General features: G+C 42.5%; 6 protein-coding genes and 65 non-coding genes across 74 annotated transcripts in view; 68 read left to right on the forward strand and 3 right to left on the reverse strand.

The window, feature by feature from the left end:
• Positions 1–19,212: 19,212 nt before the first annotated feature.
• Positions 19,213–19,294, forward strand: trnal-uag (transfer RNA leucine (anticodon UAG)). Its single transcript has one exon. It is a non-coding gene; the product is annotated as a tRNA-Leu (tRNA).
• A 4,037-nt stretch (positions 19,295–23,331) lies between these two features.
• LOC133456511 (nuclear pore complex protein Nup214-like) lies at positions 23,332–50,768 on the forward strand. Its single transcript, XM_061735000.1, has 36 exons — positions 23,332–23,373; positions 24,218–24,413; positions 24,505–24,659; positions 25,093–25,291; positions 25,408–25,478; positions 25,568–25,631; positions 25,819–25,922; positions 26,804–26,910; positions 27,051–27,117; positions 27,464–27,587; positions 29,480–29,638; positions 31,120–31,573; positions 31,654–31,781; positions 31,987–32,075; positions 33,186–33,269; positions 33,793–33,942; positions 34,367–34,525; positions 34,611–34,714; positions 36,406–36,585; positions 37,095–37,183; positions 37,398–37,481; positions 37,602–37,913; positions 38,060–38,227; positions 38,710–38,809; positions 40,203–40,266; positions 40,343–40,412; positions 40,621–40,696; positions 41,072–41,127; positions 41,866–43,374; positions 45,018–45,085; positions 45,182–45,359; positions 45,517–45,669; positions 45,738–45,909; positions 48,143–48,285; positions 49,585–49,615; positions 50,182–50,768. Exons 1-36 carry the CDS (start codon positions 23,332–23,334, stop codon positions 50,216–50,218), a joined length of 5,946 nt encoding a protein of 1,981 aa, XP_061590984.1. The 3' UTR covers positions 50,219–50,768.
• Positions 50,769–55,588: 4,820 nt separating this feature from the next.
• On the forward strand, positions 55,589–55,670 carry trnal-aag (transfer RNA leucine (anticodon AAG)). Its single transcript has one exon. It is a non-coding gene; the product is annotated as a tRNA-Leu (tRNA).
• A 1,879-nt stretch (positions 55,671–57,549) lies between these two features.
• trnal-aag (transfer RNA leucine (anticodon AAG)) lies at positions 57,550–57,631 on the forward strand. The gene has a single exon. It is a non-coding gene; the product is annotated as a tRNA-Leu (tRNA).
• A 2,040-nt stretch (positions 57,632–59,671) lies between these two features.
• On the forward strand, positions 59,672–59,753 carry trnal-aag (transfer RNA leucine (anticodon AAG)). Its single transcript has one exon. It is a non-coding gene; the product is annotated as a tRNA-Leu (tRNA).
• Positions 59,754–61,631: 1,878 nt separating this feature from the next.
• Positions 61,632–61,716, forward strand: trnal-aag (transfer RNA leucine (anticodon AAG)). Its single transcript has one exon. It is a non-coding gene; the product is annotated as a tRNA-Leu (tRNA).
• A 1,879-nt stretch (positions 61,717–63,595) lies between these two features.
• On the forward strand, positions 63,596–63,677 carry trnal-aag (transfer RNA leucine (anticodon AAG)). The gene has a single exon. It is a non-coding gene; the product is annotated as a tRNA-Leu (tRNA).
• A 2,040-nt stretch (positions 63,678–65,717) lies between these two features.
• Positions 65,718–65,799, forward strand: trnal-aag (transfer RNA leucine (anticodon AAG)). Its single transcript has one exon. It is a non-coding gene; the product is annotated as a tRNA-Leu (tRNA).
• Positions 65,800–67,839: 2,040 nt separating this feature from the next.
• On the forward strand, positions 67,840–67,921 carry trnal-aag (transfer RNA leucine (anticodon AAG)). Its single transcript has one exon. It is a non-coding gene; the product is annotated as a tRNA-Leu (tRNA).
• A 1,884-nt stretch (positions 67,922–69,805) lies between these two features.
• trnal-aag (transfer RNA leucine (anticodon AAG)) lies at positions 69,806–69,887 on the forward strand. Its single transcript has one exon. It is a non-coding gene; the product is annotated as a tRNA-Leu (tRNA).
• Positions 69,888–71,771: 1,884 nt separating this feature from the next.
• On the forward strand, positions 71,772–71,853 carry trnal-aag (transfer RNA leucine (anticodon AAG)). Its single transcript has one exon. It is a non-coding gene; the product is annotated as a tRNA-Leu (tRNA).
• A 1,888-nt stretch (positions 71,854–73,741) lies between these two features.
• On the forward strand, positions 73,742–73,823 carry trnal-aag (transfer RNA leucine (anticodon AAG)). The gene has a single exon. It is a non-coding gene; the product is annotated as a tRNA-Leu (tRNA).
• A 1,883-nt stretch (positions 73,824–75,706) lies between these two features.
• trnal-aag (transfer RNA leucine (anticodon AAG)) lies at positions 75,707–75,788 on the forward strand. The gene has a single exon. It is a non-coding gene; the product is annotated as a tRNA-Leu (tRNA).
• Positions 75,789–77,685: 1,897 nt separating this feature from the next.
• On the forward strand, positions 77,686–77,767 carry trnal-aag (transfer RNA leucine (anticodon AAG)). Its single transcript has one exon. It is a non-coding gene; the product is annotated as a tRNA-Leu (tRNA).
• A 1,889-nt stretch (positions 77,768–79,656) lies between these two features.
• trnal-aag (transfer RNA leucine (anticodon AAG)) lies at positions 79,657–79,738 on the forward strand. Its single transcript has one exon. It is a non-coding gene; the product is annotated as a tRNA-Leu (tRNA).
• Positions 79,739–81,626: 1,888 nt separating this feature from the next.
• trnal-aag (transfer RNA leucine (anticodon AAG)) lies at positions 81,627–81,708 on the forward strand. Its single transcript has one exon. It is a non-coding gene; the product is annotated as a tRNA-Leu (tRNA).
• A 1,889-nt stretch (positions 81,709–83,597) lies between these two features.
• Positions 83,598–83,679, forward strand: trnal-aag (transfer RNA leucine (anticodon AAG)). Its single transcript has one exon. It is a non-coding gene; the product is annotated as a tRNA-Leu (tRNA).
• Positions 83,680–85,562: 1,883 nt separating this feature from the next.
• On the forward strand, positions 85,563–85,644 carry trnal-aag (transfer RNA leucine (anticodon AAG)). The gene has a single exon. It is a non-coding gene; the product is annotated as a tRNA-Leu (tRNA).
• A 1,877-nt stretch (positions 85,645–87,521) lies between these two features.
• On the forward strand, positions 87,522–87,603 carry trnal-aag (transfer RNA leucine (anticodon AAG)). Its single transcript has one exon. It is a non-coding gene; the product is annotated as a tRNA-Leu (tRNA).
• Positions 87,604–89,492: 1,889 nt separating this feature from the next.
• Positions 89,493–89,574, forward strand: trnal-aag (transfer RNA leucine (anticodon AAG)). Its single transcript has one exon. It is a non-coding gene; the product is annotated as a tRNA-Leu (tRNA).
• Positions 89,575–91,463: 1,889 nt separating this feature from the next.
• Positions 91,464–91,545, forward strand: trnal-aag (transfer RNA leucine (anticodon AAG)). Its single transcript has one exon. It is a non-coding gene; the product is annotated as a tRNA-Leu (tRNA).
• Positions 91,546–93,432: 1,887 nt separating this feature from the next.
• Positions 93,433–93,514, forward strand: trnal-aag (transfer RNA leucine (anticodon AAG)). The gene has a single exon. It is a non-coding gene; the product is annotated as a tRNA-Leu (tRNA).
• Positions 93,515–95,409: 1,895 nt separating this feature from the next.
• trnal-aag (transfer RNA leucine (anticodon AAG)) lies at positions 95,410–95,491 on the forward strand. The gene has a single exon. It is a non-coding gene; the product is annotated as a tRNA-Leu (tRNA).
• Positions 95,492–97,374: 1,883 nt separating this feature from the next.
• On the forward strand, positions 97,375–97,456 carry trnal-aag (transfer RNA leucine (anticodon AAG)). Its single transcript has one exon. It is a non-coding gene; the product is annotated as a tRNA-Leu (tRNA).
• A 1,889-nt stretch (positions 97,457–99,345) lies between these two features.
• Positions 99,346–99,427, forward strand: trnal-aag (transfer RNA leucine (anticodon AAG)). Its single transcript has one exon. It is a non-coding gene; the product is annotated as a tRNA-Leu (tRNA).
• A 1,884-nt stretch (positions 99,428–101,311) lies between these two features.
• Positions 101,312–101,393, forward strand: trnal-aag (transfer RNA leucine (anticodon AAG)). The gene has a single exon. It is a non-coding gene; the product is annotated as a tRNA-Leu (tRNA).
• A 1,890-nt stretch (positions 101,394–103,283) lies between these two features.
• Positions 103,284–103,365, forward strand: trnal-aag (transfer RNA leucine (anticodon AAG)). The gene has a single exon. It is a non-coding gene; the product is annotated as a tRNA-Leu (tRNA).
• A 1,889-nt stretch (positions 103,366–105,254) lies between these two features.
• trnal-aag (transfer RNA leucine (anticodon AAG)) lies at positions 105,255–105,336 on the forward strand. The gene has a single exon. It is a non-coding gene; the product is annotated as a tRNA-Leu (tRNA).
• A 1,888-nt stretch (positions 105,337–107,224) lies between these two features.
• On the forward strand, positions 107,225–107,306 carry trnal-aag (transfer RNA leucine (anticodon AAG)). Its single transcript has one exon. It is a non-coding gene; the product is annotated as a tRNA-Leu (tRNA).
• A 1,889-nt stretch (positions 107,307–109,195) lies between these two features.
• trnal-aag (transfer RNA leucine (anticodon AAG)) lies at positions 109,196–109,277 on the forward strand. Its single transcript has one exon. It is a non-coding gene; the product is annotated as a tRNA-Leu (tRNA).
• Positions 109,278–111,166: 1,889 nt separating this feature from the next.
• On the forward strand, positions 111,167–111,248 carry trnal-aag (transfer RNA leucine (anticodon AAG)). The gene has a single exon. It is a non-coding gene; the product is annotated as a tRNA-Leu (tRNA).
• A 1,888-nt stretch (positions 111,249–113,136) lies between these two features.
• trnal-aag (transfer RNA leucine (anticodon AAG)) lies at positions 113,137–113,218 on the forward strand. The gene has a single exon. It is a non-coding gene; the product is annotated as a tRNA-Leu (tRNA).
• A 1,888-nt stretch (positions 113,219–115,106) lies between these two features.
• On the forward strand, positions 115,107–115,188 carry trnal-aag (transfer RNA leucine (anticodon AAG)). The gene has a single exon. It is a non-coding gene; the product is annotated as a tRNA-Leu (tRNA).
• Positions 115,189–117,060: 1,872 nt separating this feature from the next.
• On the forward strand, positions 117,061–117,142 carry trnal-aag (transfer RNA leucine (anticodon AAG)). The gene has a single exon. It is a non-coding gene; the product is annotated as a tRNA-Leu (tRNA).
• Positions 117,143–119,031: 1,889 nt separating this feature from the next.
• On the forward strand, positions 119,032–119,113 carry trnal-aag (transfer RNA leucine (anticodon AAG)). Its single transcript has one exon. It is a non-coding gene; the product is annotated as a tRNA-Leu (tRNA).
• A 1,895-nt stretch (positions 119,114–121,008) lies between these two features.
• trnal-aag (transfer RNA leucine (anticodon AAG)) lies at positions 121,009–121,090 on the forward strand. Its single transcript has one exon. It is a non-coding gene; the product is annotated as a tRNA-Leu (tRNA).
• Positions 121,091–122,985: 1,895 nt separating this feature from the next.
• Positions 122,986–123,067, forward strand: trnal-aag (transfer RNA leucine (anticodon AAG)). Its single transcript has one exon. It is a non-coding gene; the product is annotated as a tRNA-Leu (tRNA).
• Positions 123,068–124,962: 1,895 nt separating this feature from the next.
• On the forward strand, positions 124,963–125,044 carry trnal-aag (transfer RNA leucine (anticodon AAG)). Its single transcript has one exon. It is a non-coding gene; the product is annotated as a tRNA-Leu (tRNA).
• Positions 125,045–126,939: 1,895 nt separating this feature from the next.
• On the forward strand, positions 126,940–127,021 carry trnal-aag (transfer RNA leucine (anticodon AAG)). Its single transcript has one exon. It is a non-coding gene; the product is annotated as a tRNA-Leu (tRNA).
• A 1,887-nt stretch (positions 127,022–128,908) lies between these two features.
• trnal-aag (transfer RNA leucine (anticodon AAG)) lies at positions 128,909–128,990 on the forward strand. Its single transcript has one exon. It is a non-coding gene; the product is annotated as a tRNA-Leu (tRNA).
• Positions 128,991–130,874: 1,884 nt separating this feature from the next.
• trnal-aag (transfer RNA leucine (anticodon AAG)) lies at positions 130,875–130,956 on the forward strand. The gene has a single exon. It is a non-coding gene; the product is annotated as a tRNA-Leu (tRNA).
• Positions 130,957–132,845: 1,889 nt separating this feature from the next.
• On the forward strand, positions 132,846–132,927 carry trnal-aag (transfer RNA leucine (anticodon AAG)). The gene has a single exon. It is a non-coding gene; the product is annotated as a tRNA-Leu (tRNA).
• Positions 132,928–134,820: 1,893 nt separating this feature from the next.
• On the forward strand, positions 134,821–134,902 carry trnal-aag (transfer RNA leucine (anticodon AAG)). The gene has a single exon. It is a non-coding gene; the product is annotated as a tRNA-Leu (tRNA).
• Positions 134,903–136,797: 1,895 nt separating this feature from the next.
• On the forward strand, positions 136,798–136,879 carry trnal-aag (transfer RNA leucine (anticodon AAG)). Its single transcript has one exon. It is a non-coding gene; the product is annotated as a tRNA-Leu (tRNA).
• Positions 136,880–138,774: 1,895 nt separating this feature from the next.
• On the forward strand, positions 138,775–138,856 carry trnal-aag (transfer RNA leucine (anticodon AAG)). The gene has a single exon. It is a non-coding gene; the product is annotated as a tRNA-Leu (tRNA).
• A 1,895-nt stretch (positions 138,857–140,751) lies between these two features.
• trnal-aag (transfer RNA leucine (anticodon AAG)) lies at positions 140,752–140,833 on the forward strand. The gene has a single exon. It is a non-coding gene; the product is annotated as a tRNA-Leu (tRNA).
• A 1,888-nt stretch (positions 140,834–142,721) lies between these two features.
• Positions 142,722–142,803, forward strand: trnal-aag (transfer RNA leucine (anticodon AAG)). The gene has a single exon. It is a non-coding gene; the product is annotated as a tRNA-Leu (tRNA).
• A 1,883-nt stretch (positions 142,804–144,686) lies between these two features.
• trnal-aag (transfer RNA leucine (anticodon AAG)) lies at positions 144,687–144,768 on the forward strand. Its single transcript has one exon. It is a non-coding gene; the product is annotated as a tRNA-Leu (tRNA).
• Positions 144,769–146,650: 1,882 nt separating this feature from the next.
• On the forward strand, positions 146,651–146,732 carry trnal-aag (transfer RNA leucine (anticodon AAG)). The gene has a single exon. It is a non-coding gene; the product is annotated as a tRNA-Leu (tRNA).
• Positions 146,733–148,620: 1,888 nt separating this feature from the next.
• Positions 148,621–148,702, forward strand: trnal-aag (transfer RNA leucine (anticodon AAG)). The gene has a single exon. It is a non-coding gene; the product is annotated as a tRNA-Leu (tRNA).
• Positions 148,703–150,591: 1,889 nt separating this feature from the next.
• trnal-aag (transfer RNA leucine (anticodon AAG)) lies at positions 150,592–150,673 on the forward strand. Its single transcript has one exon. It is a non-coding gene; the product is annotated as a tRNA-Leu (tRNA).
• A 1,778-nt stretch (positions 150,674–152,451) lies between these two features.
• On the forward strand, positions 152,452–152,533 carry trnal-aag (transfer RNA leucine (anticodon AAG)). The gene has a single exon. It is a non-coding gene; the product is annotated as a tRNA-Leu (tRNA).
• A 1,895-nt stretch (positions 152,534–154,428) lies between these two features.
• On the forward strand, positions 154,429–154,510 carry trnal-aag (transfer RNA leucine (anticodon AAG)). Its single transcript has one exon. It is a non-coding gene; the product is annotated as a tRNA-Leu (tRNA).
• Positions 154,511–156,399: 1,889 nt separating this feature from the next.
• Positions 156,400–156,481, forward strand: trnal-aag (transfer RNA leucine (anticodon AAG)). The gene has a single exon. It is a non-coding gene; the product is annotated as a tRNA-Leu (tRNA).
• A 1,895-nt stretch (positions 156,482–158,376) lies between these two features.
• On the forward strand, positions 158,377–158,458 carry trnal-aag (transfer RNA leucine (anticodon AAG)). Its single transcript has one exon. It is a non-coding gene; the product is annotated as a tRNA-Leu (tRNA).
• A 1,777-nt stretch (positions 158,459–160,235) lies between these two features.
• On the forward strand, positions 160,236–160,317 carry trnal-aag (transfer RNA leucine (anticodon AAG)). Its single transcript has one exon. It is a non-coding gene; the product is annotated as a tRNA-Leu (tRNA).
• A 1,895-nt stretch (positions 160,318–162,212) lies between these two features.
• On the forward strand, positions 162,213–162,294 carry trnal-aag (transfer RNA leucine (anticodon AAG)). Its single transcript has one exon. It is a non-coding gene; the product is annotated as a tRNA-Leu (tRNA).
• Positions 162,295–164,183: 1,889 nt separating this feature from the next.
• trnal-aag (transfer RNA leucine (anticodon AAG)) lies at positions 164,184–164,265 on the forward strand. The gene has a single exon. It is a non-coding gene; the product is annotated as a tRNA-Leu (tRNA).
• Positions 164,266–166,160: 1,895 nt separating this feature from the next.
• Positions 166,161–166,242, forward strand: trnal-aag (transfer RNA leucine (anticodon AAG)). The gene has a single exon. It is a non-coding gene; the product is annotated as a tRNA-Leu (tRNA).
• A 1,895-nt stretch (positions 166,243–168,137) lies between these two features.
• trnal-aag (transfer RNA leucine (anticodon AAG)) lies at positions 168,138–168,219 on the forward strand. Its single transcript has one exon. It is a non-coding gene; the product is annotated as a tRNA-Leu (tRNA).
• Positions 168,220–170,114: 1,895 nt separating this feature from the next.
• On the forward strand, positions 170,115–170,196 carry trnal-aag (transfer RNA leucine (anticodon AAG)). The gene has a single exon. It is a non-coding gene; the product is annotated as a tRNA-Leu (tRNA).
• Positions 170,197–172,091: 1,895 nt separating this feature from the next.
• trnal-aag (transfer RNA leucine (anticodon AAG)) lies at positions 172,092–172,173 on the forward strand. The gene has a single exon. It is a non-coding gene; the product is annotated as a tRNA-Leu (tRNA).
• A 1,777-nt stretch (positions 172,174–173,950) lies between these two features.
• trnal-aag (transfer RNA leucine (anticodon AAG)) lies at positions 173,951–174,032 on the forward strand. Its single transcript has one exon. It is a non-coding gene; the product is annotated as a tRNA-Leu (tRNA).
• Positions 174,033–175,927: 1,895 nt separating this feature from the next.
• On the forward strand, positions 175,928–176,009 carry trnal-aag (transfer RNA leucine (anticodon AAG)). Its single transcript has one exon. It is a non-coding gene; the product is annotated as a tRNA-Leu (tRNA).
• Positions 176,010–177,898: 1,889 nt separating this feature from the next.
• trnal-aag (transfer RNA leucine (anticodon AAG)) lies at positions 177,899–177,980 on the forward strand. The gene has a single exon. It is a non-coding gene; the product is annotated as a tRNA-Leu (tRNA).
• A 4,521-nt stretch (positions 177,981–182,501) lies between these two features.
• Positions 182,502–218,701, reverse strand: LOC133463173 (nuclear pore complex protein Nup214-like). 4 transcript variants are annotated; one of them, XM_061744542.1, is made up of 36 exons: positions 218,540–218,701; positions 217,472–217,667; positions 217,226–217,380; positions 215,928–216,126; positions 215,748–215,818; positions 215,595–215,658; positions 215,306–215,409; positions 214,211–214,317; positions 214,003–214,069; positions 213,527–213,650; positions 211,374–211,532; positions 208,280–208,718; positions 208,072–208,199; positions 207,788–207,876; positions 206,640–206,723; positions 205,943–206,092; positions 205,357–205,515; positions 205,168–205,271; positions 204,462–204,641; positions 203,879–203,967; positions 203,580–203,663; positions 203,147–203,458; positions 202,833–203,000; positions 200,187–200,286; positions 199,778–199,841; positions 199,632–199,701; positions 199,348–199,423; positions 191,461–191,516; positions 189,866–191,374; positions 188,930–188,997; positions 188,662–188,830; positions 188,352–188,504; positions 188,112–188,283; positions 184,242–184,384; positions 183,696–183,726; positions 182,502–183,184 (listed from the first exon to the last, which is right to left on the reverse strand). In XM_061744542.1, the coding sequence occupies exons 1-36, from the start codon at positions 218,582–218,584 to the stop codon at positions 183,148–183,150; spliced, it is 5,925 nt and encodes a 1,974-aa protein (XP_061600526.1). In that variant the 5' UTR covers positions 218,585–218,701; the 3' UTR covers positions 182,502–183,147. The 4 variants fall into 4 exon arrangements, with proteins under 4 accessions (XP_061600526.1, XP_061600524.1, XP_061600536.1 ...); XM_061744540.1 differs by having other exon boundaries at positions 188,662–188,833; XM_061744552.1 differs by having other exon boundaries at positions 183,687–183,726; positions 188,662–188,833.
• Positions 218,702–229,330: 10,629 nt separating this feature from the next.
• On the reverse strand, positions 229,331–229,412 carry trnal-aag (transfer RNA leucine (anticodon AAG)). Its single transcript has one exon. It is a non-coding gene; the product is annotated as a tRNA-Leu (tRNA).
• Positions 229,413–231,798: 2,386 nt separating this feature from the next.
• vps26a (VPS26, retromer complex component A) lies at positions 231,799–242,411 on the forward strand. The gene is made up of 9 exons (XM_061744574.1): positions 231,799–231,885; positions 233,534–233,683; positions 237,321–237,396; positions 237,771–237,927; positions 238,608–238,772; positions 238,897–239,003; positions 239,245–239,346; positions 239,472–239,581; positions 239,884–242,411. The coding sequence occupies exons 1-9, from the start codon at positions 231,883–231,885 to the stop codon at positions 239,998–240,000; spliced, it is 987 nt and encodes a 328-aa protein (XP_061600558.1). The 5' UTR covers positions 231,799–231,882; the 3' UTR covers positions 240,001–242,411.
• A 4,086-nt stretch (positions 242,412–246,497) lies between these two features.
• On the forward strand, positions 246,498–255,846 carry supv3l1 (SUV3-like helicase). Its single transcript, XM_061710861.1, has 16 exons — positions 246,498–246,910; positions 247,837–247,914; positions 248,809–248,916; positions 249,003–249,117; positions 249,237–249,405; positions 250,034–250,145; positions 250,532–250,609; positions 250,713–250,804; positions 250,897–251,077; positions 251,601–251,694; positions 252,447–252,566; positions 252,693–252,792; positions 252,897–252,977; positions 253,691–253,867; positions 254,370–254,518; positions 254,678–255,846. The coding sequence occupies exons 1-16, from the start codon at positions 246,631–246,633 to the stop codon at positions 255,099–255,101; spliced, it is 2,358 nt and encodes a 785-aa protein (XP_061566845.1). The 5' UTR covers positions 246,498–246,630; the 3' UTR covers positions 255,102–255,846.
• An 889-nt stretch (positions 255,847–256,735) lies between these two features.
• Positions 256,736–265,475, forward strand: LOC133463200 (hexokinase HKDC1-like). The gene is made up of 21 exons (XM_061744587.1): positions 256,736–256,966; positions 258,287–258,449; positions 258,555–258,712; positions 258,818–258,940; positions 259,031–259,126; positions 259,393–259,492; positions 260,150–260,333; positions 260,434–260,589; positions 260,668–260,901; positions 261,227–261,368; positions 261,445–261,601; positions 261,794–261,933; positions 262,344–262,463; positions 262,582–262,677; positions 262,895–262,994; positions 263,294–263,406; positions 263,493–263,653; positions 263,791–263,946; positions 264,111–264,198; positions 265,037–265,182; positions 265,309–265,475. The coding sequence occupies exons 1-21, from the start codon at positions 256,904–256,906 to the stop codon at positions 265,451–265,453; spliced, it is 2,841 nt and encodes a 946-aa protein (XP_061600571.1). The 5' UTR covers positions 256,736–256,903; the 3' UTR covers positions 265,454–265,475.
• Positions 265,476–273,455: 7,980 nt separating this feature from the next.
• The window catches only part of LOC133463209 (hexokinase-1-like), a 22,336-nt gene continuing 13,054 nt past the window's right edge, over positions 273,456–282,737 (reverse strand). The window contains exons 8-21 of the mRNA XM_061744599.1: positions 281,961–282,116; positions 281,729–281,816; positions 280,368–280,513; positions 279,867–280,059; positions 279,662–279,773; positions 279,171–279,319; positions 277,074–277,193; positions 276,870–276,965; positions 276,685–276,784; positions 276,418–276,601; positions 276,105–276,260; positions 275,277–275,364; positions 274,872–275,017; positions 273,456–273,995 (exon numbers count right to left, since the gene is read on the reverse strand). Coding sequence (XP_061600583.1) covers positions 273,848–273,995; positions 274,872–275,017; positions 275,277–275,364; positions 276,105–276,260; positions 276,418–276,601; positions 276,685–276,784; positions 276,870–276,965; positions 277,074–277,193; positions 279,171–279,319; positions 279,662–279,773; positions 279,867–280,059; positions 280,368–280,513; positions 281,729–281,816; positions 281,961–282,116 — 1,882 coding nt within the window. The 3' untranslated portion in view covers positions 273,456–273,847. The remainder of the gene's footprint in view (positions 273,996–274,871; positions 275,018–275,276; positions 275,365–276,104; positions 276,261–276,417; positions 276,602–276,684; positions 276,785–276,869; positions 276,966–277,073; positions 277,194–279,170; positions 279,320–279,661; positions 279,774–279,866; positions 280,060–280,367; positions 280,514–281,728; positions 281,817–281,960; positions 282,117–282,737) is intronic.

Here is a 282,737-nt window from a genome sequence, read left to right on the forward strand (position 1 = left end):
TTGGAGGTGCTGGTCCCGATATAGATAAAGTGCAGAGAAAATAGAAGTAAGGTAAGTAAAATATAAAAACAAATATGTAAGAATAAAAAAATAACAAAAATAAATAAAAAAGATTAATAAAACAATTAGATGTTGAAGGAAAACAATGCTACACAAATTTTTCAATATTTGTTTGAGAGTCAAGTTCTTGTATTCTTTGTTCCCATTTTTGTGTCCATATCTTAAAGAGACTGAAAATAAATATAGACAGTTAAAATTTGACAAAACAAGGGGTAACCTTTGACCTAGGGGTATTTTTCTGGTTAAATGAAAATGAGTTCAGTAAATCAGAATCTGTAACTTGTGTTTTAATTTATACCCTCGCTCTTTCTGTTTCAGTTTTTTGTGATACTTTTGAAGATAATATACAAAGAAACACAATGTACCTACATTCTTAATAGTCATTTCAGAATTGGATTCATAGTCAGGCGTTCATTGTAAACTAAGTGGACGATTACTGACAGATGGAAAAAATATTAACCTGCTGTAAAATCCGATGACAAGTTTCTGTTAATGGAAAAACAATTGAAATCAAGAAAAAGTATGTCATCCACATACAGGAAGTGAGTTTTAACTGTCGTATTGCGTATTCCGCAGAACGTGATTGTCTCTTCAATCATGTTTCTTTCGCAGATGACATCTTGTGTTCCCCAATACATACTCTTTTCATAATTCCTATTTTAAAAAAGCTAATTTATTTGGACGGTCTGTTTTTCAGATATTTGTTTTCCCGTGAAACTTGTATGTTTCATTCAGATAAAAAATGCCTCCACAGATTGAAGTCAAACTGTTAGATCCAGAGTTGCACAATGTTGAAGTAAGCTTGCAGAGGCAGTGGCAGTTAGCAAGAATGAAAAAAACTGATTACAGCTTGGTGCAGTTATGTTTCCTCCGCACAACAGTCTCTACGCTGGCCTAACAAGTCTCATAGTTTTGGAGCCACTTTGCTTTTCTGCAGATGGATGAAATGACCTCGCTGTGTGTGGGTGTCTGCAAATGACTGCGTGTGCCTATTTTGTTTCTGGATGTGAGAGTGTTAACATAACATTGTCTGTTATGCCGTGAACTGTAGTTAACACAGACAATAGACTTGATCCCACACCATGTGGCAGGGCTGGATATGGAAACCAAGCTGACTAAAAAGGATCTTTTACAGTGTGATACTGGCTCCTGCAAGGACAAAATAAAATATGCATCAAAAATAATTTAATCGATTTCAATGAATGTAGAAATATATATAAATATAACAATATATGATATAATATATTGAATATAGACAACACAGCGTTTACAACTGAGGAGACATATTAACAGGAAATATAGCTTGTCTGCAATGTTGTAACGCATAAACTGGTCACTCACAGCTCTTACGTGTGTTTGTGCGTGTGTTAGTGTACAGCGGTCAGACAGGGCAGGCTTTTGTGTAATTTCCTGAATGAAAAATGGCAGCTGATGTCAGAAACTCTGATCAGCAATGTACTGCCGTGTCAGCTGAAATGAGCGTTTCTCCCACTCTCTCGCTCTGGGTCTTCTTCACTTTTGGTCTGACACATCCACAGCAGTTTGTAGGTGTCAGACAGGAAGAAGAGGGGGAAGACAAATGAGAACACAGAAGAAAAATGCATTTGTCAAGCTCCAGAATTACCTTTTCTTGGTGTACTACATGAACTCAGGAAATATTTGAGTCTGACTAACAACATTAACATGAACCCACACACTAAACATTAGTAAAAGGGGCAAGCCTCTTCCCAACATCATAAACCACTCTGACAGAATATGCGTGCTTTTATTTTGCATGTCTGGATTTGTTTTGTGTGTGTGATAGTACATACAGTTCAAGACAGAGAACAAAATACTGAAGCACTTTTAAAGCAAGATGTATAAAAAAAGATGATGAAGAAAATATATTAATTAAAGCATCATCAAAGATGATATTCTGATTTTATTGGCTTTCACTGAGTAATATTACGCAGTGAATAAGACACCTTCAGTTGCATCAAGTCACCACCCTTAGGTATCGGATAAATATCATGAATTGTGGTGAAATGGTGTAATGTTGTCATGATAAAATGATCACAAGAGCAGTTCCTCTTGTTGATGCCATATGAGGGATGCACTACCTCTACTAAATGATGAAATGATAATCACACACAGTTGAAGTGATCACATAGTTAACCGTGTACAAGGTTTAACAGATGTGTAGTAAAAACTGGAGTTTACAGTCAATTTACTTTGTGTGTTTGTGTACAGTATGTGCTAGACCCACTGTAGATACCTATTCATTAGAAACATTAATTTCTAAAAGTCCTGATCCAATACCCTTGTCACATGTTCGTATCATGAGTCTCAACTGTGTACTAAAAAAAAGTCTCCCCCCACTTAGAAACAGCCCAAGAGCACCCTGGATACTTTTTGAATCATCATGAGTGGGGTTGATCAGAAGAATAGATATCAATGCCCGAGGCTCTGCAGCATACCAGGTGTCAGTTATCAAAATGTCTCAGCCTGTGTTTACCAGTCAGTCTCGCAGAAGGCTGCATAAAACACCAGTGGTGGATATGGTTTTAGTTTGTGAGACGAATAACCTTGAACTTAAAGATGCAAAACACTTATATACCACTTAACCCTAGCCATATTTAGTGTGGCAGTAATTGTCTATCTCTTTATTTAGCACTTGGTACTGATGGCATACTGGTGAAGGTATGGAAGTGTCTATGAGACACAGCAGTTGAATATTTATCTAGACCAGGGATGTCCAAAATCGAGGTCCAGTATCCTGTGGTGATGTTTCCTTGTTTCATCACACCCTGATACAAATGACTGTGTCATCACCAGAGTTGTCCAGACCTTTATGACAAGCTGATGATGACCATTAATTATAATCAGGTGTGTTGATGCAAGGAGACATCTAAAGCCTGCAGGAAACCATCCCTCGAGACCCACCTGATCTAGACTGGTCAACAACGTCTTGCAGTGAAGGAATTTCCGAAGAGAGGAGGACAATTGTGGTGACAAAAGTGCTGATTTAAAAGCGCAAGTGTGAAAGGATGTCTGATGAGCTACACAATGAATCCCTGGGACAAAGTAGTGGAAGCTGGCTTAAGAAAATGTCCCAGTTTATGTGCATCAGCATGGTTACAGGACGAGAAACTGACTGAGAAGTATAGAGAAGGTCAAAAGAGGTTACACCATACTGCTCTAGAGTTAGAGAAAGCATACAACAGAGTGCTAAGGGGCAAATTGTGGCATTTCAGAAGGAAGTCCTGAGTGGAAGAAATGTATGTTAGAGTGGTAAAGGACACACAGGAGGACAGCATGACAGCAGTGAGGTGTACAGTAGGACAAATGGATGGGTATCAGATTGAAGCAGGACTCCATCAAGCATCAAAGACTGGCTCTGAGCCCCTTCTTGATAAGTATATTGATGGATATACATTGAAAGATGACAGTGTGATCTAAAGGTGGAAGACCACCTAAAGAGGTGTAGATATGCAGAGTGAAAAGGAATAAAAGTCAGCTGCAGCAAGACAGAATACATGTGTACAGATGAAAGGGATGTGGGAGGAACTAGTGGATGCAAAGAGCAGAGGTGAAGAAGGTGCAGGAATTTAAGTACTTGGATTCAGCTGTGCCGAGCAACGTGGAGTATGAGGTGAAGAAGAGAGTGCAGGCATGATGGAGTGGGTGGAGGAAATGTCTGGGGGTATCTGTGTTAGAAGAGAAGCAGTAGAAGTAAAGAGAAAAGTCTACAAGACAGGATTTGGCTTGAGGATGGCAGCACTGACTAAGAAGACAGAACCACAGCGGAGATTAAAGATGTTAAAGGGGACCTATTATGAAAAACACATGTTTTCTTTCTTTAACATATATAAAGTGGTTTCCCCTTAGGCTGCCAACTCAGAGAAGGAGGAAAGCAACCAAATTCTGCAGTGTCTGTACAGCCGCCCGGATGATCCATCCAGTGTGATGTGGCCTCTACGAGCCGGTCAGATTCTGCACACTTTCGTTACGTAACCAAAATGCAAACCACGCCCACAACTAATTCCGTGTCCTAACTGCATGCGAGTGTCCGACTATTGCATCGCACTGCGTGACATCGGATGCTCTCTTTCCATCTCCCTCCAGCCAGCTGCCACTTTATTGAGGTTTTTGTAGTGAAATGAGGAGGTATCATAGAGATAACTTCTCATTTCAACTAACTGGATCAGCCGTTCCTCATCCGTGATTTTTTCTACAGCGCTTTCAACCGGCTTTCAACGCGAGCGACAGGAAGAAAATAGAAGCAGGGTGTCCGACAAATGTTCAGCTCAAAACGGCGCGCCGCGTTGTGCTGCGCAGTGCTGCGTTGCTACGGCCAGTTAGGACAGTCCAATAGAAAATAAAGCAAATGGAATTGATTTTGTCGCTGACGCTCGCTCGCATCGCATGCAGTTAGGACACGGTAACTCCGCCGGCCGAAGCTTCCACCATTTTTTTTTGTAGCGGTGTATCGCGTAATTCAGGCAGCCAATCAGCACAGTGCCTCATTATCATAGCCTCCCCGCCCCCTTAGAATCAAGCATAGAGAATGAGGTTAGAAACGGTAAAGATAAAGAGATGGCCCAGAGGCTGAATTTCTAATTTATATAGAAAAAACAATCAAAAGCTTGTTTTTAAGACATTCAAGGCCTGTTTAAAATAGGTATAAGATGCAATAATAGGTCCCCTTTAAGATTTTCTTTGGAAGTGGCAAGGATGGATAGGATTAAAAACATGAAGATCAGAGGAACAAAGGGGGATGGGCGTCTTTGAGATGAATCAAGAGTAGTTTGACTGAGAACCCTGGGCACATGGAGAGGGATGGATGGTAAATACATGGGAAGAAGGACGCTGGAGCTGTCAGGCAGGAAAAAAGGGGGAAGGATCAAGGCAGGAGAGGAACAGCTGAAACTCTTAACATCGTTACTTATCTCTATTTTTGTTAAAGTCACCAATTAAGGAAGAAAAAAAACTGTCCCTTCCTCTATCTTGTTATTTTACAGAATAACACAGATTGAATCTTGGCCGCTTATCTTCGTGTATTTCCTCCCGTCCAAGAGCGCAGTTGCGCAAACTCGAAGCAGATATCTGATATTTGAGGCAACAAGTTTCCACTGAGGATGTTCAGCCTCTTTCTGCAGCAGAAACACTTCAGGAAACCGTGACGCACTGGGAGAGGGCTGAGCTCTCTTAAAGCTGGTGACAGTCCGGCTCCTCTCACTCCCTCCTCGCCGCGCAAAGACGCAACAACTTGGACACACGTGCCTTTTTTATTTTGTGTTTTGTTGAAGGAAGATACGCCCAAGGATGAAACTAATCCTGCTTCTCATCATCTCCTGCGTGGCCTTACATAACGGATCGGGTAAGTGGACAATTAAAATGTACTTTTCCAGCTGTTGAGTACACTGAGGTGTTTTTATTTTTTATTTTAGGTGTTCATCCTGTCAAATATACTCTTTTATATGTTTTTTAAAAAGTCACTGACTTCTCAAACTCGATGGTCTTTCACGAGAAGTAAAAAGAGGGAGCTGTTATCTGGAAACTGACTCTGTGTCGGCAATTGTGCGATTACTGTAAGTTATTCTGACTCATTTGGCCTATGTAAGCACTTTGCTGTGGTAGATCAACATCCTCCTACCTGTCAAGAAGACTAACAACCGTAACGATCCTCTAAAATACAGCTTCCCCCCCTTACGGATCTCGGAATGTACCTCCAACATAACATACCATGATGCTATGAGAAAAATATGTGGATCCCCTCTCTGCTGCAGTTCAGATCAAAATGGAAAGAGCAACTGCGTTTCACTTTCCGACCTAAGTTTCTATGATGCTTCTTGAACTCTCTGTGCGTGTAAAGCAACATGTCTGGCCTCCGTCACTGACTAAAACGAGGAAGGAAACTGATTTGGGGAAATTCTACACAAATGTGCCTTTCTAATAAGCAATGTGCTTTTGTTTTTACTACATTGTAGCCCATCTGGCATTAAATGATGCCTCCATGGCCAACAAAGAAAGAGGCCCCAAAAGATTATGTAAAATGGTTTTTCGTTTGTTTTGTTTTAATCATTATGATCATGATTTGTATGCTGTTCTGTATTGCCAATAGCCCCTTATAATTTCGTACCTTAAGGACAGACCAACAGGTAATTTTGAAAACATGACAAAAGTCCTAATAGTAACTTTATAAAGGAGTTAATAGAAGAATATTGAAACTAATTTATGGTGAAAATTGAGAATGAAATGATTATTATAGCTGAATTTACTCGGTTTCAATAAAATTGTTCAGCCAAAATATATCAATTGTATTAGCAATTATATGCCACAAGTTGTATTATGCTTGCTAACTTTTTTCTTAAATGTGTTAACTGTCAGTTACGACGTATTAGGGCCAAACTAAGACAAAAAAATTACGAGAATAAAGTCATAATATTACGAGAATAAAGTCGTAATATTTTGAGAATAAAGTCGTAATATTACGAGAATAAAGTTGTAATATATTATAAATATATAAATATAACTTCACAAGATGCTCAATATTCCTCATTTTAACACAGGGAGAAGATTCTCGTGAATTTCTGAAGTTCTCATAAATTACCACTTTATTTTCATAATATTACGACTTTATTCTCATAAATTACCACTTTATTCTAGGAATTTTATGACTTTATCCTCGGAATTTTACGACTTTATTCTCGTAATATTACGACTTTATTCTCGGAATTTTACGACTTTATTCTCTGAATTTTACAACTTTATTCTCGTAATTTTACGACTTTATTCTCGTAATATTACGACTTTATTCTCATAATATTACGACTTTATTCTATTACGACTTTATTCTCGTAATTTTACGACTTTATTCTCGTAATATTACGACTTTATTCTCATAATATTACGACTTTATTCTATTATGACTTTATTCTCGTAATTTTACGACTTTATTCTCGTAATATTACGACTTTATTCTATTACGACTTTATTCTCGCAACATTACGACTTTATTCTCGTAATTTTTACGACTTTATTCTCGTAATTTCCAAATTTTTTTGTCTTAGTTTGGCCCTAATACTCCGTCGTAGTCAGTTACTCAGGTACAGTTGAAATGTGTAGTCACAGGAAGCATTGCTTAACAACCCTCCACTTTTTCAACAACGTGTACAACCGAAGGTGATCTTGCCTTCATTTTGTAATCCCCAGGATTTCAACATGTACTGACTTTTCTCCCCAAATCCTGATTTCTACATTAAATAGTTCCTTGTGAAAAAATAACTGAATATAACCAGACAAGCTACAAAACCAGACATATAGGTTATGTGTTTATTAAAAAACTGAGATGGTGCTGCTTCCTTTTCTAAGACATCACTGAAGAGAAATAACAGCTTGGAGGCCAGTGAGACCAACCATTACTTTAACATGTTGCAGAAACGTGGCATGATCTTATGAAACCCTCTCAACATGGAACTAGAAAACCAACTAACCAATCCAAATAATGTTGCCCAACAACGCTCTAACTGACACGAGTGTGTGGTTTTAACCTCCTCAGACCCAAGCTCTTGTTTGGATTTTTTTTGTTTGGACACTTTCGTCCCTCTTATGATCAACTATTAAGTGGACATCACAGGCCTAAGAAGGTTGAATATTGTGAATGGAAAAATGCATAAACTGCCTATAAATAATCATTTGTTTCTTTTCAGGAGCACCAACATCAGCTGTGTACAAGTTTGTGAAATGCAATCCCAAGGATGGCCAGGCTAACTGCAAGACTTACCAAAGTACTCGGATGCCATGGAGTCCAGATCTGCCAGGCAAACTGCCTGCCTCTGCTGCACAGTATCTGTAAGTACTCAGGTGTTGTGTGCATGCATGCCTCTGAGTGTTCAGGCATTGGATGTGTTGCTATTGTTGTTTTCGTTGTTTGAGAATTGCTTTGTGGAAGGAGGAAAAAGTGTTTTGGTTGCAAAACTGTACCTCGGTGTTAAAAGGAGTCTGGAAAAAAACCCATCATCATCACAAAAGGCAGTTGTCAGACAAATACAGGCTTTAGATGTAGAAATGCTGATGTTGCATTGGATGATTTACCTTGGTTAACGCAAACCTCCAGAAACCCAATCTCTTGCTTTATGTATGCTGCGCACATTCATGCGTTGTGTGTTTCAGCGGGAAGTTAAGTGTAAGGTAGTTGGCCAAGAAAGGCAAAAATAGCGCAGAACGCGACTAGATAAAGAAGGACGAAAAGCTGCAGCAAGAAAGATCTGAAGAGTCCCAGAGAACAGAATTTGACTACTTACCATTTTAAAAATGTTTTCATTTTTGCTCATTTTAATGTTTTCTGGAGAGTATGTGACTCCACTCCATGATCTGCACAGGAGAATTTCTTTTTAATCTGCACTGTAACAGTCGAGATGCATCAGTATACATTTAAAAAATAAAATGCGTTCAAAGCAAGGGCAAAACTTATTTCCTGCTTATAGCATTTTGATGCTATATATATATATATATATATATATATATATATATATATATATATGTGTGTGTATATGTGTGTCTTTCTAATATACTGTATGACTTGGCTGTGGAAGCAAACTTGAACTCTGCATGCTTCAGATACCAGCTAAGAGGAAGTGCAGTTCGCTTTGAGATAGTTTACTGACACAGATGTGTGAAGATGTGGGTGAAGACCCACTCAGCGTATGATTTATGTTCATATTTGCCCTTTCCCCTTTTTTCCCACTCAACACTGAATAAAGATTTCGTAAACAGCTCTACTTTCATCACCTCTCAGATGTCATATCAGCAGATATATGTATATTATAATGATAATGTTTTAAACCTGAGGAATATTGTATTACAGTATATCATGAAATAAGAGGCCAATTCAAAGTATTTGTCTGTAAATAATCTTATGGAGGTCTATCAGTCCAACTAAGGTTCTCGGCAACCAGTGCATCACAGGTTAAACTCTTTGATTGGATATAAATTTGAGATTTACCAAAAATTCTGTTCCATTTTTATTAAAAACTATAGATTTAACTTTGTTTTCTGAAATTGAGGTTGTTTTGCAGTAGTTTTGAGAATTAAAGCAAGTCAATAGAAGCCTATTTAGTGTGAGCAGTTTATTATTTAATCAATGACAGTGGAATAGAAATTTTCATTTAACTCTTATAAAGATGGACAAACTGTTACCATGACGCAAAGTTTGACTGTCGGATCAAAAGACACAATCAGAGGCTTAACTTGGCTTCCAGGAGGATTCATACGCTCCTGTGAGTGACTTAGTTTGTCCAAAAGTATAAATAAAACCTAACAGTTATTTGGGGAAGAAATCAGACCTGTATATGCATTACTCTTCATGGTTTTAAGGAAGAATTCCAGTGTTCTCGTATGCTTCGGGTAGATTCCTCAGATTTTTCCATTTAGTTTAACTTGGTCAAAATTCAAAAATGCAGTCTGCTGAAATTACTGATCCCATATCTTGAGTTCATAGTGCACACGAGAAGGGATGTTTTAATCTACGTGAGTGGCTGCTGAAAAAAAATGTCACAATCTAGGTTTTAATACAGCTTCCTCTTTTAGAGTTCCTCTTATTCATCAATCCTTGCAGCCACATCGTTTAAAGAAAAAACTGCTTTAAAAAGCAGTTATCTAAAAAAAACAACATGGTTTGAATCTTAGATGGGCGAAAAAATGAGTGTGTGAGTCAAAGTGCTCTAGCATTTGTTCACAAACCTGCTGCAACAAGAGTTCCTCAAAATTTTACAATTGGACTTCATATATGATGCTTCTTTGAATAACTACAGATACACAAAAAATGGGCAGAAATGGGCAAGTGAATGAAATAGGCTGCCAACAAAGTGAATGCCTTTTAAATATAGTGGCGAAGTCTTGAGTGCTGCCGCTCTTGTTTTGTTTAGGGTTTTCTAGCCTCCATCATTAGAGCTTGTCACGGTTTCAGCAGCAGCTCTCCTTTTTTTTTCAGTTCGTTCTCAACAGGAAGTCAGGGGAAGTGTTGAAAGGAAGTGGGCCGTGACGTCTGGTGGGCCGCCACTTCTGGTCTATTGTTTTATATCTGTACATGTGCCATGCTGGTCTGCTATAAATGTTTTTAGAGGCACAGCCAGAGTTGTAAAGAGTCATAAATTATTTTACTCAAGTGAAAGTAACTGAAATGGTGGCGTTCAGAAGAACGTTCCTTTAGTAAAAATCAACTACAGTAAATCAAAATGTAATAGCTTTAAAAATGTAGGCTATGTCTTTAATGTGTACTTTGGACCATTTGTGTGTAGACTACACAGCGCAAGCGCATGTATTTTTTGCAAATCAAATCTACAACATGGTGTGCACCAATTTATCAAAACATGGTTATTTGATAAGAGATTTTAGATGAATACCCTTTGAACTGACCTTTACTGGTTACTGTCAATTAGAAATTCACTTGTTGCACATTAATAGTACACAAGGAACCGTATAATGAAGAATCATGATATAACGACGCGATTACTTTAATAGTACTTGTGAAAGGGCAATTTTGTCAGTTAAACGTGGATTGGGTTTCCATTTTCTTAATGTTCAGCATCAGTTAAATGTACCTGACCTTTTAAATGAAAGGCCTGGCATGCCACGATGGATGATTAAAAGTAATTGAAAACTAATTTAAATTCAAATCCATCAAAAATAAATGTAACCCAAGGAAAGTAAAACTAGATTTTCATTTGTCAAAATGTTAAATGAACAAAATACTTTGACACTCCTTCCATCACTTAGTCCCAAATTACATGTAAACGTTAAATGGTTACCCAATAATTATACAGTGGATTTATAGCTTTAGTTTTTCTCTGATCCTTGAAAAGAGGTCTACAGAGCAATTCAGGCTACAATAGTCAACTCTGATACTGTAAGTCCTTGTTGTCTGTAAAAAGAAAATCCTTAACCATTCAACAGTAAGTGAAGGAATGATAAATCTAGAGAAAAATGCAGAGGTGCAGTATACATTTCCTGGCCTAAAGAAAAAATCGATGACGAATGTTTTGTTTAGCTGCCTTTGGCTTTGATCACAATCTTGCACTCACAATGGCATCAGTGGATGAGCTCATGAAATATCACAACATTTATTTCTGTCCATAGTTAAATTATTTTTTGACGATATGTTTTATTGATGATGGGAGAGACAAATCACTGTGTGAAGCACATCCCAAAGATTAAAATTTGTATATAAAGGAACACATCATCCACATTTTGTAAAACAGGAACAAAATTACTGCATCTTATCTAATATTCCCCAACTTCTGCTCCTCCAAAGTGACTTTACTATGAAATATGATTTTTGGATCCAGTTTCTTTTTAGATTTTTTTTTTTTTTTTTTTTTTAAGGATTAAGAACTGGTTAAGGTTAGAACATCAGCCTTTGTTAAACTGATGCCATTAAACACACATCTGATCAAAATGTCCTTTCTCTGGATTACGGACTGATGATCCCCTTCGTCTTGATTAAACAAAACAAACAAACCTTGTCAGACACACAAAACCACCTCTTTCTGTGTCATCTTGTGCTGAAAATCATGTTGTGTGGCTTGACAAGAATCCAGAATTAGTTTTTCTCGGCACAAAATTAAACATTAAAGTTCTGTGACTATTTCACTAGACTGGTATCTCAAATAAAGGTGGGGGGGCTTTTTAGCTACCAGACTTACTTTAGATTTACGTTGGTTGTTTTTTTGGGGAGGGGTTATTATTGTCATTGTGATTTCATGCCATAAAATAATGAAGGGGAAAAAAAAACAAGTTTAGTCTTTAAACATACTGTAGATGTTTTCTTCTAATGGAATCATCTACTCAAGCTTTGTGATGTCACCAAACTTCCCCGACTAATATGATGAAGAAAAGGCGTAGGGAACAGGAGTCGGCCCGTACAGCCTGTACACTCCCACGCAACATTAGTGGCGTAATCATGGCAAAATGTAGTTGCATGGTGTGCTGCAGGCAGGGGAGGACAGGAAATTGCACTGGTAAAAGTACTGGAGCCAGCACAGTGAGTTATCAACAGGACTGTAAATTAAACAGCGGAAACGAACTCTGTCACCATATTCTTACTGGCCCCGACTCTTTTTCTCTGCCACTGTACTTGTAGAAGAATGTTTCTTAAATTATTTGTGATAATGTTCCTTTTGTTTCACCACATCCCAATAAAGAGATGTATTCCGATGTAGTCATTTGTAAAAGCTTTCAATTTTCATGATACGAGTTGAAAAAGTATTTATTGAACAGGAGCGTACTCCCTGGAACTCAAGAGTCAAACTCAATTCAATTTTTTCCCTCTAACTTTTATTCTTTTATGCAGAGATGCAGAGCCAGAGAAGGGTGAAAGTCCACAAATGGAGAAGGAAGACCACGGAGTGATGGTGGGAGAGGAGGAAGCACCAATGATGTTCCCGGGGGAGGAAGGATCTGGAGGTTATGAAGGTTCTGCAGCAGAAGGTCCATACTTGGCAGACTCAGCCACAGCAGCCGAGGCAGGATCTGGTGAGCCCTGGACAGCTGATGTTCAGGAGAAAGGTATATTAGGGCTAAAATGTGGACATTTTATTTTTCCTTTACTTCCTTCCCTTTCTTTTTCTTAGCTGCTCCATGGATGTTTATCTGTGCTTATCTTCTGTTTCACAGATGGAAATGTGAAGACCATGAGGAAGTGGTTCCCCAGCCGTTCTTTCACTGGTGAGCCAAAACCCACAGAGCAGGACCTCAAAGAAGACCACCTTCTGAAGCTGTAGGTGCACAGGAGGCCTGCTTCTATCTGACTTGATTCAGATAGTAAAACTAATATTATAACACCACCTGCTGGAAAAACCCGGTCACAGAGATCAAATATATATATTTTTGGATTTTCAGTGAGATTGTTTTAAATGATTTCCTTAACAAGCAAAAAGAATAATTTTGACATTTTCAAAAAAAGATATCAAAGTATTGGTCCACATAAATTAAATTTTGTCTAAGTAGCATATGACCAGTCCAATGACCAGTATTTGTGCTTCCTTTTGCAATTCAGCATCTTTAATATGCTTTGTACTATAAATTAAAATATGCTTTTATATCCTTACAGTGCAATAAGATAATGCATTTGTCTGTGCTTGGCTCACTTTGTGCAGTTCCATTGTTTGTTTTTTTTGTTTCTTTTTTATTTATAAACTGCACAAGGATTCTTTTTAATGATTTGATTCCCTTTTTCTCAAATGTTGTGGTGTGCTACAAATGGAAGACGATGCAATATATATTCTGGTTTGAAGACTGGATTTAAGAATTTTGCGGATATAAACCCCTCAGAATCAGGTTCACACAGTCTTAACTAATGAGAGAAATATGCATAACGAAAATACATGTCAAACATAAACAATGTAAGATTTCTATATAGTCAACATTGTTCAGTGTGCATTTAAAATACTTCTATCAATAAATGATTTAAAAATAAAATATATATTCAAACATTTGTTTCCTGTATCTTTTATACCAACTACTGGTATTTCCTTGGAAATACCTTGGTCTCTGCATCAGTTGTCAGTTCGTCCAAGCATGACCTTGTAAATGTGTACCAATGAGCCAAACTCCTGGTTGACAACGAAGGCCATCCCACTGGAGAGTACAGTTCATAATGGGGTTAATGGGTCAAGGCCCTACAGTTCATAATAAACCTCAGAGAAGCATGATACAGAGTCAATCTTTCTCAGGCAGAAGCTTTCATATACAACAGATCTCCATAATCGAAAATGGATAAAGTTGCAGTGACAAGGCGCTTTTTAACCAAGTTTCTCAACATGGGCTTTGAAAGAGAGCCCGTCATCAAGCAAGATACCAAGATACAGTAGTTGTACAAATGAACCACCTCAATTTAATTTCCCTCAAGATGTGGGGATAATTTGCAGACCCTTCCTAGAGTTTGAAAACTACATTAGTTTTGTCAGCATTAAGGACTCGTTTTAGCTGCAGAAGTGTGTACTGCACCACATCGAAAGCTTCCTGCAGAGATTCAACAGCATAAGCACAGGATGAGCCAAAGCAGTAATGTGTCATCGGCATAAAAATGCATACTAGCATCTGACTCATTTTGTCCTAAATCATTAACGCACATAATGAGAGGTCCTAATATATATCCCTTTGGCACCTTCTTGTGGAAACTCAAAAATTCAGAACACAAGCCATCATATTTAATACATTGGGTCCTCTCACTCAAATAATTTGTGAACCAGGAAATTACTTGATCTGACAAACCAAAACTGATAAGCATACGCTTCAAAACTGTGTGGTCCACATCGTCAAACGCCTTTGTCAGATCAATAATGGTGCAGCACGGTATTGCTTTTTATCAAGAGCAACAAGTATAATGTTAATCGCCTTTGTAGGCGCAGTGATGGTGCTGTGCTTTTTCCTAAGGGCTGATTACGGTTTTGAAAGCTCATTTGAGTATATAAACTTTTTAAGTTGATCACACACAAGAGATTCTAGAATTTTTGACAAGACGCACAAATTTGATATTGGCCTGTCGTTAGAAGTGCTGGATCACCTCCTTTTAAGAGAGGGACAACAAAATCTGACTACTAAACTGAAGGAATTTCTTTGTTTTCAATCGATAGATTAAAAAGTATTGTAAAAGGCTGTTCAATAAAATCAGCAGCCATTTTCAAAAAGTAAGGCTCTATCAAATCTGACCCAGGGGGGTTTTCTGTGATTCAGTTTTGAGAATAAGTAATTTTTTGATCTAGTCTTTTTAATAAGACAAGTACATGTATTTCTTAGTCGTCTAAAAATAGACCAATCACTGGCATAATCACCCTTTTCTGGCTGTGGTCCATGCCCCATTACGCTGAAGAATGACATCAGACAATTATGGAGAGAACCAGGGGTTTTCTCGCCCCTTCACCCTGAATTTCCTAATAGGAGCAAGCTTATTTACAATTTTCTCAGTTTTCCTTAAAGAAGGCCCAAGCTAGCTCAACATCTGGCAACAGACCCATATGTTACCATTTAACCAAAGACAAATCATGGTGATAGGCTTATTCATCAAATATCTTTAAATTCCTCTTGAAAATGATGTATGGTTTACATTTGGGAATTTTTGTGTCTCTGCAAGCTGCAACTACACAGTGATCACTCAAATTATTGCAAAAAACACCCAAAGATGAACAATTATGAGGAGCATTTCTTAGAATTAAGTCCATCAAAGTGGACTTTTCAGGACTTTTAAAATAATATATTTTTTAGTGTAAGCATGTTGTGGTACACTAAAACATTTCGCATGGTGTCACACTGGTCAACTGGTCCAAAGGCATAATGACGCATGCGCGTACTCTATAGCCTGTATTCCTTTAGGCTAGCTTCCCCTGAAAATCTGTAGTTGCTATGGTTACTTGTCCTAGCAAGTGGCAAAAATTACAGCAGAAATTACTCGAACAGCACATAATATACCGGAATTGAAAGTAAAGAAAAAAGAAAAAAGTGACCCTGTAAGGAGGTTGAGTGTGTGCCGTTTAGAGGGTTTATCCCCTGTGTAGGCAGTGCAGGTTCGAGTCCCGTCCTGTCTTACCTTGCTGCATGTCTTCCACCCTCTCTCTCCCCATTTCCTGTCCACCTTCTTTCCCAACAAAGACCACAAGTGCCACAAAAATCTTGAAAAGAAAGTTTGTTTTTTTTTCCGGGAAAGTACATACAAAGCGGGTATAATGTAAGGAGTTGCTGCAATATCATGCCACATGTAAAATGAATAAGTTAAATTTGAAAAATACTTTAGTTATCTCTTTGCGAATTTCCTGTGTTCAGGCATGAAAAATAGCTACCATGAGGTTTAATTTCGAGTAGAGTCCATAACAAGCTCCAGGCAGTGTTACGTCTTCCGGTCAATGGGAGTACGTGACTGCTGTTTCTCCCTGCGCCACTTACACGTCGGACAAAAGGTTTGAACACAAGACTACGGCTTTGAAGACGGTGACACTTTCGCTACACTATCTAGTAAAATGAGCAGGTGCGCAGTCGACGGATGCCTTTTTATACTCCATCAATTTTCCATAAATCAACTCTCTCTCTCTCACCTCTTTCTTCACCAAGACGGTCCGGTACACCGACCGCATAACTGTGGACACTGTGAACTCCTCCACCCCCCAGGACTTCCCCACCCACCCGGAGAAGGCACGTCACCCTTGTTCTCCCGCTGAAGAACCATGGCCTCGGTTTTGTTTTTCTTTTTGTTTTTTTGTTTTAATATTTTTATCCCCGATTTTGCTCTACCTAAGTGACAGTCCTGGGCATTGCCATCCTCTACCCACCCCAGGAGGCCCTGCACTGAGCTCAGGTCTCCTCCTTAACCTGAGGAGTGAGCAGGCTTCTCTGGCCGGACGTAGCGCGTGGAAGGATCACGTTATTCCAGCCAGATCCCCCCCACCCTATCTGCCGCCCCGGTTGGGGCAGTGTGTAGCCCAGGATGCATGTTTTTGTGACGGTAGCTCACATTAGCTACCCAAGGGAACACGGGGAGAACATGCAAACTCCACACAGAAAGGCCCTTTCGCCTTCGCCAACCCCACCCAGGATGTGGGCGCTGAAGTCATGGGGGAACTAACACGCACTTCAGCGCCCACAGCGTGCGGGAATCGAACCCAGGACCTTCTTGGTGTGAGACGGCTGCACTACCAGCTGCGCCACCTTGCCCCCCATGGCCTCGGTTTTGGAGGTGCTGATTCTCATCCCTGCCGCGTTGCACTCGGCCTCAAACCGCCCCAACACATGCTGAAGGTCCCCGTCCGATGAAGCCAACAGGACAACATTATCCGTAAAAAGGAGAGATGAAATCATGTGCTTCCCAAACCGGATCCCCTCCGGCCCCTGGCTACGCCTAGAAATCCTGTCCATAAAAATGTCCATATGAACAGAACCGGTGACAAAGGGCAGCCCTGCTGAAGTCCAACATGCACTGAGAACAAGTCTGACTTACTGCCGGCAATGCGAACCAAACTCAGATTACATAGAGACCAGACACCCCTTAATAGAGGGCCCTGGACCCCATACTCACTGAGCGCCCCCCACAGAATGGCACGAGGGACACGGTCAAATGCCTTCTCCAGATCCACAAAACACATGTGGACTCGTTGGGCAAATTCCCATGAACCCTCAAGCATCCTGCGGAGGGTATAGAGCTGGTCCAGTGTTCTACCACCGGGACGAAAACCACATTGTTCCTCCTGAATCTGAGGTTCAACTATTGGCTGTATCCTCATCTCCAGTACCCTGGCGCAGACTTTCCCAGGGAGGCTGAGGAGTGTGATCCCCTATAGTTGGAACACACTCTCCGGTCCCCCTTTTTAAAAGGAGGGACCACCACCCCGGTTTGCCACTCCAGCGGCACTGTCCCTTTCTTCCATGCAATGTCGCAGAGGCGTGTCAACCAAGACAGCCCTACGACATCCAGAGACTTGAGCCACTGAGGAGCTTACGAACCACCTCAGTGACCTCGGCTTGGGTGATGGATGAGCACGTCCCCGAGTCCACACTCTCTGCTTCCTCAATGGAGGGCATGTCAGTCAAATTGAGGAGATCCTCAAAGTATTCCTTCCACCGTCCAATGATGTCCCCAGTCGAGGTCAACAGCTCTCCACCTAAACCATAAACGGTGTTGGCAGAGTACTGCTTCTCCTTTCTGAGGCGCCGAACGGTTCGCCAGAATTTCCTCAAGGCCGACCAAATTTCTTCTTCCATGGCCTCACCAAACTCAAGTTTTTGCCTCCAGGACTGCCCGAGCTGCGGTTTGCTTGGCCTGCTAGTACCTATCTACTGCATCAGGAGTCCCACAGGCTAACATAGCCTGTGGGACTCCTTCACAGGCTATGTGAAGAAGAAGATGGGACTCCTTCTTCAGTCTGACGGCATCCTTTACTTCCGGTGTCCACCACCGGGTTCTCGGATTGCCGCCACGACAGGCACCAGAGACTTTGCGTCCACAACTTCGAGCCGCCGCGTCGATAATGGAGGCAGAAAACATGGTCCACTCGGACTCAATTGTCCCCAGCCTCCCTTGGAATTTGTGAGAAGTTCTCTCATTGATGAGAGTTGAAGACTTCCCTGACAGAGGGCTCAGCCAGACGTTCCCAACAGACCCTCATAATACGTTTGGGCCTGCCCGGTCTGTCCAACTTCCTCCTCCGCCAGCGCATCCAACTCACCACCAGGTGGTGATCAGTTGACAGCTCAGCCCCTCTCTTCACCCGAGCATCCAAGACATACGCCGAAGATCAGATGAAACGACAACAAAGTCAATCATTGACCTCCGGTCTAGGGTGTTCTGGTGCCACGTGCACTGATGGACACCCTTATGCCTGAACATGGTGTTAGTTATGGACAAACTGTGACTAGTATTGTTACTATTGTTACTAGTATTGTGACTTATATTATATATATCTTTTACTTTTTTACCTTTTTACCCCCTTCCCCGCATGCGTGTGTGTGTGTGTGTGTGTGTGTGTGTGTGTGTGTGTGTGTGTGTGTATGTTAAGTGTACTGGGGAAATGTGAGTTTCCCCATTGAGGGAGTAATAAAGGACTATCTTATCTATCTTATCTTAGCACAGAAGTTCAACAACAAAGCATCACTCAGGTTCAGACGGGGGAGGCCGTTCCTCCCAATCACGCCTCTCCAGGTCATTGCCCACGTGAATGTTGAAGTCCCCCAGTAGAAAAATAGAGTCCCCAGTTGGAGCACTATCAAGTACTCCTCCCAGGGACTCCAAGAAGGCTGGGTACTCCGCACTGCTGTTCGGCCCGTAGGCACAAACAACAGTGAGAGACCTTTTCCTGACCCGAAAGCGCAGGGAAGCGAACCTCTCGTTCACCGGGGTGAACTCCAACACATCGCGACTGAGCTGAGGGGCTATAAACAAGCCCACACCAGCTCGCCGCCTCTCACCCTGGGCATCTCCAGAGTAGTGGAGGGTCCAGCCCCTTTCAAGGAGCTGGGTTCCAGAGCCCAAGCTATGTGTGGAGGTGAGCCCGACTATCTCTAGCCGGTATCTCTCAACCTCACGCACAAGCTCCGGCTCCTTCCCCGGCTCCTCAGTCCACACTAACTAAATACATTGCTAAAAAGTGCAAATAACTACCAAAAAAATGTACATCGTTTTTTAATTTTAGTAGTGTGGCCGAGCGGTCTAAGGCACTGGATTTAGGCTCCAGTCTCAGAAGAGGCGTGGGTTCAAATCCCACCACTGCCATTAAGAAATGTTTATATTAGGTGGTCCTGGTATCCCACAGTATCATCATATTAATACAGAACTTAGCCCGGACACCTAGTAACAGATTTAAAAACTCATTTTCATCAATATCTGTCGTAGAAGAAATTCCCCCACCCATGCATGCCAAAAAAGACACATACATGCACAATATGCAGGACATTTAACATTTGAGAGGAATAATAATAATAATAAAAATATTAGAATAGATTAGTGGTTCTCAAAGTGAGGTCCAAGAACCAACAGAAGTCCATGATAGCCCAGGTCTATCAATAATCATTTTTGTAAAAATCTGACACCAACAAGATACATAAAATGTAAAATATGAAAATGTATAACAAAAGTGCACTGAAAATTATTAAACTTCAAGTATAAAAAAATACAAATATGAGTAAATGAGTAAAGAACTAGCTTGGAATCAAGCTTCTCGGTCCATCAATCTTTAAGAGATACTTGGAGACTTCATCAGCAGACATGTGATAGAAAATGTAGCCTTGGCTACTTGATTAAACCCAAGCTGCTGAGAGCAGCAAAAAAACAGCCAAATGTACAGACTGGGAGTCTGCTCAAAAAAGATTAACACTGACCTTAACGATGTTTTTGTCTACTCGAATCGTAAGAATGAATCATCCTTTGTGTCTCAAAATCAGTATGCTGCCTTTGTTACGTTGTCATTCTGCATCGAGACGCCTGATGTATGTTCTGACCCTTTTGCATGCAGTTGTTTAATTAAATCTACTAAAACCTGGATCATTTCTCAAGTCTTATTCTTGGTAACCTAAACACTCAGTTTCAGTCCAGTTATTCACCTAGTTGGAAAGAACCCATCAAAGAGCATTTGATGGTTTTTTTCCACAACAAAACATAACATCAGTTTCCAGTTAAGTCCAAAAATTCAAGTAAAAATCTTCAATGTGATCCTGAACTCTGACCTGAACCTTGAGCGTCTTATTCAAACTTTGATCAAAAATGCATTTTGACACTTAATATCACCACTCGATTGAACAATTTCACCGAAATAAAAACCTATTCTTGGTTTTGTGTCATTGCAGATTCGCCGGTTTCTGGTATTCCTTTAAACAAGTTAAGTCGCATCATCTTGTCAACCACAAACATTAAATCAGCTGAACTCAAATTTAAAATGCAAGACATATTTATAAATAAATGTTTTAAAAAATCGTATATGTCGCAAAAATAATAAATGCAGTTTTCGGTCTTTTACATGTAGTTACAGATTCTGACCACTATATGGTAGTCAACTAATAAATTCATTCAATTAATAAACCAAGAACTTTTATTTGTAGGAAAAAAATATTTTTTTCACTGAATTTGACACTTTGAGTGCTTTTTTGTACCGGTACTTCTTAAATTACATTTAAAACCGACCTGAGAGGAGAAATAGTTTGTTTTGACCGTTAAAGATGTTTATTATCCTTCATCTCACTCAACGTTGTCAAGGATAACGGTGGAGGCCAAACAAGCTACTGAGTACCATTTTAAGTTACAACAGGAAATTGTTATCTTTGCTCCAGACTTATACTTATTATCTGTTCCAAAATGTATTCTCCACCCACTGCTTAGAATCACTTGCAACTTTACCTTTATCTCAGAGAGCTGGTCTCATTATAGGAATTCAAAGCAATTTTAAATGATTTGGAGTCAGGTGACTCATTCACCTCTAAATTCTATTTTAGATTGACTAAAATACATTGCTCCTGACTGATCCCTGATATTGTTGACTGGTGACAATTACAAATTGAATACTTTTGATATTTTATATATTTGTTGTATTTTATGTATTTATTTAGTTATTATGTTATCTATTCTTTTATTTTCATATGAATTATTATATGTTAGTCTGTCTCTCTGTCTGAAACTATGTTAATTGTGTTGCTGCCTGTCTTGGCCAGGACACTCTTGCAAAAGAGATTTCAATCTCAATGAAGCTATTAGTGGTTAAATAAAGGTTTAATAAGAAGGTTTTTTTTTTAAATGTGCACAGTTTTCCTTGAATTTTGAGCAGTGTACAGTCACCACGTTACTACCAACAAGAATACACGTATTATGCTGCCTCACTCTGCTGCACCCTCTCACTTTTTATTTCTTTGTACAAATTTAATTTTTTATCTTGTATTCTCTGCATAATTCTTATCTGTAGAAATTGTAAATAGGTCATACTTATTCTCACTACCTCAAACTGCTGCACCTTAAAATGTTTATAATTTTGTACATAGAAATTCCACTTTTGTCTATTGTTCATTTGTTTATTTAACACCATAGAGAGTGAAACTACCGGAGTCAAATTCCTTGTTGGACATTGTTCGAACCTGGCCAATAAAGCTGATTCTGATTCTGATTCTGATTAAATAATAATAATGATAATAAATGTAATTACAAGATGTGACCACAAGAGGGTGCTGCTCATAGTCAAACAGGTTTATTGAAGTGTTGCAGTAAGGAAAATCTTAATAGACACAGGAACTTTGTTTTGTGCAAATGGTATTTCTGTTATGAAATGTCTCTGAATTTGCCTTTAAAATTTGATTTTATTCTGTCTTTATTTCTTTAACTGAGATAACAAATTAAATATAACAAACCCTGAAAGAAAAAAGCATATTATTAGGAAAGATAGCGCAAAGTTAATATCCAGTTAGAAATACAAACATGAAAAAATGTTAATGAATAAATATAATTTTTCCCTCTAATGGTCATAATCTGTATCTACACCCTTAAAGTCTGAATCTACATTATAAAACATACTCAAAATATAAAATAGTATAAATACTACAAAATGGCCTATTTTACGTAAAGTTAAAGAAACAAACTTTAAAGTCATAAACAAGATTTATCCTGTGGCAGAACTTCTAAAAAAGAGATTTGGTTTTGAGGTGGATCAGTGTTCTTTTTGTGATGATGAAAATGAAACCTTAGAACAATTCTTTTTTTATGCCCTATTACACAATGTTTTTGGTGTGACATAAACAATTGGACTTCTTTAAAAATGTATGATGTAGGCTACCACGAATTTAACTTTCTAAAATTATTTTTTATATGGATAATCTACCTTTGTGTGTAACAGACATTAACATTATCATTGTTTGGTAAATATCATATTGGCTAAATGGCGGAACTCTAGGCCTTCCTTCCCTGGTTGTATTAATGATTTCAAAATTTTTTTGTCACTATTTAAAAAGATCAAAAGCAGTTATATCAAGAAAATAAAGCAGGATATTGCATCTCTTTTGTTTTTCTAAATTAGAACTTATTTTATTTTATTGTTTCGCTGCTCCTTTTTATGTTTAATTAAAATGCCTACTAGAACATATTTTTTTTCTTTCTTTTTATTCATGTATCTTGAACTTTTGTACCATGGTTAATTTCCATTTGTATTATTATTATTGTTATCCTTTTTGACTTTGTATTTTCAATGATTCAATAAAAAAAGGAAAAAAACACCGCTTCCGTTGCCAAAATGCGCGTGCAACATGTATGTATGATGTAGCCTGAGATAAAAGTGATAGAAAATTGCTGATATTTTCGGAAGTTCTCTGCAGAGCAGTGGATAAAACAGATAATTTAAATACATACGATTGTTTTTGTGTCTGATGTTGCCTCCCCAGCAGACTGCAGCATAAAAAAACACACTTGACACCACAGACTGATAAAACATCTGCAGCATCGTACTACAGATGTTGTCGCCACTCTGTTTTATCGACTGCTCTGGTTCTCTGAGCTCACTACTGATGCTCCGCTCTGGCATCGACTAGCCGTCCTAGTTCCCTTCTCTTTGCTCACTGCTGATGCTCCGCTCTGGCATCGACTAGCCGTCCTAGTTCCCTTCTCTTTGCTCACTGCTGATGCTCCGCTCTGGCATCGACTAGCCGTCCTAGTTCCCTTCTCTGCGGTAATTGCGCGGCATGGATTCAGCCATCCTCGTATAACTTTGCCAATATTTAATCAAAGATACACACTATCGAAGAAAAAAACATATTCGGGAAAGACAACAGCTCCTCCTCATGATGAGTGACGATGCAGACAACCCTCCTGAGAGGGAAATGAAGGTAAATCAACAGTTTTTGTTGAAGCTGCTGCTGACTAGCTTAACTTGTCGGACAACTGGTCAAATTAGACTTCTGGAGTTAGTTATACGTAACATGTCTTTATCTAGTAAACTATATTATAAATCAAAGATTACTGATACTGATAAAGGTTCCACAAGCAATCTGTAAGAGCAACCGCTTTAGCATCACAATGTTAAAGAGATAAACTCTTCAAGTTAGTAATGATAAAAGAAGACTTCACTCAAAGTATACACCCCTTTTTCTGTTATATCAAAAGGAAAACTACTTCAAATATAACAGAATAATGAATTCTGGCTATTAGTGTTTTCATATTTTGCTGTGGTCAAGTTAAAAGTATCTAAATGCGTTTAAATTAATATCAGGAGTTTATCAAGATACTTTATTTAGTGTGTGCTCGGTTCATTTTCGGTCTTGAAAACGAAGCAGTCGAGTTTAGGGTTGGTTTTATGTAACTTGAACATACAATATGACTTGGATGTAAACAACCCTTTTCATTTTAGAAAAACACACGAGTATTTCAGCTTTCAAGATATTTAAGACAGCTCAGAGTTTCAGAAAACAACAAACTAAAAGATACAGAAACTGAAAACATTTCAGTGAGGAAAACGAAAGACTTCAGAAAACATGATGGCAAAGCTTTGTTGATGAAATTGTGTGTCACATAGTTTTCACATAGTGTTTTTGATTTTGGAAAGAAAGTTATTTTTCTGGTTTTGTAATTTTTATTAAAAAAAAAAATCTTGACTGTTTTTATATAATGTTTTGTTATGACCAGTTCTATTGTGTTTATCATCAATAACCAGACGCTATGTTTTTTCTTTAGGATTTTCAGTTTTGGCAGATGAAGAAAGTTCAAGTTTTTGAGCCAACCGACGATTTGCCTAAAGACAGATCTAATCTGCTTTCCATCTCAAACAAATATGGTTTATTATTTGTGGGGCTTGACCGAACATTTAAAGTATACTTAACTCAAGATATTCTGCTTGCTGATAGAGCTGAATGCAGCGCCTACGATGTAGGTAAGAGATGATCGCACAGGTTTGATCAGTGTTCTTATCTTCATGTTCATATAACTCACAAATTAAGGAAACTTTTCTACCTGTTTTCTAGTCAAAGGGACACCAGTATTGGCTCAGGTGACCGTGGATCTGTCCCTGCTCCATTTGGCGCTTAGTTGTGATGAGCTCACTCTGTCAGTGTGTGGCGTATCTGAGGGGGCCAGCTTATCACTCACCTTTTACGATGTTCGGACCTTCCTGAACAAGGTAAGCGTGGATCGGTCTGTGTGCTTAACATAGCTGTATTATATTAGACCAGCATCAGAAATATAAGTTAGTAATATTAGTTAGAGACTAAGATAAGTATTGTCAATAGGGAGTTTATTGATATATATTATATAATAAATATATATATTATAATATATTGTACCAGTTTTTATACAGTTGGCTGAAGTTTTTTGATAATCTTCTAAACTTTTCTCACACACCGTCTGCTATATATGTCCTGGAGGGAGGGAAGTTTACTTCTTATGACATATGCAGCCCTTGAGTGAAATCTGTTGAACAGCTGAGATACGGTCCAGAACTCTCATCCCCTCAGGTCTCTGGTCAACTAGCTGAGCTTGAAGAGGTGCCTGTTCACATGTGTGGGCAAGTATAGAATTTATTTATTGATTGATTTCTTTTTGTTTTTCGTCAGACGAAACCGCAAAAGCTACCGTTCGCGTCCCTTCGGCCAGCTGTGCAGCCTGGTACTTTAGTGCAGGACCTGAAGTGGAATCCTGCTCAGGTTTCCTTGTTGGCCGCCTGTCTGTCTGACGGAAGTATGATGATTCTGGAAGTTACTGACTTCGTGAAAATACAAGCCCAGCTACCTTCTACAAGTGGCATCACTTGCAGTGAGTGTGACAGAATGCACGACTTTTTTAAATTTCATTGTTTTAAAAACTGCTCCGAATCACATGCTCCGAATCTCTGACATGGTTCTGTCATACGACGTATACTTTCATTACAGTTTGCTGGAGTCCAAAAGGAAAGCAAGTTGCTGCAGGAAAAATGAATTCCACAGTTTGTCAATATACACCAGTAAGGAAACCTTATTCATTTTGATGAGAAAAAGGAATGTCTTCTTTGTCTTGAAATCCTGCAACTGATTTTTGTCGTCTGTTCAAAAGACTCTAGAAGAAAAAAAAGTTATCCCGTGTCCACACTTCTACACCTCTGATGAACCAGTCAAAGGTAATATTTGACATGGGGTTAATTGTATATCTAAAGTCTTTTAACACAGCTGATCATCCTCATATTGACAGATTATTAGTGTTGTATGTCAGAAAATATTGCTTGTTCTGCTGCAGAACGTGAAACCTATTGGTATCATTTTTTTATTTCCTTTGTGGCTGGTGTCTCTCTTTTTTTCTTTTATCAGCCCTTGATGTGCTGTGGCTGAGAACGTATAACTTTGCAGTGGCATATGCTGCTGCAGATGGATCCCTGGAGACCCCTCCTGAGATAGTGTTGATCTCTCTGCCTGTGAGTATGGAGAGACATCTGTCGTCCACTTGATTCAGTTTTGTTTCTTTTGTTTCTTTTTTTTTTTTTTTGTCGGGTGGTACCATAAAATTCGTAAGTACCAAATTCTGCAAAGAAAGAAATGCAGCACGCAATACTCTGCCAGTGTCTTTGGTAGCTTTTTAGAACAGATTGCCTCTGCATTGCAGCGGTTTTACATTTTTCTGTGTAGTATGGCATTTCACTTGATGACAGTCCTTTTTGTCAACTTTTGCCATTTGAGTTACATGCTTCATCAAAGTGGTCACAAAGCCATTTAAGGGTATTGTTGAGGTATTTAGGCCCAATCTAAGTCATGAAAATTACCTAAAATTAGTCACCCCAAATAGGATTTGGCCAAAGCATGACATCATCGTCCATCATGATACCAAGGTAACATCATGATGCTGTGCACCTACCTGTGCAGTCCAGGGATTTTGCTGGATATTAAATTGACATTAAAGGCACTCAACAGGTTTAGTTGAAAATGAAAAGACGTATTTATACAGAGCAATACAGTTGACATAGGCATATAGGAAAGAGCGTGAAGAGCAGGATCCTCTGCAACCCAAATATGATAATCCATCACAATGTTTCACAAGTTATATTTTCAAAAGATTATTAAAGGGACATCAGTCAGTTTTCAACATCTAACACAGTATCACAAGTCACATATTTATATCAGAGCTTTGCTGTCTTTTTCAATTTACCTTGAATTTGTTTAAGACAATGTTCAGCAAAAAATAGTTTTTTTGTTTGTTTTTGTTTAGTGAAGTTGAATTCCTGATTGTGAAATAAATTGTATCACCTTCTACGTGAAAGTGGCTCACATTTTGATGCATGTAATTATTTTATTTTTGCAGAAAAAGGATGAAAAAGTGGAAACAAAGTATCTGAACTTTGGAGACATTGTGTATGGCAGCTGCACCAAGAGACAACACCACTACTACTTAAGTCTTGTAGAGGACTGGTAAGAGTGAATAGGGTTTAAATGCATGGGATAAACTGTTGCTTTTATTAGTTTAAAATGTTGTAGTTTATCTTTTTTCCCCTTTATGTTAAATTGATATCAAATTTGCTTTGTTTCGCCTCATTGATCGTTTCATCTAGGGATCTGGTGTTTGCCGCATCAGCAGCTTCTATTGAGGTCAGCGTCATTGCCAGACAAGACGACAAGGTATGTCATTTGGAAAAAAAAAGAAAATGAAAATGCATGAGTTGAGTCTTAGTTTTAAATCAATGTGCTTTGAATGTAGATTGAAGTTGAAAAGAAGGGAGTTTAATTTGAACACTACTGCCTCAAGTATCAACTGCAAACTTTTACAAAGTTCTTCTCGCTTAAAACGCTTATCTATTCATCTATCAGTCTACAGAAAGCCGAAGGCCAAACTGCTAAAGAAGAATCAGCAAAGAATAACTTATTTCTGATAATTATACCTCAAATGAATGTATATTGTATTTCAATACGTGGTTGCAACATGAGAAGAAAAAGCATCCTGCGATGATGCTGTTGTCCTCATTAGATGTGGGAGCTTTGGCTCCTGGAAGATGCAAGCAGAGCTGAACTTCCAGTGACTGACACAAATGAAGACACTCTGCCTCTTGGCTTAGCGATAGACTACACCAGCCAGCAGGAGATCTACATCAGTAAGTGCATCTGGCTTGCAGCATACTTATCGTCTTCAACAGTGAGCAGAAGTGAATTACTCTAAATTTAATATTACTTGTTTTGATATAAAATCATAAAAGAGGGTTTTTAGATGCATTGCATTGATCAATTTTCTTCCTTTTTTGGGGAGATATGAAAACCCTGAAACAAAATGAAATATGTTGGTTTGTCTACATGTCCGATGTCCACAAAGTAGTAGTAGCAGCAGTAACAGTAGGGAGCTCTCACCTGTGCTTTCATAGAAAATACTGCTAAATGGAAATGTTCATATTGAGAAAAAGCAGAATGTGGTTATAATTTCTGAAGCTATGATCAGCTTCCAGCAAACAGACACCATATTTACAGTATCTTGCAGTGGATTGTGTATAAATCTTTAAAAATACAGTGATGCTCCATGTTCAATTTTCACCCTGCTATGACTGTATATTCTGGAAAACATATTGTTAATGCAGTACTAATATGTGCAATATCATTGTCAAAAACTGATGTGCTCTGAATTTCAGTCATATGATTTTGGCTATCAGGGCTTCTGGGTATTTTTTTGCTGCAAGATAAATCAATATTTTCAAAAAAGAGCTATGTAAATTGGAATATATTGTGGTATCACACTTCAGCTCTGAATGCTGCTTTCTGTCTATTTACCAATATAGGAGTTGTTGCCAGGTTCGATTTTCTTCACAAAAAAGCTGTGTTGTGGGAATGGCAATGATGCATCACAGTAAAACCATTTTTTTCAGTGTCTGCTTCAGCAGCATAGCAGAAAAACTATCAAATTCAGTCCAAATTCAAAAATACTTTATTAATTCCTTAAGGGAAATTAAATACAATTTTTTATTTTTTTTTTAAATCATGGACTCTATGGTTAGACAATAATTCAATAATGATGTATATCAAAAATTTAAGTTGAATCAGTCATGGTGGATATACAATATTCAGGACACCTTTCACTGGCGGTCATCAGGCTGCAGGTGCTGCTGTCAGCAGAAAACAAACAACCAAGAAAGACACGTCACAGCACAGTGACGAACACCACAGCTTGCAGCGTGTGTATTTTTTATTTTCTTTTGCTGGGACTAAAGCTCAAATATCTCAGACGCCGCTGTCTAAAACCTGATAAAACTCTCCACAATGTCTGCTGTAGTTCTTAGTTCCCTCTCTTTTTAGTTCTGGTGGCAACACTGAAACATGCAAAAGGATCAATTTAAAGCAAAACTACATAGACAGCTTGTATTTCTTGCCTCTAGGAACTGTCATAGGGTGTCATCAGCCCTGTTGCTCACACTTTCTTCAGTTTTATGCAGCACTTTTAATATTTATCCTTAATTAAAAAAAAAATTTTAACAATTGAATTATTTAAGAATTATTTAATACTTTGGCCATATCCTCCGACCATAATTACTATGCTGAAGTATTTTGTATTTAACAAGTCATATCACAACATTGAACAACAATGATATGATGTATTGCATGTTTTCCTGATATCCCGCAGCCCTCCATCCTGCAGTCTAACGTGCACATTGTATATGCAACTCAAATTCACATCTCATTAGACAAAAATTAATTTCAGTTTGTGTTATATTTAAGTTCAGTTGAGTTCGTATTTAGCCTTCTTAATGCATTTCATTACCTCATTGTTTCAACTTCAGATTGTTTTGTGTTGAGCGCTTTCCTATTGATCAGATGAAGCTCAAAATCATCAGGTGGCTTTGTGCACACAGAATCATTGCAGTGCTATATTGCAGTATGTGTAGTGAGAATTTATTTCATTTATTTTTTTTGAAGTTTTGTGCATCTATTCTTTTTTTTTTTCAGAAAATGAGTCAGTGTTTGCTTGATTAATTTGTACCTTTTACTCTACATCCTCACAAAGCGGACGAGAAGACCTTACCTCCTGCGCCCACCATGCTAATGCTATCCACAGAGGGATTAATCTGCCCATTCGCTCTGCTGAACTTAAATCCTGGGGTTAAGCAGCTCGTTTCACCCGCTACTGCCCTGGCCTTGGAGGGGGAAAGACTGCCGAAGCCAGGTAAGAAAGACGAACAAAGTGGAGAGATGGTTGTTGGGAGGGGTGAACAACGATTTATAATCATTCATTTCAACATTCTGTTTCCTAAAGTGATGATTCTTTTTTTTTTACTTTTTTTGTGGATTGTGGGTCTTGTAGTGTTCGCCAAGATGCTTTACTTCCTGGTGCAGAGCTGTCCAAGTCTGACTCAGAATGTTTGCATATTTGATATATCACCTATTGGTTTCAAATGGACAATTTTAAGTATTAATTTTGGCATTTTGTGTGGAGCCCGCTTCACATTTATGATTAGTTTAAGAGACTTCTCAATGAAGTAAACGCATCCATGTGTCCCTGATGAGCTTATCCAGATATATTAAGGGAAAAACTTTATTTTGCCTGTGATTTTAGTTATGAATGCAGATGTGAATATAAGTTTGAGAGTTTAACGTTGTTATTTTGACTTACTTTTTTTTGGGGGGGGGGGACTTGCTTTGGCCATGCAAGGAGCTTTGACCTGACATGCCAGCCTTCAAATCCAATCAAATCAAACATGTTCAGAAAAGAGTTGAAGCCAAATTTTTTTACAAACTTAAAGTGTCATATTGCACTTTTCCACTAGTACCTACTAAGCACGGCTCGACTCGTTTTGGCACTTTCCCACTTGGGGTCTACCCCTGCCGAGTAGATACTTTTTCTGTAACTACTCTGCCGAGGTTCTAAGCGGGCTGTATCTGACGTCATCACACGACAGGCCACTGATTGGTCGGGGGTTGGAGTCAGACGTCTGTGTCAGGATGTGACATCAGCCAAAGAGTGACTCCAACGGCGGCTTATTGTTCACATTTATTCGACAGGCAATGGCAGCGCAAAAGTCTGTTTCGTGATCCAACTCTGAGGTGCAGATGTTCATAAACCTGGTGGCTGAGGAGAGAATTAAAAAGGGATCTAGACGGGCGATAAGGAACAACAAGATCTAACAGGAGCTCTGTCACTTCATAGCTGCTCGCGGCTCCCAACGGACTTTTCAGCACGACGAGACAAACTAAAAATTATTTAAAAAGCGTGGCCTGTTGAAGCTTTCACTCGCATTTTTTAACTTGATATCGAGCACAAGCCGCAGACCCAGCAACACATATATCATCTCCTCCATGTTCTACATCTTTAGTGTTGTTGTCTTCTTCGTTTGTGTCACACAATCAATTACGTCGTCACAGCAGCTTCGCTCCAACCCGCCTACTTCTGCTCCAGGTGCTGAATTGTTATGGAAAAGAAACTTAACCGAGTTGAGTCGAGCGAAGCTGAGATGAATAAAGCCGAGTAGGTACTAGTGGAAAAGTGCCAATATAAACAGGGGTTGTGACCGTCTGCCTGTGAAAAACATCTGCTTCCCTTTACTCTGACTAATCCAGCTGCTTGGAGAATTGGCAGCCTGGTTCGTAGAGAACGCTTGCTCAGCACATGATAACATTAATGAAATTGAATTCATTTTCTGTTCACAGGTTCTTTGGCAGCCCAACCGGCCAAAATCGCTGCCCCAATTTCAACTGCCCCAATTTCAACTGCCCCACCAGCTTTCCCAAACATTGGATTTACTTCAGCAGCTGCTTCCACTCCTCTGATCCCTGCCCCTTCATCCTCCACTGTCCCGTACAGCATTGGTCCTACAGCTCCTGTGTCGTCATCTGCGTCAAGCTTTACTTTCTCAATTCCAACTACCTGCTCCACCACCTCAGCCCTTTCAGCTTTCTCCCTGGGGGGATCTGCACCTTTTGGCTCAGGACCTTCAAGTTTCTCTTTTGCCTCCAAGCCTCCCTCTGACACGGCCTCTGCACCTTCAGCATTTTCTTTCAGTACCCCTTCCATGAAACCCGCAGTGGTGGCCCCCCCACCTTCAACATCCCAGAGCCTTGCCGCTGCCTCGCCAGCAACAGTCAGACTAAATCTGAATGAGAGGTACTCGGCCATAATATGTTGGGGATTCTGAGTACAGTTGCATATGCAAACACATACGGATAATTGTTTTCTTTATTAAGGTTTTCAGCAGTGGAGACCACCGCACCAGCTTTCTCCCTGAATGCTTCACTTCCCAAAGCTGTCACTTCCAGTTCCAGTAGTTTTACTGCACCTTCACTCCCAGCCACTAAGCCACCAGCTGTGTTAGGTAAGGAACACTGTTTGTAATCAGTACTGTTCAGGGTTTTTGTAACTTTGTATTTACGGTAGTATTTTTTATGAATAAAACCACAAGCTCTATCATCTACAGCTAAATGGTTAAATTAAATGAAGTAAAGTTAGGATTTTGTCGCAAGTTGTTGTCGTACAATACTTATGGCATTCCTTGTTACTTTGATATTATCGTTTTACAGCACCAGTGTGCCCAGTTCAGACCAGCACACCTTCCACAACTGTTCAGAAACCTGCTCCTGCTGCCCAAGGCCGCGGCCAAGCTCCACAGGTATTATCTAGTTGTTGCAAAGACAAATGACTGATCAAGTTTCTTTTAAGGGTACAGTTCATATTTTTTTCCCCAAAAAATTGCCATTTGTGTTCAATCTAAAAGTCGAACCATAGGGTAGAAATAACACAGTAGGGAACTGGACTGATGACAGAAAGGGCATTAAATTAAGTTTTATGACTGTTGAAAGAACTGCACAGTTGTCTTTGAGGGATATTTTAATTATTTGTATTTGATGAGTTGGTAACAAATGACTGAAAATGGTACAAGCAAGAGACAAAATACACTTAGGTGTTTTGCACTCGTTAAAGGTGGATTTTAATTGTTTGTGTTTTTACTGAAAGACCTCTCAGTAATCCATGGCTTTTAAATGCCAACACTGCAAATAAGTATTGTTTAAGATTGCAAACAAGCTTTCAGCATTTTGAGCCAATCTTCCTCTGCAGTGAGTCTTAAGGTTTATTGCCTGTTCTGGATTATTGTCCTGTTGAGAAAATTCCAGTGGAATCAAGGCCTCGTATTTCTACAGAGGGCTTGTTTTCCACCATAATATTAAAGTTCTCCTTTTGTCACAAAGCCTTTTACTATGGTAAGGTTGCTGGCCTGTCAGGTAGGGATAAAACACATTTGTACTGCGTTCCCACCACTAACAAAGACTCGAAGTGTTCTTACAAGATAATGATCAGAAACAGTCAGCTTAAGCAGTGGGGGACAGGTTAAGAAGAGGACATGTCAGCGTTTTGGCAAATAATAATTCCCTATAAATCAAAATTTGTCAGAAAAAGAATTAATTTCCTGCGTATATAAGAACAAACGCACACCTCACTCAGTGCTGCAGTCCAGTTTTCCATATTTATAACATCTTCTAGTTTGATCAAAGACTTAATCATAAGATAACAAAAGTAAAGTACCATAGGAGTTTACTGAACTCTTTTTAAGTGGTTGCCAGTAGCAACAATGTACATTCGAGATTAACAGCCAGTGACGGAGGAAAACCGTTGTATATATGGATGTCAGAACTGTTTCAGGTTTTACTTTATTGTTTGTTCAAATTGTTTTTGATAAGTGTGTATTTTAGGGTTTGATTTGTTTGATCATTTCTTAATGCAGGCAGCTGTGAGTATAAAGGCTCTGGAGAAGCAGCTGCAGCAAAAGAAGGACTCCGATCCCATTATGGCAGGAATTTTTGAGGAGGTAAGACCAGAGTGCTCTGCAGCAGTTTTCTTTTCTTTTTTTTTTTCTTTTCATTTTTATAGTAACAATAGGAGACCATGGGAGTTGGATAAGTCGTCTTAAACGTAATCAAATTAAATTAGTTCAATTAATTTTACAACAGATGTTTGTAACCCCAATACTACATAAATGCACTCAAATCTGTGGCACCAATTTGAAATTAATTATTTTTTTTTGTTCAATAGGTATTCTGTATTTGATGTTTCTTTTATTCATTTAAAAAAAAAATTAAAACTTAAAAATCCCCTTGGTGTCAGATCAGTACTCTGTCAGTCGATACCAAGTCTAAGGTATCTGAAAGAAAAAGAAATATCAGTACATCAGTGCTACTCACTCGTGAAAATCTTACTTGAGGATTTACAAGTCGCTAATGTAACTTGTTGCCATATAATCATGCTGAATTAATACATGTGGAACGTGTATACAGTCCTGGAGCACCTCCCTCACATTGCTGTATTACTAACTATCTTTGGCTTGTTGTCAGATTGCACACTTTCAGAAGGAGTTGGACGACCTCAAGGGACGGAGTGCAAAAGCTGACTTTAAGGTTGGCACGAATGATGAGATGAAGGAGTTGAGAAAAGAGTCGGAGGACCTCCATGTTTTCACCCTGGAGATCAAGGAAACCACAGAGGTAAGACGATGTTTGAGAAGCTAGACCATTTAGAAAGTGCTCGGGCCAAAACAAAAATCCCTGTAGTTTAAAAAAACCCAGAATACAACGAGTCACATTCATTCACAGTTTTGATCATTTCTGTTATCATTGATTCAGATTTTAGTCGTACTATGAAGCATGTGATCTGCTCTCCTCCTCTTAAACATTTGTTGCCCCCCCAGTGTACCATAAAGAGCATTTGAATATTTTCAACAGGCCTACATTTTGAATTCATTAAGGTTTTTAGTTCCAGAAGATTAGTCGGAGGGGTAAATGTGTCCAGTCTCAGGGAAGACTACAGGAAGAAGATCAGTTTTTGTGTCATAATTTTCTTACATGTCCTTTAATTTCAGATATTAGGTTGAAAAAATCTGTATTTAAGCCTTCTCTTTGTTTTTTAAAGTCCCTTCATGGGGACATTGGCACACTGAAGACCACACTACTGGAGGGCTTTGCTGGAGCTGAAGAAGCCAAGACCCAGAGTGAGCTGAGCAGAGACAAGAAGTACAGGCAGCTGTTGTACAACAAACCTCTGGATCCTCGGAGCGAGGAGCAGCTCAAGGTGATAAACGACTGACTGGCTGACTGGAATAGTGCGCGCAAGGTTGAGTATTTTATATACTTGTTATACTTTCTTCCTTTCTCAGGAGATTCGCAGGCTCTATCAGTATGTGAAGTTCGCTGTGGAGGATGTTAATGATGTCTTGGATGTGGAATGGGAGAAACACCTAGAGAAGAAAAAGAAGCAGAAGTAAGTGTAAAACATTATAGATTAAGCTGATCAGCATTTCAGAGTCCTGGGGCTCATGTACAAAGAGTGCGTGGATTTCATCCTAAATCTTTGCGCAGAAATCTTGCCAACACAAAAAAATTTAGATGTTCAAAACTGTGCGTATGCCCAAATCTGGTCACGTTTCATTTGAACATCACAACCAATGTGGAATTGAACCCAGATGCGTGAGTGTGGCACTCCTCCCTGTCTCCTCCCTCAAGTAGATCATTTGAATATGATAATGAGGATAAATATCCATAAAAAACTGCTCATCCAAACAAGGAATTTGCAAAAGCATGTGAAAAACACAAAAAAAAACATGGACCGAAAATGTTGTTCGTGGCATTTCCTCTGATTTAAGCTGTAAGTAGTGTAGAGTAGAGTAGCGTGCTATGGTTGTGTTGACCACATTGCATTATGAGTGTTGTTGTTCCTTGCTTCGTGTTTGTGCTCTGTGAAGAGTTGTGGGTTTCTTGTGGTCATACAGGTTTGTGAATGCTTATTGTCAGATTTAGTGCATCATTGCACTCTGTTTCCATGTTTGTATTTTACGGATTGACACCGTAACTGAAGGTGGTGGGATGAAAAACGGCTCTCCTCGATCTGGTTTAAAGAGTGTTTTATAACATTTTTGAGATGGCCAAATAGATATGTATCCTGCAGCTTATAACACGCAGCGGGCTTTTCTGTAGTAACCACTCTCATAGATGATACAATGTAATCAGCTGTCAATATTTAAGCCTCCATCATTGGAGAAAACTTTCTGGAGTCCTGCAGCACCTGGACTCCAGAAAGTGGAGTCAATATAAGACTGAACGTAGTCTAAACATTTAATAAAAACGTTGTTCATATATTCCTGAGTCACATCAGTTCCTACCAACCAAACTTTTAGTGACATGTTAGTTTTATCTTAAAAAGACACTAGCGAACCAGTTTTTGCTCCAGATTCAGACACAGTTATGGGATATTTTAAGGATCTGGCTTTCATCTTGATTAGTTGTCCCATATAGTCGCCATGGCACTTCTGAGGAATAACCGAGAGATGTGTGACCTGTCAGCAGCTCCTGCTGAATGGTTCTGGAACGAGTGTCGCGTTGCTGGAACGAGTTCAGGGCAGCGATCCAGAAGGATCCTCTTGGAAACCAGATCAGCTGATGATGCAGTCTTCATCCTGGACCTGCAGATCAGCGTGGTCCCTGAAGCTAACTAATTTCATGCGACTTATTCTTACTTAATATGATCATCAATGCTGTTTTCGCCTCAGTGAGAATAAGAGTTCATCTCATTTTATGTGATGGATGTCTGCGTTCCTCACAAGCGTCATCATTGATGTGTGTTCACATCTTCTTCATGTAACATAAACAGGGAAAACAAATGAGTTTACTTTGGATTTAGGTTGAAGCCATTACTTTAAGGCATTTCTATGGGAAAATTAGGTTAGACGTGATTTTCTTTCATTGTTCAGTTGTAAATCATAAGTGTTCAAACAAGAAGTTTTCTGTTGTTTTTTTTTCAAATCCCTCTTTACTTCAGGAGATCTAGAAGAACATATTTTGGTGTTTAAAACGACTGGTTTTGGTGCACTGCACTTTTTGTACATGAGGCCCCTGATCGAGTAGAATATTGTATGATGCATATTGTTTGTGTAGAAACAAGTGTTATCTTTACAGACACATGGTTGTGCCAGGACGTGAAGGTCTCTTCACCACGCTCTCCAACAACCTGTACATCATCAACCGGCAGAAGAACAGCCTGGATCAGTTGGTTCAGGAGCTCACCACACTGCGCCTCTACAACAAAACAGCAGCTCCTACAATAAACCAAAATACTGCAACAGCAACAACACCAAGGTATGCTCTGGAAGAGAACGAGCTGGGTTGTAGAATTATGAAAATCTTAGGATTATATGAATATGATTACACTTTTGATTTTAAAATTAGAACAAAAACACAGTGGGATTAGATGATGAAAAAGCTTAATTATTTGAATTTAGTCTGTTTAACTAAGCTTCGGTTTGAAGCCGCAACCATTTAGGAATATTTTAAAGGGAGCTGATCGACCTCAACATCACCTTTTCCCCCCTTAGTACCTCAAAGAAATACACAATTGATTACTGAGTGAATAAAAAAAATTATGATAATAATCCTGCAACCTGACACAAGTTGTCACTTGTAAGTTTGACCACATGTCCCACCGCTGGTAGCATTTTCATTACATGACATCCAAAACACACGTTCAGCAATTTTGCTCTCAAACCAATAAACCCTGCGATTTTGACAGAGTGTGCATTTAAAAATCAATTACATCAAACTGTGAAAAGCATTGTGATCTAAGACATCTTGGCTGTATTTTCTTCTAGTTTGGAAAGTGAACTCAAGAGTTTAGAAGACGCACTCTTGAAAGCCAAGCTGGATACCACCGCTCCCGAGACAAAAAACAAAGCTCCAGGTATGCATCCCTCCATGGATATTTTTTTTTAATCTAAAATGATAAAAGGTACCAATCACTCCATTTAAAAATACTCTCAACATATCCTGTTCAGGGTTGAGGCGGGGCAGCCTCTTGCAGGTATTTCAAGAGCTGCATCTCTGACTTTAAAAACAGGGCTAATAAAACAAGTCACATTTATACATTTTGACTAACACCAGATTTTCTCCAGCAGTCAAGATATCATCAGTTAAACTGTCCCAACTGCGCAACTTCCTCTCAAAGGGACAGATGCCCCCTGTACGGTCGACAGCACCAGGTACTATTAAATATGTTCACATGACTACGCTTTCTTTTAAATGATGTCAATCTGTGATCAAAATTTAAGATCTTAGTGAGATAATGGATTTTAAGGTCTTCCTCGTTTATTCTCTTTCAGCCAACTTGTCTCGCTCCGCCTTCCTTTCACCTAAATATTATGAGGACTTGGATGATGCGAGCTCAACGTCGTCCCTTTCCCAGTCCCTAGAGCCTCACCCGCCTCACTTGGAGCTGGAGGAGGAGGAGGAGGAACTACAGCCCCTTCGGCCCCCAACTGCTGTGGCTCCAGCACTGTCCACTCCTCGCCACCCCACAGTGGTGAGGACCCCCTCTATCCAACCAGGGTTTGGAGCCATCCAGTCTACGCCTCTGACAAAAATTCACTCTGTACCAAACATGGGCTTTGGACTCAGCCCTATTGCCAGCCCCAGTAAGTAACTAATACCAACTTTTCATGTTCACTACTGAAAAACAGTTAAAGTCAATGGTTCTGTTCTGTTCTGTTCTGAGTTCTGATCCAATTCTGATGACCTCTCTAAGCTGCTTACTTTTCTAACTTTTCAATTTCTATTTCAGTTCCAACCAACAAGATCAACCTCAATGGGGCTGAAAGCACCGCTCTTGCCACAAAGACTGTAAAGCATGGAGCTCCGCCCCCAGAGAGAACCATACCTGTCACCCTCCCCGCCCAACAGGCTGCAGCCACTGCTGCTCTGCGCAGACAAATGGCCAATCAGAAGACTGGTAAGAAGCAGGAGCAGCTTGCAAATGGTTAATTATTTACTAGTTTTTGACAACATGTTGAAATAATTGTTGTCCTGTGCACATAACAAGTTTCTTGTTCTACATCCCGTTGTTGTGCTCCTTGTAAATCACCAGGGGGAGACATACACCTTGAGACTAAAGAATCTGAACCCGACAGCTTCAGCAGTCCAATCAAATAGTTTTTTTAAAATTGTATTTTAGTTTGCATCGTAAGATTCTTCAATGTGTTAAATGATGAACTCCAATTGGCAGCCATTAGGAGAGCTTTATCCAGTCAAACTAACTTTGATCGATATAATTAGATGAAAAAAAATGAAAATAAAAATACACATAAGAAAGTAAAAAATACATACATAAATAAGTAAAATCAAAATAATCATGCTTTGTTTATTCTTTTGAAATGTGGATACTGTGTACACATTCTTGTGAAGTGCTCTCATATGCTTTTGTTTGTATTCCAGCTGTTGTCACGACCTCACTGACGGAGTCCACTTTAAAGATTGTTCCCCAGGTGGTCAACATTCAGGAGCTCAAAGACAAAGGACCGCCTTCCATCATCAGGTTAAAACTGCAACATTACAGATTACACGGATCAAGTCTCTGTCAACACTTTCTACTTTAAGTCACAGTAACGTTGAATAGATTTGTTTCCAAAGACATTTTGGATCAGCTGGAGCCTATTCAGCAAATTACTTGGACATCCCGCTAATAACACATTACAGTAATCTAGTCTAGAAGATAGAAGCACATGAAATAGTTTTTCTGCATCACTCTGCGAGAGGATTTTCCTAATCTTTGCAATATTACGCAGATGGAAAAATGCTATTTTACAAACCTGATTAACATATGGTTAAACGACAAACGAAGGGGGGAGTGGTAGCCTAGTGGTTGCAGAAGTGGACTGGAGTCTGGAGGACCAGGTGCAACCCAGGTCAACCACCCTGGGCCCCTGAGCAAGGCCCTCAACCCCAACCACTCCCCGGGGGCCGTTTATATGGCAGCCCACTGCTCTCTAGTCTAATTAGAGATGGGTTAAATGCAGAGAAACAAATTCCACCAGCCTGGCTGTGTGGTCATTAATAAATTAAAAAAAAAAAAATACTGATCTAAAATAACACCAAGGTTTCTCACAGTTGCACTGGAAGCCATCGCAACACCATCTAATCCCTTCCTAAGATGCTCTGGACCATGAATGATAACCTCTTATCTGAATTTAGAAGCAAGAAATTTCCATCTAAGACATGCAGGACACCGGCCCTCGAGGACCGGAATTGCCTACCCCTGATCTACAGTGTCAAAAGCAGCACTGAGGTCCAGTAGAACCGTGGCCGCATGGTGATGCGTGGGCTGACATGTCTGCTGGGACTGTTCGAGCTTTCGCAAAAGCCGGCATCATGTCCGAGGGGCCGCTTCGCTCCTGGCTCGTGCCCGTCGCAGCGCTGATCATTTCTCACGGTCTCAGCGCGATCAGGATCGGATGAAGCCCGACGGGCTGAGTTCTGACAACTGTTGCATATCTTATTTAGCGCACCTGTTTAATGCAGAAACGGAGGATGAAGATTTCGATGGGTTTGATTAATGTAATAACTTAAATAAAGTACAATCAAACTAAGTTTTCGCTCTATTTTTAAATACGCACACTTGTATGCTTGTGTGTGTGTGTGTGTGTGTGTGTTGTGCGGCGCGCATGTGTGTGATGTTGTAAGGTGGCGCTCCATGTGTGTGTAGACGGCCCCTTTTCGGTCGGTGCGCAGTGTGTGTGTGTTTTTAAATACAGAAATGACACAAAACTGAGGGTGCGCCTTTCTACACGGCACGCCGTATGGTTGTCAAAATACGCTATTCCACACAGGAATTTTCCACAATTTTGTTTTCTTTCATTAAACGTACGGCTTTGTGAGATATTCACGTTGAAACATGTTCCCCGTCTCACTGTTTTGTTGATCTTCTCCAGCTCCTCAGGGTCTGATCCCACAGCTCAGGCCTTCACAACACTTTCTACCAATCAAGTCAAACGGGTGAGTATAAAATATCCATAAATACTTGTGTTTTTGGTGAATTGAGCTGTAACTGCAATTAAACGTTTCTCTGCAGAATACTGTCCCGACCATGCAAAAGACTTCCAGTGAAATTACATCCACGCCACAGACGGGCTTTGTGTTTGGTAAGTGACATGTTGGCAGATACGGTGTGTGCACATCCCACCCATCTCATGCCTGCCGCTCCAGTCATCTGGTTAAACATGGACATCTGCAGTCCAGTGGCTTGTTTATAATTCTTCTTATGGATCTGTAAAATCGTCACCTCTAAATTTATGTTGGGTTTCATGCCATGACAGACATTTACTCAGTTCCTAAAACTTTGTCTTGAAGGTCCGGCAGCCAAAGCAGACGGTTCTGTGAGTTCAGTAGAACAAAGCTCCAGCAAAGGTTTCTCCTTCACTTCAGGGTGAGACATCTCCATTTACTCTTGTCGAACAAAGTTAGCTCATACTTGTATTTATCATAAAGACATAGTCAATAATATTTAACATCTTGCTATTATCAAACTTTGCTTGACTGTGATTCACTGAAAGCGATTTCAGTGACATCACGGTATTTGTTCTGTTAATTTCCCCCAAAATAACCACACAGATAAATGTGTGTGATGGAGGCAAGCAAGAAGTCTTAAACCACTCTAATTATGTCCATAAATTGTTTTCCCTTATAATCCAGCAGATTTATCAAATACTTTTAAAAATTCCACCCCACTTAATTTTTCTTGTCCACTCAAGTATATCACTTTATAGAAACGACTGATTTTTCTCCCTGTTTGTTTTTCCAGATCGGCTTCAGGCTTCAGTTTTTCTTCAGTCTCGCAAGGAACTGGAATGTCACAAGGTAGAAACTATTGGCTATCAAGACAGTAAGAAGAGGATCATTCATGACTTGCGTGAAGTTGGCCCCCCACCCCACGCAAAACTCAATCTCAATCGTTTGTGCTGCGTTAGTGCTGGTTTGTGCAGAAATACATTTCGTTTGTGCTGCTTTAGTTTTTAAGATATCACATTATATTTCAAAGGTCATTCTAAGTTCACGCAGCCCACCGACTTTGTCCACAATTAACTGAGAGGCTAAGTGAGGGAGCATGTTACTGCTGACTCGCTACACAAACAACAAGCCAGTTCGGTGTTATCCAACTGTGTCCGTATTTATTTTCCTCCAACGCTGAACAAACAGTCAAAAGCAAGGCAAGGCAAGATATTCACTCTCAGTTTGTAGATATTTCAAGCGGTCAACAAAACATTACACTCTCCCTACTCACCCCCTCTCCATGCAGCCGCCGCGGTGAACAGGTGAATATATGCCCATTAATTCATTAGTTCAATCACCCTGTTTGTATCCATCAACAAAGTCGGGGGCTGCATGACGTCATCGTGTCATAATAAACCGGTTATGTCTTCAAAACTAAAGCAGCACAAACGAAATTTCTTTCTGCACAAACCAGCATTAACGCAGCACAAATGATATTTTAGAATATTTTCACCGAGTTTTGCGTGGGGTGGGGGGCCAGCTTCACGCAGGTTCATTCATTCATGTCTTATATTTTCAGCTAAATTGACCATTTTGTCTCCCCAGTGAAGGATGTAAATACATTTCCGTTTGGTGGAAATGGGAAGATGGCGTTTGGCCAGACTGGAGAGGAGCCATTTTCCCTCACCCCCAAGTCCAGTGCCCCGGGTCTTGGCACCGGGTCTCTCTCTGTGCTGCCGAGCGCTGCAGGTGAAGCAGCCAATCAGACGTCCACCACAACTGCTTTCAGGACAGAGCCACAGCCCCCGAAGACCATTGGGGGAGAGACACTGGGCAGTTTCTCTGGACTACGCGTGGGCCAAGGAGAAGAAGCTAAAGATTCCTCCACCAAACCTGCTGCTGCATTTACCTTTGGGGATAGTGGACTTGGCATTGGCAAGGGAACCCCGCAGTTTAGTTTTGGAGCAGGTCTCCAAAAGTCTGCTGATGATTCTACTGCAGCAAACCTGTCTAACGGGGCGGTGTCAGGCAGTTTGTTTAAGCCCCCTGAATCAAACACCAAACCAGCTTTTTCTCTTCCCCCCTCCAGCTCAAGTGCCTCAGGTTTTCCTTCATCGTTCGGTAGTCTTCTCACCGCTTCTCCAGAGTCAGTAGAGGAACTACAAGCTCCCACACAACAAACTACACCACCTCCTAAAAAAGAGCCCACTAGCACTGAACCTGCTGTAGAAAGCCCCAATCAACCCGCCGTGCCTGAGCCTGCAGTGGATACAACTACAGCAGAGACCACAACAGCCACACCAACATCTGCTGCACCAATACCCAGCACCCCTTTGGTCACTAACGTCCCTCCCACAGACTCTCCCTCTCCCACTGTTGCACCCACTGAAGCAACCCCTACACCACCAGCCAGTGCTCCTGCCGCAGTGAAAGCCACCCCAGACCCCTCCACCACTGCTGCTGGGACCACTTCAGCTGCTGCCACACCTGCCTCCCAGGTAGCCCCAGCAGCATTCCAGGTGCCCAGTTCTGACAAACCAGGCTCCATTTTCACTCAGTCTGCTCCTGCAACAACTGACAGCAGCTCCATTGGGATCACACCAGTGATCAGCACAGCTGCTCCTACAGCCACCACTCCCACCTCCGTAGTTGTGAGCAACACATCAACTACCGCTGCTGGAAATGTGTTTGGGCAAGCTGTTGCCCCACCTGCTTCCTCAGCCCCAACAGCCACAGGATTTGGCTCATCTGGGTTCGGTACATCACCTGGTTTTGGCAAATCCGTGTTTGGACAGGGGACTGGGTTTGGTCAGCCTGCCGGCATCGGTGGAACATCCAGTGGCTTTACTTTCTCCCAGTCAGCTTTTGGGGCAGGTTCTAGTGGTGCAACTACTGGAGGAGGTGGTCTTTTTGGTGCCCCCACTGCAACAAATGCAAGTTCTTTCTCTTTTAGCACAAGCAGTGCAAACGCAGCCAGCAGCACTGGCTCAGGGCTGTTTGGGCAAAACACAACCCCTGGTTTTGGTCAGAGCTCTGGATTTGGACAAGGATCTGTGTTTGGAAGCAACACTTCCACCTCCCCATCTTCAGGTTTCAGCTTTGGACAGCCATCAGGTGAGTGCAAGTTGGTACTTAAGTGTCACTTTGATGAATTTTTCACTTGTCTCCCTTAGCTGTGTTAAATTTTGTCAAGTCATTTTTAGTGTAAAGGCTCAGTTATGGTTCTGCGTCACACCAACGCAGAGCACACGCCGCAGCCGTGACGCCGTGCTGAACCCTTCAGACTTCTCCGTCTCTCCATTTGGTCGTGGTGCAGTACCCCCCGCGGCCACTAGTTAGCGATCTTTTTCTGAATGGTTTATCCGACTTTTTCCGGTCACAGTAAATCAAAGAAATAAGGACAACTATTGTGCAAAAAACAAAAACAAAAAAAATCACACATAAACGAAGAAAAGAGCCCTGGAAGTTCACTACTGATTCAAACCGGAAACCGGAAATGCTTCGCTTTCAAACGAACCAATCACAGCCCTCTCGGTCTGCGGGTGGACGGCGTCTCCTCGACGCGTAGTTACAATTTTCAGGAGGTGCACGTCAGAGACGGCGCAGGTGACGGCGTGTCCTCTGCGTCGATCCAAACCACACGCCGTAGGCACGGCGCCATTTTGACGCAGAAGCATAACTGAGCCTTAAGTCATACATAGCTATACATGTTCTCTTATCTGCACTTGTTAAGCATATTGAAATGATAAAAAGGTGATGTGAAGAACAAACAATAAATGAGAGGCTCTCACTGTTAAATCAATGAACAGTTCCAGCTGTCATTGTTGAAAGTAACCCATCCTGACAATCCATGAATCAGCTTGTGATGTAAGTGAAGTGGGCAGAGCAGCAGACCCACACGTGTTGGTCTGATTCAGGCCAGATGTGCTACTGTTTCAAGTGGCATCATCTTGAAAGAGAGACACACCTGTTTTTATTTATGGCATGCTGTCAAAGCCTCAGTGGCTACAAGGTGTTGTCCCATTCCCAAACATTCTCCGAAGTCCTAACACAGTCTGAGAATGTCTGCATACGCGTGGACAGCTGATTCAAAGTATGAGCTACGTAGGTGTTCATGTTTCTGGAATCATGTTATTTAGTAGTTTCTGTGGGGGTGGGGAGTTGGGGGTAATGGGTCGCTTTATAATAATTGCTGATCTGGTAATGTGAAGTTGAAGATTGTGTCAGTGTGTTAAGGCTGAATTATGGTTCCGCGTTAAACCTAGGCCGTAGGGTACGCAGCTATGGAAGTCTCTCCGTAGGCTACGCCGTAGCCTGACGTGCACCTCCCAAAAAATGTAACTAAGCGTTGAGGCGACGCAGACCCAACGCAGACCGAGAGGGCTGTGATTGGTTTGCTTGGTAGCAACCAGTTCGTGAAGCAGTAGTGAACTTTCAGCACTCTTTTCTTCGTGTGTGATTTTTTTTTTTTTTTTTTTTTTTTTTTTTTTTTTTTTTTTTGGGGTTGTTTTGGTTTTTTGCACAATAGTTGTCCTTCTCTCTTTGATTCACTATGACCGGAAAAGCCAGACACTAAACAAAGTATCAACTAGCACTCTGGGAGTATTGCACCGTGGCGAAATGGAGTGACGGAGAAGTCCGAAGGGTTCACGACAGCGTCACGGCAACGGCGTAGGCTCTGCGTTGGTTTAACGCAGAACCTTAAATCAGGCTTTACTCTTAATGTTCTTTTTTTTTTTTTTTTATCTTTTGTTCAGCTTTTGGCTGCTCCAGTGCCACCCCTGTATTTGGCCAACAATCAACTCCTGGAAACTTATTTGGACAGGTATCATCAACTTTTCGATTAATATAACGTGTGAAAAGAATGACACAATAATGCCTTTCTGCTCAACAATTTGTCTGACTGAAATGTCTGTGCCAGCAGCAGCAGTCAGCCAGTGGGAGTGTGTTTGGTTCAAGTTCAACCAATACGGCAGGCTCATCCTCTGGTGGTGGGTTTTTCAGCGGCCTGGGAGGTAAACCGAGCGATGACGCTGCCAACAAGAACCCATTTGGCACGGGCCCGTCCACCGGGGTTTTCGGGCAGGCGACTCAGGCTGGTATGCTTACCGGTCCCATCATTCTCAACCCTGACTCTTGTTTTCATCTAAATTTTATCACACAAACAAATCAAACTAATAACAGAATATATACGAGGAGTAAACCATTGTTCACTTGTGCTTGAAAGCTACATTTATTGTCTTATTTCTCCTGTAGGTTCCCCCAGTCTGTTCGGGGATAGTGGTGCCAAAAGCTTTGGTTTTGGTCAGTCCTCCTTTGGGGAGCAGAAGGGCAGTGGGGCCTTCACCACTGGCGCTGGGAGTGTTGCATCCCAGGGCTTTGGTTCCTTCTCTACACCAACAAAACCAAGTAGATATCACTGTCCTTCATCTTTTACCATCGCTTGCACAGCCTCTCAACGCTATTCCTTTCTGCAGGTGGGTTTGGCGGCGCTCCGGCGTTTGGAAGTCCCCCTTCTTTCGGTAGTTCCCCAGCATTTGGAGGTGGGTCATCATTTGGTACGACCCCGTCTTTCAGCAACCCTGTTGGTTCCTCAACCAATAAAGTGTTCGGAGAGGGAACAGCAGCTTCCAACATGGGAGGATTTGGGTAAGAATGTCCCTGGTTCTATCAAAGTTGTTTTTTGGTAACTAATGCTGGTTTAGTCTTTTTTTTTACTTAATAGACACATTGATTTGACAAAAAGTGTAAACATAATCTTAATAGTCGCTGTATTCAGTGGCAATGACATCCAGTCATGACCCCATCAAAAATATTCTTGATACACATTTGGCTTCACTTGACATGCAAGTGTGTGTTTTTTTTTTTTAATAAATAGATATTGCTATCGCTAAATGTCCAGGGGCCTCATTTATAAAAGAGTGTGTAGGATTCATACTAAAAGTGCATGTAAACCCAAAAGCCAAAAATGGCGGGCGCAAAAAAAAATCTGAATTTATAAAATCGTGTGCACGCACACTTGCACGCAATGTTCGCTTTAAAAATCACAGTCCAGCTGGAAGGTTGCGCAGGTGAATTCGCCTCATATCCCGCCCTCTACACGCCCACTTCATACCATAAATGGGCAATGCAAAATAGTATTTGCATATGAATGAGCCTGCTGAGCATGCGCAGCGGCTTCCTGCAGCCTGTTCCTGCTGCGCGTCAGAATGAATGAGACATGTGTCGAGCCGGGCAACCGTTCCACTAAATTTCACAGAGACTGAGATCGAGATGTTGTGGATGAGGTGGAGGCCAGGAAAACCACATTATTTGGTGGTCACAGTAAAAGTAGAAAAAGTATATAAATAGTATAAAATAAAGCGAGTGGCAGCACGCCGTGAGTGTCACGGCGCAATTTCCACTGGGGACAGGGGGGACATGTCCCCCCCACTTTTCAAAATCATGTTTTTGTCCCCCCCACTTTTTACAGTTTAAAAACTAACGGTAGGCTCAGCCTGTAATTGCAAATCATCAAGATACTCTGTGCAAAGACGGGACGGGAGCCCTGCTACCCCTCCTCCCCTCCCCTCTCCCCTCAGTGCTGCTCAAGGCTGCTTTATGGTTCCGCGTCACACCAACGCAGCCTACGGCGTAGGTGCGCGTCGCCGCGTACCCTACGGCGTAGGCTCTGCGTCGTTTTAACGCGGAACCATAATTTAGGCTTACGCCCGCACGTAAAGGTTTCACGCGCGCGTAAAACTCATTATTTATATATATAAAAAACCTGAGTCCCTTTAGGGGCTCCGTAGAGTGGCCAGGCACTCATTTGTTCTGTCCTCAGTCACTCTACAGTTGTCGCGATGGGTGACGAGGTGGTTCCCGGCACGGCGTTTTTTTTTTTTTTTATCTTTTGTTCAGCTTTTGGCAACCTTTGCGTAGAAGGTGGCTTGCGCATGTTTCAAGCCCTGTTTTGTGCGCAAGCAAGCTTTATAAATGAGGCCCCAGGCCTGAAGACATCGAAATGCAAGTCATACAAGCGCTTCCACTGCAGCACGCCTGAACGTACACAAGGGTGCGAGGGCCCGTTCATCCCTGCTTGCAGCTTTAATTGTCATTGTTTTGGTTGTTTTCATGTATTTAACTGTCAATTCGTCCACCAGCTTTATCTCTCGCTCTCGCTTTATCCATCGCTTAGTCGTCGTTTCTGAGACTCTTTGTTTCGTTCCAGTTTGGTAAACTGCGCCCGATTAGGGTCTGCAAAGAGAAATACTAACATTTGAAATATACAGATGATGCTGCTAGAAAGTAGGTTATTTGTACAGCTTTTCCCTCAAATATAACAGATGGACAGTTTACTATGTATTATAGGCAACTGAAGGAGAAATTCCCAACAAATTAAATTCAAATTTAACTTTGAACAGGATTTTGATGGTAATTTTGCCAGCGTTATTAACTTCTTGTCTGCCATGTGCATGTGTTTTTATAGCAGTGAGCATGGCTACAAGCCTGAAACTAAATATCTTTGTGCCGGAGCAGATTATACCGGCCTGCTCCCTCTATCTCCCTCGCTGTTTTGCTTATACTCTTTTCTCTTTTGGGAATCAGTGGGTGTGGTCCTGCAGAAGGGATTGCGTTCTTTTTTTCTTTTATTTTAGTTTCTCAATCCTACACACAAACCCCATCTTGAACATTCTGTACATGTGTAAGGACGGACATAATGTTGTCCTCTGTTCCATACTTCTGTATTGTCGTCTTTATATATTACAGATTTAATTCATGGCAGTTGGATGCTCTCCGTCATTTAGTCTCAGAAGGTCCCGCTCAAGTTTTCTGTGTAATATTTAGTTGAATTTTTTTTGTGTTACTTTAACACAGCTCCTGTGTCTGCCTCTGTTTTCAGGTTTTCCTCACCCAGCGCCCCCTCCTTTGGTGCTTTAGCCACTCAGAGTGCCCCGTCATTCGGGAGCTTGGCCCAGCAGGGCACTGGATTTGGAAGTCAGCCCAATACGTTCTCAGGCTTTGGACAGCAGCCACAGACAGGAGGTGATACATCTACTTTGTTTGCATTCATTTTTAGTGGCCCCCCACTTTCTGTCTCCTTGAAGAGTTTAGTTAAATGCAGCATATTAGTGGCTGAATTGGTGTCAGTAGGCCAGTTCCCACTATCAGAGCATTTTCTGGTCTGAAACCGCGCTCAGTACGTGTCTAATGTTTGGGTTAGCATTCTTTCAAGGCTTAAAAATGACCAGGCCCAGGATTTACACTGATTTCCAGGGATGCAGTACCAGTTCCTGGATACATACAACCTTTAGTAAACTTTAGTGTGTCAGAGTCGCTCCTGTGGTTTCTTGTGCTGGCCCCCCCCCTTCTCCTCCCTTTTCTCTCTTTTGTCCATGTTGCAGCATCCTTTGCCGGACACCGGAACCTGCAGGTGGTTGTGGGTGGCTTGTAGCTTGCATTACGGAGCACAAGTCTTTCCCCGACCCTGCACCCCAACCTGGGACTTGCTGATTGGGCCGGAGCTTCGGGAGCTGCGTGCTGGCCTGCGGTCCCCACCCCTGGTCATCCCGTTGCTGGCCCCCCCTTCTCCTCCCTTTTCTCTCTTTTGTCCTGCAGGTGGTCGTGGGTGGCTTGTAGCTTGCATTACGGAGCACAAGTCTTTTCCTGACCCTGCACCCCAACCTGGGACTTGCTGATTGGGCCGGAGCTTCGGGAGCTGCGTGCTGGCCTGCGGCCCCCACCCCCGGTCATCCCGTTGCTGCTTCCACCTGCCTGCTGTGCTGTTGCCGTCCCTGACCCACCAGTCTGGCCCTCGGCAGGAGGGTCCCCCCTGATGAGCCTGGTCCTGCTCAAGGTTTCTTCCCTCCTAAAGGGGAGTTTTTCCTTGCCACTGTTTGGCTTAAGGTTTTTCTCCCACTAGGGGAGTTTTTACCTGCCATTGTTTATGTAATAACTGCTCGGGGGTCATGTTCTGGGTATGGGTCTCTGTAAAGCGTCTAGAGACAACTCTGTTGTATTAGACGCTATATAAATAAAATTGAATTGAATTGAATACAACCAGAGAAATAGCTTTGAGTTTGCATCCATACATAACCCTGGTTGGTTGGCTTGTCATACTTAGCCCAGTCACTTCTATGCAATTGTTATGTTGCTCTCTCCATTTGTCTTCATAGTTTATCTTTATTTTGCATCTGTCATTATCTTTGTCATTGTTATTAATACATCATACCATCCACTTGCCCCTCAGACACATCTGTTACTCACTGATATGAAACATCTATCTTTTGGCATGTCAGTTAACAGTTTTCTATCACTGATTTTATCACTTTTTTTGTTTTGCAGGGTTTTCTGGAAACACTTTTGGATCAAACCAGTAAGTGTGGTCAGTACTTGTAGTTTAAATTCTGCATTCCACTCTGCACTGATCAGTAGATAGACCCATATTTCTGTGTCTGCAGCGCCATGTGCCTGAGGGACTAAGCTTTGCTAAAGCACACATCTTTTCTTCCACATCAGTGTCTTTCTGATTTAATACCACCTATCTAACCTAATTCATCACAATCCTCCTTCTCTTTCTCTTTCATTTATTTAATTCAAGTCAGATTCCCTGCTGCTTGGCTGAACAAATATACAGTAATCATTTTTCTTCCTGGCACTTCAAATAATATTACCACGCAATAAATGAGTAAAACATTTGATCATGTAACAAAAAATATATTCAATAAATACTTTTTAATAATGGTGGTTTGAAACCCCTGCCAATAACTGCCACGCTACTACTTTTGTAAGTCAAAAATATCTTAAAATTGCTGATGGCATTTTTTTTTCTTCAAATAAAAAAAATAATTGACTCACTCAACGTGTTATATTACCAATACTGTTGCTCTTTCAAGGATTTAATTTCTTTCTTTCTGCTTTGTTGATCATTTGTTCTTTCAGATCAAGTTCCCAACCGTTTGGTGGCTGGAGAAGCTAGTTTTACTAAACTTAGGAGCTCCTATAGAAGCTAGAGAGACATTTCTACCTGCAATCAAGCTTTTGGAAAGGGAAATACTGGATTGCATTTGGGTTGAACGGGTAAAAAAAAAGTTACGTGAAAATTAAATTTAAAACCATTTTCAAGCTACACGTGGAGTCCAGTTCACTATCTACATATGTCATATTCTTGTACTCAATTTTTACCATTTGAAGTGATCTTGGTGTCTTCCTGGGACAGCCAAGCCTAGTACTAGTACTTTTACAAGCAGGAGAATATACAGAATGTTATTTATTGATGTGGTTCACAGCATTGATTAACATGCTCCCAAGTTCATTGTGTGCTCTACATTTACAAAAGAAATCCTTTAAAAACATGCATTTATATCGAATATTTAAAGATTTACTTTTGAACTTTTCAGTCTTGAAATTAAACAAAACCATTCATTTCACTTTAGAATGAAAAACATTTGGCTTTTTTTTTTTTGTTGTGGCACCTTTTGTTGTATATTTTTACATGGAAAACTAGAAATAAATATTGTTTTCTAAAATTGTTTGACATTGTTTTGAGTATTTGGTCAAAATTAAGGTGCAGAAGCAGAGACTAAAAGCTACAGACACAGTGGAGATCTTGTTTATGGCCGCCAGGTTGGACTGGGCTTGTGACTCAACCTCATTAAAGAAGCCAAAGTTTGAGCCTTTTATTGTAGGTTAAAATCAGAACTAGAAGAAGCTACAGTAAAGATAGATATTGCTGATGACGAGGTTTTGGATTGATACTTCAGTTGCCGATTTTCTCTTCGGCAGGTTATTATCCTATCAGTAAAGGTGCAGTTTATTTCTAGATGGCTTGTGGGCTGCCGTTAAAATGGCCAGTCACCAACTTCACATCAGGATGTTTGTAATTGTTAAAAAAAACCTTTTAATATACAAATATTTTCATGCTATGGTTTTGCAAAAAGTCTACTTCTCAGTCTATATACATGTAGAGGAAAATTAAAAAAAAGTTTAATCACATTGGGTGTCAGACGAAGAAAATTTCAGCATGTGTACAAAAGAAAAAGATATGTCCTTGTTTAGGTGGAGCTCATTCTTCCATCTTCAGTATGGAGTCCATCCCCGTGGAAGTGAGCGGCGTAGGCATCTTCGCAGGGATGTGTGGTTTTACTCACGTTCAGTTTATGGCTGTGGTGCATGTCGCCATCACTCTCAGCCCTTATCTCTCGTCTCTTGCCTAAGTGATGTTATTAGAGTGGGGGTATGCAATTTCGGACGCAGCCTAACTAAGCAGAAACTTCCCACAATGCAATGCAGCGGTGTTTGGTTGGTAAGTGCTGTGCAGATACGTATATGTCATAAGTATAATATTAAGTGTAATATTATATAACATTAATATTATAATATTGGTATATAATAATATTATATAATGTCATCTTGTTTGGGCCAGGGTAAACGGGAAAGAGTGGAGCAGCTTCTGCTGCTGTGACAGGAGTTGTTGCCATGGTAACAACTCCCCCTCCCAACGGCAGGGAGGCGCTGTAGGAGCAACAAAGTGTAGTTTTGAATGCAACAGAAGAGAGAAAAGCAGCAACAAGATGTGAAGAGCTGATGTGTTATGATGGTAGTTATTATAAGAGTAGAGGGAGTGTAAAAAGACTGGGTCTCGCTGTATTACTCAGGCTGCACTTCAGCATCTATTCACAGGTGCGACCCCACTACTGAGCGGTACGGGGGATTTGACCTGCTCCGTTTCCGACCTGGGCCGATGCTCCCCTCCTTAGACGACCTGGTGGTCCCGGACTCCCCCAGGATCACCATATCGATACCAAACTTAGTGCGGACACCTGATCGGCATAGTCCACTGCAGCTCAGAGCTCCTGAGCTCAAACGATCCACCAGCCTCAACCTCCCGGTAACTTGGATTACAGGCACGCGCCACCGCACCCGGCAGGGACATCACACACTTATCTGTCTTTTAACTTTTAATAAGGAGATTTTATGTTTTTTCCTCAGACTTGGAAGTTATCTGAAAATGTGATTCCAACATACACATCTACAAATGAATCCAGTGAAAAGCTTTGAAAAAGGGCAAATGAAAAAAGGAAAACGGAGGGGAATTAATTGGAAAAAAAGCAGCTTTCTTCCACCAGTCAATGGTAGTGTGGCCGAGCGGTCTAAGGCGCTGGATTAAGGCTCCAGTCTCATAAGAGGCGTGGGTTCAAATCCCACCACTAAATGTTTAGAAGCTGATGACTTCACTTTACATCAAATGCTAAACCTTGTTTGTGATGAGCATTGTTTCAGGGACTGTGAACAAATGTTGCAGGAATCCTTCTAAAACTATGTGAACCCTGTAATATCTGAACTCGCACCTGAATGCTTTGAATGCCGTTAACTGACTCTTCAATGTATAATGTTTGCTGTGACTTGATTGGCGTCCTCTGATGTGGGTCACTTTGGATAAGAAGTTCTTCTAAATGTTCTGTAATGTTAAAATAAAACCTAAAAGCTTAAGGCTTCTCTTCCATGTGTAACAGGGATGGTTTTAGGACCCTGGGGACCCTTTAAAGGGAGAGCAGAAGCAGCGCTCTCTCTCTCTCTCTCACCTGCAGAAGTGCAGACACTCAGCAGAAGGCACACCAAACATTTGTTGTGGTAGGTTGTGATTTGAAGGGAAATATTTTATTCACATTGTAATGCATTAAAAACATTATTTTAATGGATATACATTTACTTTACTAGAATAGCAGCGGCAGCAGTTGGGGCAGATTCAGTGTGGACATTGTGTGAGGTTTGATGATTGTAAGTCATGCACTTTATATTTAACTGTGAATGCATTGAATTTTGTGGTGTTAATGTGTTTTATGTTTTTTTAGTATCTGTCTCTGACAAAAGAATAACTGCTGGTCCGGGTGCTAGTTAAAAACAACTTTAAAGGGCGACAACCTATTAACTGCTGGTCGGGGTTTAGTAAAGCTACTTGAAGGTACAGCATGTTGAATGGTGTATTTTATTTAAGCATGGTATCTTAACCTGTGGAACAAAACTTAACACTTATGTCTGTGTTCATAGGACTGTCTGCGAGAGAAGTGACTGTCACTGTTTTTTTTTCCCTCCTAATAATTTGTTTCCTTTGGGCCTTCTTGTTTTCTTTTATTTGTTTTGGTTGTTATTAATTTTAGTTGGGCTAAGTGCAATATCTACCAGGCGCCAGACAGCGCCTTAGTGGCCACCGGTTTGGGGGAAGCTATCGCACTAACATTTAGTGATCCCTTTTGTTTTGTGTGTTTATATTTTGGTTGCAGTGCAAACCCAACCTTGAGACCGTGCGAGTGATTCATTAGAGTGCAGTGGTGTTGTTACTCTACTGGTTTGGGTTTCTTTTTGAGTTATTGGGTCCTGAATGCGTGAGCTGATTCCATTTATCCCCTTACCGTCACTTGGATGTGTGCTTTTGCCTAATGTATATGACGCCTGCCCTTTTTAAATAAGTTAATTTTGTAATAAACTATTTTCATGATTTATCTGCCTCCCGTCCTGGTTATTCTGGACATTACCTGGCTGCATAGTGAACTAAAGTGTGAGGTCTTAAGTACCTTTAGTTGAAGAAGTTGGTTTAATCACTACACATGTACCATGTAAACACCTGAAAATGCAGAAGATCACATTACTGACGTCCCGTTTCGGATCTGAACCTGGGGCCCCATTTATAAAAGAGTGTGTAGGATTCATCCTAAAAGTGTACATAAACCCAAAAGCCGAAAATGGCGGGCGCAAAAAAAAATCCGGATTTATAAAAAATGTTCGCTTTATAAATCACAGTCCAGCTGGAAGGTTGCGCAGGTGAATTCTCCTCATATTCCGCCCTCTACGCGCCCACTTTCTACCATAAATGGGCAATGCAAAGTAGTTCATGACTGTATTTGTATATAAATGACCCTGCTGAGCATGCGCAGCGGCTTCCTGCAGTCTGTTTCTGCTGCGCGTCAGCATGAATGAGACATGTGTCGAGCCGGGCAACCGTGCCACTAAATTTCACGGAGACCGAGATCGAGATGTTGTGGATGAGGTGGAGGCCAGGAAGATAACATTATTTGGTGGTCGCAGTAGTGGCATCACTTACATCAACAAAGTTGTTGCTGCGCTAAACGCAGTGAGTGCCATGGACAGATCTGTGGCAGAAATAAAAAAAAGAAGTGGTGCAATCTGAAGGTGGAAGCCAAGAGGAGAGTGGCCCGGCACTAATTTGTTCTGTCCTCAGTCAATCTACAGTTGGAAGCGGTGGGTGACGAGGAAGTTCCCGGCACGGCGCGTCCTGGCACCGAGCATGGCGCACCTGGAAGTGGCCGTGTCCTGACTGACGCTGTGCTTCAAACACAGAGGGACACGATCAGCGTTATTATATTATAAGTCTGATAATGATATATTATGTTATGTATCATGTGGTGTACGGAAGGTCAAAATTTCAACGTGTTTATTTAATTAGTGAAATGAAAAGAAGCAACAAGTGTGTGGAGCAAGATGGTGAAATGAATATATGAGTCGAGTTTGTGAAGCTGCAGTGAGGGCTGTAATTAATCGTTTTTGTACGGAAAGTCAAAGGGACATTATCAAATTTCAACGTGTTTATTTAATTAGTGAAATGAAAAGAAGCAACAAGTGTGTGGAGCAAGATGGTGAAATGAATATATGAGTCGAGTTTGTGAAGCTGCAGTGAGGGCTGTAATTAATCGTTTTCTCCAGGTGGAGGCGCTGTAGGAGCAACAAAGTGTAGTTTTGAATGCAACAGAAGAGAGAAAAGCAGCAACAAGATGTGAAGAGCTGATGTGTTATGACGGTAGTTATTATAAGAGTAGAGGGAGTGTAAAAAGACTGGGTCTCGCTGTATTACTCAGGCTGCACTTCAGCATCTATTCACAGGTGCGACCCCACTACTGAGCGGTACGGGGGATTTGACCTGCTCCGTTTCCGACCTGGGCCGATGCTCCCCTCCTTAGACGACCTGGTGGTCCCGGACTCCCCCAGGATCACCATATCGATACCGAACTTAGTGCGGACACCTGATCGGCATAGTCCACTGCAGCTCAGAGCTCCTGAGCTCAAACGATCCACCAGCCTCAACCTCCTGGTAACTTGGATTACAGGCACGCGCCACCGCACCCGGCAGGGACATCACACACTTATCTGTCTTTTAACTTTTAATAAGGAGATTTTATGTTTTTTCCTCAGACTTGGAAGTTATCTGAAAATGTGATTCCAACATACACATCTACAAATGAATCCAGTGAAAAGCTTTGAAAAAGGGCTAATGAAAAAAGGAAAACGGAGGGGAATTAATTGGAAAAAAAGCAGCTTTCTTCCACCAGTCAGTGGTAGTGTGGCCGAGCGGTCTAAGGCGCTGGATTAAGGCTCCAGTCTCATAAGAGGCGTGGGTTCAAATCCCACCACTGCCATCAACAAATGTTTAGAAGCTGATGACTTCACTTTACATCAAATACTTGTTTGTGATGAGCATTGTTTCAGGGACTTTTGTGAACAAATGTTGCAGGAATCCTTCTAAAACTATGTGAACCCTGTAATATCTGAACTCACACCTGAATGCTTTGAATGCCGTTAACTGACTCTTCAATTTATAATGTTTGCTGTGACTTGATTGTCGTCCTCTGACCACTTTGGATAAGAAGTTCTTCTAAATGTTCTGTAATGTTAAAATAAAACCTAAAAGCTTAAGGCTTCTCTTCCATGTACCATGTAAACACCTGAAAATGCAGAAGATCACATCACTGACGTCCCGTTTCGGATCTGAACCTGGGGCCCCATTTATAAAAGAGTGTGTAGGATTCATACTAAAAGTGTACATAAACCCAAAAGCCGAAAAAAAAATCCGGATTTATAAAAAATGTTCGCTTTATAAATCACAGTCCAGCTGGAAGGTTGCGCAGGTGAATTCGCCTCATATTCCGCCCTCTACGCGCCCACTTTCTACCATAAATGGGCAATGCAAAGTAGTTCATGACTGTATTTGTATATAAATGACCCTGCTGAGCATGCGCAGCGGCTTCCTGCAGTCTGTTTCTGCTGCGCGTCAGCATGAATGAGACATGTGTCGAGCCGGGCAACCGTGCCACTAAATTTCACGGAGACCGAGATTGAGATGTTGTGGATGAGGTGGAGGCCAGGAAGACAACATTATTTGGTGGTCACAGTAGTGGCATCACTTACATCAACAACGTTGTTGCTGCGCTAAACGCAGTGAGTGCCATGGACAGATCTGTGGCAGAAATAAAAAAAAGAAGTGGTGCAATCTGAAGGTGGAAGCCAAGAGGAGAGTGGCCCGGCACTAATTTGTTCTGTCCTCAGTCAATCTGCAGTTGGAAGCGGTGGGTGACGAGGAAGTTCCCGGCACGGCGCGTCCTGGCACCGAGCATGGCGCACCTGGAAGTGGCCGTGTCCTGACTGACGCTGTGCTTCAAACACAGAGGGACACGATCAGCGTTATTATATTATAAGTCTGATAATGATATATTATGTTATGTATCATGTGGTGTACGGAAGGTCAAAGGGACATTAGCAAATTTCAACGTGTTTATTTAATTAGTGAAATGAAAAGAAGCAACAAGTGTGTGGAGCAAGATGGTGAAATGAAAATATGAGTTGAGTTTGTGAAGCTGCAGTGAGGGCTGTAATTAATCGTTTTCTCCAGGTGGAGGCGCTGTAGGAGCAACAAAGTGTAGTTTTGAATGCAACAGAAGAGAGAAAAGCAGCAACAAGATGTGAAGAGCTGATGTGTTATGACGGTAGTTATTATAAGAGTAGAGGGAGTGTAAAAAGCCTGGGTCTCGCTGTATTACTCAGGCTGCACTTCAGCATCTATTCACAGGTGCTACCCCACTACTGAGCGGTACGGGGGATTTGACCTGCTCCGTTCCCGACCTGGGCCGATGCTCCCCTCCTTAGATGACCTGGTGGTCCCGGACTCCCCCAGGATCACCATATCGATACCAAACTTAGTGCGGACACCTGATCGGCATAGTCCACTGCAGCTCAGAGCTCCTGAGCTCAAACGATCCACCAGCCTCAACCTCCCGGTAACTTGGATTACAGGCACGCGCCACCGCACCCGGCAGGGACATCACACACTTATCTGTCTTTTAACTTTTAATAAGGAGATTTTATGTTTTTTCCTCAGACTTGGAAGTTATCTGAAAATGTGATTCCAACATACACATCTACAAATGAATCCAGTGAAAAGCTTTGAAAAAGGGCAAATGAAAAAGGAAAACGGAGGGGAATTAATTGGAAAAAAAAAGCAGCTTTCTTTCACCAGTCAGTGGTAGTGTGGCCGAGCGGTCTAAGGCGCTGGATTAAGGCTCCAGTCTCATAAGAGGCGTGGGTTCAAATCCCACCACTGCCATCAACAAATGTTTAGAAGCTGATGACTTCACTTTACATCAAATGCTAAACCTTGTTTGTGATGAGCATTGTTTCAGGGACTGTGAACAAATGTTGCAGGAATCCTTCTAAAACTATGTGAACCCTGAAATATCTGAACTCACACCTGAATGCTTTGAATGCCGTTAACTGACTCTTCAATTTATAATGTTTGCTGTGACTTGATTGTCGTCCTCTGATGTGGGTCACTTTGGATAAGAAGTTCTTCTAGATGTTCTGTAATGTTAAAATAAAACCTAAAAGCTTAAGGCTTCTCTTCCATGTACCATGTAAACACCTGAAAATGCAGAAGATCACATCACTGACGTCCCGTTTCGGATCTGAACCTGGGGCCCCATTTATAAAAGAGTGTGTAGGATTCATACTAAAAGTGTACATAAACCCAAAAGCCGAAAATGGCGGGTGCAAAAAAAAATCCGGATTTATAAAAAATGTTCGCTTTATAAATCACAGTCCAGCTGGAAGGTTGCGCAGGTGAATTCTCCTCATATTCCGCCCTCTACGCGCCCACTTTCTACCATAAATGGGCAATGCAAAGTAGTTCATGACTGTATTTGTATATAAATGACCCTGCTGAGCATGCGCAGCGGCTTCCTGCAGTCTGTTTCTGCTGCGCGTCAGCATGAATGAGACATGTGTCGAGCCGGGCAACCGTGCCACTAAATTTCACGGAGACCGAGATCGAGATGTTGTGGATGAGGTGGAGGCCAGGAAGATAACATTATTTGGTGGTCACAGTAGTGGCATCACTTACATCAACAAAGTTGTTGCTGCGCTAAACGCAGTGAGTGCCATGGACAGATCTGTGGCAGAAATAAAAAAAAGAAGTGGTGCAATCTGAAGGTGGAAGCCAAGAGGAGAGTGGCCCGGCACTAATTTGTTCTGTCCTCAGTCAATCTACAGTTGGAAGCGGTGGGTGACGAGGAAGTTCCCGGCACGGCGCGTCCTGGCACCGAGCATGGCGCACCTGGAAGTGGCCGTGTCCTGACTGACGCTGTGCTTCAAACACAGAGGGACACGATCAGCGTTATTATATTATAAGTCTGATAATGATATATTATGTTATGTATCATGTGGTGTACGGAAGGTCAAAATTTCAACGTGTTTATTTAATTAGTGAAATGAAAAGAAGCAACAAGTGTGTGGAGCAAGATGGTGAAATGAATATATGAGTCGAGTTTGTGAAGCTGCAGTGAGGGCTGTAATTAATCGTTTTTGTACGGAAAGTCAAAGGGACATTATCAAATTTCAACGTGTTTATTTAATTAGTGAAATGAAAAGAAGCAACAAGTGTGTGGAGCAAGATGGTGAAATGAATATATGAGTCGAGTTTGTGAAGCTGCAGTGAGGGCTGTAATTAATCGTTTTCTCCAGGTGGAGGCGCTGTAGGAGCAACAAAGTGTAGTTTTGAATGCAACAGAAGAGAGAAAAGCAGCAACAAGATGTGAAGAGCTGATGTGTTATGACGGTAGTTATTATAAGAGTAGAGGGAGTGTAAAAAGACTGGGTCTCGCTGTATTACTCAGGCTGCACTTCAGCATCTATTCACAGGTGCGACCCCACTACTGAGCGGTACGGGGGATTTGACCTGCTCCGTTTCCGACCTGGGCCGATGCTCCCCTCCTTAGACGACCTGGTGGTCCCGGACTCCCCCAGGATCACCATATCGATACCGAACTTAGTGCGGACACCTGATCGGCATAGTCCACTGCAGCTCAGAGCTCCTGAGCTCAAACGATCCACCAGCCTCAACCTCCTGGTAACTTGGATTACAGGCACGCGCCACCGCACCCGGCAGGGACATCACACACTTATCTGTCTTTTAACTTTTAATAAGGAGATTTTATGTTTTTTCCTCAGACTTGGAAGTTATCTGAAAATGTGATTCCAACATACACATCTACAAATGAATCCAGTGAAAAGCTTTGAAAAAGGGCAAATGAAAAAAGGAAAACGGAGGGGAATTAATTGGAAAAAAAGCAGCTTTCTTCCACCAGTCAGTGGTAGTGTGGCCGAGCGGTCTAAGGCGCTGGATTAAGGCTCCAGTCTCATAAGAGGCGTGGGTTCAAATCCCACCACTGCCATCAACAAATGTTTAGAAGCTGATGACTTCACTTTACATCAAATACTTGTTTGTGATGAGCATTGTTTCAGGGACTTTTGTGAACAAATGTTGCAGGAATCCTTCTAAAACTATGTGAACCCTGTAATATCTGAACTCACACCTGAATGCTTTGAATGCCGTTAACTGACTCTTCAATTTATAATGTTTGCTGTGACTTGATTGTCGTCCTCTGACCACTTTGGATAAGAAGTTCTTCTAAATGTTCTGTAATGTTAAAATAAAACCTAAAAGCTTAAGGCTTCTCTTCCATGTACCATGTAAACACCTGAAAATGCAGAAGATCACATCACTGACGTCCCGTTTCGGATCTGAACCTGGGGCCCCATTTATAAAAGAGTGTGTAGGATTCATACTAAAAGTGTACATAAACCCAAAAGCCGAAAAAAAAATCCGGATTTATAAAAAATGTTCGCTTTATAAATCACAGTCCAGCTGGAAGGTTGCGCAGGTGAATTCGCCTCATATTCCGCCCTCTACGCGCCCACTTTCTACCATAAATGGGCAATGCAAAGTAGTTCATGACTGTATTTGTATATAAATGACCCTGCTGAGCATGCGCAGCGGCTTCCTGCAGTCTGTTTCTGCTGCGCGTCAGCATGAATGAGACATGTGTCGAGCCGGGCAACCGTGCCACTAAATTTCACGGAGACCGAGATTGAGATGTTGTGGATGAGGTGGAGGCCAGGAAGACAACATTATTTGGTGGTCACAGTAGTGGCATCACTTACATCAACAACGTTGTTGCTGCGCTAAACGCAGTGAGTGCCATGGACAGATCTGTGGCAGAAATAAAAAAAAGAAGTGGTGCAATCTGAAGGTGGAAGCCAAGAGGAGAGTGGCCCGGCACTAATTTGTTCTGTCCTCAGTCAATCTGCAGTTGGAAGCGGTGGGTGACGAGGAAGTTCCCGGCACGGCGCGTCCTGGCACCGAGCATGGCGCACCTGGAAGTGGCCGTGTCCTGACTGACGCTGTGCTTCAAACACAGAGGGACACGATCAGCGTTATTATATTATAAGTCTGATAATGATATATTATGTTATGTATCATGTGGTGTACGGAAGGTCAAAGGGACATTAGCAAATTTCAACGTGTTTATTTAATTAGTGAAATGAAAAGAAGCAACAAGTGTGTGGAGCAAGATGGTGAAATGAAAATATGAGTTGAGTTTGTGAAGCTGCAGTGAGGGCTGTAATTAATCGTTTTCTCCAGGTGGAGGCGCTGTAGGAGCAACAAAGTGTAGTTTTGAATGCAACAGAAGAGAGAAAAGCAGCAACAAGATGTGAAGAGCTGATGTGTTATGACGGTAGTTATTATAAGAGTAGAGGGAGTGTAAAAAGACTGGGTCTTGCTGTATTACTCAGGCGGCACTTCAGCATCTATTCACAGGTGCTACCCCACTACTGAGCGGTACGGGGGATTTGACCTGCTCCGTTTCCGACCTGGGCCGATGCTCCCCTCCTTAGATGACCTGGTGGTCCCGGACTCCCCCAGGATCACCATATCGATACCAAACTTAGTGCGGACACCTGATCGGCATAGTCCACTGCAGCTCAGAGCTCCTGAGCTCAAACGATCCACCAGCCTCAACCTCCCGGTAACTTGGATTACAGGCACGCGCCACCGCACCCGGCAGGGACATCACACACTTATCTGTCTTTTAACTTTTAATAAGGAGATTTTATGTTTTTTCCTCAGACTTGGAAGTTATCTGAAAATGTGATTCCAACATACACATCTACAAATGAATCCAGTGAAAAGCTTTGAAAAAGGGCAAATGAAAAAAGGAAAACGGAGGGAAATTAATTGGAAAAAAAGCAGCTTTCTTCCACCAGTCAGTGGTAGTGTGGCCGAGCGGTCTAAGGCGCTGGATTAAGGCTCCAGTCTCATAAGAGGCGTGGGTTCAAATCCCACCACGGCCATCAACAAATGTTTAGAAGCTGATGACTTCACTTTACATCAAATGCTAAACCTGGTTTGTGATGAGCATTGTTTCAGGGACTGTGAACAAATGTTTCAGGAATCCTTCTAAAACTATGTGAACCCTGTAATATCTGAACTCGCACCTGAATGCTTTGAATGCTGTTAACTGACTCTTCAATTTATAATGTTTGCTGTGACCTGATTGTCGTCCTCTGACCACTTTGGATAAGCAGTTCTTCTAGATGTTCTGTAATGTTAAAATAAAACCTAAAAGCCTAAGGCTTCTCTTCCATGTACCATGTAAACACCTGAAAATGCAGAAGATCACATCACTGACGTCCCGTTTCGGATCTGAACCTAGGGCCCCATTTATAAAAGAGTGTGTAGGATTCATACTAAAAGTGTACATAAACCCAAAAGCCGAAAATGGCGGGCGCAAAAAAAAATCCGGATTTATAAAAAATGTTTGCTTTATAAATCACAGTCCAGCTGGAAGGTTGCGCAGGTGAATTCGCCTCATATTCCGCCCTCTACGCGCCCACTTTCTACCATAAATGGGCAATGCAAAGTAGTTCATGACTGTATTTGTATATAAATGACCCTGCTGAGCATGCGCAGCGGCTTCCTGCAGTCTGTTTCTGCTGCGCGTCAGCATGAATGAGACATGTGTCGAGCCGGGCAACCGTGCCACTAAATTTCACGGAGACCGAGATCGAGATGTTGTGGATGAGGTGGAGGCCAGGAAGACAACATTATTTGGTGGTCACAGTAGTGGCATCACTTACATCAACAACGTTGTTGCTGCGCTAAACGCAGTGAGTGCCATGGACAGATCTGTGGCAGAAATAAAAAAAAGAAGTGGTGCAATCTGAAGGTGGAAGCCAAGAGGAGAGTGGCCCGGCACTAATTTGTTCTGTCCTCAGTCAATCTGCAGTTGGAAGCGGTGGGTGACGAGGAAGTTCCCGGCACGGCGCGTCCTGGCACCGAGCATGGCGCACCTGGAAGTGGCCGTGTCCTGACTGACGCTGTGCTTCAAACACAGAGGGACACGATCAGCGTTATTATATTATAAGTCTGATAATGATATATTATGTTATGTATCATGTGGTGTACGGAAGGTCAAAATTTCAACGTGTTTATTTAATTAGTGAAATGAAAAGAAGCAACAAGTGTGTGGAGCAAGATGGTGAAATGAATATATGAGTCGAGTTTGTGAAGCTGCAGTGAAGGCTGTAATTAATCGTTTTCTCCAGGTGGAGGCGCTGTAGGAGCAACAAAGTGTAGTTTTGAATGCAACAGAAGAGAGAAAAGCAGCAACAAGATGTGAAGAGCTGATGTGTTATGACGGTAGTTATTATAAGAGTAGAGGGAGTGTAAAAAGACTGGGTCTCGCTGTATTACTCAGGCTGCACTTCAGCATCTATTCACAGGTGCGACCCCACTACTGAGCGGTACGGGGGATTTGACCTGCTCCGTTTCCGACCTGGGCCGATGCTCCCCTCCTTAGACGACCTGGTGGTCCCGGACTCCCCCAGGATCACCATATCGATACCGAACTTAGTGCGGACACCTGATAGGCATAGTCCACTGCAGCTCAGAGCTCCTGAGCTCAAACGATCCACCAGCCTCAACCTCCTGGTAACTTGGATTACAGGCACGCGCCACCGCACCCGGCAGGGACATCACACACTTATCTGTCTTTTAACTTTTAATAAGGAGATTTTATGTTTTTTCCTCAGACTTGGAAGTTATCTGAAAATGTGATTCCAACATACACATCTACAAATGAATCCAGTGAAAAGCTTTGAAAAAGGGCAAATGAAAAAAGGAAAACGGAGGGGAATTAATTGGAAAAAAAGCAGCTTTCTTCCACCAGTCAGTGGTAGTGTGGCCGAGCGGTCTAAGGCGCTGGATTAAGGCTCCAGTCTCATAAGAGGCGTGGGTTCAAATCCCACCACTGCCATCAACAAATGTTTAGAAGCTGATGACTTCACTTTACATCAAATGCTAAACCTTGTTTGTGATGAGCATTGTTTCAGGGACTGTGAACAAATGTTGCAGGAATCCTTCTAAAACTATGTGAACCCTGTAATATCTGAACTCACACCTGAATGCTTTGAATGCCGTTAACTGACTCTTTAATTTATAATGTTTGCTCTGACTTGATTGTCGTCCTCTGATGTGGGTCACTTTGGATAAGAAGTTCTTCTAGATGTTCTGTAATGTTAAAATAAAACCTAAAAGCTTAAGGCTTCTCTTCCATGTACCATGTAAACACCTGAAAATGCAGAAGATCACATCACTGACGTCCCGTTTCGGATCTGAACCTGGGGCCCCATTTATAAAAGAGTGTGTAGGATTCATACTAAAAGTGTACATAAACCCAAAAGCCGAAAATGGCGCGCGCAAAAAAAAATCTGGATTTATAAAAAATATTCGCTTTATAAATCACAGTCCAGCTGGAAGGTTGCGCAGGTGAATTTGCCTCATATTCCGCCCTCTACGCGCCCACTTTCTACCATAAATGGGCAATGCAAAGTAGTTCATGACTGTATTTGTATATAAATGACCCTGCTGAGCATGCGCAGCGGCTTCCTGCAGTCTGTTTCTGCTGCGCGTCAGCATGACTGAGACATGTGTCGAGCCGGGCAACCGTGCCACTAAATTTCACGGAGACCGAGATCGAGATGTTGTGGATGAGGTGGAGGCCAGGAAGACAACATTATTTGGTGGTCACAGTAGTGGCATCACTTACATCAACAACGTTGTTGCTGCGCTAAACGCAGTGAGTGCCATGGACAGATCTGTTGCAGAAATAAAAAAAAGAAGTGGTGCAATCTGAAGGTGGAAGCCAAGAGGAGAGTGGCCCGGCACTAATTTGTTCTGTCCTCAGTCAATCTACAGTTGGAAGCGGTGGGTGACGAGGAAGTTCCCGGCACGGCGCGTCCTGGCACCGAGCATGGCGCACCTGGAAGTGGCCGTGTCCTGACTGACGCTGTGCTTCAAACACAGAGGGACACGATCAGCGTTATTATATTATAAGTCTGATAATGATATATTATGTTATGTATCATGTGGTGTACGGAAGGTCAAAATTTCAACGTGTTTATTTAATTAGTGAAATGAAAAGAAGCAACAAGTGTGTGGAGCAAGATGGTGAAATGAATATATGAGTCGAGTTTGTGAAGCTGCAGTGAGGGCTGTAATTAATCGTTTTTGTACAGAAAGTCAAAAGGACATTATCAAATTTCGACGTGTTTATTTAATTAGTAAAATGAAAAGAAGCAACAAGTGTGTGGAGCAAGATGGTGAAATGAATATATGAGTCGAGTTTGTGAAGCTGCAGTGAGGGCTGTAATTAATCGTTTTCTCCAGGTGGAGGCGCTGTAGGAGCAACAAAGTGTAGTTTTGAATGCAACAGAAGAGAGAAAAGCAGCAACAAGATGTGAAGAGCTGATGTGTTATGACGGTAGTTATTATAAGAGTAGAGGGAGTGTAAAAAGACTGGGTCTCGCTGTATTACTCAGGCTGCACTTCAGCATCTATTCACAGGTGCGACCCCACTACTGAGCGGTACGGGGGATTTGACCTGCTCCGTTTCCGACCTGGGCCGATGCTCCCCTCCTTAGACGACCTGGTGGTCCCGGACTCCCCCAGGATCACCATATCGATACCAAACTTAGTGCGGACACCTGATCGGCATAGTCCACTGCAGCTCAGAGCTCCTGAGCTCAAACGATCCACCAGCCTCAACCTCCCGGTAACTTGGATTACAGGCACGCGCCACCGCACCCGGCAGGGACATCACACACTTATCTGTCTTTTAACTTTTAATAAGGAGATTTTATGTTTTTTCCTCAGACTTGGAAGTTATCTGAAAATGTGATTCCAACATACACATCTACAAATGAATCCAGTGAAAAGCTTTGAAAAAGGGCAAATGAAAAAAGGAAAACGGAGGGGAATTAATTGGAAAAAAAGCAGCTTTCTTCCACCAGTCAGTGGTAGTGTGGCCGAGCGGTCTAAGGGGCTGGATTAAGGCTCCAGTCTCATAAGAGGCGTGGGTTCAAATCCTACCACTGCCATCAACAAATGTTTAGAAGCTGATGACTTCACTTTACATCAAATGCTAAACCTTGTTTGTGATGAGCATTGTTTCAGGGACTGTGAACAAATGTTGCAGGAATCCTTCTAAAACTATGTGAACCCTGTAATATCTGAACTCACACCTGAATGCTTTGAATGCCGTTAACTGACTCTTCAATTTATAATGTTTGCTGTGACTTGATTGTCATCCTCTGATGTGGGTCACTTTGGATAAGAAGTTCTTCTAGATGTTCTGTAATGTTAAAATAAAACCTAAAAGCTTAAGGCTTCTCTTCCATGTACCATGTAAACACCTGAAAATGCAGAAGATCACATCACTGACGTCCCGTTTCGGATCTGAACCTGGGGCCCCATTTATAAAAGAGTGTGTAGGATTCATACTAAAAGTGTACATAAACCCAATAGCCGAAAATGGCGGGCGCAAAAAAAAATCCGGATTTATAAAAAATGTTCGCTTTATAAATCACAGTCCAGCTGGAAGGTTGCGCAGGTGAATTCGCCTCATATTCCGCCCTCTACGCGCCCACTTTCTACCATAAATGGGCAATGCAAAGTAGTTCATGACTGTATTTGTATATAAATGACCCTGCTGAGCATGCGCAGCGGCTTCCTGCAGTCTGTTTCTGCTGCGCGTCAGCATGAATGAGACATGTGTCGAGCCGGGCAACCGTGCCACTAAATTTCACGGAGACCGAGATCGAGATGTTGTGGATGAGGTGGAGGCCAGGAAGACAACATTATTTGGTGGTCACAGTAGTGGCATCACTTACATCAACAACGTTGTTGCTGCGCTAAACGCAGTGAGTGCCATGGACAGATCTGTGGCAGAAATAAAAAAAAGAAGTGGTGCAATCTGAAGGTGGAAGCCAAGAGGAGAGTGGCCCGGCACTAATTTGTTCTGTCCTCAGTCAATCTGCAGTTGGAAGCGGTGGGTGACGAGGAAGTTCCCGGCACGGCGCGTCCTGGCACCGAGCATGGCGCACCTGGAAGTGGCCGTGTCCTGACTGACGCTGTGCTTCAAACACAGAGGGACACGATCAGGGTTATTATATTATAAGTCTGATAATGATATATTATGTTATGTATCATGTGGTGTACGGAAGGTCAAAATTTCAACGTGTTTATTTAATTAGTGAAATGAAAAGAAGCAACAAGTGTGTGGAGCAAGATGGTGAAATGAATATATGAGTCGAGTTTGTGAAGCTGCAGTGAGGGCTGTAATTAATCGTTTTTGTACGGAAAGTCAAAGGGACATTATCAAATTTCAACGTGTTTATTTAATTAGTGAAATGAAAAGAAGCAACAAGTGTGTGGAGCGAGATGGTGAAATGAATATATGAGTCGAGTTTGTGAAGCTGCAGTGAGGGCTGTAATTAATCGTTTTCTCCAGGTGGAGGCGCTGTAGGAGCAACAAAGTGTAGTTTTGAATGCAACAGAAGAGAGAAAAGCAGCAACAAGATGTGAGGAGCTGATGTGTTATGACGGTAGTTATTATAAGAGTAGAGGGAGTGTAAAAAGACTGGGTCTCGCTGTATTACTCAGGCTGCACTTCAGCATCTATTCACAGGTGCGACCCCACTACTGAGCGGTACGGGGGATTTGACCTGCTCCGTTTCCGACCTGGGCCGATGCTCCCCTCCTTAGACGACCTGGTGGTCCCGGACTCCCCCAGGATCACCATACCGATACCAAACTTAGTGCGGACACCTGATTGGCATAGTCCACTGCAGCTCAGAGCTCCTGAGCTCAAACGATCCACCAGCCTCAACCTCCCGGTAACTTGGATTACAGGCACGCGCCACCGCACCCGGCAGGGACATCACACACTTATCTGTCTTTTAACTTTTAATAAGGAGATTTTATGTTTTTTCCTCAGACTTGGAAGTTATCTGAAAATGTGATTCCAACATACACATCTACAAATGAATCCAGTGAAAAGCTTTGAAAAAGGGCAAATGAAAAAAGGAAAACGGAGGGGAATTAATTGGAAAAAAAGCAGCTTTCTTCCACCAGTCAGTGGTAGTGTGGCCGAGCGGTCTAAGGCGCTGGATTAAGGCTCCAGTCTCATAAGAGGCGTGGGTTCAAATCCCACCACTGCCATCAACAAATGTTTAGAAGCTGATGACTTCACTTTACATCAAATACTTGTTTGTGATGAGCATTGTTTCAGGGACTTTTGTGAACAAATGTTGCAGGAATCCTTCTAAAACTATGTGAACCCTGTAATATCTGAACTCGCACCTGAATGCCGTTAACTGACTCTTCAATTTATAATGTTTGCTGTGACTTGATTGTCGTCCTCTGATGGGGGTCACTTTGGATAAGAAGTTCTTCTAAATGTTCTGTAATGTTAAAATAAAACCTAAAAGCTTAAGGCTTCTCTTCCATGTACCATGTAAACACCTGAAAATGCAGAAGATCACATCACTGACGTCCCGTTTCGGATCTGAACCTGGGGCCCCATTTATAAAAGAGTGTGTAGGATTCATACTAAAAGTGTACATAAACCCAAAAGCCGAAAATGGCGGGCGCAAAATAAAATCCGGATTTATAAAAAATGTTCGCTTTATAAATCACAGTCCAGCTGGAAGGTTGCGCAGGTGAATTCGCCTCATATTCCGCCCTCTACGCGCCCACTTTCTACCATAAATGGGCAATGCAAAGTAGTTCATGACTGTATTTGTATATAAATGACCCTGCTGAACATGCGCAGCGGCTTCCTGCAGTCTGTTTCTGCGTCAGCATGAATGAGACATGTGTCGAGCCGGGCAACCGTGCCACTAAATTTCACGGAGACCGAGATCGAGATGTTGTGGATGAGGTGGAGGCCAGGAAGACAACATTATTTGGTGGTCACAGTAGTGGCATCACTTACATCAACAACGTTGTTGCTGCGCTAAACGCAGTGAGTGCCATGGACAGATCTGTGGCAGAAATAAAAAAAAGAAGTGGTGCAATCTGAAGGTGGAAGCCAAGAGGAGAGTGGCCCGGCACTAATTTGTTCTGTCCTCAGTCAATCTACAGTTGGAAGCGGTGGGTGACGAGGAAGTTCCCGGCACGGCGCGTCCTGGCACCGAGCATGGCGCACCTGGAAGTGGCCGTGTCCTGACTGACGCTGTGCTTCTAACACAGAGGGACACGATCAGCGTTATTATATTATAAGTCTGATAATGATATATTATGTTATGTATCATGTGGTGTACGGAAGGTCAAAGGGACATTATCAAATTTCAACGTGTTTATTTAATTAGTGAAATGAAAAGAAGCAACAAGTGTGTGGAGCAAGATGGTGAAATGAATATATGAGTTGAGTTTGTGAAGCTGCAGTGAGTGCTGTAATTAATCGTTTTCTCCAGGTGGAGGCGCTGTAGGAGCAACAAAGTGTAGTTTTGAATGTAACAGAAGAGAGAAAAGCAGCAACAAGATGTGAAGAGCTGATGTGTTATGACGGTAGTTATTATAAGAGTAGAGGGAGTGTAAAAAGACTGGGTCTTGCTGTATTACTCAGGGTGCACTTCAGCATCTATTCACAGGTGCGACCCCGCTACTGAGCGGTACGGGGGATTTGACCTGCTCCGTTTCCGACCTGGGCCAATGCTCCCCTCCTTAGACGACCTGGTGGTCCCGGACTCCCCCAGGATCACCATATCGATACCAAACTTAGTGCGGACACCTGATCGGCATAGTCCACTGCAGCTCAGAGCTCCTGAGCTCAAACGATCCACCAGCCTCAACCTCCCGGTAACTTGGATTACAGGCACGCGCCACCGCACCCGGCAGGGACATCACACACTTATCTGTCTTTTAACTTTTAATAAGGAGATTTTATGTTTTTTCCTCAGACTTGGAAGTTATCTGAAAATGTGATTCCAACATACACATCTACAAATGAATCCAGTGAAAAGCTTTGAAAAAGGGCAAATGAAAAAAGGAAAACAGAGGGGAATTAATTGGAAAAAAAGCAGCTTTCTTCCACCAGTCAGTGGTAGTGTGGCCGAGCGGTCTAAGGCGCTGGATTAAGGCTCCAGTCTCATAAGAGGCGTGGGTTCAAATCCCACCACTGCCATCAACAAATGTTTAGAAGCTGATGACTTCACTTTACATCAAATACTTGTTTGTGATGAGCATTGTTTCAGGGACTTTTGTGAACAAATGTTGCAGGAATCCTTCTAAAACTATGTGAACCCTGTAATATCTGAACTCGCACCTGAATGCCGTTAACTGACTCTTCAATTTATAATGTTTGCTGTGACTTGATTGTCGTCCTCTGATGTGGGTCACTTTGGATAAGAAGTTCTTCTAAATGTTCTGTAATGTTAAAATAAAACCTAAAAGCTTAAGGCTTCTCTTCCATGTACCATGTAAACACCTGAAAATGCAGAAGATCACATCACTGACGTCCCGTTTCGGATCTGAACCTGGGGCCCCATTTATAAAAGAGTGTGTAGGATTCATACTAAAAGTGTACATAAACCCAAAAGCCGAAAATGGCGGGCGCAAAATAAAATCCGGATTTATAAAAAATGTTCGCTTTATAAATCACAGTCCAGCTGGAAGGTTGCGCAGGTGAATTCGCCTCATATTCCGCCCTCTACGCGCCCACTTTCTACCATAAATGGGCAATGCAAAGTAGTTCATGACTGTATTTGTATATAAATGACCCTGCTGAGCATGCGCAGCGGCTTCCTGCAGTCTGTTTCTGCGTCAGCATGAATGAGACATGTGTCGAGCCGGGCAACCGTGCCACTAAATTTCACGGAGACCGAGATCGAGATGTTGTGGATGAGGTGGAGGCCAGGAAGACAACATTATTTGGTGGTCACAGTAGTGGCATCACTTACATCAACAACGTTGTTGCTGCGCTAAACGCAGTGAGTGCCATGGACAGATCTGTGGCAGAAATAAAAAAAAGAAGTGGTGCAATCTGAAGGTGGAAGCCAAGAGGAGAGTGGCCCGGCACTAATTTGTTCTGTCCTCAGTCAATCTACAGTTGGAAGCGGTGGGTGACGAGGAAGTTCCCGGCACGGCGCGTCCTGGCACCGAGCATGGCGCACCTGGAAGTGGCCGTGTCCTGACTGACGCTGTGCTTCTAACACAGAGGGACACGATCAGCGTTATTATATTATAAGTCTGATAATGATATATTATGTTATGTATCATGTGGTGTACGGAAGGTCAAAGGGACATTATCAAATTTCAACGTGTTTATTTAATTAGTGAAATGAAAAGAAGCAACAAGTGTGTGGAGCAAGATGGTGAAATGAATATATGAGTTGAGTTTGTGAAGCTGCAGTGAGTGCTGTAATGAATCGTTTTCTCCAGGTGGAGGCGCTGTAGGAGCAACAAAGTGTAGTTTTGAATGTAACAGAAGAGAGAAAAGCAGCAACAAGATGTGAAGAGCTGATGTGTTATGACGGTAGTTATTATAAGAGTAGAGGGAGTGTAGAAAGACTGGGTCTCGCTGTATTACTCAGGCTGCACTTCAGCATCTATTCACAGGTGCGACCCCACTACTGAGCGGTACGGGGGATTTGACCTGCTCCGTTTCCGACCTGGGCCGATGCTCCCCTCCTTAGACGACCTGGTGGTCCCGGACTCCCCCAGGATCACCATATCGATACCAAACTTAGTGCGGACACCTGATCGGCATAGTCCACTGCAGCTCAGAGCTCCTGAGCTCAAACGATCCACCAGCCTCAACCTCCCGGTAACTTGGATTACAGGCACGCGCCACCGCACCCGGCAGGGACATCACACACTTATCTGTCTTTTAACTTTTAATAAGGAGATGTAATGTTTTTTCCTCAGACTTGGAAGTTATCTGAAAATGTGATTCCAACATACACATCTACAAATGAATCCAGTGAAAAGCTTTGAAAAAGGGCAAATGAAAAAAGGAAAACGGAGGGGAATTAATTGGAAAAAAAGCAGCTTTCTTCCACCAGTCAGTGGTAGTGTGGCCGAGCGGTCTAAGGCGCTGGATTAAGGCTCCAGTCTCATAAGAGGCGTGGGTTCAAATCCCACCACTGCCATCAACAAATGTTTAGAAGCTGATGACTTCACTTTACATCAAATACTTGTTTGTGATGAGCATTGTTTCAGGGACTTTTGTGAACAAATGTTGCAGGAATCCTTCTAAAACTATGTGAACCCTGTAATATCTGAACTCGCACCTGAATGCCGTTAACTGACTCTTCAATTTATAATGTTTGCTGTGACTTGATTGTCGTCCTCTGATGTGGGTCACTTTGGATAAGAAGTTCTTCTAAATGTTCTGTAATGTTAAAATAAAACCTAAAAGCTTAAGGCTTCTCTTCCATGTACCATGTAAACACCTGAAAATGCAGAAGATCACATCACTGACGTCCCGTTTCGGATCTGAACCTGGGGCCCCATTTATAAAAGAGTGTGTAGGATTCATACTAAAAGTGTACATAAACCCAAAAGCCGAAAATGGCGGGCGCAAAAAAAATCCGGATTTATAAAAAATGTTCGCTTTATAAATCACAGTCCAGCTGGAAGGTTGCGCAGGTGAATTCGCCTCATATTCCGCCCTCTACGCGCCCACTTTCTACCATAAATGGGCAATGCAAAGTAGTTCATGACTGTATTTGTATATAAATGACCCTGCTGAGCATGCGCAGCGGCTTCCTGCAGTCTGTTTCTGCTGCGCGTCAGCATGAATGAGACATGTGTCGAGCCGGGCAACCGTGCCACTAAATTTCACGGAGACCGAGATCGAGATGTTGTGGATGAGGTGGAGGCCAGGAAGACAACATTATTTGGTGGTCACAGTAGTGGCATCACTTACATCAACAACGTTGTTGCTGCGCTAAACGCAGTGAGTGCCATGGACAGATCTGTGGCAGAAATTTTAAAAAGAAGTGGTGCAATCTGAAGGTGGAAGCCAAGAGGAGAGTGGCCCGGCACTAATTTGTTCTGTCCTCAGTCAATCTACAGTTGGAAGCGGTGGGTGACGAGGAAGTTCCCGGCACGGCGCGTCCTGGCACCGAGCATGGCGCACCTGGAAGTGGCCGTGTCCTGACTGACGCTGTGCTTCTAACACAGAGGGACACGATCAGCGTTATTATATTATAAGTCTGATAATGATATATTATGTTATGTATCATGTGGTGTACGGAAGGTCAAAGGGACATTATCAAATTTCAACGTGTTTATTTAATTAGTGAAATGAAAAGAAGCAACAAGTGTGTGGAGCAAGATGGTGAAATGAATATATGAGTTGAGTTTGTGAAGCTGCAGTGAGTGCTGTAATTAATCGTTTTCTCCAGGTGGAGGCGCTGTAGGAGCAACAAAGTGTAGTTTTGAATGTAACAGAAGAGAGAAAAGCAGCAACAAGATGTGAAGAGCTGATGTGTTATGACGGTAGTTATTATAAGAGTAGAGGGAGTGTAAAAAGACTGGGTCTCGCTGTATTACTCAGGCTGCACTTCAGCATCTATTCACAGGTGCGACCCCACTACTGAGCGGTACGGGGGATTTGACCTGCTCCGTTTCCGACCTGGGCCGATGCTCCCCTCCTTAGACGACCTGGTGGTCCCGGACTCCCCCAGGATCACCATATCGATACCAAACTTAGTGCGGACACCTGATCGGCATAGTCCACTGCAGCTCAGAGCTCCTGAGCTCAAACGATCCACCAGCCTCAACCTCCCGGTAACTTGGATTACAGGCACGCGCCACCGCACCCGGCAGGGACATCACACACTTATCTGTCTTTTAACTTTTAATAAGGAGATGTAATGTTTTTTCCTCAGACTTGGAAGTTATCTGAAAATGTGATTCCAACATACACATCTACAAATGAATCCAGTGAAAAGCTTTGAAAAAGGGCAAATGAAAAAAGGAAAACGGAGGGGAATTAATTGGAAAAAAAGCAGCTTTCTTCCACCAGTCAGTGGTAGTGTGGCCGAGCGGTCTAAGGCGCTGGATTAAGGCTCCAGTCTCATAAGAGGCGTGGGTTCAAATCCCACCACTGCCATCAACAAATGTTTAGAAGCTGATGACTTCACTTTACATCAAATACTTGTTTGTGATGAGCATTGTTTCAGGGACTTTTGTGAACAAATGTTGCAGGAATCCTTCTAAAACTATGTGAACCCTGTAATATCTGAACTCGCACCTGAATGCCGTTAACTGACTCTTCAATTTATAATGTTTGCTGTGACTTGATTGTCGTCCTCTGATGTGGGTCACTTTGGATAAGAAGTTCTTCTAAATGTTCTGTAATGTTAAAATAAAACCTAAAAGCTTAAGGCTTCTCTTCCATGTACCATGTAAACACCTGAAAATGCAGAAGATCACATCACTGACGTCCCGTTTCGGATCTGAACCTGGGGCCCCATTTATAAAAGAGTGTGTAGGATTCATACTAAAAGTGTACATAAACCCAAAAGCCGAAAATGGCGGGCGCAAAAAAAATCCGGATTTATAAAAAATGTTCGCTTTATAAATCACAGTCCAGCTGGAAGGTTGCGCAGGTGAATTCGCCTCATATTCCGCCCTCTACGCGCCCACTTTCTACCATAAATGGGCAATGCAAAGTAGTTCATGACTGTATTTGTATATAAATGACCCTGCTGAGCATGCGCAGCGGCTTCCTGCAGTCTGTTTCTGCGTCAGCATGAATGAGACATGTGTCGAGCCGGGCAACCGTGCCACTAAATTTCACGGAGACCGAGATCGAGATGTTGTGGATGAGGTGGAGGCCAGGAAGACAACATTATTTGGTGGTCACAGTAGTGGCATCACTTACATCAACAACGTTGTTGCTGCGCTAAACGCAGTGAGTGCCATGGACAGATCTGTGGCAGAAATAAAAAAAAGAAGTGGTGCAATCTGAAGGTGGAAGCCAAGAGGAGAGTGGCCCGGCACTAATTTGTTCTGTCCTCAGTCAATCTACAGTTGGAAGCGGTGGGTGACGAGGAAGTTCCCGGCACGGCGCGTCCTGGCACCGAGCATGGCGCACCTGGAAGTGGCCGTGTCCTGACTGACGCTGTGCTTCTAACACAGAGGGACACGATCAGCGTTATTATATTATAAGTCTGATAATGATATATTATGTTATGTATCATGTGGTGTACGGAAGGTCAAAGGGACATTATCAAATTTCAACGTGTTTATTTAATTAGTGAAATGAAAAGAAGCAACAAGTGTGTGGAGCAAGATGGTGAAATGAATATATGAGTTGAGTTTGTGAAGCTGCAGTGAGTGCTGTAATTAATCGTTTTATCCAGGTGGAGGCGCTGTAGGAGCAACAAAGTGTAGTTTTGAATGTAACAGAAGAGAGAAAAGCAGCAACAAGATGTGAAGAGCTGATGTGTTATGACGGTAGTTATTATAAGAGTAGAGGGAGTGTAGAAAGACTGGGTCTCGCTGTATTACTCAGGCTGCACTTCAGCATCTATTCACAGGTGCGACCCCACTACTGAGCGGTACGGGGGATTTGACCTGCTCCGTTTCCGACCTGGGCCGATGCTCCCCTCCTTAGACGACCTGGTGGTCCCGGACTCCCCCAGGATCACCATATCGATACCAAACTTAGTGCGGACACCTGATCGGCATAGTCCACTGCAGCTCAGAGCTCCTGAGCTCAAACGATCCACCAGCCTCAACCTCCCGGTAACTTGGATTACAGGCACGCGCCACCGCACCCGGCAGGGACATCACACACTTATCTGTCTTTTAACTTTTAATAAGGAGATTTAATGTTTTTTCCTCAGACTTGGAAGTTATCTGAAAATGTGATTCCAACATACACATCTACAAATGAATCCAGTGAAAAGCTTTGAAAAAGGGCAAATGAAAAAAGGAAAACGGAGGGGAATTAATTGGAAAAAAAGCAGCTTTCTTCCACCAGTCAGTGGTAGTGTGGCCGAGCGGTCTAAGGCGCTGGATTAAGGCTCCAGTCTCATAAGAGGCGTGGGTTCAAATCCCACCACTGCCATCAACAAATGTTTAGAAGCTGATGACTTCACTTTACATCAAATGCTAAACCTTGTTTGTGATGAGCATTGTTTCAGGGACTTTTGTGAACAAATGTTGCAGGAATCCTTCTAAAACTATGTGAACCCTGTAATATCTGAACTCGCACCTGAATGCCGTTAACTGACTCTTCAATTTATAATGTTTGCTGTGACTTGATTGTCGTCCTCTGATGTGGGTCACTTTGGATAAGAAGTTCTTCTAAATGTTCTGTAATGTTAAAATAAAACCTAAAAGCTTAAGGCTTCTCTTCCATGTACCATGTAAACACCTGAAAATGCAGAAGATCACATCACTGACGTCCCGTTTCGGATCTGAACCTGGGGCCCCATTTATAAAAGAGTGTGTAGGATTCATACTAAAAGTGTACATAAACCCAAAAGCCGAAAATGGCGGGCGCAAAATAAAATCCGGATTTATAAAAAATGTTCGCTTTATAAATCACAGTCCAGCTGGAAGGTTGCGCAGGTGAATTCGCCTCATATTCCGCCCTCTACGCGCCCACTTTCTACCATAAATGGGCAATGCAAAGTAGTTCATGACTGTATTTGTATATAAATGACCCTGCTGAGCATGCGCAGCGGCTTCCTGCAGTCTGTTTCTGCTGCGCGTCAGCATGAATGAGACATGTGTCGAGCCGGGCAACCGTGCCACTAAATTTCACGGAGACCGAGATCGAGATGTTGTGGATGAGGTGGAGGCCAGGAAGACAACATTATTTGGTGGTCACAGTAGTGGCATCACTTACATCAACAACGTTGTTGCTGCGCTAAACGCAGTGAGTGCCATGGACAGATCTGTGGCAGAAATTTTAAAAAGAAGTGGTGCAATCTGAAGGTGGAAGCCAAGAGGAGAGTGGCCCGGCACTAATTTGTTCTGTCCTCAGTCAATCTACAGTTGGAAGCGGTGGGTGACGAGGAAGTTCCCGGCACGGCGCGTCCTGGCACCGAGCATGGCGCACCTGGAAGTGGCCGTGTCCTGACTGACGCTGTGCTTCTAACACAGAGGGACACGATCAGCGTTATTATATTATAAGTCTGATAATGATATATTATGTTATGTATCATGTGGTGTACGGAAGGTCAAAGGGACATTATCAAATTTCAACGTGTTTATTTAATTAGTGAAATGAAAAGAAGCAACAAGTGTGTGGAGCAAGATGGTGAAATGAATATATGAGTTGAGTTTGTGAAGCTGCAGTGAGTGCTGTAATGAATCGTTTTCTCCAGGTGGAGGCGCTGTAGGAGCAACAAAGTGTAGTTTTGAATGTAACAGAAGAGAGAAAAGCAGCAACAAGATGTGAAGAGCTGATGTGTTATGACGGTAGTTATTATAAGAGGAGAGGGAGTGTAGAAAGACTGGGTCTCGCTGTATTACTCAGGCTGCACTTCAGCATCTATTCACAGGTGCGACCCCACTACTGAGCGGTACGGGGGATTTGACCTGCTCCGTTTCCGACCTGGGCCGATGCTCCCCTCCTTAGACGACCTGGTGGTCCCGGACTCCCCCCAGGATCACCATATCGATACCAAACTTAGTGCGGACACCTGATCGGCATAGTCCACTGCAGCTCAGAGCTCCTGAGCTCAAACGATCCACCAGCCTCAACCTCCCGGTAACTTGGATTACAGGCACGCGCCACCGCACCCGGCAGGGACATCACACACTTATCTGTCTTTTAACTTTTAATAAGGAGATTTTATGTTTTTTCCTCAGACTTGGAAGTTATCTGAAAATGTGATTCCAACATACACATCTACAAATGAATCCAGTGAAAAGCTTTGAAAAAGGGCAAATGAAAAAAGGAAAACGGAGGGGAATTAATTGGAAAAAAAAGCAGCTTTCTTCCACCAGTCAGTGGTAGTGTGGCCGAGCGGTCTAAGGCGCTGGATTAAGGCTCCAGTCTCATAAGAGGCGTGGGTTCAAATCCCACCACTGCCATCAACAAATGTTTAGAAGCTGATGACTTCACTTTACATCAAATACTTGTTTGTGATGAGCATTGTTTCAGGGACTTTTGTGAACAAATGTTGCAGGAATCCTTCTAAAACTATGTGAACCCTGTAATATCTGAACTCGCACGTGAATGCCGTTAACTGACTCTTCAATTTATAATGTTTGCTGTGACTTGATTGTCGTCCTCTGATGTGGGTCACTTTGGATAAGAAGTTCTTCTAAATGTTCTGTAATGTTAAAATAAAACCTAAAAGCTTAAGGCTTCTCTTCCATGTACCATGTAAACACCTGAAAATGCAGAAGATCACATCACTGACGTCCCGTTTCGGATCTGAACCTGGGGCCCCATTTATAAAAGAGTGTGTAGGATTCATACTAAAAGTGTACATAAACCCAAAAGCCGAAAATGGCGGGCGCAAAATAAAATCCGGATTTATAAAAAATGTTCGCTTTATAAATCACAGTCCAGCTGGAAGGTTGCGCAGGTGAATTCGCCTCATATTCCGCCCTCTACGCGCCCACTTTCTACCATAAATGGGCAATGCAAAGTAGTTCATGACTGTATTTGTATATAAATGACCCTGCTGAGCATGCGCAGCGGCTTCCTGCAGTCTGTTTCTGCTGCGCGTCAGCATGAATGAGACATGTGTCGAGCCGGGCAACCGTGCCACTAAATTTCACGGAGACCGAGATCGAGATGTTGTGGATGAGGTGGAGGCCAGGAAGACAACATTATTTGGTGGTCACAGTAGTGGCATCACTTACATCAACAACGCTGTTGCTGCGCTAAACGCAGTGAGTGCCATGGACAGATCTGTGGCAGAAATTTTAAAAAGAAGTGGTGCAATCTGAAGGTGGAAGCCAAGAGGAGAGTGGCCCGGCACTAATTTGTTCTGTCCTCAGTCAATCTACAGTTGGAAGCGGTGGGTGACGAGGAAGTTCCCGGCACGGCGCGTCCTGGCACCGAGCATGGCGCACCTGGAAGTGGCCGTGTCCTGACTGACGCTGTGCTTCTAACACAGAGGGACACGATCAGCGTTATTATATTATAAGTCTGATAATGATATATTATGTTATGTATCATGTGGTGTACGGAAGGTCAAAGGGACATTATCAAATTTCAACGTGTTTATTTAATTAGTGAAATGAAAAGAAGCAACAAGTGTGTGGAGCAAGATGGTGAAATGAATATATGAGTTGAGTTTGTGAAGCTGCAGTGAGTGCTGTAATGAATCGTTTTCTCCAGGTGGAGGCGCTGTAGGAGCAACAAAGTGTAGTTTTGAATGTAACAGAAGAGAGAAAAGCAGCAACAAGATGTGAAGAGCTGATGTGTTATGACGGTAGTTATTATAAGAGTAGAGGGAGTGTAAAAAGACTGGGTCTCGCTGTATTACTCAGGCTGCACTTCAGCATCTATTCACAGGTGCGACCCCACTACTGAGCGGTACGGGGGATTTGACCTGCTCCGTTTCCGACCTGGGCCGATGCTCCCCTCCTTAGACGACCTGGTGGTCCCGGACTCCCCCAGGATCACCATATCGATACCAAACTTAGTGCGGACACCTGATCGGCATAGTCCACTGCAGCTCAGAGCTCCTGAGCTCAAACGATCCACCAGCCTCAACCTCCCGGTAACTTGGATTACAGGCACGCGCCACCGCACCCGGCAGGGACATCACACACTTATCTGTCTTTTAACTTTTAATAAGGAGATTTTATGTTTTTTCCTCAGACTTGGAAGTTATCTGAAAATGTGATTCCAACATACACATCTACAAATGAATCCAGTGAAAAGCTTTGAAAAAGGGCTAATGAAAAAAGGAAAACGGAGGGGAATTAATTGGAAAAAAAGCAGCTTTCTTCCACCAGTCAGTGGTAGTGTGGCCGAGCGGTCTAAGGCGCTGGATTAAGGCTCCAGTCTCATAAGAGGCGTGGGTTCAAATCCCACCACTGCCATCAACAAATGTTTAGAAGCTGATGACTTCACTTTACATCAAATACTTGTTTGTGATGAGCATTGTTTCAGGGACTTTTGTGAACAAATGTTGCAGGAATCCTTCTAAAACTATGTGAACCCTGTAATATCTGAACTCGCACCTGAATGCCGTTAACTGACTCTTCAATTTATAATGTTTGCTGTGACTTGATTGTCGTCCTCTGATGTGGGTCACTTTGGATAAGAAGTTCTTCTAAATGTTCTGTAATGTTAAAATAAAACCTAAAAGCTTAAGGCTTCTCTTCCATGTACCATGTAAACACCTGAAAATGCAGAAGATCACATCACTGACGTCCCGTTTCGGATCTGAACCTGGGGCCCCATTTATAAAAGAGTGTGTAGGATTCATACTAAAAGTGTACATAAACCCAAAAGCCGAAAATGGCGGGCACAAAAAAAATCCGGATTTATAAAAAATGTTCGCTTTATAAATCACAGTCCAGCTGGAAGGTTGCGCAGGTGAATTCGCCTCATATTCCGCCCTCTACGCGCCCACTTTCTACCATAAATGGGCAATGCAAAGTAGTTCATGACTGTATTTGTATATAAATGACCCTGCTGAGCATGCGCAGCGGCTTCCTGCAGTCTGTTTCTGCTGCGCGTCAGCATGAATGAGACATGTGTCGAGCCGGGCAACCGTGCCACTAAATTTCACGGAGACCGAGATCGAGATGTTGTGGATGAGGTGGAGGCCAGGAAGACAACATTATTTGGTGGTCACAGTAGTGGCATCACTTACATCAACAACGTTGATGCTGCGCTAACCGCAGTGAGTGCCATGGACAGATCTGTGGCAGAAATTTTAAAAAGAAGTGGTGCAATCTGAAGGTGGAAGCCAAGAGGAGAGTGGCCCGGCACTAATTTGTTCTGTCCTCAGTCAATCTACAGTTGGAAGCGGTGGGTGACGAGGAAGTTCCCGGCACGGCGCGTCCTGGCACCGAGCATGGCGCACCTGGAAGTGGCCGTGTCCTGACTGACGCTGTGCTTCTAACACAGAGGGACACGATCAGCGTTATTATATTATAAGTCTGATAATGATATATTATGTTATGTATCATGTGATGTACGGAAGGTCAAAGGGACATTATCAAATTTCAACGTGTTTATTTAATTAGTGAAATGAAAAGAAGCAACAAGTGTGTGGAGCAAGATGGTGAAATGAATATATGAGTTGAGTTTGTGAAGCTGCAGTGAGTGCTGTAATGAATCGTTTTCTCCAGGTGGAGGCGCTGTAGGAGCAACAAAGTGTAGTTTTGAATGTAACAGAAGAGAGAAAAGCAGCAACAAGATGTGAAGAGCTGATGTGTTATGACGGTAGTTATTATAAGAGTAGAGGGAGTGTAAAAAGACTGGGTCTCGCTGTATTACTCAGGCTGCACTTCAGCATCTATTCACAGGTGCGACCCCACTACTGAGCGGTACGGGGGATTTGACCTGCTCCGTTTCCGACCTGGGCCGATGCTCCCCTCCTTAGACGACCTGGTGGTCCCGGACTCCCCCAGGATCACCATATCGATACCAAACTTAGTGCGGACACCTGATCGGCATAGTCCACTGCAGCTCAGAGCTCCTGAGCTCAAACGATCCACCAGCCTCAACCTCCCGGTAACTTGGATTACAGGCACGCGCCACCGCACCCGGCAGGGACATCACACACTTATCTGTCTTTTAACTTTTAATAAGGAGATTTTATGTTTTTTCCTCAGACTTGGAAGTTATCTGAAAATGTGATTCCAACATACACATCTACAAATGAATCCAGTGAAAAGCTTTGAAAAAGGGCAAATGAAAAAAGGAAAACGGAGGGGAATTAATTGGAAAAAAAGCAGCTTTCTTCCACCAGTCAGTGGTAGTGTGGCCGAGCGGTCTAAGGCGCTGGATTAAGGCTCCAGTCTCATAAGAGGCGTGGGTTCAAATCCCACCACTGCCATCAACAAATGTTTAGAAGCTGATGACTTCACTTTACATCAAATACTTGTTTGTGATGAGCATTGTTTCAGGGACTTTTGTGAACAAATGTTGCAGGAATCCTTCTAAAACTATGTGAACCCTGTAATATCTGAACTCGCACCTGAATGCCGTTAACTGACTCTTCAATTTATAATGTTTGCTGTGACTTGATTGTCGTCCTCTGATGTGGGTCACTTTGGATAAGAAGTTCTTCTAAATGTTCTGTAATGTTAAAATAAAACCTAAAAGCTTAAGGCTTCTCTTCCATGTACCATGTAAACACCTGAAAATGCAGAAGATCACATCACTGACGTCCCGTTTCGGATCTGAACCTGGGGCCCCATTTATAAAAGAGTGTGTAGGATTCATACTAAAAGTGTACATAAACCCAAAAGCCGAAAATGGCGGGCGCAAAATAAAATCCGGATTTATAAAAAATGTTCGCTTTATAAATCACAGTCCAGCTGGAAGGTTGCGCAGGTGAATTCGCCTCATATTCCGCCCTCTACGCGCCCACTTTCTACCATAAATGGGCAATGCAAAGTAGTTCATGACTGTATTTGTATATAAATGACCCTGCTGAGCATGCGCAGCGGCTTCCTGCAGTCTGTTTCTGCTGCGTGTCAGCATGAATGAGACATGTGTCGAGCCGGGCAACCGTGCCACTAAATTTCACGGAGACCGAGATCGAGATGTTGTGGATGAGGTGGAGGCCAGGAAGACAACATTATTTGGTGGTCACAGTAGTGGCATCACTTACATCAACAACGTTGATGCTGCGCTAACCGCAGTGAGTGCCATGGACAGATCTGTGGCAGAAATAAAAAAAAGAAGTGGTGCAATCTGAAGGTGGAAGCCAAGAGGAGAGTGGCCCGGCACTAATTTGTTCTGTCCTCAGTCAATCTACAGTTGGAAGCGGTGGGTGACGAGGAAGTTCCCGGCACGGCGCGTCCTGGCACCGAGCATGGCGCACCTGGAAGTGGCCGTGTCCTGACTGACGCTGTGCTTCTAACACAGAGGGACACGATCAGCGTTATTATATTATAAGTCTGATAATGATATATTATGTTATGTATCATGTGGTGTACGGAAGGTCAAAGGGACATTATCAAATTTCAACGTGTTTATTTAATTAGTGAAATGAAAAGAAGCAACAAGTGTGTGGAGCAAGATGGTGAAATGAATATATGAGTTGAGTTTGTGAAGCTGCAGTGAGTGCTGTAATGAATCGTTTTCTCCAGGTGGAGGCGCTGTAGGAGCAACAAAGTGTAGTTTTGAATGTAACAGAAGAGAGAAAAGCAGCAACAAGATGTGAAGAGCTGATGTGTTATGACGGTAGTTATTATAAGAGTAGAGGGAGTGTAAAAAGACTGGGTCTCGCTGTATTACTCAGGCTGCACTTCAGCATCTATTCACAGGTGCGACCCCACTACTGAGCGGTACGGGGGATTTGACCTGCTCCGTTTCCGACCTGGGCCGATGCTCCCCTCCTTAGACGAACTGGTGGTCCCGGACTCCCCCAGGATCACCATATCGATACCAAACTTAGTGCGGACACCTGATCGGCATAGTCCACTGCAGCTCAGAGCTCCTGAGCTCAAACGATCCACCAGCCTCAACCTCCCGGTAACTTGGATTACAGGCACGCGCCACCGCACCTGGCAGGGACATCACACACTTATCTGTCTTTTAACTTTTAATAAGGAGATTTTATGTTTTTTCCTCAGACTTGGAAGTTATCTGAAAATGTGATTCCAACATACACATCTACAAATGAATCCAGTGAAAAGCTTTGAAAAAGGGCAAATGAAAAAAGGAAAACGGAGGGGAATTAATTGGAAAAAAAGCAGCTTTCTTCCACCAGTCAGTGGTAGTGTGGCCGAGCGGTCTAAGGCGCTGGATTAAGGCTCCAGTCTCATAAGAGGCGTGGGTTCAAATCCCACCACTGCCATCAACAAATGTTTAGAAGCTGATGACTTCACTTTACATCAAATACTTGTTTGTGATGAGCATTGTTTCAGGGAATTTTGTGAACAAATGTTGCAGGAATCCTTCTAAAACTATGTGAACCCTGTAATATCTGAACTCGCACCTGAATGCCGTTAACTGACTCTTCAATTTATAATGTTTGCTGTGACTTGATTGTCGTCCTCTGATGTGGGTCACTTTGGATAAGAAGTTCTTCTAAATGTTCTGTAATGTTAAAATAAAACCTAAAAGCTTAAGGCTTCTCTTCCATGTACCATGTAAACACCTGAAAATGCAGAAGATCACATCACTGACGTCCCGTTTCGGATCTGAACCTGGGGCCCCATTTATAAAAGAGTGTGTAGGATTCATACTAAAAGTGTACATAAACCCAAAAGCCGAAAATGGCGGGCACAAAAAAAATCCGGATTTATAAAAAATGTTCGCTTTATAAATCACAGTCCAGCTGGAAGGTTGCGCAGGTGAATTCGCCTCATATTCCGCCCTCTACGCGCCCACTTTCTACCATAAATGGGCAATGCAAAGTAGTTCATGACTGTATTTGTATATAAATGACCCTGCTGAGCATGCGCAGCGGCTTCCTGCAGTCTGTTTCTGCGTCAGCATGAATGAGACATGTGTCGAGCCGGGCAACCGTGCCACTAAATTTCACGGAGACCGAGATCGAGATGTTGTGGATGAGGTGGAGGCCAGGAAGACAACATTATTTGGTGGTCACAGTAGTGGCATCACTTACATCAACAACGTTGTTGCTGCGCTAAACGCAGTGAGTGCCATGGACAGATCTGTGGCAGAAATTTTAAAAAGAAGTGGTGCAATCTGAAGGTGGAAGCCAAGAGGAGAGTGGCCCGGCACTAATTTGTTCTGTCCTCAGTCAATCTACAGTTGGAAGCGGTGGGTGACGAGGAAGTTCCCGGCACGGCGCGTCCTGGCACCGAGCATGGCGCACCTGGAAGTGGCCGTGTCCTGACTGACGCTGTGCTTCTAACACAGAGGGACACGATCAGCGTTATTATATTATAAGTCTGATAATGATATATTATGTTATGTATCATGTGGTGTACGGAAGGTCAAAGGGACATTATCAAATTTCAACGTGTTTATTTAATTAGTGAAATGAAAAGAAGCAACAAGTGTGTGGAGCAAGATGGTGAAATGAATATATGAGTTGAGTTTGTGAAGCTGCAGTGAGTGCTGTAATGAATCGTTTTCTGCAGGTGGAGGCGCTGTAGGAGCAACAAAGTGTAGTTTTGAATGTAACAGAAGAGAGAAAAGCAGCAACAAGATGTGAAGAGCTGATGTGTTATGACGGTAGTTATTATAAGAGTAGAGGGAGTGTAGAAAGACTGGGTCTCGCTGTATTACTCAGGCTGCACTTCAGCATCTATTCACAGGTGCGACCCCACTACTGAGCGGTACGGGGGATTTGACCTGCTCCGTTTCCGACCTGGGCCGATGCTCCCCTCCTTAGACGACCTGGTGGTCCCGGACTCCCCCAGGATCACCATATCGATACCAAACTTAGTGCGGACACCTGATCGGCATAGTCCACTGCAGCTCAGAGCTCCTGAGCTCAAACGATCCACCAGCCTCAACCTCCCGGTAACTTGGATTACAGGCACGCGCCACCGCACCCGGCAGGGACATCACACACTTATCTGTCTTTTAACTTTTAATAAGGAGATTTTATGTTTTTTCCTCAGACTTGGAAGTTATCTGAAAATGTGATTCCAACATACACATCTACAAATGAATCCAGTGAAAAGCTTTGAAAAAGGGCAAATGAAAAAAGGAAAACGGAGGGGAATTAATTGGAAAAAAAGCAGCTTTCTTCCCCCAGTCAGTGGTAGTGTGGCCGAGCGGTCTAAGGTGCTGGATTAAGGCTCCAGTCTCATAAGAGGCGTGGGTTCAAATCCCACCACTGCCATCAACAAATGTTTAGAAGCTGATGACTTCACTTTACATCAAATGCTTGTTTGTGATGAGCATTGTTTCAGGGACTTTTGTGAACAAATGTTGCAGGAATCCTTCTAAAACTATGTGAACCCTGTAATATCTGAACTCGCACCTGAATGCCGTTAACTGACTCTTCAATTTATAATGTTTGCTGTGACTTGATTGTCGTCCTCTGATGTGGGTCACTTTGGATAAGAAGTTCTTCTAAATGTTCTGTAATGTTAAAATAAAACCTAAAAGCTTAAGGCTTCTCTTCCATGTACCATGTAAACACCTGAAAATGCAGAAGATCACATCACTGACGTCCCGTTTCGGATCTGAACCTGGGGCCCCATTTATAAAAGAGTGTGTAGGATTCATACTAAAAGTGTACATAAACCCAAAAGCCGAAAATGGCGGGCGCAAAATAAAATCCGGATTTATAAAAAATGTTCGCTTTATAAATCACAGTCCAGCTGGAAGGTTGCGCAGGTGAATTCGCCTCATATTCCGCCCTCTACGCGCCCACTTTCTACCATAAATGGGCAATGCAAAGTAGTTCATGACTGTATTTGTATATAAATGACCCTGCTGAGCATGCGCAGCGGCTTCCTGCAGTCTGTTTCTGCTGCGCGTCAGCATGAATGAGACATGTGTCGAGCCGGGCAACCGTGCCACTAAATTTCACGGAGACCGAGATCGAGATGTTGTGGATGAGGTGGAGGCCAGGAAGACAACATTATTTGGTGGTCACAGTAGTGGCATCACTTACATCAACAACGTTGTTGCTGCGCTAAACGCAGTGAGTGCCATGGACAGATCTGTGGCAGAAATTTTAAAAAGAAGTGGTGCAATCTGAAGGTGGAAGCCAAGAGGAGAGTGGCCCGGCACTAATTTGTTCTGTCCTCAGTCAATCTACAGTTGGAAGCGGTGGGTGACGAGGAAGTTCCCGGCACGGCGCGTCCTGGCACCGAGCATGGCGCACCTGGAAGTGGCCGTGTCCTGACTGACGCTGTGCTTCTAACACAGAGGGACACGATCAGCGTTATTATATTATAAGTCTGATAATGATATATTATGTTATGTATCATGTGGTGTACGGAAGGTCAAAGGGACATTATCAAATTTTTAATTAGTGAAATGAAAAGAAGCAACAAGTGTGTGGAGCAAGATGGTGAAATGAATATATGAGTTGAGTTTGTGAAGCTGCAGTGAGTGCTGGAATTAATCGTTTTCTCCAGGTGGAGGCGCTGTAGGAGCAACAAAGTGTAGTTTTGAATGTAACAGAAGAGAGAAAAGCAGCAACAAGATGTGAAGAGCTGATGTGTTATGACGGTAGTTATTATAAGAGTAGAGGGAGTGTAAAAAGACTGGGTCTCGCTGTATTACTCAGGCTGCACTTCAGCATCTATTCACAGGTGCGACCCCACTACTGAGCGGTACGGGGGATTTGACCTGCTCCGTTTCCGACCTGGGCCGATGCTCCCCTCCTTAGACGACCTGGTGGTCCCGGACTCCCCCAGGATCACCATATCGATACCAAACTTAGTGCGGACACCTGATCGGCATAGTCCACTGCAGCTCAGAGCTCCTGAGCTCAAACGATCCACCAGTCTCAACCTCCCGGTAACTTGGATTACAGGCACGCGCCACCGCACCCGGCAGGGACATCACACACTTATCTGTCTTTTAACTTTTAATAAGGAGATTTTATGTTTTTTCCTCAGACTTGGAAGTTATCTGAAAATGTGATTCCAACATACACATCTACAAATGAATCCAGTGAAAAGCTTTGAAAAAGGGCAAATGAAAAAAGGAAAACGGAGGGGAATTAATTGGAAAAAAAGCAGCTTTCTTCCACCAGTCAGTGGTAGTGTGGCCGAGCGGTCTAAGGCGCTGGATTAAGGCTCCAGTCTCATAAGAGGCGTGGGTTCAAATCCCACCACTGCCATCAACAAATGTTTAGAAGCTGATGACTTCACTTTACATCAAATACTTGTTTGTGATGAGCATTGTTTCAGGGACTTTTGTGAACAAATGTTGCAGGAATCCTTCTAAAACTATGTGAACCCTGTAATATCTGAACTCGCACCTGAATGCCGTTAACTGACTCTTCAATTTATAATGTTTGCTGTGACTTGATTGTCGTCCTCTGATGTGGGTCACTTTGGATAAGAAGTTCTTCTAAATGTTCTGTAATGTTAAAATAAAACCTAAAAGCTTAAGGCTTCTCTTCCATGTACCATGTAAACACCTGAAAATGCAGAAGATCACATCACTGACGTCCCGTTTCGGATCTTAACCTGGGGCCCCATTTATAAAAGAGTGTGTAGGATTCATACTAAAAGTGTACATAAACCCAAAAGCCGAAAATGGCGGGCGCAAAATAAAATCCGGATTTATAAAAAATGTTCGCTTTATAAATCACAGTCCAGCTGGAAGGTTGCGCAGGTGAATTCGCCTCATATTCCGCCCTCTACGCGCCCACTTTCTACCATAAATGGGCAATGCAAAGTAGTTCATGACTGTATTTGTATATAAATGACCCTGCTGAGCATGCGCAGCGGCTTCCTGCAGTCTGTTTCTGCTGCGCGTCAGCATGAATGAGACATGTGTCGAGCCGGGCAACCGTGCCACTAAATTTCACGGAGACCGAGATCGAGATGTTGTGGATGAGGTGGAGGCCAGGAAGACAACATTATTTGGTGGTCACAGTAGTGGCATCACTTACATCAACAACGTTGTTGCTGCGCTAAACGCAGTGAGTGCCATGGACAGATCTGTGGCAGAAATTTTAAAAAGAAGTGGTGCAATCTGAAGGTGGAAGCCAAGAGGAGAGTGGCCCGGCACTAATTTGTTCTGTCCTCAGTCAATCTACAGTTGGAAGCGGTGGGTGACGAGGAAGTTCCCGGCACGGCGCGTCCTGGCACCGAGCATGGCGCACCTGGAAGTGGCCGTGTCCTGACTGACGCTGTGCTTCTAACACAGAGGGACACGATCAGCGTTATTATATTATAAGTCTGATAATGATATATTATGTTATGTATCATGTGGTGTACGGAAGGTCAAAGGGACATTATCAAATTTCAACGTGTTTATTTAATTAGTGAAATGAAAAGAAGCAACAAGTGTGTGGAGCAAGATGGTGAAATGAATATATGAGTTGAGTTTGTGAAGCTGCAGTGAGTGCTGGAATTAATCGTTTTCTCCAGGTGGAGGCGCTGTAGGAGCAACAAAGTGTAGTTTTGAATGTAACAGAAGAGAGAAAAGCAGCAACAAGATGTGAAGAGCTGATGTGTTATGACGGTAGTTATTATAAGAGTAGAGGGAGTGTAAAAAGACTGGGTCTCGCTGTATTACTCAGGCTGCACTTCAGCATCTATTCACAGGTGCGACCCCACTACTGAGCGGTACGGGGGATTTGACCTGCTCCGTTTCCGACCTGGGCCGATGCTCCCCTCCTTAGACGACCTGGTGGTCCCGGACTCCCCCAGGATCACCATATCGATACCAAACTTAGTGCGGACACCTGATCGGCATAGTCCACTGCAGCTCAGAGCTCCTGAGCTCAAACGATCCACCAGTCTCAACCTCCCGGTAACTTGGATTACAGGCACGCGCCACCGCACCCGGCAGGGACATCACACACTTATCTGTCTTTTAACTTTTAATAAGGAGATTTTATGTTTTTTCCTCAGACTTGGAAGTTATCTGAAAATGTGATTCCAACATACACATCTACAAATGAATCCAGTGAAAAGCTTTGAAAAAGGGCAAATGAAAAAAGGAAAACGGAGGGGAATTAATTGGAAAAAAAGCAGCTTTCTTCCACCAGTCAGTGGTAGTGTGGCCGAGCGGTCTAAGGCGCTGGATTAAGGCTCCAGTCTCATAAGAGGCGTGGGTTCAAATCCCACCACTGCCATCAACAAATGTTTAGAAGCTGATGACTTCACTTTACATCAAATACTTGTTTGTGATGAGCATTGTTTCAGGGACTTTTGTGAACAAATGTTGCAGGAATCCTTCTAAAACTATGTGAACCCTGTAATATCTGAACTCGCACCTGAATGCCGTTAACTGACTCTTCAATTTATAATGTTTGCTGTGACTTGATTGTCGTCCTCTGATGTGGGTCACTTTGGATAAGAAGTTCTTCTAAATGTTCTGTAATGTTAAAATAAAACCTAAAAGCTTAAGGCTTCTCTTCCATGTACCATGTAAACACCTGAAAATGCAGAAGATCACATCACTGACGTCCCGTTTCGGATCTTAACCTGGGGCCCCATTTATAAAAGAGTGTGTAGGATTCATACTAAAAGTGTACATAAACCCAAAAGCCGAAAATGGCGGGCGCAAAATAAAATCCGGATTTATAAAAAATGTTCGCTTTATAAATCACAGTCCAGCTGGAAGGTTGCGCAGGTGAATTCGCCTCATATTCCGCCCTCTACGCGCCCACTTTCTACCATAAATGGGCAATGCAAAGTAGTTCATGACTGTATTTGTATATAAATGACCCTGCTGAGCATGCGCAGCGGCTTCCTGCAGTCTGTTTCTGCTGCGCGTCAGCATGAATGAGACATGTGTCGAGCCGGGCAACCGTGCCACTAAATTTCACGGAGACCGAGATCGAGATGTTGTGGATGAGGTGGAGGCCAGGAAGACAACATTATTTGGTGGTCACAGTAGTGGCATCACTTACATCAACAACGTTGTTGCTGCGCTAAACGCAGTGAGTGCCATGGACAGATCTGTGGCAGAAATTTTAAAAAGAAGTGGTGCAATCTGAAGGTGGAAGCCAAGAGGAGAGTGGCCCGGCACTAATTTGTTCTGTCCTCAGTCAATCTACAGTTGGAAGCGGTGGGTGACGAGGAAGTTCCCGGCACGGCGCGTCCTGGCACCGAGCATGGCGCACCTGGAAGTGGCCGTGTCCTGACTGACGCTGTGCTTCTAACACAGAGGGACACGATCAGCGTTATTATATTATAAGTCTGATAATGATATATTATGTTATGTATCATGTGGTGTACGGAAGGTCAAAGGGACATTATCAAATTTCAACGTGTTTATTTAATTAGTGAAATGAAAAGAAGCAACAAGTGTGTGGAGCAAGATGGTGAAATGAATATATGAGTTGAGTTTGTGAAGCTGCAGTGAGTGCTGGAATTAATCGTTTTCTCCAGGTGGAGGCGCTGTAGGAGCAACAAAGTGTAGTTTTGAATGTAACAGAAGAGAGAAAAGCAGCAACAAGATGTGAAGAGCTGATGTGTTATGACGGTAGTTATTATAAGAGTAGAGGGAGTGTAAAAAGACTGGGTCTCGCTGTATTACTCAGGCTGCACTTCAGCATCTATTCACAGGTGCGACCCCACTACTGAGCGGTACGGGGGATTTGACCTGCTCCGTTTCCGACCTGGGCCGATGCTCCCCTCCTTAGACGACCTGGTGGTCCCGGACTCCCCCAGGATCACCATATCGATACCAAACTTAGTGCGGACACCTGATCGGCATAGTCCACTGCAGCTCAGAGCTCCTGAGCTCAAACGATCCACCAGCCTCAACCTCCCGGTAACTTGGATTACAGGCACGCGCCACCGCACCCGGCAGGGACATCACACACTTATCTGTCTTTTAACTTTTAATAAGGAGATTTTATGTTTTTTCCTCAGACTTGGAAGTTATCTGAAAATGTGATTCCAACATACACATCTACAAATGAATCCAGTGAAAAGCTTTGAAAAAGGGCAAATGAAAAAAGGAAAACGGAGGGGAATTAATTGGAAAAAAAGCAGCTTTCTTCCACCAGTCAGTGGTAGTGTGGCCGAGCGGTCTAAGGCGCTGGATTAAGGCTCCAGTCTCATAAGAGGCGTGGGTTCAAATCCCACCACTGCCATCACAAATGTTTAGAAGCTGATGACTTCACTTTACATCAAATACTTGTTTGTGATGAGCATTGTTTCAGGGACTTTTGTGAACAAATGTTGCAGGAATCCTTCTAAAACTATGTGAACCCTGTAATATCTGAACTCGCACCTGAATGCCGTTAACTGACTCTTCAATTTATAATGTTTGCTGTGACTTGATTGTCGTCCTCTGATGTGGGTCACTTTGGATAAGAAGTTCTTCTAAATGTTCTGTAATGTTAAAATAAAACCTAAAAGCTTAAGGCTTCTCTTCCATGTACCATGTAAACACCTGAAAATGCAGAAGATCACATCACTGACGTCCCGTTTCGGATCTGAACCTGGGGCCCCATTTATAAAAGAGTGTGTAGGATTCATACTAAAAGTGTACATAAACCCAAAAGCCGAAAATGGCGGGCACAAAAAAAATCCGGATTTATAAAAAATGTTCGCTTTATAAATCACAGTCCAGCTGGAAGGTTGCGCAGGTGAATTCGCCTCATATTCCGCCCTCTACGCGCCCACTTTCTACCATAAATGGGCAATGCAAAGTAGTTCATGACTGTATTTGTATATAAATGACCCTGCTGAGCATGCGCAGCGGCTTCCTGCAGTCTGTTTCTGCTGCGCGTCAGCATGAATGAGACATGTGTCGAGCCGGGCAACCGTGCCACTAAATTTCACGGAGACCGAGATCGAGATGTTGTGGATGAGGTGGAGGCCAGGAAGACAACATTATTTGGTGGTCACAGTAGTGGCATCACTTACATCAACAACGTTGTTGCTGCGCTAAACGCAGTGAGTGCCATGGACAGATCTGTGGCAGAAATTTTAAAAAGAAGTGGTGCAATCTGAAGGTGGAAGCCAAGAGGAGAGTGGCCCGGCACTAATTTGTTCTGTCCTCAGTCAATCTACAGTTGGAAGCGGTGGGTGACGAGGAAGTTCCCGGCACGGCGCGTCCTGGCACCGAGCATGGCGCACCTGGAAGTGGCCGTGTCCTGACTGACGCTGTGCTTCTAACACAGAGGGACACGATCAGCGTTATTATATTATAAGTCTGATAATGATATATTATGTTATGTATCATGTGGTGTACGGGAGGTCAAAGGGACATTATCAAATTTCAACGTGTTTATTTAATTAGTGAAATGAAAAGAAGCAACAAGTGTGTGGAGCAAGATGGTGAAATGAATATATGAGTTGAGTTTGTGAAGCTGCAGTGAGTGCTGGAATTAATCGTTTTCTCCAGGTGGAGGCGCTGTAGGAGCAACAAAGTGTAGTTTTGAATGTAACAGAAGAGAGAAAAGCAGCAACAAGATGTGAAGAGCTGATGTGTTATGACGGTAGTTATTATAAGAGTAGAGGGAGTGTAAAAAGACTGGGTCTCGCTGTATTACTCAGGCTGCACTTCAGCATCTATTCACAGGTGCGACCCCACTACTGAGCGGTACGGGGGATTTGACCTGCTCCGTTTCCGACCTGGGCCGATGCTCCCCTCCTTAGACGACCTGGTGGTCCCGGACTCCCCCAGGATCACCATATCGATACCAAACTTAGTGCGGACACCTGATCGGCATAGTCCACTGCAGCTCAGAGCTCCTGAGCTCAAACGATCCACCAGCCTCAACCTCCCGGTAACTTGGATTACAGGCACGCGCCACCGCACCCGGCAGGGACATCACACACTTATCTGTCTTTTAACTTTTAATAAGGAGATTTTATGTTTTTTCCTCAGACTTGGAAGTTATCTGAAAATGTGATTCCAACATACACATCTACAAATGAATCCAGTGAAAAGCTTTGAAAAAGGGCAAATGAAAAAAGGAAAACGGAGGGGAATTAATTGGAAAAAAAGCAGCTTTCTTCCACCAGTCAGTGGTAGTGTGGCCGAGCGGTCTAAGGCGCTGGATTAAGGCTCCAGTCTCATAAGAGGCGTGGGTTCAAATCCCACCACTGCCATCAACAAATGTTTAGAAGCTGATGACTTCACTTTACATCAAATGCTAAACCTTGTTTGTGATGAGCATTGTTTCAGGGACTTTTGTGAACAAATGTTGCAGGAATCCTTCTAAAACTATGTGAACCCTGTAATATCTGAACTCGCACCTGAATGCCGTTAACTGACTCTTCAACTTATAATGTTTGCTGTGACTTGATTGTCGTCCTCTGATGTGGGTCACTTTGGATAAGAAGTTCTTCTAAATGTTCTGTAATGTTAAAATAAAACCTAAAAGCTTAAGGCTTCTCTTCCATGTACCATGTAAACACCTGAAAATGCAGAAGATCACATCACTGACGTCCCGTTTCGGATCTGAACCTGGGGCCCCATTTATAAAAGAGTGTGTAGGATTCATACTAAAAGTGTACATAAACCCAAAAGCCGAAAATGGCGGGCGCAAAATAAAATCCGGATTTATAAAAAATGTTCGCTTTATAAATCACAGTCCAGCTGGAAGGTTGCGCAGGTGAATTCGCCTCATATTCCGCCCTCTACGCGCCCACTTTCTACCATAAATGGGCAATGCAAAGTAGTTCATGACTGTATTTGTATATAAATGACCCTGCTGAGCATGCGCAGCGGCTTCCTGCAGTCTGTTTCTGCTGCGCGTCAGCATGAATGAGACATGTGTCGAGCCGGGCAACCGTGCCACTAAATTTCACGGAGACCGAGATCGAGATGTTGTGGATGAGGTGGAGGCCAGGAAGACAACATTATTTGGTGGTCACAGTAGTGGCATCACTTACATCAACAACGTTGTTGCTGCGCTAAACGCAGTGAGTGCCATGGACAGATCTGTGGCAGAAATTTTAAAAAGAAGTGGTGCAATCTGAAGGTGGAAGCCAAGAGGAGAGTGGCCCGGCACTAATTTGTTCTGTCCTCAGTCAATCTACAGTTGGAAGCGGTGGGTGACGAGGAAGTTCCCGGCACGGCGCGTCCTGGCACCGAGCATGGCGCACCTGGAAGTGGCCGTGTCCTGACTGACGCTGTGCTTCTAACACAGAGGGACACGATCAGCGTTATTATATTATAAGTCTGATAATGATATATTATGTTATGTATCATGTGGTGTACGGAAGGTCAAAGGGACATTATCAAATTTCAACGTGTTTATTTAATTAGTGAAATGAAAAGAAGCAACAAGTGTGTGGAGCAAGATGGTGAAATGAATATATGAGTTGTGTTTGTGAAGCTGCAGTGAGTGCTGTAATGAATCGTTTTCTCCAGGTGGAGGCGCTGTAGGAGCAACAAAGTGTAGTTTTGAATGTAACAGAAGAGAGAAAAGCAGCAACAAGATGTGAAGAGCTGATGTGTTATGACGGTAGTTATTATAAGAGTAGAGGGAGTGTAAAAAGACTGGGTCTCGCTGTATTACTCAGGCTGCACTTCAGCATCTATTCACAGGTGCGACCCCACTACTGAGCGGTACGGGGGATTTGACCTGCTCCGTTTCCGACCTGGGCCGATGCTCCCCTCCTTAGACGACCTGGTGGTCCCGGACTCCCCCAGGATCACCATATCGATACCAAACTTAGTGCGGACACCTGATCGGCATAGTCCACTGCAGCTCAGAGCTCCTGAGCTCAAACGATCCACCAGCCTCAACCTCCCGGTAACTTGGATTACAGGCACGCGCCACCGCACCCGGCAGGGACATCACACACTTATCTGTCTTTTAACTTTTAATAAGGAGATTTTATGTTTTTTCCTCAGACTTGGAAGTTATCTGAAAATGTGATTCCAACATACACATCTACAAATGAATCCAGTGAAAAGCTTTGAAAAAGGGCAAATGAAAAAAGGAAAACGGAGGGGAATTAATTGGAAAAAAAGCAGCTTTCTTCCACCAGTCAGTGGTAGTGTGGCCGAGCGGTCTAAGGCGCTGGATTAAGGCTCCAGTCTCATAAGAGGCGTGGGTTCAAATCCCACCACTGCCATCAACAAATGTTTAGAAGCTGATGACTTCACTTTACATCAAATACTTGTTTGTGATGAGCATTGTTTCAGGGACTTTTGTGAACAAATGTTGCAGGAATCCTTCTAAAACTATGTGAACCCTGTAATATCTGAACTCGCACCTGAATGCCGTTAACTGACTCTTCAACTTATAATGTTTGCTGTGACTTGATTGTCGTCCTCTGATGTGGGTCACTTTGGATAAGAAGTTCTTCTAAATGTTCTGTAATGTTAAAATAAAACCTAAAAGCTTAAGGCTTCTCTTCCATGTACCATGTAAACACCTGAAAATGCAGAAGATCACATCACTGACGTCCCGTTTCGGATCTGAACCTGGGGCCCCATTTATAAAAGAGTGTGTAGGATTCATACTAAAAGTGTACATAAACCCAAAAGCCGAAAATGGCGGGCACAAAAAAGATCCGGATTTATAAAAAATGTTCGCTTTATAAATCACAGTCCAGCTGGAAGGTTGCGCAGGTGAATTCGCCTCATATTCCGCCCTCTACGCGCCCACTTTCTACCATAAATGGGCAATGCAAAGTAGTTCATGACTGTATTTGTATATAAATGACCCTGCTGAGCATGCGCAGCGGCTTCCTGCAGTCTGTTTCTGCGTCAGCATGAATGAGACATGTGTCGAGCCGGGCAACCGTGCCACTAAATTTCACGGAGACCGAGATCGAGATGTTGTGGATGAGGTGGAGGCCAGGAAGACAACATTATTTGGTGGTCACAGTAGTGGCATCACTTACATCAACAACGTTGTTGCTGCGCTAAACGCAGTGAGTGCCATGGACAGATCTGTGGCAGAAATTTTAAAAAGAAGTGGTGCAATCTGAAGGTGGAAGCCAAGAGGAGAGTGGCCCGGCACTAATTTGTTCTGTCCTCAGTCAATCTACAGTTGGAAGCGGTGGGTGACGAGGAAGTTCCCGGCACGGCGCGTCCTGGCACCGAGCATGGCGCACCTGGAAGTGGCCGTGTCCTGACTGACGCTGTGCTTCTAACACAGAGGGACACGATCAGCGTTATTATATTATAAGTCTGATAATGATATATTATGTTATGTATCATGTGGTGTACGGAAGGTCAAAGGGACATTATCAAATTTCAACGTGTTTATTTAATTAGTGAAATGAAAAGAAGCAACAAGTGTGTGGAGCAAGATGGTGAAATGAATATATGAGTTGAGTTTGTGAAGCTGCAGTGAGTGCTGTAATTAATCGTTTTCTCCAGGTGGAGGCGCTGTAGGAGCAACAAAGTGTAGTTTTGAATGTAACAGAAGAGAGAAAAGCAGCAACAAGATGTGAAGAGCTGATGTGTTATGACGGTAGTTATTATAAGAGTAGAGGGAGTGTAAAAAGACTGGGTCTCGCTGTATTACTCAGGCTGCACTTCAGCATCTATTCACAGGTGCGACCCCACTACTGAGCGGTACGGGGGATTTGACCTGCTCCGTTTCCGACCTGGGCCGATGCTCCCCTCCTTAGACGACCTGGTGGTCCCGGACTCCCCCAGGATCACCATATCGATACCAAACTTAGTGCGGACACCTGATCGGCATAGTCCACTGCAGCTCAGAGCTCCTGAGCTCAAACGATCCACCAGCCTCAACCTCCCGGTAACTTGGATTACAGGCACGCGCCACCGCACCCGGCAGGGACATCACACACTTATCTGTCTTTTAACTTTTAATAAGGAGATTTTATGTTTTTTCCTCAGACTTGGAAGTTATCTGAAAATGTGATTCCAACATACACATCTACAAATGAATCCAGTGAAAAGCTTTGAAAAAGGGCAAATGAAAAAAGGAAAACGGAGGGGAATTAATTGGAAAAAAAGCAGCTTTCTTCCACCAGTCAGTGGTAGTGTGGCCGAGCGGTCTAAGGCGCTGGATTAAGGCTCCAGTCTCATAAGAGGCGTGGGTTCAAATCCCACCACTGCCATCAACAAATGTTTAGAAGCTGATGACTTCACTTTACATCAAATACTTGTTTGTGATGAGCATTGTTTCAGGGAATTTTGTGAACAAATGTTGCAGGAATCCTTCTAAAACTATGTGAACCCTGTAATATCTGAACTCGCACCTGAATGCCGTTAACTGACTCTTCAATTTATAATGTTTGCTGTGACTTGATTGTCGTCCTCTGATGTGGGTCACTTTGGATAAGAAGTTCTTCTAAATGTTCTGTAATGTTAAAATAAAACCTAAAAGCTTAAGGCTTCTCTTCCATGTACCATGTAAACACCTGAAAATGCAGAAGATCACATCACTGACGTCCCGTTTCGGATCTGAACCTGGGGCCCCATTTATAAAAGAGTGTGTAGGATTCATACTAAAAGTGTACATAAACCCAAAAGCCGAAAATGGCGGGCGCAAAATAAAATCCGGATTTATAAAAAATGTTCGCTTTATAAATCACAGTCCAGCTGGAAGGTTGCGCAGGTGAATTCGCCTCATATTCCGCCCTCTACGCGCCCACTTTCTACCATAAATGGGCAATGCAAAGTAGTTCATGACTGTATTTGTATATAAATGACCCTGCTGAGCATGCGCAGCGGCTTCCTGCAGTCTGTTTCTGCTGCGCGTCAGCATGAATGAGACATGTGTCGAGCCGGGCAACCGTGCCACTAAATTTCACGGAGACCGAGATCGAGATGTTGTGGATGAGGTGGAGGCCAGGAAGACAACATTATTTGGTGGTCACAGTAGTGGCATCACTTACATCAACAACGTTGTTGCTGCGCTAAACGCAGTGAGTGCCATGGACAGATCTGTGGCAGAAATTTTAAAAAGAAGTGGTGCAATCTGAAGGTGGAAGCCAAGAGGAGAGTGGCCCGGCACTAATTTGTTCTGTCCTCAGTCAATCTACAGTTGGAAGCGGTGGGTGACGAGGAAGTTCCCGGCACGGCGCGTCCTGGCACCGAGCATGGCGCACCTGGAAGTGGCCGTGTCCTGACTGACGCTGTGCTTCTAACACAGAGGGACACGATCAGCGTTATTATATTATAAGTCTGATAATGATATATTATGTTATGTATCATGTGGTGTACGGAAGGTCAAAGGGACATTATCAAATTTCAACGTGTTTATTTAATTAGTGAAATGAAAAGAAGCAACAAGTGTGTGGAGCAAGATGGTGAAATGAATATATGAGTTGAGTTTGTGAAGCTGCAGTGAGTGCTGTAATGAATCGTTTTCTCCAGGTGGAGGCGCTGTAGGAGCAACAAAGTGTAGTTTTGAATGTAACAGAAGAGAGAAAAGCAGCAACAAGATGTGAAGAGCTGATGTGTTATGACGGTAGTTATTATAAGAGTAGAGGGAGTGTAAAAAGACTGGGTCTCGCTGTATTACTCAGGCTGCACTTCAGCATCTATTCACAGGTGCGACCCCACTACTGAGCGGTACGGGGGATTTGACCTGCTCCGTTTCCGACCTGGGCCAATGCTCCCCTCCTTAGACGACCTGGTGGTCCCGGACTCCCCCAGGATCACCATATCGATACCAAACTTAGTGCGGACACCTGATCGGCATAGTCCACTGCAGCTCAGAGCTCCTGAGCTCAAACGATCCACCAGCCTCAACCTCCCGGTAACTTGGATTACAGGCACGCGCCACCGCACCCGGCAGGGACATCACACACTTATCTGTCTTTTAACTTTTAATAAGGAGATTTTATGTTTTTTCCTCAGACTTGGAAGTTATCTGAAAATGTGATTCCAACATACACATCTACAAATGAATCCAGTGAAAAGCTTTGAAAAAGGGCAAATGAAAAAAGGAAAACAGAGGGGAATTAATTGGAAAAAAAGCAGCTTTCTTCCACCAGTCAGTGGTAGTGTGGCCGAGCGGTCTAAGGCGCTGGATTAAGGCTCCAGTCTCATAAGAGGCGTGGGTTCAAATCCCACCACTGCCATCAACAAATGTTTAGAAGCTGATGACTTCACTTTACATCAAATACTTGTTTGTGATGAGCATTGTTTCAGGGACTTTTGTGAACAAATGTTGCAGGAATCCTTCTAAAACTATGTGAACCCTGTAATATCTGAACTCGCACCTGAATGCCGTTAACTGACTCTTCAATTTATAATGTTTGCTGTGACTTGATTGTCGTCCTCTGATGTGGGTCACTTTGGATAAGAAGTTCTTCTAAATGTTCTGTAATGTTAAAATAAAACCTAAAAGCTTAAGGCTTCTCTTCCATGTACCATGTAAACACCTGAAAATGCAGAAGATCACATCACTGACGTCCCGTTTCGGATCTGAACCTGGGGCCCCATTTATAAAAGAGTGTGTAGGATTCATACTAAAAGTGTACATAAACCCAAAAGCCGAAAATGGCGGGCGCAAAATAAAATCCGGATTTATAAAAAATGTTCGCTTTATAAATCACAGTCCAGCTGGAAGGTTGCGCAGGTGAATTCGCCTCATATTCCGCCCTCTACGCGCCCACTTTCTACCATAAATGGGCAATGCAAAGTAGTTCATGACTGTATTTGTATATAAATGACCCTGCTGAGCATGCGCAGCGGCTTCCTGCAGTCTGTTTCTGCGTCAGCATGAATGAGACATGTGTCGAGCCGGGCAACCGTGCCACTAAATTTCACGGAGACCGAGATCGAGATGTTGTGGATGAGGTGGAGGCCAGGAAGACAACATTATTTGGTGGTCACAGTAGTGGCATCACTTACATCAACAACGTTGTTGCTGCGCTAAACGCAGTGAGTGCCATGGACAGATCTGTGGCAGAAATAAAAAAAAGAAGTGGTGCAATCTGAAGGTGGAAGCCAAGAGGAGAGTGGCCCGGCACTAATTTGTTCTGTCCTCAGTCAATCTACAGTTGGAAGCGGTGGGTGACGAGGAAGTTCCCGGCACGGCGCGTCCTGGCACCGAGCATGGCGCACCTGGAAGTGGCCGTGACCTGACTGACGCTGTGCTTCTAACACAGAGGGACACGATCAGCGTTATTATATTATAAGTCTGATAATGATATATTATGTTATGTATCATGTGGTGTACGGAAGGTCAAAGGGACATTATCAAATTTCAACGTGTTTATTTAATTAGTGAAATGAAAAGAAGCAACAAGTGTGTGGAGCAAGATGGTGAAATGAATATATGAGTTGAGTTTGTGAAGCTGCAGTGAGTGCTGTAATGAATCGTTTTCTCCAGGTGGAGGCGCTGTAGGAGCAACAAAGTGTAGTTTTGAATGTAACAGAAGAGAGAAAAGCAGCAACAAGATGTGAAGAGCTGATGTGTTATGACGGTAGTTATTATAAGAGTAGAGGGAGTGTAAAAAGACTGGGTCTCGCTGTATTACTCAGGCTGCACTTCAGCATCTATTCACAGGTGCGACCCCACTACTGAGCGGTACGGGGGATTTGACCTGCTCCGTTTCCGACCTGGGCCAATGCTCCCCTCCTTAGACGACCTGGTGGTCCCGGACTCCCCCAGGATCACCATATCGATACCAAACTTAGTGCGGACACCTGATCGGCATAGTCCACTGCAGCTCAGAGCTCCTGAGCTCAAACGATCCACCAGCCTCAACCTCCCGGTAACTTGGATTACAGGCACGCGCCACCGCACCCGGCAGGGACATCACACACTTATCTGTCTTTTAACTTTTAATAAGGAGATTTTATGTTTTTTCCTCAGACTTGGAAGTTATCTGAAAATGTGATTCCAACATACACATCTACAAATGAATCCAGTGAAAAGCTTTGAAAAAGGGCAAATGAAAAAAGGAAAACAGAGGGGAATTAATTGGAAAAAAAGCAGCTTTCTTCCACCAGTCAGTGGTAGTGTGGCCGAGCGGTCTAAGGCGCTGGATTAAGGCTCCAGTCTCATAAGAGGCGTGGGTTCAAATCCCACCACTGCCATCAACAAATGTTTAGAAGCTGATGACTTCACTTTACATCAAATACTTGTTTGTGATGAGCATTGTTTCAGGGACTTTTGTGAACAAATGTTGCAGGAATCCTTCTAAAACTATGTGAACCCTGTAATATCTGAACTCGCACCTGAATGCCGTTAACTGACTCTTCAATTTATAATGTTTGCTGTGACTTGATTGTCGTCCTCTGATGTGGGTCACTTTGGATAAGAAGTTCTTCTAAATGTTCTGTAATGTTAAAATAAAACCTAAAAGCTTAAGGCTTCTCTTCCATGTACCATGTAAACACCTGAAAATGCAGAAGATCACATCACTGACGTCCCGTTTCGGATCTGAACCTGGGGCCCCATTTATAAAAGAGTGTGTAGGATTCATACTAAAAGTGTACATAAACCCAAAAGCCGAAAATGGCGGGCGCAAAATAAAATCCGGATTTATAAAAAATGTTCGCTTTATAAATCACAGTCCAGCTGGAAGGTTGCGCAGGTGAATTCGCCTCATATTCCGCCCTCTACGCGCCCACTTTCTACCATAAATGGGCAATGCAAAGTAGTTCATGACTGTATTTGTATATAAATGACCCTGCTGAGCATGCGCAGCGGCTTCCTGCAGTCTGTTTCTGCTGCGCGTCAGCATGAATGAGACATGTGTCGAGCCGGGCAACCGTGCCACTAAATTTCACGGAGACCGAGATCGAGATGTTGTGGATGAGGTGGAGGCCAGGAAGACAACATTATTTGGTGGTCACAGTAGTGGCATCACTTACATCAACAACGTTGTTGCTGCGCTAAACGCAGTGAGTGCCATGGACAGATCTGTGGCAGAAATTTTAAAAAGAAGTGGTGCAATCTGAAGGTGGAAGCCAAGAGGAGAGTGGCCCGGCACTAATTTGTTCTGTCCTCAGTCAATCTACAGTTGGAAGCGGTGGGTGACGAGGAAGTTCCCGGCACGGCGCGTCCTGGCACCGAGCATGGCGCACCTGGAAGTGGCCGTGTCCTGACTGACGCTGTGCTTCTAACACAGAGGGACACGATCAGCGTTATTATATTATAAGTCTGATAATGATATATTATGTTATGTATCATGTGGTGTACGGAAGGTCAAAGGGACATTATCAAATTTCAACGTGTTTATTTAATTAGTGAAATGAAAAGAAGCAACAAGTGTGTGGAGCAAGATGGTGAAATGAATATATGAGTTGAGTTTGTGAAGCTGCAGTGAGTGCTGTAATTAATCGTTTTCTCCAGGTGGAGGCGCTGTAGGAGCAACAAAGTGTAGTTTTGAATGTAACAGAAGAGAGAAAAGCAGCAACAAGATGTGAAGAGCTGATGTGTTATGACGGTAGTTATTATAAGAGTAGAGGGAGTGTAAAAAGACTGGGTCTCGCTGTATTACTCAGGCTGCACTTCAGCATCTATTCACAGGTGCGACCCCACTACTGAGCGGTACGGGGGATTTGACCTGCTCCGTTTCCGACCTGGGCCGATGCTCCCCTCCTTAGACGACCTGGTGGTCCCGGACTCCCCCAGGATCACCATATCGATACCAAACTTAGTGCGGACACCTGATCGGCATAGTCCACTGCAGCTCAGAGCTCCTGAGCTCAAACGATCCACCAGCCTCAACCTCCCGGTAACTTGGATTACAGGCACGCGCCACCGCACCCGGCAGGGACATCACACACTTATCTGTCTTTTAACTTTTAATAAGGAGATTTTATGTTTTTTCCTCAGACTTGGAAGTTATCTGAAAATGTGATTCCAACATACACATCTACAAATGAATCCAGTGAAAAGCTTTGAAAAAGGGCAAATGAAAAAAGGAAAACGGAGGGGAATTAATTGGAAAAAAAAGCAGCTTTCTTCCACCAGTCAGTGGTAGTGTGGCCGAGCGGTCTAAGGCGCTGGATTAAGGCTCCAGTCTCATAAGAGGCGTGGGTTCAAATCCCACCACTGCCATCAACAAATGTTTAGAAGCTGATGACTTCACTTTACATCAAATACTTGTTTGTGATGAGCATTGTTTCAGGGACTTTTGTGAACAAATGTTGCAGGAATCCTTCTAAAACTATGTGAACCCTGTAATATCTGAACTCGCACCTGAATGCCGTTAACTGACTCTTCAATTTATAATGTTTGCTGTGACTTGATTGTCGCCCTCTGATGTGGGTCACTTTGGATAAGAAGTTCTTCTAAATGTTCTGTAATGTTAAAATAAAACCTAAAAGCTTAAGGCTTCTCTTCCATGTACCATGTAAACACCTGAAAATGCAGAAGATCACATCACTGACGTCCCGTTTCGGATCTGAACCTGGGGCCCCATTTATAAAAGAGTGTGTAGGATTCATACTAAAAGTGTACATAAACCCAAAAGCCGAAAATGGCGGGCGCAAAAAAAATCCGGATTTATAAAAAATGTTCGCTTTATAAATCACAGTCCAGCTGGAAGGTTGCGCAGGTGAATTCGCCTCATATTCCGCCCTCTACGCGCCCACTTTCTACCATAAATGGGCAATGCAAAGTAGTTCATGACTGTATTTGTATATAAATGACCCTGCTGAGCATGCGCAGCGGCTTCCTGCAGTCTGTTTCTGCTGCGCGTCAGCATGAATGAGACATGTGTCGAGCCGGGCAACCGTGCCACTAAATTTCACGGAGACCGAGATCGAGATGTTGTGGATGAGGTGGAGGCCAGGAAGACAACATTATTTGGTGGTCACAGTAGTGGCATCACTTACATCAACAACGTTGTTGCTGCGCTAAACGCAGTGAGTGCCATGGACAGATCTGTGGCAGAAATTTTAAAAAGAAGTGGTGCAATCTGAAGGTGGAAGCCAAGAGGAGAGTGGCCCGGCACTAATTTGTTCTGTCCTCAGTCAATCTACAGTTGGAAGCGGTGGGTGACGAGGAAGTTCCCGGCACGGCGCGTCCTGGCACCGAGCATGGCGCACCTGGAAGTGGCCGTGTCCTGACTGACGCTGTGCTTCTAACACAGAGGGACACGATCAGCGTTATTATATTATAAGTCTGATAATGATATATTATGTTATGTATCATGTGGTGTACGGAAGGTCAAAGGGACATTATCAAATTTCAACGTGTTTATTTAATTAGTGAAATGAAAAGAAGCAACAAGTGTGTGGAGCAAGATGGTGAAATGAATATATGAGTTGAGTTTGTGAAGCTGCAGTGAGTGCTGTAATTAATCGTTTTCTCCAGGTGGAGGCGCTGTAGGAGCAACAAAGTGTAGTTTTGAATGTAACAGAAGAGAGAAAAGCAGCAACAAGATGTGAAGAGCTGATGTGTTATGACGGTAGTTATTATAAGAGTAGAGGGAGTGTAAAAAGACTGGGTCTCGCTGTATTACTCAGGCTGCACTTCAGCATCTATTCACAGGTGCGACCCCACTACTGAGCGGTACGGGGGATTTGACCTGCTCCGTTTCCGACCTGGGCCGATGCTCCCCTCCTTAGACGACCTGGTGGTCCCGGACTCCCCCAGGATCACCATATCGATACCAAACTTAGTGCGGACACCTGATCGGCATAGTCCACTGCAGCTCAGAGCTCCTGAGCTCAAACGATCCACCAGCCTCAACCTCCCGGTAACTTGGATTACAGGCACGCGCCACCGCACCCGGCAGGGACATCACACACTTATCTGTCTTTTAACTTTTAATAAGGAGATTTTATGTTTTTTCCTCAGACTTGGAAGTTATCTGAAAATGTGATTCCAACATACACATCTACAAATGAATCCAGTGAAAAGCTTTGAAAAAGGGCAAATGAAAAAAGGAAAACGGAGGGGAATTAATTGGAAAAAAAAGCAGCTTTCTTCCACCAGTCAGTGGTAGTGTGGCCGAGCGGTCTAAGGCGCTGGATTAAGGCTCCAGTCTCATAAGAGGCGTGGGTTCAAATCCCACCACTGCCATCAACAAATGTTTAGAAGCTGATGACTTCACTTTACATCAAATACTTGTTTGTGATGAGCATTGTTTCAGGGACTTTTGTGAACAAATGTTGCAGGAATCCTTCTAAAACTATGTGAACCCTGTAATATCTGAACTCGCACCTGAATGCCGTTAACTGACTCTTCAATTTATAATGTTTGCTGTGACTTGATTGTCGCCCTCTGATGTGGGTCACTTTGGATAAGAAGTTCTTCTAAATGTTCTGTAATGTTAAAATAAAACCTAAAAGCTTAAGGCTTCTCTTCCATGTACCATGTAAACACCTGAAAATGCAGAAGATCACATCACTGACGTCCCGTTTCGGATCTGAACCTGGGGCCCCATTTATAAAAGAGTGTGTAGGATTCATACTAAAAGTGTACATAAACCCAAAAGCCGAAAATGGCGGGCGCAAAAAAAATCCGGATTTATAAAAAATGTTCGCTTTATAAATCACAGTCCAGCTGGAAGGTTGCGCAGGTGAATTCGCCTCATATTCCGCCCTCTACGCGCCCACTTTCTACCATAAATGGGCAATGCAAAGTAGTTCATGACTGTATTTGTATATAAATGACCCTGCTGAGCATGCGCAGCGGCTTCCTGCAGTCTGTTTCTGCTGCGCGTCAGCATGAATGAGACATGTGTCGAGCCGGGCAACCGTGCCACTAAATTTCACGGAGACCGAGATCGAGATGTTGTGGATGAGGTGGAGGCCAGGAAGACAACATTATTTGGTGGTCACAGTAGTGGCATCACTTACATCAACAACGTTGTTGCTGCGCTAAACGCAGTGAGTGCCATGGACAGATCTGTGGCAGAAATTTTAAAAAGAAGTGGTGCAATCTGAAGGTGGAAGCCAAGAGGAGAGTGGCCCGGCACTAATTTGTTCTGTCCTCAGTCAATCTACAGTTGGAAGCGGTGGGTGACGAGGAAGTTCCCGGCACGGCGCGTCCTGGCACCGAGCATGGCGCACCTGGAAGTGGCCGTGTCCTGACTGACGCTGTGCTTCTAACACAGAGGGACACGATCAGCGTTATTATATTATAAGTCTGATAATGATATATTATGTTATGTATCATGTGGTGTACGGAAGGTCAAAGGGACATTATCAAATTTCAACGTGTTTATTTAATTAGTGAAATGAAAAGAAGCAACAAGTGTGTGGAGCAAGATGGTGAAATGAATATATGAGTTGAGTTTGTGAAGCTGCAGTGAGTGCTGTAATTAATCGTTTTCTCCAGGTGGAGGCGCTGTAGGAGCAACAAAGTGTAGTTTTGAATGTAACAGAAGAGAGAAAAGCAGCAACAAGATGTGAAGAGCTGATGTGTTATGACGGTAGTTATTATAAGAGTAGAGGGAGTGTAAAAAGACTGGGTCTCGCTGTATTACTCAGGCTGCACTTCAGCATCTATTCACAGGTGCGACCCCACTACTGAGCGGTACGGGGGATTTGACCTGCTCCGTTTCCGACCTGGGCCGATGCTCCCCTCCTTAGACGACCTGGTGGTCCCGGACTCCCCCAGGATCACCATATCGATACCAAACTTAGTGCGGACACCTGATCGGCATAGTCCACTGCAGCTCAGAGCTCCTGAGCTCAAACGATCCACCAGCCTCAACCTCCCGGTAACTTGGATTACAGGCACGCGCCACCGCACCCGGCAGGGACATCACACACTTATCTGTCTTTTAACTTTTAATAAGGAGATTTTATGTTTTTTCCTCAGACTTGGAAGTTATCTGAAAATGTGATTCCAACATACACATCTACAAATGAATCCAGTGAAAAGCTTTGAAAAAGGGCAAATGAAAAAAGGAAAACGGAGGGGAATTAATTGGAAAAAAAGCAGCTTTCTGCCACCAGTCAGTGGTAGTGTGGCCGAGCGGTCTAAGGCGCTGGATTAAGGCTCCAGTCTCATAAGAGGCGTGGGTTCAAATCCCACCACTGCCATCAACAAATGTTTAGAAGCTGATGACTTCACTTTACATCAAATACTTGTTTGTGATGAGCATTGTTTCAGGGACTTTTGTGAACAAATGTTGCAGGAATCCTTCTAAAACTATGTGAACCCTGTAATATCTGAACTCGCACCTGAATGCCGTTAACTGACTCTTCAATTTATAATGTTTGCTGTGACTTGATTGTCGTCCTCTGATGTGGGTCACTTTGGATAAGAAGTTCTTCTAAATGTTCTGTAATGTTAAAATAAAACCTAAAAGCTTAAGGCTTCTCTTCCATGTACCATGTAAACACCTGAAAATGCAGAAGATCACATCACTGACGTCCCGTTTCGGATCTGAACCTGGGGCCCCATTTATAAAAGAGTGTGTAGGATTCATACTAAAAGTGTACATAAACCCAAAAGCCGAAAATGGCGGGCGCAAAAAAAATCCGGATTTATAAAAAATGTTCGCTTTATAAATCACAGTCCAGCTGGAAGGTTGCGCAGGTGAATTCGCCTCATATTCCGCCCTCTACGCGCCCACTTTCTACCATAAATGGGCAATGCAAAGTAGTTCATGACTGTATTTGTATATAAATGACCCTGCTGAGCATGCGCAGCGGCTTCCTGCAGTCTGTTTCTGCTGCGCGTCAGCATGAATGAGACATGTGTCGAGCCGGGCAACCGTGCCACTAAATTTCACGGAGACCGAGATCGAGATGTTGTGGATGAGGTGGAGGCCAGGAAGACAACATTATTTGGTGGTCACAGTAGTGGCATCACTTACATCAACAACGTTGTTGCTGCGCTAAACGCAGTGAGTGCCATGGACAGATCTGTGGCAGAAATTTTAAAAAGAAGTGGTGCAATCTGAAGGTGGAAGCCAAGAGGAGAGTGGCCCGGCACTAATTTGTTCTTTCCTCAGTCAATCTACAGTTGGAAGCGGTGGGTGACGAGGAAGTTCCCGGCACGGCGCGTCCTGGCACCGAGCATGGCGCACCTGGAAGTGGCCGTGTCCTGACTGACGCTGTGCTTCTAACACAGAGGGACACGATCAGCGTTATTATATTATAAGTCTGATAATGATATATTATGTTATGTATCATGTGGTGTACGGAAGGTCAAAGGGACATTATCAAATTTCAACGTGTTTATTTAATTAGTGAAATGAAAAGAAGCAACAAGTGTGTGGAGCAAGATGGTGAAATGAATATATGAGTTGAGTTTGTGAAGCTGCAGTGAGTGCTGTAATTAATCGTTTTCTCCAGGTGGAGGCGCTGTAGGAGCAACAAAGTGTAGTTTTGAATGTAACAGAAGAGAGAAAAGCAGCAACAAGATGTGAAGAGCTGATGTGTTATGACGGTAGTTATTATAAGAGTAGAGGGAGTGTAAAAAGACTGGGTCTCGCTGTATTACTCAGGCTGCACTTCAGCATCTATTCACAGGTGCGACCCCACTACTGAGCGGTACGGGGGATTTGACCTGCTCCGTTTCCGACCTGGGCCGATGCTCCCCTCCTTAGACGACCTGGTGGTCCCGGACTCCCCCAGGATCACCATATCGATACCAAACTTAGTGCGGACACCTGATCGGCATAGTCCACTGCAGCTCAGAGCTCCTGAGCTCAAACGATCCACCAGCCTCAACCTCCCGGTAACTTGGATTACAGGCACGCGCCACCGCACCCGGCAGGGACATCACACACTTATCTGTCTTTTAACTTTTAATAAGGAGATTTTATGTTTTTTTCCTCAGACTTGGAAGTTATCTGAAAATGTGATTCCAACATACACATCTACAAATGAATCCAGTGAAAAGCTTTGAAAAAGGGCAAATGAAAAAAGGAAAACGGAGGGGAATTAATTGGAAAAAAAGCAGCTTTCTTCCACCAGTCAGTGGTAGTGTGGCCGAGCGGTCTAAGGCGCTGGATTAAGGCTCCAGTCTCATAAGAGGCGTGGGTTCAAATCCCACCACTGCCATCAACAAATGTTTAGAAGCTGATGACTTCACTTTACATCAAATACTTGTTTGTGATGAGCATTGTTTCAGGGACTTTTGTGAACAAATGTTGCAGGAATCCTTCTAAAACTATGTGAACCCTGTAATATCTGAACTCGCACCTGAATGCCGTTAACTGACTCTTCAATTTATAATGTTTGCTGTGACTTGATTGTCGTCCTCTGATGTGGGTCACTTTGGATAAGAAGTTCTTCTAAATGTTCTGTAATGTTAAAATAAAACCTAAAAGCTTAAGGCTTCTCTTCCATGTACCATGTAAACACCTGAAAATGCAGAAGATCACATCACTGACGTCCCGTTTCGGATCTGAACCTGGGGCCCCATTTATAAAAGAGTGTGTAGGATTCATACTAAAAGTGTACATAAACCCAAAAGCCGAAAATGGCGGGCGCAAAAAAAATCCGGATTTATAAAAAATGTTCGCTTTATAAATCACAGTCCAGCTGGAAGGTTGCGCAGGTGAATTCGCCTCATATTCCGCCCTCTACGCGCTCACTTTCTACCATAAATGGGCAATGCAAAGTAGTTCATGACTGTATTTGTATATAAATGACCCTGCTGAGCATGCGCAGCGGCTTCCTGCAGTCTGTTTCTGCTGCGCGTCAGCATGAATGAGACATGTGTCGAGCCGGGCAACCGTGCCACTAAATTTCACGGAGACCGAGATCGAGATGTTGTGGATGAGGTGGAGGCCAGGAAGACAACATTATTTGGTGGTCACAGTAGTGGCATCACTTACATCAACAACGTTGTTGCTGCGCTAAACGCAGTGAGTGCCATGGACAGATCTGTGGCAGAAATTTTAAAAAGAAGTGGTGCAATCTGAAGGTGGAAGCCAAGAGGAGAGTGGCCCGGCACTAATTTGTTCTGTCCTCAGTCAATCTACAGTTGGAAGCGGTGGGTGACGAGGAAGTTCCCGGCACGGCGCGTCCTGGCACCGAGCATGGCGCACCTGGAAGTGGCCGTGTCCTGACTGACGCTGTGCTTCTAACACAGAGGGACACGATCAGCGTTATTATATTATAAGTCTGATAATGATATATTATGTTATGTATCATGTGGTGTACGGAAGGTCAAAGGGACATTATCAAATTTCAACGTGTTTATTTAATTAGTGAAATGAAAAGAAGCAACAAGTGTGTGGAGCAAGATGGTGAAATGAATATATGAGTTGAGTTTGTGAAGCTGCAGTGAGTGCTGTAATTAATCGTTTTCTCCAGGTGGAGGCGCTGTAGGAGCAACAAAGTGTAGTTTTGAATGTAACAGAAGAGAGAAAAGCAGCAACAAGATGTGAAGAGCTGATGTGTTATGACGGTAGTTATTATAAGAGTAGAGGGAGTGTAAAAAGACTGGGTCTCGCTGTATTACTCAGGCTGCACTTCAGCATCTATTCACAGGTGCGACCCCACTACTGAGCGGTACGGGGGATTTGACCTGCTCCGTTTCCGACCTGGGCCGATGCTCCCCTCCTTAGACGACCTGGTGGTCCCGGACTCCCCCAGGATCACCATATCGATACCAAACTTAGTGCGGACACCTGATCGGCATAGTCCACTGCAGCTCAGAGCTCCTGAGCTCAAACGATCCACCAGCCTCAACCTCCCGGTAACTTGGATTACAGGCACGCGCCACCGCACCCGGCAGGGACATCACACACTTATCTGTCTTTTAACTTTTAATAAGGAGATTTTATGTTTTTTTCCTCAGACTTGGAAGTTATCTGAAAATGTGATTCCAACATACACATCTACAAATGAATCCAGTGAAAAGCTTTGAAAAAGGGCAAATGAAAAAAGGAAAACGGAGGGGAATTAATTGGAAAAAAAGCAGCTTTCTTCCACCAGTCAGTGGTAGTGTGGCCGAGCGGTCTAAGGCGCTGGATTAAGGCTCCAGTCTCATAAGAGGCGTGGGTTCAAATCCCACCACTGCCATCAACAAATGTTTAGAAGCTGATGACTTCACTTTACATCAAATACTTGTTTGTGATGAGCATTGTTTCAGGGACTTTTGTGAACAAATGTTGCAGGAATCCTTCTAAAACTATGTGAACCCTGTAATATCTGAACTCGCACCTGAATGCCGTTAACTGACTCTTCAATTTATAATGTTTGCTGTGACTTGATTGTCGTCCTCTGATGTGGGTCACTTTGGATAAGAAGTTCTTCTAAATGTTCTGTAATGTTAAAATAAAACCTAAAAGCTTAAGGCTTCTCTTCCATGTACCATGTAAACACCTGAAAATGCAGAAGATCACATCACTGACGTCCCGTTTCGGATCTGAACCTGGGGCCCCATTTATAAAAGAGTGTGTAGGATTCATACTAAAAGTGTACATAAACCCAAAAGCCGAAAATGGCGGGCGCAAAAAAAATCCGGATTTATAAAAAATGTTCGCTTTATAAATCACAGTCCAGCTGGAAGGTTGCGCAGGTGAATTCGCCTCATATTCCGCCCTCTACGCGCTCACTTTCTACCATAAATGGGCAATGCAAAGTAGTTCATGACTGTATTTGTATATAAATGACCCTGCTGAGCATGCGCAGCGGCTTCCTGCAGTCTGTTTCTGCTGCGCGTCAGCATGAATGAGACATGTGTCGAGCCGGGCAACCGTGCCACTAAATTTCACGGAGACCGAGATCGAGATGTTGTGGATGAGGTGGAGGCCAGGAAGACAACATTATTTGGTGGTCACAGTAGTGGCATCACTTACATCAACAACGTTGTTGCTGCGCTAAACGCAGTGAGTGCCATGGACAGATCTGTGGCAGAAATTTTAAAAAGAAGTGGTGCAATCTGAAGGTGGAAGCCAAGAGGAGAGTGGCCCGGCACTAATTTGTTCTGTCCTCAGTCAATCTACAGTTGGAAGCGGTGGGTGACGAGGAAGTTCCCGGCACGGCGCGTCCTGGCACCGAGCATGGCGCACCTGGAAGTGGCCGTGTCCTGACTGACGCTGTGCTTCTAACACAGAGGGACACGATCAGCGTTATTATATTATAAGTCTGATAATGATATATTATGTTATGTATCATGTGGTGTACGGAAGGTAAAAGGGACATTATCAAATTTCAACGTGTTTATTTAATTAGTGAAATGAAAAGAAGCAACAAGTGTGTGGAGCAAGATGGTGAAATGAATATATGAGTTGAGTTTGTGAAGCTGCAGTGAGTGCTGTAATGAATCGTTTTCTCCAGGTGGAGGCGCTGTAGGAGCAACAAAGTGTAGTTTTGAATGTAACAGAAGAGAGAAAAGCAGCAACAAGATGTGAAGAGCTGATGTGTTATGACGGTAGTTATTATAAGAGTAGAGGGAGTGTAAAAAGACTGGGTCTCGCTGTATTACTCAGGCTGCACTTCAGCATCTATTCACAGGTGCGACCCCACTACTGAGCGGTACGGGGGATTTGACCTGCTCCGTTTCCGACCTGGGCCGATGCTCCCCTCCTTAGACGACCTGGTGGTCCCGGACTCCCCCAGGATCACCATATCGATACCAAACTTAGTGCGGACACCTGATCGGCATAGTCCACTGCAGCTCAGAGCTCCTGAGCTCAAACGATCCACCAGCCTCAACCTCCCGGTAACTTGGATTACAGGCACGCGCCACCGCACCCGGCAGGGACATCACACACTTATCTGTCTTTTAACTTTTAATAAGGAGATTTTATGTTTTTTCCTCAGACTTGGAAGTTATCTGAAAATGTGATTCCAACATACACATCTACAAATGAATCCAGTGAAAAGCTTTGAAAAAGGGCTAATGAAAAAAGGAAAACGGAGGGGAATTAATTGGAAAAAAAGCAGCTTTCTTCCACCAGTCAGTGGTAGTGTGGCCGAGCGGTCTAAGGCGCTGGATTAAGGCTCCAGTCTCATAAGAGGCGTGGGTTCAAATCCCACCACTGCCATCAACAAATGTTTAGAAGCTGATGACTTCACTTTACATCAAATACTTGTTTGTGATGAGCATTGTTTCAGGGACTTTTGTGAACAAATGTTGCAGGAATCCTTCTAAAACTATGTGAACCCTGTAATATCTGAACTCGCACCTGAATGCCGTTAACTGACTCTTCAATTTATAATGTTTGCTGTGACTTGATTGTCGTCCTCTGATGTGGGTCACTTTGGATAAGAAGTTCTTCTAAATGTTCTGTAATGTTAAAATAAAACCTAAAAGCTTAAGGCTTCTCTTCCATGTACCATGTAAACACCTGAAAATGCAGAAGATCACATCACTGACGTCCCGTTTCGGATCTGAACCTGGGGCCCCATTTATAAAAGAGTGTGTAGGATTCATACTAAAAGTGTACATATACCCAAAAGCCGAAAATGGCGGGCACAAAAAAAATCCGGATTTATAAAAAATGTTCGCTTTATAAATCACAGTCCAGCTGGAAGGTTGCGCAGGTGAATTCGCCTCATATTCCGCCCTCTACGCGCCCACTTTCTACCATAAATGGGCAATGCAAAGTAGTTCATGACTGTATTTGTATATAAATGACCCTGCTGAGCATGCGCAGCGGCTTCCTGCAGTCTGTTTCTGCTGCGCGTCAGCATGAATGAGACATGTGTCGAGCCGGGCAACCGTGCCACTAAATTTCACGGAGACCGAGATCGAGATGTTGTGGATGAGGTGGAGGCCAGGAAGACAACATTATTTGGTGGTCACAGTAGTGGCATCACTTACATCAACAACGTTGTTGCTGCGCTAAACGCAGTGAGTGCCATGGACAGATCTGTGGCAGAAATTTTAAAAAGAAGTCGTGCAATCTGAAGGTGGAAGCCAAGAGGAGAGTGGCCCGGCACTAATTTGTTCTGTCCTCAGTCAATCTACAGTTGGAAGCGGTGGGTGACGAGGAAGTTCCCGGCACGGCGCGTCCTGGCACCGAGCATGGCGCACCTGGAAGTGGCCGTGTCCTGACTGACGCTGTGCTTCTAACACAGAGGGACACGATCAGCGTTATTATATTATAAGTCTGATAATGATATATTATGTTATGTATCATGTGGTGTACGGGAGGTCAAAGGGACATTATCAAATTTCAACGTGTTTATTTAATTAGTGAAATGAAAAGAAGCAACAAGTGTGTGGAGCAAGATGGTGAAATGAATATATGAGTTGAGTTTGTGAAGCTGCAGTGAGTGCTGTAATGAATCGTTTTCTCCAGGTGGAGGCGCTGTAGGAGCAACAAAGTGTAGTTTTGAATGTAACAGAAGAGAGAAAAGCAGCAACAAGATGTGAAGAGCTGATGTGTTATGACGGTAGTTATTATAAGAGTAGAGGGAGTGTAAAAAGACTGGGTCTCGCTGTATTACTCAGGCTGCACTTCAGCATCTATTCACAGGTGCGACCCCACTACTGAGCGGTACGGGGGATTTGACCTGCTCCGTTTCCGACCTGGGCCGATGCTCCCCTCCTTAGACGACCTGGTGGTCCCGGACTCCCCCAGGATCACCATATCGATACCAAACTTAGTGCGGACACCTGATCGGCATAGTCCACTGCAGCTCAGAGCTCCTGAGCTCAAACGATCCACCAGCCTCAACCTCCCGGTAACTTGGATTACAGGCACGCGCCACCGCACCCGGCAGGGACATCACACACTTATCTGTCTTTTAACTTTTAATAAGGAGATTTTATGTTTTTTCCTCAGACTTGGAAGTTATCTGAAAATGTGATTCCAACATACACATCTACAAATGAATCCAGTGAAAAGCTTTGAAAAAGGGCTAATGAAAAAAGGAAAACGGAGGGGAATTAATTGGAAAAAAAGCAGCTTTCTTCCACCAGTCAGTGGTAGTGTGGCCGAGCGGTCTAAGGCGCTGGATTAAGGCTCCAGTCTCATAAGAGGCGTGGGTTCAAATCCCACCACTGCCATCAACAAATGTTTAGAAGCTGATGACTTCACTTTACATCAAATACTTGTTTGTGATGAGCATTGTTTCAGGGACTTTTGTGAACAAATGTTGCAGGAATCCTTCTAAAACTATGTGAACCCTGTAATATCTGAACTCGCACCTGAATGCCGTTAACTGACTCTTCAATTTATAATGTTTGCTGTGACTTGATTGTCGTCCTCTGATGTGGGTCACTTTGGATAAGAAGTTCTTCTAAATGTTCTGTAATGTTAAAATAAAACCTAAAAGCTTAAGGCTTCTCTTCCATGTACCATGTAAACACCTGAAAATGCAGAAGATCACATCACTGACGTCCCGTTTCGGATCTGAACCTGGGGCCCCATTTATAAAAGAGTGTGTAGGATTCATACTAAAAGTGTACATAAACCCAAAAGCCGAAAATGGCGGGCACAAAAAAAATCCGGATTTATAAAAAATGTTCGCTTTATAAATCACAGTCCAGCTGGAAGGTTGCGCAGGTGAATTCGCCTCATATTCCGCCCTCTACGCGCCCACTTTCTACCATAAATGGGCAATGCAAAGTAGTTCATGACTGTATTTGTATATAAATGACCCTGCTGAGCATGCGCAGCGGCTTCCTGCAGTCTGTTTCTGCGTCAGCATGAATGAGACATGTGTCGAGCCGGGCAACCGTGCCACTAAATTTCACGGAGACCGAGATCGAGATGTTGTGGATGAGGTGGAGGCCAGGAAGACAACATTATTTGGTGGTCACAGTAGTGGCATCACTTACATCAACAACGTTGTTGCTGCGCTAAACGCAGTGAGTGCCATGGACAGATCTGTGGCAGAAATTTTAAAAAGAAGTGGTGCAATCTGAAGGTGGAAGCCAAGAGGAGAGTGGCCCGGCACTAATTTGTTCTGTCCTCAGTCAATCTACAGTTGGAAGCGGTGGGTGACGAGGAAGTTCCCGGCACGGCGCGTCCTGGCACCGAGCATGGCGCACCTGGAAGTGGCCGTGTCCTGACTGACGCTGTGCTTCTAACACAGAGGGACACGATCAGCGTTATTATATTATAAGTCTGATAATGATATATTATGTTATGTATCATGTGGTGTACGGAAGGTCAAAGGGACATTATCAAATTTCAACGTGTTTATTTAATTAGTGAAATGAAAAGAAGCAACAAGTGTGTGGAGCAAGATGGTGAAATGAATATATGAGTTGAGTTTGTGAAGCTGCAGTGAGTGCTGTAATTAATCGTTTTCTCCAGGTGGAGGCGCTGTAGGAGCAACAAAGTGTAGTTTTGAATGTAACAGAAGAGAGAAAAGCAGCAACAAGATGTGAAGAGCTGATGTGTTATGACGGTAGTTATTATAAGAGTAGAAAGACTGGGTCTCGCTGTATTACTCAGGCTGCACTTCAGCATCTATTCACAGGTGCGACCCCACTACTGAGCGGTACGGGGGATTTGACCTGCTCCGTTTCCGACCTGGGCCGATGCTCCCCTCCTTAGACGACCTGGTGGTCCCGGACTCCCCCAGGATCACCATATCGATACCAAACTTAGTGCGGACACCTGATCGGCATAGTCCACTGCAGCTCAGAGCTCCTGAGCTCAAACGATCCACCAGCCTCAACCTCCCGGTAACTTGGATTACAGGCAAGCGCCACCGCACCCGGCAGGGACATCACACACTTATCTGTCTTTTAACTTTTAATAAGGAGATTTTATGTTTTTTCCTCAGACTTGGAAGTTATCTGAAAATGTGATTCCAACATACACATCTACAAATGAATCCAGTGAAAAGCTTTGAAAAAGGGCAAATGAAAAAAGGAAAACGGAGGGGAATTAATTGGAAAAAAAGCAGCTTTCTTCCCCCAGTCAGTGGTAGTGTGGCCGAGCGGTCTAAGGCGCTGGATTAAGGCTCCAGTCTCATAAGAGGCGTGGGTTCAAATCCCACCACTGCCATCAACAAATGTTTAGAAGCTGATGACTTCACTTTACATCAAATGCTTGTTTGTGATGAGCATTGTTTCAGGGACTTTTGTGAACAAATGTTGCAGGAATCCTTCTAAAACTATGTGAACCCTGTAATATCTGAACTCGCACCTGAATGCCGTTAACTGACTCTTCAATTTATAATGTTTGCTGTGACTTGATTGTCGTCCTCTGATGTGGGTCACTTTGGATAAGAAGTTCTTCTAAATGTTCTGTAATGTTAAAATAAAACCTAAAAGCTTAAGGCTTCTCTTCCATGTACCATGTAAACACCTGAAAATGCAGAAGATCACATCACTGACGTCCCGTTTCGGATCTGAACCTGGGGCCCCATTTATAAAAGAGTGTGTAGGATTCATACTAAAAGTGTACATAAACCCAAAAGCCGAAAATGGCGGGCGCAAAATAAAATCCGGATTTATAAAAAATGTTCGCTTTATAAATCACAGTCCAGCTGGAAGGTTGCGCAGGTGAATTCGCCTCATATTCCGCCCTCTACGCGCCCACTTTCTACCATAAATGGGCAATGCAAAGTAGTTCATGACTGTATTTGTATATAAATGACCCTGCTGAGCATGCGCAGCGGCTTCCTGCAGTCTGTTTCTGCTGCGCGTCAGCATGAATGAGACATGTGTCGAGCCGGGCAACCGTGCCACTAAATTTCACGGAGACCGAGATCGAGATGTTGTGGATGAGGTGGAGGCCAGGAAGACAACATTATTTGGTGGTCACAGTAGTGGCATCACTTACATCAACAACGTTGTTGCTGCGCTAAACGCAGTGAGTGCCATGGACAGATCTGTGGCAGAAATTTTAAAAAGAAGTGGTGCAATCTGAAGGTGGAAGCCAAGAGGAGAGTGGCCCGGCACTAATTTGTTCTGTCCTCAGTCAATCTACAGTTGGAAGCGGTGGGTGACGAGGAAGTTCCCGGCACGGCGCGTCCTGGCACCGAGCATGGCGCACCTGGAAGTGGCCGTGTCCTGACTGACGCTGTGCTTCTAACACAGAGGGACACGATCAGCGTTATTATATTATAAGTCTGATAATGATATATTATGTTATGTATCATGTGGTGTACGGAAGGTCAAAGGGACATTATCAAATTTCAACGTGTTTATTTAATTAGTGAAATGAAAAGAAGCAACAAGTGTGTGGAGCAAGATGGTGAAATGAATATATGAGTTGAGTTTGTGAAGCTGCAGTGAGTGCTGTAATGAATCGTTTTCTCCAGGTGGAGGCGCTGTAGGAGCAACAAAGTGTAGTTTTGAATGTAACAGAAGAGAGAAAAGCAGCAACAAGATGTGAAGAGCTGATGTGTTATGACGGTAGTTATTATAAGAGTAGAGGGAGTGTAGAAAGACTGGGTCTCGCTGTATTACTCAGGCTGCACTTCAGCATCTATTCACAGGTGCGACCCCACTACTGAGCGGTACGGGGGATTTGACCTGCTCCGTTTCCGACCTGGGCCGATGCTCCCCTCCTTAGACGACCTGCTGGTCCCGGACTCCCCCAGGATCACCATATCGATACCAAACTTAGTGCGGACACCTGATCGGCATAGTCCACTGCAGCTCAGAGCTCCTGAGCTCAAACGATCCACCAGCCTCAACCTCCCGGTAACTTGGATTACAGGCACGCGCCACCACACCCGGCAGGGACATCACACACTTATCTGTCTTTTAACTTTTAATAAGGAGATTTTATGTTTTTTCCTCAGACTTGGAAGTTATCTGAAAATGTGATTCCAACATACACATCTACAAATGAATCCAGTGAAAAGCTTTGAAAAAGGGCAAATGAAAAAAGGAAAACGGAGGGGAATTAATTGGAAAAAAAGCAGCTTTCTTCCCCCAGTCAGTGGTAGTGTGGCCGAGCGGTCTAAGGCGCTGGATTAAGGCTCCAGTCTCATAAGAGGCGTGGGTTCAAATCCCACCACTGCCATCAACAAATGTTTAGAAGCTGATGACTTCACTTTACATCAAATGCTAAACCTTGTTTGTGATGAGCATTGTTTCAGGGACTTTTGTGAACAAATGTTGCAGGAATCCTTCTAAAACTATGTGAACCCTGTAATATCTGAACTCGCACCTGAATGCCGTTAACTGACTCTTCAATTTATAATGTTTGCTGTGACTTGATTGTCGTCCTCTGATGTGGGTCACTTTGGATAAGAAGTTCTTCTAAATGTTCTGTAATGTTAAAATAAAACCTAAAAGCTTAAGGCTTCTCTTCCATGTACCATGTAAACACCTGAAAATGCAGAAGATCACATCACTGACGTCCCGTTTCGGATCTGAACCTGGGGCCCCATTTATAAAAGAGTGTGTAGGATTCATACTAAAAGTGTACATAAACCCAAAAGCCGAAAATGGCGGGCGCAAAATAAAATCCGGATTTATAAAAAATGTTCGCTTTATAAATCACAGTCCAGCTGGAAGGTTGCGCAGGTGAATTCGCCTCATATTCCGCCCTCTACGCGCCCACTTTCTACCATAAATGGGCAATGCAAAGTAGTTCATGACTGTATTTGTATATAAATGACCCTGCTGAGCATGCGCAGCGGCTTCCTGCAGTCTGTTTCTGCTGCGCGTCAGCATGAATGAGACATGTGTCGAGCCGGGCAACCGTGCCACTAAATTTCACGGAGACCGAGATCGAGATGTTGTGGATGAGGTGGAGGCCAGGAAGACAACATTATTTGGTGGTCACAGTAGTGGCATCACTTACATCAACAACGTTGTTGCTGCGCTAAACGCAGTGAGTGCCATGGACAGATCTGTGGCAGAAATTTTAAAAAGAAGTGGTGCAATCTGAAGGTGGAAGCCAAGAGGAGAGTGGCCCGGCACTAATTTGTTCTGTCCTCAGTCAATCTACAGTTGGAAGCGGTGGGTGACGAGGAAGTTCCCGGCACGGCGCGTCCTGGCACCGAGCATGGCGCACCTGGAAGTGGCCGTGTCCTGACTGACGCTGTGCTTCTAACACAGAGGGACACGATCAGCGTTATTATATTATAAGTCTGATAATGATATATTATGTTATGTATCATGTGGTGTACGGAAGGTCAAAGGGACATTATCAAATTTCAACGTGTTTATTTAATTAGTGAAATGAAAAGAAGCAACAAGTGTGTGGAGCAAGATGGTGAAATGAATATATGAGTTGAGTTTGTGAAGCTGCAGTGAGTGCTGGAATTAATCGTTTTCTCCAGGTGGAGGCGCTGTAGGAGCAACAAAGTGTAGTTTTGAATGTAACAGAAGAGAGAAAAGCAGCAACAAGATGTGAAGAGCTGATGTGTTATGACGGTAGTTATTATAAGAGTAGAGGGAGTGTAAAAAGACTGGGTCTCGCTGTATTACTCAGGCTGCACTTCAGCATCTATTCACAGGTGCGACCCCACTACTGAGCGGTACGGGGGATTTGACCTGCTCCGTTTCCGACCTGGGCCGATGCTCCCCTCCTTAGACGACCTGGTGGTCCCGGACTCCCCCAGGATCACCATATCGATACCAAACTTAGTGCGGACACCTGATCGGCATAGTCCACTGCAGCTCAGAGCTCCTGAGCTCAAACGATCCACCAGCCTCAACCTCCCGGTAACTTGGATTACAGGCACGCGCCACCGCACCCGGCAGGGACATCACACACTTATCTGTCTTTTAACTTTTAATAAGGAGATTTTATGTTTTTTCCTCAGACTTGGAAGTTATCTGAAAATGTGATTCCAACATACACATCTACAAATGAATCCAGTGAAAAGCTTTGAAAAAGGGCAAATGAAAAAAGGAAAACGGAGGGGAATTAATTGGAAAAAAAGCAGCTTTCTTCCACCAGTCAGTGGTAGTGTGGCCGAGCGGTCTAAGGCGCTGGATTAAGGCTCCAGTCTCATAAGAGGCGTGGGTTCAAATCCCACCACTGCCATCAACAAATGTTTAGAAGCTGATGACTTCACTTTACATCAAATGCTAAACCTTGTTTGTGATGAGCATTGTTTCAGGGACTTTTGTGAACAAATGTTGCAGGAATCCTTCTAAAACTATGTGAACCCTGTAATATCTGAACTCGCACCTGAATGCCGTTAACTGACTCTTCAATTTATAATGTTTGCTGTGACTTGATTGTCGTCCTCTGATGTGGGTCACTTTGGATAAGAAGTTCTTCTAAATGTTCTGTAATGTTAAAATAAAACCTAAAAGCTTAAGGCTTCTCTTCCATGTACCATGTAAACACCTGAAAATGCAGAAGATCACATCACTGACGTCCCGTTTCGGATCTGAACCTGGGGCCCCATTTATAAAAGAGTGTGTAGGATTCATACTAAAAGTGTACATAAACCCAAAAGCCGAAAATGGCGGGCGCAAAATAAAATCCGGATTTATAAAAAATGTTCGCTTTATAAATCACAGTCCAGCTGGAAGGTTGCGCAGGTGAATTCGCCTCATATTCCGCCCTCTACGCGCCCACTTTCTACCATAAATGGGCAATGCAAAGTAGTTCATGACTGTATTTGTATATAAATGACCCTGCTGAGCATGCGCAGCGGCTTCCTGCAGTCTGTTTCTGCTGCGCGTCAGCATGAATGAGACATGTGTCGAGCCGGGCAACCGTGCCACTAAATTTCACGGAGACCGAGATCGAGATGTTGTGGATGAGGTGGAGGCCAGGAAGACAACATTATTTGGTGGTCACAGTAGTGGCATCACTTACATCAACAACGTTGTTGCTGCGCTAAACGCAGTGAGTGCCATGGACAGATCTGTGGCAGAAATTTTAAAAAGAAGTGGTGCAATCTGAAGGTGGAAGCCAAGAGGAGAGTGGCCCGGCACTAATTTGTTCTGTCCTCAGTCAATCTACAGTTGGAAGCGGTGGGTGACGAGGAAGTTCCCGGCACGGCGCGTCCTGGCACCGAGCATGGCGCACCTGGAAGTGGCCGTGTCCTGACTGACGCTGTGCTTCTAACACAGAGGGACACGATCAGCGTTATTATATTATAAGTCTGATAATGATATATTATGTTATGTATCATGTGGTGTACGGAAGGTCAAAGGGACATTATCAAATTTCAACGTGTTTATTTAATTAGTGAAATGAAAAGAAGCAACAAGTGTGTGGAGCAAGATGGTGAAATGAATATATGAGTTGAGTTTGTGAAGCTGCAGTGAGTGCTGGAATTAATCGTTTTCTCCAGGTGGAGGCGCTGTAGGAGCAACAAAGTGTAGTTTTGAATGTAACAGAAGAGAGAAAAGCAGCAACAAGATGTGAAGAGCTGATGTGTTATGACGGTAGTTATTATAAGAGTAGAGGGAGTGTAAAAAGACTGGGTCTCGCTGTATTACTCAGGCTGCACTTCAGCATCTATTCACAGGTGCGACCCCACTACTGAGCGGTACGGGGGATTTGACCTGCTCCGTTTCCGACCTGGGCCGATGCTCCCCTCCTTAGACGACCTGGTGGTCCCGGACTCCCCCAGGATCACCATATCGATACCAAACTTAGTGCGGACACCTGATCGGCATAGTCCACTGCAGCTCAGAGCTCCTGAGCTCAAACGATCCACCAGCCTCAACCTCCCGGTAACTTGGATTACAGGCACGCGCCACCGCACCCGGCAGGGACATCACACACTTATCTGTCTTTTAACTTTTAATAAGGAGATTTTATGTTTTTTCCTCAGACTTGGAAGTTATCTGAAAATGTGATTCCAACATACACATCTACAAATGAATCCAGTGAAAAGCTTTGAAAAAGGGCAAATGAAAAAAGGAAAACGGAGGGGAATTAATTGGAAAAAAAGCAGCTTTCTTCCACCAGTCAGTGGTAGTGTGGCCGAGCGGTCTAAGGCGCTGGATTAAGGCTCCAGTCTCATAAGAGGCGTGGGTTCAAATCCCACCACTGCCATCAACAAATGTTTAGAAGCTGATGACTTCACTTTACATCAAATGCTAAACCTTGTTTGTGATGAGCATTGTTTCAGGGACTTTTGTGAACAAATGTTGCAGGAATCCTTCTAAAACTATGTGAACCCTGTAATATCTGAACTCGCACCTGAATGCCGTTAACTGACTCTTCAATTTATAATGTTTGCTGTGACTTGATTGTCGTCCTCTGATGTGGGTCACTTTGGATAAGAAGTTCTTCTAAATGTTCTGTAATGTTAAAATAAAACCTAAAAGCTTAAGGCTTCTCTTCCATGTACCATGTAAACACCTGAAAATGCAGAAGATCACATCACTGACGTCCCGTTTCGGATCTGAACCTGGGGCCCCATTTATAAAAGAGTGTGTAGGATTCATACTAAAAGTGTACATAAACCCAAAAGCCGAAAATGGCGGGCGCAAAATAAAATCCGGATTTATAAAAAATGTTCGCTTTATAAATCACAGTCCAGCTGGAAGGTTGCGCAGGTGAATTCGCCTCATATTCCGCCCTCTACGCGCCCACTTTCTACCATAAATGGGCAATGCAAAGTAGTTCATGACTGTATTTGTATATAAATGACCCTGCTGAGCATGCGCAGCGGCTTCCTGCAGTCTGTTTCTGCTGCGCGTCAGCATGAATGAGACATGTGTCGAGCCGGGCAACCGTGCCACTAAATTTCACGGAGACCGAGATCGAGATGTTGTGGATGAGGTGGAGGCCAGGAAGACAACATTATTTGGTGGTCACAGTAGTGGCATCACTTACATCAACAACGTTGTTGCTGCGCTAAACGCAGTGAGTGCCATGGACAGATCTGTGGCAGAAATTTTAAAAAGAAGTGGTGCAATCTGAAGGTGGAAGCCAAGAGGAGAGTGGCCCGGCACTAATTTGTTCTGTCCTCAGTCAATCTACAGTTGGAAGCGGTGGGTGACGAGGAAGTTCCCGGCACGGCGCGTCCTGGCACCGAGCATGGCGCACCTGGAAGTGGCCGTGTCCTGACTGACGCTGTGCTTCTAACACAGAGGGACACGATCAGCGTTATTATATTATAAGTCTGATAATGATATATTATGTTATGTATCATGTGGTGTACGGAAGGTCAAAGGGACATTATCAAATTTCAACGTGTTTATTTAATTAGTGAAATGAAAAGAAGCAACAAGTGTGTGGAGCAAGATGGTGAAATGAATATATGAGTTGAGTTTGTGAAGCTGCAGTGAGTGCTGGAATTAATCGTTTTCTCCAGGTGGAGGCGCTGTAGGAGCAACAAAGTGTAGTTTTGAATGTAACAGAAGAGAGAAAAGCAGCAACAAGATGTGAAGAGCTGATGTGTTATGACGGTAGTTATTATAAGAGTAGAGGGAGTGTAAAAAGACTGGGTCTCGCTGTATTACTCAGGCTGCACTTCAGCATCTATTCACAGGTGCGACCCCACTACTGAGCGGTACGGGGGATTTGACCTGCTCCGTTTCCGACCTGGGCCGATGCTCCCCTCCTTAGACGACCTGGTGGTCCCGGACTCCCCCAGGATCACCATATCGATACCAAACTTAGTGCGGACACCTGATCGGCATAGTCCACTGCAGCTCAGAGCTCCTGAGCTCAAACGATCCACCAGCCTCAACCTCCCGGTAACTTGGATTACAGGCACGCGCCACCGCACCCGGCAGGGACATCACACACTTATCTGTCTTTTAACTTTTAATAAGGAGATTTTATGTTTTTTCCTCAGACTTGGAAGTTATCTGAAAATGTGATTCCAACATACACATCTACAAATGAATCCAGTGAAAAGCTTTGAAAAAGGGCAAATGAAAAAAGGAAAACGGAGGGGAATTAATTGGAAAAAAAGCAGCTTTCTTCCACCAGTCAGTGGTAGTGTGGCCGAGCGGTCTAAGGCGCTGGATTAAGGCTCCAGTCTCATAAGAGGCGTGGGTTCAAATCCCACCACTGCCATCAACAAATGTTTAGAAGCTGATGACTTCACTTTACATCAAATGCTAAACCTTGTTTGTGATGAGCATTGTTTCAGGGACTTTTGTGAACAAATGTTGCAGGAATCCTTCTAAAACTATGTGAACCCTGTAATATCTGAACTCGCACCTGAATGCCGTTAACTGACTCTTCAATTTATAATGTTTGCTGTGACTTGATTGTCGTCCTCTGATGTGGGTCACTTTGGATAAGAAGTTCTTCTAAATGTTCTGTAATGTTAAAATAAAACCTAAAAGCTTAAGGCTTCTCTTCCATGTACCATGTAAACACCTGAAAATGCAGAAGATCACATCACTGACGTCCCGTTTCGGATCTGAACCTGGGGCCCCATTTATAAAAGAGTGTGTAGGATTCATACTAAAAGTGTACATAAACCCAAAAGCCGAAAATGGCGGGCGCAAAATAAAATCCGGATTTATAAAAAATGTTCGCTTTATAAATCACAGTCCAGCTGGAAGGTTGCGCAGGTGAATTCGCCTCATATTCCGCCCTCTACGCGCCCACTTTCTACCATAAATGGGCAATGCAAAGTAGTTCATGACTGTATTTGTATATAAATGACCCTGCTGAGCATGCGCAGCGGCTTCCTGCAGTCTGTTTCTGCTGCGCGTCAGCATGAATGAGACATGTGTCGAGCCGGGCAACCGTGCCACTAAATTTCACGGAGACCGAGATCGAGATGTTGTGGATGAGGTGGAGGCCAGGAAGACAACATTATTTGGTGGTCACAGTAGTGGCATCACTTACATCAACAACGTTGTTGCTGCGCTAAACGCAGTGAGTGCCATGGACAGATCTGTGGCAGAAATTTTAAAAAGAAGTGGTGCAATCTGAAGGTGGAAGCCAAGAGGAGAGTGGCCCGGCACTAATTTGTTCTGTCCTCAGTCAATCTACAGTTGGAAGCGGTGGGTGACGAGGAAGTTCCCGGCACGGCGCGTCCTGGCACCGAGCATGGCGCACCTGGAAGTGGCCGTGTCCTGACTGACGCTGTGCTTCTAACACAGAGGGACACGATCAGCGTTATTATATTATAAGTCTGATAATGATATATTATGTTATGTATCATGTGGTGTACGGAAGGTCAAAGGGACATTATCAAATTTCAACGTGTTTATTTAATTAGTGAAATGAAAAGAAGCAACAAGTGTGTGGAGCAAGATGGTGAAATGAATATATGAGTTGAGTTTGTGAAGCTGCAGTGAGTGCTGGAATTAATCGTTTTCTCCAGGTGGAGGCGCTGTAGGAGCAACAAAGTGTAGTTTTGAATGTAACAGAAGAGAGAAAAGCAGCAACAAGATGTGAAGAGCTGATGTGTTATGACGGTAGTTATTATAAGAGTAGAGGGAGTGTAAAAAGACTGGGTCTCGCTGTATTACTCAGGCTGCACTTCAGCATCTATTCACAGGTGCGACCCCACTACTGAGCGGTACGGGGGATTTGACCTGCTCCGTTTCCGACCTGGGCCGATGCTCCCCTCCTTAGACGACCTGGTGGTCCCGGACTCCCCCAGGATCACCATATCGATACCAAACTTAGTGCGGACACCTGATCGGCATAGTCCACTGCAGCTCAGAGCTCCTGAGCTCAAACGATCCACCAGCCTCAACCTCCCGGTAACTTGGATTACAGGCACGCGCCACCGCACCCGGCAGGGACATCACACACTTATCTGTCTTTTAACTTTTAATAAGGAGATTTTATGTTTTTTCCTCAGACTTGGAAGTTATCTGAAAATGTGATTCCAACATACACATCTACAAATGAATCCAGTGAAAAGCTTTGAAAAAGGGCAAATGAAAAAAGGAAAACGGAGGGGAATTAATTGGAAAAAAAGCAGCTTTCTTCCACCAGTCAGTGGTAGTGTGGCCGAGCGGTCTAAGGCGCTGGATTAAGGCTCCAGTCTCATAAGAGGCGTGGGTTCAAATCCCACCACTGCCATCAACAAATGTTTAGAAGCTGACTTTACATCAAATGCTAAACCTTGTTTGTGATGAGCATTGTTTCAGGGACTTTTGTGAACAAATGTTGCAGGAATCCTTCTAAAACTATGTGAACCCTGTAATATCTGAACTCGCACCTGAATGCCGTTAACTGACTCTTCAATTTATAATGTTTGCTGTGACTTGATTGTCGTCCTCTGATGTGGGTCACTTTGGATAAGAAGTTCTTCTAAATGTTCTGTAATGTTAAAATAAAACCTAAAAGCTTAAGGCTTCTCTTCCATGTACCATGTAAACACCTGAAAATGCAGAAGATCACATCACTGACGTCCCGTTTCGGATCTGAACCTGGGGCCCCATTTATAAAAGAGTGTGTAGGATTCATACTAAAAGTGTACATAAACCCAAAAGCCGAAAATGGCGGGCGCAAAATAAAATCCGGATTTATAAAAAATGTTCGCTTTATAAATCACAGTCCAGCTGGAAGGTTGCGCAGGTGAATTCGCCTCATATTCCGCCCTCTACGCGCCCACTTTCTACCATAAATGGGCAATGCAAAGTAGTTCATGACTGTATTTGTATATAAATGACCCTGCTGAGCATGCGCAGCGGCTTCCTGCAGTCTGTTTCTGCTGCGCGTCAGCATGAATGAGACATGTGTCGAGCCGGGCAACCGTGCCACTAAATTTCACGGAGACCGAGATCGAGATGTTGTGGATGAGGTGGAGGCCAGGAAGACAACATTATTTGGTGGTCACAGTAGTGGCATCACTTACATCAACAACGTTGTTGCTGCGCTAAACGCAGTGAGTGCCATGGACAGATCTGTGGCAGAAATTTTAAAAAGAAGTGGTGCAATCTGAAGGTGGAAGCCAAGAGGAGAGTGGCCCGGCACTAATTTGTTCTGTCCTCAGTCAATCTACAGTTGGAAGCGGTGGGTGACGAGGAAGTTCCCGGCACGGCGCGTCCTGGCACCGAGCATGGCGCACCTGGAAGTGGCCGTGTCCTGACTGACGCTGTGCTTCTAACACAGAGGGACACGATCAGCGTTATTATATTATAAGTCTGATAATGATATATTATGTTATGTATCATGTGGTGTACGGAAGGTCAAAGGGACATTATCAAATTTCAACGTGTTTATTTAATTAGTGAAATGAAAAGAAGCAACAAGTGTGTGGAGCAAGATGGTGAAATGAATATATGAGTTGAGTTTGTGAAGCTGCAGTGAGTGCTGTAATGAATCGTTTTCTCCAGGTGGAGGCGCTGTAGGAGCAACAAAGTGTAGTTTTGAATGTAACAGAAGAGAGAAAAGCAGCAACAAGATGTGAAGAGCTGATGTGTTATGACGGTAGTTATTATAAGAGTAGAGGGAGTGTAGAAAGACTGGGTCTCGCTGTATTACTCAGGCTGCACTTCAGCATCTATTCACAGGTGCGACCCCACTACTGAGCGGTACGGGGGATTTGACCTGCTCCGTTTCCGACCTGGGCCGATGCTCCCCTCCTTAGACGACCTGCTGGTCCCGGACTCCCCCAGGATCACCATATCGATACCAAACTTAGTGCGGACACCTGATCGGCATAGTCCACTGCAGCTCAGAGCTCCTGAGCTCAAACGATCCACCAGCCTCAACCTCCCGGTAACTTGGATTACAGGCACGCGCCACCACACCCGGCAGGGACATCACACACTTATCTGTCTTTTAACTTTTAATAAGGAGATTTTATGTTTTTTCCTCAGACTTGGAAGTTATCTGAAAATGTGATTCCAACATACACATCTACAAATGAATCCAGTGAAAAGCTTTGAAAAAGGGCAAATGAAAAAAGGAAAACGGAGGGGAATTAATTGGAAAAAAAGCAGCTTTCTTCCCCCAGTCAGTGGTAGTGTGGCCGAGCGGTCTAAGGCGCTGGATTAAGGCTCCAGTCTCATAAGAGGCGTGGGTTCAAATCCCACCACTGCCATCAACAAATGTTTAGAAGCTGATGACTTCACTTTACATCAAATGCTAAACCTTGTTTGTGATGAGCATTGTTTCAGGGACTTTTGTGAACAAATGTTGCAGGAATCCTTCTAAAACTATGTGAACCCTGTAATATCTGAACTCGCACCTGAATGCCGTTAACTGACTCTTCAATTTATAATGTTTGCTGTGACTTGATTGTCGTCCTCTGATGTGGGTCACTTTGGATAAGAAGTTCTTCTAAATGTTCTGTAATGTTAAAATAAAACCTAAAAGCTTAAGGCTTCTCTTCCATGTACCATGTAAACACCTGAAAATGCAGAAGATCACATCACTGACGTCCCGTTTCGGATCTGAACCTGGGGCCCCATTTATAAAAGAGTGTGTAGGATTCATACTAAAAGTGTACATAAACCCAAAAGCCGAAAATGGCGGGCGCAAAATAAAATCCGGATTTATAAAAAATGTTCGCTTTATAAATCACAGTCCAGCTGGAAGGTTGCGCAGGTGAATTCGCCTCATATTCCGCCCTCTACGCGCCCACTTTCTACCATAAATGGGCAATGCAAAGTAGTTCATGACTGTATTTGTATATAAATGACCCTGCTGAGCATGCGCAGCGGCTTCCTGCAGTCTGTTTCTGCTGCGCGTCAGCATGAATGAGACATGTGTCGAGCCGGGCAACCGTGCCACTAAATTTCACGGAGACCGAGATCGAGATGTTGTGGATGAGGTGGAGGCCAGGAAGACAACATTATTTGGTGGTCACAGTAGTGGCATCACTTACATCAACAACGTTGTTGCTGCGCTAAACGCAGTGAGTGCCATGGACAGATCTGTGGCAGAAATTTTAAAAAGAAGTGGTGCAATCTGAAGGTGGAAGCCAAGAGGAGAGTGGCCCGGCACTAATTTGTTCTGTCCTCAGTCAATCTACAGTTGGAAGCGGTGGGTGACGAGGAAGTTCCCGGCACGGCGCGTCCTGGCACCGAGCATGGCGCACCTGGAAGTGGCCGTGTCCTGACTGACGCTGTGCTTCTAACACAGAGGGACACGATCAGCGTTATTATATTATAAGTCTGATAATGATATATTATGTTATGTATCATGTGGTGTACGGAAGGTCAAAGGGACATTATCAAATTTCAACGTGTTTATTTAATTAGTGAAATGAAAAGAAGCAACAAGTGTGTGGAGCAAGATGGTGAAATGAATATATGAGTTGAGTTTGTGAAGCTGCAGTGAGTGCTGTAATTAATCGTTTTCTCCAGGTGGAGGCGCTGTAGGAGCAACAAAGTGTAGTTTTGAATGTAACAGAAGAGAGAAAAGCAGCAACAAGATGTGAAGAGCTGATGTGTTATGACGGTAGTTATTATAAGAGTAGAAAGACTGGGTCTCGCTGTATTACTCAGGCTGCACTTCAGCATCTATTCACAGGTGCGACCCCACTACTGAGCGGTACGGGGGATTTGACCTGCTCCGTTTCCGACCTGGGCCGATGCTCCCCTCCTTAGACGACCTGGTGGTCCCGGACTCCCCCAGGATCACCATATCGATACCAAACTTAGTGCGGACACCTGATCGGCATAGTCCACTGCAGCTCAGAGCTCCTGAGCTCAAACGATCCACCAGCCTCAACCTCCCGGTAACTTGGATTACAGGCAAGCGCCACCGCACCCGGCAGGGACATCACACACTTATCTGTCTTTTAACTTTTAATAAGGAGATTTTATGTTTTTTCCTCAGACTTGGAAGTTATCTGAAAATGTGATTCCAACATACACATCTACAAATGAATCCAGTGAAAAGCTTTGAAAAAGGGCAAATGAAAAAAGGAAAACGGAGGGGAATTAATTGGAAAAAAAGCAGCTTTCTTCCCCCAGTCAGTGGTAGTGTGGCCGAGCGGTCTAAGGCGCTGGATTAAGGCTCCAGTCTCATAAGAGGCGTGGGTTCAAATCCCACCACTGCCATCAACAAATGTTTAGAAGCTGATGACTTCACTTTACATCAAATGCTTGTTTGTGATGAGCATTGTTTCAGGGACTTTTGTGAACAAATGTTGCAGGAATCCTTCTAAAACTATGTGAACCCTGTAATATCTGAACTCGCACCTGAATGCCGTTAACTGACTCTTCAATTTATAATGTTTGCTGTGACTTGATTGTCGTCCTCTGATGTGGGTCACTTTGGATAAGAAGTTCTTCTAAATGTTCTGTAATGTTAAAATAAAACCTAAAAGCTTAAGGCTTCTCTTCCATGTACCATGTAAACACCTGAAAATGCAGAAGATCACATCACTGACGTCCCGTTTCGGATCTGAACCTGGGGCCCCATTTATAAAAGAGTGTGTAGGATTCATACTAAAAGTGTACATAAACCCAAAAGCCGAAAATGGCGGGCGCAAAATAAAATCCGGATTTATAAAAAATGTTCGCTTTATAAATCACAGTCCAGCTGGAAGGTTGCGCAGGTGAATTCGCCTCATATTCCGCCCTCTACGCGCCCACTTTCTACCATAAATGGGCAATGCAAAGTAGTTCATGACTGTATTTGTATATAAATGACCCTGCTGAGCATGCGCAGCGGCTTCCTGCAGTCTGTTTCTGCTGCGCGTCAGCATGAATGAGACATGTGTCGAGCCGGGCAACCGTGCCACTAAATTTCACGGAGACCGAGATCGAGATGTTGTGGATGAGGTGGAGGCCAGGAAGACAACATTATTTGGTGGTCACAGTAGTGGCATCACTTACATCAACAACGTTGTTGCTGCGCTAAACGCAGTGAGTGCCATGGACAGATCTGTGGCAGAAATTTTAAAAAGAAGTGGTGCAATCTGAAGGTGGAAGCCAAGAGGAGAGTGGCCCGGCACTAATTTGTTCTGTCCTCAGTCAATCTACAGTTGGAAGCGGTGGGTGACGAGGAAGTTCCCGGCACGGCGCGTCCTGGCACCGAGCATGGCGCACCTGGAAGTGGCCGTGTCCTGACTGACGCTGTGCTTCTAACACAGAGGGACACGATCAGCGTTATTATATTATAAGTCTGATAATGATATATTATGTTATGTATCATGTGGTGTACGGAAGGTCAAAGGGACATTATCAAATTTCAACGTGTTTATTTAATTAGTGAAATGAAAAGAAGCAACAAGTGTGTGGAGCAAGATGGTGAAATGAATATATGAGTTGAGTTTGTGAAGCTGCAGTGAGTGCTGGAATTAATCGTTTTCTCCAGGTGGAGGCGCTGTAGGAGCAACAAAGTGTAGTTTTGAATGTAACAGAAGAGAGAAAAGCAGCAACAAGATGTGAAGAGCTGATGTGTTATGACGGTAGTTATTATAAGAGTAGAGGGAGTGTAAAAAGACTGGGTCTCGCTGTATTACTCAGGCTGCACTTCAGCATCTATTCACAGGTGCGACCCCACTACTGAGCGGTACGGGGGATTTGACCTGCTCCGTTTCCGACCTGGGCCGATGCTCCCCTCCTTAGACGACCTGGTGGTCCCGGACTCCCCCAGGATCACCATATCGATACCAAACTTAGTGCGGACACCTGATCGGCATAGTCCACTGCAGCTCAGAGCTCCTGAGCTCAAACGATCCACCAGCCTCAACCTCCCGGTAACTTGGATTACAGGCACGCGCCACCGCACCCGGCAGGGACATCACACACTTATCTGTCTTTTAACTTTTAATAAGGAGATTTTATGTTTTTTCCTCAGACTTGGAAGTTATCTGAAAATGTGATTCCAACATACACATCTACAAATGAATCCAGTGAAAAGCTTTGAAAAAGGGCAAATGAAAAAAGGAAAACGGAGGGGAATTAATTGGAAAAAAAGCAGCTTTCTTCCACCAGTCAGTGGTAGTGTGGCCGAGCGGTCTAAGGCGCTGGATTAAGGCTCCAGTCTCATAAGAGGCGTGGGTTCAAATCCCACCACTGCCATCAACAAATGTTTAGAAGCTGACTTTACATCAAATGCTAAACCTTGTTTGTGATGAGCATTGTTTCAGGGACTTTTGTGAACAAATGTTGCAGGAATCCTTCTAAAACTATGTGAACCCTGTAATATCTGAACTCGCACCTGAATGCCGTTAACTGACTCTTCAATTTATAATGTTTGCTGTGACTTGATTGTCGTCCTCTGATGTGGGTCACTTTGGATAAGAAGTTCTTCTAAATGTTCTGTAATGTTAAAATAAAACCTAAAAGCTTAAGGCTTCTCTTCCATGTACCATGTAAACACCTGAAAATGCAGAAGATCACATCACTGACGTCCCGTTTCGGATCTGAACCTGGGGCCCCATTTATAAAAGAGTGTGTAGGATTCATACTAAAAGTGTACATAAACCCAAAAGCCGAAAATGGCGGGCGCAAAATAAAATCCGGATTTATAAAAAATGTTCGCTTTATAAATCACAGTCCAGCTGGAAGGTTGCGCAGGTGAATTCGCCTCATATTCCGCCCTCTACGCGCCCACTTTCTACCATAAATGGGCAATGCAAAGTAGTTCATGACTGTATTTGTATATAAATGACCCTGCTGAGCATGCGCAGCGGCTTCCTGCAGTCTGTTTCTGCTGCGCGTCAGCATGAATGAGACATGTGTCGAGCCGGGCAACCGTGCCACTAAATTTCACGGAGACCGAGATCGAGATGTTGTGGATGAGGTGGAGGCCAGGAAGACAACATTATTTGGTGGTCACAGTAGTGGCATCACTTACATCAACAACGTTGTTGCTGCGCTAAACGCAGTGAGTGCCATGGACAGATCTGTGGCAGAAATTTTAAAAAGAAGTGGTGCAATCTGAAGGTGGAAGCCAAGAGGAGAGTGGCCCGGCACTAATTTGTTCTGTCCTCAGTCAATCTACAGTTGGAAGCGGTGGGTGACGAGGAAGTTCCCGGCACGGCGCGTCCTGGCACCGAGCATGGCGCACCTGGAAGTGGCCGTGTCCTGACTGACGCTGTGCTTCTAACACAGAGGGACACGATCAGCGTTATTATATTATAAGTCTGATAATGATATATTATGTTATGTATCATGTGGTGTACGGAAGGTCAAAGGGACATTATCAAATTTCAACGTGTTTATTTAATTAGTGAAATGAAAAGAAGCAACAAGTGTGTGGAGCAAGATGGTGAAATGAATATATGAGTTGAGTTTGTGAAGCTGCAGTGAGTGCTGGAATTAATCGTTTTCTCCAGGTGGAGGCGCTGTAGGAGCAACAAAGTGTAGTTTTGAATGTAACAGAAGAGAGAAAAGCAGCAACAAGATGTGAAGAGCTGATGTGTTATGACGGTAGTTATTATAAGAGTAGAGGGAGTGTAAAAAGACTGGGTCTCGCTGTATTACTCAGGCTGCACTTCAGCATCTATTCACAGGTGCGACCCCACTACTGAGCGGTACGGGGGATTTGACCTGCTCCGTTTCCGACCTGGGCCGATGCTCCCCTCCTTAGACGACCTGGTGGTCCCGGACTCCCCCAGGATCACCATATCGATACCAAACTTAGTGCGGACACCTGATCGGCATAGTCCACTGCAGCTCAGAGCTCCTGAGCTCAAACGATCCACCAGCCTCAACCTCCCGGTAACTTGGATTACAGGCACGCGCCACCGCACCCGGCAGGGACATCACACACTTATCTGTCTTTTAACTTTTAATAAGGAGATTTTATGTTCTTTCCTCAGACTTGGAAGTTATCTGAAAATGTGATTCCAACATACACATCTACAAATGAATCCAGTGAAAAGCTTTGAAAAAGGGCAAATGAAAAAAGGAAAACGGAGGGGAATTAATTGGAAAAAAAAAAAAAGCAGCTTTCTTCCACCAGTCAGTGGTAGTGTGGCCGAGCGGTCTAAGGCGCTGGATTAAGGCTCCAGTCTCATAAGAGGCGTGGGTTCAAATCCCACCACTGCCATCAACAAATGTTTAGAAGCTGATGACTTCACTTTACATCAAATGCTAAACCTTGTTTGTGATGAGCATTGTTTCAGGGACTTTTGTGAACAAATGTTGCAGGAATCCTTCTAAAACTATGTGAACCCTGTAATATCTGAACTCGCACCTGAATGCCGTTAACTGACTCTTCAATTTATAATGTTTGCTGTGACTTGATTGTCGTCCTCTGATGTGGGTCACTTTGGATAAGAAGTTCTTCTAAATGTTCTGTAATGTTAAAATAAAACTTAAAAGCTTAAGGCTTCTCTTCCATGTACCATGTAAACACCTGAAAATGCAGAAGATCACATCACTGACGTCCCGTTTCGGATCTGAACCTGGGGCCCCATTTATAAAAGAGTGTGTAGGATTCATACTAAAAGTGTACATAAACCCAAAAGCCGAAAATGGCGGGCGCAAAATAAAATCCGGATTTATAAAAAATGTTCGCTTTATAAATCACAGTCCAGCTGGAAGGTTGCGCAGGTGAATTCGCCTCATATTCCGCCCTCTACGCGCCCACTTTCTACCATAAATGGGCAATGCAAAGTAGTTCATGACTGTATTTGTATATAAATGACCCTGCTGAGCATGCGCAGCGGCTTCCTGCAGTCTGTTTCTGCTGCGCGTCAGCATGAATGAGACATGTGTCGAGCCGGGCAACCGTGCCACTAAATTTCACGGAGACCGAGATCGAGATGTTGTGGATGAGGTGGAGGCCAGGAAGACAACATTATTTGGTGGTCACAGTAGTGGCATCACTTACATCAACAACGTTGTTGCTGCGCTAAACGCAGTGAGTGCCATGGACAGATCTGTGGCAGAAATTTTAAAAAGAAGTGGTGCAATCTGAAGGTGGAAGCCAAGAGGAGAGTGGCCCGGCACTAATTTGTTCTGTCCTCAGTCAATCTACAGTTGGAAGCGGTGGGTGACGAGGAAGTTCCCGGCACGGCGCGTCCTGGCACCGAGCATGGCGCACCTGGAAGTGGCCGTGTCCTGACTGACGCTGTGCTTCTAACACAGAGGGACACGATCAGCGTTATTATATTATAAGTCTGATAATGATATATTATGTTATGTATCATGTGGTGTACGGGAGGTCAAAGGGACATTATCAAATTTCAACGTGTTTATTTAATTAGTGAAATGAAAAGAAGCAACAAGTGTGTGGAGCAAGATGGTGAAATGAATATATGAGTTGAGTTTGTGAAGCTGCAGTGAGTGCTGTAATGAATCGTTTTCTCCAGGTGGAGGCGCTGTAGGAGCAACAAAGTGTAGTTTTGAATGTAACAGAAGAGAGAAAAGCAGCAACAAGATGTGAAGAGCTGATGTGTTATGACGGTAGTTATTATAAGAGTAGAGGGAGTGTAAAAAGACTGGGTCTCGCTGTATTACTCAGGCTGCACTTCAGCATCTATTCACAGGTGCGACCCCACTACTGAGCGGTACGGGGGATTTGACCTGCTCCGTTTCCGACCTGGGCCGATGCTCCCCTCCTTAGACGACCTGGTGGTCCCGGACTCCCCCAGGATCACCATATCGATACCAAACTTAGTGCGGACACCTGATCGGCATAGTCCACTGCAGCTCAGAGCTCCTGAGCTCAAACGATCCACCAGTCTCAACCTCCCGGTAACTTGGATTACAGGCACGCGCCACCGCACCCGGCAGGGACATCACACACTTATCTGTCTTTTAACTTTTAATAAGGAGATTTTATGTTTTTTCCTCAGACTTGGAAGTTATCTGAAAATGTGATTCCAACATACACATCTACAAATGAATCCAGTGAAAAGCTTTGAAAAAGGGCAAATGAAAAAAGGAAAACGGACGGGAATTAATTGGAAAAAAAGCAGCTTTCTTCCACCAGTCAGTGGTAGTGTGACCGAGCGGTCTAAGGCGCTGGATTAAGGCTCCAGTCTCATAAGAGGCGTGGGTTCAAATCCCACCACTGCCATCAACAAATGTTTAGAAGCTGATGACTTCACTTTACATCAAATGCTAAACCTTGTTTGTGATGAGCATTGTTTCAGGGACTTTTGTGAACAAATGTTGCAGGAATCCTTCTAAAACTATGTGAACCCTGTAATATCTGAACTCGCACCTGAATGCCGTTAACTGACTCTTCAATTTATAATGTTTGCTGTGACTTGATTGTCGTCCTCTGATGTGGGTCACTTTGGATAAGAAGTTCTTCTAAATGTTCTGTAATGTTAAAATAAAACCTAAAAGCTTAAGGCTTCTCTTCCATGTACCATGTAAACACCTGAAAATGCAGAAGATCACATCACTGACGTCCCGTTTCGGATCTGAACCTGGGGCCCCATTTATAAAAGAGTGTGTAGGATTCATACTAAAAGTGTACATAAACCCAAAAGCCGAAAATGGCGGGCGCAAAATAAAATCCGGATTTATAAAAAATGTTCGCTTTATAAATCACAGTCCAGCTGGAAGGTTGCGCAGGTGAATTCGCCTCATATTCCGCCCTCTACGCGCCCACTTTCTACCATAAATGGGCAATGCAAAGTAGTTAATGACTGTATTTGTATATAAATGACCCTGCTGAGCATGCGCAGCGGCTTCCTGCAGTCTGTTTCTGCTGCGCGTCAGCATGAATGAGACATGTGTCGAGCCGGGCAACCGTGCCACTAAATTTCACGGAGACCGAGATCGAGATGTTGTGGATGAGGTGGAGGCCAGGAAGACAACATTATTTGGTGGTCACAGTAGTGGCATCACTTACATCAACAACGTTGTTGCTGCGCTAAACGCAGTGAGTGCCATGGACAGATCTGTGGCAGAAATTTTAAAAAGAAGTGGTGCAATCTGAAGGTGGAAGCCAAGAGGAGAGTGGCCCGGCACTAATTTGTTCTGTCCTCAGTCAATCTACAGTTGGAAGCGGTGGGTGACGAGGAAGTTCCCGGCACGGCGCGTCCTGGCACCGAGCATGGCGCACCTGGAAGTGGCCGTGTCCTGACTGACGCTGTGCTTCTAACACAGAGGGACACGATCAGCGTTATTATATTATAAGTCTGATAATGATATATTATGTTATGTATCATGTGGTGTACGGGAGGTCAAAGGGACATTATCAAATTTCAACGTGTTTATTTAATTAGTGAAATGAAAAGAAGCAACAAGTGTGTGGAGCAAGATGGTGAAATGAATATATGAGTTGAGTTTGTGAAGCTGCAGTGAGTGCTGTAATGAATCGTTTTCTCCAGGTGGAGGCGCTGTAGGAGCAACAAAGTGTAGTTTTGAATGTAACAGAAGAGAGAAAAGCAGCAACAAGATGTGAAGAGCTGATGTGTTATGACGGTAGTTATTATAAGAGTAGAGGGAGTGTAAAAAGACTGGGTCTCGCTGTATTACTCAGGCTGCACTTCAGCATCTATTCACAGGTGCGACCCCACTACTGAGCGGTACGGGGGATTTGACCTGCTCCGTTTCCGACCTGGGCCGATGCTCCCCTCCTTAGACGACCTGGTGGTCCCGGACTCCCCCAGGATCACCATATCGATACCAAACTTAGTGCGGACACCTGATCGGCATAGTCCACTGCAGCTCAGAGCTCCTGAGCTCAAACGATCCACCAGTCTCAACCTCCCGGTAACTTGGATTACAGGCACGCGCCACCGCACCCGGCAGGGACATCACACACTTATCTGTCTTTTAACTTTTAATAAGGAGATTTTATGTTTTTTCCTCAGACTTGGAAGTTATCTGAAAATGTGATTCCAACATACACATCTACAAATGAATCCAGTGAAAAGCTTTGAAAAAGGGCAAATGAAAAAAGGAAAACGGAGGGGAATTAATTGGAAAAAAAGCAGCTTTCTTCCACCAGTCAGTGGTAGTGTGACCGAGCGGTCTAAGGCGCTGGATTAAGGCTCCAGTCTCATAAGAGGCGTGGGTTCAAATCCCACCACTGCCATCAACAAATGTTTAGAAGCTGATGACTTCACTTTACATCAAATGCTAAACCTTGTTTGTGATGAGCATTGTTTCAGGGACTTTTGTGAACAAATGTTGCAGGAATCCTTCTAAAACTATGTGAACCCTGTAATATCTGAACTCGCACCTGAATGCCGTTAACTGACTCTTCAATTTATAATGTTTGCTGTGACTTGATTGTCGTCCTCTGATGTGGGTCACTTTGGATAAGAAGTTCTTCTAAATGTTCTGTAATGTTAACATAAAACCTAAAAGCTTAAGGCTTCTCTTCCATGTACCATGTAAACACCTGAAAATGCAGAAGATCACATCACTGACGTCCCGTTTCGGATCTGAACCTGGGGCCCCATTTATAAAAGAGTGTGTAGGATTCATACTAAAAGTGTACATAAACCCAAAAGCCGAAAATGGCGGGCGCAAAATAAAATCCGGATTTATAAAAAATGTTCGCTTTATAAATCACAGTCCAGCTGGAAGGTTGCGCAGGTGAATTCGCCTCATATTCCGCCCTCTACGCGCCCACTTTCTACCATAAATGGGCAATGCAAAGTAGTTCATGACTGTATTTGTATATAAATGACCCTGCTGAGCATGCGCAGCGGCTTCCTGCAGTCTGTTTCTGCTGCGCGTCAGCATGAATGAGACATGTGTCGAGCCGGGCAACCGTGCCACTAAATTTCACGGAGACCGAGATCGAGATGTTGTGGATGAGGTGGAGGCCAGGAAGACAACATTATTTGGTGGTCACAGTAGTGGCATCACTTACATCAACAACGTTGTTGCTGCGCTAAACGCAGTGAGTGCCATGGACAGATCTGTGGCAGAAATTTTAAAAAGAAGTGGTGCAATCTGAAGGTGGAAGCCAAGAGGAGAGTGGCCCGGCACTAATTTGTTCTGTCCTCAGTCAATCTACAGTTGGAAGCGGTGGGTGACGAGGAAGTTCCCGGCACGGCGCGTCCTGGCACCGAGCATGGCGCACCTGGAAGTGGCCGTGTCCTGACTGACGCTGTGCTTCTAACACAGAGGGACACGATCAGCGTTATTATATTATAAGTCTGATAATGATATATTATGTTATGTATCATGTGGTGTACGGGAGGTCAAAGGGACATTAGCAAATTTCAACGTGTTTATTTAATTAGTGAAATGAAAAGAAGCAACAAGTGTGTGGAGCAAGATGGTGAAATGAATATATGAGTTGAGTTTGTGAAGCTGCAGTGAGTGCTGTAATGAATCGTTTTCTCCAGGTGGAGGCGCTGTAGGAGCAACAAAGTGTAGTTTTGAATGTAACAGAAGAGAGAAAAGCAGCAACAAGATGTGAAGAGCTGATGTGTTATGACGGTAGTTATTATAAGAGTAGAGGGAGTGTAAAAAGACTGGGTCTCGCTGTATTACTCAGGCTGCACTTCAGCATCTATTCACAGGTGCGACCCCACTACTGAGCGGTACGGGGGATTTGACCTGCTCCGTTTCCGACCTGGGCCGATGCTCCCCTCCTTAGACGACCTGGTTGTCCCGGACTCCCCCAGGATCACCATATCGATACCAAACTTAATGCGGACACCTGATCGGCATAGTCCACTGCAGCTCAGAGCTCCTGAGCTCAAACGATCCACCAGCCTCAACCTCCCGGTAACTTGGATTACAGGCACGCGCCACCGCACCCGGCAGGGACATCACACACTTATCTGTCTTTTAACTTTTAATAAGGAGATTTTATGTTTTTTCCTCAGACTTGGAAGTTATCTGAAAATGTGATTCCAACATACACATCTACAAATGAATCCAGTGAAAAGCTTTGAAAAAGGGCTAATGAAAAAAGGAAAACGGAGGGGAATTAATTGGAAAAAAAGCAGCTTTCTTCCACCAGTCAGTGGTAGTGTGGCCGAGCGGTCTAAGGCGCTGGATTAAGGCTCCAGTCTCATAAGAGGCGTGGGTTCAAATCCCACCACTGCCATCAACAAATGTTTAGAAGCTGATGACTTCACTTTACATCAAATACTTGTTTGTGATGAGCATTGTTTCAGGGACTTTTGTGAACAAATGTTGCAGGAATCCTTCTAAAACTATGTGAACCCTGTAATATCTGAACTCGCACCTGAATGCCGTTAACTGACTCTTCAATTTATAATGTTTGCTGTGACTTGATTGTCGTCCTCTGATGTGGGTCACTTTGGATAAGAAGTTCTTCTAAATGTTCTGTAATGTTAAAATAAAACCTAAAAGCTTAAGGCTTCTCTTCCATGTACCATGTAAACACCTGAAAATGCAGAAGATCACATCACTGACGTCCCGTTTCGGATCTGAACCTGGGGCCCCATTTATAAAAGAGTGTGTAGGATTCATACTAAAAGTGTACATAAACCCAAAAGCCGAAAATGGCGGGCACAAAAAAAATCCGGATTTATAAAAAATGTTCGCTTTATAAATCACAGTCCAGCTGGAAGGTTGCGCAGGTGAATTCGCCTCATATTCCGCCCTCTACGCGCCCACTTTCTACCATAAATGGGCAATGCAAAGTAGTTCATGACTGTATTTGTATATAAATGACCCTGCTGAGCATGCGCAGCGGCTTCCTGCAGTCTGTTTCTGCTGCGCGTCAGCATGAATGAGACATGTGTCGAGCCGGGCAACCGTGCCACTAAATTTCACGGAGACCGAGATCGAGATGTTGTGGATGAGGTGGAGGCCAGGAAGACAACATTATTTGGTGGTCACAGTAGTGGCATCACTTACATCAACAACGTTGTTGCTGCGCTAAACGCAGTGAGTGCCATGGACAGATCTGTGGCAGAAATTTTAAAAAGAAGTGGTGCAATCTGAAGGTGGAAGCCAAGAGGAGAGTGGCCCGGCACTAATTTGTTCTGTCCTCAGTCAATCTACAGTTGGAAGCGGTGGGTGACGAGGAAGTTCCCGGCACGGCGCGTCCTGGCACCGAGCATGGCGCACCTGGAAGTGGCCGTGTCCTGACTGACGCTGTGCTTCTAACACAGAGGGACACGATCAGCGTTATTATATTATAAGTCTGATAATGATATATTATGTTATGTATCATGTGGTGTACGGAAGGTCAAAGGGACATTATCAAATTTCAACGTGTTTATTTAATTAGTGAAATGAAAAGAAGCAACAAGTGTGTGGAGCAAGATGGTGAAATGAATATATGAGTTGAGTTTGTGAAGCTGCAGTGAGTGCTGTAATGAATCGTTTTCTCCAGGTGGAGGCGCTGTAGGAGCAACAAAGTGTAGTTTTGAATGTAACAGAAGAGAGAAAAGCAGCAACAAGATGTGAAGAGCTGATGTGTTATGACGGTAGTTATTATAAGAGTAGAGGGAGTGTAGAAACACTGGGTCTCGCTGTATTACTCAGGCTGCACTTCAGCATCTATTCACAGGTGCGACCCCACTACTGAGCGGTACGGGGGATTTGACCTGCTCCGTTTCCGACCTGGGCCGATGCTCCCCTCCTTAGACGACCTGGTGGTCCCGGACTCCCCCAGGATCACCATATCGATACCAAACTTAGTGCGGACACCTGATCGGCATAGTCCACTGCAGCTCAGAGCTCCTGAGCTCAAACGATCCACCAGCCTCAACCTCCCGGTAACTTGGATTACAGGCACGCGCCACCGCACCCGGCAGGGACATCACACACTTATCTGTCTTTTAACTTTTAATAAGGAGATTTTATGTTTTTTCCTCAGACTTGGAAGTTATCTGAAAATGTGATTCCAACATACACATCTACAAATGAATCCAGTGAAAAGCTTTGAAAAAGGGCTAATGAAAAAAGGAAAACGGAGGGGAATTAATTGGAAAAAAAGCAGCTTTCTTCCACCAGTCAGTGGTAGTGTGGCCGAGCGGTCTAAGGCGCTGGATTAAGGCTCCAGTCTCATAAGAGGCGTGGGTTCAAATCCCACCACTGCCATCAACAAATGTTTAGAAGCTGATGACTTCACTTTACATCAAATACTTGTTTGTGATGAGCATTGTTTCAGGGACTTTTGTGAACAAATGTTGCAGGAATCCTTCTAAAACTATGTGAACCCTGTAATATCTGAACTCGCACCTGAATGCCGTTAACTGACTCTTCAATTTATAATGTTTGCTGTGACTTGATTGTCGTCCTCTGATGTGGGTCACTTTGGATAAGAAGTTCTTCTAAATGTTCTGTAATGTTAAAATAAAACCTAAAAGCTTAAGGCTTCTCTTCCATGTACCATGTAAACACCTGAAAATGCAGAAGATCACATCACTGACGTCCCGTTTCGGATCTGAACCTGGGGCCCCATTTATAAAAGAGTGTGTAGGATTCATACTAAAAGTGTACATAAACCCAAAAGCCGAAAATGGCGGGCACAAAAAAAATCCGGATTTATAAAAAATGTTCGCTTTATAAATCACAGTCCAGCTGGAAGGTTGCGCAGGTGAATTCGCCTCATATTCCGCCCTCTACGCGCCCACTTTCTACCATAAATGGGCAATGCAAAGTAGTTCATGACTGTATTTGTATATAAATGACCCTGCTGAGCATGCGCAGCGGCTTCCTGCAGTCTGTTTCTGCGTCAGCATGAATGAGACATGTGTCGAGCCGGGCAACCGTGCCACTAAATTTCACGGAGACCGAGATCGAGATGTTGTGGATGAGGTGGAGGCCAGGAAGACAACATTATTTGGTGGTCACAGTAGTGGCATCACTTACATCAACAACGTTGTTGCTGCGCTAAACGCAGTGAGTGCCATGGACAGATCTGTGGCAGAAATTTTAAAAAGAAGTGGTGCAATCTGAAGGTGGAAGCCAAGAGGAGAGTGGCCCGGCACTAATTTGTTCTGTCCTCAGTCAATCTACAGTTGGAAGCGGTGGGTGACGAGGAAGTTCCCGGCACGGCGCGTCCTGGCACCGAGCATGGCGCACCTGGAAGTGGCCGTGTCCTGACTGACGCTGTGCTTCTAACACAGAGGGACACGATCAGCGTTATTATATTATAAGTCTGATAATGATATATTATGTTATGTATCATGTGGTGTACGGAAGGTCAAAGGGACATTATCAAATTTCAACGTGTTTATTTAATTAGTGAAATGAAAAGAAGCAACAAGTGTGTGGAGCAAGATGGTGAAATGAATATATGAGTTGAGTTTGTGAAGCTGCAGTGAGTGCTGTAATGAATCGTTTTCTACAGGTGGAGGCGCTGTAGGAGCAACAAAGTGTAGTTTTGAATGTAACAGAAGAGAGAAAAGCAGCAACAAGATGTGAAGAGCTGATGTGTTATGACGGTAGTTATTATAAGAGTAGAGGGAGTGTAGAAAGACTGGGTCTCGCTGTATTACTCAGGCTGCACTTCAGCATCTATTCACAGGTGCGACCCCACTACTGAGCGGTACGGGGGATTTGACCTGCTCCGTTTCCGACCTGGGCCGATGCTCCCCTCCTTAGACGACCTGGTGGTCCCGGACTCCCCCAGGATCACCATATCGATACCAAACTTAGTGCGGACACCTGATCGGCATAGTCCACTGCAGCTCAGAGCTCCTGAGCTCAAACCATCCACCAGCCTCAACCTCCCGGTAACTTGGATTACAGGCACGCGCCACCGCACCCGGCAGGGACATCACACACTTATCTGTCTTTTAACTTTTAATAAGGAGATTTTATGTTTTTTCCTCAGACTTGGAAGTTATCTGAAAATGTGATTCCAACATACACATCTACAAATGAATCCAGTGAAAAGCTTTGAAAAAGGGCAAATGAAAAAAGGGAAACGGAGGGGAATTAATTGGAAAAAAAGCAGCTTTCTTCCACCAGTCAGTGGTAGTGTGGCCGAGCGGTCTAAGGCGCTGGATTAAGGCTCCAGTCTCATAAGAGGCGTGGGTTCAAATCCCACCACTGCCATCAACAAATGTTTAGAAGCTGATGACTTCACTTTACATCAAATACTTGTTTGTGATGAGCATTGTTTCAGGGACTTTTGTGAACAAATGTTGCAGGAATCCTTCTAAAACTATGTGAACCCTGTAATATCTGAACTCGCACCTGAATGCCGTTAACTGACTCTTCAATTTATAATGTTTGCTGTGACTTGATTGTCGTCCTCTGATGTGGGTCACTTTGGATAAGAAGTTCTTCTAAATGTTCTGTAATGTTAAAATAAAACCTAAAAGCTTAAGGCTTCTCTTCCATGTACCATGTAAACACCTGAAAATGCAGAAGATCACATCACTGACGTCCCGTTTCGGATCTGAACCTGGGGCCCCATTTATAAAAGAGTGTGTAGGATTCATACTAAAAGTGTACATAAACCCAAAAGCCGAAAATGGCGGGCACAAAAAAAATCCGGATTTATAAAAAATGTTCGCTTTATAAATCACAGTCCAGCTGGAAGGTTGCGCAGGTGAATTCGCCTCATATTCCGCCCTCTACGCGCCCACTTTCTACCATAAATGGGCAATGCAAAGTAGTTCATGACTGTATTTGTATATAAATGACCCTGCTGAGCATGCGCAGCGGCTTCCTGCAGTCTGTTTCTGCGTCAGCATGAATGAGACATGTGTCGAGCCGGGCAACCGTGCCACTAAATTTCACGGAGACCGAGATCGAGATGTTGTGGATGAGGTGGAGGCCAGGAAGACAACATTATTTGGTGGTCACAGTAGTGGCATCACTTACATCAACAACGTTGTTGCTGCGCTAAACGCAGTGAGTGCCATGGACAGATCTGTGGCAGAAATTTTAAAAAGAAGTGGTGCAATCTGAAGGTGGAAGCCAAGAGGAGAGTGGCCCGGCACTAATTTGTTCTGTCCTCAGTCAATCTACAGTTGGAAGCGGTGGGTGACGAGGAAGTTCCCGGCACGGCGCGTCCTGGCACCGAGCATGGCGCACCTGGAAGTGGCCGTGTCCTGACTGACGCTGTGCTTCTAACACAGAGGGACACGATCAGCGTTATTATATTATAAGTCTGATAATGATATATTATGTTATGTATCATGTGGTGTACGGAAGGTCAAAGGGACATTATCAAATTTCAATGTGTAATTTAATTAGTGAAATGAAAAGAAGCAACAAGTGTGTGGAGCAAGATGGTGAAATGAATATATGAGTTGAGTTTGTGAAGCTGCAGTGAGTGCTGGAATTAATCGTTTTCTCCAGGTGGAGGCGCTGTAGGAGCAACAAAGTGTAGTTTTGAATGTAACAGAAGAGAGAAAAGCAGCAACAAGATGTGAAGAGCTGATGTGTTATGACGGTAGTTATTATAAGAGTAGAGGGAGTGTAAAAAGACTGGGTCTCGCTGTATTACTCAGGCTGCACTTCAGCATCTATTCACAGGTGCGACCCCACTACTGAGCGGTACGGGGGATTTGACCTGCTCCGTTTCCGACCTGGGCCGATGCTCCCCTCCTTAGACGACCTGGTGGTCCCGGACTCCCCCAGGATCACCATATCGATACCAAACTTAGTGCGGACACCTGATCGGCATAGTCCACTGCAGCTCAGAGCTCCTGAGCTCAAACGATCCACCAGTCTCAACCTCCCGGTAACTTGGATTACAGGCACGCGCCACCGCACCCGGCAGGGACATCACACACTTATCTGTCTTTTAACTTTTAATAAGGAGATTTTATGTTTTTTCCTCAGACTTGGAAGTTATCTGAAAATGTGATTCCAACATACACATCTACAAATGAATCCAGTGAAAAGCTTTGAAAAAGGGCAAATGAAAAAAGGGAAACGGAGGGGAATTAATTGGAAAAAAAGCAGCTTTCTTCCACCAGTCAGTGGTAGTGTGGCCGAGCGGTCTAAGGCGCTGGATTAAGGCTCCAGTCTCATAAGAGGCGTGGGTTCAAATCCCACCACTGCCATCAACAAATGTTTAGAAGCTGATGACTTCACTTTACATCAAATACTTGTTTGTGATGAGCATTGTTTCAGGGACTTTTGTGAACAAATGTTGCAGGAATCCTTCTAAAACTATGTGAACCCTGTAATATCTGAACTCGCACCTGAATGCCGTTAACTGACTCTTCAATTTATAATGTTTGCTGTGACTTGATTGTCGTCCTCTGATGTGGGTCACTTTGGATAAGAAGTTCTTCTAAATGTTCTGTAATGTTAAAATAAAACCTAAAAGCTTAAGGCTTCTCTTCCATGTACCATGTAAACACCTGAAAATGCAGAAGATCACATCACTGACGTCCCGTTTCGGATCTGAACCTGGGGCCCCATTTATAAAAGAGTGTGTAGGATTCATACTAAAAGTGTACATAAACCCAAAAGCCGAAAATGGCGGGCGCAAAATAAAATCCGGATTTATAAAAAATGTTCGCTTTATAAATCACAGTCCAGCTGGAAGGTTGCGCAGGTGAATTCGCCTCATATTCCGCCCTCTACGCGCCCACTTTCTATCATAAATGGGCAATGCAAAGTAGTTCATGACTGTATTTGTATATAAATGACCCTGCTGAGCATGCGCAGCGGCTTCCTGCAGTCTGTTTCTGCTGCGCGTTAGCATGAATGAGACATGTGTCGAGCCGGGCAACCGTGCCACTAAATTTCACGGAGACCGAGATCGAGATGTTGTGGATGAGGTGGAGGCCAGGAAGACAACATTATTTGGTGGTCACAGTAGTGGCATCACTTACATCAACAACGTTGTTGCTGCGCTAAACGCAGTGAGTGCCATGGACAGATCTGTGGCAGAAATTTTAAAAAGAAGTGGTGCAATCTGAAGGTGGAAGCCAAGAGGAGAGTGGCCCGGCACTAATTTGTTCTGTCCTCAGTCAATCTACAGTTGGAAGCGGTGGGTGACGAGGAAGTTCCCGGCACGGCGCGTCCTGGCACCGAGCATGGCGCACCTGGAAGTGGCCGTGTCCTGACTGACGCTGTGCTTCTAACACAGAGGGACACGATCAGCGTTATTATATTATAAGTCTGATAATGATATATTATGTTATGTATCATGTGGTGTACGGAAGGTCAAAGGGACATTATCAAATTTCAATGTGTAATTTAATTAGTGAAATGAAAAGAAGCAACAAGTGTGTGGAGCAAGATGGTGAAATGAATATATGAGTTGAGTTTGTGAAGCTGCAGTGAGTGCTGGAATTAATCGTTTTCTCCAGGTGGAGGCGCTGTAGGAGCAACAAAGTGTAGTTTTGAATGTAACAGAAGAGAGAAAAGCAGCAACAAGATGTGAAGAGCTGATGTGTTATGACGGTAGTTATTATAAGAGTAGAGGGAGTGTAAAAAGACTGGGTCTCGCTGTATTACTCAGGCTGCACTTCAGCATCTATTCACAGGTGCGACCCCACTACTGAGCGGTACGGGGGATTTGACCTGCTCCGTTTCCGACCTGGGCCGATGCTCCCCTCCTTAGACGACCTGGTGGTCCCGGACTCCCCCAGGATCACCATATCGATACCAAACTTAGTGCGGACACCTGATCGGCATAGTCCACTGCAGCTCAGAGCTCCTGAGCTCAAACGATCCACCAGTCTCAACCTCCCGGTAACTTGGATTACAGGCACGCGCCACCGCACCCGGCAGGGACATCACACACTTATCTGTCTTTTAACTTTTAATAAGGAGATTTTATGTTTTTTCCTCAGACTTGGAAGTTATCTGAAAATGTGATTCCAACATACACATCTACAAATGAATCCAGTGAAAAGCTTTGAAAAAGGGCAAATGAAAAAAGGGAAACGGAGGGGAATTAATTGGAAAAAAAGCAGCTTTCTTCCACCAGTCAGTGGTAGTGTGGCCGAGCGGTCTAAGGCGCTGGATTAAGGCTCCAGTCTCATAAGAGGCGTGGGTTCAAATCCCACCACTGCCATCAACAAATGTTTAGAAGCTGATGACTTCACTTTACATCAAATACTTGTTTGTGATGAGCATTGTTTCAGGGACTTTTGTGAACAAATGTTGCAGGAATCCTTCTAAAACTATGTGAACCCTGTAATATCTGAACTCGCACCTGAATGCCGTTAACTGACTCTTCAATTTATAATGTTTGCTGTGACTTGATTGTCGTCCTCTGATGTGGGTCACTTTGGATAAGAAGTTCTTCTAAATGTTCTGTAATGTTAAAATAAAACCTAAAAGCTTAAGGCTTCTCTTCCATGTACCATGTAAACACCTGAAAATGCAGAAGATCACATCACTGACGTCCCGTTTCGGATCTGAACCTGGGGCCCCATTTATAAAAGAGTGTGTAGGATTCATACTAAAAGTGTACATAAACCCAAAAGCCGAAAATGGCGGGCGCAAAATAAAATCCGGATTTATAAAAAATGTTCGCTTTATAAATCACAGTCCAGCTGGAAGGTTGCGCAGGTGAATTCGCCTCATATTCCGCCCTCTACGCGCCCACTTTCTACCATAAATGGGCAATGCAAAGTAGTTCATGACTGTATTTGTATATAAATGACCCTGCTGAGCATGCGCAGCGGCTTCCTGCAGTCTGTTTCTGCTGCGCGTCAGCATGAATGAGACATGTGTCGAGCCGGGCAACCGTGCCACTAAATTTCACGGAGACCGAGATCGAGATGTTGTGGATGAGGTGGAGGCCAGGAAGACAACATTATTTGGTGGTCACAGTAGTGGCATCACTTACATCAACAACGTTGTTGCTGCGCTAAACGCAGTGAGTGCCATGGACAGATCTGTGGCAGAAATTTTAAAAAGAAGTGGTGCAATCTGAAGGTGGAAGCCAAGAGGAGAGTGGCCCGGCACTAATTTGTTCTGTCCTCAGTCAATCTACAGTTGGAAGCGGTGGGTGACGAGGAAGTTCCCGGCACGGCGCGTCCTGGCACCGAGCATGGCGCACCTGGAAGTGGCCGTGTCCTGACTGACGCTGTGCTTCTAACACAGAGGGACACGATCAGCGTTATTATATTATAAGTCTGATAATGATATATTATGTTATGTATCATGTGGTGTACGGAAGGTCAAAGGGACATTATCAAATTTCAACGTGTTTATTTAATTAGTGAAATGAAAAGAAGCAACAAGTGTGTGGAGCAAGATGGTGAAATGAATATATGAGTTGAGTTTGTGAAGCTGCAGTGAGTGCTGGAATTAATCGTTTTCTCCAGGTGGAGGCGCTGTAGGAGCAACAAAGTGTAGTTTTGAATGTAACAGAAGAGAGAAAAGCAGCAACAAGATGTGAAGAGCTGATGTGTTATGACGGTAGTTATTATAAGAGTAGAGGGAGTGTAAAAAGACTGGGTCTCGCTGTATTACTCAGGCTGCACTTCAGCATCTATTCACAGGTGCAACCCCACTACTGAGCGGTACGGGGGATTTGACCTGCTCCGTTTCCGACCTGGGCCGATGCTCCCCTCCTTAGACGACCTGGTGGTCCCGGACTCCCCCAGGATCACCATATCGATACCAAACTTAGTGCGGACACCTGATCGGCATAGTCCACTGCAGCTCAGAGCTCCTGAGCTCAAACGTTCCACCAGCCTCAACCTCCCGGTAACTTGGATTACAGGCACGCGCCACCGCACCCGGCAGGGACATCACACACTTATCTGTCTTTTAACTTTTAATAAGGAGATTTTATGTTTTTTCCTCAGACTTGGAAGTTATCTGAAAATGTGATTCCAACATACACATCTACAAATGAATCCAGTGAAAAGCTTTGAAAAAGGGCAAATGAAAAAAGGAAAACGGAGGGGAATTAATTGGAAAAAAAGCAGCTTTCTTCCACCAGTCAGTGGTAGTGTGGCCGAGCGGTCTAAGGCGCTGGATTAAGGCTCCAGTCTCATAAGAGGCGTGGGTTCAAATCCCACCACTGCCATCAACAAATGTTTAGAAGCTGATGACTTCACTTTACATCAAATGCTTGTTTGTGATGAGCATTGTTTCAGGGACTTTTGTGAACAAATGTTGCAGGAATCCTTCTAAAACTATGTGAACCCTGTAATATCTGAACTCGCACCTGAATGCCGTTAACTGACTCTTCAATTTATAATGTTTGCTGTGACTTGATTGTCGTCCTCTGATGTGGGTCACTTTGGATAAGAAGTTCTTCTAAATGTTCTGTAATGTTAAAATAAAACCTAAAAGCTTAAGGCTTCTCTTCCATGTACCATGTAAACACCTGAAAATGCAGAAGATCACATCACTGACGTCCCGTTTCGGATCTGAACCTGGGGCCCCATTTATAAAAGAGTGTGTAGGATTCATACTAAAAGTGTACATAAACCCAAAAGCCGAAAATGGCGGGCGCAAAATAAAATCCGGATTTATAAAAAATGTTCGCTTTATAAATCACAGTCCAGCTGGAAGGTTGCGCAGGTGAATTCGCCTCATATTCCGCCCTCTACGCGCCCACTTTCTACCATAAATGGGCAATGCAAAGTAGTTCATGACTGTATTTGTATATAAATGACCCTGCTGAGCATGCGCAGCGGCTTCCTGCAGTCTGTTTCTGCTGCGCGTTAGCATGAATGAGACATGTGTCGAGCCGGGCAACCGTGCCACTAAATTTCACGGAGACCGAGATCGAGATGTTGTGGATGAGGTGGAGGCCAGGAAGACAACATTATTTGGTGGTCACAGTAGTGGCATCACTTACATCAACAACGTTGTTGCTGCGCTAAACGCAGTGAGTGCCATGGACAGATCTGTGGCAGAAATTTTAAAAAGAAGTGGTGCAATCTGAAGGTGGAAGCCAAGAGGAGAGTGGCCCGGCACTAATTTGTTCTGTCCTCAGTCAATCTACAGTTGGAAGCGGTGGGTGACGAGGAAGTTCCCGGCACGGCGCGTCCTGGCACCGAGCATGGCGCACCTGGAAGTGGCCGTGTCCTGACTGACGCTGTGCTTCTAACACAGAGGGACACGATCAGCGTTATTATATTATAAGTCTGATAATGATATATTATGTTATGTATCATGTGGTGTACGGAAGGTCAAAGGGACATTAGCAAATTTCAACGTGTTTATTTAATTAGTGAAATGAAAAGAAGCAACAAGTGTGTGGAGCAAGATGGTGAAATGAATATATGAGTTGAGTTTGTGAAGCTGCAGTGAGTGCTGTAATTAATCGTTTTCTCCAGGTGGAGGCGCTGTAGGAGCAACAAAGTGTAGTTTTGAATGTAACAGAAGAGAGAAAAGCAGCAACAAGATGTGAAGAGCTGATGTGTTATGACGGTAGTTATTATAAGAGTAGAGGGAGTGTAAAAAGACTGGGTCTCGCTGTATTACTCAGGCTGCACTTCAGCATCTATTCACAGGTGCGACCCCACTACTGAGCGGTACGGGGGATTTGACCTGCTCCGTTTCCGACCTGGGCCGATGCTCCCCTCCTTAGACGACCTGGTGGTCCCGGACTCCCCCAGGATCACCATATCGATACCAAACTTAGTGCGGACACCTGATCGGCATAGTCCACTGCAGCTCAGAGCTCCTGAGCTCAAACGATCCACCAGCCTCAACCTCCCGGTAACTTGGATTACAGGCACGCGCCACCGCACCCGGCAGGGGACATCACACACTTATCTGTCTTTTAACTTTTAATAAGGAAAACGGAGGGGAATTAATTGGAAAAAAAGCAGCTTTCTTCCACCAGTCAGTGGTAGTGTGGCCGAGCGGTCTAAGGCGCTGGATTAAGGCTCCAGTCTCATAAGAGGCGTGGGTTCAAATCCCACCACTGCCATCAACAAATGTTTAGAAGCTGATGACTTCACTTTACATCAAATGCTAAACCTTGTTTGTGATGAGCATTGTTTCAGGGACTTTTGTGAACAAATGTTGCAGGAATCCTTCTAAAACTATGTGAACCCTGTAATATCTGAACTCGCACCTGAATGCCGTTAACTGACTCTTCAATTTATAATGTTTGCTGTGACTTGATTGTCGTCCTCTGATGTGGGTCACTTTGGATAAGAAGTTCTTCTAAATGTTCTGTAATGTTAAAATAAAACCTAAAAGCTTAAGGCTTCTCTTCCATGTACCATGTAAACACCTGAAAATGCAGAAGATCACATCACTGACGTCCCGTTTCGGATCTGAACCTGGGGCCCCATTTATAAAAGAGTGTGTAGGATTCATACTAAAAGTGTACATAAACCCAAAAGCCGAAAATGGCGGGCGCAAAATAAAATCCGGATTTATAAAAAATGTTCGCTTTATAAATCACAGTCCAGCTGGAAGGTTGCGCAGGTGAATTCGCCTCATATTCCGCCCTCTACGCGCCCACTTTCTACCATAAATGGGCAATGCAAAGTAGTTCATGACTGTATTTGTATATAAATGACCCTGCTGAGCATGCGCAGCGGCTTCCTGCAGTCTGTTTCTGCTGCGCGTCAGCATGAATGAGACATGTGTCGAGCCGGGCAACCGTGCCACTAAATTTCACGGAGACCGAGATCGAGATGTTGTGGATGAGGTGGAGGCCAGGAAGACAACATTATTTGGTGGTCACAGTAGTGGCATCACTTACATCAACAACGTTGTTGCTGCGCTAAACGCAGTGAGTGCCATGGACAGATCTGTGGCAGAAATTTTAAAAAGAAGTGGTGCAATCTGAAGGTGGAAGCCAAGAGGAGAGTGGCCCGGCACTAATTTGTTCTGTCCTCAGTCAATCTACAGTTGGAAGCGGTGGGTGACGAGGAAGTTCCCGGCACGGCGCGTCCTGGCACCGAGCATGGCGCACCTGGAAGTGGCCGTGTCCTGACTGACGCTGTGCTTCTAACACAGAGGGACACGATCAGCGTTATTATATTATAAGTCTGATAATGATATATTATGTTATGTATCATGTGGTGTACGGAAGGTCAAAGGGACATTATCAAATTTCAACGTGTTTATTTAATTAGTGAAATGAAAAGAAGCAACAAGTGTGTGGAGCAAGATGGTGAAATGAATATATGAGTTGAGTTTGTGAAGCTGCAGTGAGTGCTGTAATTAATCGTTTTCTCCAGGTGGAGGCGCTGTAGGAGCAACAAAGTGTAGTTTTGAATGTAACAGAAGAGAGAAAAGCAGCAACAAGATGTGAAGAGCTGATGTGTTATGACGGTAGTTATTATAAGAGTAGAGGGAGTGTAAAAAGACTGGGTCTCGCTGTATTACTCAGGCTGCACTTCAGCATCTATTCACAGGTGCGACCCCACTACTGAGCGGTACGGGGGATTTGACCTGCTCCGTTTCCGACCTGGGCCGATGCTCCCCTCCTTAGACGACCTGGTGGTCCCGGACTCCCCCAGGATCACCATATCGATACCAAACTTAGTGCGGACACCTGATCGGCATAGTCCACTGCAGCTCAGAGCTCCTGAGCTCAAACGATCCACCAGTCTCAACCTCCCGGTAACTTGGATTACAGGCACGCGCCACCGCACCCGGCAGGGACATCACACACTTATCTGTCTTTTAACTTTTAATAAGGAGATTTTATGTTTTTTCCTCAGACTTGGAAGTTATCTGAAAATGTGATTCCAACATACACATCTACAAATGAATCCAGTGAAAAGCTTTGAAAAAGGGCAAATGAAAAAAGGAAAACGGAGGGGAATTAATTGGAAAAAAAGCAGCTTTCTTCCACCAGTCAGTGGTAGTGTGGCCGAGCGGTCTAAGGCGCTGGATTAAGACTCCAGTCTCATAAGAGGCGTGGGTTCAAATCCCACCACTGCCATCAACAAATGTTTAGAAGCTGATGACTTCACTTTACATCAAATACTTGTTTGTGATGAGCATTGTTTCGGGGACTTTTGTGAACAAATGTTGCAGGAATCCTTCTAAAACTATGTGAACCCTGTAATATCTGAACTCGCACCTGAATGCCGTTAACTGACTCTTCAATTTATAATGTTTGCTGTGACTTGATTGTCGTCCTCTGATGTGGGTCACTTTGGATAAGAAGTTCTTCTAAATGTTCTGTAATGTTAAAATAAAACCTAAAAGCTTAAGGCTTCTCTTCCATGTACCATGTAAACACCTGAAAATGCAGAAGATCACATCACTGACGTCCCGTTTCGGATCTGAACCTGGGGCCCCATTTATAAAAGAGTGTGTAGGATTCATACTAAAAGTGTACATAAACCCAAAAGCCGAAAATGGCGGGCGCAAAATAAAATCCGGATTTATAAAAAATGTTCGCTTTATAAATCACAGTCCAGCTGGAAGGTTGCGCAGGTGAATTCGCCTCATATTCCGCCCTCTACGCGCCCACTTTCTACCATAAATGGGCAATGCAAAGTAGTTCATGACTGTATTTGTATATAAATGACCCTGCTGAGCATGCGCAGCGGCTTCCTGCAGTCTGTTTCTGCTGCGCGTCAGCATGAATGAGACATGTGTCGAGCCGGGCAACCGTGCCACTAAATTTCACGGAGACCGAGATCGAGATGTTGTGGATGAGGTGGAGGCCAGGAAGACAACATTATTTGGTGGTCACAGTAGTGGCATCACTTACATCAACAACGTTGTTGCTGCGCTAAACGCAGTGAGTGCCATGGACAGATCTGTGGCAGAAATTTTAAAAAGAAGTGGTGCAATCTGAAGGTGGAAGCCAAGAGGAGAGTGGCCCGGCACTAATTTGTTCTGTCCTCAGTCAATCTACAGTTGGAAGCGGTGGGTGACGAGGAAGTTCCCGGCACGGCGCGTCCTGGCACCGAGCATGGCGCACCTGGAAGTGGCCGTGTCCTGACTGACGCTGTGCTTCTAACACAGAGGGACACGATCAGCGTTATTATATTATAAGTCTGATAATGATATATTATGTTATGTATCATGTGGTGTACGGAAGGTCAAAGGGACATTATCAAATTTCAACGTGTTTATTTAATTAGTGAAATGAAAAGAAGCAACAAGTGTGTGGAGCAAGATGGTGAAATGAATATATGAGTTGAGTTTGTGAAGCTGCAGTGAGTGCTGGAATTAATCGTTTTCTCCAGGTGGAGGCGCTGTAGGAGCAACAAAGTGTAGTTTTGAATGTAACAGAAGAGAGAAAAGCAGCAACAAGATGTGAAGAGCTGATGTGTTATGACGGTAGTTATTATAAGAGTAGAGGGAGTGTAAAAAGACTGGGTCTCGCTGTATTACTCAGGCTGCACTTCAGCATCTATTCACAGGTGCGACCCCACTACTGAGCGGTACGGGGGATTTGACCTGCTCCGTTTCCGACCTGGGCCGATGCTCCCCTCCTTAGACGACCTGGTGGTCCCGGACTCCCCCAGGATCACCATATCGATACCAAACTTAGTGCGGACACCTGATCGGCATAGTCCACTGCAGCTCAGAGCTCCTGAGCTCAAACGATCCACCAGCCTCAACCTCCCGGTAACTTGGATTACAGGCACGCGCCACCGCACCCGGCAGGGACATCACACACTTATCTGTCTTTTAACTTTTAATAAGGAGATTTTATGTTTTTTCCTCAGACTTGGAAGTTATCTGAAAATGTGATTCCAACATACACATCTACAAATGAATCCAGTGAAAAGCTTTGAAAAAGGGCAAATGAAAAAAGGAAAACGGAGGGGAATTAATTGGAAAAAAAGCAGCTTTCTTCCACCAGTCAGTGGTAGTGTGGCCGAGCGGTCTAAGGCGCTGGATTAAGGCTCCAGTCTCATAAGAGGCGTGGGTTCAAATCCCACCACTGCCATCAACAAATGTTTAGAAGCTGATGACTTCACTTTACATCAAATGCTAAACCTTGTTTGTGATGAGCATTGTTTCAGGGACTTTTGTGAACAAATGTTGCAGGAATCCTTCTAAAACTATGTGAACCCTGTAATATCTGAACTCGCACCTGAATGCCGTTAACTGACTCTTCAATTTATAATGTTTGCTGTGACTTGATTGTCGTCCTCTGATGTGGGTCACTTTGGATAAGAAGTTCTTCTAAATGTTCTGTAATGTTAAAATAAAACCTAAAAGCTTAAGGCTTCTCTTCCATGTACCATGTAAACACCTGAAAATGCAGAAGATCACATCACTGACGTCCCGTTTCGGATCTGAACCTGGGGCCCCATTAATAAAAGAGTGTGTAGGATTCATACTAAAAGTGTACATAAACCCAAAAGCCGAAAATGGCGGGCGCAAAATAAAATCCGGATTTATAAAAAATGTTCGCTTTATAAATCACAGTCCAGCTGGAAGGTTGCGCAGGTGAATTCGCCTCATATTCCGCCCTCTACGCGCCCACTTTCTACCATAAATGGGCAATGCAAAGTAGTTCATGACTGTATTTGTATATAAATGACCCTGCTGAGCATGCGCAGCGGCTTCCTGCAGTCTGTTTCTGCTGCGCGTCAGCATGAATGAGACATGTGTCGAGCCGGGCAACCGTGCCACTAAATTTCACGGAGACCGAGATCGAGATGTTGTGGATGAGGTGGAGGCCAGGAAGACAACATTATTTGGTGGTCACAGTAGTGGCATCACTTACATCAACAACGTTGTTGCTGCGCTAAACGCAGTGAGTGCCATGGACAGATCTGTGGCAGAAATTTTAAAAAGAAGTGGTGCAATCTGAAGGTGGAAGCCAAGAGGAGAGTGGCCCGGCACTAATTTGTTCTGTCCTCAGTCAATCTACAGTTGGAAGCGGTGGGTGACGAGGAAGTTCCCGGCACGGCGCGTCCTGGCACCGAGCATGGCGCACCTGGAAGTGGCCGTGTCCTGACTGACGCTGTGCTTCTAACACAGAGGGACACGATCAGCGTTATTATATTATAAGTCTGATAATGATATATTATGTTATGTATCATGTGGTGTACGGAAGGTCAAAGGGACATTAGCAAATTTCAACGTGTTTATTTAATTAGTGAAATGAAAAGAAGCAACAAGTGTGTGGAGCAAGATGGTGAAATGAATATATGAGTTGAGTTTGTGAAGCTGCAGTGAGTGCTGTAATTAATCGTTTTCTCCAGGTGGAGGCGCTGTAGGAGCAACAAAGTGTAGTTTTGAATGTAACAGAAGAGAGAAAAGCAGCAACAAGATGTGAAGAGCTGATGTGTTATGACGGTAGTTATTATAAGAGTAGAGGGAGTGTAAAAAGACTGGGTCTCGCTGTATTACTCAGGCTGCACTTCAGCATCTATTCACAGGTGCGACCCCACTACTGAGCGGTACGGGGGATTTGACCTGCTCCGTTTCCGACCTGGGCCGATGCTCCCCTCCTTAGACGACCTGGTGGTCCCGGACTCCCCCAGGATCACCATATCGATACCAAACTTAGTGCGGACACCTGATCGGCATAGTCCACTGCAGCTCAGAGCTCCTGAGCTCAAACGATCCACCAGCCTCAACCTCCCGGTAACTTGGATTACAGGCACGCGCCACCGCACCCGGCAGGGACATCACACACTTATCTGTCTTTTAACTTTTAATAAGGAGATTTTATGTTTTTTCCTCAGACTTGGAAGTTATCTGAAAATGTGATTCCAACATACACATCTACAAATGAATCCAGTGAAAAGCTTTGAAAAAGGGCAAATGAAAAAAGGAAAACGGAGGGGAATTAATTGGAAAAAAAGCAGCTTTCTGCCACCAGTCAGTGGTAGTGTGGCCGAGCGGTCTAAGGCGCTGGATTAAGGCTCCAGTCTCATAAGAGGCGTGGGTTCAAATCCCACCACTGCCATCAACAAATGTTTAGAAGCTGATGACTTCACTTTACATCAAATGCTTGTTTGTGATGAGCATTGTTTCAGGGACTTTTGTGAACAAATGTTGCAGGAATCCTTCTAAAACTATGTGAACCCTGTAATATCTGAACTCGCACCTGAATGCCGTTAACTGACTCTTCAATTTATAATGTTTGCTGTGACTTGATTGTCGTCCTCTGATGTGGGTCACTTTGGATAAGAAGTTCTTCTAAATGTTCTGTAATGTTAAAATAAAACCTAAAAGCTTAAGGCTTCTCTTCCATGTACCATGTAAACACCTGAAAATGCAGAAGATCACATCACTGACGTCCCGTTTCGGATCTGAACCTGGGGCCCCATTTATAAAAGAGTGTGTAGGATTCATACTAAAAGTGTACATAAACCCAAAAGCCGAAAATGGCGGGCGCAAAATAAAATCCGGATTTATAAAAAATGTTCGCTTTATAAATCACAGTCCAGCTGGAAGGTTGCGCAGGTGAATTCGCCTCATATTCCGCCCTCTACGCGCCCACTTTCTACCATAAATGGGCAATGCAAAGTAGTTCATGACTGTATTTGTATATAAATGACCCTGCTGAGCATGCGCAGCGGCTTCCTGCAGTCTGTTTCTGCTGCGCGTTAGCATGAATGAGACATGTGTCGAGCCGGGCAACCGTGCCACTAAATTTCACGGAGACCGAGATCGAGATGTTGTGGATGAGGTGGAGGCCAGGAAGACAACATTATTTGGTGGTCACAGTAGTGGCATCACTTACATCAACAACGTTGTTGCTGCGCTAAACGCAGTGAGTGCCATGGACAGATCTGTGGCAGAAATTTTAAAAAGAAGTGGTGCAATCTGAAGGTGGAAGCCAAGAGGAGAGTGGCCCGGCACTAATTTGTTCTGTCCTCAGTCAATCTACAGTTGGAAGCGGTGGGTGACGAGGAAGTTCCCGGCACGGCGCGTCCTGGCACCGAGCATGGCGCACCTGGAAGTGGCCGTGTCCTGACTGACGCTGTGCTTCTAACACAGAGGGACACGATCAGCGTTATTATATTATAAGTCTGATAATGATATATTATGTTATGTATCATGTGGTGTACGGAAGGTCAAAGGGACATTAGCAAATTTCAACGTGTTTATTTAATTAGTGAAATGAAAAGAAGCAACAAGTGTGTGGAGCAAGATGGTGAAATGAATATATGAGTTGAGTTTGTGAAGCTGCAGTGAGTGCTGTAATTAATCGTTTTCTCCAGGTGGAGGCGCTGTAGGAGCAACAAAGTGTAGTTTTGAATGTAACAGAAGAGAGAAAAGCAGCAACAAGATGTGAAGAGCTGATGTGTTATGACGGTAGTTATTATAAGAGTAGAGGGAGTGTAAAAAGACTGGGTCTCGCTGTATTACTCAGGCTGCACTTCAGCATCTATTCACAGGTGCGACCCCACTACTGAGCGGTACGGGGGATTTGACCTGCTCCGTTTCCGACCTGGGCCGATGCTCCCCTCCTTAGACGACCTGGTGGTCCCGGACTCCCCCAGGATCACCATATCGATACCAAACTTAGTGCGGACACCTGATCGGCATAGTCCACTGCAGCTCAGAGCTCCTGAGCTCAAACGATCCACCAGCCTCAACCTCCCGGTAACTTGGATTACAGGCACGCGCCACCGCACCCGGCAGGGACATCACACACTTATCTGTCTTTTAACTTTTAATAAGGAAAACGGAGGGGAATTAATTGGAAAAAAAGCAGCTTTCTTCCACCAGTCAGTGGTAGTGTGGCCGAGCGGTCTAAGGTGCTGGATTAAGGCTCCAGTCTCATAAGAGGCGTGGGTTCAAATCCCACCACTGCCATCAACAAATGTTTAGAAGCTGATGACTTCACTTTACATCAAATGCTAAACCTTGTTTGTGATGAGCATTGTTTCAGGGACTTTTGTGAACAAATGTTGCAGGAATCCTTCTAAAACTATGTGAACCCTGTAATATCTGAACTCGCACCTGAATGCCGTTAACTGACTCTTCAATTTATAATGTTTGCTGTGACTTGATTGTCGTCCTCTGATGTGGGTCACTTTGGATAAGAAGTTCTTCTAAATGTTCTGTAATGTTAAAATAAAACCTAAAAGCTTAAGGCTTCTCTTCCATGTACCATGTAAACACCTGAAAATGCAGAAGATCACATCACTGACGTCCCGTTTCGGATCTGAACCTGGGGCCCCATTTATAAAAGAGTGTGTAGGATTCATACTAAAAGTGTACATAAACCCAAAAGCCGAAAATGGCGGGCGCAAAATAAAATCCGGATTTATAAAAAATGTTCGCTTTATAAATCACAGTCCAGCTGGAAGGTTGCGCAGGTGAATTCGCCTCATATTCCGCCCTCTACGCGCCCACTTTCTACCATAAATGGGCAATGCAAAGTAGTTCATGACTGTATTTGTATATAAATGACCCTGCTGAGCATGCGCAGCGGCTTCCTGCAGTCTGTTTCTGCTGCGCGTCAGCATGAATGAGACATGTGTCGAGCCGGGCAACCGTGCCACTAAATTTCACGGAGACCGAGATCGAGATGTTGTGGATGAGGTGGAGGCCAGGAAGACAACATTATTTGGTGGTCACAGTAGTGGCATCACTTACATCAACAACGTTGTTGCTGCGCTAAACGCAGTGAGTGCCATGGACAGATCTGTGGCAGAAATTTTAAAAAGAAGTGGTGCAATCTGAAGGTGGAAGCCAAGAGGAGAGTGGCCCGGCACTAATTTGTTCTGTCCTCAGTCAATCTACAGTTGGAAGCGGTGGGTGACGAGGAAGTTCCCGGCACGGCGCGTCCTGGCACCGAGCATGGCGCACCTGGAAGTGGCCGTGTCCTGACTGACGCTGTGCTTCTAACACAGAGGGACACGATCAGCGTTATTATATTATAAGTCTGATAATGATATATTATGTTATGTATCATGTGGTGTACGGAAGGTCAAAGGGACATTATCAAATTTCAACGTGTTTATTTAATTAGTGAAATGAAAAGAAGCAACAAGTGTGTGGAGCAAGATGGTGAAATGAATATATGAGTTGAGTTTGTGAAGCTGCAGTGAGTGCTGTAATTAATCGTTTTCTCCAGGTGGAGGCGCTGTAGGAGCAACAAAGTGTAGTTTTGAATGTAACAGAAGAGAGAAAAGCAGCAACAAGATGTGAAGAGCTGATGTGTTATGACGGTAGTTATTATAAGAGTAGAGGGAGTGTAAAAAGACTGGGTCTCGCTGTATTACTCAGGCTGCACTTCAGCATCTATTCACAGGTGCGACCCCACTACTGAGCGGTACGGGGGATTTGACCTGCTCCGTTTCCGACCTGGGCCGATGCTCCCCTCCTTAGACGACCTGGTGGTCCCGGACTCCCCCAGGATCACCATATCGATACCAAACTTAGTGCGGACACCTGATCGGCATAGTCCACTGCAGCTCAGAGCTCCTGAGCTCAAACGATCCACCAGTCTCAACCTCCCGGTAACTTGGATTACAGGCACGCGCCACCGCACCCGGCAGGGACATCACACACTTATCTGTCTTTTAACTTTTAATAAGGAGATTTTATGTTTTTTCCTCAGACTTGGAAGTTATCTGAAAATGTGATTCCAACATACACATCTACAAATGAATCCAGTGAAAAGCTTTGAAAAAGGGCAAATGAAAAAAGGAAAACGGAGGGTAATTAATTGGAAAAAAAGCAGCTTTCTTCCACCAGTCAGTGGTAGTGTGGCCGAGCGGTCTAAGGCGCTGGATTAAGACTCCAGTCTCATAAGAGGCGTGGGTTCAAATCCCACCACTGCCATCAACAAATGTTTAGAAGCTGATGACTTCACTTTACATCAAATACTTGTTTGTGATGAGCATTGTTTCGGGGACTTTTGTGAACAAATGTTGCAGGAATCCTTCTAAAACTATGTGAACCCTGTAATATCTGAACTCGCACCTGAATGCCGTTAACTGACTCTTCAATTTATAATGTTTGCTGTGACTTGATTGTCGTCCTCTGATGTGGGTCACTTTGGATAAGAAGTTCTTCTAAATGTTCTGTAATGTTAAAATAAAACCTAAAAGCTTAAGGCTTCTCTTCCATGTACCATGTAAACACCTGAAAATGCAGAAGATCACATCACTGACGTCCCGTTTCGGATCTGAACCTGGGGCCCCATTTATAAAAGAGTGTGTAGGATTCATACTAAAAGTGTACATAAACCCAAAAGCCGAAAATGGCGGGCGCAAAATAAAATCCGGATTTATAAAAAATGTTCGCTTTATAAATCACAGTCCAGCTGGAAGGTTGCGCAGGTGAATTCGCCTCATATTCCGCCCTCTACGCGCCCACTTTCTACCATAAATGGGCAATGCAAAGTAGTTCATGACTGTATTTGTATATAAATGACCCTGCTGAGCATGCGCAGCGGCTTCCTGCAGTCTGTTTCTGCTGCGCGTCAGCATGAATGAGACATGTGTCGAGCCGGGCAACCGTGCCACTAAATTTCACGGAGACCGAGATCGAGATGTTGTGGATGAGGTGGAGGCCAGGAAGACAACATTATTTGGTGGTCACAGTAGTGGCATCACTTACATCAACAACGTTGTTGCTGCGCTAAACGCAGTGAGTGCCATGGACAGATCTGTGGCAGAAATTTTAAAAAGAAGTGGTGCAATCTGAAGGTGGAAGCCAAGAGGAGAGTGGCCCGGCACTAATTTGTTCTGTCCTCAGTCAATCTACAGTTGGAAGCGGTGGGTGACGAGGAAGTTCCCGGCACGGCGCGTCCTGGCACCGAGCATGGCGCACCTGGAAGTGGCCGTGTCCTGACTGACGCTGTGCTTCTAACACAGAGGGACACGATCAGCGTTATTATATTATAAGTCTGATAATGATATATTATGTTATGTATCATGTGGTGTACGGAAGGTCAAAGGGACATTATCAAATTTCAACGTGTTTATTTAATTAGTGAAATGAAAAGAAGCAACAAGTGTGTGGAGCAAGATGGTGAAATGAATATATGAGTTGAGTTTGTGAAGCTGCAGTGAGTGCTGGAATTAATCGTTTTCTCCAGGTGGAGGCGCTGTAGGAGCAACAAAGTGTAGTTTTGAATGTAACAGAAGAGAGAAAAGCAGCAACAAGATGTGAAGAGCTGATGTGTTATGACGGTAGTTATTATAAGAGTAGAGGGAGTGTAAAAAGACTGGGTCTCGCTGTATTACTCAGGCTGCACTTCAGCATCTATTCACAGGTGCGACCCCACTACTGAGCGGTACGGGGGATTTGACCTGCTCCGTTTCCGACCTGGGCCGATGCTCCCCTCCTTAGACGACCTGGTGGTCCCGGACTCCCCCAGGATCACCATATCGATACCAAACTTAGTGCGGACACCTGATCGGCATAGTCCACTGCAGCTCAGAGCTCCTGAGCTCAAACGATCCACCAGCCTCAACCTCCCGGTAACTTGGATTACAGGCACGCGCCACCGCACCCGGCAGGGACATCACACACTTATCTGTCTTTTAACTTTTAATAAGGAGATTTTATGTTTTTTCCTCAGACTTGGAAGTTATCTGAAAATGTGATTCCAACATACACATCTACAAATGAATCCAGTGAAAAGCTTTGAAAAAGGGCAAATGAAAAAAGGAAAACGGAGGGGAATTAATTGGAAAAAAAGCAGCTTTCTTCCACCAGTCAGTGGTAGTGTGGCCGAGCGGTCTAAGGCGCTGGATTAAGGCTCCAGTCTCATAAGAGGCGTGGGTTCAAATCCCACCACTGCCATCAACAAATGTTTAGAAGCTGATGACTTCACTTTACATCAAATGCTAAACCTTGTTTGTGATGAGCATTGTTTCAGGGACTTTTGTGAACAAATGTTGCAGGAATCCTTCTAAAACTATGTGAACCCTGTAATATCTGAACTCGCACCTGAATGCCGTTAACTGACTCTTCAATTTATAATGTTTGCTGTGACTTGATTGTCGTCCTCTGATGTGGGTCACTTTGGATAAGAAGTTCTTCTAAATGTTCTGTAATGTTAAAATAAAACCTAAAAGCTTAAGGCTTCTCTTCCATGTACCATGTAAACACCTGAAAATGCAGAAGATCACATCACTGACGTCCCGTTTCGGATCTGAACCTGGGGCCCCATTAATAAAAGAGTGTGTAGGATTCATACTAAAAGTGTACATAAACCCAAAAGCCGAAAATGGCGGGCGCAAAATAAAATCCGGATTTATAAAAAATGTTCGCTTTATAAATCACAGTCCAGCTGGAAGGTTGCGCAGGTGAATTCGCCTCATATTCCGCCCTCTACGCGCCCACTTTCTACCATAAATGGGCAATGCAAAGTAGTTCATGACTGTATTTGTATATAAATGACCCTGCTGAGCATGCGCAGCGGCTTCCTGCAGTCTGTTTCTGCTGCGCGTCAGCATGAATGAGACATGTGTCGAGCCGGGCAACCGTGCCACTAAATTTCACGGAGACCGAGATCGAGATGTTGTGGATGAGGTGGAGGCCAGGAAGACAACATTATTTGGTGGTCACAGTAGTGGCATCACTTACATCAACAACGTTGTTGCTGCGCTAAACGCAGTGAGTGCCATGGACAGATCTGTGGCAGAAATTTTAAAAAGAAGTGGTGCAATCTGAAGGTGGAAGCCAAGAGGAGAGTGGCCCGGCACTAATTTGTTCTGTCCTCAGTCAATCTACAGTTGGAAGCGGTGGGTGACGAGGAAGTTCCCGGCACGGCGCGTCCTGGCACCGAGCATGGCACACCTGGAAGTGGCCGTGTCCTGACTGACGCTGTGCTTCTAACACAGAGGGACACGATCAGCGTTATTATATTATAAGTCTGATAATGATATATTATGTTATGTATCATGTGGTGTACGGAAGGTCAAAGGGACATTATCAAATTTCAACGTGTTTATTTAATTAGTGAAATGAAAAGAAGCAACAAGTGTGTGGAGCAAGATGGTGAAATGAATATATGAGTTGAGTTTGTGAAGCTGCAGTGAGTGCTGTAATTAATCGTTTTCTCCAGGTGGAGGCGCTGTAGGAGCAACAAAGTGTAGTTTTGAATGTAACAGAAGAGAGAAAAGCAGCAACAAGATGTGAAGAGCTGATGTGTTATGACGGTAGTTATTATAAGAGTAGAGGGAGTGTAAAAAGACTGGGTCTCGCTGTATTACTCAGGCTGCACTTCAGCATCTATTCACAGGTGCGACCCCACTACTGAGCGGTACGGGGGATTTGACCTGCTCCGTTTCCGACCTGGGCCGATGCTCCCCTCCTTAGACGACCTGGTGGTCCCGGACTCCCCCAGGATCACCATATCGATACCAAACTTAGTGCGGACACCTGATCGGCATAGTCCACTGCAGCTCAGAGCTCCTGAGCTCAAACGATCCACCAGCCTCAACCTCCCGGTAACTTGGATTACAGGCACGCGCCACCGCACCCGGCAGGGACATCACACACTTATCTGTCTTTTAACTTTTAATAAGGAGATTTTATGTTTTTTCCTCAGACTTGGAAGTTATCTGAAAATGTGATTCCAACATACACATCTACAAATGAATCCAGTGAAAAGCTTTGAAAAAGGGCAAATGAAAAAAGGAAAACGGAGGGGAATTAATTGGAAAAAAAGCAGCTTTCTTCCACCAGTCAGTGGTAGTGTGGCCGAGCGGTCTAAGGCGCTGGATTAAGGCTCCAGTCTCATAAGAGGCGTGGGTTCAAATCCCACCACTGCCATCAACAAATGTTTAGAAGCTGATGACTTCACTTTACATCAAATGCTAAACCTTGTTTGTGATGAGCATTGTTTCAGGGACTTTTGTGAACAAATGTTGCAGGAATCCTTCTAAAACTATGTGAACCCTGTAATATCTGAACTCGCACCTGAATGCCGTTAACTGACTCTTCAATTTATAATGTTTGCTGTGACTTGATTGTCGTCCTCTGATGTGGGTCACTTTGGATAAGAAGTTCTTCTAAATGTTCTGTAATGTTAAAATAAAACCTAAAAGCTTAAGGCTTCTCTTCCATGTACCATGTAAACACCTGAAAATGCAGAAGATCACATCACTGACGTCCCGTTTCGGATCTGAACCTGGGGCCCCATTTATAAAAGAGTGTGTAGGATTCATACTAAAAGTGTACATAAACCCAAAAGCCGAAAATGGCGGGCGCAAAATAAAATCCGGATTTATAAAAAATGTTCGCTTTATAAATCACAGTCCAGCTGGAAGGTTGCGCAGGTGAATTCGCCTCATATTCCGCCCTCTACGCGCCCACTTTCTACCATAAATGGGCAATGCAAAGTAGTTCATGACTGTATTTGTATATAAATGACCCTGCTGAGCATGCGCAGCGGCTTCCTGCAGTCTGTTTCTGCTGCGCGTCAGCATGAATGAGACATGTGTCGAGCCGGGCAACCGTGCCACTAAATTTCACGGAGACCGAGATCGAGATGTTGTGGATGAGGTGGAGGCCAGGAAGACAACATTATTTGGTGGTCACAGTAGTGGCATCACTTACATCAACAACGTTGTTGCTGCGCTAAACGCAGTGAGTGCCATGGACAGATCTGTGGCAGAAATTTTAAAAAGAAGTGGTGCAATCTGAAGGTGGAAGCCAAGAGGAGAGTGGCCCGGCACTAATTTGTTCTGTCCTCAGTCAATCTACAGTTGGAAGCGGTGGGTGACGAGGAAGTTCCCGGCACGGCGCGTCCTGGCACCGAGCATGGCGCACCTGGAAGTGGCCGTGTCCTGACTGACGCTGTGCTTCTAACACAGAGGGACACGATCAGCGTTATTATATTATAAGTCTGATAATGATATATTATGTTATGTATCATGTGGTGTACGGAAGGTCAAAGGGACATTATCAAATTTCAACGTGTTTATTTAATTAGTGAAATGAAAAGAAGCAACAAGTGTGTGGAGCAAGATGGTGAAATGAATATATGAGTTGAGTTTGTGAAGCTGCAGTGAGTGCTGTAATTAATCGTTTTCTCCAGGTGGAGGCGCTGTAGGAGCAACAAAGTGTAGTTTTGAATGTAACAGAAGAGAGAAAAGCAGCAACAAGATGTGAAGAGCTGATGTGTTATGACGGTAGTTATTATAAGAGTAGAGGGAGTGTAAAAAGACTGGGTCTCGCTGTATTACTCAGGCTGCACTTCAGCATCTATTCACAGGTGCGACCCCACTACTGAGCGGTACGGGGGATTTGACCTGCTCCGTTTCCGACCTGGGCCGATGCTCCCCTCCTTAGACGACCTGGTGGTCCCGGACTCCCCCAGGATCACCATATCGATACCAAACTTAGTGCGGACACCTGATCGGCATAGTCCACTGCAGCTCAGAGCTCCTGAGCTCAAACGATCCACCAGCCTCAACCTCCCGGTAACTTGGATTACAGGCACGCGCCACCGCACCCGGCAGGGACATCACACACTTATCTGTCTTTTAACTTTTAATAAGGAGATTTTATGTTTTTTCCTCAGACTTGGAAGTTATCTGAAAATGTGATTCCAACATACACATCTACAAATGAATCCAGTGAAAAGCTTTGAAAAAGGGCAAATGAAAAAAGGAAAACGGAGGGGAATTAATTGGAAAAAAAGCAGCTTTCTTCCACCAGTCAGTGGTAGTGTGGCCGAGCGGTCTAAGGCGCTGGATTAAGGCTCCAGTCTCATAAGAGGCGTGGGTTCAAATCCCACCACTGCCATCAACAAATGTTTAGAAGCTGATGACTTCACTTTACATCAAATGCTAAACCTTGTTTGTGATGAGCATTGTTTCAGGGACTTTTGTGAACAAATGTTGCAGGAATCCTTCTAAAACTATGTGAACCCTGTAATATCTGAACTCGCACCTGAATGCCGTTAACTGACTCTTCAATTTATAATGTTTGCTGTGACTTGATTGTCGTCCTCTGATGTGGGTCACTTTGGATAAGAAGTTCTTCTAAATGTTCTGTAATGTTAAAATAAAACCTAAAAGCTTAAGGCTTCTCTTCCATGTACCATGTAAACACCTGAAAATGCAGAAGATCACATCACTGACGTCCCGTTTCGGATCTGAACCTGGGGCCCCATTTATAAAAGAGTGTGTAGGATTCATACTAAAAGTGTACATAAACCCAAAAGCCGAAAATGGCGGGCGCAAAATAAAATCCGGATTTATAAAAAATGTTCGCTTTATAAATCACAGTCCAGCTGGAAGGTTGCGCAGGTGAATTCGCCTCATATTCCGCCCTCTACGCGCCCACTTTCTACCATAAATGGGCAATGCAAAGTAGTTCATGACTGTATTTGTATATAAATGACCCTGCTGAGCATGCGCAGCGGCTTCCTGCAGTCTGTTTCTGCTGCGCGTCAGCATGAATGAGACATGTGTCGAGCCGGGCAACCGTGCCACTAAATTTCACGGAGACCGAGATCGAGATGTTGTGGATGAGGTGGAGGCCAGGAAGACAACATTATTTGGTGGTCACAGTAGTGGCATCACTTACATCAACAACGTTGTTGCTGCGCTAAACGCAGTGAGTGCCATGGACAGATCTGTGGCAGAAATTTTAAAAAGAAGTGGTGCAATCTGAAGGTGGAAGCCAAGAGGAGAGTGGCCCGGCACTAATTTGTTCTGTCCTCAGTCAATCTACAGTTGGAAGCGGTGGGTGACGAGGAAGTTCCCGGCACGGCGCGTCCTGGCACCGAGCATGGCGCACCTGGAAGTGGCCGTGTCCTGACTGACGCTGTGCTTCTAACACAGAGGGACACGATCAGCGTTATTATATTATAAGTCTGATAATGATATATTATGTTATGTATCATGTGGTGTACGGAAGGTCAAAGGGACATTATCAAATTTCAACGTGTTTATTTAATTAGTGAAATGAAAAGAAGCAACAAGTGTGTGGAGCAAGATGGTGAAATGAATATATGAGTTGAGTTTGTGAAGCTGCAGTGAGTGCTGTAATTAATCGTTTTCTCCAGGTGGAGGCGCTGTAGGAGCAACAAAGTGTAGTTTTGAATGTAACAGAAGAGAGAAAAGCAGCAACAAGATGTGAAGAGCTGATGTGTTATGACGGTAGTTATTATAAGAGTAGAGGGAGTGTAAAAAGACTGGGTCTCGCTGTATTACTCAGGCTGCACTTCAGCATCTATTCACAGGTGCGACCCCACTACTGAGCGGTACGGGGGATTTGACCTGCTCCGTTTCCGACCTGGGCCGATGCTCCCCTCCTTAGACGACCTGGTGGTCCCGGACTCCCCCAGGATCACCATATCGATACCAAACTTAGTGCGGACACCTGATCGGCATAGTCCACTGCAGCTCAGAGCTCCTGAGCTCAAACGATCCACCAGCCTCAACCTCCCGGTAACTTGGATTACAGGCACGCGCCACCGCACCCGGCAGGGACATCACACACTTATCTGTCTTTTAACTTTTAATAAGGAGATTTTATGTTTTTTCCTCAGACTTGGAAGTTATCTGAAAATGTGATTCCAACATACACATCTACAAATGAATCCAGTGAAAAGCTTTGAAAAAGGGCAAATGAAAAAAGGAAAACGGAGGGGAATTAATTGGAAAAAAAGCAGCTTTCTTCCACCAGTCAGTGGTAGTGTGGCCGAGCGGTCTAAGGCGCTGGATTAAGGCTCCAGTCTCATAAGAGGCGTGGGTTCAAATCCCACCACTGCCATCAACAAATGTTTAGAAGCTGATGACTTCACTTTACATCAAATGCTAAACCTTGTTTGTGATGAGCATTGTTTCAGGGACTTTTGTGAACAAATGTTGCAGGAATCCTTCTAAAACTATGTGAACCCTGTAATATCTGAACTCGCACCTGAATGCCGTTAACTGACTCTTCAATTTATAATGTTTGCTGTGACTTGATTGTCGTCCTCTGATGTGGGTCACTTTGGATAAGAAGTTCTTCTAAATGTTCTGTAATGTTAAAATAAAACCTAAAAGCTTAAGGCTTCTCTTCCATGTACCATGTAAACACCTGAAAATGCAGAAGATCACATCACTGACGTCCCGTTTCGGATCTGAACCTGGGGCCCCATTAATAAAAGAGTGTGTAGGATTCATACTAAAAGTGTACATAAACCCAAAAGCCGAAAATGGCGGGCGCAAAATAAAATCCGGATTTATAAAAAATGTTCGCTTTATAAATCACAGTCCAGCTGGAAGGTTGCGCAGGTGAATTCGCCTCATATTCCGCCCTCTACGCGCCCACTTTCTACCATAAATGGGCAATGCAAAGTAGTTCATGACTGTATTTGTATATAAATGACCCTGCTGAGCATGCGCAGCGGCTTCCTGCAGTCTGTTTCTGCTGCGCGTCAGCATGAATGAGACATGTGTCGAGCCGGGCAACCGTGCCACTAAATTTCACGGAGACCGAGATCGAGATGTTGTGGATGAGGTGGAGGCCAGGAAGACAACATTATTTGGTGGTCACAGTAGTGGCATCACTTACATCAACAACGTTGTTGCTGCGCTAAACGCAGTGAGTGCCATGGACAGATCTGTGGCAGAAATTTTAAAAAGAAGTGGTGCAATCTGAAGGTGGAAGCCAAGAGGAGAGTGGCCCGGCACTAATTTGTTCTGTCCTCAGTCAATCTACAGTTGGAAGCGGTGGGTGACGAGGAAGTTCCCGGCACGGCGCGTCCTGGCACCGAGCATGGCGCACCTGGAAGTGGCCGTGTCCTGACTGACGCTGTGCTTCTAACACAGAGGGACACGATCAGCGTTATTATATTATAAGTCTGATAATGATATATTATGTTATGTATCATGTGGTGTACGGAAGGTCAAAGGGACATTAGCAAATTTCAACGTGTTTATTTAATTAGTGAAATGAAAAGAAGCAACAAGTGTGTGGAGCAAGATGGTGAAATGAATATATGAGTTGAGTTTGTGAAGCTGCAGTGAGTGCTGTAATTAATCGTTTTCTCCAGGTGGAGGCGCTGTAGGAGCAACAAAGTGTAGTTTTGAATGTAACAGAAGAGAGAAAAGCAGCAACAAGATGTGAAGAGCTGATGTGTTATGACGGTAGTTATTATAAGAGTAGAGGGAGTGTAAAAAGACTGGGTCTCGCTGTATTACTCAGGCTGCACTTCAGCATCTATTCACAGGTGCGACCCCACTACTGAGCGGTACGGGGGATTTGACCTGCTCCGTTTCCGACCTGGGCCGATGCTCCCCTCCTTAGACGACCTGGTGGTCCCGGACTCCCCCAGGATCACCATATCGATACCAAACTTAGTGCGGACACCTGATCGGCATAGTCCACTGCAGCTCAGAGCTCCTGAGCTCAAACGATCCACCAGCCTCAACCTCCCGGTAACTTGGATTACAGGCACGCGCCACCGCACCCGGCAGGGACATCACACACTTATCTGTCTTTTAACTTTTAATAAGGAGATTTTATGTTTTTTCCTCAGACTTGGAAGTTATCTGAAAATGTGATTCCAACATACACATCTACAAATGAATCCAGTGAAAAGCTTTGAAAAAGGGCAAATGAAAAAAGGAAAACGGAGGGGAATTAATTGGAAAAAAAGCAGCTTTCTGCCACCAGTCAGTGGTAGTGTGGCCGAGCGGTCTAAGGCGCTGGATTAAGGCTCCAGTCTCATAAGAGGCGTGGGTTCAAATCCCACCACTGCCATCAACAAATGTTTAGAAGCTGATGACTTCACTTTACATCAAATGCTTGTTTGTGATGAGCATTGTTTCAGGGACTTTTGTGAACAAATGTTGCAGGAATCCTTCTAAAACTATGTGAACCCTGTAATATCTGAACTCGCACCTGAATGCCGTTAACTGACTCTTCAATTTATAATGTTTGCTGTGACTTGATTGTCGTCCTCTGATGTGGGTCACTTTGGATAAGAAGTTCTTCTAAATGTTCTGTAATGTTAAAATAAAACCTAAAAGCTTAAGGCTTCTCTTCCATGTACCATGTAAACACCTGAAAATGCAGAAGATCACATCACTGACGTCCCGTTTCGGATCTGAACCTGGGGCCCCATTTATAAAAGAGTGTGTAGGATTCATACTAAAAGTGTACATAAACCCAAAAGCCGAAAATGGCGGGCGCAAAATAAAATCCGGATTTATAAAAAATGTTCGCTTTATAAATCACAGTCCAGCTGGAAGGTTGCGCAGGTGAATTCGCCTCATATTCCGCCCTCTACGCGCCCACTTTCTACCATAAATGGGCAATGCAAAGTAGTTCATGACTGTATTTGTATATAAATGACCCTGCTGAGCATGCGCAGCGGCTTCCTGCAGTCTGTTTCTGCTGCGCGTTAGCATGAATGAGACATGTGTCGAGCCGGGCAACCGTGCCACTAAATTTCACGGAGACCGAGATCGAGATGTTGTGGATGAGGTGGAGGCCAGGAAGACAACATTATTTGGTGGTCACAGTAGTGGCATCACTTACATCAACAACGTTGTTGCTGCGCTAAACGCAGTGAGTGCCATGGACAGATCTGTGGCAGAAATTTTAAAAAGAAGTGGTGCAATCTGAAGGTGGAAGCCAAGAGGAGAGTGGCCCGGCACTAATTTGTTCTGTCCTCAGTCAATCTACAGTTGGAAGCGGTGGGTGACGAGGAAGTTCCCGGCACGGCGCGTCCTGGCACCGAGCATGGCGCACCTGGAAGTGGCCGTGTCCTGACTGACGCTGTGCTTCTAACACAGAGGGACACGATCAGCGTTATTATATTATAAGTCTGATAATGATATATTATGTTATGTATCATGTGGTGTACGGAAGGTCAAAGGGACATTAGCAAATTTCAACGTGTTTATTTAATTAGTGAAATGAAAAGAAGCAACAAGTGTGTGGAGCAAGATGGTGAAATGAATATATGAGTTGAGTTTGTGAAGCTGCAGTGAGTGCTGTAATTAATCGTTTTCTCCAGGTGGAGGCGCTGTAGGAGCAACAAAGTGTAGTTTTGAATGTAACAGAAGAGAGAAAAGCAGCAACAAGATGTGAAGAGCTGATGTGTTATGACGGTAGTTATTATAAGAGTAGAGGGAGTGTAAAAAGACTGGGTCTCGCTGTATTACTCAGGCTGCACTTCAGCATCTATTCACAGGTGCGACCCCACTACTGAGCGGTACGGGGGATTTGACCTGCTCCGTTTCCGACCTGGGCCGATGCTCCCCTCCTTAGACGACCTGGTGGTCCCGGACTCCCCCAGGATCACCATATCGATACCAAACTTAGTGCGGACACCTGATCGGCATAGTCCACTGCAGCTCAGAGCTCCTGAGCTCAAACGATCCACCAGCCTCAACCTCCCGGTAACTTGGATTACAGGCACGCGCCACCGCACCCGGCAGGGACATCACACACTTATCTGTCTTTTAACTTTTAATAAGGAAAACGGAGGGGAATTAATTGGAAAAAAAGCAGCTTTCTTCCACCAGTCAGTGGTAGTGTGGCCGAGCGGTCTAAGGTGCTGGATTAAGGCTCCAGTCTCATAAGAGGCGTGGGTTCAAATCCCACCACTGCCATCAACAAATGTTTAGAAGCTGATGACTTCACTTTACATCAAATGCTAAACCTTGTTTGTGATGAGCATTGTTTCAGGGACTTTTGTGAACAAATGTTGCAGGAATCCTTCTAAAACTATGTGAACCCTGTAATATCTGAACTCGCACCTGAATGCCGTTAACTGACTCTTCAATTTATAATGTTTGCTGTGACTTGATTGTCGTCCTCTGATGTGGGTCACTTTGGATAAGAAGTTCTTCTAAATGTTCTGTAATGTTAAAATAAAACCTAAAAGCTTAAGGCTTCTCTTCCATGTACCATGTAAACACCTGAAAATGCAGAAGATCACATCACTGACGTCCCGTTTCGGATCTGAACCTGGGGCCCCATTTATAAAAGAGTGTGTAGGATTCATACTAAAAGTGTACATAAACCCAAAAGCCGAAAATGGCGGGCGCAAAATAAAATCCGGATTTATAAAAAATGTTCGCTTTATAAATCACAGTCCAGCTGGAAGGTTGCGCAGGTGAATTCGCCTCATATTCCGCCCTCTACGCGCCCACTTTCTACCATAAATGGGCAATGCAAAGTAGTTCATGACTGTATTTGTATATAAATGACCCTGCTGAGCATGCGCAGCGGCTTCCTGCAGTCTGTTTCTGCTGCGCGTCAGCATGAATGAGACATGTGTCGAGCCGGGCAACCGTGCCACTAAATTTCACGGAGACCGAGATCGAGATGTTGTGGATGAGGTGGAGGCCAGGAAGACAACATTATTTGGTGGTCACAGTAGTGGCATCACTTACATCAACAACGTTGTTGCTGCGCTAAACGCAGTGAGTGCCATGGACAGATCTGTGGCAGAAATTTTAAAAAGAAGTGGTGCAATCTGAAGGTGGAAGCCAAGAGGAGAGTGGCCCGGCACTAATTTGTTCTGTCCTCAGTCAATCTACAGTTGGAAGCGGTGGGTGACGAGGAAGTTCCCGGCACGGCGCGTCCTGGCACCGAGCATGGCGCACCTGGAAGTGGCCGTGTCCTGACTGACGCTGTGCTTCTAACACAGAGGGACACGATCAGCGTTATTATATTATAAGTCTGATAATGATATATTATGTTATGTATCATGTGGTGTACGGAAGGTCAAAGGGACATTATCAAATTTCAACGTGTTTATTTAATTAGTGAAATGAAAAGAAGCAACAAGTGTGTGGAGCAAGATGGTGAAATGAATATATGAGTTGAGTTTGTGAAGCTGCAGTGAGTGCTGTAATTAATCGTTTTCTCCAGGTGGAGGCGCTGTAGGAGCAACAAAGTGTAGTTTTGAATGTAACAGAAGAGAGAAAAGCAGCAACAAGATGTGAAGAGCTGATGTGTTATGACGGTAGTTATTATAAGAGTAGAGGGAGTGTAAAAAGACTGGGTCTCGCTGTATTACTCAGGCTGCACTTCAGCATCTATTCACAGGTGCGACCCCACTACTGAGCGGTACGGGGGATTTGACCTGCTCCGTTTCCGACCTGGGCCGATGCTCCCCTCCTTAGACGACCTGGTGGTCCCGGACTCCCCCAGGATCACCATATCGATACCAAACTTAGTGCGGACACCTGATCGGCATAGTCCACTGCAGCTCAGAGCTCCTGAGCTCAAACGATCCACCAGTCTCAACCTCCCGGTAACTTGGATTACAGGCACGCGCCACCGCACCCGGCAGGGACATCACACACTTATCTGTCTTTTAACTTTTAATAAGGAGATTTTATGTTTTTTCCTCAGACTTGGAAGTTATCTGAAAATGTGATTCCAACATACACATCTACAAATGAATCCAGTGAAAAGCTTTGAAAAAGGGCAAATGAAAAAAGGAAAACGGAGGGTAATTAATTGGAAAAAAAGCAGCTTTCTTCCACCAGTCAGTGGTAGTGTGGCCGAGCGGTCTAAGGCGCTGGATTAAGACTCCAGTCTCATAAGAGGCGTGGGTTCAAATCCCACCACTGCCATCAACAAATGTTTAGAAGCTGATGACTTCACTTTACATCAAATACTTGTTTGTGATGAGCATTGTTTCGGGGACTTTTGTGAACAAATGTTGCAGGAATCCTTCTAAAACTATGTGAACCCTGTAATATCTGAACTCGCACCTGAATGCCGTTAACTGACTCTTCAATTTATAATGTTTGCTGTGACTTGATTGTCGTCCTCTGATGTGGGTCACTTTGGATAAGAAGTTCTTCTAAATGTTCTGTAATGTTAAAATAAAACCTAAAAGCTTAAGGCTTCTCTTCCATGTACCATGTAAACACCTGAAAATGCAGAAGATCACATCACTGACGTCCCGTTTCGGATCTGAACCTGGGGCCCCATTTATAAAAGAGTGTGTAGGATTCATACTAAAAGTGTACATAAACCCAAAAGCCGAAAATGGCGGGCGCAAAATAAAATCCGGATTTATAAAAAATGTTCGCTTTATAAATCACAGTCCAGCTGGAAGGTTGCGCAGGTGAATTCGCCTCATATTCCGCCCTCTACGCGCCCACTTTCTACCATAAATGGGCAATGCAAAGTAGTTCATGACTGTATTTGTATATAAATGACCCTGCTGAGCATGCGCAGCGGCTTCCTGCAGTCTGTTTCTGCTGCGCGTCAGCATGAATGAGACATGTGTCGAGCCGGGCAACCGTGCCACTAAATTTCACGGAGACCGAGATCGAGATGTTGTGGATGAGGTGGAGGCCAGGAAGACAACATTATTTGGTGGTCACAGTAGTGGCATCACTTACATCAACAACGTTGTTGCTGCGCTAAACGCAGTGAGTGCCATGGACAGATCTGTGGCAGAAATTTTAAAAAGAAGTGGTGCAATCTGAAGGTGGAAGCCAAGAGGAGAGTGGCCCGGCACTAATTTGTTCTGTCCTCAGTCAATCTACAGTTGGAAGCGGTGGGTGACGAGGAAGTTCCCGGCACGGCGCGTCCTGGCACCGAGCATGGCGCACCTGGAAGTGGCCGTGTCCTGACTGACGCTGTGCTTCTAACACAGAGGGACACGATCAGCGTTATTATATTATAAGTCTGATAATGATATATTATGTTATGTATCATGTGGTGTACGGAAGGTCAAAGGGACATTATCAAATTTCAACGTGTTTATTTAATTAGTGAAATGGAAAGAAGCAACAAGTGTGTGGAGCAAGATGGTGAAATGAATATATGAGTTGAGTTTGTGAAGCTGCAGTGAGTGCTGTAATTAATCGTTTTCTCCAGGTGGAGGCGCTGTAGGAGCAACAAAGTGTAGTTTTGAATGTAACAGAAGAGAGAAAAGCAGCAACAAGATGTGAAGAGCTGATGTGTTATGACGGTAGTTATTATAAGAGTAGAGGGAGTGTAAAAAGACTGGGTCTCGCTGTATTACTCAGGCTGCACTTCAGCATCTATTCACAGGTGCGACCCCACTACTGAGCGGTACGGGGGATTTGACCTGCTCCGTTTCCGACCTGGGCCGATGCTCCCCTCCTTAGACGACCTGGTGGTCCCGGACTCCCCCAGGATCACCATATCGATACCAAACTTAGTGCGGACACCTGATCGGCATAGTCCACTGCAGCTCAGAGCTCCTGAGCTCAAACGATCCACCAGCCTCAACCTCCCGGTAACTTGGATTACAGGCACGCGCCACCGCACCCGGCAGGGACATCACACACTTATCTGTCTTTTAACTTTTAATAAGGAGATTTTATGTTTTTTCCTCAGACTTGGAAGTTATCTGAAAATGTGATTCCAACATACACATCTACAAATGAATCCAGTGAAAAGCTTTGAAAAAGGGCAAATGAAAAAAGGAAAACGGAGGGGAATTAATTGGAAAAAAAGCAGCTTTCTTCCACCAGTCAGTGGTAGTGTGGCCGAGCGGTCTAAGGCGCTGGATTAAGGCTCCAGTCTCATAAGAGGCGTGGGTTCAAATCCCACCACTGCCATCAACAAATGTTTAGAAGCTGATGACTTCACTTTACATCAAATGCTAAACCTTGTTTGTGATGAGCATTGTTTCAGGGACTTTTGTGAACAAATGTTGCAGGAATCCTTCTAAAACTATGTGAACCCTGTAATATCTGAACTCGCACCTGAATGCCGTTAACTGACTCTTCAATTTATAATGTTTGCTGTGACTTGATTGTCGTCCTCTGATGTGGGTCACTTTGGATAAGAAGTTCTTCTAAATGTTCTGTAATGTTAAAATAAAACCTAAAAGCTTAAGGCTTCTCTTCCATGTACCATGTAAACACCTGAAAATGCAGAAGATCACATCACTGACGTCCCGTTTCGGATCTGAACCTGGGGCCCCATTTATAAAAGAGTGTGTAGGATTCATACTAAAAGTGTACATAAACCCAAAAGCCGAAAATGGCGGGCGCAAAATAAAATCCGGATTTATAAAAAATGTTCGCTTTATAAATCACAGTCCAGCTGGAAGGTTGCGCAGGTGAATTCGCCTCATATTCCGCCCTCTACGCGCCCACTTTCTACCATAAATGGGCAATGCAAAGTAGTTCATGACTGTATTTGTATATAAATGACCCTGCTGAGCATGCACAGCGGCTTCCTGCAGTCTGTTTCTGCTGCGCGTCAGCATGAATGAGACATGTGTCGAGCCGGGCAACCGTGCCACTAAATTTCACGGAGACCGAGATCGAGATGTTGTGGATGAGGTGGAGGCCAGGAAGACAACATTATTTGGTGGTCACAGTAGTGGCATCACTTACATCAACAACGTTGTTGCTGCGCTAAACGCAGTGAGTGCCATGGACAGATCTGTGGCAGAAATTTTAAAAAGAAGTGGTGCAATCTGAAGGTGGAAGCCAAGAGGAGAGTGGCCCGGCACTAATTTGTTCTGTCCTCAGTCAATCTACAGTTGGAAGCGGTGGGTGACGAGGAAGTTCCCGGCACGGCGCGTCCTGGCACCGAGCATGGCGCACCTGGAAGTGGCCGTGTCCTGACTGACGCTGTGCTTCTAACACAGAGGGACACGATCAGCGTTATTATATTATAAGTCTGATAATGATATATTATGTTATGTATCATGTGGTGTACGGAAGGTCAAAGGGACATTATCAAATTTCAACGTGTTTATTTAATTAGTGAAATGAAAAGAAGCAACAAGTGTGTGGAGCAAGATGGTGAAATGAATATATGAGTTGAGTTTGTGAAGCTGCAGTGTGTGCTGTAATTAATCGTTTTAAATCTATTGAAATATGGATCATCTCTCTGGTCTTAATATAGGTAACTTAGCCACTCAGTTTTCTGTCCAGTTATTCACCTAGTTGTAAATAACGTGTTAAAGACGTGTATCAGGTTTTTCCACAACACAGACCACATATAAGTTTTCTCCTGACAACCCATACATACTTGTACATATTCTTTATGGTTGTCTTCTGTATTGATGTCATTATTCTTTATTTATGTATTTCATCACTAAAAAAGGCTATTTAAAAAAACAAACTAAATTGAACTGCAACAATTTCCTCTTTTATAGAAGTTGTCATGCTTTCACCCTTGCAGGCGGTTAATTATTCAAATGGATTTGATTTAAAGAATAAAGGCCCGGTTTCACAGACAAGGCTTAAGCCTAGTCTCAGACTAAAATGCTGTTTGAGCTGGCTTAACTTTAAGTCACTTGCACAGACATATCTTAAAATAGTCATAGATTTAGTCTGTTCTGGATTAAACAAAGCCAATTGCAGGATGGTGGATTAGAGCTACTCTAGGACTAAATTGAAGTTTATATTAATCCTGCAAAGAGGCAGGTTTAACTTCAGCTTAGTACTGTTTGTGAAAGGGAGCACAGATGTTTTGGGAGCATGGAGTATTTGGAATATCTAAATGAAGACCAATATTCGCTACAGAGGCCAGCCAGACAAATACTTGTGGATAGGAGTAATCCATTGAATCAGTTTGATGAAATAACTTTCCGAAACCGCTTTCGTATGTACAAAGAAGATGTACTGGAGATAATTACTTTGCTTGAGCCTAGACTTTCCTCCATGTCTCATAAAGGAAGGCCTGTACCCAGTTCTCTCCAAGTTCTGATAACTTTGAGATTCTTGGCATCTGGAACCTTTCATCGTGAAACTGGTGATTTGTGTGGTGTCAGCAAAGCAACAGTGTTTAGAATAGTTCACAATGTCTGCAGTGCCATTTGTGAACTGAGAAATCTGTACATTAAGTTCCCTGATGCTGCTGAGCAAACCAACTATAAATCGTGATTCTACGAATATGGGAACTTCCCAGGAGTGATTGGCTGTATTGATGGATGTCATGTTGAAATCAAGTGTCCATCAACTCCTGATGCTGAGGAGTACAGGAACCGTAAGAACTGGTTTTCCATCAATGTTCAGGCTGTATGCACTCCCAATTTAGAGTTTTCAAACATTGTCGCCCGTTTGAAGGGAGCAACACATGACTCAAGGATTTTTCACAACTCTTCATTGTGTGCTCAGTTTGAGAGAGGGCAACATAGCGGAATACTAATTGGTGACAGTGCATATGCGCAGAGTTCCTATTTATTCACACCTTGGCCACATCCCACAACAACTGAGCAGCAAAGATATAACAAAGCTCATATTCGCACTAGAGGGATGATCAAGCGTATGTTTGGAGTGTGGAAAAATCAATTCCAGTGTTTATCCAATACACTTCATTTTGAGCCAAGAATATGCTGCAAGGTGATCATTGCTACAGCTGTGCTGCACAACTACCTGAAGCTGTACAACTACCTAAAGCAGTATAATTGTCCTGACCCTCCAATGGAAGACCAGAATGATTCAGATGTGCCCATGCCAGTCCAACAAGGACTTGCACTCAGAGCTGCTTTCACATTGCAGTGCAATAGTGTGCTGAAAAATTAAATGAGAAACTCAACCAAGGCTGTCCTAAAATTTAGGTTGTGGTGACTACAATACTCACACTCTTGTCAAGTGTATTTCATTACATTACATAGCTATCTCATGCATCTTTCTTTGAACAACTCTCTCTTCTAATGTTATATCCAATTCGACCTATAGAATTCTCATTTTCATGTCATGCTCTTCTTTCAGATATTTCATTTTCTGCTCATGAACTTCTAAGGCTAACTTTTCATGCATTGACATCCTTTTTGGTCTCTGCTGGAAGGTTTTGGCAGCATCTTTTCTCTGGGATGCCATGCCAGATGTGGAGGGTGCACAGTCACTGTGCACTGGCTCTTCCACCAGGGTTAGAATAATATCCTCTGGGAAAAGAACACCGTTAGATACAAAAGTGTGGTTACATTTTAATTTGCATTGAATTCACTGCAAATGGCAGCCCAAGCATTGTTCTTCTTATGTTCAACAGCAGCACTATGCCCTTTACTTTCAATAACAGCATGATTTCCCAAAATTTGTTTAAGTAGAGTTTTTTTTCATACTCAGTATAGTTCTTTGAGCGTGTTCTTTTAGCTTCAACCATGTTTGGTGTCAAAATTCCCTCCAGCAAAACTGTCCTCAATTCCATTCCAGGTTTTTGTGAGCACCATTATGCTAACAGACTGTGCTCCCACTTAAGCTAATGAGGTGTTCTGCTTTAAGCTTACTCCAGGACTCCACAGTCTGGGACTAACTAAGACAAATATAAGCCACGCTCATGCAAGCCACTTAAATTACCTAGCTTTACTAGTCTGACTTAGGCCTAATCCTGGCTTGATATAAGCCTTGTCTGTGAAACCGGGCCATAATCTCTTAATTCCTCTGGGAGAAGCAACAGTGCACTTAGTTTTTCACATGCCGCTTCTGCATTTTGTCTTGGTGTTTATTAAGTGAATAATGACTGACTCATATTGTTAATCTGAATTGGTATTTGCCTAATGTTAACACTGATATGTGATGACATTAAAAGTATGACATGAATTTGGCTTCATTTCACCACCTCACCGTCTGCGTCACCAGTTCCCCATATCTTCAAAATGTTCGTGCACTAGGATCAAAGTTTGCTACGACATGCACTACAGCCATAAATTGTGAACGTAATTTAAAGGGGACCTATTATGAAAAACACGTTTTCTCTTGCTTTAACATATATAAAGTGGTCTCCCCTCAGCCTGCCAACTCAGAGAGCAACCAAATTCTGCAGTGATGAGCCAGTGTGATGTGGCTTCTACGAGCCGTTAAGATTCTGCGCCCTTTCGTTACGATTTACATCGGTTGGCCTCCCATGTGTGAAACCACACCAACAACTAACTCTGGCCGGAACAACAACAACTCCGCCGGCTGGAGCTTCTGCCATTTTTCCGTAGCGGTGTTTGGAGTTTGTGTTTTTGCTTCTTTAATGAGGTTGAGTCACAAACCCAGTCCAACCTGGCGGCCATAAACAAGATCTCCACTGTGTCTGTAGCTTTTAATCTTTCTCTGCTGCTCCACCTTAATTTTGACCAAAATAATCAAAACAATGTTAAAATTTTTTTAGAAACATCATTTATTTCTAGTTTTCCATCTAAAAATATACATCAAAAGCTGGCACAACAACCACAAAAAAAGAAGTCAAATGTTTTTCATTCCAAGTGAAATTAATGATTGTTTCATTTCACAAATTTCTTCAAAGGTTCGACACACAGAACATGTTTTTAAGACTGTATCATGACATGCGTCTGGACTTTATCTTAATATGTAGCCCAACTATAATAATAATCTCTGACATTTGCATCCAAGACTGAAAAGTTCAAAAGTAAATCTTTAAATATTCTATATAAATGCATGTTTTTAAATGCATTTTTTTGTAAATGTAAAGCAAAAAATGAACTTGGGAGCATGTTAATCAATGCTGTGAACCACATCAATAAATAACATTCTGTATATTCTCCTGCTTGTAAAAGTACTAGTACTAGGTTTGGCTGTCCCAGGAAGACACCAAGATCACTTCAAATGGTAAAAAATGAGTACAAGAATATGACATATGTAGATAGTGAACTGGACTCCACGAGCAGCTTGAAAATACTTTTAAATGTAATTCTCACATAACTTTTTTTTTTTACCCGTTCAACGCAAATGCAATCCAGTATTTCCCTTTCCAAAAGCTTGATTGCAGGTAGAAATGTCTCTCTAGCTTCTATAGGAGCTCCTAAGTTTAGTAAAACTAGCTTCTCCAGCCACCGAACGATTGGGAACTTGATCTGAAAGAACAAATGATCAACAAAGCAGAAACAAAGAAATTCAATCCTTGAAAGTGCAACAGTATTGGTAATATAACACTTTGAGTGAGTCTATTTTCCCTTTACTGGATCTGAAGAAAAAAAAAATTCCATCAGCAATTTTCAAATATTTTTGACTTGTAATAATCAAAACAGCTGAATGAGCAACTTCCAAAAGTAGTAGCGTGGCAGTTATTGGCAGGGGTTTCAAACCGCCATCATTAAAAAGTATTTATTGAATATATTTTTTTTACATGATCAAATATTTTACTTATTTCTTGCGTGGTGATTTTATTTGGAGTGCCAGGAAGGCAGGAAGGTTAGATAGGTGGTATTAAATCAGAAAGACACTGATGTGGAAGAAAAGATGTGTGCTTTAGCAAAGCTTAGTCCCTCAGGCACATGGCGCTGCAGACACAGAAATCTGGGTCTATTTACTGATCAGTGCAGTGTGAAATGCAGAATTTAAACTACAAGTACTGACCACACTTACTGGTTTGATCCAAAAGTGTTTCCAGAAAACCCTGCAAAACAAAAAAAGTGATAAAATCAGTGATAGAAAACTGTTAACTGACATGCCAAAAGATAGATGTTTAATATCAGTGAGTAACAGATGTGTCTGAGGGGCAAGTGGATGGTATGATGTATTAATAACAACCACAAAGATAATGACATATGCAAAATAAAGATAAACTATGAAGACAAATGGAGAGAGCAACATAACAATTGCATAGAAGTGACGGGGCTAAGTATGACAAGGCATCCAACCAGGGTTATGTATGGATGCAAACTCAAAGGTACTTCTCTTGTTGTATGCATCCAGGAACTGGTACCTGGTCATTTTTAAGCCTTGAAAGAATGCTAACCCAAACATTAGACACGTACTCAACGCGGTTTCAGACCAGAAAATGCTCTGATAGTGGGAACTGGCCTACTGACACCAATTCAGCCACTAATATGCTGCATTTAACTAAACTCTTCAAAGGAACAGAAAGTGGGGGGCCACTAAAAATAAATGCAAACAAAGTAAATGTATCACCTCCTGTCTGTGGCTGCTGTCCAAAGCTTGAGAACGTATTGGGCTGACTTCCAAATCCAGTGCCCTGCTGGGCCAAGCCCCCGAATGATGGGGCACTCTGAGTGGCTAAAGCACCAAAGGAGGGGGCGCTGGGTGAGGAAAACCTGAAAACAGAGGCAGACACAGGAGCTGTGTTAAAGTAACACAAAAAAAATTCAACTAAATATTACACAGAAAACTTGAGCGGGACCTTCTGAGACTAAATGACGGAGAGCATCCAACTGCCATGAATTAAATCTGTAATATATAAAGACGGCAATACAGAAGTATGGAACAGAGGACAACATTATGTCCGTCCTTACACATGTAAGCAAGACAGAATGTTCAAGATGGGGTTTGTGTGTAGGATTGAGAAACTAAAATAAAAGAAAAAAGAACGTAATCCCTTCTGCAGGACCACACCCACTGATTCCCAAGAGAGAAAAGAGTATAAGCAAAACAGAGAGGGAGATAGAGGGAGCAGGCCCGTATAATCTGCTCCTGCACAAAGATATGTAGTTTCAGGCTTGTAGCCATGTTCACTGCTATAAAAACACATGCACATGGCAGACAAGAAGTTAATAACGCTGGCAAAATGACTATCAAAATCCTGTTCAAAGTTAAATTTGAATTTAATTTGTTGGGAGTTGTAAAGAATTTCTCCTTCAGTGCCTATAATACATAGTGGTAAACTGTCCATCTGTTATATTTGAGGGAAAAGCTGTACAAATAACCTACTTTCTAGCAGCATCATCTGTATATTTCAAATGTTAGTATTTCTGTTTGCAGACCCTAAGCGGGCGCAGTTGACCAAACTGGAACAAAACAAAGAGTCTCAGAAACGACGACTAAGCTCTGAGATAAAGCTGGTGGACGAATTGACAGTTAAATACATGAAAACAACCAAAACAATGACAATTAAAGCTACAAGCAGGGATGAACGGGCCCTCGCACCCTTGTGCACGTTCAGGCGTGTTGCAGTGGAAGCGCTTGTATGACTTGCATGTAGATGTCTTCAGGCCTGGACATTTATTTATATCAAACCATTCAAAAGTTATGGCAGAAAGTAGGAACTATCAAATATGGACCAATCACATGAAGGGGGGGGGTGCGCTTTTTGGCGTCTATCGTCGCGACGGTAACGCTTTTGACTGAGAAAAGTAATGCGCGTCGTAGCAGGATCTAGACGCACATTTTGATGTATAACACACCTGGGTGCACGTTACGGTTTGGGCGAAGAAGCAGCCAAAGCAATGGCATAAATTGCGCCAAAATTACACAATTAATTCAAAATGGCCAACTTCTTTTTTTCTTAAATATCCATGTTATTTTTTTTTTTTTTATATACTAGTATTTCTTATCATTTATTTTTCTTCTCCTTCTTCTTATTATTGTATATACTGTTTATAGTGTTTTTATTATTACTGTGTGATAACTATTTTTATTGATGCCTCTTGTTTTTTGCACTATCCCCTTTGCTGCTGTAATCTGCAAATTTCCCCTCTGTGGGACTATTAAAGGATTTTTTATCTTATCTTTCCTGTTCGGCTTCGGCCATGGTGCCAAGAGACTTTTCTTTAAGTTGCGACATGATACAGGTGTGTACCGATTTTCGTGCACGTACGTCAAACCGTATTGTGGGGCTTCAGGCAGAAAGTTTTATTTGTATGGACCAATCAGATAAAGGGGGGACGCGCTTTTTTGGCATATATCGTCGCTATAGTAACGCTTTTGACTGAGAAAAGTAATGCGCTCCGTCGCTGGATGGAGACTAGGGCTGGGCGATTATACGATCTCGATTTGTGATCGCGATCAAATTAAGTTCGATCACGGTGATCAGCTGTGGGTATACTTTCTCGATCACGTGCAAAACATGCTGCAGCAAAGTGCACGACAACCAATCACAACCCGCTTTCCTGGCACCGCGCTGTCTGCATTAATTGATCATGTATGACATGCCGCGGCAAGTTGCATGACCATAGGCAGTAAAGTAGTCACATCTGCCTCCCCTGCACTGGTGGAGCAAGCGTGACCAGAGAGAATAAAACTACAAGACAACAACCGCAGGCTAGCGTTAGCTTAGCTTCGAGCCGACCGGGACTCACGGTTAGCGGTTATTTATTTATTTATTTCGCCGGACAACTTCTTCCGAGCGTACAGGAGGAGGGTGTGATGGATTCACAAAATGCCCTTCGTGATGGATGTATTGTGTATTCGAACCGCACTCATTAAAGTTGTGATTCGCTCTGCTTGTACCACAAATTACTCATCACCGCCGACTTCAGAAACTCCGCGGCCCCGACATGGGTGTGTGTGTGCGTGCGTGCGTACGTGCGTGCGTGTGTGCGCGCTCAGCGGAGTGAATGTGTCGGAGCGCGGAGGCAACAAGCAGAGCTCAGCAGATGACGCCGTAGGCTCTGCGTTGGTGTAACGCGGGACCATAAATCAGCCTTAAGTCCCTTTAGGCTAATACTGTGAGAAATAACCTCTCATAATAGCGGTACTACAGTTAATAAATGTAATAAAACTGCCGTTTCTGCTGGCTACTGAGTCCTGTAAGTGGCGAGTGAGTTTTAACTCCTTAATTACCAACCAGCGTCAGAGTCACGCACAGTACACAAACTGTGATGTTAGAGAGCCACCTGTTGGTCAATTTAAGCAACCGCATCGCCAGCTGCTTGACAGTGGCTCAACTCATATTAGTTTACTGTTTTTGTTTTTAATAATGTCATTGCAATTTTATCTATGCAATTGTGAAAAAAATGGCAAAATAAACGAAAAACTGTGAACAACCGCATTCCGTAGGCTATTCGGTACTCAGTATTCAGCCAAGTCTTTAAATTTTATTCCGCTTCAGTTTCGGCCTCAAATTTTCATTTTGGTGCATCCCTAGTTTTTTCGGTGGGTACCACTGGTAGCATTCTGGATTCTTGTTAAAACATGCTATTTGCTTTATTTGTTAATAAAAAAAAAACTAATCTCTGGTTTCTTTCTATTTTATTCCAGAAGGGAGGGGGGATCTTCTGATTTAAAAAAATCGTGATTAAAAATCGAGATCATTCAATATGGGAAAAAAAATCGTGATCACTTTTTTTGCCATATCGCCCACCCCTAATGGAGACGCACATTTTGATGTATAACACACCTGGGTGCATGTTAAGGTTAGGGCCGTATTAACGGCCGAAGAAGTGGCATAAATTGCGCCAAAATTACATGATTCATTGAAAATGGCCGACTTCCTGTTCGGTTTCGGCCATGGCGCCAAGAGACTTTTCTTTAAGTTGCGACATGATACAGGTGTGTATCGATTTTCGTGCATGTACGTCAAACCGTATTGTGGGGCTTGAGGCACGAAGTTTTCTAGGGGGCGCTGTTTAGCCATTTGGCGACGCCCATTAAAAATCACATTTTTCACCAGGCCTGGCTTGCGTGCAAAATAAAAACGAGAAAAGAAAAATAAAAACGAGAAAAATTAAAATTCCTACAGATACAATAGGGCCTTCGCACTGTCAGTGGTCGGGCCCTAACAAAAATAACAACAACATATCCTTAAGCTGGATGTCTGTAATTCCTAAACGTCTGGCCACATAAAAGCTCATTTTTGAGTAAATACTGACTTACAATAATATCTATTTATTAAAAAAAAACACACTTGCATGTCAAGTGAAGCCAAATGTGTATCAAGAATATTTTTGAGGGGGTCATGACTGGATGTCATTGCCACTGAATACAGTGACTATTAAGATTATGTTTACACTTTTTGTCAAATCAATGCGTCTATTAAGTCAAAAAAAGACTAAACCAGCATTAGTTACCAAAAAACAACTTTGATAGAACCAGGGATATTCTTACCCAAATCCTCCCATGTTGGAAGCTGCTGTTCCCTCTCCGAACACTTTATTGGTTGAGGAACCAACAGGGTTGCTGAAAGACGGGGTCGTACCAAATGATGACCCACCTCCAAATGCTGGGGAACCACCGAAAGAAGGGGGACTTCCAAACGCCGGAGCGCCGCCAAACCCACCTGCAGAAAGGAATAGCGTTGAGAGGCTGTGCAAGCGATTGTAAAAGATGAAGGACAGTGATATCTACTTGGTTTTGTTGGTGTAGAGAAGGAACCAAAGCCCTGGGATGCAACACTCCCAGCGCCAGTGGTGAAGGCCCCACTGCTCTTCTGCTCCCCAAAGGAGGACTGACCAAAACCAAAGCTTTTGGCACCACTATCCCCGAACAGACTGGGGGTACCTACAGGAGAAATAAGACAATAAATTTAGCTTTCAAGCACAAGTGAACAATGGTTTACTCCTCGTATATATTCTTTTATTAGATTGATTTGTTTGTGTGATAATATTGAGATAAAAACAAGAGTCGGGGTTGAGAATGATGGGACCGGTAAGCATACCAGCCTGAGTCGCCTGCCCGAAAACCCCGGTGGACGGACCCGTGCCAAATGGGTTCTTGTTGGCAGCGTCATCGCTCGGTTTACCTCCCAGGCCGCTGAAAAACCCACCACCAGAGGGTGAGCCTGCCGTATTGGTTGAACCAAACACACTCCCACCGGCTGACTGCTGCTGCTGGCACAGACATTTTAGTCAGACAAATTGTTGAGCAGAAAGGCATTATTGTGTCATCCTTTTCACAGGTTAGATTAATCGAAAAGTTGATGATACCTGTCCAAATAAGTTTCCAGGAGTTGATTGTTGGCCAAATACAGGGGTGGCACTGGAGCAGCCAAAAGCTGAACAAAAGATTAAAAAAAAAGAAGAACATTAAGAGTAAAGCCTGATTTAAGGTCCTGCGTTAAACCAACGCAGAGCCTACTCCGTTGCCGTGACGCTGTCGTGAACCCTTCGGACTTCTCCGTCACTCCATTTCGCCACGGTGCAATACCTCCAGAGAGCTAGTTGATACTTTGTTTAGTGTCTGGCTTTTCCGGTCATAGTGAATCAAAGAGAGAAGGAGAACTATTGTGCAAAAAACCAAAACAACCCAAAAAAAAAAAAAAAAAAAAAAAAAAACACACACGAAGAAAAGAGTGCTGAAAGTTCACTACTGCTTCACGAACCGGAACCGGAAATGCGTTGCAAGCAAACCAATCACAGCCCTCTCGGTCTGCGTTGGGTCTGCGTCGCCTCGACGCTTAGTTACATTTTTTGGGAGGTGCACGTCAGGCTACGGCGTAGCCTACGGAGAGACTTCAATAGCTGCGTACCCTACGGCCTAGGTTTAACGCGGAACCATAATTCAGCCTTGACACACTGACACAATCTTCAACTTCACATTACCAGATCAGCAATTATTATAAAGCGACCATTACCCCCAACTCCCCACCCCCACAGAAACTACTAAATAACATGATTCCAGAAACATGAACACCTACGTAGCTCATACTTTGAATCAGCTGTCCACGCGTATGCAGACATTCTCAGACTGTGTTAGGACTTCAGAGAATGTTTGGGAATGGAACAACACCTTGTAGCCACTGAGGCTTTGACAGGATGCAATAAAGAAAAACAGGTGTCTTTCTCTTTCAAGATGATGCCATTTGAAACAGTAGCACATTTGGCCTGAATCTGAGTGACACTTAAGTGCCAACTTGCACTCACCTGATGGCTGTCCAAAGCTGAAACCTGAAGATGGGGAGGTGGAAGTGTTGCTTCCAAACACAGATCCTTGTCCAAATCCAGAGCTCTGACCAAAACCAGGGGTTGTGTTTTGCCCAAACAGCCCTGAGCCAGTGCTGCTGGCTGCGTTTGCACTGCTTGTGCTAAAAGAGAAAGAACTTGCATTGGTTGCAGTGGGGGCACCAAAAAGACCACCTCCTCCAGTAGTTGCACCACTAGAACCTGCCCCAAAAGCTGACTGGGAGAAAGTAAAGCCACTGGATGTTCCACCGATGCCGGCAGGCTGACCAAACCCAGCCACCTGTCCAAACACGGATTTGCCAAAACCAGGTGATGTACCGAACCCAGATGAGCCAAATCCTGTGGCTGTTGGGGCTGAAGAAGCAGGTGGGGCAACAGCTTGCCCAAACACATTTCCAGCAGCGGTAGTTGATGTGTTGCTCACAACTACAGAGGTGGGAGTGGTGGCTGTAGGAGCAGCTGTGCTGATCACTGGTGTGATCCCAATGGAGCTGCTGTCAGTTGTTGCAGGAGCAGACTGAGTGAAAATGGAGCCTGGTTTGTCAGAACTGGGCACCTGGAATGCTGCTGGGGCTACCTGGGAGGCAGGTGTGGCAGCAGCTGAAGTGGTCCCAGCAGCAGTGGTGGATAGGTCTGGGGTGGCTTTCACTGTGGCAGGAGCACTGGCTGGTGGTGTAGGGGTTGCTTCAGTGGGTGCAACAGTGGGAGAGGGAGAGTCTGTGGCAGGGACGTTAGTGACCAAAGGGGTGCTGGGTATTGGTGCAGCAGATGTTGGTGTGGCTGTTGTGGTCTCTGCTGTGGTTGTATCCACTGCAGGCTCAGGCACGGCGGGTTGATTGGGGCTTTCTACAGCAGGTTCATTGCTAGTGGGCTCTTTTTTAGGAGGTGGTGTAGTTTGTTGTGTGGGAGCTTGTAGTTCCTCTACTGACTCTGGAGAAGCGGTGAGAAGACTACCAAACGATGAAGGAAAACCTGAGGCACTTGAGCTGGAGGGGGGAAGAGAAAAAGCTGGCTTGGTGTTTGATTCAGGGGGCTTAAACAAACTGCCTGACACCGTCCCGTTAGACAGGTTTGCTGCAGTAGAATCATCAGCAGACTTTTGGAGACCTGCTCCAAAGCTAAACTGCGGGGTTCCCTTGCCAATGCCAAGTCCACTATCCCCAAAGGTAAATGCAGCAGCAGGTTTGGTGGAGGAATCTTTAGCTTCTTCTCCTTGGCCCACGCGTAGTCCAGAGAAACTGCCCAGTGTCTCTCCCCCAATGGTCTTCGGCGGCTGTGGCTCTGTCCTGAAAGCAGTTGTGGTGGACGTCTGATTGGCTGCTTCACCTGCAGCGCTCGGCAGCACAGAGAGAGACCCGGTGCCAAGACCCGGGGCATTGGACTTGGGGGTGAGGGAAAATGGCTCCTCTCCAGTCTGGCCAAACGCCATCTTCCCATTTCCACCAAAGGGAAATGTATTCATATCCTTCACTGGGGAGACAAAAGGGTAAATTTAGCTGAAAATATAAGACATGAATGATCCTCTTCTTACTGTCTTGATAGCCAATAGTTTCTACCTTGTGACATTCCAGTTCCTTGCGAGACTGAAGAAAAACTGAAGCCTGAAGCCGATCTGGAAAAGCAAACAGGCAGAAAATCAATTGTTTCTATAAAGTGATATACTTGAGTGGACAAGAAAAATTAAGTGGGGTGCAATTTTAAAAAGTATTTGATAAATCGTCTGGATTATAAGGGGAAACAATTTAAAAGACATAATTAGAGTGGATTAAGACTTTTTGCTTGCCTCCACACTAGGGATGCCCCGATACCATTTTTTTCACACCAAGTACGAGTATTTTAATTTGTGTACTTGCCGATACAGAGTACCGATACGATACAATGAAAAATGCAATGAATTGGAAAGCAGGTTTTATTTGAAACAGATAAATTCAATAAAAACAAAATGAGTAGAATAACTATTTTAAACAAAAAATAATCTTTCTGTGTAAATAAAAAGTCTCCACACTGGCACTGTCTTCACATTTAAGAAAATATCAAACATATAACATATCAATGAAACATCATATCGCCAACTGACAGTGGCTGGTAATCCAGCGTTATATAATGGTTTAGAGCCTGTTATTTTAACGACCCGTGGGTTGTCTCTCGCCATTCGGTGCGTCCGAAATCCCATACTAAGGGCCAGTCCCAATACACCCCCTACCCCTACTTTTCAGCCCTACCCCTAAATTTTGCGCGTTCCCGTGAGGGTAGTGGTTTCCCAATTCCTCTTTGCATCTAGGGGTAGCGGGCATATCGAGGGCTAGGGGGTATGAATCTAGCCCTTAAAAGCTAGGGATTTCAGATGCTGACTCACTGACCGAGGGCCAGAAACATTTCCCAGAATGCTTTACGTCATCATTTGCAGACTGAATCAAACAAAAAAACATTTGTCATTTTTAGTGAATAAAATCAATATTTTGGAGTTAGTTTCTGCATAAAAACGCATTTTGATTACATTTCTAGAGATATATATAATAATAATAATAATAATTCATTTTATTTGGAGGCGCCTTTCACGACACCCAAGGTCACCTTACAGAATAAAAACACAGGAAATACAATTAAAAATACAATAAACATCCATACAAGTAACAAGACAAATAATATAACAGTAGACAAACAAACTGGTGGGAAGTAGTGCGTGATGTCCGGTTATAGTGAATGGGCAAGTTTGAACAGGTGGGTTTTGAGTTGTGTTTTGAATGTGGTGATGGAGTCTATTTGTTTTATGTGTGGGGGGAGGGAGTTCCAGAGTCTGGGTGCCGAGCAGCTGAAAGCTCGGGCACCCATGGTGCTAAGGTGTGAGGTGGGAGTGTAAAGGAGTCCAGCAGAGGTTGAGCGGAGGGTGCGGGAGGGGGTGTAATCTTGCAATAGGTCACAGAGGTAAGTGGGGGCTAGGTTGTGAAGGGCTTTGTGGGTGAGGAGGAGGTTTTTGTAAATGATACGGTATTGGACTGGGAGCCAGTGGAGTTGGATGAGGACGGGGGTGATGTGATCAGATGACTTGGTGCGGGTGATGATCCGGGCGGCCGAGTTCTGTATGAGTTGCAGTTTGTCGGTGAGTTTGGTTGGGAGGCCAGTGAGGAGGGCGTTGCAGTAATCAATACGGGATGTGATGAATGAGTGGACCAGGATTTCTGTGCTGGATTGGGACAGTGCTGGACGGAGTCTGGAGATGTTGCGGAGGTGAAAGAATGCAGTCCGGGTGATGTTGTAAATGTGAGGTGCAAATGAAAGTGTGCTGTCCAAAATGACGCCGAGGCTCTTGACGTGGGGGGAAAAGGGTACCGGAAAGCCGTCGATGATGATGGGAAGGGCGGGAGAGGGTTGTGACTTGGTGAGGGTGGATTTGGAGCCGATGAGAAGAGCCTCAGTTTTATTGCCGTTGAGTTTTAAAAAGTTATTGCTCATCCAGGTATTGATGTCGTGTAGGCAGGTGGTGAGGGAAGTGGGAGGAATGGCAGCGGTGGGGTTGGAGGAGATATATATCTGAGTGTCATCGGCGTAAGTGTGAAAATGGACCCTATGGTGACGGAGAATTGAACCTAGGGGTAGGAGGTAGATGGTGAAGAGAAGTGGACCCAATACTGACCCCTGGGGGACACCCATTGTGACACCCGTGCACCCAGATTTATGGTTCCGTAGTTGGACAAACTGTTGACGGTCAGTGAGGTATGATGAAAGCCAGGAGAGTGCAACACCAGTGATCCCAATGCCAGCCAGGCGGTCCAGGAGTATTGGGTGAGAAATGGTGTCGAAAGCTGCGCTGAGGTCCAGGAGGATGAGGATGGTGAGTAGGCCGGAGTCAGCTGCACGGAGGAGGTCGTTGGTGATTTTAACCAGGGCTGTTTCAGTGCTGTGATTGGGGCGGAAACCGGATTGGAAGGGTTCGTGGAGGTTATTTGAATTGAGGTGGGACTGTAATTGTGCTGCAACCACCCTTTCCAGAGTTTTGGAGATGAAGGGAAGGTTGGAGATGGGCCTGTAATGATTGAGGTCTGATGGGTCTGCACCGGGTTTTTTTAGGGTGGGTGTGATGGCAGCTAGTTTGAGGATTGGGGGAACAGTTCCAGTATTTTACTTTCATAATATTCACTCAGTGACTGTACATAATCACTCGCTTGCTCGTTTTTTCAGATCTCGCCAGAAGGTGTAGGGTACGCGGCGACGCGCGCCGTACGGTGCGCGTAGCCGTAGGCTCTGCGTCGATTTAACGCAGAACCATAAATCGCCGGCGGCTCTTATCATCCCCAAAAACATCGGAGCAAATTTCTTAACAGGTGTTATTTGGATAAACTGAGCCCAGATTGGGGATCTTAATGGTTACTTTTACGCCTGAAAAAATTAACAGCGCTACAGCGGAAATGAAAACAGCTTCTAGCTTTTAGCTCTCGGCTTCCTGATATGGTGTGACCTATGTGCAAACGTAACTATGCAGTCGCTTACGTACCCGAACATAAACAAAGAAAAGAGAACAAAGAGAAAAGAGAAAAAGAAACAAAGAAAAAGAAACAAAGAAAGAAAGAAATGAGCCTGAAAGAAACAAAGAAAGAAAGAAATGAGCCTGAAAGAAAGAAAGAAATGAGCCAGAAAGAAAGAAAGAAAGGATCAATGATGACGTGTTTGTGTAACAAACATGGCGGATCTGAGTCATTACAGTTTTGCAGTACAGGTGGACTCGTTTAATTGGTTTTTATTAATTTTAATTGGTGTAGTTTAGTAGTATTTAGTATTCTTTTAGAGCAGTGATTTGGGGGCTCCAAAGACTGAATGTGGTGATTGATGATGATTGATGATTGATTGTTTATTTCGTTCAGCAGCAACATCATAAAAAAAGAACAAACATAAACAAAACAGAAAAAATAAATTAAACTATGGCTGAACGAAAAGGGTTTGGCAGAAGCATAGCTTTTAGGCGCCAAACCCTTGTTTACTATTCAAAATTTGACAAACAAACAAAACATATTCTAGTAATACAGTACTTTATAGTACTACAACAATGTATATTAACATATATATCCAGAACTTTACCAAAACTACAAAGTATATTAACATAGGCTATATATCCAAAACTTTACCAAAATTACACAAGAATACACTACTATGATTGTAAACATAATTATATAAATATATCTGCACATGCATACCTTCTTGCATGCATACATACATACAAGCCATAATCACAAGGATTATGTACCCAAATAATCCAAACTACTATTAACTTAACGAGAAAAAAAAATAAAGTAATAAACTATAACATTTTATACTTTTCAAAAGTGCACCATTTAAACTTTTTTTTCAACTGGACAACACTTTTACTATCTTTTATTTCGTCTGGTAAACTATTCCACATTTTTACTCCATAGACTGAAATACACATTGTTTTTAGCGTGGTACGAGCACTTGGTTGTTTAAATTTCCCCTTCCCTCTGAGGTTATACTTTCCGTCCCTTTCCGCAAACATTTTTTGAAGATTTCCTGGAAGTACGTTATTCCTTACTTTGTACATGATTTGAGCAATTTTGCAGTCAACGATGTCTTTGAATTTCATTGACCTGGATTTAAGGAACAGTGGGTTGGTATGTTCATAGTACCCTACTTGGTGGACTATTCTGATAGCTCGCTTTTGCATAAGATATAACATTTGAGTGTTGCTTTTGTATGTACAACCCCAGACTTCTGCACAATAAGACAGATATGGCAACACAAGAGTACAGTACAGTGTGTATAATGAATTGTAGTTAAGTATTTGTTTTGTCCTATATAAAATTCCTATTGTTCTTGCAAGTTTCGATCTAATACAACTAACATGAGGTTTCCAGCTCAAATTATGGTCAATGATAACCCCTAAGAATTTATTCTCATAAACTCTCTCTAAACTTATATTATCAATCCTTACTTCCGTGGATCCCTCCAGCTGTTTATCTGATTTACCAAATATCATAAATTTAGTTTTTTTGATGTTCAATGATAATTTGTTTGTATCAAACCATAATTTGAGCTTTTCCAGTTCTACTGAGATAACCTCCAGTAGCTTCTGAAGGTTTCTCCCAGTACAAAAGGCATTTGTGTCATCAGCAAAAACAATATAATCTAATATATTAGAGACATTACAAATATCATTTATATAGAGAATGAATAATTTTGGACCTAAAACAGAGATAGATTTATAGTTACAAAAGGTGAAGTTGAATTGGTATTTTTTTTTTAATCGCCATTTTTATCGTTATCGGGATAAATGCCAGAAATTATCGTGATAAATTTTTTATTCCATACCGCCCATCCCTAGTCCCAATCCCTAGAGAAGATTACAATGGCCCTACCCAAGTGGCTTCATTTTTAGGGTGAAGTGGTAGTGAGTGAGGGCTAGTGGTAGAAGGTAGGGTGAACATTGGGATTGGCCCTAAACAGTATATATAAGTATACTTCGGCACACTTTTGAGTAAATATCAGTAGTATGCCTTAATTCAGAAAACGTATTACTCAGAGCGCACACGGCACTTCCTGTCGACCAACAGGAGTTGTTACTGTCACAGCAGCAGTAGCAGCGCACTGCTCCGCTCTTTCCAGTTTATCCTGGCCGAAACAAGATGACATTATATAATATTATTCATTCATTCATTATCTTACCCGCTTTATCCCTTGCGGGGTCACGGCTCATCCCAGCTCATTTTAGGTGAGAGGCAGGGGATACACCCTGGACAGGTCACCAGTCCATCACAGGGCCACATATAGACACACAAACCATGCTCACAACCACACTCACGCTCACACCTACGGGCAATTTTAGAGTCATCAATTAACCTAATATGCATGTTTTTGGACTGTGGGAGGAAGCCGGAGTACCCGGAGAGAACCCACGCGAGCACGGGGAGAACATGCAAACTCCACACAGAAAGGCCCCTGCTGGGCCTGGGAGTCGAACCGGGGACCTTCTTGCTGTGAGGCAACAGTGCTAACCACTAAGCCACCGTGCTGCCCTATAATATTATTATTATATACGAATATTATAATATTAATATTATATAAAAAATATTATTATACTTAATATTACACTTATGGCATATACGTATTTGTGCAGCACTTAGCAACCAAACACAACAACAACAATGAAGTGGTATCGCTGCGTGGTATTGGAGAATTTTTGCGAGTAAGAGTATATGAGAGCAGTATCGTCCCCGATACCGATACCAGTATCGGTATCCAGTGTTTCCTCTACATTCATTCAGCAGTGGCGGTCCGCCACTGCTGAATCATAGCCGCCACGCCTGAAATTTTTTTTTATTATAATTTTTTTTTTTTTTTTTTTTGCAAATGCACCATCGCCGCATCTCTCCACCTTCACAGCACAGCCTGTGTGATGATGAGCGCAACGGCGGGGGGAGGGGAGGGAGGGAGTGGGGCGAGAGCGCGGCCTAAAGTGACATCACGTCAGGCACCAGGTCAGAGTCAGAGTCAGAGTCGTCGTAAGGAAAAAAAAAAAGGAGAAGTCGCCGTAAGAAAAAAAGGCAGCGAATTACCGGAGAAAAGGTAGACTTATTAGGGGCGGACTGGCCATCTGTGTGATCTGGAGAATCACAGAACGGCCAGGACGGATGGCGGCCGGCCACAGTGTTAGGGCTCGGCCAGGCGGGGCTTTATAAATATATGGGCTTTATAAATGTATTACATATATGAGCGCGGAGTCGGCGTGGCGAGGAGCTGCGCGGCGGACAGTGAGTCGCGCTGTGAAGCCCGATTTAGGTTCCGCGTTAAATCGACGCAGAACTACGCCGTAGGTTAAGCGGCGACGCGCAACGTACGGGCAGGTCTCCGCGTAAACTACGCCGTAGGTTCTGCGTCGATTTAACGCGGAACCATAAATCATCCTTAAACCACCTGCAGCCCGGGAGGAAAAGTTAAGGAGCGGCTGCGAGTTGTTCATCGGCATTGCTGGTTCGTTTTGTTAACTCTAAGCTTTGTTGCTTTGTTTGTTAGTTTGCTGGTGTTTTTGTTTTTTTCCTCTCTGTGATTTTTAAGTTATTTGTGAAGAAGTTCTGAGTTCCCTGTCGGAGTTTTTCTGTGTTTTTCTATTAAACTACGCCTCGTTTTGGCTAAAGTTTAACCCGGTTTTATTTTTAAAATTATCTTCAAAACATAAAAAGAAATCGATCAAAAATCACAATTAATACAGAAATTATTGGTGCTGTAAACATGTGTCTTTTTGGAAAGGTGCACAACATGGACTTTGGTAGAATAAGAACAAAAGTGCATTTGGATGAAGGGAATGTCATCCTGACTTCCCACATGAAAAAGATTGTTGGAAACAGTTAGGCACCAAATATAATATATTGAATTTTCTCAGATGGCAAAAATAAGAACTTTATTGATCCCACATAGGAGTAATTCATGTTATATCAGCTATAGAGAACAAGGTAGTGCCGAAAAACAATATATATCCTCCCTCACAAAAATAAGAAAAATAGAGAAACATATTTTCTCACCAACAAAACATATTTAAAATTTTCCAAGTAACAAAATAACATTTTTCGGGCAATGAAATAACATTTGAACCATCTTTCAGACAATTACATTTGTTCATGAGAAAATATGTTTCTCTGTTTTTCTTTTGTGAGGGGGGAGCACACAGTCACAAGAACACCTGGAAGCATTCATGCTTATGACCACAGAGAAAGATCCTCATGTCCCTTGACAATGACAGAGTTGCAGAAAAAAGTGACCTGTTGAAGAAACTCCTTATCCCTAAACATTGAGAAAAATGGCATTGCTGGTTGGTTTTTTTAGGTTAACATTCAACCTTCATTTCTATGTGAGTATTCAAGTTAAACTGTATATTTACACCCTCATTACATAGTGATTTATCATAACTCATACAGTGTTGTGTATTTCAGATACCTGTTTTGTATTGGTTCAACCAGAGGGACTGAGTTAGAGAGTATTCAAGTTAAACTAGAATACTATGCTCTTAACACATCTAGTCAAATCAGTGCTATTGCTATAATTTGGATGGTATAGTATCATGAGCCACAATTAAGTATTGTGACACTCATGCCAGGCGTTATTGTTGTTGAGTTTCCACACGCCGATTGCTTTGGGCCGGGCCTAGTCAACGCCGCCGCCGCCGCCGCCACCCCCCCGGGAAGCATGCCCCCACTGCTGAAAAAATTCCTAGAGGAAACACTGGTATCGGGGCATCCCTACTCCACACACATTTATCTGTGTGGTTATTTTGGGGGAAATTAACAGAACAAAAACCGTGATGTGGCTCAAATCGCTTTCAGTGAATTACAGTCAAGTAAAGTTTGATAATAGCAAGATGTTAAATATTATTGACTATGTCTTTATGATAAATACAATTATGAGCTAACTTTGTTCGACAAGAATAAATGGAGATGTCTCACCCTGAAGTGAAGGAGAAACCTTTGCTGGAGCTTTGTTCCACTGAACTCACAGAACCGTCTGCTTTGGCTGCCGGACCTTCAAGACAAAGTTTTAGGAACTGAGTAAATGTCTGTCATGGCATGAAACCCAACACAAATTTAGAGGTGACGATTTTACAGATCCAGAAATAGAACCATAAACAAGCCACTGGACTGCAGATGTTCCTGTTTGACCAGATGACTGGAGCTGCAAGCATGAGATGGGTGGGACGTGCACACACCGTATCTGCCAACATGTCACCTACCAAACACAAAGCCCGTCTGTGGCGTGGATGTAATTTCACTGGAAGTCTTTTGCATGGTCGGGACAGTATTCTGCAGAGAAACGTTTAATTGCAGTTACAGCTCAATTCAACAAAAACACAAGTATTTATGGATATTTTATACTCACCCGTTTGACTTGATTTGTAGAAACTGTTGTGAAGGCCTGAGCTGTGGGATCAGACCCTGAGGAGCTGGAGAAGATCAACAAAACAGTAAGACGGGGAACATGTCTCGTACTTTTAATGAAAGAAAACAAAATTGTGGAAAATTCCTGTGTGGAATAAAAAAAATATGGCATTCTGCTACACAGATAGGCAATAGACAAAATAAATAATTTAATTAAATTAAATATTTTTTTTTTTTCATTATTAAAAAAAAACAGCTGGAAAGCAGTCACATCATGAACAAGATGAAGATTTCTGACATTAGCTGAGAAAATGTCTTTGGAAACAAATCTATTCAACGTTACTGTGACTTAAAGTAGAAAGTGTTGACAGAGACTCGATCCGTGTAATCTGTAATAATGCAGTTTTTACCTGATGATGGAAGGCGGCCCTTTGTCTTTGAGCTCCTGAATGTTGACCACCTGGGGAACAATCTTTAAAGTGGACTCCGTCAGTGAGGTCGTGACAACAGCTGGAATACAAACAAAAGCATATGAGAGCACTTCACAAGAATGTGTACACAGAATCCACATTTCAAAAGAACAAGGCATGATTATTTTGATTTTACCTATTTATGCATTTATTTTTTACGTATGTAATTTTATGCATGTATATTACAGCTGTCAAAGTTAATGTCTTCATAATATGTTAACGTAAATTTTGTTTAACAGCACTATTTGTTTGTTAATGCAACGTTATAAACACACACACACACTATGACGCTGCAAACATGTAGTTTGGAGAAAAGGGAAGTGATGCAGCTGCAATAGCCTGTATAACTGTATAATGCACGAAGCATCATTTACAAACTGGTTTTCTGAAGAGTGGTTTTAAAGCCTCTTTTCCCCATAGGCTGTAATATACAAAAACAAAACCATCAAGAATATATTTAATGGTGATTATATATATATATATATATATATATATATATATATATATATATGAATAAATAAATAAATAAAACAAAACATTATGTAGACTGAAACTTAGACCGCCCAAAGAAACCAAAAATCTTTTTTCCAAAAGGCTTTTCAATTGTATTTATAGCATCTATTACAACAGAAGTTGTTTCCAGACGCTTTCCAGAGATCCATATCTACTGTGTATAGATCTACTGTGTTGACAAAAGAACCTTTGACAATAGAAATTACTTTCTACCACTACAGGTCTACTTTGTTGTCTTACCAGGGATGCAAGAAACAAATGACACATGAAATGTCTTGTGAATGTCTTCCACCATATGGTCAGAAGTGTTATTACCACATAGTGTTTTTAAAGGGGACCTATTATGAAAAACATGTTTTTTCTTGTTTTAACATATATAAAGTTGTCTCCCCTCACCCTGCCAACACAGAGAAGGAAGAAAGCAACCAAATTTCGCAGGTTCTGTTCACCCCGCCCGGAGGATCCTTCCAGTGTCATGTGACTTTTACGAGCCGTTCAGAATCTGCGCCTATCGTGACGTCACGACAGACGCAGAGGTTTGGCCTCCGCTGCTGAAACCACGCCCACAACTAACTCCGCCGGCCGGAGCGTCCGCCATTGTTCAGAAGCGGTGGCTGTTTGAACAACGAGGGACAGTTAAAATTAGGTTTTGCATCGACACTTACCCTCATAAAAGGATCAGTACCAACAGCACGGACCCGGCAACTGCAAACGAGTCAGCGGTAAGTGACGTTATTTTTTTTATGTTATTTATGTTTGTTTACAAGTATGATCTTTGCATGGGCTAAGTATTTAGCTCCGGAGCACCGGAGCTACTCACCGGACCGGAGAGTAGCTCTGGTGTTCCCTAACGGAGTGTTAGGTAACGCCGGAGCTCTATTAGTAATACATTTTTCTTCTTTTTATGGTTTCAGATCTTCCAAGCAATGCACCTGAAGCTGTTCAACGACACCTTCAGAAGAAATGCACAGTCCTTCCTTGAGCCAGCAATAGTGTATAAATGTTATTTATATACAACTTATGTTGTTTTATTTTTTTTAACAATAAAGCTGTCATTTGTGAACATTCAGTGTTGTGATTTCTTTACAGTTAACATGATTCATTTGTCTTGTAACATAAGAAATGAAATGATGAGGAATTGGAGTAAAGAACTGGTGTACCTGTTTAGAATTCAATCAAAGCTTCTTGTGTGAATTAGTGTGAAGACGAGGTGACCCGGATCCCTCTTCAGGTAACTAAAGGCATAGGGTACGCGTCGATTTAACGCAGAACCGTAAATCAGGCTTTAAGATCCGTGTAACTGCATGCGAGCGTCCGACTATCGCGTCGAGCTGCGTGACATTGGACGCTCTCTGTCCACACTGAAACCGTTAAACTCGCGGCCAGTTAGGACAGTCCAATAGAAAATAAAGCAATGGAATTGATTTTTTTCGCCGAAACTCGCTCGCATGGGACACGCTTTGTGTACGGAGCCGCTGCTCTTCTGCCAGAGCGAGGCTTTGTGCCCTCCCCTGCTACACGTCATTCAGGCAGCCAATCAGCACAGAGCCTCATTATCATAGCCGCCCCGCCCCTCAGAATCCCTCATAGAGAAGGAGGTTAGAAGCGGTAAAAATAGAGACATGGCCCAGAGGCTGAATTTCTGATTTATGTAGAAAAAACAAGCATTTGATTGTTTTTAAAACATTCAACGCCTGTTTAAAATATACAATAAATGCCATAATAGGTCCCCTTTAAGTGAAAGATGCCAGGTTGGTATGTTAGTATGTTAAGTTAGTATGACTGGATAAAGCTCTCTCCCAATGGCTGCAAATTGGAGTTCATCATTTAACACATTGAAGAACCTTACGATGCAAAAATTTTAAAAAAACTATTTGATTGGACTGCTGAAGCTGTCGGGTTCAGATTCTTTAGTCTCAAGGTGTATGTCTCCCCCTGGTGATTTACAAGGAGCACAACAACGGGATGTAGAACAAGAAACTTGTTATGTGCACAGGACAACAACAATTATTTCAACATGTTGTCAAAAACTAGTAAATAATTAACCATTTGCAAGCTGCTCCTGCTTCTTACCAGTCTTCTGATTGGCCATTTGTCTGCGCAGAGCAGCAGTGGCTGCAGCCTGTTGGGCGGGGAGGGTGACAGGTATGGTTCTCTCTGGGGGCGGAGCTCCATGCTTTACAGTCTTTGTGGCAAGAGCGGTGCTTTCAGCCCCACTGAGGTTGATCTTGTTGGTTGGAACTGAAATATAAATTGAAAAGTTAGAAAAGTAAGCAGCTTAGAGAGGTCATCAGAATTGGATCAGAACTCAGAACAGAACAGAACAGAACCATTGACTTTAACTGTTTTTCAGTAGTGAACATGAAAAGTTGGTATGATTTACTTACTGGGGCTGGCAATAGGGCTGAGTCCAAAGCCCATGTTTGGTACAGAGTGAATTTTTGTCAGAGGCGTAGACTGGATGGCTCCAAACCCTGGTTGGATAGAGGGGGTCCTCACCACTGTGGGGTGGCGAGGAGTGGACAATGCTGGAGCCACAGCAGTTGGGGGCCGAAGGGGCTGTAGTTCCTCCTCCTCCTCCTCCAGCTCCAAGTGAGGCGGGTGAGGCTCTAGGGACTGGGACAGGGATGACGTTGAGCTTGCATCATCCAAGTCCTCATAATATTTAGGTGAAAGGAAGGCGGAGCGAGACAAGTTGGCTGAAAGAGAATAAACGAGGAATACCTTAAAATCCATTATCTCACTAAGATCTTAAATTTTGACCACAGATTTACATAATTTAAAAGAAAGCGTAGTCATGTGAACATAATTTAATAGTACCTGGTGCTGTCGACCGTACAGGGGGCATCTGTCCCTTTGAGAGGAAGTTGCGCAGTTGGGACAATTTAACTGATGATATCTTGACTGCTGGAGAAAATCTGGTGTTAGTCAAAATTAATACATGTGACTTGTTTTATTAGCCCTGTTTTTAAAGTCAGAGATGCAGCTCTTGAAATAACTGCAAGAGGCTGCCCCGCCTCAACCCTGAACAGGATATGTTGAGGGTATTTTTAAATATAGAGTGATTGGTACCTTTTATCATTTTAGATAAAAAAAAATATCCATGGAGAGATGCATACCTGGAGCTTTGTTTTTTGTCTCGGGAGCGGTGGTATCCAGCTTGGCTTTCAAGAGTGCGTCTTCTAAACTCTTGAGTTCACTTTCCAAACTAGTAAAAAATACAGCCAAGATGTCTTAGATCACAATGCTTTTGACAGTTTGATGTAATTGATTTTTAAATGCACACTCTGTTAAAATCGCAGGGTTTATTGGTTTGAGAGCAGAATTGCTGAAAGTGTGTTTTGGATGTCATGTAATGAAAATGCTACCAGCGGTGGGACATGTGGTCAAACTTACAAGTGACAACTTGTGAATAAAGTGAATAAAAAAAAATAATAATAATCCTGATGTATTTTTTTGAGGTACTAAGGGGGGAAAAGGTGATGTTGAGGTCGATCAGCTCCCTTTAAAATATTCCTAAACTGTTGTGACTTCAAACCGAAGCTTAATTAAACAGACTAAATTCATATAATGAAGCTTTTTCGTGATCTAATCCCACTGTGTTTTTGTTCTAATTTTAAAATCAAAAGTGTAATCCCATATTCATATAATCCTAAAATTTTCATAATTCTCCAGCCCAGCCCGTTCTCTTCCAGAGCATACCTTGGTGTTGTTGCTGTTGCAGTATTTTGGTTTATTGTAGGAGCTGCTGTTTTGTTGTAGAGGCGCAGCGTGTTGAGCTCCTGAATCAACTGATCCAGGCTGTTCTTCTGCCGGTTGATGATGTACAGGTTGTTGGAGAGCGTGGTGAAGAGGCCTTCACGTCCTGGCACAACCATGTGTCTGTAAAGATAACATTTGTTTCTACACAAAAAATATGCATCATACAATATTCTACTTGATCAGGGGCCTCATGTACAAAAAGTGCAGCGCACACAAAAACGTACTCACATTGGAATGTCAAAAACAAACTTTGCATGAAAATGTGCAAACCGCTACAAAAATTTTGTCAGTTGACAGTGCCCGACAATAAAGTAGTAAAACTCGTTTTATAACTCATTCACACTGAGGCAAAAACAGCTGATGATCATATTAAGTAAGAACAAGTCAAATCAAATTAGTTATAAAAATTACAAGGTTAGACTAATATGTTTCCTATAAATGACTGTGTAAAGTCGCGCATAATTGCATAACTGTGGAAGCTCTGGCACAACTAGAAGGCATTAAAGAGTTTTGGAGGGAGCTTCAGGGACCACGCTGATCTGCAGGTCCAGGATGAAGACTGCATCATCAGCTGATTGGGTTTCCAAGAGGATCCTTCTGGACTCTAAAATGCTGATCGGCTTAATCTATAATGTTTTACACTTACTTCTGCTTCTTTTTCTTCTCTAGGTGTTTCTCCCATTCCACATCCAAGACATCATTAACATCCTCCACAGCGAACTTCACATACTGGTATAGCCTGCGAATCTCCTGAGAAAGGAAGAAAGTACAACAAGTATATAAAATACTCAACCTTGCGCGCACTATTCTAGTCAGCCAGTCAGTCGTTTATCACCTTGAGCTGCTCCTCGCTCCGAGGATCCAGAGGTTTGTTGTACAACAGCTGCCTGTACTTCTTGTCTCTGCTCAGCTCACTCTGGGTCTTGGCTTCTTCAGCTCCAGCAAAGCCCTCCAGTAGTGTGGTCTTCAGTGTGCCAATGTCCCCATGAAGGGACTTAAAAAAAAATAAGAGAAGGCTTAAATACAGATTTTTTTCAACCTAATATCTGAAATTAAAGGACATGTAAGAAAATTATGACACAAAAACTGATCTTCTTGATGTAGTCTTCCCTGAGACTGGACACATTTACCCCCCCAACTATTCTTCTGGAACTAAAAACCTTAATGAATTCAAAATGTAGACCTGTGTTGAAAATATTCAAATACTCTTTATGGTACACTGGGGGGGCAACAAATGTTTAAGAGGAGGAGAGCAGATCACATGCTTCATAGTACGACTAAAATCTGAATCAATGATAACAGAAATGATCAAAACTGTGAATGAATGTGACTCGTTGTATTCTGGGTTTTTTAAACTACAGGGATTTTTGTTTTGGCCCAAGCACTTTCTAAATGGTCTAGCTTCTCAAACATCGTCTTACCTCTGTGGTTTCCTTGATCTCCAGGGTGAAAACATGGAGGTCCTCCGACTCTTTTCTCAACTCCTTCATCTCATCATTCGTGCCAACCTTAAAGTCAGCTTTTGCACTCCGTCCCTTGAGGTCGTCCAACTCCTTCTGAAAGTGTGCAATCTGACAACAAGCCAAAGATAGTTAGTTATACAGCAATGTGAGGGAGTTGCTCCAGGACTGTATACACGTTCCACACGTCTTAATTCAGCATGACATTCATGGCAACAAGTTACATTAGCGACTTGTAAATCCTCAAGTAAGATTTTCACGTGAGTGAGTAGCAATGTACTGATATTTCTTTTTCTTTCAGATACCTGAGACTTGGTATCGACTGACAGAGTACTGATCTGACACCAAGGGGATTTCTAAGTTTTAACCTTTTTTTTTTTTTTTTTAAATGAATGAAATAAACATCAAATACAGAATACGTATTGAACAAAAAAAAATAATTAATTTTAAATTGGTGCCACAGATTTGAGTGCATTTATGTAGTATTGGGGTTACAAACATCTGTTGTAAAGTTCCATCCATCCATTATCTATATGATTACATGATTATGATTACATTTAAGACGACTTATCCAACTCCCATGGTCTCCCATTGTTACTATAAAAATTAAAAGAAAAAAAAAAGAAAAGAAAAGTGCTGCAGAGCACTCTGGTCTTACCTCCTCAAAAATTCCTGCCATAATGGGATCGGAGTCCTTCTTTTGCTGCAGCTGCTTCTCCAGAGCCTTTATACTCACAGCTGCCTGCATTAAGAAATGATCAAACAAATCAAACCCTAAAATACACTTATCAAAAACAATTTGAACAAACAATAAAGTAAAACCTGAAACAGTTCTGACATCCAATATAACAACGGATTTCCTCCTTAAAAAGAGTTCAGTTAACTCCATTGGTACTTTACTTTTGTTATCTTATGATTTAGTCTTTGATCAAACTATTTGAGAAGATGGTATAAATATGGAAAACTGGACTGCAGCACTGAGTGAGGGGTTCGTTTGTTCTTATATACGCAGTAAATGAATTATTTTTCTGACAAATTTTGATTTATAGGGAATTATTATTCGCCAAAACGCTGACATGTCCTCTTCTTAACCTGTCCCCCACTGCTTAAGCTGACTGTTTCTGATCATTATCTTGTAAGAACACTTCGAGTCTTTGTTAGTGGTGGGAACGCAGTACAAATGTGTTGTATTCCTACCTGACAGGCCAGCAACCTTACCATAGTAAAAGGCTTTGTGACAAAAGGAGAACTTTAATATTATGGAGGGAAACAAGCCCTCTGTAGAAATACGAGGCCTTGATTCCACTGGAATTTTCTCAACAGGACAATAATGCAGAACAGGCAATAAACCTTAAGACTCACTGCAGAGGAAGATTGGCCAAAAATGCTGAAAGCTTGTTTGCAATCTTAAATAATACTTAATTGCAGTGTTGGCATTTAAAAGCCATGGATTACTGAGTGGCCTTTCAGTAAAAACACAAACAATTAAAATCCACCTTTAACGAGTGCAAAACACCTAACTGTATTTTTTCTCTTGCTTGTACCATTTTCAGTCATTTGTTACCAACTCATCAAATACAAATAATTAAAATATCCCTCAAAGACAACTGTGCAGTTCTTTCAACAGTCATAAAACTTAATGTAATGCCCTTTCTGTCATCAGTCCAGTTCCCTACTGTGTTATTTGTACCCTATGGTTCGACTTTTAGATTGAACACAAATGGAAATTTTTTTGGGAAAAAATATGAACTGTACCCTTAAAAGAAACGTGATCAGTCATTTGTCTTTGCAACAACTAGATAATACCTGTGGAGCTTGGCCACGGCCTTGGGCAGCAGGAGCAGGTTTCTGAACAGTTGTGGAAGGTGTGCTGGTCTGAACTGGGCACACTGGTGCTGTAAAACGATAATATCAAAGTAACAAGGGATGCCATAAGTATTGTACGACGACAACTTGCGACAAAATCCTAACTTTACTTCATTTAACCATTTAGCTGTAGATGATAGAGCTTGTGGTTTTATTCATAAAAATACAAAAATAAAAAGTAACAAAAACCCTGAACAGTAGTGATTACAAACAGTGTTCCTTACCTAACACAGCTGGTGGCTTAGTGGCTGGGAGTGAAGGTGCAGTAAAACTACTGGAACTGGAAGTGACAGCTTTGGGAAGTGAAGCATTCAGGGAAAAAGCTGGTGCGGTGGTCTCCACTGCTGAAAACCTTAATAAAGAAAACAATTATCCGTATGTGTTTGTATATGCAACTGTACTCAGAATCCCCAACATATTATGGCCGAGTACCTCTCATTCAGATTTAGTCTGACTGTTGCTGGCGAGGCAGCGGCAAGGCTCTGGGATGTTGAAGGTGGGGGGGCCACCACTGCGGGTTTCATGGAAGGGGTACTGAAAGAAAATGCTGAAGGTGCAGAGGCCGTGTCAGAGGGAGGCTTGGAGGCAAAAGAGAAACTTGAAGGTCCTGAGCCAAAAGGTGCAGATCCCCCCAGGGAGAAAGCTGAAAGGGCTGAGGTGGTGGAGCAGGTAGTTGGAATTGAGAAAGTAAAGCTTGACGCAGATGACGACACAGGAGCTGTAGGACCAATGCTGTATGGGACAGTGGAGGATGAAGGGGCAGGGATCAGAGGAGTGGAAGCAGCTGCTGAAGTAAATCCAATGTTTGGGAAAGCTGGTGGGGCAGTTGAAATTGGGGCAGCGATTTTGGCCGGTTGGGCTGCCAAAGAACCTGTGAACAGAAAATCAATTCAATTTCATTAATGTTATCATGTGCTGAGCAAGCGTTCTCTACGAACCAGGCTGCCAATTCTCCAAGCAGCTAGATTAGTCAGAGTAAAGGGAAGCAGATGTTTTTCACAGGCAGACGGTCACAACCCCTGTTTATATTGGCACTTTTCCACTAGTACCTACTCGGCTTTAGTCATCTCAGCTTCGCTCGACTCAACTCGGTCAAGTTTCTTTTCCATAACAATTCAGCACCTGGAGCAGAAGTAGGCGGGTTGGAGCGAAGCTGGTGTGACGTAATTGATTGTGTGACACAAACGAAGAAGACAACAACACTAAAGGTGTAGAACATGGAGGAATGATGTGTTGCTGGGTCTGCGGCTTGTGCTCGATATCAAATTAAAAAATGCGAGTGAGAGAAGCTTCAACAGGCAACGCTTTTTAATTTTTTTTTTGTTTGTCTCGGCGCTGCTGAAAAGTCCATCGGTAGCCGCGAGCAGCTATGAAGTGACAGAGCTCCTGGTAGATCATCTTGTTGTTCCTTATCGCCCCGTCTAGATCCCTTTTTTCAATTCTCTCCTCAGCCACCAGGTTTATGAACATCTGCACCTCAGAGTTGGATCACGAAACAGACTTTTGCGCTGCCATTGCCTGTCGAATAAATGTGAACAAGAAGCCGCCGTTGGAGTCACTCTTTGGCTGATGTCACATCCTGACACAGACGTCTGACTCCAACCCCCGACCAAACGGTGGCGTCTAGTGTGATGACGTCAGATACAGGCTGCTTAGAACCTCGGCAGAGTAGTTACAGAAAAAGTATCTACTCGGCAGGGGTAGACCCCAAGTGGGAAAGTGCCAAAACGAGTCGAGCCGTGCTTAGTAGGTACTAGTGGAAAAGTGCAATATGACACTTTAAGTTTGTAAAAAAATTTGGCTTCAACTCTTTTCTGAACATGTTTGATTTGATTGGATTTGAAGGCTGGCATGTCAGGTCAAAGCTCCTTGCATGGCCAAAGCAAGTCCCCCCCCCCAAAAAAAGTAAGTAAAAATAACAACGTTAAACCCTCAAACTTATATTCACATCTGCATTCATAACTAAAATCACAGGCAAAATAACGTTTTTCCCTTAATATATCTGGATAAGCTCATCAGGGACTAGGGCTGAACGATATACCGTTATCGTATCTATATCGAGATATGAACATTCAAGACATTAATAACGGAAAAGCAACGATATAAACGATATATTTCCGCTCGCTCTTGAACGCACCACTACGGCCAGCCAACCACAAAGCTTATTTCATGCTTGCTGTTGATCGACAGCTGAAGCCAACCAATGACAAACATAGGAGGGTGGGCGGGAGGGACACGTGACTGAGACGCACACAGCCACACACAGGAGAGCGGAGAAGAGCGGAGAAATCCAAACGGAAGAAAAGAGACATGATTGCGGAGTATAATGCGGCCGGTGGCGGTGCTGAATCTAATTTTGTGCCAAAACATAAATAATCCTCCATTACTTGGAGGTATTTTGGATTTAGAAAGGATGATGTCGACCAGAGCGAGGTGTTGTGCAAGTCGTGCTTGGTGAAAATTGCGACGTCGGCCATCCCTTTTTAGTTTTGAAATTACAAAATAAAAATAGAGAAATAAACCAAAATAATCCGTTCCCCATCTTTTGTTTTGATAATAAAAAATTCATTGATGTGTTTGAAAATCGAAATTGGGAATTAAAACAGCGAGTGGAAAACTCTTTTCTCTATTTCCTATTCGTTTACTGAAAACAAGGATTGGACAAATGGGGGGATTGCACATGCGCAGTAATAAATTAAGAAAGTTTTTTCTGGTTCTTTTGTTCATCAGATTGAAAGTTAACATTTTTAGATATTTAATTGTTGAAACAGAAAATAAATCAAATATGAAACCTGGGAGTGAAACATGAGTTTAATCTGTAATCTGTCTTCACTCCGTCATGAAACTGCAGTGATGTTGTGACAGTCCGTTCAGCTGCAGCGTCCAATCAATAATCAATAACATGTACTGAACTCTAACCCTAACTGCATTGGTTATTTATCGTTAAAGCGGAGCTACAGTAAAATATTTTGATTATTATTTATTATTGAGTGACTTTATGTTAATGTTGATGACTGGCAGTGAGTTCTAATCAATAAAACTGCACTCTTTTGATTTCTGATGTTTTTATTTTTCTGAAAAATCCTTGGTTTTCACTGAACCAAAGTCATATCGTATCGTATCGATATCGAGATATCTGGCATGAATATCGAGATATGAAATTTTGTCCATATCGTTCAGCCCTATCAGGGACACGTGGATGCGTTTACTTCATTGAGTCTCTTAAACTAATCATTAATGTGAAGCGGGCTCCACACAAAATGCCAAAATTCATACTTAAAATTGTCCATTTGAAACCAATAGGTGATATATCAAATATGCAAACATTCTGAGTCAGACTTGGACAGTTCTGCACCAGGAAGTAAAGCATCTTGGCAAACACTACAAGACCCACAATCCACAAAAAAAGTAAAAAAAAAAAATAATCATCACTTTGGGAAACAGAATGTTGAAATAAATGATTATAAATCGATGTTCACCCCTCACCATCTGTTCACCATCTCTCCACTTTGTCCGTCTTTCTTACCTGGCTTCGGCAGTCTTTCCCCCTCCAAGGCCAGGGCAGTAGCGGGTGAAACGAGCTGCTTAACCCCAGGATTTAAGTTCAGCAGAGCGAATGGGCAGATTAATCCCTCTGTGGATAGCATTAGCATGGTGGGCGCAGGAGGCAAGGTCTTCTCGTCCGCTTTGTGAGGATGTAGAGTAAAAGGTACAAATTAATCAAGCAAACACTGACTCATTTTCTAAAAAAAGAAGATGTTAAGCACACAACTTAAAAAAAAAATAAATGAAATAAATTCTCACTACACATGCTGCAATACAGCACTGCAGTGATTCTGTGTGCACAAAGCAACCTGATGATTTTGAGCTTCATCTGATCAATAGGAAAGCGCTCGACACAAAACAATCTGAAGTTGAAACAATGAGGTAATGAAATGCATTAAGAAGGCTTAATACGAACGCAACTGAACTTAAATATAACGCAAACTGAAATTAATTTTTGTCTAATGAGATGTGAATTTGAGTTGCATATACAATGTGCACGTTAGACTGCAGGATGGAGGGCTGCGGGATATCAGGAAAACATGCAACACATCATATTGTTGTTGTTCAATATTGTGATATGACTTGTTAAATACAAAATACTTCAGCATAGTAATTATGGTCGGAGGATATGGCCAAAATATTAAATAATTCAATGGCTAAAAAAAAAGTTTAAGGATAAATATTAAAAGTGCTGCATAAAACTGAAGAAAGTGTGAGCAACAGGGCTGATGACACCCTATGACAGTTCCTAGAGGCAAGAAATACAAGCCGTCTATGTTGTTTTGCTTTAAATCAATCCTTTCACATGTTTCAGTGTTGCCACCAGAACTAAAAAGAGAGGGAACTAAGAACTACAGCAGACATTGTGGAGAGTTTTATCAGGTTTTAGACAGCGGCGTCTGAGATATTTGAGCTTTGGTCCCAGCAAAAGAAAATAAAAAATACACACGCTGCAAGCTGTGGTGTTCGTCACTGTGCTGTGACGTGGCTTTCTTTGTTTTCTGCTGACAGCAGCACCTGCAGCCTGATGACCGCCAGTGAAAGGTGTCCTGAATATTGTATATCCACCATGACTGATTCAACTTAAATTTTCGATATACATCATTATTGAATTATTGTCTAACCTTAGAGTCAATGATTTTTTTTTTAAATATTTTTTATTAAATTTCCCTTAAGGGATTAATAAAGTATTTTTGAATTTGGACTCAATTAGATTTTTTTTTTCTGCTATGCTGCTGAAGCAGACACTGGAAAAAAATGGTTTTACTGTGATGCATCATTGCCATTCCCACAACACAGCTTTTTTGTGAAGAAAATTTAACCTGGCAACAACTCCTATATTGGTAAATAAACCAATTCACATGTCAATAGAGCCTCGACCATGTTAGCAGAAAATCTTAATAAACTGCTTCTTGAAAGAGAAACATTGAAAATGAGTTGATAAAAATCTAAAAATAAGTTACACTATTTTACAATAACAATTTACACTGAATGGACAGAAAGCAGCATTAAGTTCATATTGATACAAGAATATATTCCCATTTACAAATCTCTTTTTTGAAAATATTTAATTATCTTGTAGCACAAAATACCCAGAAGCCCTAATAGCCAAAATCATATGACTGAAATTCAGAGCACATCAGTTTTTGACAATGATATTGCACATATCGGTACTGCATTAACAATATGTTTTCAGAATATACAGTTCTAGCAGGGTGACAATTGAACATGGAGCATCACTGTGTATTTTTAAAGATTTATACACAATCCACTGCAAGATACTGTAAATATGGTCTCTTTGCTGGAAGCTGATCATAGCTTCAGAAATTATAACCACATTCCGCTTTTGCTCAATATGAACATTTCCATTTAGCAATATTTTCTATGAAAGCACTGGTGAGAGCTCCCTACTGGTACTGCTGCTACTACTACTTCGTGGACATCCGACAAACCAACATATTTCATTTTGTTTCAGTGTTTTCCCCAAAAAAGAAAGAAAGTTTTGATCAATGCAATGCATCTAAAAACCCTCTTTTATGATTTTATATCAAAACATGTAATATTGAATTTAGAGTAATTCACTTCTGCTCACTGTTGAAGATGATAAGTATGCTGCAAGCCAGATGCACTTACTGATGTAGATCTCCTGCTGGCTGGTGTAGTCTATCGCTAAGCCAAGAGGCAGAGTGTCTTCATTTGTGTCAGTCACTGGAAGTTCAGCTCTGCTTGCATCTTCCAGGAGCCAAAGCTCCCACATCTAATGAGGACAACAGCATCATCGCAGGATGCTTTTTCTTCTCATGTTGCAACCACGTATTGAAATACAATATACATTCATTTGAGGTATAATTATCAGAAATAAGTTATTCCTTGTTGATTCTTCTTTAGCAGTTTGGCCTTGGGCTTTCTGTTTTTCAACCGTAGATGGATAGATGAATAGATAAGCATTTTAAGTGAGAATAACTGTAAAAGTTTGCAGTTGATACTTGAGGCAATAGTATTAAAAATTAAACTCCATCAGGTTTTTTCAACTGCATTCAAAGCACAGTCATTTAAAAGCCAGACTCAACTCATGCATTTTCATTTTTTTTTTTTTCCAAATGACATACCTTGTCGTCTTGTCTGGCAATGACGCTGACCTCAATAGAAGCTGCTGATGCGGCAAACACCAGATCCCTAGATGAAACAATCAATGAGGCGAAACAAAGCTAATTTTACATCAATTTAACATAAATGGAAAAAAAGATGAACTGCAACATTTTAAAGTGATAAAAGCAATAGTTTATCCCATGCCTTTAAAACCCTATTCACTCTTACCAGTCCTCTACGTGACTTAAGTAGTAGTGGTGTTGTCTCTTAGTGCAGCTGCCATACACAATGTCTCCAAAGTTCAGATACTTTGTTTCCACTTTTTCATCCTTTTTCTGCAAAAATAAAATAATTACATGCATCAAAACGTAAGCCACTCTCACATGGAAGGCGATACAATTTATCTCATCATCAGGAATTCAACTTCACTAAACAAAAATAAACAAACAAAACAAAAAAAACTTACAATAATTTACTATAGTTCTATTTTTTGCTGAACATTGCCTTAAACAAATTCAAGGTAAATTGAAAAAGACTGCAAAGCTCCGATATAAATATGTGACTTGTGATACATGTTGAAAACTGACCCAGAATTTTGGCTCAGCGATGTCCCTTTAATAGCCTTTTGAAAATATACCTTGTGAAACATTGTGATGGATTGTCATATCTGGGTTGCAGAGGATCCTGCTCTTCACGCTCTTTCCTATATGTCTTTGTCAACTGTATTGCCCTGTGTAAATACTTCTTTTAATTTCCAAGTGTCTTTGGGGGAGTGCCTTTAATGTCGATTTAATATCCAGGAAAATCCCTGGAAAGCCTTGCCAGCTATTGCAGGGACAGTAGAATTAGTGCATGCTGCCAGGTAGGTGCACGGCATCATGATGTTACCTTGGTATCATGATGGACAATAATGTCATGCTTTGGCCAAATCCTACTTGGAATGACTCATTTTAGGTCATTTTCATGATTTATATTGGCTTAAATACCTCAACGATACCCTTAAATGGCTTTGTGACCACTTTGATGAAGCATGTAACTCAAATGGCCAAAGTTGACAAAAAGGACTGTCGTCAAGTGAAATACCATACTACACAAAAAAATGTCAAAAAAATTTAAAATCGCTGCAATGCAGAGGCAATCTGTTCCAAAAAGCTACCGAAGACACTGGCAAAGTATTGCGTGCTGCATTTCTTTCTTTGTTTTAGCACTGCAGAATTTGGTACTTTAGAATCTTATGGTACCACCCGACAAAAAAAAAGAAAAAAAAGAAACAAAAGAAACAAAACTGAAACAAGTGGACGACAGATGTCTCTCCATACTCACAGGCAGAGAGATCAACACTATCTCAGGAGGGGTCTCCAGGGATCCATCTGCAGCAGCATATGCCACTGCAAAGTTATACGTTCTCAGCCACAGCACATCAAGGGCTGATAAAAGAAAAAAAGAGACACCAGCCACAAAGGAAATTAAAAAATTATACCAATAGGTTTCACGTTCTGCAGCAGAACAAGCAATATTTTCTGACATACAACACTAATAATCTGTCAATATGAGGATGATCAGCTGTGTTAAAAGACATTAGATATGCAATTAACCCCATGTCAAATATTACCTTTGACTGGTTCATCAGAGGTGTAGAAGTGTGGACACGGGATAACCTTTTTTTCTTCTAGAGTCTTTTGAACAGACGACAAAAATCAGTCACAGCATTTCAAGACAAAGAAGACATTCCTTTTTCTCATCAAAATGAATAAGGTTTCCTTACTGGTGTATATTGACAAACTGTGGAATTCATTTTTCCTGCAGCGACTTGCTTTCCTTTTGGACTCCAGCAAACTGTAATGAAAGTATACGTCGTATGACAGAACCATGTCAGAGATTCATAGCATGTGAGAGTTTTTAAAACAATAACATTTAAAAAAGTCGTGCATTCTGTCACACTCACTGCAAGTGATGCCACTTGTAGAAGGTAGCTGGGCTTGTATTTTCACGAAGTCGGTAACTTCCAGAATCATCATACTTCCGTCAGACAGACAGGCGGCCAACAAGGAAACCTGAGCAGGATTCCACTTCAGGTCCTGCACTAAAGTACCAGGCTGCACAGCTGGCCGAAGGGACGCGAATGGTAGCTTTTGCGGTTTCGTCTGACAAAAAACAAAAAGACATCAATCAATGAATAAATTCGAGGTCTGATTGCGTGCAAGATCAGTGCCGTCTTTCAAAACAGCACTGAAACCATCAACTGCAAACGGCACAATGCCATAAATGACAAGGTTCCTCCTCTTTATGACTGGATACCTGCTGCCTGAGACATTCATTTAGTTCATTGCTGCCAGCAATTTTCTTGATGTACTCCTGGATAATTGTTTCATTTTGGACAGCGTCTATGACACACAGTGATGCCTGCTCCCTACTTTCCTTCTAGTTTACAATATCAGGGTGCTGATGTTGATGTGAAACTAGGGCTGGGGATCGATTCAAATGTCAAGAATCGATTTGATTCTGATTCTTAAGATTCAGAATCGATTATCAAGATTTGATCCGATTCGATTCCGATATTGATTTGGGTTAGTGTTATTTAAACTGTTTTTTGAGCTGTTGCATGAATTATATGACTCACTGTAGTTATGCTAAATATTACTACTAGTATTATATTGCGATTAAACAGCAAGTATTGGCAGCTAAGGATGCTGTAAGGACCAATCAGCTCCCAGAATGCTGATATAACTGCTTTCAGAAACATCATGTCGGTCAGAATTACCAAACAGATCCAAGGCAGCAAACAGAGACGGATGAAATCGGTTTTATTTTTTCCCACATTCCGTTTTTATTTGTTCCATTTTCGGTCTATTTTGGTTTTTAATTTTTGAGCATTTGGTTTTTAGCATTTTTTGCAAATGTAACCCGAAGACAGTATATAAAGTAATGAAATATAGACAATTTATGCAATTATAACCTAACACTTTAATGTTTTCATACCTTTAAACATATATAAAGGCAAAAACATGGCACCAGTTATTCTTGTGTCCAACAAAACATTCCTTTTTTGGGGATAAACAAAAAAATAACCAAAAGTTGTAATGTAATGATGAAAAAAAAATACATAAATAAATTAAATTAAATCAATAAACTCCCTATTGACATTACTTACCTTTGTCTCTAACTAATATTACTAACTTATATTTCTGATGCTGGTCTAATATAATACAGCTATGTTAAGCACACAGACCGATCCACGCTTACCTTGTTCAGGAAGGTCCGAACATCGTAAAAGGTGAGTGATAAGCTGGCCCCCTCAGATACGCCACACACTGACAGAGTGAGCTCATCACAACTAAGCGCCAAATGGAGCAGGGACAGATCCACGGTCACCTGAGCCAATACTGGTGTCCCTTTGACTAGAAAACAGGTAGAAAAGTTTCCTTAATTTGTGAGTTATATGAACATGAAGATAAGAACACTGATCAAACCTGTGCGGTCATCTCTTACCTACATCGTAGGCGCTGCATTCAGCTCTATCAGCAAGCAGAATATCTTGAGTTAAGTATACTTTAAATGTTCGGTCAAGCCCCACAAATAATAAACCATATTTGTTTGAGATGGTAAGCAGATTAGATCTGTCTTTAGGCAAATCGTCAGTTGGCTCAAAAACTTGAACTTTCTTCATCTGCCGAAACTGAAAATCCTAAAGAAAAAACATAGAGTCTGGTTATTGATGATAAACACAATAGAACTGGTCATAACAAAACATTATATAAAAACAGTCAAGATTTTTTTTTTTTTTATAAAAATTACAAAACCATAAAAATAACTTTCTTTCCAAAATCAAAAACACTATGTGAAAACTATGCACAATTTCATCAACAAAGCTTTGCCATCATGTTTTCTGAAGTCTTTCGTTTTCCTGACTGAAATGTTTTCAGTTTCTGTATCTTTTAATTTGTTGTTTTCTGAAACTCTGAGCTGTCTTAAATATCTTGAAAGCTGAAATACTCGTTTTTCTAAAATGAAAATGGTTGTTTACATCCAAGTCACATTGTATGTTCAAGTTACATAAAACCAACCCTAAACTCGACTGCGTCTTCAAGACCGAAAATGAACCGAGCACACACTAAATAAAGTATCTTGTGGACTTGATTAATTCCTGGTATTAATTTAAACGCATTTAGATACTTTTAACTTGACCACAGCAAAATATGAAAACACTAATAACCAGAATTCATAATTCTGTTATATTTGAAGTAGTTTTCCTTTTGATATAACAGAAAAAGGGGTGTATACTTTGAGTGAAGTCTTCTTTTATCATTACTAACTTGAACAGTTTATCTCTTTCACATTGTGATGCTAATTGCTAAAGCGGTAGCATGCTGCCAGCGTAAATTAATTATGTTGCTCTCACAGATTGCTTGTGAAACTTTTATCAGTAATCTTTTATTTATAATATATTTTACTAGATAAAGACATGTTACGTATAACTAACTCCAGAAGTCAAATTTGACCAGTTGTCTGACAAGTTAAGCTAGTCAGCAGCAGCTTCAGCATAAACTGTTGATTTACCTTCATTTCCCTCTCAGGAGGGTTGTCTGCATCGTCACTCATCATGAGGACAGAAGCTGTTGTCTTTCCCGAATATGTTTTGTCTTCGATAGTGTGTATCTTTGATTAAATATTGGCAAAATTATACGAGGATGGCTGAATCCATGCCGCGCGATTACCGCAGAGAAGGGGACTAGGACGGCTAGTCGATGCCAGAGCGGAGCATCAGCAGTGAGCTCAGAGAACCAGAGCAGTCGATAAAACAAAGTGGCGACAACTTCTGATCTCGGTCACGTGGTTCATGTAAACCTCAATAGTTCCAAACAACAAGAGAACTTCTGAAAATATCGGCAATTTTGTCTGTTCTCTCTTTTCCTGCTCTGGCCAGCCTGGCCTCCGGCAGGAGGGTCCCCCCTTATGATCCTGGACCTGCTCAAAGTTTCTTCCCTCCTAAAGGGGAGTTTTTCCTTGCCACTGTTTGGCTTAAGGTTTTTCTCCCACTAGGGGAGTTTTTACCTGCCATTGTTTTTGTAATAATTGCTCTGGAAAGCGCCTAAAGACAACTTCTGTTGTAATAGACGCTATATAAATAAAATTGAATAGAATCTTCTACTTTTATCTCAGCCTACATCATATAATGTTGCGCGAGCATTTTGGCAACGTGGGTTTTTTTCCTTTTTTTATTGAATCATTGAAAAAAAAAACTAAAGACAAACTCTCAAAGCAACAATAACAACAAATAAAATAAGTCATAATTTAGAAAATCAGAAGACGTGCAATATCCTGCTTTATTTTCTTGGTATAATTGCTTTTGATCTTTTTAAATGGTGAAAAAAATAACTTGAAGTCATTACTGTCATACAACCAGGGAAGGAGGACTACACTAGAGCACAAAACAAAGCCAGTAGGATTTCTCAAGATTGCGGCCTATGTTGCATCTTTTCGTGTCCCACTTCACAAAAGGAAAGAAGCAGCTTCCTGCACAGGAAGTAGTCACATCTAGACAACTTAAGGTGATTTTACATTTGTAAAACATGTATTTAGGCCAACTATACTTTAATTACGAGAATTAATTAAAGAATTGATGCATTTTAATAAACCTTTCGACATTGGCTGCTACTGGTGTATCTAATGGTCCTTCCCCCCCGGGGTATAAACAATTGCACTCATGTGCAGTATCACTTTTATATGTATTGTTGTTGATAAAAGTTCAATTTCATTCAGGTGCCATTAAAGTGCCACTAAACAACAATTATTTAAATAATTTTAGGTTGCAATCTATCTGTATGTATGGATATGTCTATATATATATATATATATATATATATATATATATATATATATATATATATATATATATATATATATATATATATATATATATATACATAGCATTTCAGAATCCCTCTCTGATCTCAAAATACAAAACTCTGAGTCTATGTCATGTTATTTTGACATTCTGTACATGACCACAGAAAGCCCATGTTTATTTCAAAAACACTTTAATCAACCTGTTTGATTATGAGCAGCACCCTCTTGTGGCCACATCATGTAACTACATTATGATTAATATTTAATATGTGTTTTTGCGTGTAGTAACGTGGTGACTGTACACTGCTCAAAATTCAAGGAACACTTTGCCCATTTGAAAAAAAAATCTTATTAAACCTTTATTTAACCACGAATAGTTTCATTGAGATTAAAATCTCTTTTGCAAGAGGGTCCTGGGAAAGACAGGCAGCAACACAATTAACAGTTTCAGACAGAGATACAGACAAATATATAATTCATATGACAATAAAAGAATATATAACAGAACAAAAATATAAAAAGTATTCAATTTGTATTTGTCACCAGTCAACAATATCAGGGATCAGTAAGGAGCAATGTATATTGGTCAATCTAAAATATAATTTAGAGGTGAATGAGTCACCTGACTCCAAATCATTTGAAATCGCTTTAAATTCCTCTAATGATACCAGGGGCCTCATTTATAAAGCTTGCGTGCGCACAAAACAGGGCTTGAAAGATGCACACGCCACCTTCTACGCAAAGGTTGGGATTTAAAAAAAAAAAAAAACGTAAAAATGTGTGCATCTTTACGCCAACCCTGACCCTAGCGCACGAACATTTTGAAGATATGGGGAACTGGCGACGCAGGCGGTGAGATGAAGCCAGATTCATTGTATACTTTTAATATCACTATCAGACTTATACTACTTCGGTGTTCTGCCGAGTTGTCCTACCCGTCGGATGAAATGATATACTTCTCTGCCGAGGTGTCCTACCAGAAAATACTGTACGATCCGTTTTTTCAAAGGCTTTTTCATGCAAATAGACAAACAGCAGGAAGTCAGAATGTGCTTCCACATAGATCTATGTGTAAGACGCGTTGGTGGAAGAAAAAAAACGTCAAATCACGCTTCCACATAGATATTGGCAGGTAGGATGATTTGACAGATGAAAATACCCTGTCAGATCATGCTTCCACATAGACATCAACATTTATCTAGGCTTTCTGGGCTCGGAACCAGTCACTCATGCAGCATTCCAAAACGGACGCTCCTTCGGTCACAAAAGGAGAAAGCCGGCCCTGAGCTGGTCCTTCTGGCGCTCCAAGCCGTGTGGCCACGGTGTCGTAAACTTTAGTCCTGATTTCGGGCTGTGGAAATTTCCATTGCCCCTTTTGTTTTCCAGACCACGCTGGAGGTATCATAAAACTTTAGGGTGGCTTAGGTCGAAGGCTGGAAATCTGGCCTTCAACTGGTCAGAGCCTGACTGTTCCATAATCACAGGGTGGTGGTCCAACAGGTGTGATGACCCAAGAGTGCCAACTCAGAGGCAAGTCATTCCCAAACCCACTTGCCTACAACACAGGTTTACCCAATAGGGCCCAAAACTTCTGGGCCTTTATTACAAACAAGCATTACCAGAGCCATGTACTGATCGAAATCTTTATTGGCCAAAGCTGAGTCAGCATCTTGTGTGCAATCTGGTAGACAGACATGTCTGCCAGCCTTAATATGCATTAAAAATTTCCTGTGGAGGTCTAGGAAGCAGCTTGGGAGACCTTTTTTTGCTGCACGAGACCATGGTCGTCAGAGTCGTGCTACATCAAGTAGTGGATGGCCTGAGAGTAGTCTTTGCCCTTCTCATGGTGCTGGCTGAAAGTAGTGTGGGTGCCAGGAGGTTACAAGCCATACAGGAGCATGTAATCAAAGGATGGATAGGGGTAACCCTGGAAACCACCCACACCAAATTGGGGAACCACCACGCTCGCAACTCCCTGTTCTTGGCCCAGTCGGTCAGCCAGGTAGCCAAATTCTTCAAAGTCTGTTGCTAGAAGTTGCCACGTTCAGCTGTCTTCTCAACACTGGAAGCCTTTCCTGACTGGAAGCTAGGCTGAGGTGGTGGTAGACGGGCTGAAGGTACAAAGTCACCGTTATCCATGGTCTGGCCATCAGCTGCTGTGTCCAGACTCCTTCTCCGATCATACAGAGACCGGACAGCCCTTAATATAGGGCCCCGGACTCCATACTCACTGAGCGCCCCCCACAGAAGGCACGAGGGACACGGTCAAATGCCTTCTCCAGATCCACAAAACACATGTAGACTGGTTGGGCAAATTCCCATGAACCCTCGAGCACCCTGCAGAGGGTATAGAGCTGGTCCAGTGTTCCGCGACCGGGACGAAAACCGCATTGTTCCTCCTGAATCCGAGGTTCAACTATCGGCCGTATTCTCTTCTCAAGTACCTTGGCGTAGACTTTCCTGGGGAGGCTGAGAAGTGTGATCCCCTATAGTTGGAGCACACTCTCCGGTCCCCCTTTTTAAAAAGAGGGACCACCACCCCGGTTTGCCACTCCAATGGTACTGTCCCCTTCCTTCATGCAATGTCGCAGAGGCGTGTCAACCAAGACAGCCCTACAACATCCAGAGACTTGAGGTACTCAGGGAAAATCTCATCCACCCCCGGTGCAGTGTTTCCGCTAGAAAAAATTGGCACCGGACAATGTGACCGGCAGGGTTTCAATTTACCGGACAAATGTTTGAAATTCCGGTCACATAGGCTATATGAATTTATTGAGGTTAAAAATAAATCATATGCAGTAGTACGATATCAATGCAAGTCATTTAATAGTATTTTTATTGAAAAACAGGGTTTTTTAAATAAAATAAGTCCCGTCAATTGACTCGCGAGCGTAACTTCAAAAAATAAATAAATATTGCAGAAGCTTGCGCGTAACCTACGGCGTAAGGTACGCGGCGACGTGTACTCTACGCCGTAGGCTCTGCGTCGGTGCGACGCGGAACCATAAATCAACGCACACGTGGATGTCGGCGCCGCAGCTCTGCTTCCTCCCGGCTCCCGGTGTTGTGCCAAAGTACTTACCCCCGATAGGAAGTGTATCCCCAGCCATAATCTGTGCATCACAGGGAGGGGGACACACATTCTGGCAGACCGAAAATCCAGTCTGCCAGAATGTGTGTCCCCCTATAACTTTTGATAGGAAAGAAGGAACTTGTTCATTTTCACTAAGTCACTAAGGTGATTAAGAATGATCTGAAGTACACACAAAATAAATCACTTAATGAACGGGCATAATCTGTGCATCACAGGGAGGGGGACACATTTTGTGTTTCATTTATAGCGCATTAAGTTATATGTCAAATTATAGGAGGAAAAAGATATGATTGCCTTTTTTTCCGTACATTCTCAATTCAGTGCGGTGAATAATACCATAACAACAATAACAACATTTATTTTGATAGATGAGCCATATGTTACTTTGCAAAACCTTGTTGATAAAATTATAACAGTAAAATAATGCGGGTGGGGATACACTTCCTATCGGGGTACACCGGCACCGGGGCTCGGCGTGTCCCTCCGCGGTACTCCCGGGGACTCTAGTCCCTAGTCCCGCAGCCCCAGTGAGTATTTTCACCGGACATTTTGACCGGAGAGATTATAAAATACCGGATTTCGGCATATTTTACCGGACAAAGTCCGGCAATTACCGGACAACGGAAACCCTGCCCCGGTGCCCTGCCACTGAGGAGCTTACGAACCACCTCAGTGACCTTGGCTTGGGTGATGGATGAGCACGCCCCAGAGTCCCCACTCTCTGCTTCCTCAGTGGAAGGCATGTCAGTCGGGTTGAGGAGATCCTCGAAGTATTCCTTCCACCGTCTGACGCCCCCTTCTGAGGCGCCGAACGGTCCGCCAGAATTTCCTCGAGACCGAAGTCTTCCACCATGGCCTCCCCGAACTCCTCCCAGACCACAGTTTTTGCCTCCAGGACCACCCGAGCCACGGCTCGCTTGGCCTGCCGGTACCCGTCTACTGCGTCAGGAGTCCCACAGGCTAACATAGCCCGGTAGGACTCCTCCTTCAGTCTGTCGGCATCCTGTACTTCCGGTGTCCACCACCGGGTTCTATGATTGCCGCCACGACAGGCACCGGAGACGTTGCAACCACAACTTCGAACCGCCGCGTTGGCAATGGAGGCAGAGAACATGGTCCACTTGGACTCGATGTCCCCCGCCTCCCCCGGGATCTGAGAGAAGTTCTCTCGGAGGTGAGAGTTGAAGATGTCCCTGACAGACGGCTCAGCCAGACGTTCCCAACAGACCCTCACAATCCATTTGGGCCTGCCCGGTCTGTCCAACTTCCTCCTCCGCCAGCGCATCCAACTCACCACCAGGTGGTGATCAGTTGACAGCTCAGCCCCTCTCTTCACCCGAGTGTCCAAAACATGCGGCCGAAGGTCAGATGAAACGACAACAAAGTCGATCATTGACCTCCGGCCTAGGGTGTCCTGGTGCCACGTGCACTGATGGAAACCCTTATGTTTGAACGTCTGTTCGTTATGGACAACAACAAATCGGGGAGGTCGTTCCTCCCAATCACGGCTCTCCAGGTATCACTGTCATTGCCCACGTGAGCGTTGAAGTCCCCCAGTAGAACCCCTTTTTCCTAGCTTTTCACTGGATTCATTTGTAGATGTGTATGTTGGAATCACATTTTCAGATAACTTCTAAGTCTGAGGAAAAAACATAAAATCTCCTTATTAAAAGTTAAAAGACAGATAAGTGTGTGATGTCCCTGCCGGGTGCGGTGGCGCGTGCCTGTAATCCAAGTTACCGGGAGGTTGAGGCTGGTGGATCGTTTGAGCTCAGGAGCTCTGAGCTGCAGTGGACTATGCCGATCAGGTGTCCGCACTAAGTTTGGTATCGATATGGTGATCCTGGGGGAGTCTGGGACCACCAGGTCATCTAAGGAGGGGAGCATCGGCCCAGGTCGGAAACGGAGCAGGTCAAATCCCCCGTACCGCTCAGTAGTGGGGTCGCACCTGTGAATAGATGCTGAAGTGCAGCCTGAGTAATACAGCGAGACCCAGTCTTTTTACACTCCCTCTACTCTTATAACTACCGTCATAACACATCAGCTCTTCACATCTTGTTGCTGCTTTTCTCTCTTCTGTTACATTCAAAACTACACTTTGTTGCTCCTACAGCGCCTCCACCTGGAGAAAACGATTATTTACAGCACTCACTGCAGCTTGACAAACTCAACTCATATATTCATTTCACCATGTTGCTCCACACACTTGCCTTCTCCAGATCCACAAAACACATGTAGACTGGTTGGGCAAATTCCCATGAACCCTCGAGCACCCTGCAGAGGGTATAGAGCTGGTCCAGTGTTCCGCGACCGGGACGAAAACCGCATTGTTCCTCCTGAATCCGAGGTTCAACTATCGGCCGTATTCTCTTCTCAAGTACCTTGGCGTAGACTTTCCTGGGGAGGCTGAGAAGTGTGATCCCCTATAGTTGGAGCACACTCTCCGGTCCCCCTTTTTAAAAAGAGGGACCACCACCCCGGTTTGCCACTCCAATGGTACTGTCCCCTTCCTTCATGCAATGTCGCAGAGGCGTGTCAACCAAGACAGCCCTACAACATCCAGAGACTTGAGGTACTCAGGGAAAATCTCATCCACCCCCGGTGCAGTGTTTCCGCTAGAAAAAATTGGCACCGGACAATGTGACCGGCAGGGTTTCAATTTACCGGACAAATGTTTGAAATTCCGGTCACATAGGCTATATGAATTTATTGAAGTTAAAAATAAATCATATGCAGTAGTACGATATCAATGCAAGTCATTTAATAGTATTTTTATTGAAAAACAGGGTTTTTTAAATAAAATAAGTCCCGTCAATTGACTCGCGAGCGTAACTTCAAAAAATAAATAAATATTGCAGAAGCTTGCGCGTAACCTACGGCGTAAGGTACGCGGCGACGTGTACTCTACGCCGTAGGCTCTGCGTCGGTGCGACGCGGAACCATAAATCAACGCACACGTGGATGTCGGCGCCGCAGCTCTGCTTCCTCCCGGCTCCCGGTGTCGTGCCAAAGTACTTACCCCCGATAGGAAGTGTATCCCCAGCCATAATCTGTGCATCACAGGGAGGGGGACACACATTCTGGCAGACCGAAAATCCAGTCTGCCAGAATGTGTGTCCCCCTATAACTTTTGATAGGAAAGAAGGAACTTGTTCATTTTCACTAAGTCACTAAGGTGATTAAGAATGATCTGAAGTACACACAAAATAAATCACTTAATGAACGGGCATAATCTGTGCATCACAGGGAGGGGGACACATTTTGTGTTTCATTTATAGCGCATTAAGTTATATGTCAAATTATAGGAGGAAAAAGATATGATTGCCTTTTTTTCCGTACATTCTCAATTCAGTGCGGTGAATAATACCATAACAACAATAACAACATTTATTTTGATAGATGAGCCATATGTTACTTTGCAAAACCTTGTTGATAAAATTATAACAGTAAAATAATGCGGGTGGGGATACACTTCCTATCGGGGTACACCGGCACCGGGGCTCGGCGTGTCCCTCCGCGGTACTCCCGGGGACTCTAGTCCCTAGTCCCGCAGCCCCAGTGAGTATTTTCACCGGACATTTTGACCGGAGAGATTATAAAATACCGGATTTCGGCATATTTTACCGGACAAAGTCCGGCAATTACCGGACAACGGAAACCCTGCCCCGGTGCCCTGCCACTGAGGAGCTTACGAACCACCTCAGTGACCTTGGCTTGGGTGATGGATGAGCACGCCCCAGAGTCCCCACTCTCTGCTTCCTCAGTGGAAGGCATGTCAGTCGGGTTGAGGAGATCCTCGAAGTATTCCTTCCACCGTCTGACGCCCCCTTCTGAGGCGCCGAACGGTCCGCCAGAATTTCCTCGAGACCGAAGTCTTCCACCATGGCCTCCCCGAACTCCTCCCAGACCACAGTTTTTGCCTCCAGGACCACCCGAGCCACGGCTCGCTTGGCCTGCCGGTACCCGTCTACTGCGTCAGGAGTCCCACAGGCTAACATAGCCCGGTAGGACTCCTCCTTCAGTCTGTCGGCATCCTGTACTTCCGGTGTCCACCACCGGGTTCTATGATTGCCGCCACGACAGGCACCGGAGACGTTGCAACCACAACTTCGAACCGCCGCGTTGGCAATGGAGGCAGAGAACATGGTCCACTTGGACTCGATGTCCCCCGCCTCCCCCGGGATCTGAGAGAAGTTCTCTCGGAGGTGAGAGTTGAAGATGTCCCTGACAGACGGCTCAGCCAGACGTTCCCAACAGACCCTCACAATCCATTTGGGCCTGCCCGGTCTGTCCAACTTCCTCCTCCGCCAGCGCATCCAACTCACCACCAGGTGGTGATCAGTTGACAGCTCAGCCCCTCTCTTCACCCGAGTGTCCAAAACATGCGGCCGAAGGTCAGATGAAACGACAACAAAGTCGATCATTGACCTCCGGCCTAGGGTGTCCTGGTGCCACGTGCACTGATGGAAACCCTTATGTTTGAACGTCTGTTCGTTATGGACAACAACAAATCGGGGAGGTCGTTCCTCCCAATCACGGCTCTCCAGGTATCACTGTCATTGCCCACGTGAGCGTTGAAGTCCCCCAGTAGAACCCCTTTTTCCTAGCTTTTCACTGGATTCATTTGTAGATGTGTATGTTGGAATCACATTTTCAGATAACTTCTAAGTCTGAGGAAAAAACATAAAATCTCCTTATTAAAAGTTAAAAGACAGATAAGTGTGTGATGTCCCTGCCGGGTGCGGTGGCGCGTGCCTGTAATCCAAGTTACCGGGAGGTTGAGGCTGGTGGATCGTTTGAGCTCAGGAGCTCTGAGCTGCAGTGGACTATGCCGATCAGGTGTCCGCACTAAGTTTGGTATCGATATGGTGATCCTGGGGGAGTCTGGGACCACCAGGTCATCTAAGGAGGGGAGCATCGGCCCAGGTCGGAAACGGAGCAGGTCAAATCCCCCGTACCGCTCAGTAGTGGGGTCGCACCTGTGAATAGATGCTGAAGTGCAGCCTGAGTAATACAGCGAGACCCAGTCTTTTTACACTCCCTCTACTCTTATAACTACCGTCATAACACATCAGCTCTTCACATCTTGTTGCTGCTTTTCTCTCTTCTGTTACATTCAAAACTACACTTTGTTGCTCCTACAGCGCCTCCACCTGGAGAAAACGATTATTTACAGCACTCACTGCAGCTTGACAAACTCAACTCATATATTCATTTCACCATGTTGCTCCACACACTTGTTGCTTCTTTTTATTTCACTAATTAAATAAACACGTTGAAATTTGATAATGTCCCTTTGACCTTCCGTACACCACATGATACATAACATAATATATCATTATCAGACTTATAATATAATAACGCTGATCGTGTCCCTCTGTGTTTGAAGCACAGCGCCAGTCAGGACACGGCCACTTCCAGGTGCGCCATGCTCGATGCCAGGACGCGCCGTGCCGGGAACTTCCTCGTCACCCACCGCTTCCAACTGTAGATTGACTGAGGACAGAACAAATTAGTGCCGGGCCACTCTCCTCTTGGCTTCCACCTTCAGATTGCACCACTTCTTTTTTTTATTTCTGCCACAGATCTGTCCATGGCACTCACTGCGTTTAGCGCAGCAACAACGTTGTTGATGTTAGTGATGCCACTACTGTGACCACCAAATAATGTTGTCTTCCTGGCCTCCACCTCATCCACAACATCTCGATCTCGTTCTCCGTGAAATTCAGTGGCACGGTTGCCCGGCTCGACACATGTCTCATTCATGCTGACGCGCAGCAGAAACAGACTGCAGGAAGCCGCTGCGCATGCTCAGAAGGATCATTTATATACAAATACAGTCATGAACTACTTTGCATTGCCCATTTATGGTAGAAAGTGGGCGCGTAGAGGGCGGAATATGAGGCGAATTCACCTGCGCAACCTTCCAGCTGGATTGTGATTTATAAAGCGAACATTTTTTATAAATCCGGATTTTTTTTTGCGCCCGCCATTTTCGGCTTTTGGGTTTATGTACACTTTTAGTATGAATCCTGCACACTCTTTTATAAATGGGGCCCCAGGTTCAGATCCGAAACGGGACGTCAGTGATGCATTTTCAGGTGTTTACATGGTACATGGAAGAGAAGCCTTAAGCTTTTAGGTTTTATTTTAACATTACACAACATTTAGAAGAACTTCTTATCCAAAGTGACCCACATCAGAGGACGACAATCAAGTCACAGCAAACATTATAAATTGAAGAGTCAGTTAACGGCATTCAAAGCATTCAGGTGCGAGTTCAGATATTACAGGGTTCACATAGTTTTAGAAGGATTCCTGCAACATTTGTTCACAAAAGTGCTCATCACAAACAAGGTTTAGCATTTGATGTAAAGTGCAGTCATCAGCTTCTAAACATTTGTTGATGGCAGTGGTGGGATTTGAACCCACGCCTCTTATGAGACTGGAGCCTTAATCCAGCGCCTTAGACCGCTCGGCCACACTACCACTGACTGGTGGAAGAAAGCTGCTTTTATTTCCAATGAATTCCCCTCCGTTTTCCCTTTTCATTTGCCTTTTTCAAAGCTTTTCACTGGATTCATTTGTAGATGTGTATGTTGGAATCACATTTTCAGATAACTTCCAAGTCTGAGGAAAAAACATAAAATCTCCTTATTAAAAGTTAAAAGACAGATAAGTGTGTGATGTCCCTGCCGGGTGCGGTGGCGCGTGCCTGTAATCCAAGTTACCGGGAGGTTGAGGCTGGTGGATCGTTTGAGCTCAGGAGCTCTGAGCTGCAGTGGACTATGCCGATCAGGTGTCCGCACTAAGGTTGGTATCGATATGGTGATCCTGGGGGAGTCTGGGACCACCAGGTCGTCTAAGGAGGGGAGCATAGGCCCAGGTTGGAAACGGAGCAGGTCAAATCCCCCGTACCGCTCAGTAGTGGGGTTGCACCTGTGAATAGATGCTGAAGTGCAGCCTGAGTAATACAGCGAGACCCAGTCTTTTTACACTCCCTCTATGCTTATAATAACTACCGTCATAACACATCAGCTCTTCACATCTTGTTGCTGCTTTTCTCTCTTCTGTTACATTTAAAACTACACTTTCTTGCTCCTACAGCGCCTCCACCTGGAGAAAACGATTATTTACACCACTTACTGCAGCTTCACAAACTCAACTCGTATATCGTTAGCCTCATAGCATAATTGCCTAAGTTGTATTTGAATGCCTTAGAATTAGGCAATTATGCTATGAGCCTAATTCATTTTATCATCTTGCTCCACACACTTGTTGCTTCTTTTTATTTCACTAATTAAATAAACACGTTGAAATTTGATAATGTCCCTTTGACCATTCGTACACCACATGATACATAACATAATAGATAATTTTGGAAATTCTTCCATTAAACAATTTTCAGTCTTCAGTGAGGGCTGATTGTGAAAACAAAAAGACATGTCAGCAGCATTATACTAATGTAGCCACAAGGATGGTACAAGCCAGCGCCTCATTGTGCCTGTCCCAAGCCCGGATAAATACAGAGGGTTGTGTCAGGAAGGGCATCCGACGTAAAACTTTTGCCAAAACAAACACGCAAATTATCCTGTGACAATACTGGATCACATTATTAGAGTAGACCCACAGGAAATATATTAATCACATTGCTGTGCCAAGCTAAACCAGTACTGCTGCCCTTACTTTTTAACAACTTGTGCTTTTTATTATTTTACCTCTTTTCTTATCATTTTATTTGTTATTTACTGTTTAATTGTGGCTTGCTGCTTTTAATGTTGATGTAAAGCACTTTGAATGACCTTGTGTTGGATTGTGCTATACAAATAAACTTGCCTTGCCTTGCCTCACAGTGCTGCCTGATTTGTTCAGATGGCAGGTGAAGCAGTTTTGTAACTCGCAAAAGCAAATCCTGAATTTTTTTTCTTGATCAGACAGCAGCTTTAACCAACAAACTCGGTGACTCAGTTATTTTTCTATTTCTGATTAGTACTGTGACCAGTACTCGAGTTGAAGGGGGATGAGGGGGGTGGCATCCCCCCTGAATAAAAACGGTCAAAATCTTCCCCCCTGTAAAACTGCCATCCCCCCTTTCCATCCCTTATGTCATTTCATCAATGAATGTGGTATTACTGCTATTTCAACATTTAGAGTCATCACCAGAAAAATAACACCAGAAAAATAACTTATTTGACAATTTTTACCCGTTTCAAGTAAATTTTCACTTGAAATAAGTAGAAAAATCTGCCAGTGGGACAAGATTTATCTTCTCATCACAAGCAAAAAAAATCTTGTTCAACTGGCAGATTTTTCTACTTATTTTAAGTGAAAATGTACTTGAAACAGGTGAAAATTGTTGTTTCTTTCCAGTGATGAGTCTTGTTTTAAGTGTAATGAGATTTTTTTTACTAAAATGAGATATTTTAACTAGAAATAAGACAAATATTCTTGTTAAGATTTTGAGTTTTTGCAGTGATCCATTTTACTTATCCTGTGAAGGACAGAGGCATATTGATAAGTTCAGAAAACTGTTTTTTATTGTTGTGTTTTGATGTATTAGATGTAAGCCCAGTGGATATTTAAAGCTTACAGAAGGCTGCATTTAACTGCTGCTATGTCATTCCTGCAGTATTTCTGCAGGTGTTTTGGTCAGTGCTATTTTTTGTAATATATTATTTGTAATCAGCACAAATTATCTGTCCCCATACGATAAAATCCACCATCCCCCCTGTTTTGTTTTTTTTTTTACAACTCGAGTACTGACTGTGACCCTGCCGCAGAGATGCCTGCATGTCCCACCATAGACGGCATGCAGCCTGCGCTCTCCTGCGTGTCTGTAACCCGGGCCCCGCCCACAAACACGTGACGCAGGTCACATGACTCGGAGCCTCGTTACCAGCAGACTGGCTAAGCGGAGCTAGCTGTTAGCTTCAACTGTCAAGACGGCGAGACTGTCAAGATGGTAAGTGGAAAAACAACAACTAGCTGCTACAAAGAAAAAAAAACCAGCAAATGAGATTATCGTGATAAAGAAACGATGCACATTTTACACGATCAAGCGTGTCAGTTACACCTGGCAACATATATCTATATATGTGTGATATTTAGATCGGACAAGCTAGCAAGGGGAGCTAATTAGCATCAGTACGAGGCCGTTTTCCTCTGATGTTGTGACTTGCTAACAACCCTTTTATCAAACACTATTAACCTCGATTAATAAAGGGAATAACTGCACCTTGAGACCGAATATCATGGCATGCTTAGATATTTAACAAGGGGCTGTGGTATGCAGCTCTATAAATTCCTTTAATATCAATAAGTCGAGGTAAAAATGTGCTTATATCACAAGTCGCTCCTCAATGGCTGTGTTGCACTTGTTTCGGTATTGGCCACAGTAGCTAGTTTCTCGTGACATCTTGATGACTGGGCTTATTTTGACAGATTTGTAGTCCCTGCATTTTGAAACATGTGCTTTTGACTTTGCATCAGCTGTGAGGAAAATGTTATCTCTCTGCAACTGTTGATGAGTGAGCTGGTTGTCCAAGTAACCAGTGTTGTCATTCTCATCTAATATGCTTGATAGAAGTAGTGGGGATTTTAATGGGTGCAAGCTCAGTGTGACTGGTGTCGGAGCAACACGCCCAATCATGTTAACTTTGGTGCTTTGGGTGTGATAGTCATCACTGGTTGTTAGTAACCTCCACGATGGTGTGTGTGTAAACACATTCTTCTGCATTGAATACAGAAATATATGGCTAGAAACTTGCCCCATTTTGTTTGATTTTGTGTGGATTTTCGTCTCTCAAGTTTATAAAGCTTCATTGCAATACATAAATTACTAATTTCAATTCTAATAATTATTCTTGGCATTATCATGATGTATTGTTTCATAGTTTATTATTATATTAAGTTATGAAATCTCATGAGATGTTTAACTATAATATTATTATATGGTTATATATAATAGTATGTTGATATTATTTGGTTATATGATATAATAGTTTATAATATTTTATAAAAAATATGTTATATTAGGATATTATATTATTATTCTAAATTGTATAGTGCTACACCACTCTATATGATAATTATTTATTTGTTTGTTTAACTTATTTATTTGTTTATCTACACACACACACACACACACACACACACACACACACACACACACACACACACACACACACACAATTGATGTTGTCTTCTGTTCTTGTTTGCACTGTATGTTAATAATAATTAAAAGTTTATAAAGCTTACATAATGTTGTGGCTTCCCTCCTAAGGTTTGAAGAGGGTTACATTATTGTCAGTTTGTGGGTAAAAGTCAGAGTCATTTTTAATATCCCTCGAGGGGAAATTCATTTAGCAGTATGGGAAACGGTCATCATACAAAGACAGACATACAAATAAGAACAATTAAAACATGACATAGTAACCATAAGAGGTCCACTTCAACTGTGACCAATCCATTTTACAGTGCTGCTTAGTTAGAAGTTCATACATAATCGTTTGAAATTAATGTAAACACTTTTAGACAACCCAGCTGTTCTTCGTGTTTGGCCTATTTTGGTGTCGGTAACATTTTGTTCTCCATAACCCTTCTGTTTCCAGAGTTTCCTGGGAGGTTTGTTTGGGCCCGTGTGTGAGATAGATGTACTGCTGAATGATGCTGAGAACAGAAAGACAGCTGAATTGAAGACAGAAGATGGCAAAGTGGAGAAACACTACCTGTTCTATGATGGAGAATCGGTCTCTGGGAAGGTAAACTTGAGTTTTTATTTTTCTTACAGCAGTTCAGATCTCTCCACGAGGTCCTACACGCATGAGACATGATTTAATGTACTCTTAATATAATTATCAGTGAGCACTATTCTCCCAGAACATAATGAATTTTTCTGCTATCCACATGACTATTTTGCAATCTTCTGCTTAACTGAGTCCAACAGGAAATAACAATTCTGTAAGGCTGTAAGGATTGTTTAAGGCTTGCTTTGGCTTCAGGGGAAACTAAAATGAATACATTTGTGATCAATATTTGGATTAGGTGTTATGTTTCTTTACGTAGTATGGCATCTCTTTGTAATTTTACTTGGGTGTTGTTTGAATGGCTTCTTTAAGCAGCACAAAGACTTCCTTTTATGTTAAAATGTCAGTTCCAATTTCTTTTGAAGGATATTTGGTTACTTTTAGGAAGTGTGGTCTTGTTCTCGTCTCTTATCTGTACTATCGACGAATACCAGGCAAAGTTGTTTTTTTTTGTTTTTGTTTTTATTTAATTTTTTTTTTTTTTTAATAATTGAAAGTGCTGTGATAGGGAAGCCCCAAGCTGGGATTCAAGCCTGGGGCGACTGAACAAGGACTCTAGCCCCTGTATATGGGTCACTCGCTCAACTAAGTGGGCTAAGCAGGGCCCCAAAAAAACCCAAAGTAACTTGGGATTTCCATCCTGTTTGCTTCTTGCAGTGACTGCATATCGCTTTACAACACTGTGGCACATGTCAGCAGCAATGAAACTAGCTCACACAGCTACAATGGATGTCATGGCAGAGGTGACTCAGAGACTCAAGAAAATATTGATGGAAGACAAAACAAAATCAGAACCGAGCAAGAAGCCCAACAAATCATACAGCATCTTAAAAACCACTTAACCTCCATGCTAGTAGGGGGACTTGATTATAAATAATAGTAATAATTCATTTAATTCATGGGCACCTTTCTAGACACTCAAGGTCACCGTACAAATATAAAACAGCAATCAGTCCATCAAACACTCAAAAAGCACAATATAAAAATACAGTACAAACAAAACAATAAAACAATGAGAAGGAATGTGGTAGTACTGATACCAGGGATGCAACAAGTTCATAGGGAGAAGGCCTGTCTAAAAAGATGTTTTTAACCGTGATTTTAAAAATGGCAGTAGAAGTGGCGTGCTGGATGTCACATGGAAGGGAATTTCAAAGGTGGGGGGCTGAGCGACTCAATGCTCTTGATCCCATGATAACCAGGCAAGCTGTTTGGAGGAAGAAGACCTGAGAGATCAGATGGGTATTTTGATATGTAGGAGTTCAGAAAGATAGGGAGGTGCAAGATTGTTGATGGATTTGAAAGTGAGGAGAAGGATGTTGTAGATTATGCGATGTTGGATAGGAAGCCAGAGAAGTTGCTGCAGAACGGGTGTTATATGACTGATGGAGGGGGTTCTAGTGATGACACGGGCAGCAGAGCTTTGAACCAGTTGCAGTTTATGGATGGACTTGGCAGGCAAACCAAAGAGGAGAGAATTACAATAATCTAGATGGGATGTGACCACGGTGTGAGGGAGAAGGTAAATGGTGAACAAATGATGAAGGTAAATTATGAATAAAAGGGGGACCAAGGACATAGCCTTGAGGTACACCAGAGGAGAGGGGGCAATAATGAGAACTGAATGAAGTTTTGAGTTGAACAAACTGAGTACGGCCAGATGGATATGATTTAAACCAGTTGAGGGGTGTATCAGATATTCCAATGGAGGCTAGTTGGTCGATGAGGATGGTGTCAAAAGCCGCACTCAGTTCCAGGAGGATGAGAATGGTATGTTGTCCAGACTCCGCAGCCATTAGGAGGTTGTTGGTTATTTTAAATAAAGCTGTTTCTGTACTATGAAGGGAATGGAAGCTTGATTGGAACTGTTTGTAAAGACTATTGTGAGAGATATGATCATGAAGTTGAGAGGCAAGAGTTTTTTCCAGTATTTTTTTAAAGGAAGGGGAGGTTGGAGATCGGGTGGAGTTTGTTGAAGTCGCTGAGCTCAGCACTAGGTTTCTAAAGGTTATTGCAGCTGATTTGAGAGATGACGGAACAGAACCAGATGAGAGATGAATGGATAATTGCAGTTATAAGAGGTGCCAGGGAATTAATTTAAGCTTTGACCAGTATAGTAGGGAGAGGATACAGTTGGCAAGTGAATGGTTAACATTTATGGACAAGGTCAGTTATTTCAGCAATAGAAAGGAGGTTAAAATCAGAGAAAGGATGGGAGAGAATGATTTGAGTATCAGGGGGAATATAGTAGATTAAATCTGGACTAACTGCTGATGGATTTTATCAATTTTAGTATTAAAAATTGTCATAATGAAATTACAGGAGTCGGTGGAGTAAAAGGGAAGAGGGAGAGAGTCAGGTGGGCGTAGAGTGTTATGGACCAAGGAGAATAGTGCTTGAGAATTTCCAGAACCTGACCTGATTAAATCTGCATAGTAATTTGATTTTGCAGTGGAAAATATCCTTATAGAAGAGGAAATGTGTATTGAACATTTCCTTTTGATTGGTAAGACCAATTTTCCTGCAGAGATATTCTAGTTGACGACCTCTGGCTTTCAGTTGATGAAGTTCAGAAGTAAACCAAGGGGCAAAGTGGGTAAATGAAACATTCTGATTTCTAGGGGGGCCAGGGTGTACAGGAGATTGTGGAGGCTACTGTTGTGACTGAGCAGTTCGACAGGAGTGGATGTGAAGTTGATGCTGGGAAAATTAGCAATACCATTCCTGAAGGCTGATCTAAGGTTCCGCGTTAAACCAACGCAGAGCAAACGCCGTTGCCGTGACGCCGTCGTGAATCCTTCGGACTTCTCCGTCACTCCATTTCGCCACGGTGCAATACCCCCCGAGAGCGCTAGTTGATACTTTGTTTAGCTTCTGTTTTTTTCCGGTCAGAGTGAATCAAAGAGATAACAACAACTATTGTGCAAAAAAACAAAACAAAACAACCCCAAAAAAATAAATCACACAGACACGAAGAAAAAGGCGCTGAAAGTTCACTACTGCTTCAAGAACCGGAAACTGAAATGCGTTGCTACCAAGCAAACCAATTACAGCCCTCTCGGTCTGCGTTGGGTCCGCGTCGCCACGACGCGTAGTTACAATTTTTGGGAAGGTACACGTCAGGCTACGGCGTAGCCTACGCCGTAGGGTGCGCGTCGCCACGTACCCTACGGCGTAGGCTCTGCGTTGATTTAACGCGGAAACATAATTCAGGCTTTAATGCAGTTGAATCAATATATTTCATATATAAATTATAAAGCTGATATATACATTTGATAATATTCATTTTCTCCTCCTTTTAATGCAGAAAAGGAAAAGGTGGTGCCAACTGTCATCTTCAGTGGGATTTTAAGAAACTTTAACTTCCAAAGTGCTAATATTGTCATTGATTTTTATCATTTTGTGTTTATGGCTGATAACACAACAACTGCAATGTACAAAGATGAGGAAAGTAAATACTTGTAATCAATCCAATAAGACTGTATGAGCCTGGTCACCACAAATGTTTTCATGTTCCTTTTAATTATCCTGGTTATAGTGTATCAAAGTACATTAGATGGGGAATAAAGTGTCTCAAATGTTTCATCTCCAGGTGAATCTCAATGTGAAGCAGGGAGGAAAGCGGGTGGAACATCAGGGCATCCGCATCGAGTTTGTTGGGCAGATAGGTGAGTGCCATTAAAGCGGTACATTTACCATTTTGTGCCGTTACCATTTCTACTGTCTTTTCTGAGTGGGGCATTATGGAGATTGAAGACTTTGTAGCTGGAAAACTATTTCTGTGTTGTAACATTTTGTTGGCTTTCTCACATGGCTAAAAGGTTTAACAGGGCATGTGGTGGTCATGTGCAGTCTGTCATAGTCGAGCTAAACCCTCCCCCAGCAGTATTTATAGTAGAGAGAGGAATGAGTGCACTGGGCTAAAAGAGCATAAAAATATTGAAATAAAACTAATATATGCATCTTGTTCGGTTTTCAACTGTTTTGAATTCTGCACAATCTTGAAAACAAACCACAGTACATCTTTCCTGTTATGTTTTAGAGCTCTTCTCTGATAAGAGCAACACCCATGAGTTTGTGGATTTGGTCAAAGAGCTTGCTTTACCTGGAGAACTCACCCAGAACAGAAGCTATGACTTTGAGTTCATGCAGGTGGAGAAGCCCTATGAGTCCTACACCGGAGCGAATGTCAGGCTAAGGTATAGTAATACATTTTGAAACTAATAAAACTGAAGATTCCTTTACGTTTACTTGTGTATGTTGTTTTGATGATTGTGCAAGCATGTTCCTCCCTCTTAATACTACAGATGGCATATGAATTCGGGAAATTAATTTCACTGTTTAGGATGATAATGCTATTCAGACATATGATCACAGAAAGTCTGCAGGGGAACATTTTTCTGCTTAATTTTGCAATGTTGCTTCATTGAAGGGGTATAGTCGGAGACACTTGGGAAATCAATAAATACGTTGATATCAACTATGATACTTAATCAGTATTGCTGAAACTGGAGCTGCTTGGTGTTTTTTCTTGTAGCTCACACACTGAATGTACAGACAGTAGAGAAGAGTTGAGTCATCTGGATTGGTTACAAAGCCGAGTGACAGTGTTGTTCTAACTATCTCGTTGGAGTTGCAGGCACTATTTACTTGATCTTAATTTCCTGATACCAAAAGAGTACAAAGGTGTGTGTGTGTATATATACACGTGTATATATATATATATACATCTAAGATGTTCGAGGCCTAATGGGGTTGATTAAATTGACTAAAACAACATATTTAGCTTTTGAATAGAGGATACTGTTCCAGACTGCTGGAAACTTATTTGCACATTTGTAAGTTCTTGTGATGCGATCTTTGTGTTTTCTTCTTTCAGATATTTCCTCAGGGTGACAATAGTTCGTCGTTTGTCCGACTTGGTGAAGGAATACGAGTTAATTGTCCACCAGTTAGCTACCTACCCAGACGTTAACAACTCAATCAAGATGGAAGTCGGTATAGAAGACTGTCTACACATCGAGTTTGAATATAATAAGTCCAAGTGAGATCAATATTATTTGTTTGTGTTTTCCAATTAAGTTTATTTTTCCATTATTTAAAAAAAAAAAAAAAAAAAAAAATAAAATAATAATAATTTTGAGGATATTTTATTGACTGTCTGTTAGATACCATTTGAAGGATGTGATTGTCGGGAAGATTTACTTCCTGCTGGTCAGGATCAAGATCCAACACATGGAGCTGCAGCTGATCAAAAAGGAGATAACAGGCATAGGTAAGAATCCACGGCAACCGCTTATAAAAATAAAATGACCTAGATTAACACAAGTGGGTTAAATGCTTTTCAAGGCGTCATGACTGAATGTTTCATCACCTTTTGAGTTTCTCAGTTCTGCAGTTTCCTACCTCTTCTGTGAATTAATGGTGTCCCAGAAAAAGTATGGAACCCTTGTCAGCTGTGCTCCACTTTATCCCATTTAATCCTACCAACTAAAGGAAGTTGTTGTCCCATTTAGGTCCCAGTACAACAACAGAGACGGAAACGGTTGCAAAATACGAGATCATGGATGGTGCTCCAGTAAAAGGTGAATCCATTCCCATCAGACTCTTCCTGGCAGGTAAGAGATCATCTTTTCTTTAGTATGTGGAAGACTGTTCCACACTGAGTGATGTATACAACTTCAAACAGGAATATTCTTATGTGAAATGCTAGCGACAGCTTATCTATTCTGGTTTCTTAAAGGCTATGACTTGACACCCACAATGAGGGATGTCAACAAGAAGTTCTCTGTGCGCTACTTCCTCAATCTGGTGCTGGTGGACGAAGAGGACAGAAGATACTTTAAACAACAGGTAGATCACTTGCATACACAGCAGGTGTATTTAACGTCAGTGAGTTTATATCTGTATTTTTCAGCACTCGAGTATTAACCATGTTTTAAATGAAGATCAAATATTTACTTAAAATGCACTTTATGAACTCTTCACATGTCTGATTAGTCTGTATATCCTTCTGGAGACTTTTCTGAAGACTATGAAACTACATATATTGTTGATCTTCTTGTTTACTTTCATTCAATCTTAATCTATTAATCCAATCCAAAGAGGAAAACTGCATGTTATTAATGTCTTCTTTATTCTTCCTTTGTGTTTAGGAGATTGTTTTGTGGAGAAAGGCTCCCGAGAAGCTGAGGAAAAGAAACTTCCACCAGCGCTACGAGTCACCTGAACCCCGGAACCTGACGGTTAGCGCAGAGCAGCCAGAGATGTGAGCATCAGGCGATGAACTGAAACTATACACAGACACATCACAGCCCTTCACTGCTGAACAGCAGAGGGGTGAGGGCTGCCCCACTGTCTCTGCGGACTAAGAAATGTCTGTAAACATCAATACACATACCTTTCACTCAGCCTCCCTCTCCACCACAACTTTACAGCTTTGGATGTGAGCTGCCTGCCATCGCTCTCTAGCCCTGGACTGAAATGCACTTGCGTACAGCTGTATACGATACAAGTTTGCTAAACATCAAGGCAAAAGTGCAAAACAATCCCGTAATGAACAGTGAGACAGCCACTTTGATCCTGCCTCACACGCAAGCGCACAGAAGTGAAGCCATACAGCCTAAGTTTGCAGAATGAATAATAAGCAAGAGCAAAGACAGGAAAAAGGAGACTGCTACAGACCAGTGCACCACTTCTTTCTTTTGCATCAGGAGCTTTTCTCAAAGGTCTTGAACAACGCTTATCCTGGACTTCCTCTCACATCCTCCTTCCCACATACCCTACAACATGATACTTTCTATAGTTTGGATGAGCTACTTGATGATGGAAAGTTTCCAAAATATCAGGGATTAGCCTGAGCCAAGGATGTGAGAGGCAAAGCTATGAATTGATACACATGCTCTCTATTTATTCACAATAGTTAACTTTAAGCTGTCATTTATCCACTGAGCTGGGAAATCAAGAATTGCACAGTTAACTGGTTGTATTACTGTAAAGATGTTGCAATGGTCCACAGACTGATTCTTCTGAGTTAATTTATGCTTTAATTGGAGAATTCAACAAATGTCAATCTTGACAAACTTAAGTTTGTATCTGATATTAAGATGTCTTCTTTTTATATCTCACTCACAAATAATTTCCTGCAATCCTGCTATTTCATATACCCTCATCATCTTGTTTTTGAGCCGGAGGCAGGGTAAAACAAATTTTCTTTTGGATAATATATTGATTAAAGATAGACATTAGCCTGATCCGATGTGTTTAAATCTTATGTTGATTAAGTTAAAATCAAATTCTGAAAAGGTAATTAATTCATGATATCAGAAAAATAAAGGAATTTGGTCCAATTAATGTCACCAGATCCAAAGGTCAAGCACCTCATTGTCTTGTTCTGTAAAAGCCCTGTTTACTTGACGCACAGCTTCACAGTAGAGAAACACAGTAGAAGCTTATATTGGAAACGTCAGAAATCTGAGTTTGTAGGTATTGCTCTTAAAAGATTTAAGTAATTAATTGACCATCAAATTATTTGCCAGTTACTCAATAAATTCAGAAATCATTGGTGTTACTACAGCGTTGTCCATACGCACTCTGAAGTCCAGCAGTTCACCTGAGTCTGATATTGTTCATCAATGTCATTGAAGAGGACTGTTTTGTCCCTACAGGGATTCCTCCAAATGTCTCTGTTCAAGTCTGCTGCTGCTCTGGCACACTGCAATGTGCTTGATCCTTTGCAATAATACTGTATATTTCTTTGTACGGTTTGTTCACCCTATTCCAAAAAACAAAAGCAAAGTTAACAAATGGCATGATGGAGTTTAAATTTAAGCACTGAAATCCATTAAACTCCTCTTTTACTGTGGAATAGAAAAAAATAATGATTTGCAATTTGGATCATTTGAGTTGTATTTCCTCATCAGTCTAAGAATGTTTTCTTTTAATTTCTGCAAGTTATTATGTATAAAGCCTAAAAGTTGATGAAGGTGTGCAGTCATTTGTACCTAAAATTTAGAGTTTTGTTATCATATATGTTGCCAGCCATTATATATATAAAAAAAAAATGTAATCCAGCTCCCTCATTTTTTTCACAAGTTGGGGCTTTTTGAGCTTCTCTATTTGATATATTCAGAATGCAAATATGATAAATTACTTACGTCATCTGTAGGTCTTGAAGGAATGTGCTTCCTGCATACTGTAAAATACAACCATGTTCCACTGTGATACACAGACCTGCAGTTTAGGTCTTGCTTTATAGACAATGTTATTGGTTTTGTGTGATTTGTTTTTATTTTTTTTTGCCTTCAGCTCTCTATCTATGGCCAATATGCACTTTCCCTGTCAATGCTCAACTTTGTATTAAGGAGCATGATGCTAAAATTCAATGTCTCTCAATGACATTTTTGCCTCATCTCCTGAGATGACAATGAAAATTATACTGTTGTTTATGTATCACACTACACATTTGACTTCAATTTCCTGTGTAAAATACTCGCTGCTTTCTGTCTCTTTGATATCTGGGTGATGGACCCATGTTGCATTTTCTGTCCATCATTTTTCATCTACTTTTCAGGTTTTCTTTGTTCTTTCATGCTGGGTTTGATCATTTAATTGGGGTTTGTTTTGCTTGAAAAACGCATAATTTATTTACAATAAATACTTGTTTTTTCTTTATTTGGCCCACCATATGCATCCTGTCTTTCTGAACCATGTTCTGGAAAGATTTTTAGGGTTTTCTTTAAATGCTGTCAGAAGTTTTGTACAAACACAGGAAAGCTGACTCTCTTGTCTGCATGTTCGTCTACTCATGCCATCGTGTGTTTGTGTGTGTGTGTGTGCGTGTGATAACGTGTATATACTGTATACACCAATCTCAAATATACAGCTAAAATGAATCACGAATAAAGCAGATTTATACTGAACTTATTCTGAACTTCTTGCCTCTGTTTAGGGTTTATTACGCAGTGTGGATTCAAAGCAGCACTTTTCCTGAGGAATAACTCAAAGTATATCTTTGAATTGGTTTAAAGTTAGTCAACAATGGAAAATTATGTAAACTTCATTATCTTCTTGGCGGCTAGATGTTGAATTGTAGTTATGAATGGTTTATAACACCTTTCCATACTTTGTTTAAAATTAAGAACTTGTATAAAAAGTTTTTAAAAAGGCACCAAACGGAGGCGTACAGGAGTCATGCTCACCAGATGTTCGAGCCATCTCATCTGGCACGTCAATGTAGAAGAGCAGCGGCTCGACTCTGAGCCCCTCCCGGATGACTGAGCTTCTCGTCCTATTTCCTAGGGAATAGCCCAGACACCCTGCAGAGGAAACTCATTTCCTCCACGATCTTGTTCTACCCCCTACCCACAGCTCGTGACCATAGGTGAGGGTAGGAACAAAGACCAACTGGTAAATCGAGAGCTTCACATTTTGGCTCAGCTTCTTCTTCACCACAACAGATCATTGCAGAATCTGCATCATTGCGGATGCCGCACCGATCCGTCTATCAATCTCCCGCTCCCCTCACTCAAGAACAAGACCCCGAGATACTTGAACTCCTCCATTTTGCGCAGTAGCTGATTCCCAACCGGGGGGGGGAACTCCACCCTTTTCTGACTGAGGACCATGTTCTTGGATTTAGAGGTGCTGATTCTCATCCCAGCCACCTCACGTTTGGCAGTGAAACAACTCCAGCAAGACTTGAAGGTCCTACTGTAGTCTGATGAAGCCAAGAGAACCACATCATTTGCAAAAAGGAGAAACCCAATTCTGAGGCCACCAAACCAGAACCCCTCCACCATTCGGCTGCGCCTAGAAATTGGCTGAAAACATGCAGGACAGTGTGCCCTAAGGATCAGGGTTGGGAAACACTGACCTACAGAGTCATGGTGTCAAGTCCACATGTGGACATCCTTATGCTTGAACATGGTGATTGTAATGGACAATCAATGACAAGCACAAAACAGCGCTCAGGTTCAGATCGGAGGGGCCGTTCCTCCCTATCACGCCCTTCCCGGTCTCAATGTCAATTGCCCACGTGAGTATTGAAGTCCCCCAGTAGAAAGAGGGAATACCCAGGAACTCTCTCCAGCAGCCCACCCAAGGACTCAAAAAAAAAGCTGTCCTACATTCTGTATTAATAAAAAGAAAGAACAGTCGACGAAGAATTGGGAGAATCATTTTATGAAATTAGAAAACTTACCATTTATTTGTGTTTGTGTGTGATCAGTTTTGAAATAGTGTGAGTCTTTCCACAGTTTTTTCCATTATTAATAATGTGCAGGAAAGGCTTAATGTAACTTTATGCTCCTCATCACCTGTCCTTTGACATTAAAGTAAAGAAAACAAAAGAACAAATGTTGAAGGGAAAACAGGAGCTATGTATAAACAATGTTTGAAACACTGTCACGGTAGGCCTATTTTTTCTTTAATTCAACTTTATATTTTCGTCAGTCCTGTGCTCACTTCTTATGTAAACTTCTTACTTTCACTATCAATGACTCAAAATCACCTTTTTACTGCAGATCACCTACTGTACATGCAGATCGGAGTTTCTGCTGCTGTCCCATCTTTCTTTTATTTACCAGGACAAACTTCATACATACATACATACATACATATATATATATATATATATATATATATATATATATATATATATATATATATATATATATATATATATTTATTTATATGTACACAAGTCTAAATCAATTCGTCTTAAAGATAGCTTCACTGTAGATATACTGTGATAGGTCTGCGCGGGGATGCCAACATGAGCGGTGCCCCTCACCCCTCATTCTCTTTTCTTTGTTCAGAAAAGCTCTTTTTTATAAATTAGAAGTATTTCATAACCATCATTTTTCTCCATTATTCTTGTAGTTTCTTGTGCTGGTCTGCCCCCTCCTTTTCTCTTCTGTACATGTTTGCAGGCCAGAACTTCAGGAGCTGCATGCTGACCTGCAGTCCCCCCTCTGATCATCCCACTGCTTGCTTCCACCTGTCTTTGTACGGTAGATGTTATATGCTCGCTGACATCCTGCCCATCTACTTATATAGTTATATCTGCAGTGCATCAGTCAACCATTGTATATGTGTCTCTCCTTTCTAGGTTCTTCATTCTCTCTGTCTGTTCTCGCTTTTCCTGCTCTGCCCAGCTGGCCTTCGGCAGGAGGGTCCCCGCTTATAAACCAGGGGCCACATTCACCAATATGTTCTTAAGAAGGATCTTAAAAAATGTCTTAAGATCTAAAATTAAGAAGTTCATAAGAAAGTTCTTAAGTTCAATTCCTCAATATTTTCAAGGACCGTCTTAAGAACTGTCATTTCTTACGAATTTCTTATTTTTCCTAATTAAGAACTTCTTAAAATATGTCATTGCATTGCACGCGCCAACAAACAACATATATACAGGTAGTTTGCGTCTTAACCGTCAGTCACTCACTCACTAAACATGGAGAAGGAGAAAAAGAGATGCAGGAACTTTTCAAGGTTATGGTGGATGAGATTAATGTGTTGAAAAAAGTGATATTAGAGGCTTTCCTTTTCACAGAAGACATTTTAAGACAGGTCAAGGTTGTCTTAAAATTAAGAAAAAAGTCAAGAACAAATTTGAGAATTTTTATTTCAAGAATACCATTTATTCTTAAGTTTTTTCTTAAGAAGAAACTTAAGAAGAAAGTTGAGAAAATACTTAAGAACTTTTTTGGAGAATATGACTTCTTCTCTTTTTTCTTCTTAAGACTTAAAGGGGCATGAGGCAGGATTGAGGCAGGATTTGTGAAAAAAATGCGTATACGTTTTAAGTTTTCTAGTAATAATGTCAGATGAAGCGTTCCAAACCAAAACGAATGAGCCATCTAGCGTATCTCTCCGTTGCCTTGAACAGGCTGTGTGCTGCAAAATGTGCTGCAATTCCGGGCCCGAATTTCCCGCGCTGTCCTGCGGATGTGACGTCACATGACACTTAAGAAGATTTTGTGAATGTTTTGTGAATCCGGTCCCTGGTCCTGCTCAAGGTTTCTTCCCTCTTAAAGGGGAGTTGTTTATGTGTATGTACATTAATAATTGCTTGGGGGTCGTGTTCTGAGTCTCTGGAAAGTGCCTCGAGACAACTTCTGTTGTGATACAAACTATATAAATAAAATTGAATTGAATGTGTGTTTGCGTGTATATGTACATATACACGCACACATATAAACATGTATATATCTATATATAGATATATCTATATCTATATCTATATCTATATATATATATATATATATATATATATATATATATATATATATATATATATAGATATATATATATGTAAACTGTAAGCACTTTGAGATTATTCATGAAAAGTGCTCTACAAATAAAATGTATTATTATTATTATTATTATTATTATTATTATTATTATATATAAAGCAATGGCATGCAGGATGGATGTATCACTCGTTGTACTCGTTCTTACATACTGTTTTCTCCACTGAATACTGAATACATAATAGACTTTATGAATAGACAATCTTCGAGGACAAGCTCCAGCGATAGAGGTGTCCTTATTTAAGCCTGTTTATAATTAGCAGTCTTTATATTAGAAAAATTTCCCTCTAAGCATAAATAACTTAACATAATCCGTGCATAAGATATTTATAAAAGTAGCAAGCGTTTTTTCTTTTTTTTTATTATGAGCATCAACAGGTATCCAGTTATTTGCGTTTCACACGTAAGGCACATTTATGAGCAGGCCGGTCCTATCCCACGTTGTTTTGCCAGTAAGCAGGAAGACACAAGTGTTGACCTCCTCCGCTGAAGTCGATGCAGTTTAATCCGCATATTTAGTGATGGTGAATAATCTAAACCGACAATAACACGGCTTTTGTTTTTAGTTTAAAGAAGGCGCTACTCGCGGGGATGTCGCTGAACCGCTGCCGGTATTTATACTCTCGGTTTCAGCGGCATATTCACAGCCGGACTGCCCTCGTCGCCGCATGTAGCTGTCGTCAGACTTCTGGCTCCGGTTTTTTGTTTAAGCAGCACCAGGCGAGCTCCGTCATCTGCTGCAGACATGTCTCCTCCGACAGCTCGACCCCCAGACCCCCGGACACCTCTCTGTTCGTGCCCGTCGCCCTGCGGAGCGAAGCTGCGGCGGACGATAGTGTCGGAGCCGAGCTGACGCAGCCGCTCGATAAAAGTGAGTAAAGTTGCTGCTTTGCTCAAGCCCACACATTAAATATGCCGAAGCAGTCACGTTGAATCCTTTTAAAGATGCATACAACCAGTACTCGAGTTGAGGGGGGATGAGGGGGGATGGCATCCCCCCCTGAAATAAAAACGGCCAAAATCATCCCCCCTTTCCATCCCTTATGTCATTTCATCAATGAATGTGGTTTTACTGCTATTTCAACATTTAAAGTCATCACCAGAAAAATAACACTAGAAAAATAACTTATTTGACAATTTTCACCTGTTTCAAGTACATTTTCACTTGAAATAAGTAGGAAAAATCTGCCAATGGGACAAGATTTACAGTATCTTCTCATTACAAGCAATAAAATCTTGTTCCACATGCAGATTTTTCTACTTATTTTAAGTGAAAATCTACTTGAAACAGGTGAAAATTGTTGTTTTTTCCAGTGATGAGTCTTGTTTTAAGTGTAATGAGATTTTTTTTTACTAAAATGAGACATTTTAACTAAAAATAAGACAAATATTCTTGTTAAGATTTAGAGTTTTTGCAGTGATCCATTTTACTTATCCTGTGAAGGACAGAGTCATATTGATAAGTTCAGAAAACTATTTTTTATTGCTGTGTTTTGATGTATTAGATGTAAGCCCAGTGGATATTTAAAGCCTACAGAAGGCTGCATTTAACTGCTGCTATGTCATTCCTGCAGTATTTCTGCAGGTGTTTTGGTCAGTGCTATTATTTGTAATATATTATATTATTTGTAATCAGCACAAATTATCTGTCCCCATATGATAAAATCCACCACCCCCCCTGATTTTTTTCTTTACAACTCGAGTACTGCATGCAACTGTTGGTGTTTATTTGATGTCTTTATTATTTGGTACAGTTTTCAATGTTTGGTCTGATAGTTATTTGCATCTCTGCTCCAGATGAACTGCTGAAAGTTTTAAACCGGTTTTATAAAAGGAAGGAGATACAGAAGCTGGCATCGGACCAGGGCCTGGACGGTGAGGAAATACACTTCAAAGATTAATGATTTCATGTCTATACACTGTAGTTTTCATGAATTGTTACTGAATTTCCTGTTGTTGTTTTTTTTGTGAGACCATAGTATTAAAAGTGCCTAGTCATATGAATGAATACTTCATTACAGACTCAAAAGGTTCCATATAAAATACATACAAATTACAGATCACACATTAAAATACTTGCAAACATCTGTTCCAATGTTTCCATAGCACAGATGTGTACCTTGTATCACTCCGTTTGATATTAGTGAGTGTAGTTATTAGACAATTTTCTGACTCATGGAGTCGACACATAAATTTAAACATAAAATTCCTCAGCAGAGCATGGAAGGTGGGGACATAACAATTAACAAATAAAGTGCCTGCACTTGTCCATCTTGGTGGCTTAAGGAGGATCCTGAACGCATCATTATATGCTACCTACCTCATATGAAATAACTTATTTATGTAACACCTTATCAAGCGAACAGCATCTCAAGGTGCTTTTCAGAACAATCAATCACGTAACAATATATATAATATACAATGATGAAAAATACAAATATGTCAATTAAAATGGACTTGTATAAAAAAAGTTTTTTGTTTTGTTGTTTTTTTCCCAATCAGTGCAGCTGAGTGAAGAATAAAATACTTAGGCACACAAATTACTTTATATTAACACAAAACCCGTGGTTTCCCATCATGCACTATACTGTAGTCTAGCAGGAGTCTGACGCCACCCACAGTGCTGAAAACTGCAGTTGATGTCATGAAATAAGGTTGTTGATGGTCTACTTACCTTAACACTGCTGCTTCCTGCAATCAAGTATTTTGGTTTAGAAAAGGTTCATGCAAAACCCGCATTGATTTATTATTTCCTTTTTGTCCCAACAGCTCGTCTGTTCCACCAAGCCTTCATCAGCTTCAGGAAATATGTTCTGGAAATGACGGCTCTCCCGGCCGATCTCCACATCATCCTCAATGACATCTGCTGCGGAGCAGGTGCGACGTCCAATCGTGGTGTCAAGTCTGGAGTTTATGTCATTTTATTACAACATTTTTTAGTTTTGTATTTTTTTTCCCTCCAGGTCATATCGATGATGTCTACCCATACTTCATGCGTCACACCAAACAAATCTTTCCCATGCTGGACTGTATGGACGACCTGAGAAAGATTTCTGACCTCAGAGTCCCAGCCAACTGGTTTGTATTCGAGAATGTTCCTCTGTGTGCCCTTTCCTCTATTACTATCAGATGTTCCTATTTTTACGTGTGCGTGGCAATATGAGTAAGCAATTGTGTTTTTCTTATATGTACGTCAGGTACCCCGAGGCTCGTGCCATCCAGAGGAAAGTGATCTTTCATGCTGGCCCCACCAACAGTGGGAAAACCTACCATGCCATCCAGCGCTACCTGGCTTCTAAGTCCGGCGTCTACTGTGGACCTCTGAAGCTGCTGGCCCACGAGATCTTTGAGAAGAGCAACAATGCGGTTCGTTACTTGTTTTCGTCTGTCATCTGAGTAGTAACGGGAGTAAGAGGAGTGGTAGCACTCTGAAGAAAATTTAAAGTTGTACATTTGTGAGAAATATATGTTCTATGGCACTAAACAGGGGAAAAAAACAAGGAAAAATGTGATCATCCTCATGGCAGAGATTATTGCCTCAAATCACTGTAATATCCAACACTTTAAACACAGAAATGCAAATTGTGCTTGTTCTTAGGACGGTAGTACATCTGTGTTATTATTTCTCCTCACTACATGCTGTGGATGTGCTTTTGCTTGTTCAGTTTCACCCTGTTAAGAGTTGCCCCACCAGATACGGTTTTTACCAATTAAAAACATTATTGTAGTATTACATAATAAAGTGAAATAGCATGAAAGCCCTTAAACACTCAAACCTCCAAATACTTGTTGCATTCTGGGTAAACAGTATATTATTTCCATGGATCTCTAAATCTGTCTGTGGTGCCTTCAGTGCCCGGTAGACATCCGTCGTCTTCATTTTCTAATTTCTGGTTATTTCTTTGATATTTATATCCTGTGAGAACACTGGATGTGTCCAAGATCTCCTCTGGGATACTGATTACTTTTTTTGATTCTGTGTGAATTTATCCAGGGCGTACCATGTGACCTGGTTACTGGCGAGGAGAGGACCTTCATGGATCCAGAGGGCCGAGCATCTGGACATGTAGCATGCACCATCGAGATGTGCAGTGTCACCACACCTTGTAAGTGGATGTAACACGGACTGCATGATGATGAGGCTTCTTTTATTGTATCTACTCATTTATTATTGTGTTGTTGTTTTTTTGTTTTCCTGGAAAGAGTTCATGTTATGTGAAAGAAATGATTTATTGTTTCCAACACAGCGTTCCATATGACCCAGGGGGGGAAGAATGTTTTTGTATTAATGTTTATTTATTTTTAGTTTTACATTTTCCTTGAATATAATTACATTTTTTTTGTATTTATTTTACTTGTTGTGATATAGAAGTCTTGGTATTTAAGTGCATATGTGTATACATATGCACTTGATTCTTTCCCAAATCAAATTGCTTGTGTTGATTTGATTTAAATGATAACATCAACTACAAATGTGTTTTTGTATTTATAGATGAGGTAGCTGTGATTGACGAGATCCAGATGATCAGAGATCATTCCAGAGGGTGGGCATGGACGAGAGCTCTGCTGGGTTAGAATCACACACAAACCTGGACACTGTGGTGGATATTACTTAAAGATAATCAATGAGCATCTTCTTAAACCCTCCATTATGATCCTGTGTGTTTGTGCAGGTCTGTGCGCAGAGGAGATCCACGTTTGTGGGGAACCTGGAGCTGTAGACTTCGTTAGAGAGCTGATGTACACCACCGGGGAGGAGGTGCAGGTGAGGCTGGAGAGCACAGTGCAACAGGGAGACTGATTTTTACCTTTTTGTCTGATGCGGCGCTGATGTTCTCTCGTCTGTGCTCTCCGCAGGTCCACACCTACCAACGCTTAACCCCGTTCTCGATCTTGGATCATGCAGTAGAGTCGTTGGACAACCTGAGACCCGGAGACTGCATCGTGTGCTTCAGTAAAAATGACATTTACTCCATAAGCAGACAGATCGAGGCTAGAGGACAAGAATGTGCTGTGATTTATGGAAGCTTACCTCCAGGTGAGTCTGCTTGAGATACAAGTTCTGTAACAGGGTTGCATATTTTAGAAGATATATTTTTTAATGTGGTGCTTGTTTTTAAGATTTGAAAAGTGCTTGAATTTTGGATAACATTCTTTAAACGGCTATAAACTGTAATTTTGTTGCTTTACCAACACTGCATCGCTTCAGTGATGGATTAAAACATACTGTTTTAATGATGGTGGCTTGAAAAAGACAAACAAAAATCATGATTAAAATAGTATGTCAGATAACTCTGACTTCTTGTTCAATATGTTGACAGACAACAGCTTGTCACCATTTAATTCCTGTTTTTTTGTTGGTTTGGTTAGATAGTCCATGGTCATTGATTCATTCCTCTTTTTCTACACAGCGAGATATAGCCTGAGTACCCTGGCATCTCTGATGTCACATGTGTTCCCCTTTATTCATACATTTATAGATGTATCCTTTTAGTTTTCAGATGAAGCAACTACTAATTTGGACATATCCTCCAATTCATTTGATTACATGTGATTTACAGGCACTAAGCTGTCACAGGCGAAGAAGTTCAATGACCCTGATGACCCCTGTAAGATCATGGTTGCTACGGATGCTATAGGGATGGGTCTCAACCTGTAAGTGCCACCGTACCACATTGCACCCACAAAATTTCATTTTGAGATATATTTCATTGTGAATTTGGGTCACTTTCTACCATCTGTGGTATTTGTCATTGTCATCTTAGATTTACTTACATTCAAAACCATTTACATGTTTCATTTTATTTTGACATGCAATCAGGCATATTATTTTAAAAAAAAAAAAAAAAAAAAAAGGAAATATTTCTGTGTATGAATTTTGCAGTATAATTGGGTCCCTGAAGTGGCTACCAAATCAAAAACGTAATCCTAGGCTTATCGTGTAATTTTAGTTTGGAGCTTCCTACCCAAAAATGTGTCATGCACTGACCGGTTCAGTTATTCAGACTACTGTGACATCACAGACCCACATCAGACTGGATTTACTGAGTTTCGCCATCTTCATTTTTATCCATCCAACTGGCTGTTGTGAACAGAGCTATGGAGACATGGTTGAAAAGGGAATTTGGAGCCATCTCAATCTATAGTGTTCTATTTTGACAAAAAAATGTTACAAATATTTCAATAATACATTCATGAAATATGTCAACTTGGGAGGTGGGGAAAAAGGAGTAAACCCTTTTTTAATACAAAAAACAAAGGGAAAAAAAAAATCAGAGCACACCTAAAATCCAAAAACTGAAATATTGTGCTCGGCAGCTCTAACTTCAGTGTTTAATCTGCCATTGCAATGGCAGATTATGGTAAACAAATTTAGTCTCTATCAAATTTGTCCACCCTTTCTCCAGGAGTATAAAACGGATCATCTTCAACACTCTGGTAAAGCCCAATATCAATGAAAAAGGAGAGAAGCAGATGGAGACCATCAGCACATCACAGGCTCTGCAGATTGCAGGCCGTGCAGGAAGGTCAGTTTTTCTTCTGCTCTTCTGAGTTCAGTCTGGAGGATTGAAGGTGGGAAAAGAAAACATAAAATCCAAACAAGCCTCTTAAGTTTCTGTCGTGATGACATTAAAACTGCTTCTCTGTTGCAGATTTTCCTCCAAATTTAAAGAGGGAGAGGTCACGACCATGCACCGAGACGACCTGCCCGTCCTGAAGGAAATCCTCAGCCACTCTGTCGATCCCATAGAGGTGAACTTTCAACAAACAACCCTAGATAAAAACAAATGACCCACAGTATTTGTTTGGCATAGTACACGTATAAGTTGTATTGATGTTTTTTGTCGTTGTTTCAGACTGCAGGTCTCCATCCAACAGCAGAGCAGATAGAGATGTTTGCCTATCATCTGCCCGATGCCACGCTCTCCAACCTTGTAGTGCGTAAAAGCTGCTTACTCATTTCAATCTCTGCACACGTGAACAAAGTTATGCTTCAATGCAATCAGAGTGAAGAGTTTTAATATAGTGTTCTGTATAGACAATAAGTGGTTATTATGGATCTCATAACAGTAGTCTGTAGGAAAATGTATTTGAAGACGTTCCAGGATGAGTAAAACTATAACGGTGTGAATAATTGCATGCGCCAGTAGATGTCATTATAACTTTCACATTGGACCTTAAAAAGTTGAAACCTCACTTTTTAAAACATTAAAATGGCATTTCAGAAAGCAAAGATTGCAGGTGGGTATTTAGGTTTTTAACTATATTAACCTGCTTATGATAAACAAACACCATCATCTATCAGTGTTATCATCAAATTTAAAAAATACCATAATCAGTTCTCATGAAGAGGTGGAAGCTTTATCTTTTTAAGATCAATAGCGATTATTCCAGCACAAATAAATCCTAAACTTGGAGAAAGGAAAACAGAACTGTTTTACATTTTGCTTAATTAGTTTTCAACTATTGTAGTTTTCAGGTGTTTTAAGATTTCTAAAGGCACTAGGGTACAGGATGGACATTGTGACTGAATGGCACACAAGCTCATTAAGTTAAAAAAAGTACTGCTTTGTTTTATACATGTTGTAACGTGTGACTCGTTAGTGACGGTGTTTGGTTCATGTCAGTTCTGCCTGTGTGTTTTGCTCAGGACATATTTGTCAGCCTCTCTCAAGTGGACGGTATGTATTTTGTCTGCAACATCGACGACTTCAAGTTCCTGGCTGATATGATTCAACATATACCTCTGAACCTGAGGTCACGCTACGTCTTCTGCACTGCTCCAATCAACAAAAAACAGCCCTTTGTTTGTACCTCCTTCCTAAAGGTGAGAATAGGTTGAAGTATGCAGGAGGAGGAGGTGTGATGAGTAATCAGAAGTCAAAGCAATTACAAGGTTTGTGGAGGAAGCAGATACTTAAGGCAGTGTTATTAGGGAGGAGAAAAAAAAGGGAGCTTATGCATTTTATAGTTATCTTTTTATGGGTATTTATGGGTATGGGTATTGTGTCGATAAAGCACCAGAATACAATTACATTGGAGCAACCTTTGAGATTCAAGGCCAAGTTTTATGAATCAGTGTGACTGATGTACAGATAACCATAATAGTTGGTATAGGGCTGTGTAAGTGTACTTGACGCTCGTAAAAAATAGTTGATACAAATGAGTTTTAATACTGTTTTCATGGAGATGTACTCTAACATTTTCAGAAAAATATCGTTGAGTACTTATTGGTTGGTTGATGTTTTTTGATTTTTTTTTTTTTTAATTAGCTTTATGCGCTGTTGTGTAAGTTTTTTGTTGTTTTGATTTAACTCTTTATGTTTCAGTTTGCACGTCAGTTCAGTCGAGATGAGCCTCTGACATTTGACTGGGTCTGTCGCCATGTCAGCTGGCCTCTGGCTGCACCCAAGAACATCAAAGACCTGGTTCACCTGGAAGCTGTCCATGACGTCCTGGACCTGTACCTCTGGTTGAGGTGACAACTTTGTACCTTCACTTCTCTTGGTGGTTTATGGCTCAGTAATTGATCGTTGCTCTGGTCGTCTGTTTGAACTCTTCTTGGCTGCCGAACTGTGGTTCATGAGTGGTTCCCAGTGTAATCCTCATTGCTGGTAATGTCTTTGTGTCTCTGTAGCTACCGTTTCATGGACATGTTCCCAGATACAGCCTCGATCCGAAAAATCCAACGGGAACTAGATGACATCATCGAACAGGGTGTCCAAAATATTACTCGTCTCATTAGAGCCACTGACCCAAACATCACCGATCCACTACAGACGGAGGGCAACACGCGTGGCCAAGCAGGAAGTGGCGTCGCAGCTGCCAGCACCGCCTTTGCAACCAGAAGCAAAGGTCAGAGAAGCTCAGGAGAGAAGATGGATAGCTCTCTGGCAAGTCGTCTGGTGAGAGACGGCCTGTTGACCCCCGATCTGCTCAAGCAGTTGCAGAGGGAGTGGTCTACAGACCGGAAAAATCATGTTGCTAGCAGTCACTCACGGGCACTCAGTGCAGAAAATTCAAATAAAATCAACAAAGGGAAAAGTAAAAAGAAGAAATGAAGATTCAGACATTTGATCAGTTATGTGTTGGTCATTGTGGTTGTATCTGCTCTGGTGGATAGGAACAACAGATACAAGAATTTGGACTGAGTCACGAGTTGACAGTTCTCGGAGGGATGAACGCACCAACACGGACCCAACAACACCGTTTGGTTCTGGATGTTTGTTCTGGACTGACTTTTGGGCCACAATACTGGCTTGTTTAATGTTGTGACATTATTTATTGGTTTGACTTGAGCAACAACACTTGTCTTGCTTGCTTTCTTCTGACCGTAGACCAACAAAGCCAGTTGCTTCAGAAAACCTTTGTGGCTCGAGTCACGTCGAGCTCCCCGCCCGATTTCTGTCCCCATGAAGGATCTGGTATTTGGTGAAAGATTCTCCCTCAACCGTATGAACAAAATCACTTAAAGAAAAACAAATCAAAACAAAAAAACAGTCAAATTAGCTCCCAGTAGACTTCTGCAACTGCCCTTGGATTCATTTTACAAGTAATGGAGTCACGGTACTGTTTGGTTGTGGGAGATGTCCAGTATGAGATGGCACGAACTTTACATTTTTCTAATCCAGGCGTCGTATGGTCATAAATGTGGTTTTGAGCAGGTCACTACAGACAGTGGACTCAGGACTTTTACAGAACAGACTCAACTGTATATTTATGCAGATGCATCACCATATGTTTTTTGTTCTTGTCTTTACATTTAAGCAGATGATATTCATCAATAAAAACAGCTTTTTAAATCTGGTTTCAAGTCTTTAACTATATCATGCACCCTAAACCAGAGAGTAACAATCAATGTGAACAAATGAAATATAACTGTAGAAATATAATGAATTATCACTGAAATATAACCGTCTTAGAACAGAACCGGTTCTTAGAGATCAGCAGCAGCTGCATTCATTTACCAAGGTACTTAATTTCCACAGAAAACAGAGTCCCAAAGAGATTCAAATATTTAGTAAATTTATACGAATTGAAGTCAAGTGGTCTGAGTGTAATCAACACATCAGACTCGATAGCAAAGACTGGTAAAGAAGAGCAACGTAGAGAGACATGAGGTGACAAATACGAGTGTTGACGGCATCTATCTGCAATGTGGTATATTAATTTAATCATTTCAGAATGTTCCCCCCACATCCTTTCTGCATTCAGTTGTAAACCAGAACCGAGTTTTTATATATATATATATATATATATATATATATATATATATATATATATATATACATACATACATACAGTACAGACCAAAAGTTTGAAAACACCTTCTCATTCAAACAAATGGGGAAGTGTGTCCAAACGTTTGGTCTGTACTGTATATGTGTGTGTGTATATATGTGTATATACTCGGTTAAATAGAAAATACTACAATTTTTGCAATATTTTATTCATATTACTTCACGTCATCACTGATGGCGCCTTATAAATTAAAATATAAAACATTTATGGATTTGATTTGTCCTGTCTGAGTCTAACGTGTAGTTCAGATTCGTCAGAACCTTTTAAGATTCTGATTAAGTCAATAAATAGTGTGGTGAAACTACAAATACAGCAGGGATGGGCTGTGAGACAGAGGTAATGATGGTAGAAAGGGGTTTGGCCTGTTAATCATTGAGATGGCACAAAGGTTGGTCAGACCACAGTGGACTCGCTGAGATCAAAAAGACCAGACGGTGAACGGGGGAGAATAAAGAAGAACAGAAATACATCCTAATCTACCAGACGTCTGTTTGCTGTTATACACCAACAAGAGCGCAGGAAGCAGCTGTTTTCATGGTGGTGTGTTTTATAATAAGTCAAGATGTTGGCAGCTCATCTCGTTTCATTCTTATTCTCCAAACTCCAAGAAGATCCCACAAAGAGGGTAAGAGATATAAATGTGAAACCTAGAGAGTATGTTCAACACTGACACTGTCAGACACCAGTGAGGAAGACTTCTGCAACACCTTTAACAGCGTTGGTGACGTCATGCAAACTAACATTACTTCAAACGTTCAAAACTGTGTTTAATTAAAATTGTCTTTGTTTGAGGTTTTCAGATTTTTTTCCCCAAACACGTTATGGCAGTTAATCAAGAAATTGAACATATAGTTTGTTATATTTATATTCGGCCCATATTTAACTTTTACTGAAATCAAGGCCGTGAAGTGTAGTGGAGTGTGTGTGTGCGTGTGGTAAAGGAGCTGTAATCAGGAGTTACTCTGGCACGACTCATCTTTTCCTGAACAATGATTAACCTCATTTTCTGGCAGTCTCACTCCTCTCTGTTCAGAGTTGTTCAACAGTCACATCCTCTCACATGGACAAAGTTATCACACTTCTGGTGATCATGTGGATGCTCAAAGATGAGCAGAGATAAAGTAAATCACAAATCTGTAACGACACTCAGTTTGGTTAAGCATATACAGTATATATGATATGCTAGATACACTTAAAGCTTAGTGTTTTTACTAATGCATGACTTTCAAACTTTCACTTTTTGTAATTTGGAAGCCAGCTGACCATTATTTACTATGGGTTATAAATCCCTGAAACATGCATTAAAATTATGAAACTAATAAGGCATAATAAAGCTTTAAAAAGACATGGTACATCCGATGTGGTAATTACAAAAAGCAAAACATAGCTCAGAGAATATTTATTAACAAATAAGAAAAAGTAAAGTAAAGAGTACATCTAAAAAACAAATACATGGATGCACCTTATGTTACTATATCTTTACGAGGCTTGTGTTGATATATATAATTATATAAATACTTTTTATGTTTAACTTCTGTTCACTTGATAATAAAAACAAATTAGATAATAGAATAAGAAAATAAAAAACAGAGAGAGAAGAAAATAAAATGATGGAAACACAAAGAGGTAATGAAAGAATACAAACAACTATATTCAAGCGTTTCATCAATGCAGTTCGCAAACATGGTTGTCATAAAAAAAGAGTGAAGAACAGATGCTTCTCTAAGCACTTGTGCTTTTATCACACATAACTGAGTTACCAACTGCGTACTGGATCGTCTAAATGTACATAGACTTGGAGAGTCAAAGGATTTTGACATTTCTTTGATCTTAAAAGTTTGAGAAACTTTAGAGAATATTGTATTATTATATTTTCACCTCCTTTCTACTTGAGCTGTGTTGCCCTGTTTTCCCCTCACATGCAAACCCTATTGTGTGTGTGCAGGTCGACAGGTTCCTGCATGCTATGCGTCTCCAAGATGACCAGTTAAGTGACATTTCAGCTCGTTTTCAGGCTGAAATGAAGAAGGGGCTTTCAATAGAAAGTAATGCAGCTGCAGCTGTGAAGATGCTGCCAACATATGTCCGCTCTACTCCTGATGGCTCAGGTATGGATCATATTAATAAGAAAATATATATACTTATAATGATGAAATATCCGGAGCCCAGTTATGGCTGGTACATTATCTGTTTCACTGTTCCAACTGTTGCAGAGAAAGGACAGTTTCTGGCGCTGGATGTCGGAGGCTCCAAGTTTAAGGTGCTCCAGGTTAAAGTGAGAGAGGGCGTGGGCATCAAAAAGGGAGAAGTGGAGATGGCAGAGAAGATCTACCCATTACCAAAAGAGCTGCAAACTGGTAAAGGAGTAGAGGTGAGAAATGAACCTACTGTAAAAGAACAAGACTATGAGTACACTGAAAAGATGATAAATTTCAATTTTTTTCCCCCTTTCTTCTATCTAACTCCTCATCTGCAGCTATTTGACCATGTGTCAGAGTCTCTGAAGGACTTCCTGCATGAAAAGAACATCAGTTTGGAGAAGAAACATCCCCTTGCCTTCACTTTCTCCTTCCCCTGTGAGCATCGCTGCCTGGATCAGGTAAAACAATACATCTGCATCAAAACCTCACCTTTCATGATGTGGGTCAGTCTTTTCACATGTATGTAAATAATCGTTTCCTCTCTGTAGGGAATATTGTTAAGCTGGTGTAAGAATTACAGGGCTCGAGGCCTTCAGGGTAAAGATGTGGTCCAGGTCCTCAGAGACGCTATCAGCAGAGCTGGGGTATGACGCCAGTATGCTCCACATCACTATTTGTCCATTTGAATTTGTCATTTTTTAAATATTCCTACAGGTGAGCTGAGATTTGTGAACCTGATTTAGCTGATGCTTCTCTTCAGGGAAACTTTTGGTGCTTGATAACAATAGAATGAGAGAATGATAACTATGATGATTCATTTAATACGGGCAATCTACATGCCCCTTGTTATTTTTTAATTTATTTTTAATCCTGCAGCGTAATGTTAACAACTCTGTATCTCCCGATGCAGGATATGGACATGGAGGTATTAGCTATGGTTAATGACACTGTTGCAACCATGATGACCTGTGGTTTTGATGACGAATACTGTGAAGTAGGACTCATCATCGGTGAGTATCTCCATAATTAACACTAGTCTCTGCAGCTTGGGATTTGATTATGACAACTATAAAATCCAGTATTTAAAGTGGGCCCTTTTGTCATTATTCTGATACTGGTAGCTACACTAGTCATGCAGTTCTTGCACCAGTCTCATCATCACCACGTACTTGAAAGAGTCTAAAATCTGGACGTTATTGGGCACTTTTGCAGCTCCCTCTAGTGGTTTATTGATTTACATGTGTGAGATTTGTTTGTTCATGATTTCAATACTTGTCATTAACAAAAAAGGTGGTCAAGTGGGAAATTAAATAGAAAGGACCCAGTCTTTTATAGTACCTTTATTATAACTGTGCATATATCCTACTACATGCTATGATCATATATTTCAGCAAAAGTACTGTGAATATTTTTAAAACAGCTATATTTTATTCTATTTTTATTTTTATTAAAAACTACTTCCATACTATTATTTTTTTGCACTGTTTACCTCATAGTTTTTTTTTCATTTTACATTGTTCCTTGTATATAGTAGTTTGTTAGATTGAGACATGGACATGATGTTTTAACTTAAATTCAGAAGTTTATCCTCCGGACACAGAGAGTAAATAACTACAGCCAAACCTTTCTATTAATGCTGGTTTGTATTCTCTTGTGTGCGTGTGCAGGCACTGGAACCAACGCATGCTACATGGAGGAAAGGCGCCATGTTGACCTGGTGGCGGGAGACGAGGGCAGGATGTGTGTGAACACTGAGTGGGGGGCTTTTGGAGACGATGGAGCCCTAGATGATTTCATAACAGAGTTTGACAGAGATGTTGATGCAGCCTCCGCCAATCCTGGGAAACAAATGTGAGGGAGAGTAGCTTTGTCGTTTTTTATGCTGGTGCACAGCAGGTGGGGCACATCTCAACCCCCTGTCTCTTTTCCCACTTGTTTCCCGTAATTGTAGTTTTGAGAAGATGGTCAGTGGGATGTATCTGGGGGAGTTGGTGAGGCTGATTGTGTTGAAGATGGCTAAACTCGGACTGCTGTTTGATGGAAACATCTCTGATGCCCTGAGGACCAAAGGGAAAATAACCACTGCACATGTGGCAGCAATGGAGGAGTAAGAGCTCGCTATTTCTTTGTCACACCATCTCAGTCTAAACAACTGTAACAAGCTATGAATCTGTTTCCTTCTCAGGTACAGACACGGTTTGAAAAACACCATAGACCTTCTGATGCAGCTTGATCTGACCCCGTCGGCGGACGACTGCATTGCTGTTCAACATGTCAGCACCATAGTCTCCTTCAGGTCCTCAAACCTGGTGGCTGCGGGACTGGCAGCCGTCTTAACCCGAATCAAACAAAACAGGAATATAAGGGACTTAAGAATAACTGTGGGCGTGGATGGAACCGTGTACAAAACTCACCCTCAGTACGTTATTGTGGAAATATAAGTGTAATTCACATTCTTGTGTTGAACATTAATACGGTTCTCTGTTTCACAGTGAGATAATGTGGCAGATTCTGCTTTAGTGCAAATATTGAGTGTTTAAATGTGCACTTTACAACTCTGTCCCTTTGTTTGGGGTTCCCTGACTCTGAAAATCTGTCAGCTGTTCAGATATACTGTGTAATGTGTCATCGCAGACCCAGAACTCAGTATAATTTTGAATACTGTATTATTGATAATATGCTGCATTGGAACTGAAAAATTTAAGTACAGTGGTAATGAATTTGTTGTTGCTTTTTTTTCTCAGGTATCCTAAACGTCTCCATAAAGTGGTTCGGCAGTTGCTTCCTGAGTGTCAAGTTAGATTTGTTCTCTCGGACGGCGGCAGCAGCAAAGGCGCTGCCCTGGTAACAGCGGTTGCTCAGCGTCTGGCTGCACAGAGTCGAAAGGTGACGTTTTTTTGATGTCCTCTTCACAGCGGCACATGAGTGGATTTCATTAAATTGCAGTGTCTCTGTTTTCCAGGTGAAAGAGACGCTCTCCGCCTTCACACTGAGCCATGATCAGCTCCAGATGGTGAAGGCCAGGATGAGGGCAGGACTGGAGGCCGGCCTGAAGAGTCAGGGTCCCTTTACGATCAAGATGCTGCCTTCTTACGTGTACCACACACCTGACGGCACACGTACGGAACTAAAACTGACTATATACCTCAGTTAAACACACATGCCAAATGATCAATATACAATAAACAAGTTCACTGTCACAGTTTATTCCAGTTTTCTTCCAAAGAGGAAAAAAAACACCCATCCAAAGTCAATTATGAATATGAAAACAGTACAATCTCAATACCATTTTATTTGGTTTGTTTTTCTAGAGCGTGGCAAATACCTCGCCTTGGATCTGGGAGGAACCAACTTCAGAGCTCTGCTTGTTACATTTAAAGGACAGACGTCTCGACTTTATCATAAAATTTATACCATTCCCCTGGTGATAATGCAGGGAACTGGAGAGGAGGTAAGAAACATGGCCTACCGGCATATTCAAATCTGTCAGACCGATTAGATTTTTCCAAGTCATGAACCACAGATGTGTTTCCACTGACATTTGATTTGATTGATCACTTTGGAAACATGAAATATATTTAAGGCTGCAAATAAAATAAAATTAATGTGTGATTAATGTCCTGTGTCATGTTGTGTCCTTATGTACTGTCCTGTGTATTGTAATTGTACTATGTGTTTTGTTACAAATGTAAAGCGTCTTTGAGTGCCTTGAAAAGCGCTATATAAATAAAATGTATTATTATTATTATTATTATTATTATTATTATTATTATTATTATTATTATTATTATTATTAAAATAAAATAAAATAAAATAGTGTTTTAATTGACATCATTTCCGTCTCTATGTTCCGTCTTCCAGTTGTTTGACCACCTAGCAGATTGCGTTTGTGACTTCCTGGACTACATGGGCATGAAGAACGTTCGCCTCCCTGCAGGTTTCACCTTCTCGTTTCCCTGCAAACAGACTGCTGTTGATACGGTACGTGTGGATGTCAGAGCATGAGTCTTGGGCTCAAGTTCTGTCCAACGGATTTGATTTCTGCAGCCACAAGTTGCACGGACTCAAATCGAAGTAATAAGTGTGTAATTTTCTCCAGGGCACATTGGTGAGCTGGACCAAAGGTTACAAGGCCACAGACTGTGAAGGACACGATGTCGTTAAGATGCTGCGAGAGGCCATCAAGAGACGCAAGGTGAGTCACAATGCAAGCGTGCTTTTGATGATGGTCATGAAAGTGAAAACATGATCCTGCAGCCATGAAACGAGTATAGTGATGAACCAGCAGCAGTGAAGAAACTATGTATGTGTTCTTGTGAGAACACAGGCTGCAAAAACGTAAAAGTACAAGTACACATAAAACAACACATGCAGATGTGTTTCTGTGCTCATATGTTTGTGCATGTTTACAGGAGTTTGATCTGGACATTGTGGCATTGGTCAATGACACAGTTGGGACCATGATGAGCTGCGCCTATGAAGACCCTCAATGTGAAATTGGACTGATTGCTGGTATGTAACATGACCTACAAATGTGTACAAACTTCAGGATTGTAATAATGACATGTTCACGTTTGCAGTCATCGTCCTTATATGTGTTTGTAGCAGCATTTAATGCAGTTCATTTAGTTTCTAACCACACCAATTCAACAAGAGCTCTTTGGAGATGCTTTGCTGTTTTGCATGACCTGCTACATATCTAAAGTACTTGTTGAATGTTTCACACTCATTTAAAGTGAGTGAATAGTTGAGTCCAGATTGTCGACCGGTGTTGAGAAATATTAAAAACCAGCCGTGGTTCTGTATCACAGGAACAGGGTCTAACCTTTGCTACATGGAGGATCTGAAGAACATTGAGAAGATTGAACAAAGGAGAGGAACAACTGAGACAGACGAGGGGACGCTCGACGGACAGGAGGATGAGGTAGAGGAGGTCGCACGCAGGGTTTGGAGGCCCAATGAGGTGCGCGGGTGTTAACTTGGCCATGCATTCTTTTTTTCTCTTTGCAGGATTGCTGCCAAGCTGAGAAAACAGAAGAGGATGCTGAGATACCAAAGATGTGTATAAACACAGAATGGGGGGGTCTGGGTGACGATGGGTCTCTCAATGATGTCATTACAGCCTTTGACAAAGAGGTGGACCAACACTCTGTCAACCCTGGAAAACAAAGGTGAGAAATACTTCCTGCGTGTGCAGTTTTAAACGTTTTATGTCTGGTTAGTGTGAATATCCTCTTGCTTGTAATCTTTTTTGCACATGTATGTTTCTCAGGCTTCAGTAATAATATTCGTGTTTTTGTGTGTTTAGGTTTGAAAAGATGACTAGTGGGATGTATTTGGGTGAAGTGGTCCGACACGTATTACTAGATCTAACCAAAAGAGGTCTGCTGTTCAGAGGACATGTCACAGAAACCTTGAAAAGACATGGAAAATTTGAAACAAAATATCTGTCTCAGATAGAGAGGTAAGGAAAACTCTGTCACTGCTGGCCAGGTTTCAAATCTTAAGACACAAAAGCTTTCTTCCTTATTCATGGATAAATCCTTACATACCTATAAACATAATTCTGCCAGTGATACCTCAAGCTACTTTCGTCCTCATCTGTGTATTTGTGTTGTCTCTCTCCAGCGACAACTTAGCTCTACTGGAGGTCAGAAGCATCCTGCAGAAGCTGGGACTTGACAGCACCTGTGATGACAGCATCATCGTCAAAGAGGTATTTCTTTCACAAACAAAAGATGAATTGAAAATGAAGCCAACCCAGTTTGTAGCTGGAAGGCAGTCAGACAGTATCTCAATTCCAGCCTGGAGTTTGGAAATGAGATACTCCCTCAGGTGGAAGACAGGTGGGACCCTACAGCAAAAAAACAGCTGGAGCTTAACGGGTTAACTTCCCCAACTGCACTTTAATGTCATCTTAGCGCCACTTATTTAAATACTCTTTTATCTCCACCTACTTTGTGATCTACTATGTTACTGTGACTTGACTGTATTCCTCTGTTAGAAGTGTCTTCTAAATGTAATGAAATGTAATGTCATTAATGCTTTATAAGGAGGAAATTGACAGAAGAATATAAGTTTAACTGACTTGATGTTATAGTATACATTTGATTATAAACAAGTTTCCCCTTATTTTTTTCTTGTCAATTTATAATAATTACTCACTTGTGCCTTCACGTTGTTATGAGCTTGTGTCTACATACCCTCTTCCCAAATGTGTAGCAGCCTATCAATGTCCCTCAAATCAAAATAAAAACAAATATTAAACAAGAAAGAGACATATGTGAGGAAAAACAAGGAGAATCTTCAGCAGAGGGACAAAAATACACCATCACACACTTTTTACTGGGTCATAAGACATGGCTGAGAGGACGTGCTGAAAGTTTTCTTTTTAACAAAAAGTGTAATTTCTTGTCTTGCTGCAAATCATGGTGCAACCTCATGTTGAGTAATGTTTTTTCACTGCTTTACGGAGGTGTATTGTCTGACTCCATTGTGGCACCAACAGACTGGTGACTGTTGCAATAATGATAAAAGTGTTCATTGTTGGTTAGGTATGTGGGGCAGTGTCACGTCGTGCAGCTCAGCTGTGTGGGGCAGGACTGGCGGCAGTGGTTGATAAGATCAGAGAGAATCGAGAACTGGACCATCTGAACATCACTGTTGGAGTAGATGGGGCACTCTACAAACTACATCCACAGTGAGTTACTTTTACTGTTTTTGTTGTGTGAATCCTGCAGCAGTCACTTCAGTTTCATGCATTATCAGTCTTTAAAATGTTTTTAACAATACAAAACGTATTTCTTTCTTCTGCTGCCTTTTCTAGTTTCTCTCAAATCCTTCAAAACACTGTGAAAGTCATGGCTCCTCAGTGTGACGTGACGTTCCTGCCGTCAGAGGAAGGCAGTGGAAAAGGTGCCGCCCTCATTGCTGCTGTGACCCAGACAACAGCAGGAGATGTGACTGAGTGACCAAAAATAATGTCTGTTTTTAGGTTTAGGCTTTTAAGGTATTTTATTTCTGTCGATATACAATCCTTTGTCATACGATGTTGTTCTAGTTGCAGCTAACTTCCTGAGCTGGTTTGAGAAAATGTCATATTGCCATTTGTCTTCTCTGAAACAACATTGTGGATGGAAGACGGAAGCATCGCAGCCAGTAACTGTATTGCTGTCCCTAATAAATTATTTAGGAACTCGATTAATGGATTTTTACATTAATCTTGAGAATGATTTCCTTTATTTATGTTCTTATGGATAAGATCTCAGGATAACTTATTTAAAGAAAGTACCCTCTGTGATGGACTGGTCACTTCTCATCCCATGAGGCTAGGTTAGGCTTGTTGGATGGATGGATGTTATTTCCTGATCTCCAGGGTATATTAAGTTCCACTTGTCTGTAAATCTTGTCATGTCATTTTTCGTCATACACAACTTTTCTTGTTTTCCACGATACATTTTTCCTTTTTGTTCAACAGCTGTTTGTCTGCAATAATCACATAAATTACAATAAAAATGCAACTTCTTTGGAAGATATACAGGTCTTTTGGACCTATTTTCTTCTTTTTCAGTATCTCAAATCAGAGCTCTCCACTCTCTAGTCACTACTACACTGTGAGAAAAGAGTGTCACACACAGCTGCGTGGTCACATGTTTGTGTTGTCCGTGCACTGATTACACTGTTCTCTATCAGGGCTGAGTGCTTGGTTTGGAAAGTAAAATAAACCAAAATTCACATCCTGCAGCCTGCTCACGGTTAGCACCTTATGTGAGACTATGCAATAATCTTATCGTCGGCCTTTCGTGACCACAGTGGACTATTAAAAGGCTGCAGTTGTTTGAGTGTGATCACGCTGATCTTAACGCTTATATTTTCTCTTTTACTTTCAGACAAACTCTGATTTCTTACAATTAGTTGCAGTTCACTACTCTGAGTTTAAGTGTTTGTTTTTGTTAGTTAGTTTAGCTAAGAAAGTACCAGTTTTAAAGGGACCCATGTGATGCTCCATACAACTTGAACAACCTTTTTGAAAAACTTGCCGCAAAAACCTTTTGAAAAACTTTGCTTTAGGGAGAGAGTGCCATTGCATGAAGAATAAGGACTAAACATGCAGTTTTGATAATTAAGTGATGGGGAGGAAGATAAAAAGAAGATAATTGTTATATTAAGAGGACCTGAATATGTTTACACAACCACAAAGTGGTGAATTTGTCTCTTAATGAGGTACAAAAGGTAAATTGAATTTGAAGGTAAATCTTTGTTTTGGTGGTGTTAAAAAAGAAACAGTCATGGTGACGGTTAAAATAAGTCATGAATGTAAGTGTGAAGTATATCCTTTGAAGTCATGGATATGTAAGTGTGTGTGTGTGCATGTGCGTGTGCGTGCGTGCGTGTGTGTGTGTGTGTGTAGGGGTGAGTGAGCACTATGTCAGTACTGAAAGGCAGGAGGAGGACTGGAATGCTGCTGACAACATCTCAGAACAATAAAAACAATAAATACTCTGTTCAGTCATTCTGAGCTAATTCTCTGTCCTTGTGATCAACAGTCTCTCCGTCTCGCGCATGTGTGTATGTGCACGTGTGCCATTTTAGGGGTTCTGTCTGCTTTGTTTGTCTGACTAGAGCTTTGCCTGCTCACCTGTGTCTGTCTGTCTGTCTACCTGCCTGCCTGGTACTTTAATGGTCCTGACAGGAAGTTGAAAGAAAAAAAAACAACCTGAAAATTGTGAAAGTTTTAAAGATTTATTAGATCAAGAAAAGTAAAGACAGTGTGCTACCATTGGTTACAAAATATACATTTTTACGGCTCTCTACTAAGTGTTTGTGTTTATAGACGGCATCGTAATCTGACACTACTGATCTGACGATACTGCACTGGGGTTTGAGCAGTGCAATGATCAGCACATGCTAATCCATTCATGACAGATTAGATGTTGAGTTGAAGATGATGACAGAGGAATGAAACTGAATATTAAAGAGAAAGAAATCATGTCAGCAAAGCAAAATCCTCAAAACAGAGAGAGTAAAGGAAGGAAATGTATTCAGAAATGTAAAGTACAGGATGGGAAAGCAGAGAAAGTTGTCTGCAGGAGTAGGCTAAAACAGTAGCTAATCTGTGAGGGATTAGGATGTTAGAACGTTACCATCTGAGGGCGACGTCACACAGGCACACACACTAAAACACACCCACACAGTAATCCCACACTGCCCTGACCCAGTATCCTCACAGCTGAACCACACATGCAGTGACACTGCAGTTATGCAGCACAGCATGAAAACAGCTGGACTCCTGAAAGTAGAGTCTCCGCTCTGCAGCCGCACATGGAGCAATGCAGCTCATGCACCTTGTTATCCTCAAATATTCTGTCACTCTTTCCTGTAAGATTGTTACCCTGATTCAACAGTCCTCGGGGGGCAAGGTGTCGTTTCTAAAATCATTCAGATATTGGGTTGAAATAAAATTATGACTGATCTCATCAACATCTATAATGATCTTATTCAAGCTTCAGGTTAAACATTTTGTGCACTGTTTTTTCAGCAAAGCATCACATTTAAATATTATGATTTGTAACATCACATTTGACTTGTCTCTGATGAAGTCATGATTACATGTCTGACATTTTCCAATGATTATTTTCTTGAAGGATTAACTGAAGTCACAAATCTCTCGTTTCATCATGCATGTTTGCTAGAAAGTGATGTGACACGTTACAGGCATCTTTGTTGAATTAATGTACAGAAATGCAAAATGTAAAAAACCAATAGAACTATATGACTGATAAAAATAATCCAACTTTTTATATGAGAAACCATATTAAAGTTTAGAAACGTGATTAAATGTATTTTTTTAACACTCATCTTTTCACTTTACTATTTGCTGTTCTTACGTGGGTCCATATTTTGTTTAATTTATGTTTATCTGAGCATATTTATGACAATATATTGTATACGTTTAAATATAAATTAGAAAATTGTCATGTTTTAGGTTCTGTAGCCTGCCATGATTACAGAATCTTGACAAAAGTTTAGATTGATGTCAATGTTTGATTTGTAAGTACACACAGTAACAACATTATACTTTTGTGTATTCAGTTTAATTCATTTTTATTTATATAATGTCTATTACAAGACAAATTGTCTCTAGGCACTTTCCAGAGACCCAAAACATGACCCCTGAGCAATTATTATATAAACATAAACAATGACAGGTAAAAACTCCCCTAGTGGGATTAAAGCCTTAAGACCAACAGTCGCAAGAAAATATTCCCCTTTAGGAGAGGAAAAACCTTGAGTAGGACCTGGATCCTAAGGGGGGCCCTCCTGCTGAAGGCCAGCTGCAGAGCAGGAAAAGAGAGAACAGACACAATGGCTAACTGGTGCACGATACGGATGACTATGTAAGCAGATGTAGACAGCAGACACTGAGGTGGTCAGAGCACGGGATGGCAGGCCAGGATGTCAGTAGGCGTCCAACAGACATCTGTACAGACAGGTGGAAGCAAGCAATGGGATGATCACAGGGCGGGACTGCAGGTCCACACACACAAAACTTTATTTAATGTAATTTTACCTGATGTGATACCTGATGCGATACAAAAAGAAAACCTGTGATTTGAAATAGATGTGTTTTTTTAACCAGGTTATAAAATATGTTTGTTTATTGTCTACCAACAACTCAACAACTTCTTAACCTCTAAAGACTTCCTAGATAATTTCCAATCAGGTTTTCGATCCCATCATAGCGCTGAAACCGCGCTCACTAAGGTTATAAACGACATCCGAATGAACACTGATCTAGGCAAAATCTCAATTCTAGTACTACTTGATCTTAGCGCTGCTTTTGAAACCGTTGACCATGAAATTTTACTGGACAGACTTGAAAACTGGGTTGGGCTTTCAGACACGGTCTTAGAGTGGTTTAGATCCTATCTGCTAGACAGGAACTACTTTGTTTCCATCGGCAATTACACATCTGACCCAACCAATATGACATGGGGTTCCCCAAGGTTCAATCCTAGGCCCTGTTTTATTTAATCTCTATATGCTCCCACTTGAAAAAAAAAAACAGAATAGCTTACCATAACTATGCAGACGACACCCAATTATACATAGTCCTCTCATCGGATGACTATGCTCCCATAGACTCACTGTGTCAGTGCATCGAGCAAATAAATCACTGGATGTGCCAGAACTTCCTCCAACTAAATAACGACAAAACAGAGATAATTGTCTTTGGTGCTAAAGAAGAAAGGCGCAAAGTTACTGCACATCTTGAATCCTTATCTCTGAAGCCAAAGGACCAGGTAAAAAATCTTGGTGTTATTATTGACTCTGATCTGAACTTTAACTCCCACATCATCTATAAGAAAATCTGCCTTTTATCATCTGAAAAATATAGCAAGAATTAGAGGCTATATGTCCAAACAAGACCTATAAAAACTTTTTCATGCTTTCATTTCTAGCAGGTTAGACTACTCTCTTCTCAGGCCTCCCTAAAAAAGCTATTAAACAACTTCAGCTCATTCAGAATGTTGCTGCTAGAGTTTTAATAAGAACCAAGAAAGCTGAACACATTACACCAGTTCTTAAATCTCTGCATTGGCTACCAGTGTGTCATAGAATAGACTTTAAAATACTGCTACTAGTGTATAAATCTCTTAATGGGTCAGGCCCAAAGTACATCTCTGAACTGCTTCTACACTATGAACCCCCTAGACCTCTTAGGTCATCAGGGACTGGTCTGCTAACTGTTCCTAGGACCAAAACAAAGCATGGCGAAGCCGCTTTCTGCTATTATGCCACATATAGCTGGAATAAGCTCCCGGAAGACCCAACTTTGCCTATTTTTAAAACTTAGCTAAAGACCCTTATGTTTACTTCTGCTTTTAACTGATGCTAAACCGCAGCACTTTTTATTGACTGTTAGCTTTTATTTCTTATTTCTATTTTAATTTTTAACTTTATTTTATAATCTTACTGTTAATGTTTTTATTGTGTTCTGTATGATGTTGATTGTAATTCAAGAAGCCTATTGGGACGATTTTATGTAAAGCACTTTGAGTTGCTTGTGCATGAATTGTGCTATATATTGGACATTTTGCACTGAGGGTCATTTGTTTGGGGCCACCGACCGGTGGTCATTCGAGGAATGGCAACTCTTTCTCTCACAGGGTTGACTTTAACCCTAAACCTGATGCTGAGTAGAAATAGAGGCGTATTATGAAAAAAATCATTTTTCTTAAACTTTCAAGCATTTTGTGGACATCTGAGGTGATAACTATGACACAAAACAATCTTTGACAAGAAATGGCAAGGGCTGCCACTTTTGTTTGTTGTTAAAAGCATTAATTAGAAGTTATGTAGATTTGGACTCAATCTCTGAAACTGTAATTTCCTTGTTAGGCCTCTAAGGTGGTGCTGTAATGAGAGTTACGTTTTGGTTTATGTGAATCTATTGGGAACATTACAACTCCCGTCAATATGGCATGAAGCACAGCTCGTTACCCTTTACTTACCAGCCTGTTGTCCGGCTTCTGCTCTCAAATCACCAGAGACCCCTGTACTGGGGCTCTGGTGATCAACAGGTTCCGTTTACTTACGCTTTCCATGTTCTCCATATTGTATATTTATTTTTTCTTTTTATTCACTGAAAATTGATTGAAATTCATGTTTTAAAAAAAAACAAACAGTTCACTCAGATACTAAATGCATCGCATTTACCATATTATCGTTATATCACATAACGCACCAATAATACTAGTACACTTTAGTTGAACAGAGGCATTGCTGGACTTTGTTCTAGAGCGTAACGTGACACGATGCCAATTAACAGGAAAAAAAACCCCTAAAAACTGAATCACGTGACTTGCCTGGCTCTCCGAAGGTCACCTGATTAATGCAAATTAACAAACACTTGCCCACACATCAACAAATGGGGAAAAAAGTTGTTTTTCCTCAAATAAAGTTTTGCTTTATATCCATCAAACTGGAAAACTCAGTTACATAAATCATAAATTAGTAACTATAATTATGTATTTAGGTATAATTGAAATATACAGCAGCTTTTATTCTGGTCATGGATGTGGCATAGACTAGATCCTACAAATAACCAAGACCATTTCCATCAGTAGAAGTGGAAGTGGTGGGGGTATAAAAAATATATATATATATATATATATATATATATATATATATATATCTTAGGTGGACAACAGGCTGAACTGCACAGAAGACATATTTTAATTGAGTGAATAGAGTCAGATGGCTGGAGGTCTTCTGTACAACTACCCAATTACTTGTATTTACACTTTGTCAGGCCTTGGGGCCAGCCAAACACCAAAGTATTGTACTCCCAAGCATTGCAACACTTGTAAATTATCCCGTAATTGACAAAACTCCCATCACTAAATATGAATACCTTTTGTCTTATTTGGGCCAAATATTGGTGTACAAGAGGCATATTTGTAGTATACAGTACATCATCTATATATATTACAATAAAATTCAAGTTACATTTTGTGCAGACCTCAACTGTTTCCTGTTACAGACAGATCGTAGTTCCGGTGCTGCAGATGACTTGTCTGAAGCACCTGAATATTAACTGGACACATTATTCATATCAACATACAGAACTTTAAATACATTAGTTAAAAGTCTCCACTGCAAATGACAAATACAACATAAGCTGGACACAAGTTAGATTTTATTGAGTGACAAATTGATGTGTTGGACCATTACAGTCTGGTACAAATGCAAGGGATCAAGGTGTCTCAGGTGATGGGGTCGGTTTTCAGGCAGAGGATGTGAAGGCAGCACAGATCTGGACACCCTGCAGAACCCGGCCTTCTCTGTCCAGACAGTTCTGGGTACTGGTTAAATCAATGGGAAAATGTGGCAAAGATTCATGCATGCACCACACCTGCCAGTCAGAGCACCCTGTTCTCTCTGACATCAGTGCAGATATTTTTTTCTCTTAAAAAGATCCAAATATTCTAATATTAATTAAAAAGAAAAAAAAAAAATCAGCTTCTACATTGATAGTTCCCTTTGACTTCAAATCCTAAGCTTATTTATGGTGATCATCTATGTTCTTTGATTTTAGCCATTTTAGCCAGGAAAAATAAATATTCATGAATTTGAATGAACGAGGCATAACTAAATGCCCTCTTGAGATTTTGGAAGCATACAGGTACTCTATGGGCACTTAGTATAGGGATTTATCTTTTTTTTCCGCCAAAATGTTTAACATTCTTAAAGTCTCAGCTGCTGCAGTGTTTTAACATTTCTGCACAGTTTGGCTTTTGTTGCTCTGCTCACTTCCATTTTAGCATCACCCTCATGTTTTATGGAGTCACCTCGGTGAAGAGCGTAGCAAGAACTTGATATAACAACAACTTATCAACAGTTGTGATTAGTACCGATAACAGAACATTCAGTATTTCACAATAGAGAACAGATAAAAATAAAGATTTTTCTTGTATATTACACATTCAGCCAACATTTGAAAAGGAAATTTCCTCCTGATCAAGTCAGAGTGCAGGTTCCCTCTGAAGGTGCAGAGCAAATAGTATCTGAGGGAATGTAGCAAGTGGCTTCCTCTGTGCAGATTTACAGTAACACTAATATTTAAACACTTCCCATAATACAATCAAAATAAATAACAACCGAATATGATATATTGTATTATATCTGGGTAAGATATTAAAAAGCTTTAAGAAAAAAAAAATCCCTTTCATCTCTCTTTGATTATCACATTTATACACCATCTTTTACCCTTTCAAACACATTTCCGTCTAAAAAAAAAAACACTTTCATATCCAAACTTGTTCTGAATATGTTGAATCAAACCTTAAGGTTTTATGCTGCAACTTATGTCCTGGGAGAAGTGTAACTGACCGCAGTAGCCAGATAAATCCTCCAGATGGAGACGGAGAATCATTACAAGAATGTGTGAAATTGCTCTCTGTCTTTTTTTTCTTTTTTTTTTTCCAAAACCGGAGCTGGTTCTTCCTAGCGGGAAAGGCTCCAGCAGACCCCCGTGAGCCTGTACAGGATCAAACGGGTTTAGAACATGGATGGATGGATGGACGGATGGATTGATGGTTCCTCCCAGTGAAAAGTTTGTCCACTAAGATCATAAAAATTTAAAACACCAAACAGACTTGGTGCTTTACAGTTAAAAAATAATCTTATTACTAACACAACAAGGAAAGTTGACTCCTTTACTTGGAGCCACAGAGAAAGTAGCTACCCGAGTGTGATGTGTTGAGTGAGCTGGTTTGTTTCGGAAGAAAAGGAGACAGTAGCAGAGAACAGGAGGACGGGGAGTTGGAGAAGTGGGGAGATAACTGTCAGACGGAGGTTTTCTAATTACTGTTCAGCTCCTGCCTTAGCCGGCAGCCCACTGCTGTGATGAGTGCAGCTCCTTTCCCGCTGCCGTCCTCCGACAGCAGGAAGTTGACAGAACATTGAGGAGCCAGTTCTTTAACAGTCTGGTGCATGATCAGAGAGAAACTGGACAGAAAAAAGAAATCTGACTTAATTTTGGATGGAGAATTACAAAACAAAAACAAAGGTGAATGAGATGTAAAGGTGCAGAGGAAGGTCTGGGTTTGCCATCCTCTCCCTGAACTAGGCCTGTGTTGAAAAAAATCGGTTCTCTGATTCTAAATCGATTCTCATATTAATTTCTAAAAATCGATTTGTAAGTCTAAAGATCGATTTTTTTTTTTTTGATTACATCTTTGTTTTTTTGTTTTTTTTTCATCATTACATTTTCGCCTGGTGAACTTTAATCCCAGTAGTCCAAGTAGTTTTGAAAACTTCTGAACTAAATGAACTTTTCTTTAGAGAAAATGCTGGACATTTCAGCTTAAATTTCTAAATGTTATATTAGTTCAATGAAGTTCATATTATCTATATTTACTATAGCTTGTTTGGTTTCTTTGTTATCGGACACGGTTTGTCATGAAATACCTGAAAAATGCCGGGTGCTTCATGGCAAGCTGTGTGTCTGGTGACAGAATAAATCAGACGAGCTAAAATAATTTGTTTACTGCTTGAGCTGTTGCAATTTCTTCCTTTTTTTGCACTTTAAATGGATATTGAAATGCCTATTTGAGTTATTTATTTCTTAGTTGTTTCACAATAATTATTGTGAAATTATTATTTATATAGTTATTTTACTCATAATCCAGGCAACACTAACTAAAATCAATATCGAATCGAATCGAATCAAATGGTGATAATCGATTCTGAATCTTAAGAATCAGAATCGAATCGATTCTTAACATTTGAATCGATACCCAGCTCTACCCTGAACCACTGCTGGTCAAGCCACATGTGTTTTTTTTAATTCAATAAATGCTGGATTAAAAATGATTAACTTACTGTGGATGTAACTTGTAAAGTGTCCCGTCAACCCCTACGGTGATGTTAAGATGGTCCAGTCCACGGTTCTCTCTTATCTTATCGACCACAGCTGCCATTCCTGCACCACACAGCTGAGCTGCACGGCGGGACACGGTTCCACACACCTAACAATACAAACGTTATCATTATTGCAAAACTTCACACATTGTACCTGCAAAACAGAATACAAACAGAATACAGATGTAGTCACATTGTTTGTTGTCTTTGATAAGATAACAAGAAGGAATGATAAATGATCTTTATCTGTTCCTCAGAGTCGACGTGAGAATGTGTAAGATTGAGACTGAAACAGCTACTAGATGATTTATTTGTAGTGTTTGACCACTGAGCTCTGTTCTGCCCAAGTTCTTGCATCGGTCTTACCTCTTTGACAATGATACTGTCATCACAGGTGCTGTCCAGCCCCAAGTGTTGCAGGATGGACCTCACTTGCAGCAAAGCCAATCTGTCACTGGAGAAGCAGACACAAAAGACTGAGGCTTAAAAGCACAGAACAGAACGTGTCAGTTTTAAGAGTTTGACATATTAAAAAAGCGTGAAGAAACAGCAGCTGTTTTGTCTAAGAAAGTCATGCAGCAGAGTATCTACTGAAGTTATCGTGCTAGCCGGCTGGTACCAGTCCCTGCAACACCACTCTGCATATAAGGATGAGATGGTGATCCAATTTAGCAACAGTCCTTGGAAATGTAATTTTCCTTTTACTAACCTACACTCTTATTAGTCATGTTAACAGATAAGTAATCACTGTACGAGAGTATGAGACCCAGTGATGGTTGAAGCTTTTAGCAGCTGAGCTTTGGAGAGCAGGTCACCTGTGAGACAAACCAGGCAGCTAAGGCTGTATTGACTTTTAGGCTGTTCATACATTTTGTTTTTTAATTAGGCTCCTAACCTAATTAACATAGTTACCAAACACTGAACGGGACGGCATACAACAAATGTGGCATATAGGATGTATCAGACGTCTCTGTAACACAACCGGTGCTCATCATGTTGGATAATTATTGGATGGTTTTGATGCTTCTACAGGATTTCCAAGTATCCCTGCTGTCAGAATATAACTGAGGTATTCTGCTCAGTGAGGGAAGCTGCTTTAATGCCTCTAATGTCGTAACTTTCCACAGCTTGGCGTCATGAGAAACAGAAAGTCCAGTCTATTTTTTCAACACAGCTTTTTTCTAGACTTTTTACCTCTCTATCTGTGAGAGGAACTTTGTTTCGAAGATGCCTCTGGTCTTCAAGGTTTCAGAAATCTGTCCTCTGAACAGGTATCCTTTCTTCGTCATGTCTATGAGGATGTTCCGCACAATCTCACCAAGGTACATGCCACTGCACATTTTCTCATATCTAAAATAAGAAAATTAAAAAAAATATGCATATTGTGAATGATGCAAATAAATCCATCTCTTTAAATATCAAGCAAGTCATCAGGATATGACTCAAACTTAAAATAAAGGATGTTTCAAACTTTAATGAACTAAACAACTTTGTGTTTATGCAGCACCTTTGTTTGCCTGGATTGAGAGATAATTCGTCCACAGTACGGTCGTACTCTGTCCTAATGTCGTCAAGGCAACCGTTGTCTCCAAAAGCCCCCCACTCCATGTTGACACACATCCGCCCCTCGTCGCCATCGATCAGCTCAATGTTCTTCATCTCCTCCATGTAGCAGGCGTTGCTGCCGGTACCTGCAATCAGAGCCAGACATTAAGTGGACAACACACAGAAAACTGAGTCTCTAACAAAGAGAGTGAATTTGATGTCAACTAACCAGCAATGAGTCCAACTTCACAGGTGGGTTCTTCGTAGGCACAGGTCATCATGGTTCCCACAGTGTCGTTGACGACGGCCACTACATCCAGGTCAAACTCCTAGAGGAACAGCAGACAATACGATGTTACGGTTTTCATTCTGCACTATGCCATTATTGACTAAAGGATGCTGTTCATATTTTACCTCTCTTCTCTTAATAGCGTCCCTCAACAGTCCCACCACATCCTCTCCTTCACAGTCTGTGGCCTTGAAGCCCTTGGTCCATGTTACCAAGATGCCCTGCAGACCAACACACACAAGGTCCACATATCATATGACATTTTCATGCACTTTTGAACCACTAGGCTGAACAGTGTGCAGGACAGAAAGAAAATATAGGATACTCACAGCATCCAGACTAGTCTGTTGACAGGGGAACGAGAAGGTGAAGCCCAATGGAAGACGAGCGTTCTTCATCCCCATGTAGTCCAGAAAGTCACTGATACAGTGCACAATGTGATCAAACAGCTGGAAGAGGAGAAAGAAATATGTTAAATTATGCAGTAAATTGGCTTCTAAATCACACATTCTGCACTGCCTGCATCTAAAGGAGATATATTTGGAAAAAACAAAAAAAAACAAGACAAACTTAGATGTTTGAAGTATGGTAAGAATAAACACTCAAGCTTTGTCACAGTCTCTTCTGTTTGCGGCTGCCTCAGTCTGAAAATATATAATGTGGTGACCTGGTCAGATTTACAGAGCCAGATCAGAGTAGAATTATCCAGCTTTCAAGTATTTATATTCACCCACTTTTGCATCGTGCTGCATTTGCTGTCCGGCTACACTTAGCCCTACAAAGCTCTAGCAGGGTATGCAGAGAAGCACGCCCCACAGTAAAGGGGGCGGCTGGAGTTGAGATGCGATCTGCATAGTCTAAAACCAACTGCTGAGTGCAGACATGTAAATATGGTTTAAAGGGAGCTTTGTTATTGTATTAATGTGATATTTTAAGCATAATGTATTTATTTAATTAATATGTCAGGAAATCGTATCAACTTTTTCTGAAAAGGGTAGGCCCAATGTCCAACACGATTAGTAATTCATTTTTAAACTTTAAAATGTAACATTGTGGTAAATCAAGATTTTGTTGAAACTAAATTGTTGCACATGGTGCAGCTTTCATAACACAGATGGGATGAAGCACCCGAAAACAGCCAAAGAAAATCAAATTTGATTTAAAGCAGTGATTAAAAACGCCACGTATAACAACAGTCACTAGATTATGTCTAAAGCGGGCTACACATATAAAGATTATCGGGCTGTTTTTGTCCCTATTTTCCCTTCCCGAGCAACTTCAGACTATCTTAAGTCTTACAATCAGATTATCCAATCAGATTATCCTGTGGTCTGAGGTGTGTTAAGATTGAATTTGTCCCGATAATCGGCTCCGAAACAGGTCGGGGCCGACAATCTCAGGTATTAAACTTATTCAATATTTACGACAAATAATCTTCATGTGTGTGGGGACAGCCGACAAAGATTGTGACGTGGAACAGAATGTAGCCAATCAAGAGAGCGAGCCGGCATTAACACAACTGAACATGCACAATGTCTTTTCTTGATGTTGCCACATTTGTTTCAGGCTAATGGCACCTTCCATTAGCGACTGACAACAAATCACCCTGAGCTCACTCAGTAGACTATAAAGTCTGTGTTCACGCGGTCTCTGGGATTGTTTCCATAGTCTTTTCTTTTTTCTGGTTTTTCCAAACACAAAAGTCCTAAGACCACCATCATTTCCTCATCTTGTATGTCTTCTTCCATCCTGTTGCGTTTTCCAGTTGTTATGTTTCTATGCTATGTTTCTATTTTGTTTCTTTTTCTTAGATCACATTTGATCAGGAAAGATTTCTGGTTTGGAGGACGAGATTCTTGACCGGCTGCGGGACGGACTGTTGTTTGTTTGGTGCTCTGTGCAGAGATTATCGGCGCACACCACAGTGCGATAAATGCCTGACTTGTTTTATCTTCGTGTGTGGGATCTCTATAGAGAAAAATTTCTTCAGATAAAAAAATAAATAAAATCCATGTGTGTGTACCCCGCTTAAGACTGTATCACGAAGTAAAACCCTGTGGGGAAATTTGTACTAGATTTCTTGGCCTACCTAATAAGTGAGAGCAAAGGGGAAAAGCTCAAAGAGAAAAAGCAGATTAGCCTCAATCAGTTCACGGAAGTTAGCTAATTAACTAAATCCTAATCTCAACCAATCACCCTCTCCGTTTGTCTACCTTCAACCTATTCACCTCCCTCCCAGCTACTATCTCATTTACCTACATCTGAATAGGCAAGCATCATGCTACAACCTCCTACCTACCTATCTTAATCCTTGCTGTACCATCTCCAGTGGCTTTTCACTTATTCTTCTGTCGGTCATTCTTTCATTGCACAAATCCATTCAGTTGAACTTGGAAATAAAAGGTTACACGTCTGGTGGATCTCACCTCCTCTCCTGTACCCTGCATCACTTCAAGAGGAATAGCGTAGATCTTGTTGTGCATCTCCACTGATCTCCTCTTCCCAGAGCGAATCTTGACCAAGAGAACTCTAAAGTTGGTTCCCCCCAAGTCCAAAGCCAGGAAGTCACCGTGCTCTAATTGCAAAGACAGACAGATGAATACATAACCAGGTACCAAAAAACCAACATCTACAAAAAATTACTTGCACAGGAATGTCAGAGGAAGTCTTCATGGATTTAAAACACGGAATTTGAACATCGGAAATTTATGTGAAATTGCAAAATAAAATCAAGCTTTTCCACCCCACGCAATCAAGCATATGTTTCCATGAAAGGGCAAAGTTTCAGATAATTCATTTAAAATAATAAAATTGTGTAACTCCGCAATGACCTTGGCAGTCCTCTGTTCCCAATATGTGTCAAAAATTATGCTGCATATTTTCAGGTTGCTCGTGTGTGCATCTGTGAGTGTGTTACCTGAGCCATCAGGTGTGGCTTGTACAAATGTTGGCAGCATTTTGACAGTAGCTAAGTCCTGAGTGCTCTTTGAAAGGCCATTTTGGATCTCTGTCCTCATTCTCTCCTTTGCCTGGAGTCATAATGAATATTTTCATTATTGGAGTTATCTAAATACTGTGCTGACACACTGATATACTTTGATATCGTATCATTCCGTCCTCACCTCAAGCAGCTGTTCATTTGTCAGGCGAAATTCGGAAAGTATTTGTGCAATTTGTTTGGATTGTTCAGCGAGTCTGTAGGCCACCGCTGTAACCATGGCAGCACCCTTCCCACTGCCGCTTTCTGAAAGCAGGAATCGAACATCACAGTCAGGGACCAAACGTCTGACTGTTCTATGAAGACGACGGGCATACCTGAAATGGATAAGAAATGTTAATTGTTGAACTATGAACCCTTCATAAAACAATTATGCTGTCCTGTAAACATTATCAGGCATGCTGATGATGAAGAAGCTAGAAACATCATCATATGTTAACGTTAACAGTTAACGTTCCAGCACCTGGCAACAAATCTTAGTTATTTTAAGTGTATATACATGCACACACACATATATATATATATATATATATATATATATATATATATATATATATACACACACACATATACACACACATATATATAGTGATAAAGAGCTGAGACTTCAAATCAACACACTCACTGTGGGTGCATCTTGTACAGAGAGCCGTCGATGCCCACGGTGGTCCTGAGTCGTCCTACTCCTCTGTTCTCCTTCAACCTTATCAGGATGCCAGCAAGTGCAGCAGCTATCAGGTTGGCAGAGCGGAAAGACACAATGGCACAAACCTAAAGGAAAAAGAAAATTAAGGGGAGAAATTCACCACGCAGCACAAGTGCATCAGAAAGATAATAATAATAAATAATACTCATTTTATTCGTCAGTATACACACTGAAATTTGTCATTTGCTTTTAACCCATCACTAATTAGACAAGTAGCAGTGGGCTGCCTTTATTCTGGATGCCCAGGGAGCAACTATGGTTAAGGGCCTTGCTCAGGGGCCATAAGTTGTATATTTTTTGTTCCCATCAACGGGGCTTGAACCTGGGTTCTCCAAGGAAGCAGTTCTCCAGAGTGAACACGCACAAGGCCAGAGGACCAGATAACATAAATCCCAGGGTACTGAAAGTGTGTGCTGGAGAGCTAGCAGACACATCCCAGCATCTCTTCAGTCTATCTCTAAAACAAGTTTTATGGTCATACCAGCACATATTTACAAATAATATAGTACGAAATTGAGACTAAGGTCCCAGTCGTAGCCTGAGTTAAGAAAATTTAAATTACAAAAACAAAATAAACTCACCTAACCCTAATCTACAGAAATAAAGTAATTGATGTTTTTTGGAAATAATTATTTACATCAGCAACTCTCACTTAGTGTATGTGCTGTAGCAAAAAGTAATCATAATAAAGAACCGTTTCTGATTATTCTGTGCATGAGGATGCGGGGATGAGCAGGGATCTTTTTTTTTGTTGTTGAAAAATCTCAATTGCAAATTAGGCAATAGATAAATTGTTATATGTTCTTTTATCTCCATTCAGATCTGAGGCTGTATTTTTTTTTAAATGTACTAAAACCTTATAGTTGTATGGAAAAATTAAAGCTGCCACATTAAATATCACATTTTTCAGTTTCTTTAGAAATTAGAAACATTTGAGAGGTCAAACCAGCAGCTGGTTATGTAAATTACTACTTTAAAACCAAGCAATGTTCGAGGTAAAAAAAATATATGCTGACAAAAGGACTTTGTTAGAAGGAATAAAAAAAACATTTATTAACAGATATGTTTTTAGAGGTTTATGTAATGGCTGGAATGATTCTTTAATGAAATGTCGTTCTTCAGTTTTAAACATGCCCTATAATAATAATAATAATAATAATAATAATAATAATAATAACTTGGATTTATATAGCGCCCTATGTAGTCAATTTTAATGCATGTGACTTTCCTGAAAAAAGAGCTCTACATGGTTCGAGTTGTACTTTAGTAACGATACCCACATGCTGCACAGCGATGCAATCATCTGCTGAAGGCTCCACACCAAGTCTCTGTAAAATTTCTCTTGCTTTGGCCAACCCTTCCTTACTCCTACAAAAGAAAGAGGTACACAGATTATTATTATTACAACTGAAATCATAACAGAGTTAAAATATAAGTGAATGCTTTTATTTTTGATGAGTACATGACAAAGAGAGTGCATCTTGCTCTCCTCTGCACTGTGGTAAGACTTACTTCTCTATGGCTGAGATATGCTTGGTCTCAAACTTCCCCTTGGTGAGCAGCTCCGGGGTGATCCTTCCCTCAAACAGCAGGCCTTCTCTGGCCATCTTCACCAGGATGAGTCGGACCAGCTCCCCCATGTACATACCACTGACCATTTTCTCAAATCTAAAGCAGAGAGAAAAGATGTCAAGTGAATGTGGGTAAAACATCCTGAAATTGAGGCAATTATGACATAATGCTTCTTCCAACAGACTGTTGTTGTGTCGTAGTAAAATATGCTACTTGTTGTGAAGGTCAGAGGGCACTGCATCGGGTCTTTGTAGACCTCGAAAAAGTATACGACTGGGTGTCAAGAGAAGAGCTGTGGTATTGTATGAGAAAGTCAGAAGTAGCAGAGAAGTATGTTGGTGCAGGACATGTGCGTGGGAGCTGTAAGGCAGCGGTGAGGTGTGCTGCAAGTGTGAGAGAAGTTCAAGGTGGAAGTGGGACTGCAGCAAAGATCAGCTCTGAGCCTGTTCATGTTTGCTATGGTGACAAGATGAACTTAGACGGGAACCTCCATGAACTATGATGTTTACCTCTGACATTGTGATATGTAGTTAGAACAGGGAGCAGGTGGAGGATATTCTGGAGAGGTGGAGGTACAGTGGGGCAAAAAAGTATTTAGTCAGCCAACAATTGTGCAAGTTCTCCCACTTAAAAAGATGAGAGAGGCCTGTAATTTTCATCATAGGTAACTTCAACTGAGAGACAGAATGGTGGGAAATAATCCAGGAAATCACATTG

Source organism: Cololabis saira, chromosome 2, assembly GCF_033807715.1.
Source record: "Cololabis saira isolate AMF1-May2022 chromosome 2, fColSai1.1, whole genome shotgun sequence".
NCBI lineage: Eukaryota > Metazoa > Chordata > Actinopteri > Beloniformes > Belonidae > Cololabis > Cololabis saira.

What these genes read in the sequence shown, in the direction of transcription:
- vps26a (XM_061744574.1), top strand. An exon ending in GAGAATCGGTCTCTGGGAAG is followed by an intron (nt 233,684 to 237,320) that starts GTAAACTTGAGT and finishes TTTCATCTCCAG; the next exon opens with GTGAATCTCAATGTGAAGCA. An exon ending in CATCAGACTCTTCCTGGCAG is followed by an intron (nt 239,347 to 239,471) that starts GTAAGAGATCAT and finishes GGTTTCTTAAAG; the next exon opens with GCTATGACTTGACACCCACA.
- supv3l1 (XM_061710861.1), top strand. Translation starts at nt 246,631, where the DNA reads ATGTCGCTGAACCGCTGCCGGTATTTATACTCTCGGTTTCAGCGGCAT. An exon ending in ATCGGACCAGGGCCTGGACG is followed by an intron (nt 247,915 to 248,808) that starts GTGAGGAAATAC and finishes TTGTCCCAACAG; the next exon opens with CTCGTCTGTTCCACCAAGCC. An exon ending in ACTCTGTCGATCCCATAGAG is followed by an intron (nt 252,793 to 252,896) that starts GTGAACTTTCAA and finishes TCGTTGTTTCAG; the next exon opens with ACTGCAGGTCTCCATCCAAC.
- LOC133456511 (XM_061735000.1), top strand. Translation starts at nt 23,332, where the DNA reads ATGAGTGACGATGCAGACAACCCTCCTGAGAGGGAAATGAAG. An exon ending in CTCTGATGAACCAGTCAAAG is followed by an intron (nt 25,632 to 25,818) that starts GTAATATTTGAC and finishes TTCTTTTATCAG; the next exon opens with CCCTTGATGTGCTGTGGCTG. An exon ending in GCAACAGCAACAACACCAAG is followed by an intron (nt 36,586 to 37,094) that starts GTATGCTCTGGA and finishes ATTTTCTTCTAG; the next exon opens with TTTGGAAAGTGAACTCAAGA.
- LOC133463173 (XM_061744540.1), bottom strand. Translation starts at nt 218,584, where the DNA reads ATGATGAGTGACGATGCAGACAACCCTCCTGAGAGGGAAATGAAG. An exon ending in CAGTTTGTCAATATACACCA is followed by an intron (nt 215,659 to 215,747) that starts GTAAGGAAACCT and finishes TCTGTTCAAAAG; the next exon opens with ACTCTAGAAGAAAAAAAGGT. An exon ending in TAAGCCACCAGCTGTGTTAG is followed by an intron (nt 207,877 to 208,071) that starts GTAAGGAACACT and finishes ATCGTTTTACAG; the next exon opens with CACCAGTGTGCCCAGTTCAG.
- LOC133463200 (XM_061744587.1), top strand. Translation starts at nt 256,904, where the DNA reads ATGTTGGCAGCTCATCTCGTTTCATTCTTATTCTCCAAACTCCAAGAA. An exon ending in GCCAATCCTGGGAAACAAAT is followed by an intron (nt 260,334 to 260,433) that starts GTGAGGGAGAGT and finishes CCGTAATTGTAG; the next exon opens with TTTTGAGAAGATGGTCAGTG. An exon ending in AGGCCATCAAGAGACGCAAG is followed by an intron (nt 262,678 to 262,894) that starts GTGAGTCACAAT and finishes GCATGTTTACAG; the next exon opens with GAGTTTGATCTGGACATTGT.